Source organism: Lissotriton vulgaris, chromosome 7, assembly GCF_964263255.1.
Source record: "Lissotriton vulgaris chromosome 7, aLisVul1.2, whole genome shotgun sequence".
Taxonomy (NCBI): domain Eukaryota; kingdom Metazoa; phylum Chordata; class Amphibia; order Caudata; family Salamandridae; genus Lissotriton; species Lissotriton vulgaris.
In genome coordinates this window covers 1,563,442,958-1,563,731,315 of record NC_141695.1, presented here as the reverse complement: position 1 = coordinate 1,563,731,315, position 288,358 = coordinate 1,563,442,958, and the positions used below count along the sequence as shown (strand labels likewise).

At 45.9% G+C, this 288,358-nt stretch overlaps 1 protein-coding gene across 1 annotated transcript; it reads right to left on the bottom strand.

The window, feature by feature from the left end:
* Positions 1-117,024: 117,024 nt before the first annotated feature.
* DPM1 (dolichyl-phosphate mannosyltransferase subunit 1, catalytic) lies at positions 117,025-252,192 on the bottom strand. Its single transcript, XM_086932457.1, has 9 exons — positions 251,865-252,192; positions 190,293-190,392; positions 184,841-184,874; positions 164,985-165,061; positions 164,878-164,903; positions 163,993-164,088; positions 153,510-153,578; positions 118,520-118,634; positions 117,025-117,446 (listed from the first exon to the last, which is right to left on the bottom strand). The coding sequence occupies exons 1-9, from the start codon at positions 251,990-251,992 to the stop codon at positions 117,342-117,344; spliced, it is 750 nt and encodes a 249-aa protein (XP_086788583.1). The 5' UTR covers positions 251,993-252,192; the 3' UTR covers positions 117,025-117,341.
* Between the last annotated feature and the right edge of the window lie 36,166 nt (positions 252,193-288,358).

Sequence of the window (288,358 nt, the reverse complement as noted above, 5' to 3'; positions counted from 1 at the left end):
AGAGACTGACGCCCCATCCCTGGCGGGGGAAAAAATCCCCACCTTACTCTTCGCTGACGACACCTTATTAATCTCCAAATCCCCAGTGGGTCTGCAAAAACTCTTGAACCGGTTTAGCTCCTTTTGTACCATCCGAGGCTTAACCATCAATACCTCGAAAACCAAACTGATGGCACTCTCCCCCTCTAAAAGATTTAAAAATAATTTCCTGCTCAACGGTGTTCCTCTGGAGTTGGTCGATTCATTTGACTATCTCGGTGTCCGGATAAATAGTCGAATGACTTGGAAGGACCACTTGGCCAAAATGTTACTCAGCCACCAAAGGGTATCCGGGGTGACTTTGAGGGAGCTCCGTGAGTCAAGTAGCAAACCTGTCTCCCCGGCCATGGCGATCTATGAGGGTCAGATCCTTCCGGCGGCACTATATGGCTCCGAACTCTGGGGGTTCGAAAATGTTTCAGAACTATCGACAGCGGAAAACAATTTTCTTAGGAAGGTGGTGGCTCTTCCTGCTTCCACCCCACTGATCCCCCTGAGACTAGATCTGGGCAGAAGAGCACTAAAGGACTTGGTAAGGCTACGCCCGTTGCTCTTCTGGACTCGCTTAAGAAGAACTGAGGAGCTTGTAAAATATGCTGATGGGTTGGACGATCTTCTTCAACTGGACACGGGTAAAAAAATAGGATGGCTGAATAAATTGAGAGACCAGGTTCTTAACTTGGGGCTAAGGGATGCTTGGGAGTCACAATCGCCGCCACCCAAGGAAGTGATTAAAAAGCTATACTGGGACTGGGTGCAGAGTAATGCACTGAGGGTTACGGATGGGGGCCAACTCACGGACCAATTTTTGTTATTTAAATGTGTGAGAAAATTGGAACCCTTCCTTGACCTGATAACCAAACCTCTTGATCGAGCGCTATATCTAAAACTGCGATATGGGACGCTTCCGTTGCATGACTTCATGGCAAGGTGGTCGAACTCTGGTGCCCCCCTGCGCTCATGCCCTGGCTGTGTAGCACCAAAGGAGTCTGTGGCCCATCTATTTTTTGCCTGCCCAGCTTATAAAGGGGCGCGGAAATTTTGGCTGAAACCTGTTTGCAGGGAATTGGGGTTGAGGTGCCATACCCAGGCACTACGTGTACTTTCTACGGACTCTTCATCTTCCATCATGATATGCGGGGTGGCAAAATTCCTGGGCAGTGCGTGGATGACGCGCTCCCGTTGACTGAAATTGCATTCGGGGGGACCTACGGTCTGATGCTGTAGCTGCTGGTAGCAAATCAGTGACTGTGGTGTACCTCTTTTCTTTTATTCGCATTTTTTATAATTTTAACCGGAGAATTGGAAATGTATATTGTATATGCATTCTTTTATGGTAATCAATTTGCCGAATAAAGATATATTAAAGTTAAAGTTAAAGATTTGTTAATGTGGTGGTGCCTGGTATATAATGTAAGTGTGAATGTGATGTATGATATGGTGTGAGGATAGTGCTGTAAATTGTAGAGGGTTATGCTATGCAAAGGTGGCAGAATAGGTGGTTGTTTACATGATAAATGTGTAGTGGGTTTAGGGGGAGATGTGAGTCATAGGCATGTGTCGTCGTAGTTTAGGCTTGTGATGTGGGTGTTATGTTAGTGTATTGTGTAGGTATTTGTGTAGCATATGGATGTGACTAGTGGTCTTGGTAGTGGAGAAGAGGATGAAATGTTGGTTGGGGCAAAAGGCAGATGGTACGATGTGGCAGTGACCATAAATTATTGTGGGGTGTGTGAGAAGTTGGCCCGATATGCAACGTTCGCTATTCTAGCGACCGCTATGTATCGTTCCAACGACCCTTATGGTGTTTGGTTGTAAGTCAACCTATAGACCAGCTATCCTAGTAGCGTGGATACGAGCAGTCTAAGGCTAAAGACTCGAGAGGGCGTGTTAAGCCAGCTGTTTACCACACATGTACCCCTTGAACACCCAGTGAAAGGACACCACACAAGTGTTATGAAAATAAACAGTATATTTATCAAGAATCACAACAGCCCTGTACTCTTTATGAGGACAGGGTACTAAGCACAAACCAAATCTCTTTAGCAAATACTTCAAGTGCACAATTAGGAACAAGTGTCCGAGGACACGGAAAGATTAAGGTCTCGGGCGGACCCGATAAGGCAAGTCGGAAGCGAGGGACTCGGGACCCTAGAGTAAGGAGGCTATGCAGGCACCGAAATGCCGAGTTACCTAGCCACGAGGGCTGCGGCTGCACAAGTCTTACAGGCGTCGGGGTCTTCGCTGACGAGCCAGGAGCCGGAAGAAAAGGAGTTGCTGGCCGGCGACCAGTGCTGAATAGTTCGTAGAGATCCAAGCCTGGATCGGAGATTGAAGAAACCTGAAAGCAGAGGGGACCAAGTTCGTACTACTAGCCAGTAGTCAGAGGGTACCAGGAAGGCACCGGTTGGCCGTCACCTCGACCAGGTGAGTGGGCGACGCTAGGCTCGGCAGTCTCACGGACCAGGAGGCGTTATCGGCGACCACGGTGGAGGTGCGAGCTGTCCCACGAAGGATGATGCTGTCGGCGTCGCTGGGCCCAGGATGGGGCAACAAGCCTTGGCAGTTCTCAGGGCCACGTGGTGGGCCTAAGAGGGCGTCTTGAGTGGACCAGGAGGGTCCGGGGTGCTTCTCGCAAAGATGGAAGCAAGGGCCAGTCTGGAGCAACCAGACCAGCAGTACTGATTCTCGGATGTCGTCACAGAAGGACACAAGCCAGCGGCTAGTGACCAGACAACGTGCTGAGCAGCGAGCAGAAGGGCCCCACGCAGATCGTGGAGATGCTGGGAGACTGCACTTCGGTGCTGGAGCGGCTCAGGGTCGGGGCTTCTCGGACCCCAGAGCACTCACCAGAGAGTTACCTCGATGGTCGTGCTGGTTTTTAAGAGCGTGCAGGTTCTGATGATGGCCGGTCCCTCGAGGTCTCGTCGCACCCACGGATCACAGCTGAGCTGATGATGCGGGTAGAGGTCAGAGGTGCCAGGGAAGCCGGTTCTCGTCGAGCTGGGCCGTCGGATTCCTTGAGGAAGGACTTACAGCAAACCGCAGAGTTCTTAGTTGGTGCCCGCTGATGCGGGGTGACTACTCCTTAGTCACAAGGGAGAAATCTTGAGAAGAGTCTTGAATGTCCTTTCGTAGAAAGTAGTTCTTGAATCAAAGATGATCTAATTTGGAAGGGTCCCCGCTCCGGTCTTTATTCTAAAGAAAGGGGTGGGTACATGACTAGGTCCTGCCCTAAGGGTGGGACCAGGAAGGGGGCAGTTACACCCCTCTCCCCTGCCGGACTTTCCCCAGGCCAGGGCTGTCGCCCCTGGAACTGGTTCTAACCGGCAGATGCGTAGTGAGCACCGGGGTGCCACTCCGCAGTCACCTTCACGCAAAAGCCCTACCTACCCAGAATACACAAACCCTGTCTGGGACGGTGCGAACACCGCCCTCGACAGGAAACCCTTTGTCCAAGCGCTCCTCGCTGGAAGGACTCCCAGCAGCAGGAGGTCAGACTCGTGTCTGTGGTGGCAGCATCCATTTTGTGGAGCTGAGGCTTCAGTTAGCTTTAACCGGGGTTCACGGTTACGTACATGTCGTGTCCCTCTAGAAGGGTGGGATGCTAACCTCATCGCCAGAATTGGTGAGAGGGCAGCACCCCGATTCGTATGACACCTTACTCGACATGCCTTGATAACGCGGCACCGGAGTTACCGATATGGTACGCGTTATCATGGAACAGCTATTGGGTCTTGATTCCGCAAGCTGCAACCGGGCTCGGCTCGGGCCTGAACCTAGCTCACACGAGCCCACGCACTCTGCCTTCAGGATTGTTAAGGCCTGCCATAGGAGTGACTGATAGGAACTCGGGTGTCCATTGTATGGTTAGATATAGAGCTACTATACCTAAAGCGAAGGGTGGTTACACGTCTTCGCCCCAGCTGTCGTGCAGCTAGTTGTGTCAAATTTAGGAGGCCAGCCAGGGGTGGCATAATATATGCTGCAGCCCCTGGCGGCCCTGGGTACACCTATGCCCTGAGTTACAGGGTCTGATAAGGTGGCCCAGTACCAATTGGAAATGTACCTAGGGTACATGGAATCCATTTTAAAGAGAGAGCAGTAGGCCTGGGGTCCTGATTGGCAGGGTCCCAGGTCGACTATGTCCAAAACCAGCTAAAACACAGGGCAAAAAGTTGGGGGCAACCATAGTCAGGAGGTACCTTCCTACACAACCCCCCCCCCCAAACGAAAGGAGATAAGGCTATCCTTGTCCAGGTAAGCCTCTATTACCTAAGTGGCCATATAAGGAAGGACCAGCTCTGGCTTGGTTTCCCCCTGTGTCATGGTCCACTAGGTAACCCCTCACCCTAAGGGTATCTGAGAGTCTCCACCATAGGGAATCTCTGTCTCTGGTGTGTCTTGGGAAAGAAGAAGGCTGATGCTGGGATGGAGTACTGAAGTGAGGCTCCTCTACCTTTGGGCTCAACTTCCTCCAATCACCATCCATCATGTGTGCCTTTCTTTCTTTAGCTGAGATGCACTGAGCTCTCAGGGTCAGCCTCTGGCTACCTAAAGCTGGAGGCTGAGTCCCTCTGTTTGGCTTACTGGAGGAACAGGTCAGGTCTGGGGTTTTTAGGCCCCATGTTTGGCTGTGCCCAACAGTGTCCAGCTGTGGGAGGTCCCTAACTACTTTTAAGGGGGATCCCTCAGGAGTCTGTTCTATTCTCACTTGGCTAGGTTTACCAGCTTCAGTGATCCTAATCGGCTGATTAAGGGGTTCTTTTGGACAGGGGGCCCTTTGGGGTCCACCACTGGCCTCCCTGACCTCTTCAGCCCTGGGCTGACTGAGGCAGGGTAGAGAGGTGCAGGTTACCTGCTCCAGACTGGGTCCCACCTGGGAAGGGTCCACTGCCATCAGGGGTTCTGCCAGGCTAGGCCTGACTACCTCTGGGGCAGTTCCTTCAACAGGGGTAGAGTCAGTTCCCTGAGGAGGCTGGCTCTCACCTAGTGTCTGGGAGGGGGAAGACTCTTCTTCCTCCTCACTGCTCTCTGTTTGAGTGGAGTGATCCATTGTTTCAGGCTTCACAACCTCACTATCTGTTTGAGTAGAGGCTGAGACCATTTCAACCATGCCAACCTTTTCAGGAGGGCACTCAGTCTGTGTTTGGGCTGTGACTGTCACAGCCCTCCTATCCTGTTCTGGAAAGTCTGTCTGAGCCTGGGCAGTGGCTACCACTGCCCTTCCAACCTTTTCAGGGAGGAATGGTGCTTGGACTGGGGCTGTAGCTATTACTGCCCCACTAACCTGTCTGGATAGGCCTATCATTCTGGAGTGAGTTTCTTGCTCCTCCTCAGCCCATGCTGAGAGTTCCAGGTCATTCCCCAGTAAGCAATCTACAGGTAGGGTGTCTGTCACTGCCACTCTCATGGGCCCTGTGACATTACCCCAGCTGAGCTTGACTACTGCCATGGGATGCCTTCTCTTCACTCCATGAATGTCTGTCACCTGATAAGTAAAACCAGGGGTCAGTTGAGCAGAGGGGACCAGATGGTCACTCACCATGGTGAGGCTGGCCCCTGTGTCTCTGAATGCCTCAACTTTCTGACCATTCACTAAAACTTCTTGTCTATACTTTCCCAAAATGTGGGGTCCAGTAGTGAAGTTGGCAAACCCCATGCCAGTCTCACAGACAAGAGTGTGGTCAGGGAACCTGGCTAGGCCATAGTCCTCCTGATTGCCCAAAGTAATGCCCACCACATTCTTGGGGGCACTCCCACCACCTGGGGGATTACCACTAGTGGTAACAGGAGGTCTGGGAGTGTTACTTGGGGGTATGTTTTCCTTATTGCTATTTTTAGGGCACTTGGCATCACTTTTGTAATGGCCCACCTGTTTACAGGTATGGCAATAAGGTTTCTTCTGTTCTGAAGGAGTGTTCTGGGACCCACCACCCTTGTTGGAGTTTTGGGGCCCTTGGGAAGTCTTCTCTGTGGATTTATCCCCACCCTTCTCTTGAGGCTTGGTTGATTCCTTTTTCTGGTCACCACCCTGGTTTTTAGGCCTAACCCTGGTTCTGACCCATTTGTCTGCCCTCTTACCCAATTCCTGTGGAGAGGTCAGATCAGAGTCTACCAGGTGTTGATGTAATAGCTGGTTCTGACAATTATTTAAGATTTGCTCCCTCATAATTAGATTATACAATCCTTTAAAATCAGTAACCTTACTACCCAGTAGCCAGCCTTCAAAAGCCTTAGTGGCACAATCAACAAAGTCAGTCCAATCTTGAGACTGAGTTTTCGGGGTATCCCTGAACAGCACCCTGTACTGCTCAGTGGTTAGGCCAAACCCGTCAACCAGTGTATTCTTCAAGATTTGGTAATTGTTAGCATCCTCCAACCTTGTGGTGAGGAGCTTGTCTCTTCCTTTACCCTCAAAGGAGAGCCACAAGATAGCTGCCCACTGACTCTGGGGAACACCTTGCACAGTGCAGGCCCTCTCCAAAGCAGTAATCCATTTGTGGATGTCGTCCCCTTGTTTAAAGGGGGGCACTATCTTACCAAGGTGTTTCGTATCAAAACTCCTTTCCCTATTGCTAGGTACATTGCTGCCACCAGTGGGGACTGCCCCACTTAACTGTTGCTCTCTAGCAAAGGCAAGCCTTTCTTTGGCCAGGGCAAGTTCTTCCCTTTCAATCCTCAGATTAGCTGCCCTTTCCTTAGCTTCGTACACTCTCCTCTGAGGGGACGTCATCCCTCTTCGAGAAGAGTTGTGAGAGCCATTGGTTCGAAGGGATCCGCCAGAGTCTCTTGACAGAGATCGGGCTCGTCCATTCCCAATGTTAAGCTGACCTGATAGTGGCCCCAGGGGTCCCCCAGTACCGCTATCATGTGTGCTTAAGTTGGACCTGCTTAGTCTGACGACTTCTACCTGTCCCTTATCTGCCTCATCCCCAGAGAGATCCTCATCCTCATCCTCCTCCACATCCTCGTTCTCAGTTGCGAGGTGAATGAGGTCAGGATCGTCTCGGGTTCCCTCGAGGGGAGGCATGTCTCCTTCTGGATTAGAAGAGCTACGAAGTTTCTCAGCTCTCCTGGCATCATAAGTCTCCAAGAGACCAATCAGAAAGGACGTTGTGGGGTTAGACCCCTGCTGAATCTTCCTGGAGTGACACAGTCGTCTTAACTCCTTGAAGCTCAGCACAGTATATCCTGAAGGGATGACCTGTGGAGGGTCAACTGACACAAGGGGAGACCCAGAGTTTCCTCCTTTGTCCGACATACTGGTTCTAGTGTGGTGTAAGTGATGCACCTACCTACACTACGTGTTTACCTACTGTACCCTTGCTAAGAGTTGTAGCCAAGGTGTGCTAAGCCTTGAGGAGCTACAACAGCTGGTTCAGTAGAACTCAGAGTATTCTAAGCTTTTAGTTATATGTACTAACAGTACTTTGTGCGATCTTTCAACAAGATATTCTTAGGATACGTGTGGTAAAACAACAGCAAGCTCAAATCCCACCCGCTGCTCACCAATGTGAGAAGTTGGCCCGATATGCAACGTTCGCTATTCTAGCGACCGCTATGTATCGTTCCAACGACCCTTATGGTGTTTGGTTGTAAGTCAACCTATAGACCAGCTATCCTAGTAGCGTGGATACGAGCAGTCTAAGGCTAAAGACTCGAGAGGGCGTGTTAAGCCAGCTGTTTACCACACATGTACCCCTTGAACACCCAGTGAAAGGACACCACACAAGTGTTATGAAAATAAACAGTATATTTATTATGAATCACAACAGCCCTGTACTCTTTATGAGGACAGGGTACTAAGCACAAACCAAATCTCTTTAGCAAATACTTCAAGTGCACAATTAGGAACAAGTGTCCGAGGACACGGAAAGATTAAGGTCTCGGGCGGACCCGATAAGGCAAGTCGGAAGCGAGGGACTCGGGACCCTAGAGTAAGGAGGCTATGCAGGCACCGAAATGCCGAGTTACCTAGCCACGAGGGCTGCGGCTGCACAAGTCTTACAGGCGTCGGGGTCTTCGCTGACGAGCCAGGAGCCGGAAGAAAAGGAGTTGCTGGCCGGCGACCAGTGCTGAATAGTTCGTAGAGATCCAAGCCTGGATCGGAGATTGAAGAAACCTGAAAGCAGAGGGGACCAAGTTCGTACTACTAGCCAGTAGTCAGAGGGTACCAGGAAGGCACCGGTTGGCCGTCACCTCGACCAGGTGAGTGGGCGACGCTAGGCTCGGCAGTCTCACGGACCAGGAGGCGTTATCGGCGACCACGGTGGAGGTGCGAGCTGTCCCACGAAGGATGATGCTGTCGGCGTCGCTGGGCCCAGGATGGGGCAACAAGCCTTGGCAGTTCTCAGGGCCACGTGGTGGGCCTAAGAGGGCGTCTTGAGTGGACCAGGAGGGTCTGGGGTGCTTCTCGCAAAGATGGAAGCAAGGGCCAGTCTGGAGCAACCAGACCAGCAGTACTGATTCTCGGATGTCGTCACAGAAGGACACAAGCCAGCGGCTAGTGACCAGACAACGTGCTGAGCAGCGAGCAGAAGGGCCCCACGCAGATCGTGGAGATGCTGGGAGACTGCACTTCGGTGCTGGAGCGGCTCAGGGTCGGGGCTTCTCGGACCCCAGAGCACTCACCAGAGAGTTACCTCGATGGTCGTGCTGGTTTTTAAGAGCGTGCAGGTTCTGATGATGGCCGGTCCCTCGAGGTCTCGTCGCACCCACGGATCACAGCTGAGCTGATGATGCGGGTAGAGGTCAGAGGTGCCAGGGAAGCCGGTTCTCGTCGAGCTGGGCCGTCGGATTCCTTGAGGAAGGACTTACAGCAAACCGCAGAGTTCTTAGTTGGTGCCCGCTGATGCGGGGTGACTACTCCTTAGTCACAAGGGAGAAATCTTGAGAAGAGTCTTGAATGTCCTTTCGTAGAAAGTAGTTCTTGAATCAAAGATGATCTAATTTGGAAGGGTCCCCGCTCCGGTCTTTATTCTAAAGAAAGGGGTGGGTACATGACTAGGTCCTGCCCTAAGGGTGGGACCAGGAAGGGGGCAGTTACACCCCTCTCCCCTGCCGGACTTTCCCCAGGCCAGGGCTGTCGCCCCTGGAACTGGTTCTAACCGGCAGATGCGTAGTGAGCACCGGGGTGCCACTCCGCAGTCACCTTCACGCAAAAGCCCTACCTACCCAGAATACACAAACCCTGTCTGGGACGGTGCGAACACCGCCCTCGACAGGAAACCCTTTGTCCAAGCGCTCCTCGCTGGAAGGACTCCCAGCAGCAGGAGGTCAGACTCGTGTCTGTGGTGGCAGCATCCATTTTGTGGAGCTGAGGCTTCAGTTAGCTTTAACCGGGGTTCACGGTTACGTACATGTCGTGTCCCTCTAGAAGGGTGGGATGCTAACCTCATCGCCAGAATTGGTGAGAGGGCAGCACCCCGATTCGTATGACACCTTACTCGACATGCCTTGATAACGCGGCACCGGAGTTACCGATATGGTACGCGTTATCATGGAACAGCTATTGGGTCTTGATTCCGCAAGCTGCAACCGGGCTCGGCTCGGGCCTGAACCTAGCTCACACGAGCCCACGCACTCTGCCTTCAGGATTGTTAAGGCCTGCCATAGGAGTGACTGATAGGAACTCGGGTGTCCATTGTATGGTTAGATATAGAGCTACTATACCTAAAGCGAAGGGTGGTTACACGTCTTCGCCCCAGCTGTCGTGCAGCTAGTTGTGTCAAATTTAGGAGGCCAGCCAGGGGTGGCATAATACATGCTGCAGCCCCTGGCGGCCCTGGGTACACCTATGCCCTGAGTTACAGGGTCTGATAAGGTGGCCCAGTACCAATTGGAAATGTACCTAGGGTACATGGAATCCATTTTAAAGAGAGAGCAGTAGGCCTGGGGTCCTGATTGGCAGGGTCCCAGGTCGACTATGTCCAAAACCAGCTAAAACACAGGGCAAAAAGTTGGGGGCAACCATAGTCAGGAGGTACCTTCCTACAGGGTGCACGTGGTGTTAACGATAGTAGGTGGTGGTGTGGGTCAGAGAGTGAAAGTGTGTAGGTAGTGATTTAAGAGATGTAACTTATATGCACACATTGATGATTCAATTTCCTCCATGTTGAACTGCATTTTTAAAACACACACAACTCCATTTTGTGTTGCCATGCTCTCGGCAACCTGGTGAAGAACTGCTTTCCACATCCCCGTTGAAACTTGCACAACCCTCCTTGCTCCTTGTGGTCGAGCTGAGTCCGAGAAGCTGCCTGTGTGCCTGAACCCCCCCCAGTTGTGTCAAAGACTAAGCTACATCCTGTCTACCGTTGATAACTCAGCCTGTCACAACTCCTGTGCCCTGTGAACACGCCATCTGGTCAAGGAAGCACTAGGCTGTGCCCCGTGACCACACCATCCGATCAAGGACACACAAAACTGCACCCTGTGACCACACCATTGAGCAAGGGAGCACGAGGCTGTGGGCATTGCACAATAAGAGACAGATGTCCCCTGGCCAGGATTGCACCACAAGACTGACGAAGAACTTGTCAAATGAGGAACTAAGCAAAATGTGGAACTGTGTTTTGTGTAAATGGGCGTGGCTAGCGCTATAAGTATGTGTGTGCTTGTGGATTGAAGCAGCAGTCTCCGTAGAGTTGTCTTTGTACCATTCTGGGACCTCTGTCCTTAGCTCAAGCTAAAAAATAACTTACTTTCCTCCACGGCTGGTTGTCCTGGTCTTTTAGGAAATGTATGACTTGAACAAGGAGAACCCGTAGATTTTAAGATGGGCCCTGCACCACTGGCTTTGACTCTCCTAGTGGGGGAAAGGTCTCCAAAAAGCCGGTTCTACAATTTGGCGCCCAACGTGGGGCGTCTTCGGTGGTCGTCATCGAGCCTGGTGGTCGTGAGGGGTCCGTGATCGAACTCTAAGGGAGGCGCGCCAATACATCGACTAAAAAGATTTGTCTTTGTGGGCCCGAGGTCTCTGATCGCGTGGTTCATCCTTCCAGTGGGCTACCCGACTGCGACCCCGACTGACGCCCCAGTTCTGGTTCCTAATCTTTGGAGATCGAGACCTTTGTGACAGTCGCTGTGTGAAGGAAGATTAAACGGTCAGGTAAGAGTGGGAGTCGCCCACTTCTTTGGTGAATTGTATTTTGGTTTTGGTATTTGATTCAACTTTTGCAAAAGCCGAAGCCAAGGGGTAAGTGCAGTTGTATACTGTAAATTTAAAATTTTGCCCTTTGTTGTTTGGAACCAGGATACACATCTAGAGATGCCTGGATTTAGTAAATTCTGGAAATGGTGTTGTTGTTATTGTACGCAGGACTCCGCATTAGAAGAATCTTGTCCGATTCCTCCTTTGGGGACCCCTAATCATGAAGTCTATGCTAAACATGGTGTTGGCCCGATTATGTTTTCTTCACTTTGGCACAGGTATACGAAAGGTAGTGCTGAATTACAATGGCCAATGTACGGTAGTTTTGAACCTTCTGTATTAGATAATTTAGAGGAAAAGTTTTTCAAAGAAAAGCAAGGCCTGCGATGTTTGATTCCTTTCGGGTTTGGCGCAAGGAGTCCAAGGAGTCCAAACAGAAAAAAATCAAACTCAAAAAGAACGAAGCTAAAGTAATACATATGAGTGTGATTCAGAAAGTCATGATAATCATAGAATAGAAGAGGGTATAGTAATACATGATAGATTAAATAGAATGCAGATAGATGGATGTTATGTTACAAAGAAGGTCCCCGAAAAGGCCCGGGACAAGGAGGATGACCCTCTCTTGTCCTCCATGTTGAATACCCCTCCATCCTATACTCCCGCCATGTATCCGACCCTTAATCCCGCCCAATTGACCCCCGCTACCGCTCCAGTTGCTGCCCCTGCCCATGACCTGGTTTGTCCAATTCCTCAGCCACTTGTTCACAACACCCTGACTGTTCAGGCCACTGTACCAATGCAAGTCCATCCTTCTTTTCCTCTTCTTGCACCTTCCACTGGTTCCGCACCTGCCCAACCTAATATGCCTTCGACTCCCGTTGCAACCAACCCATTTCTTGTTGACAGTCATCCAACACCTTACCCCCCGTGCAGAACTATTAGCGAATGCATGGTCAGTGGTCCGTGATTATATCCCTTATGCAACTCCGCATAGACCTCCCACTCCAAGACGACGCACCTTGTGCAGACTGATCGGTAGTACACAGGAACAACTCGCTATGAGTCAACAAGCTCGTGTGTGGATGGAAAATAACACTATGTACACCGCTCAGGATATATGGATGACAATGGATCAGTGGACACGCATTCAACAGATTGACATTTTATGTGAAATGTGTGACATACTGATCCAAATATGGGAGGATTTTGTAGAATCGGGTCCACCCCGAGGTCTGTCTGACCTTCGCCATAAGGTTGAAAAAGGGGACATTCAGGGCCCAAAACTATTATGTGATCTAATCACGTTAGTAACCTATAGAGACTCCTTATCTGGTGTTACGTTAAATAAGGGTTTTCCAATGAGGGAGGTACAGCCTGTTTGGAGAGACCGCGTTGCTGGCGCAGATGGCAACCCTGAAATACCGGCAGGTTTTAGGCAGATGTGGGTCCATGTCCCTTGGAAAAGGTCTGACGTCCTCCAACTTAAAAACCAATTGCCTGACCCACGTAAAAATCCAGCAGGTTATTATAAGGAATTGACTCAGACACTCCAATCTTGTGAATTGACTTTAGCAGATATAGACATGTTAATGGGACAAGTAGTGCCAACTGAAGTATGGTCCAAAATACACCATAATGATCAGAAAGAATTTGGCCATACATGGAAGGAATTTGAGGAAGCTGGCAGAGCTCAAACTGGTGGTGAGAAACCCGATCCCATGATCTTAGCCCTTCCGGCCCAGATACTAACTGCCATGAAAAAGACGTTGACACCTCACCATATCAATTGGGACAGATTAGCTGCTTGCAAACAGAAGAAAGATAAAAGTGTCTCTGACTTTTTCACGAAATTCGAAAGCACATTCACTGACTATATTGGACAGGACATGACCTTAGAAGGGGGACAGCGACTGTTTGTGGATAAATTTGTATCCAATCTGTTAACAGAGCTTGGAACTAAACTAAAAATGTCAGAAAGCGCATGGCCCATCTCCACCCCATCTGGTATTTTGACAATGACCCAGTACTATGAGAATAGGGAGAATGAAGAGCGAGATAGAACGGATAAAAAGACTAAAGACTTAAAAACAAAGGTGTTACTCCAACAAGCATACCCGACCCAGACGCAAAATAGAGGTGAACCTAAGTTTCAACGAATAGCTCAGAGACCTGCCCCGTGACTCCTCGCCCACCGCTGGTACCCAACCAGTGCGGGTATTGTCACCAGGAGGGTCATTGGCACGACGAGTGTCCATTGTTGGCCCAGAACAACTCTGCCCCCACTGACCGCTTCACAGGTCAATGTAACCAGAGAGGGCGAGGCGGACCTAAAACACAGTTACAGGACAGGCACCCCCTTATGCTAGAGAATATATTTGACACCGCTAATTATGTGGACCGTAAATATTTTACTGAGGATTATGATCCTGAAGAAGGGACGGGGTTCATGTCCCACTAGGATTGCCAAGGACAAGAGAAGGGACCCGTGCCTATTCCTGTTGACCAAAAGGGACCGCATGTTCATGTTACAACACTGGGATCCACGGAAAAATTCTTGGTCGACACTGGTGCAACAAAAGTTCTATTGCTAGGTCCAAAGTCCCTGGGGCTCCTTGTCTGGCGTGAACAACATTTCTGTAGGGTTTTCTGGCACCCCAGTATTTAGCCCCATTTAGCAATCACTGGAACTAACGATAGGACCCTACACAATTGATTCCCCTTTGGTTTTGACTTCCACATGTGGCGAAAATGTGTTGGGTTTAGATCTATTGAAAAGATTACATGCAACAATATACTGTTCTCCTGATGGGGTTTACATCACCATGGGTCCCCCTACCACACACCCAGTATATTTGGCCTCCCCAGATCCCATTCCCCAGGAACGTCAGACTGTCCCTCCTGCTATTTGGGCCCAAGGTGATACTGATGTTGGCCTTTTGTCCATACCCCCTTTCTCTGTTACCCTGAAGGAAAATGCTCGCCCTCCCCGACTTCCCCAATACAAAATACCCAAAGAAGGGGAAAGGGCATTACTCCATATCATTTCTGAACTTGTTGACAAGGGTGTGGTTAAAGAGACAAGAGGAAACGTGTGCAATAGCCCAATTTTGCCTGCCCCAAAACGCACCGATCCTTCTAAGCCCCCTGTTTACCGTTTTGTCATTGATTTACGCGAGATAAACAAAATAGTAGTACCCCAGTTTCCTGTGGTCCCAGATATCACCACCCTACTTAGTATGGTTCCCCCAACTGCATGTTTTTTCTCTGTCATTGACTTAAAGAATGCCTTCTTTAGTATACCCGTTGATGAAGAGAGTAGGGATCTTTTTGGATTCTCATTGGCAGGACGGAGTTTCTGGTTCTCCAGAGCTCCACAAGGATATGCAGAGAGCCCCTCAATTTACAGTCAGGCCCTCAAGGGCCAACTTGTTTCCCTGACCCTACCCCAAGGTACCGCAATACTCCAGTACGTTGATGATTTGCTTATAGCGGCAGATATCGAGGCGTTATGTAAAGAGGCTACAATGAAATTGCTCCTGCATCTGGCACAGTTCAATCACAAAGTTTCCCTCTCAATACTCCAGTATTGTTGACATGAGGTGACCTACTTAGGTCATCTCCTGTCGAAGGAGGGACGCCGCCTCACCCCTGAACGAATACAAACAATAAGTAAGATGCCCCCACCAAAAACGCAGAAAGAGCTAAATGCCTTTATTGGCATCACCTCCTACTGCCGCCAGTGGATACCCAATTTTTCTTTACTCATTAAACCTTTATTGAGCCTCCCACTTAAAGATGTTCCCCATCCACTCCCTTAAACAAATGAGTGCCAGCATGCATTTGAAGAACTGAAAACAGCCTTGTGTTCGGCCCCGGTGCTAGACACCCCTAATTATCAGAAACCCTTCACCTTTTTGTACACGAGCATAATGGTTGCGCATTGTCAGTGCTAACACAGTGTTTTGGTGACAGACAACGTCCCTGTGCATATTTTTCTGCAGTTCTAGATCCCGTAGCCCGTGCACTACCTAGTTGCTTGAAAGCAGCAGCTGCAGCTGCCACATCCATTTGCCAATCTGCTGGCCTTGTCCTTGACACTGCACTTACAGTTATGGTTCCTCACGCAGTTGACACTTTATTAAATAGGACAAAAACCCAACACCTTACTGGTGCACGTTTGTCCGGATATGAATTGACTCTCTTAGCCAGTCATATCACCATCCGCCGCTGCACTGCGCTCAATCCAGTCACATTGCTACCCTTTTTTAATGATGACACTAGGTCTGATCCACATGATTGTGTCCTCCGGACGGAGGAAGAAACTAAAGGCCGTGTGGATTTGACTGACACACCCCTAACTGACCCTTATGGTACCCTGTACGTGGATGGTTCTTGCAACTGCTGCCTACACCATCACCACGTTACAGACAGTAGTAGAGAGTGAGAGAATACCTTACAAATCAGCCCAGGCTGCTGAGTAAGTGGCCGTAATCAGAGCTTGTGAACTAAGTACAGGGATGGCCGTGAACATCTACACTCACAGCCAGTACGCCTTTGGCGTGGCCCATAATTTTGGGCGACTATGGGCTGAGAGGGGATACTTTACTTCTCACGGCACTAAGATACAGCATGGTCATCTGGACAGGCTGTTAGAAGCATTGACTCTTCCTTCAAAAATGGCTGTGATCAAATGTAGCGCCCACAAGAAATTAACTGATGACACAGGAAGGCGTAATACATTTGCTGACCAGATTGCAAAGGCAACAGCTAAAGATGTCTCTGCCCGTATGTATGTAGCTGGCCCCTCAAAGTGGGTACCAGAGATTGGGATGCACGAGGATACTATTGAGAATGTGAAGGAAATAAAGGCAGAAGCAACTAGAGAGGAAAAGGCTCTCTGGGAAGAGCAAACAGGCCTATTGAATGAGAATGGCTGTTGGACGGATCTGTCTGAACAACAGTGATGGTTTTTATCCGATGCCTATGTTATTCCGGTGGTCACTATGGCTCATGGCCCAGCTCACATTAGTGCAAAAGGCATTTGCAAATTGCTAGCTCCGGTATGGCAAAACAAACACATCCCAAAATATGCTGAGAGGTTATTCAGGCATTGCATGATTTGTTTGATGCATAACCCCGGAAAAGGCACACCGACACCTGCTGGGAATGTTGCACCCCCATCTTACCCCTTCGAAGTGCTCCAAATAGATTACACACAGATGGAAAGATGCAATAATCCCCGATGTGTCCTGGTAGTTGTGTGTGCCTTTAGTAAGTGGATCGAAGCCTACCCCCTTAAGGACAACACTGCTATAAGCACTGCCAAATATTGTTAAAGGAATCTTTTCCCAGGTTTGGGATGCCCAGAATTAATTGGAGTGACAACGGAAGCCACTTTACAGGAGAAATAAGGAAGAAAGTGTGTATAGGGATGGGGATCAGACAGAAATTCCATGCTGCCAATCACCCCCAGTCAACAGGTTTGGTTAAGCGCCACAATGGAACACTGAAATAAAAAATGGCAAAGATCCAGCCCGACACAGGACTGTCTTGGCCGGACGCGCTGCCCCTTGCCCTCCTATCAACTAGAGCCACGGCACATTCCCGTACCGGACTGTGTCCGTACAAAATAGTTTTTGGTCTGCCGGCAAATATTTGGGGAGTACCCCGCCCCAAGAAGTACTCTGATATTGAATACCCGTTGTTGATTGATTATTTGCATGAATTGTCCACTAACTTACGTCTGATTCATCGTCAGGTACAAGATATCATGCCACTCAAACCCGAGGGCCCTGGTCACACCATTCAGCCCGGGGACTGGGTTTGCATTCGAAACTTCCAGAGAACAAAGAACTTGGAGCCGAGGTGGAAGCTGCCCAAGCAAGTGTTGCTGGAGACCAGATCTGCAGTGAAGGTGGCAGGAAGAAAAAACTGGGTCCACGGAGTGCATTGCAAAAAGGTGCCGCTACCACTACCATACGACTGGTGGGTCAAGGAAGGCCTGGGAGATGACGACTGCGAAAAGGTCCCGCGCTTTGTACCCTTCAGTGACGCCAACATTGCCTAGGCTTCATCTGAACGAGAGGACGACGACATCCTGCAATCTGCGGTTCCTCCGCATCTGAGGTTGCGGGACACTCAACAGCCAGAGCCTTTGTTTTTGGACCAAACAACACCCAGGTCCACCCGGTACAACCTCCGACCCAGAAAAAAGGACTGTAGAGACAAAGGTCTCTGCCCTCTGCTTGACAAGGTCCCACAAACCGCTGCAGGGCTGTGATACACCGGCGCATTTTTATTTTTTCTCTTTTGACCGGAGCCGGTACAGTGGACCAGAACGTGCCAATACGCAATCACTGACCGGTGAAGCAACCACCAATCACAGGCAGCAACTAGGGAAGACCAAGTGAAGCAGGCGATGAACAAAATGAAGACTGAAAGTTTGAAAAAGAAAGAAATAAAGAAAGTAGAGTACATGAAAAGAATACGTGGCTGGTACTCGATCTGTCTAATCATACTAATGACTATCTCACTGGGACTGGCCTGCCTCGGATGGGTAATACAAGCTGCCCTTGCAGAACCTGAGCCTCCTGCCTCTACAGAATCGCCTCATCAGCATGTGCCATTACCCACCCATGATAAAAACAGAAGGACAGGTTTCTTTAACAACACTTTCATTCAAATGTTACACCAGCACCAGCTTGTGGTGAACACAACAAACTGTTGGGTATGTGGGTTGCTTCCCCATACTGCAAGCACTGGGATGTCCCGGATTCCTGCTCCCTTTTCTCGAGCTGGCTCGGCCTACGGCTGGTACACTGTGTTCTTTGATGCATTCTATTCAGGTGACACATCCACACGATCCCTGGGGAAGATCAGTAGCAGACAAGCCTTCCGCCACATCATGGCTGCGGAGTGTGCAAGCATGGATAAAGATTCAGCAGAAAAGAACGAATATGAGAATAATCATGGGTCCTTCTATCCATCGAACTTTTACAATGATGGGGGAAAGAAAAGACTGCCACCTATCAGAGATCTCCCTGTCTACCCACATCCCGGAAAGTACTGCATGTAGAGCAGTGGAACAGTTTGGGTGGGAGAAAGTGACTGTGCCTACACACTGAATACGTACTTGTGTGGGAACAAGGCCTACACCTGGCTGCCCAAGTTCTGGGCAGGCACCTGCTACATTGCTTGGTTGCTCCCCCCCCCACACAGCCGATGCAAAACACCACATCCAGAAGAGAGGTGTGGTTGATACTAAAGACACTACTGGCCAAGAATTTGGTGACTTTGCCAAAGGGTTCCTCCCCTTTTGGAGCCCTATGGTCAATAATTGCAATCTCCGACATTTCACCAGGGTGGTAGAGGCCACCATCAATGCAACTGCTGGTGCTCTTAGTAACATCACGGCTGAACTTCAAGCAGACCGTCTCATGACTTTGCACAACAGAATGGCACTTGACATAGTGCTGGCGGATCGTGGAGGGGTCTGCACATTGATCAAAACAAGTTGTTGCATCTACATCCCCGATAATGCACCAGCAGTCTATCAAGCAATCCAGAAGCTCCACAAGATTGCTTCCGATATCCATCAGAATGAGGGTTCATGGTCCCTGACAGGCTGGTTTTGGAGCATGGTATCTCAGTGGGGATGGAAGATAATGATTTTCATTGCAATCCTTGCTGCCGCATTGTTCTCTTGCTGCCTCTGTGTTAAATGCATGCCCGCGTTATGTGGGCTCTGTGCCGCCTCTTTGGCACCCAAACAAGTGAATCCACGCCATCACAATGCCATGATGATGATCGAGAAGGAGGTCCAGGAAATTATGAACATTGACCTGGATGACGACTGATTGTTTCCTCTGCATGGCAAAAGGAGGGTCTGTTGAACTGCATTTTTAAAACACACACGACTCCATTTTGTGTTGCCATGCTCTCGGTAACCTGGTGAAGAACTGCTTTCCACGTCCCCGTTGAAACTTGCACAACCCTCCTTGCTCCTTGTGATCGAGCCGTTTCCGAGAAGCTGCCTGTGTGCCTCAACCTCCCCAGTTATGTCAAAAATTTAGCTACATCCTGTCTACCGTTGGTAACTCAGCCTATCACAACTCCTGTGCCCTGTGACCACACCATCTGGTCAAGAAAGCACAAGGCTGTGCCCCGTGACCCACCATCCGATCAAGGAAGCACAAGGCTGCACCCTGTGACCACACCATTGAGCAAGGGAGCACGAGGCTGTGGACATTGCGCAATAAGAGACAGATGTCCCCTGGCCACGATTGCACCACCACAAGACTGACGAAGAACTTGTCAAATGAGGAACTAAGCAAAATGTGGAACTGTGTTTTGTGTAAATGGGCGTGGCTAGAGCTATAAGTATGTGTGTGCTGCGGATTGAAGCAGCAGTCTCCGTAGAATTGTCTTTGTACCATTCTGGGTTCTCTGTCCTTAGCTCGAGCTAATAAATAACTTACTTCCCTCCACGGCAGGTTGTCCTGGTCTCTTTGGTAATGTATGACACAAAATAACTTGAGTATTTCTTTTAAAAAGCACTTACTTCTTTGGAAAATAGCTGTTAGAAGCAGCGGAGCCAGCGCTGACGCAGCACGCTAATTGCCAAACAGTCCTTGGCGCCATCTCGCCACGAGCAGAGGCCACGCCCCTTTATAGGCCACGCCCTCACGGTCCTCAAACATCGGAACAGTATAAATCATGTGCATCTTCCGGTCGCGCAGCGGGCAAGCGCAGCGGGCGCGACGTTTGCGGGCCGATGGCGCGCCTAAGGCAAGCCCAACTGCGCCCGTCCGCGACCGACCGGGGCCAGGGGCCACCCCGCCTGCTCAGCCATCATGCCAGACCATTACCTACCACTCGCAGTTCCTTCGCCAACTAAACCAGACCGTTGGGTCACCCTGTCTACACACATGGGACCCCTCTACCCAACATTCCGCTTGTAATCAGTGCGGTTTTCACTTCTCTCATGGTGTAAAGAAATCCACATCATTCTCTATGCTGTTGCTTAACTGCCGTTCGCTTCCCAAACACTCCACGGAAATCTCTCTATTGCTGGAGGAGATAAGCCCAGACGTCTTTTTCGCCACAGAGACATGGTTACAGGAACACTCTGAACCTGACCTGGTACAAGCACTTCCACCTGGCTATCAAATACTCCGCCTTGACCGCAAAAAAGGCATTGGTGGTGGTCTAGCAGTAATCTACAAATCAGATTACGCTGTTCACCAGTACTCCCGTAAATTTCCCAGACTGTAAATGTCTTCCTTTCTTTATAAAATTCAGCGCCACACATACCTTTTCGAGTATGCTTATATACCGTCCGCCAGGACCACAAAGGCAGTTTCTTTCAGACCTTGCCTCAATAGCGGCAAGTCTCGCAGTCAGCGCTGCCAATTTCACAATCCTGGGTGACCTTAACATCCACCTGGATGACCCAAATGACTCTATAGCCAGAGAACTATCCTCAAGCTTAAGCGCCCTCGAATTGCACCAACGTGTCACTGGGCCCACCCACTTAAAAGGACATCTCTTAGACCCCGTCTTCAGTAACTGCAAAAACCTTCACATTGGAAATCCTTCTCCCCTTCCCTGGTCTGGCCACTTCCTTATCCCGCTCACCTGGACCCTGCCCCTTCACCCCTCCAAACCCCCGATGACTCAACGATCACGCAATTGGTCTAAACTCCATCTATCTGAGTGGGAGGATCTCCTACAAGGTACCAAACCCACTAACACATCTATCCCCACTCAAGATAATGATAACTATAACATGTGGATCACCAGCTCCCTAGATACAGTATTACCACTAAAAAACTTCCATCCCAAGCGGGGCAATCCTACAGCCCCGTGGTACACGAATGAACTACGAGAGGCCAAATGTGTCTGTAAACGACTGTAAATGTATAGGCATTTATATAGCGCACTACTTACCCGGAGGGTCCCAAGGCGCTTCGACCGCTGCGAAACCCTTCCTGGCTTCCCTGAGAGATGGTCCCTTAATGGGTATCTCCAGGGTGAGACCAGGCATCCCCGGCGGTCTGGTGGGGCCGTTAGTGAAGATGAGGCAAGCTAATGCCCAGAGTTGCCGAGTGTGATCACTGATCAGAGTGGGCACCGAGGCGAGAGAATTATCGAGTCCGCTGACCCTGGTCCAGAAACCTGCCGCGCCGGGATTCGAACCCTGGTCCCGGGCCGTCCTCTGCTCTCGGGTCTGCCGCCTCTAACCAGTGAGCCACACTACTTCACACGACTGGAGAGGAAATGGCGCCTCAGCTACCTCCCATCAGATAAATCGAGCTATAGAACAGCAATTAAAAACTACAAGCGGACATTCATCTAGCTCAGGCTAAATATTTCGAACACAAGATTGAGAACGCAGCGTCCAAACCTAAGGAGATCTATCGAATAGCCAAATCCCTTCTGCAACTTCCGGAGGCCTCAAAGCATCATAACAATACTCAGACCCATTGTGAGGAAATAGCTGAGTTTTTTTTTTACCAGAAGATAGAAACCATCAACTCTTCTTTCCCCCACCCTGTCACTTTGCCCACAGATTCTGTCAATACAGGCTGCACGACAGTTCCTCCTTACGTTCTCAATAGCTTTCCTCCATTAGAACTTACTAAACTGGAAAAACTCATGGGACAGGTTAAATCTGGATCACCTACCGACCCATCTCCTCCCAGTACTCTCATCCAGATCACCCATCAGATCTCGCCCACTATCCTAGACCTGCTCAACTCCTCACTCCATACTGGTATTGTTCCTCCTCTATGGAAAAGAGCAATGGTCAAAGCTCTATTAAAAAAACCCAGTCTCGACCAATCTAACCCCGCCAACTATCGACCCATCTCCCTCCTGCCATGGCTCAGTAAACTTCTCGAGAAGCATGTAAACTCCGTTCTCACTGCCTTCCTGGAAGTCAATAACATACTAGATCTCTCCCAGACCGGCTTCAGGCCCCGTCACGGAACGGAGACTGCATTGATTGCAGTGACGGAGGAGGCAAGAAGGATCTTGGACGATGGCGGGTCCACGGCCATCGTCCTACTCGACCTAAGTGCCGCCTTCGACACTGTCAATCATAATATCCTACTCCATCATCTTGACAAAATTGGAATGTCAGGCACTGCACTCAGTTGGATGAGATCTTTTCTGACAGACAGATCCTTCCAGGTTTTTGAGAAGGATTTCACCTCTGCCAGTAGACCCCTCAATTGTGGAGTGCCTCAGGGTTCCTCCCTGAGCCCTACCCTTTTTAATGTCTACCTACGCCCCCTAGCTGATGTCGTCCGCCCATTTGGTGTGAAGATCGTCACTTATGCGGACGACACGCAGCTAGTGGTAGCACTGGACCCCCCCCCGAACTCTCATCACAGTTTACACAAATTCCTGGAAGCAGTTGCTGCCTGGATGTCCGGCTCTTGTCTTAAACTTAACGGGGACAAAACAGAGATAATGCTCCTTGGAAATAACATCGCGAAATCCATTGACCCTATCTGGCCCCTCTGTTTAGGGAGTCCCCCGCAACCCAAGGAGCAAATCAAGAGCCTAGGCATCTGGCTTGACCACACTCTCTCCTTCAACCATCAAACCACCAAGCTCGCTGCCACCTGTTTCGGGCTGATGAGATTACTTCGTAAAATCCTCCCTCTCCTCCCATTCCATTCGAGACGAATTATGGTTCAAGGATTGATCCTCTCTCGCCTCGACTGTGGAAACGCCCTAAATCTTGGGGCACCACAATACACACTCAACAAACTCCAGGTTATTCAAAACGGTGCGGCAAGAAATCTCCTGGATATTCCTCGCCGAACCTCAGTAAGAGCCAGACTGAGAGATCTTCACTGGCTCCCGGTGAGATCCAGAATCGAATTTAAGAGCATGTGCATCGCACATCGCGCTTACTGGGGAACAGGCCCCTCCATCAATTCCCCCCTTGTGAAAGCCTACCAGCCCCCTCGTTCCCTCAGATCCGCGACCTCCCACCTCGCCTCAGTACCACGCATCAGGAAGGCCAGATGTGGAGGCCGCTCGCTCTCTTACAACCTAGCCAGGATTTGGAACTCCCTCCCCCTCCATATCCGATCAGAACCCAACCTTTTCACCTTCCGGAAAATTCTTAAAACCTGGCTATTCAGCATAACTTCGGTTTAAATCTTCATTCAGCTTCACTTATTCCAGCCTCTCCGGCTCAGCTCAATCTCTTTACAGCGCTGGGACGCCCCTGGGTAGCCAACACGCTTTACAAATCCTCATTCCATTCCATTCCATTCCTATGACTTGAACAAGGAGAACCCGTAGATTTTAAGGTGTGCCCTGCACCACTGGCTTTGACTCACCTAGTGGGGGAGAGGTCTCCAAAAAGCCCGTTCTACACTCCTTCATTTGTGGGAAGAGCTAATGGCCCACCTATTCAAACAGCTTGCACAGTATAGGCTCCAAGTTACAGGAGCCCCTCTTTAAAGTGACTCTCCACCCTACCTCACAGATTGCTTGTCCACCAACATCCCACCAGATTTTAACTACCTGGTTATCTGTCCCATCCCAAAAAACCCTGTCCTGTACCTACCACCCATCCATCCCCTTTCTCCTTGCATGACTACCTCCACCATAATCTATACCCTTTTCCTTTGTGCCCACCTACAGCCAAAAGGCAGCCCTTGCCTTGTCAACACCTCGCCATTCTCCTAGTGCAATTTCTCCCACTCTCTAGTCCCTCGTCCCACTTTAGTTCTTTCACTGTCCTATCTCTTTACCGAATTACCCCCTTCCCCTGTCCTAGGTTTGTGTGAAGGATTATAGTGTGTAGCTCCTGCTGGCACTTTGTATCCTCATGCTGGTACTCTGGCTCGAGGATGTCTCGCTCTCTACATATGTGTTCTTTTGAAAGGGATTCCACGATCAGGCGCTGCACGGTGCATTCCAGGATTCGGACAACGTTAATTAGTTGTCGGAGGTCCTGGAGTGCGGCGGGAGCATCTGGTCATGGGTGCTGTATTTACAGGAATAAACTTCATCATATTTACTTATAAAAGCCTCCAGTCTTTTATACAACAATTGGCAATGAGCAGGCGAACCTACGCGCTCAGCACCCACCAGCCAAACCTTTTTCTTCTTGGCATTTCCTTGTTCAGCCTCGCTCCTCCATGCCACCTCTCCAAGCGGAAGACTACAGGCGGTTACTATCGAAAGACCACAGGCGGTTCCAATCGGAAGACCACAGGCGGTTCCTATTTTCTCCTCCACGTATCTATGAACAGAATTTCACAGAAGCTACGGAAATTGCTAGATTACATCATGCTCTTCGGCATTGGTCTCCTATCACCTAGCAACGGGAGCTAAACACCAATGTGCATAGACGTCTTGGCTTGTATATACATGGCCGCCTTTGAGAAATATTCCATCTATTCTCCAGAACACAACCCATTCCTTGAGAATCTCACCCTATGGCGTTGTTACATTGACGATATCCTGATTTTTTGGAAAGGAGACCGGACCAGTTGCAATGCCTTCTGTACATGGATCAACCATCAGGACCCATTCCTGAAATTCACAGGGACCATCGCTGAAGATTCAATACCTTTCCTGGACCTCACAATCATACTGGGCCCAACAGGAATCTCCACTACCCTCTACAAAAAAGAGACTGACAGAAACAGCCTCCTGCTCTACAACAGCCATCACACCAGGGCACTGAGGGATAACCTACCGTTTGGCCAATTTCTCAGGCTCCGCAGGAATTGTACCACGACCACTGACTACCAACGGGAGGCGAACATCTTGCAACAAAAACTCCAGGAGAGAGGTTATCCGACAAGGTTATTGAAACGATCGGCGAAGAGAGCACTCAACAACAACAGAGAATCTCTCCTTGAAACCCACACAAAGGAGAAAGAGGATATCATTACCTGCGTAACATCCTACACAAAAAATTCCTCTTTCATCTAAAAAACAGTGAATACTCACTGGGGTATTCTGAATTCGGTGAATTTGGACATCCCCCGCCCTCGTTTCGCCTTCAGAAGAACCACTAATCTGAAGGACCAATTGGTCCATACCCGTCCTAGGAAGACGAGCACCCGCCCACAGAACACACTCTGGGATCTGCCCCCAGTCGTGGGACATTATTGATGTGGCAATTGTGTTGTCTGTCCTCAAACTACACAAACAAAATCAGTCCAACCCTCAGACACCTTCACATGGCACCTGAACAGACACACGAACTGTAACAGCAGCAAGTGCATCTATATGCTGACCTGCCCCTGTGGTTTGAAGTACATTGGAATGACAACACGCACAGTCAAGGTACGCATTATGGAACACAACAGCAATATCCGCTGCACCAAGATCCATACCCGGCTATATGAACATTGCAAGCAACAAGGTCACGCTGCTGAGGACATGCAGTGGGTTGTCTTGGAATGGCATCCCTCATCAAACCAACAGGCCCTATATAGAATTGAACAGAGATGGGTACATCGTTTACATTTAGACACTGAGGGACTAAATGATTCCGTCCCCTGGAATATGCTAACTAAATAAACTCAAGCTAGAATGACATATCTCCCTGTTTCAATGTCGACCATTCCCATATGTAGTGCACCCATATGGCATGATCTTTACACACTGAAAGCGCATACCGACTTGATTACACCCAAGATGTAATGACACACCTTGATATGCTGCCCTGTTTTGGGTTCCTACATTGCAGCTTTGATGCATAGAGAAATGAGCTTGCCACTCAGCATAACAACTGCCAACACTTTTTGGTCCTTACGTGTATTTTGTCCCACGATTCCTCCAATATAGTATTGTGGCTATACACCGAGATACGCTGCCCTACCTTGAATTCCTGCATTGCAGCTATGATGCACCTAGAGATGAACGTGCCACTTATCATAAATGACTCCCCACACCTCGGGTCCCGACATAATTTTGTCCCCTGCAGCTCCTCCTCCCGTTTGACCATAACGATCAATATGATCGATCTTGCCATTGTCATGGATTAAATTTCAAACTACCACGCTACCTTTTCCATTCCTAAACGCTCGTCATGAGGGACAGAAAACTACAAATACAGGCACTCTATCGGGTTCCTTATCCCACACCAAGATGGCGCGCTAGTCTGACGCGCCGACGCTTACACGTCACCACCAGGCCCTGCTTGGCCGTGTTGCCAAGCAACCAACATCGGTACACGCCACCTAATTACGGACTGATCTTAAAGATCAATATGACCGATCCTGCCATTATTATGGATCAGAAAGACTTCAGATCCAGAGAACCTGGCTAACTTCTGGAACATGACACCTTAAGGTCTGTTTCAGAAACAGGGAAAGAAAACTTTTTCTTTATAGTCCCCTCACTCACCGGAGTTTCCTCACGGTGACATGCTTCATCATTGGGGCTTCTCAACCCAGCTGCGGGTTGAGGCGTGCTGCGCCTATCGCGATTGCGAAGGAGCACTGTTATCTGAAGACTATGTGTCGTGTAGTGTGAGAGAAAGGGGAAAATGAAGTGGAGTGAAAGAATTAAAAATATCCTGCTAGTGGGCTAAACTAACTTTATTCTGGCCCCTAGTGGATATATTAAAAATGGGGTGGTTTACTGGAAAAACTGGCTCTATTATGGAACTCAGTGTCTAGTAAGCGTGTCAACTAGTTTCGAGCTGTACCCCACAGCTCTTCTTCAGGACTACTACAGGGTCCAGCCCTGTGAGTGGCACTCCAAACAAAAACAAAAAGTGAAAGGTATGCCTATATTAATATTAGAATATACATACTCTTATCTTTGCAATTCTTTGGTAAATCTGTGGAAAAAAATACTTCCAATGTTAATGGTACAATATCCATTTATCCAATGATGTTATCATATTAAGAATAGCATTTTTCATTAAATTAGTGTCTCAATAAACTGCTTTGTGATAGTGTATGTACACCTTCACCCATTCCACACACATTTTTCAAAACCAAGTGGTCCCCATATCTGAAGGAGCACCCTACGTGCATTATCTGTGGCTAAGTTTTAAAATAACCAACACACTTTGTGGCATGGTCTGTGGGTCCAACACATAACAAAACGGACAAAACAAAACATATAGAGGAAGAATTCATACTTTTTACAGGGTTGCACTGAACCTCATGGTCAATCGCGGGAAGAACATATATCCCCGTAATCACCTAGTAGTAGAGTAATCAGAAGCTGTTATAGGTTCCAAAATGTATCAATGATAAAGACACACGCGCTTCGAAAAACGCGTTGTGAAAGTCACTTTTCTATTCAAAGTGCTAGGGTAGATCTTACTTGTTACGAGGTATTATCTCGGCGATAAACCTACTCGGCTCCCCTTCGAGGTCGGCGGTCGCTTTCTCACGCTGGGAGAAGTGAGTATTATACTTCCCCGGTGTTCGTCTTGCTTCCGGGTTTGAAGCTAGACCGCGTGTATAGTTCGAAGAAGGCCACTCGCATTGGGAACAGACGGCGGCCATCTTTGAATTATCGGGCTGAACATCCGATCGTGTTAGTTATTAGGAGATTAATCTCATTACACATAGGGGTTGTGAAACTGATTTATATACATAGGTAAACTTCCTGAGATTATGACATAATTTAGGTGGCAAAGCCAGGTATTATCATAATTGCTCGTCCAGGTCACCATTAATTGAAGTAAGAGCATCACTAACCATAGTGTATTAAACGGATGTATGTGTAGTAATGCTAGACTTATTGTTCTTTTTTATGCAGTAAGACCTACTCATTACTAGGAGTGAGGTAAAGTTAGTTTTTAGGGGTTTTATGTTGATTACTCAACAGTTTGATACTGTGCTACCAGATTCTTTTAAAAAAACATAGGGGGTTCAGAGATCAGATTAATACTGTGCTACCAGATTCTTTTAAGAACATAGGGGGTTCAGAGATCAGGTTGAAAAAGATCTAAAAGAGACCCATCCCAACATATTACTATTTGCAAAGGGGTTAATCAATGTAAATGAAAGAAACTTACGGATTAATCGGAAGCTCTTTGTTGTTAACACATGTAGGTATTGATCTCTCTTCCATGGGTATTTTACAGGATGGGTACTTCTCATAGTATTTAAGTTTTTTACCCTTATCGTGCCAGTAGGCCCCATGGGATGTTATCATTTAGGCCTTGGGTGTCTGTTTTCAGCTTGTACACCCAGCGTTGTTCTTTATTTAGGAGGCGCTGTTCCAAATTGTCCTGTCCGTACAGTCTTTCAAGAATTACCCATGTCATATCGTTGGGCGTATGGTTACATTCAATGAAGTGGGATATCATTTTTGTTGTAATTCTCTTCCGTCTAATATTACTTCTGTGCTCGACTATCCTAGTGCTTGCCTTTCTTGTTGTCATTCCTATGTAGTGCAGTTGGCAATTGCAGGTTATCATATATACTACTCCAGAAGTATTACAGTCGGTGAAGTCCTTCAGTTCCCAAGTCATATTGTTATTGAATGTTACTTTTTTTGTGGCTTTTGTCAAATGACAGACGCTACAGTCGCCACAAGGGTAATGTCCTGTAGGTACTGTGCTGATAGTTCTTTGTTTGGGGTTTTTGTTTTCTTCTTGTGGACGGGTGTGGACTAGATGGTCTTTCAGATTTTTACTTCTTTTATGGCTGAACATTGGTTTTGGTATGTCCAGACTCCCACAGTTCAGAGTGCGCCAGTGTTTTCTGACAATATTTGTTACCATGTTAGAGGCAATGTTGTAAGTAGTAATACAGATGGGTCTCTTTTCACAGTTCTCTTTGGCGATCTTTGGCTCCAATAGTGCTTCCCTATTGTTATTAGCAGCTCGTTTTTTTGCTTTTTTCACCAAGTGTGCTGGGTAATGTCTATCCAGTAATTTTTTCGTCAGATCACTCGCTTGTTGGTTAAAATCCTCTTTGGAGCTACAATTTCGTCTCAGTCTCAAAAACTGGCCAAAGGGTAAATTCTCTTTTAAATGTCTCGGATGAAAACTATCGAACACTAACAGGCAATTTCTTGCAGTTGGTTTAAAGTGCGTCGTAGTGCTCAGAGACAGACCATTGACCGTGATGTTTAAATCCAGAAACACTAATTCTGACCTACTCATGGTGTGAGTGAATTTGAGAAAAGGGTCTTGTTGATTTAGCCAAACTAAGAATTCTTGTGCCTCTATCTCCGTACCTTCCCAAATGAGAAGGACATCATCAATATACCTTTTCCAAAGGCTCACATGATGTTTGTGAGGGTTTGAGGCATGGAGAATTTTCCATTTTTCCAAGTGGTGGACGTATAACCCGGCTACGCTCGGCGCGAAGGTACTTCCCATGCTCGTGCCATGGGACTGTCGGAATAGGGTGTCTTCGAAACGGAAAAAGTTTTCCGTTAAAGCCAGGCGGCAACATTCCAAAACGACATGGCGTGGTGTCTGATACTCCCAGTCTGCTTCGAATAAGACATCTTCTAGTATCTGTAAGGTGTCGACATGGGGTAAGCTAGTATAAAGACTTTCCACGTCTAAACCAATCAGGATATTCTTTGTCGGGTCAAATGGTAAGTCTCTCAAAACTGTAAGGACCGATTTTGTGTCCTGTAGATAGGTCTCAGTGGCTTGAATCAGTGGTCTTAGGAAAGCATCGGCATACTTGGATAGGGGTTCTAATATTGATCCTATGCCCGATACTATTGGTCTGCCAGGAGGATGTGTTATGGATTTATGGATTTTTGGAGTCGTGTAAAAGTAAGGGGTTATTGAGTTTTTGGTTTCCAAGAAATCCGCTTCTTTTTTCGTTAGCCAGTTATTGGCGGTAGCTTCTTCAGTTAGATAGGCAATCTCTCTTCTGAGACGATTAGTAGGGTCTTCTGTAATCTTTACATAGTTCCTTTGGTCCGCTAGTAGGTCAAGACAGACTTGCCGATAGGTGGATGTGTTCTGCAGCACTATCGCTCCGCCCTTATCAGCAGGCTTTATTGTAATTTCCTTTTGGGATGACAGTTTCTTCAGAGCTTCGTGTTCTACTTTGCTCAAGTTATGGAAAACTTTAATGGTTTTGGGATCAATTTCTGAAATTTCCTTCATCACAGCCTTTTCGAATGTTAAGACCTCCACTGGGAGGTTGGCACTTGGAGGAGTAAACGTCGATTTTTTGTGAAGACCAGAATCAGTGCTGGGAAGGTTGGTTGAGGGTTTATTGTCAAAGAAAACTTGTAGTTTGATCTTTCTTATGAATTCATTCATCTCTTGGGCTAAGAGGAACTTGTCCATAGTGGGGGTAGGGACAAAACCTAGCCCTTTCTCCAAAACCTTTTTTTCAGTATCTGTAATTTCGATATCTGACAGATTAACTACTAAGCTGGTGGTTTGCTCGTCGTCGGTTGATCTACCGGTCCCATGCTCCTGGTGTGGCTTCTGGATGTTTCTATTGGTTGGGCCCATTGGACCTGTTGGGTTCTTCTTGTCTTTCCTCTTTGTTGGCCCCTGCCTCTCGATAAAAAAGGCTGCTGTTGTTGTTGGTCTTGTCTTTGTGAATTTCCCCAAAAATTCTGAGCTTGATGAGGATATTGAGGTGGGAAATTTGGTGGTCCATAGAAGAATTGGTGAGGTGGTGGTGGGCCATAAGGAGGCGGGCCAAAATACCCTTGCCAATTTGGGTTGTATCCGCCTCTGTTTCTAAAATATCCTCCTCTTGGGCGTCTAGTTTTGTTGCGTCCATAATTCTCACTATTGTTGGAATTGTCTGATCCTGTATCAGAATTGTCTGAATCCGTGTTGTATCCTGGGTTTCTATTGGGAGGGATGTAGTATTGCCGTGGAGGGCGAACCTGGTTGATCTCTCCCTCTACCTCCCCCTGTTTAGTATTTCATTATTATGGATCATACATCAAATTACCACGCTACTTTCTCCCTTCCTTAAAAGCCCGATATGAGGGATATGGCTAAAATTACTGTTAGCCTACAGGTATTCTGACCCCACTTCAAGATGGTGCGTGAATCTGATGCCATGACGCACACACGTCATTACCAAGCACCAGGCCTTCGGATCTGCTTGGCTGTGTTGCCAAGCAATCAAAAGCGGTACACGCCCCCTAATTACAGCCTTGAGGACGGCCATTTAACGGCGCCTGACACCACACAACACCGCCAGCTGTTCTACGTGCCGAGCCACGTCGGTGTGTGGGATTAGGTGTAGAGAGGTAAGGTCCTCGCGCTACAAAGGTAAGGGGGTTCGATGTGATGGGCACTAATCCCTGACACTATTCGGGCACAATGGACCTTCGAACGAGGCCCTCTGGATCTTGTTTACCCGCCACCCAGGGGCTCTAGGGAACTGCCCTCACCCGGGTTGGTGGCGTGGGTGTGTGACTCATGGCGCCCTCGGGTCCCCGACCGCTGCGGTGACTATTCTCGAGGGCTACCTCCTTTTATCAGCCCTGTACCTCCTACTCCGAGACATAGGGGGTACTTCCCACACAAGGTGAACCAATGCTCACGCATGAGAGTGCGCTGTGGTGGTTGTGGTGGCCCGATTGATATCCACTGGGTCTCCGCTCCGGCTGCAACTTGACCTGAGTGGTATGTTTTCACTGGTGCCGACGGGTGGTGGGTGAGATCACAGTAGGATTGTTGGTCATGTCCGCCCGCAGCACTGAATTGTTTGCCCTTGAGGAGATGCAAACGCTCTCCTCAAAATCACTTTCCCTCCAACTCTCCTCCTCCCTAAAAAACCCCCCCTCCCTTACTTATCTTTTACAGATACTTACCTTACAGCGCAGGTCCCACGAGAACAGTCTGTGGGGACCGGCACCAGATACTGAGGGTAAGTCCGCCAATGATAAGTACTTTTGTTTTCCTTCCCCCTAACCATTTCTTAGAGCTCATATGGCGCCACATTCCTCACAGTACCAACCAATATAATCTGACATATGTATGAGTCATGATATATTTGTTGGAAACCCAATACGGCCAAATCTAGCCATTTTTTTAATCTTTCATAGATGTTAAGTATTCTTTCTTCTCTCTCCATCTAGTTGTTAAATCACATATCCCGGGTGGGCGTTAATCAGCGCTCCACACTAGGGGTCTAGGGTCTTTATACTTATATACAACATTGACTTTTCGATATGGATAAGTCTGCGGAGAACATTCATTATTTTATCTTTCTCCCTTTAGGGTGGATTCCTACGCAGGAACTCCTCCTGCTCCGGTCTTCGACCCCCCATGTTGTATATTCCACACTCCCCAGCCCACATTGGGCTCACTACAAGTTTATGAGCACAACCTAGGTCCTGAAGAATTGCCGATAGGGCATGAAACATGTTGACCTGATCATAGGCGAGGGTTGAACGGGACCAATCCCCATAGCTTTTTTGAGTCCCGGTACCCCTCCCTTCACCTATTTTAACAAGGTAGTTAGCTACAAGAATAAATTTAATCGGAGTAGACTATACTGACCTTTTTTAACACACATCCCCTCACGCTCACTACTTCACCACTTGGGCCCCTCACACGCATCGATCAACGGCCAGGAACAAAAGAACTCCACAAAAGTGTAGCACTACGTGCTACCCGTCAGGCATTGCAGCGCCGGCCTGACGCTGGAGCAGGAAGCCGATGATGAAACGAGACAACTACCTGGCAAAATGACAACAGCCGTTAAGCTAGCAAGTTGTGTGAGGCATCCCTAGTTCCGATAAGGGATACCTTTCCCTGACCCTTGTATATACCTTTATTTAGAGAGAGTAAGAGAGACCACTCCATCATATTAGCACTACCCCCTGGGGAACTTTGTGCATCTTTTGGTTATACATAGACGTCCTTCGACACATCTTCCTAATGGCGCAAGGTCTTCACGCAAGCGTTATCACATAGGTGGCCATCATGGCTTTCTCCGGTTGCTTAGTAACACATCACCGAAATCATCTTTGCTTCTCAACGCTGCACAAGACACATTCTGCTCAGGTCATAGGTAGGATCAAGCCTGCACGCTATTGCGGTGACAGGCACACCTTCTTCGCTATAATTTTAAAACTTGCAGTACTTGTAGGATAATTTAGCCTGCACGATTTAACGGTGACAGGCACACCTTTTGGCTTCATTTTAAACTTATTCTACCTTCTGAGCCTCATTATTTGGTAATAGGCTCCCCCTTTTTAACTATTTCATGCGGGATTTAAACTTGGCCTGTCCTGTGAAAATCACTGACATTTTCATTTACTGATTATTATCATGTTGTTTATATATATATTTTTTTCTTTTCATGTTAACTATATGAAATCTTTTATTTTAACAACATCTTTATTACAGCGATTCTCGATTCTTCATAGTTTCTTAGCTCATATGGGTCCAGATGTAGGTAAATTCTGTTTTCCGACTCTTAAATACCGACTCAGTATTTCCGATTCGGAAAACGGGATGTAGAAAAAAATCGGAAAAATTACCGATTCGGTAACACTCGGAATATGTAATCGGTATTTACTGAATCAGTATTTTCCGAATCGGTAAATACCGAATCGGTAAATACCCATTCATTCCTATGGTCTTCCTGGCCCATGAGAATGAATGGGATTTACCGATTCGGTATTTACCGATTCGGAAAATACCGATTCGGTAAATACCGAATCGGTAATTATAAAAATAACCCATATGAGCTTGTGAACCAATCAGGAACACCCACCACACCCCACAACAAAGCTACAGAGGAACCAACCAATCAGATGCAACCACCCCTCCCCAGTACCTGGGAGTGGCCACACCCATGCAGGTGCAGAGCAACTAAACTGTTTGGAGAGCAGAAGGAAATACAGAGGATCAGGCTTCCCTGAGCATACCTGAGTAGCAGAATGGAGACCCAGGATGGCCAGAAGGATGCAGCTGAGTGCAGGAGGAAAATCAAATTCATCCCAGCAGAACTGCAGGTGCTGGTTGAGGAGGTGGTTAAACACCACACCCAAATTTTTGGAAAACAGTCACTGCATGTTGCAGAGTCTGTGAAACGTACCACCTGGCTTGACATCCAGTCCAAGGTCAATGCCATTGGGTCATCCACAGGGACATAGATAACCTCAAAAAAAGATGGTACGATCTGCGGAACATCACAAAGAAAAAACTTGCAGCACAGAGAAAAAAAGCTCGAGCCACAGGTGGAGGGAAAAACAGAACACCAAGACTGACAGACCTTGAGGAGCTGGTTGAATCTACCCTGGAGTCTGAAAGTTTCCATGAGATTGGGGACGCTGACAGCTCTGCCAGAGCTGCAAGGAAACAAGGTAAGATGTATGGATATGAATCCCCGCCCATTTCCCTGTCCCCCTTCCCCACTGTATGTGTCTGCATCACACTCCAGAACAGGTTTTACTTATGTCCAGCAATGCATCATGGGAGATGTAGTCATAGGTACATACATCAATGCAGTCACCATAGAATTCAGCAAGGCATGCCACACACTACTTCCAGAAGCTGATGAAGACTAGGCAATTGTGTGATAGGAATTTAATTTAATTATGACACACAGGTGAACTACACCACTGACCCAATGTCCATATCTGTCCACAGGAGAGTCATCGGGCAGTACAGCACAGGAGAGGGAGGAGAGGGCACCGACAACTGAGAGGAGGGAGAAGACAAAAGAAAGAGCAGGTCATAGCGCTGTTCAGCAAGACAAAACCACAGCGCAGGCAGCCACTAAACCTGAGCGACCCACCATACCACAGCCTCAGTCACCTCTGTTGTTTGGGACACAAGAGTCGGAACCAGCAGCACTTTCCCCCAAACCAACATCACAGTTATCTGTGCAAGGAAGGGCAAGGAGGCTTGATGTGCCCCCTCTCAGGATTCTGGAAACGTCAGTTGAGGAAGATGAAGAGGGTGTCATGCCAAGTAATCCACCTGTGTCTGACAACGCTGGGCAGCAGACTACTTCAGGAGCTGTGCGGGCCAGTGTCCGAGGCCGAAGGGCACGGGAGAGAGGCGAAGGCCAGGATGGTGTGGGGGTCCTCTGCGGTCTTGAGGCCACCATGGTAAAAGTCCAGCGCCTGCAGGCAAAGGCAATTTTAGCAGTTCACAGGCAGGTTCGCAGTATAAATTGCAAGATGTCAAACACAGACCAAGGTATTGGCAACATGACAGAGAGCATGCAGTCCATGGAAAAGGGGATGACGGACATGACCCAGTGCATGAGTGCTCTCTGCGGAAAATTAGATAGAGACCACTCAGAGAGGCGCAGGTATCATCAGTATATGCAGCAACGGACAAAAGCAATGAACCGCTTTGCTACGGCAACCTCCCTGCTGTGCCGGCGTTCTGTCGCCATGCAGGATGCAATTGTGCACTGTTGCATGGATTTGTCAAGGGGGATGGGGAGAGTCACCTCTGCCATGGAGCTGATGCTCACACAACAGGCAGCCAATGCTGGAGACACAGGTGTTGGGGAAACAGAAGACTCCACCAGCAGGAGTGGCTCTAGCACTCCTGTCCCTGAAATGCGTAGGAGCAGCAGGCGCCAATCTGCTGACCCAGGCACCACCGAAAGCGTTGAGACCCAGCCTGGTGCATCCCGCACTGTAGTGCGTGGACGCAAACATTGAAAATGCCCTCAACCCACAGGACAGGTCACGGTGAGGTTAACTGTGACCACCCAGTCATAATAATAGACATTGTAGTACCATGGTGTGGTATTATTTAAATGCCATAGTGACAATTAAACTACGTACTTCAAATACTAAGCCTGTCTGTGACTCCTTACTTACTTAAAAATATCTGCGTATGATCTTTGCCCGTCTCAGTCTCCCATCTGTTGCTGGTGCTGCTCCTGTTGCATAGGGCTCTGCCTGTCCTGTGTCATCATCAATGTCCTCATGATGTGTGATCTCCACCTCTGTGCCTTCCTTGGTGGCAAGATTGTGCAACATGGCACAGGTCGCTATCATTTTGCAGCATCGGATTGGAGTATACTGGCGTGCACCTCCGCTCTTGTGCAGGCAGCGGAACCTGCTCTTGAGTAGTCCAAATGTGCGTTCAACAACGTTGCGAGTCGATCTGTGAGCCACATTGTAATGCCTCTCACTCCTGGTAGATGGATTGAGGTAGGGGGTGAGCACAAAGGACCACAGGGCATATGCGCTATCGCCTAGGTGGAAAAGAGAGTGCCATTAGTTACATACTCATGATACATTCATCTGCTATGACTATCAGGGTGTGTCACAGTCATTTACCTAGCAGGTATCCGTTCCCAAACTCTCCAGCAACAAGGCGTGTGTAAATCCCACTGTTCTGGAATATGTACGAGTCGTGGGTACTCCCAGGGTATTTAGCCACAATGTCTGTAATGATGTCACCTGCACATTGATGGAGTGCTTTGACTTCCGGTTCCTGTATATGTGTTCTGTGGCTGCAGGTGGGCAGAGTGGGATGTGAGTGCCATCTATGCAGCCTATCACGTGAGGGAAGTGTGCCAGTTGATAGAAATCTGTTTTGGTCTTCGCAATTTCCGCAGGTGTGTCAGGGAACCGAATATAATGAGGCATACTCTGCATCATGGCCTCAAGGAACTTCCTGAAGAAACGGGACAGGCAGCTCTGGGACACACCACCTACTGCAGCAATCACACTCTGGTAACTACCAGAGGCAAGCAGGTGTAGGCTACACAGCACCTGCACATGGGGTGGGATGGCGTGCGTCCGTGGTGTTGGGTGCTCCAGGAGTGGGTGCAGGTCCCTGATCAGGTTCAAGATGGTGTCGGGGTGTAGCCTGTACCTTTGCGGTATCTCTGGCTCAGTCAGTTGGAAGAGTGTTATCCTCTGCCTGTACACTTGATCCTCCCTTCTCCATTCCCTCTCTCCTGCTGCCTGTAGCCGCCTTGCTATGACGTAGAATGCCGCCATTCTGGTTACACTGTTGCATTTTGGGACCTTATTTTATAGCCAGCTCCTGGTTACCACCTGCTTTCAATCCATGGTAAATACCGACTCTTAAATACCGAATTTCATGAAATTCAGTATTTTTTTGGTTTCCGGCATCTCCATAGACATTTTTTACCATTTCTCATTTACCGATTCAGTAAATAAGAATTCGGTAACTAAGGATTCTGTAAATTCCGATTCGGAAAAATACAGACTCATATTTTCCGAATCGGTAGATTTTTGACTCCTCCATCTTATTTTCAACATACTGGTCGGTAACGGCCGAAATGACCGAATTTCGTCCGTTACCGACCAGTATTAGGCTACCTACATCTGGCCTTTAATCCTTATTTATGGCTACTGCTCAACAATTTGCGCAACCTCCTCCCTTCTTACAATAACCTGGCAAACCCAGTATTCCATGGCGTCAATGGGTAAAAGCTTTCGAGAACCATATCATTGCCATTGCCATTGCCATTGATGCTGTCAAGTTTTCCCCGGAACGTAAAGTGGCAATCTTGTACGGATGTTTTGGTCTTGCTGTGCAACGTCTTCGAGAATTTACCTACATTTCCTACACCTAGTGGAGAAGCAGGTGATGCTGAACATTGGCATTCTTACAAGGAAGCATTATCTCGCCTAGCAAGACATTATGACGAAGCGAGCATTCAACGCATTCTGGATGGTTTTGCTGATTTCTGTAAATGGAGGGGCTTGGAGATCAATCTAACTAAGACCAAATTTATGATCTTCAATCCCCCCAAAACCACCTGTTCAAATCCATCCTTAGATGGCCCACACTTGGAGAGAGTGAGGACCTTTGAGTATCTGGGCATTACACTAACAGAACATCTTGAGTGGGATACCCAACTGGCCAAGGCAAGCCTGAAGTTAACACAGACAGCGGAAGGGAGTTTGAAAATGCATAGAACTGTCACATTCAAACCAGCTGCCCCTAGTTATTCAAATATACAAAGCTCAGGCCAGGGTGGCTACCCTTTATGGGGCTGAATTGTGGGGACACTGCAGGCCCTCTAACCTCATGAAAATAGAACACAATTTCATGAGACAACTAGTGGCCCTTCCTTGTAGTATCTCCCTATCCCCCTCCGTTTGGATTTGGACTACCCATCGATGAGGAGATCGCCCTAAGGCCTATTACATTCTAGCTTAGGCTTTGGGCACCACCAGAGCTGGCTTGCTACATAGCCGAACTTAGAGAGGTCCTGCATTGTTTAACTAACAAGAAAATCTTGTGGCTCAACCACATAAGGGACTTGAGTAATAAGATAGCCAGGGGAAGAGTCAGCACAAGGGACACCAAGCTGTACCTCATGGTAAAATACCATATGCGACTCTGGTTCCCCTGTTGAAGTGCTCACTTTGCGCAAAACAGCATGGGAATTTCCCATTACTCAAACACTAAATCCCGCACAAATTGTGTGAAGCTCATTTCTTAATAATTTTTCTTCGTATGTTTTGTTTGTATATACGTTTTTTGTCCTGACGAAAGCTCCATAGACCCGACCGGGCCAAGTGAGCTGAAACATGTCGACACGTCTCTCAAGAGATATGGTAGTCCAGTAACTTGACCACCTACATATCGCAATTCCTTTTTAACCATAGTGCCTAAACTATCCAGAATAAATAACTTTTTTTGATTAGACACTATTTTTAGTCTATTCCTTCACATATATTCTTTTGATCTCTGGACACTTCTACTTGTACCAGAGGTAGCCTCAGGTGAGGCAGGCACCCAGCACGTCAATCGATCACCCGATGAATACGCCATGACTCCTGATGGGGCGGAGAAAAGATACACCGCAAACGACAATACCAGGATGTCTATGAGGGTTTTCGAATACAAACCAATGGTTTTGTAAAAACAAGTGTCCATTCTATTTTTGATTATTAATAAGATAGGAAGGCAGGACCTTTGGAAAACACCTGAACTATTGTGACAACTAATAGCTAGGGTAGACCTTGTGCAGCTCTATAGGCACCATCATTTGACAATCCTCCAAGAAAGGTGCATCGGTGGCCGGGTGACACTAGAGTTTCTACAAATAAAGGCCAAATATAGAAAAGAAGAGTTTTTGGATGTGATCCATCCTCCCCTGGCTAGGAAACTCTATGTCCAATTTAGATTGGGGACACTTCCACTTATGACGTTCACTAGGGACAAAGAGAAGAAAGAAGAATTTCCGGCATGCAAATATAAGGCAGAGTCTGTAATTCACGTGTTTTTTCATCTGTCCTGCATATTCTGTACCTCGCAAACGATGAGTAGCCCCAATATGCAGAAACCTAGGGTTCAGGCACTGTCTTCAGGCCAATAGGATATTAAAATACGATACACATCCCCCCATTGTTTTTGCTGTTTTTGCGCTTCCTGAACGGTATGTGGCATAAGCGCAGGGGCTTTCTGAAGTGACTGTGAGGATAACTATAATTGTGCCCTTTTTCTAACAAATCTTTGGAAGCTTATACAATGAGGACATTTTCTCCATCCATGAATTCTTTTTAATTAATAATTTTAAATGAATTGTTCACTTGCATTTTACCCGATTTTAAGATAATGGCTAGCCAATATTTTTATACTGGAACAAATGTAGAAATATGATTGTATTGTCTGTCGTTAACTAATTTTTATTCTTTCTTTTGTGGTTTTATGATTGTAATAATGTACTTGTATGGCCCTAGTGGCCGAAATAAAGTTATTAACTGAACTGTTATGTACTGTAAGGTGCATGCAGTGATGTTGTAAAGAATGGTGATGAAAGAATTGGATTGCTGCATGAGGTGGTGTAAAAAGGGGTGAAGGAGGTTAGTATTTCTAGAAGATGTAGGCAATGCAGCAGTATGGTATAAATGTATGCAGTGCCAGAGGTAGTGTGGGTCTGGTGGAAGTGTATGTGCAGGAGTAGGGTATAGGTGTATGGTGGTGGTGTAGCTGTCACTGGCAGTATCGATGTGCAGTGTAGCGTGTCAATGTATAATCTATGGGTACCTTCCTTTGAGGACCTCATAAGGAGTTGACAGTCAGAGAAATTCTTGGGCACCTCAGTATACTTCATCGAGGTAGACATCACAAAAGGATGTGTAATGATGAGTAATCATCTGCTATCACTCCACATCTGTGTATAAATTCAATTGGAGGGGGGTGTGCGTGTGGAGTAGTTCTCAGCTACCTCTGTATGAGAAAAACATTGTGGATAATTATAAGCTATCCCTGTATGCCTTAGCTGGGTGTGTGTTAGGAGTAATTCTCAGCTACCTTTGCATAGGTCTATACATCTCATTTGGGTAGACCACACACCTGCCCTTGATTCAAAGGCAACACTACGCAGGACGAAGGGCTGATCAAGGTATGTATGTGAAAATGTGTAGCAGCTCTGCAGTCCAATCCACCTTTCTGTGCACTGGGTCATATTCAAGCTACATCATGTTCATCTCAGTATCAAAAGAACACCGATGTGGCTCGCACAGACTCTCGATTATTGACGTTTACAAAACAAGTCCAATGTGCACCTTCTAAACTTGAATGAAAACGTTGGTAATTGATCTTTAAGAGAAGGCCATAGCATTGCATGGCCACCCCCCTGACAGCAGCGTGCTGAACAATGCAAGTAAAAGGCTTTGGTGGAGCAGTCAGTGTCCTGTTTGACATGCGTTGTAGAAAGCACCATTCAATATGAAGGGTCAAACAGGGCTGTGCTTGGCACCAATGCCTGCTCCTACTTCGACTGGGAAAACAAGCGGATAGTGAGGAGGAGAAAGGAAAAAGAGGCTGGGGAAGCAATGACACGGACACGAGCAAAGTGCTGCCCTTAGCTTCTGCTGCCACAGTGAACACAAATAAGTTAAGGAACGGTAGGGGACAAATAAACACTCTGAGTGAATGTAGATGGTGCAGGATTGTGGTGTAGGTGTCAGTGTAGGACGTAGAGAGTTGTGTAGGGTGGTGAAAGATACTGGTGGGATAGGTAGTTTAAGTTTTGGTGTGAGCTGCAGTTGCTGGTTAAGAGCTGTGGTGCAGGGTGAATGTGACTGTACAGTCGGTGGTATTAGCTTGGGTGGAATATTCAAAGTTCAGGTGTGTGCTTGCTGTGCAGGGGGTAGATGTACTGTAGGCGCAAGTGGGCCTGTGGTGTAGGAAATGATGAGGGCAGGGTGTCAGTGGTACTTTAAAATGTACATGGTAGAGTGGGCTGTTGTACAAAAATACACACATTTACCAATATATTCTGCCACTTGATCACAGGCAAATAAATCACCTATAAAAACCGAATAAATTCAGTATATGTTATGTATTTAACCCCAATATTGTCTACACTTATACTGTATGTCAAAATATTGTTTTGGGATATAATCAGACTATAAAAGTATAGACAACATAATGGTGCTATATGCAGCTGGACTCAATTTATTATTAAACATCTTGCACTGACCCAACCCCTGAATGTAGCCTTAGCCCTGAACATAACCCTGAGCTCTTGCTAAATATGTTGTGGGGTTATTTTACCCAAGATATATATTTTTTATCGATATTAATAACCCAAATATTTTGATGGTACATCCTGTGGACATGGCCTGGGTATTGTAGTAAATGTTGGTTTAGGGTGTGGATGTATGTATCGTGTAAGGCTTAGGAGGAGTGTTGTGTGCTACTGAAGCTATACATATGATGAATGTGCTTGTGCAGACTAAGTGGATCAGGCATATAGGCGCATGTAGGATATTGGCAGTAAATGGTGTTGAAGGTGGTGCACTGTGTAAGTGGTAGTGTGGTATTCAAGTTATCAATCAATCAGGGTTTTGTAGAGCGCACTACTCACCTGTGAGGGTCTCAGGACGCTGAGGGGTGAAGGGAGTGAGCTGCTCTATTGGGGCCATTCGAAAGAGCCAGGTCTTGCGGTTCTTTCTGAATTGGTGCAATGCCGGGCTTCGTCGGAGGTGAAAGGGGAGGTCTTTCCAGGTCTAGGCTGCATAGAAGGAGAAGGATCTTCCACGAGCTCTGGTCATGTAGAAACGATGACTAGGGTGAGGTCAGCTGAGCAGAGGTTTCTCTTCGGAACGTGGAAGGAGATTCAGTCGTTGAGGTATTGAGGTCCGGTGCTGTGGAGGGCTTTGTAGGGGTGTGTGTGAGCAACTTGAAGGTTCTTGTTCTTTCGACATGGATCCAGTGGAGGTCGTGGAGGTGTTGGGTGATGTGGTCATGTCATGCAATGTTGAGGATAAGTCTGGCTGTGGCATTCTGGAGTTTGCGGAGAGGGGCAAAAACTGGGCATTTGTCACTCAGCCAGAAATCTCCTTGCCTCCTTCCTTGCAGATAGAACGCAAGCGGTCACCCTTGGACCTTTTCGATCTGCCCAACTCTTGCTGCCATGCGGTGTCCCCCAAGGCTCATCCCTTAGTCCGACACTATTCAATATCTACGTGTCGGACCTTGCCAATGTCATCAGGGCTTATGGGATGAGCCTAACATCGTACGCGGATGACACGCAGTTGGTGTTGGCTATCAAGGGTGATGGAGGAGAAGTAGCGCAAAACTTTAAAAACGGTCTGCTCGCAATCGGAGAATGGATGGCAATTAACTGCCTCAAACTTAATTCGGAGAAGACCGAGGTAGTTATTTTTGGTCCGCTTCTTCCAGCATGGTCTTCCTACTGGTGGCCAGCTGCCTTTGGTTCCCCTCCCACCCCCACATCAAAAGTCAGGAACTTAGGCGTCATTTTCGATGATGGACTCAGTTTCATGGACCACGCAAACAAAGTGGCTTCAACGGCACACTTTAGATTGAAAATGATCAGAAAGATTCGACCCTTTCTTCCGGAGACCTTAATCAAAACCTTGGTGAGTTCCTTAGTTCTAACAGCGTTGAATTATTGTAACGGTCTTTTCCTCAACGCTCAGGTTAGGGTCAAAAACAAATTACAATCAATTCAAAATGCGGCGGCACGTCTGCTCTCAGGAACTTCAAAGTTTGAATCCATATCAGCAATAATCAGGCAGTATCATTGGCTTACAATCGAAAATAGAATTAAGTTCAAGTCTTTGTGTATAGTTTACAAGGCTTTAAACAATCAAGGACCACATTCGCTTAAAAACCAACTGAAACTTTATGTACCTTCAAGGCAGCTCCGCTCTTCCTCTTTGCACCACCTAGTTATCCCACGATCAAAGAAAGTTTCCTGGGGTGACCGTCGCTTCACAGTGGCTGCCCCCAAACTTTGGAACACCCTCCCGCACAACATCAGGACGAGCTCGTCCCTTTATCAATTCCGGAAACTCTTAAAAACATGGTTATTCAACCAATGAGCCTCATGCAACGAGTGTGGACTGGTGGAATTTACTAGCGCCAAGACGCCCAAGGGTATTCGCTGCGCTCTATAAATCTCAACAAATAAATAAATTAGGGTATTCCTGGGGTGGTGTTGCCAAACACACATAGGACCAATCAGTCCATGACTTCCTGAACCACAAGCGGATCTAGGCAGGGAGGGGCTTCCAGCACTTTTCTGGTTGGCTGCCTAGTAGCTCATCGAACAGTCTTAAAATGCAGACCAATTCTGATTGGTGAAAATGCCAAACCACATAGCTGGAGCAGTCTGCATCTTCCAGGGCTCTTTTGCAGTGCATAGAGCGAAAGGCAGTTCAACAGATGCGCTTTTTTTCCAAACTGGATTTTTATTTTAACCATCCTTGAGGCTGTGTGTGGGTAGGAGGGAGGTGTGAGTGGTAATCTGGCCCCCAAGTGGATTCTACAATATCACCAATTAGTTTGATATTTTTTCCCATATCTAGTGGTGGTGAAGTGATTGTGCCGATGATATAGGATGGTGGATTGTGGGTGGTGAGTGGTGTGGCAGTCAGTAGCGATGAAAAGTTTAATTGGTGAATATGGTTGTACGTGATGGTATAGATTGTAGGTCGTAGTTTATAATGTATGCTTTGGTGTAAAGAGTAGTAGTATAAACTATACCAGTTTAGGGGGCTGGATGTAGGTGGTGCGGTTGCGGTATAAATTGTAGGTGATTATATGGAGTGATAAAGTAGGAAGCAATAGGTTGTGTACGCGGTGCTGTGGTTGAACATTGGCGTGAGCACGGAAAAGGTGGCATGTGTTTAAGTGGCACTGTAGGTCATGTGGATAACATAGGTGGAATGGGTTGGTGCAAAATATTTAGAGCTGGCTGTGTGCACAATGGTGGAAAATATTGCTAGTTGTATGTGAAGCCGAGTGTAACCTGTTGGATGTAGGTGGTGTGGATTTAGGGTGGTGGAACTGCACATGTAGAGATTGGATGGCGATGTAGTATGCAGAAGGAAGTATAGGGTGTTTAGTGCAAGCATAGGTAAGTAGTTTACATGGTTTAAGCGGTAATGCACAATGTATTTCTATGGCAATGGTGTTTTAGGATACAGCTGGCAGTATGCATTCTGGTGCATTTAAAGGTAAGAAGTTATGAGCATCTAAGTACTGTTTGGGGTAGAAAGCTAAAGAGCAAGTCGTAATAAAGGGTGCAACTAACAGTGTGTATTTTTAATATGCAAGAAGTGTGACACTGTAGCAATGTTGCTTTGCTTCTAAATGGCTGCTGAGGCTTCCGTGTGTGGACAGCAAGGAGTGTGGGTGGAGGGAATGCATGTGTGATCTTTTGAGTGTTGTAGGTGATGTCCGATGTGTGCTCCAGCAGTGCTGCACCCAACTTGCTGTTAAGCTAGACATGTATGCGTTAGAGGATAGTGTATTCGAGTGGCATAGGGTGAACACATAGTGTAAATACCAAGAAAGATCTCCCCACAGCCATGTCTGAAACTGAATGGGTTCTCTGAGTGGTGGATTTAGCACTGATGACTGGGTGGCTGAAATGATGGAGGACAGCACCCACTTATAAAAAGCTCAATGAAAGGTGAGGTGGTTGTGGAACTGCCACAAGCAAGAGGGCAAGCCACTACAGCACTAGTACTATCTATTTTGGACTCAAAACAGGCTGAACCTAGGCACAACTAAATATTACCATATATGATTCAATTAGTTGAGTTCAAAGTTGCAAGTCTCCTTCCGCATATCTACCCATGGAACCATTCTTGTTTAAGTGTGAGAAAAAGCAGTATTTTAGTGGCTTTAGATTTGGGCCATACCTGCAAAGTATGGATTGAGCTGGTCTGTATCCAAGGAGATTCTGACTTGAGGAGCAGCTCCCTGCCCGCTGCCCACTAGCCTGTGCTTAAGGTTACATTAACCTTATATAACTTCTTACTGGTTGTGGCACCTGTGCTCTGATTGGTTCCTAGGGCTAGGGTTTCTATTGGCCTTAGGGCTACGGTTCTGATTGGCAGATAGATCTGGTGCTCTGATTGGTCCTTAGGGCTAGGATTTCTATTGGGCTTCGTGTTAGATATCTGATTGGCTGATAGAACTGAGATTCTGATTGGTTCCTAGGGCTAGTGTTTCTATTGGACTTAAGGTTAGGGTTTAGGTTTTGATGGTAGTTCGGGCTGGGGCTGTGATTAGTTGAAAGAGCCAGGTTTCCCCTTGGTTCTAGGGCTTCGTTTCTGATTGACTAGGATTAGGTTACCCATTGGCCAAAGGTCACTTGAGCAAGGGCTATTTAATCATAGGGCTCAGGGCGACAAACCCAGGCGTCGAGGCTAACGGCGGAAAGGACAGGGACAGTTGGCTGCTTGGGCCTAGGTGGGCCTAGGTCCGGAAATGCTGCCCTTTTTACTATTCACCAGCAACCACCTCAAGCAATCCACAAACACAGTAACACTCTCTAATAAACGCACACTACTCACTTACCACAAACAAACCCTATCCACATTCCAATGTCTCAACAACCACTACATTCATTCATTGATAACTTTATTTTGGTCAGATGACCGTAAAAGTGCACATAAAATACATCAGCACGAACAATAAAACAATAAATAGTCATAAAATGTTAAAAGAGAATTACACTACAAGTTATCAGGATAGGAGAAATAAAAGCAATAAGTACAACAATTAGGTTAGAAAGGTTTGCCTCCTACGCCACATACTGAATAAATAACGAGAAACCGCAAACACAATGGGAGGATGGGTATCATATGTCATTATTCTGCAGGCCTGTGTAAAATGCAAGAATCCCAAATTCTTACAAATAGGAATCAGCCAACATTTTCTAATTGCAGAATAGGCAGGGCAGAAAAACAGTACATGACTTACATTCTCATTTTTATAACTACATGCAGGGCAAACTTCGTTATTAGGTTTTAGCCATTTAGATGTAAAAGACCTAATAGGTAGAGTGCCATGCCTTAGCTGGAGATATAGCTTTCGAGCAAGTGGGGGTTCAATTAAATCCAAGAATTCCTCAGTTTTGGATTCTGATTTAACTAGGAGGAACTCAGATGTCAACCTACCCAATGTTGCAGAGCTCGATAGCGTTTGAACGTTCTGCATACGTATATGAGAAAGGAGTTCATTCTTTGATATCCCTAGGCAATAAGTCTCAGGGGTTTCCCACAGTTCCAAAAGACTTAACCGGGTACTAACAGCACGAATGTGCTGAAGCCAAGGGATCTTTTTGTATATAAGAAGAGACCAAATTTCAGAAAATTCCGCCCTGTCAGCGGCCAGTTCGGGGACTGACCACAGCCTCTTCCAGTACATAATTGGTCTTGTACTTATGATTTCCTCTATTGGGACCATGCCAAGATCAAGTCTAAGAGGGATCAAAGGCGTACTAGGCGGTAACCCAACTAGGTTTCTCACAAAAGACTGCTTTACCTTTTTAAGGTTCATTATCTGCTTGTGCCCCCAAAGTTCAGCCCCGTAAACTGCTGCCGTTCTAGCCTGGCGACAATATATCTCCAGAGCTGGGGACACCGGCCTAAAAGTTGACTCCCTAAAAAATGTGCTTATACCCCCTGCAAGCTGAGATAACTTAAATGTGGACTTAGCAATCTGCGTGTTCCAGTCAAAATTCTCAGTCAGAGTAACATCCAGATAGACAAATGTTTTAACCCTTTCAAGGGGGGTACCATGTAAAACCGGGTTTGGGCGTACCCACTTAGGGGGGTTAAAAATCATAAACTTTGTTTTTCCCAGATTGATTTCTAATCCCCGAAGCTTGCAAAACTCCACGAATCCATCAAGTGTTTTTTGAATGCCTGATGATGTTCTAGACAACAACAGAGTGTTGTCTGCGAACATCAGAGCGGGCACTCTACCCGTAGCCAATTTAGGGGCATCATTGTTTCCCACACGATTCAAATGTTCCACAAGGCCGTTAATATAGAGGCTGAATAGTGTGGGTGCCAACACGCACCCTTGGCGAACTCCTTTTTGGACAGGGAATTGATCTGTGAGTTCGCTATGCCTACCACACCTGACCTGGGCAAAGTTGTTTACGTGGAGCCTAGATAGAACGACTAATAAATATGGCGGGAGTCCCAGGTCTGCTAGCACCTTCCACAATTTCTCACGCGGAACCAGATCAAATGCCGCCCGCAGGTCCACAAACACAAGGTAGAGGCTGCCACGTTCTACCTTTGCTGTTTTCCAATACAGGACCTGCAGGCGAAATATCTGATCAAAGGGCGATGTGCCGGACCTAAAGCCTGCCTGGAGTATAGACAAGATCCCATTCTCATCGATCCACCCGAGAGTCCTGTCAAGGATAACCCTCCCCATCAGCTTTTGTGATTTATCAATTAAGCTGATGGGTCTATAATTGGAGGGGGTTAGTGGGCAGCCCTTTTTTAAAATAGGGACAATTTCTGCTCCTAGCCAAGTAGGGGGCAGGTTGTCTCCCTGCAAAATGCCATTAAATAGAACAACCAAGTAGGGGGCCCAGATTTTAGGTTGTGCCTTAAACAAATCCCCCGGCAATTTATACAATCCTGGAGCCTTGTTAGGGAGCAATATACCTATAGCTGTCTCAACCTCAATCTAGGTGAAGGGTTCAACTGGGGCGAGGCGTCGAGGCTAACTGCGGAAAGGACAGAGGCAGTTAGCTGTTTGGGCCTGGGTGGGCCTAGGTCCGGAAATGCTGACCTTTTTACTATTCACCAGCAACCACCTCAAGCAATCCACAAACACAGTAACACTCTCTAATAAACGCACACTACTCACTTACCACAAACAAACCCTATCCACATTCCAATGTCTCAACAACCACTACAAAACCACACAAACTACAACTATACACCCTTTCACCCCATCTACCACACAAAGGCACCTTAACTCAGACAAAACTCCACTCTGTCCTACACCACTAACAAATCCACACATCACCAATACAACAAAAAGCCACATTATACATAACTTTAATCCATCCAGACAAACACTCCCCATTCATACAAAACACCAGCTCTACCCTCTACTTGGTCCTAACAGACCACTTTCTGGCATCACCAAAGCTATACTCCGTCTTCTGTCATATCATCCATCAACACCCTCCTCCTCCTCTTTTAAAAAAAACAGCACAACCAAACAATCCTTACATTCCAACCCACCACACATATTACCTCTTCCACCTATCAAATCTACCACAAACACTCACAACTCCTGTCCATCCCCTCTCACCTACCACATACACACTTTTGTAAAACACATCACCACCCCCTTTACCATTTAACTTCCACTCACCAACAGTACATTACATACATATCCTTCTCAGAAAAACAATACATCAATATGCCCTCTCACTACTGCCAAGACTGGAAGGAGCTGATGGGGCATAGGAGACAAAGGCTTACCCAGGGGCAGCAACCGTATCTACCTCGGATCAGACAATCCTACCTCAGATCAAACCAAGTATCCCAACAAAACTACCTTAAGACTTTGCCCCATAACACAATAGAACTTTCTCACCCGCAAGACGCTGAAGGGAGAACAGACACAAGGACATGCAGTATGCCACACAACGGGGAAAGCGAGAGACTACATTCTGCGTAGCCTTTGCAGTTATTTGCAGTTATTGATGGAGTCACTTTTTTTGACTGTTTTGTTTGTTTACTACGTCTTGTCTGTCTTGTCTGTCTCACTTACCTACTCTGACACTTTCCACTGTCTTCACCCCTATCTGCACCCTTCTTGCTAAATACCTGCATACAAGTAGAAACACGGGAAAATGGTTTGGTGAGAGGCATAACGGAGCCAACAGGAGGAAGCCTAGGAAGGGGGGGCACCAATTACACAGAAAGCACTAGCAAGACAAAGGGGTACCAACACACACCCCACAGGGAAGAGAGGAAGGAACCGCAACGAACACCCACTTGAAATGCTGGCACAAAATAACATGACCTCTTTGTTAGCAAGTCTGAAGATAGTCTCCCTCAATGTGAAAGGCCTCAACCACCCTGTCAAGAGGAAAAAATTCTAGATTACCAAGCAAAGTCCCAAGGGGACATCATATTGCTACAAGAAACCAAGCTCTCCCTTGAGGACGCAGCGCACATTAGAGCGAGATGGATAGGACAGGTAGCCGGCTCACCGGCAACTGGGAAGAAGTGTGGAGTGATCACGCTGATAAATAAGAACTCGAAGATAACCATAGAGACCAACAACACGATTAAGCAGGGAGGCTACTAATAACACAACTGAAAAGGGGAGACGAAACCTTCCAGGTAGTGAACATATATGTCACAAACACAGATGATACTGCATACTGGGAGAGAGTCTCGAGGAGACTGGAAGCAATTCCCCAAAGCGACATGACGGTGATGGCAGGTGACTTTAATTTAGCACTAGAGTACACACTGGACAGACAATCGCAGGCCCACTCACTCCCACCAAGCTCACACAACATTCTAAAGAACATATGTAAAAGATTCAACCTCAAAGACCCATGGCGATTACAACATCCTGACACCAGAGATTATACCTATTACTCCAACCCGCACAACTCCTACAGTAGAATAGATTACATTTTAATCTCAGGCACGCACCCCCACTTAATAGAACACTCGGAAATAGCGGCTAGAACACTCTCCGACCACTCATGCATCAGCTTACAGTTGTCCGGGCGCCATAACGAGGACCTCCCATGCATGTGGAGGTTTAACAATGAAGTCCTGGCAGATCAGGAAGACAAAAACAAGATAGAGGAAGCCATTAAAGACTACGTTAGACATAACGACACACAAGGCACGGACTCCAAGACCCTGTGGGACGCACTTAAAGCAACAGTCAGAGGAACATTAATAGAAATGAAGGCCAAACTGAACAAAAAAACTAAGCTCCACCTAGACCAACTAGAAAAAGACATGAAAAGTCTAGAGGCAAGCCACATCAAATACACAAGGAACTCTAGCGCCCTAAAAGAGCTTACAAAAAAAATACGAATACAATAAAATCTTGAGCGAAAGGGCAGGACTGTGGATCAACAAATATAAAGAAATTAACCTTTGTGAGGCCAACAAGGCAGGGAAGATCTTAGCGTCTTACCTGAAACACAAACAAAGATAACACACCATCTCATCAATCACCGACTCGCATAACAACACTCACACAGGACACAAGGATATCCTACGTACATTCAGTGAGTTCTATCAAGAACTCTACAAAAGGAAAGGGACGAAATACTAGACCAAGACGCTTGCACCGGATACCTGGACTGACTAACCCTCCCAAAGATAACAAATGAGGAAGCAAAGACACTGGGACAGGAAATAAGCTCTGCGGAAAATGAGATGCGATTAAGTCTCTCAAAGACAATAAGGCACCGGGACCAGACGGGGACACAGCCACCTTCTTTAAAACTTTCTGTGCACATCTACTCCCAGCTATGAAAAAAGTTTTCAAACACTACGAGAGGGTGGGGGCGGTGTCACAATCCATGACGGAGGCAAACATAATAGTATCCCTAAAGAAGGCAAGGACACACAACTGCCCCAAAACTTCAGGCCCATCTCACTAATCAATATAGACTGCAAAATCTAAGCCAAAATCCTAGCCTCAAGGCTTAACATGGTACTGCCACAACTGATAAGCAACTCACAGGTAGTATTCCTAAGGACACGCATGTCACATGATAACACCAGACTCCTGTGCCACGTCCGTGAATGGGCCACCAAGACTGACAAACCAGCAGTGACTATCACATTAGACGCTGAGAAAGCGTTTGACAGAGTATCCTGGTACTTCCTAGAACAGTGCATGCGGGCGTACAACCTGGGAGATTTGTATAAGTATTGGCACTGTACGAAAACCAGAGCGCAAATAGTAATCAACGGGGCAGTCTCAGAGCAATTCACCCTACATCGAGGGACAAGACAGGGCAGTCCCTTGGAACCCCTGATCATGGATATCGGAGCCAATAAAGAAATTATGGGATCACCATCAACGAGCCACAGTCAAACTTGCCTCTTATGCGGACGACATTCTCATAGTCACAGAGAGCCCCAACTCCTCCATCAAGGCCCTCATGGAAACCATTGGTAAGTACTCAACCCACTCCAGCTACAAACTAAACAGGGATAAGTCGGAATGCATGCCACTTAACAGCCACACCACTAGAGAGGTACTGTGAAATTCAGGCCTAGCCTGGCAATCCGGATTCATCAAATACCTAGGGATACAATTCGGCAAAGACCTCAAAAGCACACTCTACCAAAAGGAGAAACTAATGCTAGAAAAGACATAAACGCTCCTGGAGACCTGGTCGCCCAAATTTATAACATGGTGGGGGAGGATAGAGACAATTAAGATGATGATCACCCCAATGGTCAACTACCTGTCGGGAATGCTCCCACTTACATTCACAGACGAGTTCCACCGAAAAATGAACAAGATGATAAACAAATTCCTATGGCGGGACAAAAAACCGAGGATAAGCCTGAAAAAATTAAGATTAGATAAGAAACTGGGAGGACTAAATGTGGCAGATTTCAGAACATTCCAGACTGCCTTTTTAGCGAAACAGGGAGCCTACTGGGTCCTGCCTAGCCAGGGCTATTCCCCCGTCTGGCTTACTATCCAGAAAGCCATACTAAACAATCTTGAACCAATTACCCTCCTCACTGTCAACAAGCAGACACAAAATGCTAACCCTATATTTAAAAACACAGGAAACGCCCTGCTCAAGATAGACCAAAAAGTGGAGCACAGCGCTAAAAATTCAAATTGGGAATCACTGTGGGCAAACTCAAAGATAAAATATAAGGGGAAACCTCTAGCCATAGACACATGGAAAAGACTCGGGATCTCCTACCCAGCTTAGCTGGAAGAAGGGGAATGCCGCTACATTTTCAACATGCAAAAAAAATTACATAATCTACCAGATATAGAACTTTACAACTTCCTTAAAATCAGAACAGCCCTGTCCAAATCAAAACTCACAAAAGACAAACCCTCAATCATCCAATACATGGAGAATCTGAACAAAGTAGGCCACCAGGTATCTCACCTCTACAAACTACTATGACCCAGCTCCACCAAGCTTAACGATAAAACAACCTCATACTGGGAGACACAACTGGGTACCACACTTAACGAGAAAGAACTCCACACCATCTAGGCATCCCCCGTGAAAAACATTATCTCCCCAGTGTTAGCTCAAACAAAATTCTGGCTTCTTCACAAGATTTACTGGTCCCCGGCTCGTCTGGCGACCCTGGGTCTGAGCTTAAATAACCGCTTCTGGAATTGCGACATTGAACAGGGGCACCTGGCACACCTTATCTACCGCTGCACAAAGGTTAAAAAATGTTGGGACAGAATATTCACCTTCATAAACAAAACGTTAGGATGCACACTAAAAGAAGAGTTTGCTACACTAACCACCGCATTCATAACATCAGAGGTAGACTCACAACAAGACAGAGACCTTCTAGATCTCCTGCTAATATCAGCAGTCAAAATAGTACTCACCAAATGGAAAGAAACTTCCAAGGCCACCTTCAATGGGTGGCTCAACTGGGTGACGTACCTGAGAGGAGCTGACAACACGGCTTTACGAAACACGCCATGGAGACAACCCAACAGGGGCATGTGGGTGTTCTTGGACAAGCTCCTAGACCCATACGAACTGCCTTGAACAGTGCTAACTAAAAGCATATAACGGGCTCAAAACCACACCCCTCACTAGATCAGGACACCACCGAAGGTTTAGTAATCTTCTGTTATGCCCCCCCTCTTTTCTCTCCATCTTAACTTCCTTCTCTCTACCTCCTTTTCATACCCCCGCTCTTTTTGTTTTCTTTTTCTCCTCTCTGAGACAGATGAATAGGGGGGCAGTCAAGCATATATTTTGTGTAATCTGTAATACCAGTAACTCCGCCAGTCTGGCCGCTACCCCTAGCACAAAGCGCTGACGATTATATGTTATACGTTATATGTTGTAAGAAGTAAAACAGGGACAGACAAGCATTCTGTTTGTGTAAACTGTACTACCAGTTACTCAGCCAGTCTGGCTGCTACCCCTGTATTGACAAAGCGCTCACGCTTATATGTTATATGTTGTAAGAAGTAAACCAATAAAAATATTAAATAATAAATAAATAAACATAGGACATACACCCAATCCTAACTACACAAATAATACACATCCTAAACCATCTTTTTCTCCAAAATGCTCCCTCTTCACCAACACCTAACACAAATACACCAAAACAACAATTCTCATGAAACCGCCTCTCATCCACTGCACAATTTAGAGCCTTAAAACATGACCACATGCTGCACCACCACCCCTAACCCATACAATTTCCTCCCTACACAAACGCAAATAACCTGCCACTCTTCACAACTTTGCATCTCCATGTCTATTACACAACAAGGCTACACTACAAAAACAACTCTCTCTCTCAACGACAATCTAAACCACCTACACATGCAGATCCATCAAAATTCCTTCTAAGCCTGCTGGATGAAGAATCTGATGTAGAAAAATAACACTGATCCAATTCTCATACAGCTAATACCAGCCCGAAAGACACACCTGCTACATGTAAAAAAACGAAATACTGCTCACTGTTCTACAAAAAAAGTCACACCACCACTAAAACACAATCTCTAAACTGATTACTAACAATGCTTGATCACTCTCTTAAAACAAGCACCACATCTACAACCTACTCACTGACACAGCCTGACGTACTCTTCATAACTGAATCATGGTTGGTAGATGACATGTCCCCAGTATTGAATGAAGCCATTCCTCCACGCGATCAAACATTCACAGAAAATCATATAGGCAAAAGAGAAGTTGGACTAGCTGTTATGTTCAAGCAAACAATAAATCTCACCAAAACTGACAACGTTTCCAATCAAGGTTGTGAGGCCCTCATCACTAGAAGTAACCCTAAGCCAAAGCCAAATTCCACCTGTGACTTCCTGTGACGTCCTTCTCCTTTACAGACCACCACATAGCAATACATAGCAATACAACATCCCCAGACACATTTCTAGACACAGTTTCAAGCATATAACGGGCTCAAAACCACACCCTTCACTAGATCAGGACACCACCGAGGGTTTAGTAATCTTCTGTTATGCCCCCCCCTCTTTTCTCTCCATCTTAACTTCCTTCTCTCTACCCCCTTTCATACCCCCTCTCTTTTTTAGGTCTCGCCTGCCGATGCGCTTGCGCATTCGAGCTGGCGAGAGATTAAGGGGCTTATCCAGACTTTAACCAGACTGGCGATTTGATGCAGTGCATGTGCGCTTTTAGCTCAATGCGCAAGCGCAATGAGTTAAAATGCGCGTGCACAGCATCAAATCGTCAGCTTGGTGCTGCCAGCAGCTCTTCCCGCTCCGCCCCCTGCTGCATCAAAGGCTTTGCGCTCTGCCTCAGCCCAGCCATTCTTCTCCCCTAATTGCCCCCTGCTGCATCAAAGGCTTTTTTTCACGGCCGGCCGGCCGTGCTTTCAGTTTCACGGCCGCCAGGCCGTGTCTCCTTTTTTTTTTTTTTTAACTAGCAGTGGCTATTGACACATAGGAATTTGTTTTCTTGTTTCCAGATTGACATTGTTTGCTAGTTTTGGTATCGTGCTCAGACTAGCACTTTTCAGTGTTTGTTCTACTCTTTTGTGGTGTCCTCTATATTCACACTTTTGCACTCTAGTGTTATATTCCTATTTGCGGTTTCCTAATTTAGACCCATGTTTCAGTACTCTTTGTCACACGTGCAAACTTCAGCGTTACTCTTGGAGTTGTTTTCGATATCCGCATTGCTGATGTTACTCGCGAGGCTGTCTGCAATGTCTACCCTTGATAGGAATCTGGTGACCTCACCATACTGATGCCTGACCTACATGTATGATTCACAGGTTGCTTGCATGTGTCATGTTCAGGTATGTTCTATTAGTAGCTATCCTTTCTGTGAAATGCATGTTCTAATTTCCATGCCGTTTGCACACCGCGGAGATGACATCTAAGGTTGAGGACTTTTTCGGCAACAGCAAAAAGTTTGTCTCGCCTATTTTTAACTACCTCAATATTAAAATCCAATTAAATCTGTTACTTGAAAGATAGATTTATGAGCGCCGTTCCTTGCCAATTTCCATGAGGCTCAGTGACGGAGGCAGCCTCCTGCAGACAGTCAGCTGCGTCAGCCACTGCTTGAACAGTTGGGAGGCGACAAGCTTGTATTTCTTTAGTTTGCCTTTTAATGGTCGGGGAGGTGAATTGCTACTGTTAATGTACTAAAGGTACTTGTAGAATGTGCATAGCTTTCGCCACAAGCAGTAGTAGCGTAGCCATGGGGTAGTAGGGTGCCATGGGTCCCAGCTTAAGTAATGAAAATGCCCCTACCTGTTAATTCGGTAGAAAACACAGCATTAATCAGTGTTCAATGCTCCCTCAGGGCCCCGGGCATTGCACCGGCTGCTTCACAGGCAGTATCCCCCTGGCCACAGGGCGCACCATTGAATATCTGGGTGTGAGAGAACTTTTTCTATACAATACCGTTTTGGCCAGATCATTATTTGAAATCCTGATACGTATTGTGTTGCTTTGTTTGTTACTCTCCGCCTTCAAATGTGCACTGAGGTGTTCTTCGTTTTGGTGTAGCGGCCGTTGTTGTGTTGAAGGTCCTTTTGTTGATATACATCACTCCCTGAAAATCGGCATTAGTGAATGTAAAATGCGGCATCCTTTGCAGGGAGCAAGCGACAAGACACTTGAGCTGAATATTCTGCGCGGTAATACACCCATATTTTTTTGCATTAAAAATAGAAATCATACTTTGCAGGTGAAAGCCTTCCTCGCGGCTCGTGCATTATTGAAGCCCGAGATAATGTTATGTTATAAATCTCTGGCGGTGGTTTTCAAAGGATTGACAAGTCTGTGTGAGGTATGAACCTCTGCGTGCAGACTAGACCGGGTTTAGGGGGTTGATTTCTGCGACGTTGCCTACTAAACAAGAGCTTTCGTGGACGCCCTCTGAGAGGTCTCTTTTGTGCTTTGGCAAATACAAGCGTTTCTTTTCTTTTTGGAAGAGTGGCCTTCTTAAAACATTATAGTCCCAATGTTCAGTGTGAAACACCATGTTAATGTAGATGGTTCGAGGCAAACACCAAAGAAAAAAGGACATCTTAACTCCAGTCCTCTGTTTGACAGAGGGGCATTTACATATTGTTGGAAGTGTTGCTTCCTTAAAGTGGAGTGTTGCGTCTGTGATTTTTTTTATTATGCATCAAGCTCCTAAACCAAACGTGCCTTCCTGGTATTTCATGGTGGTGGAGTCGATAACATGGTTCTCACTCTCTCCTCCTCTATCCCTCTCCCTGCTCTCTTCTCTCTCTGCCTCTCTCACTCCAATCCCTCTCCTCTCCCTCCTTCCCTCTCGTCCTCCCTCTCTCTCCCTCCCCTCACTCTCTCACTCTCCCTCTCTCCGTCTACCTCTCTCCTTTTCCCTCACTTCCCTCTCCCTCTCTATCTCCCCTCTCCCCCTCTCTCTCCTCTCTCCCTCTCTTTACCTTACCCCTGCTCTCCTTTTTCCCCCTCTCCCCATCTCCCCCTCTGCCTGCTCTCCTCTCTCTCTCTCTCTATCCCTCCCCTCTCTCTCCCCTCCGCCCTTCGCTCTCGTCCTCCCCCTCTCTTCTCCCCCTCCCTCTCTCCCTCTACCCTCTCTCCCTTTCCTTCTCTTCCCTCTCCTCTCTCCCTGTCTCTCTCTCCTATCTCCCCCTCTCTCTCTCCTCTCTCCCCCTCTCTCTCCTCTCTCCCTCTCTCTCTCCTCTCTCCCTCTCTTTACCCTCTCCCTCTCCCTGCTCTCCTTTTTCTCCGTCTCCCCATCTCCCACTCAGCACCACCACAGCATCACTCAGCAACACCACAGCATCACTCAGCACCACCACACCATCACTCAGCACCACCACAGCACCACAGCATCACTCAGCACCACCACAGCATCACTCAGCACCACCACAGCACCATCACAGCACCACTCAGCACCACCACAGCACCACTCAGCACCACCACAGCACCACTCAGCACCACCACAGCACCACTCAGCGCCACCACAGAACCACCACAGTACAACCACAGCACCACTCTGCACCACCACAGCACCACTCTGCACCACCACAGCACCACTCAGCACCACCACAGCATCACTCAGCAACACCACAGCATCACTCAGCACTGCCCCAGCATCACTCAGCACCACCACAGCACCACTCAGCACCACCACATTATCACTTAGCACCACCACATTATCACTCAGCTCCACCCCAGCATCACTCAGTGCCACCCCAGCATCACTCAGCACCACCACAGCATCACTCAGCGCAACCACAGCATCACTCAGCGCAACCACAGCATCACTCAGCGCAACCACAGCATCACTCAGCGTAAAAACAGCATCACTCAGCGCAACTACAGCATCACTCAGCGCAACCACAGCATCACTCAGCACCACCACAGCATCACTGGTTAATATGTTCTTTCAATGTTTTCAAGCTGTTTTCAAGCTTTCAAGCTTGATTACAAATGACAAAAAGATGTTAATATTTCACTTCTGTTCTTGGATTTTCGTCACAATAAAAAACACTGAACATAATCTTCCAAAACTCACTCCAGTTTTCCATCAAATTCTTGCAGAGCCGGTGCTTCACAAATTTCCTTCTTCAGTTGCTTGAAGCTCTCTTCACATGCACTGGTCCACTCATATTTGCTCTTGTTTTTTAGAAGTGTCCTGATGTTGTACGTTTTTTTTGAGAAGTCTTTTACAAATTTAGAGTAATACTCCACCAATCCTAAGAATGCCCTTAGTTCATCTTTGTTGGTGGGTACTGGTGCTTCTTTAATTGATCTGATAAGTTCTTTCTTTGGCCTTATTCCATCTCTAGAGATTTCGGGCCAGATGTAGGTAGCCCTTTACCGATCGGAATCGGCCGAAAATACCGATTTTCGGCCGTTTCCGATCGGTAAAGGGCTATTGAGATGTAGGGGCACATTTTCGGTAATTTTACCGAATCGGTATCATTACCGAATCGGTAAATTTACCGATTCAGTAATATGTACCGAATCGGTAAAATAATTACCGATTCGGTAATATTTACCGATTCGGTAAAATTACCGAAAATGCAATGTAGGTAGGCAATGTACCTCCTGCACATGGCTTACAGAATCGGTATTTTACCATGGAAAACAAATCCATGGTAAAATACCGATTCCGGTGTGCATGCACATGTGTGCATGCACACCTATGCCATGTGACAGGCAGACCTGCCCTTAGGGCAGGTATGCCTGCCACATGGCACCCACGCCTGTTTAGGGGGTGCCAGGGGGTGTCAAAGTGACACCCCCTGCACCCTTGTGAAATTCGGTATTTACCGATTCGGTAAATACCGAATCGGTAAAGCCTATTGATTCCTATGGGCTTTGAAGCCCATAGGAATTAATAGGCTTTACCGATTCGGTATTTACCGAATCGGTAAATACCGAATTTTACCGATTCGGTAAAAGGGAACATCTGGATTCCCTACATACCAACCCCTCACATTTACCGAATCTTAATTACCGAATCGGTAAAATTCGGTAATTTTCGGTAATTAAGATTCGGTAAATGTTACTTACCTACATCTGGCCCTTCATGTCCAAGATAGTTGACTCGATCTTTACTGAATTTGCATTTCTTGAATTCAGCTGTTAATCCATATTTCTCCAATTTCTTCAGTACTTGTATCAATCTGCGGTCATGTTCACTTTCATCTTTACCCATGAACAGAATGTCATCTTGAAAGATGAGTATTTTTTCCACACCCTTAAAGATTTCTTGCATTAGCCTTTGGAACAACGCAGCAGTAGACGCTATCCCAAAAGGTACCCTCTTGAACCTGAAACACCCAAATGGTGAGATGAAAGTGGTGAGGTGTTTGCTATCGGGGTGTAATGGTACCTGGTGGTATGCCGCCGCCAGGTCAATAGTAGAGAATAATTTCATGCCTTTTGTGAGGGACAGCATTTATCCAATTCTTGGTAGAGGGTATTGGTCGATGAGAATATTTTTATTGAGGTCCCTCAGGTCCATACATAATCTCAATTTTCCGTTGGATTTTCTTGCGACCACCAAGGGCGCAACCCACTCTGCTGATTCTGTGGGCTCTATGATGTCTGCATCCAGTAGCTTATCAATTTCTTTTCTGACTTCTTCTCTCAGTGTTAAAGGTACATGCCTTACTTTATGTACACATGGGTTAGCGTTGTCCTTTAACTTGATTTTGTGTTGGAAACCCTTCAATTTCCCTATTTTTCCATTGAACACTTTAGGAAACCTTTCCACAAGTTTCTCTCTCATTGCCGTGTCCAATTGCATGACTAACACTGGTTCTGCTCTGTTAGGGTTGAGAGAAATGCCTATTTTCCCCTAATCCCTCCACCCTAAAATAAAGGGTCCTGTCACAGCCACATACAGTTTGCTGTCCATGGTCCTTTCTTTGAACACAAAATTTAACTTTCTATAACTCACTAGTTCTATAGGATGGTTAGTGAACGTTTTCAACTTTATGTCAGGTTTTTCCATTTGGTTTCCTAGAACTTCTTGAAATTTGTTTTGCCACACCTCTTTGTTTACAATTGTACACAGAGCCCCAGAATCTGCTATAATCTCTACCTCTACTCCACCAATTGCCATTTTGCACTTAGGTTTTTTTTTTATAATGTTATCCTCATCTTCATTTTCCTCAGTTACATCCGTGATATTAAGTACACATAGGTTGTACTCCGAGTCTTCAGAAGACTCACTTGCATCTTCACTTTCTTCCTCCTGAACATACTTGACTCTTGTTCTCTCTTTTCTTGTGCATGCTTTTTGGAAATGTCCAATGAGACCACACTTCCCACATTTGTTATTTTTCACTGGACAATTCCAATCGTTTGCGAGGTGTTTATTGCTAACGCAACGGTAGCATCTCAATTCTTCATATTTTTTCCCATAGCTGCTTTGTTTTGGTTTCTCTTTCCTTTGGTTTCTGTAATCCATTTTCTTTTTCCTTGTTCCAATTACCTTCACTACCACTGTGGAAATATCCTCTTTGCCTTTGTTTTCATTAATTACTTCCTTAGCGCATCTTCCAGTCAATTCAGCTTTCTTTACTATCTCAATAACTTGTTGTAGTGGTTTCTCTACCTTGGCCCATAGCGTATCTTGTATGTTTGGAGTAGCTGCGCACATGACTATTTGATCCCTTATTAAGTCATCATGCATGTTCTCAAATTTACAAGTCAACGCTAATTTTTTTAATGCAGCCACATAGTTGTCAACACTTTTATCTTTCCCTTGTTTCCTTCAGTATAACTTATACCTGTGAACTGCCACACATATTACTGGTTTGTAGTAACTATCTAAATTTTCAAGGGCCTCTTCATACACATTCCTGTCACCTCAACCGCGTGCTTTCTTATTAATATTTTTGTAAACGCCCAAACCCCCTGCGCCTAAACAATGTAAGAGTATTTTTTTCTTTTCTTCTGGTGTCATGGGTTCATATTCTTTCTCGAATGTAGAAATGTAATTGCAAAAGTACTCTTTCCATGTTTCCCATTTCACTGGAGGTTTACCTGTTCCTTTTAAAAATGGTTCTGGTGGTTGCAGATTGTAGTTGCTGCTGTTTGCCATGTTTATTTTATCTTATACACTAGTTCAAAGTCTGTTTTTTTTTCCAGTACTGTTGTCCTGCTTGTAAATTCCACCAGGGGGTACTTTTCTTATTCACTTTTATTTTCCCTATTACTCGCTTTAAAATCGAATCTCCTTGCTGTTCCACTCGATTTTATTGGTGCGCGAAATTCTCATGTGAAGTTGCAACTACGGCATTCACTCGTAAGATGGCGCCCACTACGTCATAGACGTCGCTCTCCCTTTCGTGCCACAGCGCTGAGGCAAGTTCTACGCTCCTCGTGCGCCGCCGGAGCCAACGCAGCAGTATCCTTCTTCACAGTTCTAAATCTGCTGCTTCCCAAGTAAGCTAATTAATCCTCATTAACTTTTCATCAGAAGTGTTACACTGTGAAAGTCCTCACTCTGTCGTGTTCTAATCTAGGACCCCGATCAATATTGTGACCTTATGCCCCTATACGGCTATCATCCATTCATACCCCTATAATGGCAGAAACTCGCCTCTGCAGCTCATTACAGTACATGACACAGCAGAAGCCACTATCTTAGATTCCTAGATTACACTCCGAGTTCTTCAACAAGATAAAACCCCAGCAACCTGGGAAAGCCCCGCTTGCTATGTTTTGATTAGTAATAGAACTCTAATGAGCACTGCAAGAACGATCACTACCTAGTGACATCTTTATTGACGTCTTATGTCCAAAAACTTACGTCAAACAAGGCACCTTTCAGGTATAAATATTACCAACGTTGCCTTAAGCAACAGCGATGGTGTGGTGAATACAGGAGCCGAACAGCTGTCCCTTGCAGAGCCCAGCAGATGCAAGCAGCCCACGGACGCTGCTCCTCCTCCTCCTTGACGCGCTGAGAGAGACGCTGTCTTTTCTCCTGCCGAGAAAATCCAGCTCCGGCGTTTCCAGCCTACTCTTGCGAGTGACTGGGATATTGAGTCCTGGAAGGAGATACAAGATCTTCAACATTCTATTCCAGAGGTATGGTGTTGACTAAACCCTTAGAGAGAATTCTTGAAGCAAATCCTTGGCAAAACCAACTTAACTTAAACTGCTACTTACTCCCTCCCAAGTATTAGGCTTAGGTCAGGTACACTGGGGTAGGCGTATTTAGAAGCACCAGTTGAGTACGTTAGCTAAATGTATATATGAATGTATATATTTTATTCATTTTAACCATTGTATGGCTAAGAAACCATATCAATGCTTTTACAGTATTATTTCGCAATCCTCCTTTTACTGTACGCACTTTTTATGATAACAAGTCTTGCAATTGTGGCAATTCATTTCTCTTGCATGAGAAGAAAGACTGTTCAATAAATAATACCTTTTATTGAAAACGCCCGTCTCTCTATTCTCTGCATCTTGGTGAAAGTAATCTGCACAACTGACTGAGTAAAATAACTGTCTATTGTTTCACACGACTCTAGAGATTGACTCTTATTCTAAGGAGCAAAGTTGTCATGTTTATGCGGTTGTTGGAAAACTGAATCCCTTCTTGTCTGTGCCAGGGAATCTGATCACTTCCTATTCAGTCAAGAGAGTTTCCAGTGACCTCTGAGCTAGTTGGTACAAACCCAATTAAGTTTAGCATAGTCAGTAGAGACCTGGAAGACCGCACTTCTACGTCTACACTGCTGTTTATGTTATTCCAATGCGCAGGGCCTATTGGGAAAATAGGAACTACACTACGTGGCGCCCAATGTTTGGTAAGGCGATAAAACTAACGCAAGACGTTAGAGTAACTCAGTCGTGCTTTTTCACACAGACCCTTTCTACCGTAAATACTCCAATAGACGTCTGGAGTGGGTGAAAGGTTAAAATCCGCCCAAACTTAGTAGGAAGAGATTCCTATGTAGAGCTCTGGTTTATTCAACGTTGAAGGATACAGTGTTCCAAAATATTGTGCACCTAATCTTTGTTTCCTTGACGAGTTTTATCGCCTACTTGTTCAGCGAGCTGAACAAGTAGCATTTAAGATGGCGCTAGAAAATACCGATCGCGAATTCCCCACACTTATAGTGTGCGATTCATATTATTGCGTACAATCTTATAATGAATACTTGCAGAATTGGGTGGAAAATGGTTTCAAAGATGCAAAAGGTAGCACAATTAAGCATAAAATGCTTTGGGAACAAGTAGTTCTTTTACAGAAGGAACTACAAAAGACTCACGTGATACACACTCTGAGTCATCAACGTGATGGCGTTCACGTTGCAGGGAATTCATTGGCTGATGAAGCCGCGAAGGCAGCTGTGCAAACGGCTTCCGTAGCTGCGATTACTCGGTCACAAACAAAAATAGACAGCGACATTCTACAAGCTGTCAGTGCGTCAGTAAAAGATGATAAAAAACACTCCCAAAAGGCTTTCCAGAAAAGTACTTATATTTAACAGATATAAAGAATGTTCCTTTTGCTCGAATCCCTGGAGTGGGGGATAGAGTAATTCCAAACATGGAACACAGGTTAGGACTAATTAAAGCGGCACACGAAGGACTTGCTTCTGCACACGCTGGCGTTTCCGCAACAATATCACTATTAAAATAGAGATATTGGTGGCCTCGCATGAGAATCCAAACTAAGAAGTATGTATTAGAATGCGAAATATGCCAAAGAATGAAATTATCAACAGTAAAACGACCAGCGCAGACACCCCTTCTCATCTCAGATAAACCATTAGCATGTGTTTACCTGGACCACTGTGGTCCCCTACAAAGGGACGGCAACTATAAATATATCATGGTCGCAGTGGATTCCTGTACGAGATTCAAATGGATGTGGCCCTAGCGCTCGGCTGACGCCAAAACGGTTATAAAAGATCTGCGAGTCTTTATCGGCACATACGCAATTGCCATGTTCCATTCTGACCAGGGTCCTGCTTTCAGCTCTCGAGCTTATAAGGAGGTCATGACCAGTATGAGTGTTGGGTTGCGATACTCTTGTCCATCACACCCTGAGGGGAACAGTGTAGTGGAAAGAAAAAACCGAGACATAAAGCAATCTATAACAGCGAAGGTATTAGGTTTGGGTGATGGGTGGGTCAAACATTTAATAAGTGTCCAACTTAGTCTAAACAATTTGCCAAGAAATTCTCTAAAAGGTTTCAGCCCGTACGAACTATTGTTCGGAACTAGAATGCATGTTCATGACCTCGATAGTCAGGCATCAGTGGTAAAAGATAAGAATAAAGACTTTGACATCAAAGATCGTTTGGCTGTTTTACAGGACTTGAATGAAACAAGAAAATCCTTAAGCAACATAAAGTTAAAGCAACAGCCAACTACCACTAAAGAGGCACCACCAGCCCCAGCAAGACCTGTCTGGATTCCAAAGATTGGGGATCTAGTCAGAGAAAAAATAGCGGTGAAGAAGGAATTTGGGCCTTCTTACAGAAAAGCAGTACCTGTCTTGGCAATCAACGGAACAAGATCAGTAGTACTACCGCCCCTTGCTGGTAAAAAGGAGAACAGAGTTGTATCAATCGACCTGGTAAAACCACAAGCATGTGGCCTATAATCAACAGTAGGCCCAGTGGACTCCCGAGAAACAACAGAATACCCAAATTTGCAACAATCCAAGAGGTTCAAACTGAAAGACTAATCACATTTGATAAACCTGCAGTGCACTGAGAGGGACTATGCAATAATGCAATGGAACTCGTGCCTCTTGAAACACAGATTGAAACAGTTCGTCATGAAACACCAGTCTACAATGATGTGGCATCAGAATGTGCTACTGAAAGACAAATTGTGAAAACAATTCCAACAATTGACAGAACTGCCTCTGGCTACTTCATCAATTTCGATACCTTTTCTGAAGATCAAAACGACCCTGAAGTGATGCCAGAAACAAAGACTTTTAAAGAAAAAGCAACAGAACTCTTTCATCAAATCAAAGAAGTATATCTTGATGCACCATTGATTGAGCATTGGATTATCTCAGGGGTACTTATACTCCTACTATGCCTAATTTTAGTTTTAATTTTAGGAATGTTTATAACAGTTCAATGGACACAGCAAGTCAGAACATCAACTTAGTCCTGAAACCACACAGATCATCCCACGTAAAGAAAAAAGAACTATCAACAGTAAATGTCACAGCCATTCCAATACCCGGCGGGGTAGTATGGGACAAAACTGACTATGAAGTATATGGCCCGGTCGAAATCTTGAAATATCCTCACCAGTTCAAGGTTTCCTTAAGTGACTTTGTAAAACCTAGTACATTTTCTGATGATTGGGATTTTGAAAGTATTAATAATATAATGTCTGATTTAGTGTTGTCAGCAAGATTTACAGAACGTGATTATTTACAAGGTTCATCTAATTATGAACAGATGTACTGCTTCTCACATTACGGAGACCATTACTTACATAAATCTGCACAACCTAGAAAAGTTTTTAAATATAAACAATGGGAACATTGTGCTACTCCACCTAAAAGTAGTTCTAAAACATTCTATGAGAAATTCCAGTACTTCTCAGGGTTTAACACAAGTGATGCAGAAACGTTTTATTATAAACTGTTGGATAAAACAGGGACGAAAACCATGTTGACAAATACTAAATTGATATATTCAGAAGCATTTTAAGAAAAAATGATGACATTTGGTTTTGATTTTTGGAGAAATAACATTGAAACAAAAACCATCTGGGGTACAAAAGATTGGCAGGTACAAGGCCTAGAAGCATTATTTCGAGCCTGCATGATCCCAGAGCAAATAATGTTCTTAAATGACACAATTCACCAAACAACTTGTCTTGGCCTAGCTACGATTAAAGAACTTAACAAACCGTCTATTCCAAAGCCAATACCTGATAATGCAACCACAGATATTGAAATAGATGTATCTAAAATTTTACATCTAAACAGAACACATACTGATTGGCAAAAGTGGTTAATCTGGCCTACTGACACGAATAACTGTCAAGATAGATTCCTGAACAAAACACAGGGGTTAAAAATGACCCGACCAGACCCTAGATACTCCCAGAGACAACATTAAGGGATAGTAACAACATACAGTGTAGGGAAAATGTGCCTCGAATGGCTAGAAACATCCACACTGGCAGAAATTAAGCAACACTTATCTTTACTTAAAGATGGTGCTGATTTGCGCGATTTCATTCTGGGACCACGCAAACAGCGTCAAAAACGTTTCATAGCGACCAGTATATATGCGGCTCACAACGAGGCTTGGAAAGTAACACAAATTGAAACAGCTGAAAAAATACGAGAAATTGATCGTATTAATTTGGAAAAATCACTTTCTGTTGTGGACAATGGGTTAATGATTCTGTCCTCCAGAATATATTCACTGGACAGTATTGTATCATCTGCCATCGATATAATAGATAAAAACTTGCTAATGTTACAGCATGGCCAGTCACAATTGCGTTCTATTGTACAGTTAGGCTGGACGCTGCAAAATCTTCGTTCAGGCTATCTGCCTTGGCGTTTAATCAACACGTCATTGTTTTCCATCTTTAACCTTACTGATAAACAAATCAGCTTGGCACAGAAAGGAGCAGACTATACAATCCTGAGCATCGAAAAACTTGAGAGATTACCCTTGACAATGTCAGAAAGTCCTGTCATTGAATGGATAATACACGGGATTATCACAATTCCGATAACAACTTTCCGATTTAGAAATTGCCTTGAATATATACCGGCTGGCCAGTATGAACGTTTGGGTAAAGGGTACATTAAGTCAGCATGGAAATTACCATATACACACACATGCTACAGTGACAGCAACAAAAATGTATTTCTTAGTGGTTAAAACTGCAAACATTCACTAAGCGGTATACTTTTGTGCCAGGGTATTAATTTACACGGGGCCTGTGAAGGAACTTCAAACAACCTTTCATGCCACCAACATGTCACACCAAGGCAGATAGAGCCTTTCTTTAAGCAGCTCTCTAATGGGAGTTACATTCTAATAACGGATCACAGCTGTTGTGGCCTTTTGCCAGGGAAAGCATATTTCGTACACGTAACTTCCATGGTCACTTGCTGTATGCAAGCATTGTTTCCAAACAGCCCTGGAGACTCCGAGACTCCCATATGGCCTTGTTTGAATGTCTCTTCTATACGAATTGATACTTTAAGCAGAATGAAGTCTGTGCTTTTGCAGACAACAGCGCCCATCACGTCATCAAAAGAGACGTATGATCTCCAAGTTGCAAGGACGGCTTCGGAGATACATGACCTTTTATCAACAAATTGCCCCGTGCGTTTCACAGAAATGCTTAGCCAAATTCTAAACATGTCAGATGCCGTAGGTATCTCAGGCGTATTTAAGCAATTCTGGGAATCATTCCCAATTTTGTCCATTCAGTCTTTGGCGGCATACCCCTGATTTTGGGACTTGTAGCAGGCATTTTATTTTTGACCCTCCTGCTCCGATATGGCAAGCCAAGACACAGACATGACTCCGGCAGGAATGGAAGAAACAATCCTAGCAGTACGCTACCGGGACCGAATAACTAGAGTCCTTGGATTGGCCAGGCTGAGAGATCTAAACATGACCTGGTTTCTTTCATTCAGACCTAAATGGCAGACCTGCATCTTACCTGTGCTTCGATGTATGCTATGCGGAGATGAATGCGTGTTGGACACCTGTCTTGCACTTCCATCAGCAGTACCAATGGATATCAATACTTTGCTAAGTCCTGTAACGGCTCACGCATTGTGTTGTCCCCAGCGGCTACCAATCCTGATGACGGCATTCGTTGAGACTCCTGTGCTACGACTAGATGGTGACAGTGGAGCGAAAAATAAAAGCGACATCACCCAGGTACGACCTTCGTTGAGCATTGCTGAACCAGACAGCGATGATAGCAATCATTCTCACACCTGCCAAGTTACAGCATTATCGAACTTGGTCGAACTGTCACCTGATTTTGTAGACCAATTCTTTGAGAGCCTGTCTGATACGATGTTCTCCCCTGAACAGAAACAATAATTTTTTAAAAGCATTCCGACACACAGCGTTCCCATGAACTCTGAATTCGGCCTTCAGTTTTGATCAACAAAAACGACTGAAAAGCGTTGGAACTCTATTCCCCCGTTCACCAAGAATTTTTTTTTTTTAATTGAACCTTTTTCAAAAATATTTACCTTTTTTCTGGCACGAAAACCTTTGCTTAAAGTAGAACTATTCATAAAGAACAGAACTTCTATTTTTAGTAAATCTAGAGACAAAATAACTTTACCTCAGCCTCTAGCACATTTTACAGCAATGCATTTATATGTGATGAAATTATCTCGCCCTTCTTTTCTTTATAAAGAGATATTTCATGTGTAATTTTTTCGCAAAATCGTTCAACTGATTACATATGCTATAATTTTTGAATAATTTCTATGCTTAAAGGCGTACAGTACCTATATTTTCATATATTTCAAATACGCCATTTCAAATGCAAATATGTATTTTGGGGTGGGTAATGTTACACATGCATCTTATTGCTTTAGTTTTTAGTAATTTGATGGACATAAATTCGTGGAGTGGGTGTGGTGTTCTAATCTAGGACCCCGATCAATATTGTGACCTTATGCCCCTATACGGCTATAATCCATTCATACCCCTATAACAGCATAAACGATCAGAGCCATATTTCAGCCATATTTCAGAAACTCGCCTCTGCAGCTCATTACAGTACATGACACAGCAGAAGCCACTATCTTAGATTCCTAGATTACACTCCGAGTTCTTCAACAAGATATAACCCCAGCAACCTGGGAAAGCCTCGCTTGCTATGTTTTGATTAGTAATAGAACTCTAATGAGCACTGCAAGAACGATTACTTCCTAGTGACATCTTTATTGACGTCTTATGTCCAAAAACTTCGTCAAACAAGGCACCTTTCAACAGCGATGGTGTGGTGAATACAGGAGCCGAACAGCTGTCCCTTGCAGAGCCCAGCAGATGCAAGCAGCCCACGGATGCTGCCCTCCTCCTCCTTGACGCGCTGAGAGAGACGCTGTCTTTTCTCCTGCCGAGAAAATCCAGCTCCGGCGTTTCCAGCCTACTCTTGCTAGTGACTGGGATATCGAGTTCTGGAAGGAGATACAAGACCTTCAACATTCTATTCCAGAGGTATGGTGTTGACTAAACCCTTAGAGAGAATTCTTGAAGCAAATCCTTGGCAAAACCAACTTAACTTAAACTGCTACTTACTCCCTCCCAAGTATTAGGCTTAGGTCAGGTACACTGGGGTAGGCGTATTTAGAAGCACCAGTTGAGTATGTTAGCTAAATGTATATATGAATGTATATATTTTATTTATTTTAACCATTGTATGGCTAAGAAACCATATCAATGCTTTTACAGTATAATTTCGCAATCCTCCTTTTACTGTACGCACTTTTTATGATAGCAAGTCTTGCAATTGTGGCAATTCATTTCTCTTGCATGAGAAGAAAGACTGTTCAATAAATAATACCTTTTATTGAAAACGCCCGTCTCTCTATTCTCTGCATCTTGGTGAAAGTAATCTGCACAACTGACTGAGTAAAATAACTGTCTATTGTTTCACACGACTCTAGAGATTGACTCTTATTCTAAGGAGCAAAGTTGTCATGTTTATGCGGTTGTTGGAAAACTGAATCCCTTCTTGTCTGTGCCAGGGAAGCTGATCACTTCCTATTCAGTCAAGAAAGTTTCCAGTGACCTCTGAGCTAGTTGGTACAAACCCAATTAAGTTTAGCATAGTCAGTAGAGACCTGGAAGACCGCACTTCTACGTCTACACTGCTGTTTATGTTATTCCAATGCACAGGGCCTATTGGGAAAATAGGAACTACACTGCAACTTGCTGATTCTGATTCACTTTTGTATGACGTAGTTAAGCCTTCCGTGTTAAGGTGAGTCTCACACTTCTTGCATTCTGCCAGTTTACACAGCCGTGGGGTATCGCTGCTCTAAATGCGCATCATAGGTATTTTAAACAGCCAAATTGTCACATGCTGCTCAGATTATTCAGAGTTTTCCTACTCGTACATGTATTTATCTTCCTCCGAAACTTTAATAGCTTTTCACATCCGTTCATGCATCAACGCTGAGGAGAATTACGCATTACATGCACAGTTCCAAAATCTGCACAGCCATAAGGAAACGCTGCTTTAAATACGTGTCAATATCACCTCATAATCTCGCCGATACTTTTACACAGCTCAATTATTTTTAGCTGCTCAGATTCTTTACTGTTTTCTGCTTCACGTTATAATTTATATTAATATTCCTGACTGCTTCCTCATATTTTCCGCTTGCTGTTAAAGTATGAATTATTACACTTTACTCCTTTTTATTTCTTTGCACCTTCTTTACCGGAGTATCTTCATGTGGGTTCGTGGTGTGAAGTCTTGGTCCTCGTCGCCAAATTGTTAAGTATGAACTCCCAGAGACATGTTGAGGAGTTGAAGTAATTTATTCCTCAAGACAACACACCGCAGCATGCGTGAGCGCCGCATCCAGGCACTCACTCAGTCAAAACTAACGTCAGCTGTTAACATTCCAGCTGACTTAACCAATTACATGCTGGGGACAGCTCGCACATAGAGATAGTGGAAATAGAAAAAAGAATACAGACACAACACAATCGCGATTGAAAATCAATGAAACTGAATTTTTTCTATCTCTATTGTAATTTTTTTGCACAGTCACACCACTACAAACCAATTCTTCTATGTCCGTCACCTATAAATGGTTGCTGTGACAACCAACCTGTAAAGCTTGTCATTTACTCGTATATATATTGAAGAATCGTGAGTTACCTGATGTAGTGAGCAAGGCGGTACGGCGCCGAAAAGCATCCAGGTATATTGGAATAAAGAAATCTTTCTTTGGTAAAATTCTCCCATGGAGTCAGTGTCTTCTTTATTGAAGTTTGGACTGGTACAATATATATCTATATTTATAGATCTATATAGATATTACCTATTGGCAGTCACCAGTAGGTAGTTATAGTTAGAATCTAGTTTCCGTAGGAAAAGCATTTTATGATTTGCTAATAACTTTGGCATTGTTTGACGAATCTTCCTGAAATTCTCACCCAAAAAAGTCTATCCAGGTCAGCTCCTAGACTGAACGTTTGGGGGTGATTCGTCAAGCGGGGACTGAGAAAAAAGGGGGTCCCAAAACTCGTTTTCTCAATGTTAATTTCCATAGGACATTTTGCCCCTAGCTACAGCTCGAACTGCTGAACGGAATTACCCCAATTTCGGCAGAAAGGTAGTGTTTGGGTAAGAAAGCGACCTTATTAAAAATGTTATAAATCCATTTAGTAGTTGCTGAGAAATTAGAAACATAATAGTTTTGATATCTGGGCGGAGCCTAAGATTGCGTGCGTGAGCTTCACAGTGATTGGCTGCTAGCACTCCAAACCAGGAAGGGTTGGCAGTCATCTTGTGGCTCGGTAGAAGCGAATCACCCGAAAACAAAGAAACAAAGGTATAAAACAAGGTAAGGGGGCAGGGTAGAAACACCCTGACCCCCTAGGCCTGCTCAGGGGGTCTTAGAAAGACCCCCAGGGCCCAATAAATCATTACTTAAAAAAAAAAAAACGGCAAAAATTTGCGCTGGGGTCGCATCTTCTCGCGTTTTATTTTAATGAGGCCCTTGGGTGGGCTATGTTCCGGGGCTATTTCTTAAAAAATAATAGCAGAGGTTCGCAGGGGCTCGCACAGCCCCGGGACTTCACTTATGTTGGGAGGGGGGTTGTGCGGCCCCCCTCCTGGAGTGTTCTATGTGTTTGTAACTTTGGCGTTGTTTGACGAATCTTTATGAAACTATCCAAAAAGTTTCTCTTTTTTGGATTAGCTCCTTTATTGAACGTTTGGGGTGAATGGTGTAGGAGGGGCTGAGGAAAAAAAGAGGGTCATAAAACGTGTTTTCTCTATGGAATTTCCATACGAAATTTTACAGAAGACTATAGGTGAAACTGCTGAACAGAATTACGCCAAATTTGGCAGGGAGAAAGATGATGGTTTAGAAAGCAAACTTTTCTTTAAATGGTGTAAATCCGTTCAGTTGTTTTTGAGAAATATTAAATTCTACAGATATCGATATTTGAGATATACAGGCATGTGATTGGCTGAGGGGTTACAAGCACCAGTTTGCAGCTTATTGACTGTGAATGGTTGAAACCAGGAAGTGTTGGCAGCCATTTTGGGATTTACTCCGTCAGCTCGCATCTCTCCGCGTAGAAGCCATTGGGTCCACAGTTTTACCTGCGCGAGGCAACACTGTGTGAGATATGCCTTTCACGCTGCCTCTCCTCATATCACCAGGTCACAGGTATGCCTTTAGAAGCCCGACCGTCGGCTCGGAGCTCTGTGAGTCAGTCTGTTGGTACGACTCCCTGCACTACCCAAATACCACTGCACTGTTGTAAACTCAAAATCTACCCCCAGCACGACCCCCTACCCAAACACCACTGCACTACCCTAAACCCTAAAATAGTACCTCCAGCACAACCCCCTACATTACCCAAACACCACTGTACTACCCTAAAGTATAAAACAGTAGCAGTCCGTTGGCTTGCAGCTGTGCTTCTGCGAGCCGTCGTGTCCCTAGCTGTACATGTGCGATTCAGTCCGTTAGGTGATAGGTGTATCTGTGCTAGCAGAGCCGTTGGCCCGCTGCTGTCCCTTTGCAAGTTAGACCTGAGCTCTCCCTCTGTGAGCTAGCACGCTGGTGTGCATTTGCGAGCCAACGGCAAGTAGCTCACACTGTGCGAGCCGAGCTGATAGCCCGTAGCTCTCCCTGTGCGAGCTGAGCTCACGGGCCAGAGGTGTCCCTCTGCAACGCTGTTCGACGGCCTGCAGCTGTCACTCTGCAAACCGATATTAGGAATATAAGGCGGCTCTAAGAAAGCCCTTGTTAGTTGGAGCTACATATAAGTGCGGATGCACAGCTTCAGGTTATTCAGAAAAACTCGACTTCCCTGATCTGTGAAATGTACTCACTTCTGTAGATGTCAGTCATATCAAAACTTATGTTGTTGTGGATCGACCCCATTCTATGGTCTCTGAGGTATGCAGATACAGCTTTGTTGACATTCTTCCTAGATTTTTCAATCTGAGGACAAAATTCATTTGACCCTTTCCACTTCTGTCTTTGGCATATATAGGAATATACAAAGACAGTTTGAGGCAAAAGCAACATAAATTGTTGAAAGGTGTCCTTCATTAGCATTTTAACACCTACCCCAGTCAATGTGCCTAGGTCGTTTCCAACACAGTGTACAATCATGAGGTCAGGGTGTTGGAGATGCAAACAGGTTTTAACCAAAGGCAACAATTGGTTCCACTTCAATCCTCTCTGTCCAAACCATTTAATGTCTACATTCTGTAAACCTAGGTCTAAGTCAATACATCTCTGTTCTGCATACCTCTTGCACCAGAAAACATAGCTATGTCCTATAATCCACACTAGCATTTTGAAGGTATGGCTGGGAGGAATGGATAGAAGTCTGTAGCTCATGCAGTCCGTTCATAGAATAAGAGATATGTTTAAAGATGGGGAACTACTTTTTTTGCCATACAAAATGATAACTGATTGGGAGAAGAAAAGCATTGTTTTTTAAAAGTAGGGTGCACATTCGTTTTGTGGAAAAGCATCTTTGTGATTAGTTAAGAAAAAGCAGTTTAAACGTGGAGTACATATAATAGGATAAAATGTGGTCAACTCAACCACACCTGCTACTTGCATTTGGAAGGCACTGTTCGAACTTAAAACAATCGTGAACTTTTAACCTGCACGTGCCGTTAAATGTTCGAGAAAATGTTGCAAAAAATATCGTTAGGTTTAAAAAAATTGATGAACTTTTACCCTGCACCTGTTGTAGAATGTTCTAGAAAGTGTGTTGATACAATACGTTGCACTTCTGACTTGTATGTGTCCTTGAATATTAAAGAAAACTTTATATGGAAAATTAAAAGAAAAACAATAGAGAGAAGTTTTGAAACCTAAAAGAATCAAGGAACTATTCTAATTTGTTCTTTACATGTATTTATGCGTGGAGCAACACAATTACAGACATACCAGCACCAGGAAGAGGAACAAGGAGGGAGTGGGGGAAGATGGGCACAATGGCACACAGGCTCAAGTACAGCACAATTATAGACAAACCATGGCCAAAATGAAACACCCCAACAAGGAGCACAAGTCACAATCCGCCAACATCACACCACTGAACAAGCATAGAAGTGTAAACCACACTGCCTGAAAGGGAGATGGGTGAACAAAACCTCACATGAAGGGACATCTCACACACAATGCAGCACACACACACATAGGAAGCAGAGTACACCAACATCCAACAGAATGTTGTCCAAACACAAACATTTGCACAATCGAACACAGGACACAAATACTCGCAAGATAGCTCAGACAAAGAACCTTTCATCCCTACAGTAACTTCTCTAGCTGCATTTATACAGGATGTGTACAAAGGCTGGTCGTGGGTGTTGTGGGATGTCTGCGACCCTTATCATCATGGATGAGATGCCCAGCATGTGGCACATGGGCAGGTTCACTGTGTGTTAGGTTGGCAAACAGCTGCTTCTCCCTCCCACGAGCCACCACATTTTTGTGTGGTGCGCAGTTGTATCCTGTGCACTCCTACGGCACACCATTGTAATGCCTATTTGTTCACGCATGTCCTGCGGCATTCCAACCCCACCGTGGCACTGCCGTTTGGAGGTGTGCATGCCACTTTACATCGACTGCTGCGGCACTTGTGGCAGCCACAGCAGAACACAGAGACACACTTACCGCACTTTCTGCACACGGACATGTCCGAGACACCCCGTTCCCCTTGCCAGACAGGCACACCCGTGTGCTGACCTGTGTACGCCGGACTAGGACACGCCACTTGTGCATGCCGGAGGATGCGTGCGTAGCTACATGTCCAGGCTCACTGCCAACACTGAGGGGACATGGTAACGTCTACTGAAGAACAGCACACTATGATGTTGCAGGGCCCATGACCATCGTGCTAACAGAATGACCACGCAGACACACTTGCATAGATGCAGGTTTGGGGGACGTTGGTAGTCCTGGGGTTGTTGTGATAAGTGTTGTGGCCCTCATGGGTATCTTTGTATCATGCTCATTGACTCTATTGCACCTGTGGGTGTTCCGGTATGGCTCTCGGCTGTGTTCGCTTTCATTTTGGAGGTAGTCGTCCTGCTTAACACCAGCAGAAAGCAGGTGTAAAATCCCTTATGCTAACCCAGCTTATCGCCAGAATTAGTTTTGCTTTGCAGTTTTTGCCTTTTGTTGAGAAAGTTGAGATGTGGTTTTTTTTTTCGTGTACAGAAAGATAAACAAACTGGGCAGTGTATCCCTTCAAGATCCAGCACCTGAGTCACTATTTCTAATCAATATAACTACAATGAGATTTCTTCATTGATTTTGTGTGCACTGTAAATGCACCCACTACCACAGTACAATTCAATACATGATTTTAGTTTTTAGAATAAATCATAAAGGTGCACCTCGTGTCTTTTTGCACAGGAACGCCTACTCTGCATCTCGTTATCAGCACTTTAATGCAACTAAAGTTGAGATAAATCTAACACATTATTCAGAAGCTGGTGTAAACTGCAGACATCGCCAGTATTCCCGCGATAACTGCCCCAAAATTTAACACCATGGTGGACACCACAAAATAACAGTAATAAGAACGAGAAAGAGTCACACAGCACTTAAGTAACAACCAAAAACGTTATTGAATTTTTTCTTTTTTTTTTTATTCAAACTTTATTTTTCTGTAAACTTATATATTAAGGATAAACTAAATTTAACAAACTGAACACAAAACAACAAGGCGGAAGACTCCTGTCGGGAGCATGAATGTCGACGACACATCCTGGAAAATAAAGTACAATATAAGGACGTTTGTAATGCGCATATCAAAGGAGTGACACACAGAGAAAGGGAGAAGGAAATAAAAAGCCAGAGAGAAAAAAAGAGGAAATGAAAGAAAGGGAGTGAAAAAGGGAGAGCGAGTGAGAGATAGAAGGAAAGGAAGGAAGAGAGAGAGTGAAGAGAGGGAAATGAGAGAGAGAGAGAGAGAGAGAGAGAGAGAGAGAGAGAGAGATAGAGAGAGATAGAGAGAGAGAGACACTGTCGTCCCTGCACATCCATGACCAAATAATTACCTGCTGCCACTGGAGTGTCTACCAGTGGCAACTCCACATGCCCGTCAAAGCTCCGCGGCCCGGCAGATCCCACAGATGTTGCAGAGTCCTGAATGGCGGAGACCACATGATCTTCTCCGGGGCCCGATCTCACACATGTCGCTGAGTCCTGTGTCATCAATGGCGGAGACTACATCAGCTTTATGATTCAGACCATTGGAGCGTCCGCCATCCAGTCAGCATCGGCAATAAAGGATGTGATGTTGATTCATTATATTTACGTGGTCACATGGCCTGTGATACATGTGCCCGATGGGCGTGGTGTGTGCAAACCTGCCCTCAGGGAGTGGCCGTGAGATGTTGACAACTAGACCACTGACCTACACACCAACAGCGAGTATGCCTGCAACAGGTAGCTATGTGGGGGCAATGTCAGAACGTAATCGGAGTGGCGTGGCATATGACGGAACAAGGCAGTGATAGCCACGGCTCGTAGTACTGCATTTGTGAGTCGAGTGGACAGGCAGCAGTTGTCAGTCTGCGAGCCAGGGTGAGAACTGTTTATAAGTCACACTTCATAGGCATTGAAAAGCCATTTTGTGATTCAGTCCGTCAGCTGGCATCTGTCCAAGGCATTTCTGAAAACATACCAGAGTTCTTTCTGTGAGAGATTCCCCTTTCACGCTGCGTCTCCCCACATCGGCAGGTAAAGCACCCTCTTCCCACATTACCAACATATCCCCTACAACCTTTTTGGGCCCGGAAGTGTCCCTGTGCGGTTGGACAAACAAGTGTCTTAGTCATGTATAGATTTACATATAAATATTTTATTCAAAGAAAACAACAACAAATAAAACTGAAGGGAGTCTGGTGCTGTGGTAGCTGCCATAGACTTGAGGTCACTGCCATTCAAGACTCAGGACACACTTACACATGTGGGATCGGCTTGTGTTGTACAGGTTTAGTGGCATCATGTGTCGCCGGTTTTGCTTAAGGAAATATGCCTCACTGATCGAAGGGAGTCTGGTGCTGTGGTCGGTGCCACGGACTCGGGGTCACTGCCATTCAGGACTCAGGACACAGTTACACATGTGGGATTGGCTTGTGTTGTACAGGGTTAGTGGCATCACGTGTCGATGGTCTTGCATATGGAAATATGCCTCACTGATCAAAGGGAGTCTGGTGCTGTGGTCGCTGCCACGGACTTGGGGTCATTGCCATTTAGGACTCAGGACAGATTTCCACATGTGGTATCGGCTAGTGTTGAACAGGGTTAGTGGCAGCATGTGTCAAAAATTCGAATTGCGAACTCTGCTGCCCGCAGTGTAGACTTGTATTGTGTTTGTTTGCACTTGAAGATGAATTTGGCGATTGTACTAAAGCTATAACTGATATAAAAAAAGTTCTTGAAGCAAAGATACTAAATGGATATTATATAGGTTTTAGGCCTGTGATAGTTAATTGCCTACTGGACTCTGTAATTAAAGAATCAAAACTTAATTTTAATTGTGAGCCCTGATGACCTCAGAGTAGGCCAGAGGTAGCGGTTAGCTAGGGCCCATAGCCATGTGGCGTTGAGGTGCACAGTTAGTGGCACCAGAAGCATTGAGACTGTATGAGCCTGTGATGATGCTTGGTGCGGACGGGGCGCACTGGAGCAATGTCTCTTGCCTACTGGACTGCGTCATTTGCAATCAGGAGTCTATCTGAATTGTGAGCCCTGCTGACCACAGTGTAGGCCAGAGGTAGCGGTGAACAAGGGCATTGAAAGAATCTTGAGAGCAGTCACAATCTCCAAGTAATTCCATTTCAGTGTGCCAAGGTTTGAAGAGTTGCAGAAGAGGTAAATAGAAAAACTCTCTTTTATCTGGAGTATTGCAACTTAGTTTCCTGCGATTAATCAGATTTCCTTTGGCATGCTTTACCAAACATCCTTCAGATCCAATTACAGCATATTTTCCTTCATTTATATTTTCCGTCAACATTTTTTTAAAAGTATAATGTTACAGTATTTCATATAGACATATGTTTTCCAAGCATGGACTTCTATTTTGATAGTACGTATCCAACATATTTGTTTTCAGAATATCTGTACTTTCCGGTTCATTCAGTGCCAAGTATTCAATTTCTTGTACAGATTTCAAAACTCAATTTCGAGCTGCAGGAAGACCAAGACTTATCCAGAGGATCCCTCTTGACTTTGTATATAAACTTGCAGATGTCTATCGTCGCAAACATTCGTAGAATCTAATTTCTCAATGTGAAAGCATCTTTAAGCTGAATCTGTACAATTTTTTGCTAAGTGTCTTGTCCTGTGAATTTCTTTTCCACATTTCTTTCAATTCTGTCTTCTCAGACTTGGTAATATATGGCGTGACATAGCGAGAAACAGCAGTTGAGTTATGTGCAACATATTGTATATCCTTATTTGCATTCCACATCTTGTAAATCACTGCATTGTGAATGTATTTCAGTTGTTCTGTTCTTTTTATATTATATTCATTTTTAGGTGATTTTCGAGTGATAGTATGCCTCACTGCTGATCTAAAATGGTTCAGTCTTCCTTGCGATGACTTATGGTGCACGAAGTTAGTAGTACCTTTGGCGCTCAGTGTGCACGTTCCCTGCGATGATGCATGGTTCAGGGGGGCTGCAGTCAGACCAATATCTTTTGTCTATTGTATTCTGCCTGGCTTCTGTTGAACAGGATTAGTGGTACTACGTGTTGCGGCTTGTGTTGAACAGAGTTAGTGTCAGCACGTGTTGCGCCTTGTGTTGTACAGGGTTAGTGGCATCATGTGTTGCTGGTGTTGCATATGGAAATATGCCTCACTGATCGAAGGGAGTCTGGTGCTGTGGTCGCTGCCACAGACTTGGGGTCACTGCCATTCAGGACTCCGGATACAGTTGCACGTGTGGGATCTACTGTGCCAATGATGCGTCGTCTGGGAAGGCCGTACTGGTAACAATGTCTGTTGCCTGCTGGACTGCGTCATCTGCAATCGCGACTCGATCTGAATTGTGAGTCCTACTCACCGCATTGGAGGCAGGAGGCAGCAGTGAGAAGGGCCCACAGGCAGGTGGCGTTGACTTGACCAATGTCTGTTGCTTACTGGATTGCGTCATTTGCAATTGCGACTCGATCTGTATTGTGAGCCCTACTCACCGCAGTGTAGGCTGGAGTCAGCGGTCAGGAGGAGCACACAGGCACGTCGTGTTGACTTGAGTAATGTTCGTTGCCTACTGGACTGCGTCATCTTGAATCGCGACTCGATCTGAATTGTGAGCCCTACTCACCGCAGTGTAGGCCTGAGGCAGCGGTGAGGAAGGGCACACAGCCATGTGGCATTGAGTGAAGCAATGTTTGTTGCCTACTGGACTGCGTCATCTGCAATCACGACTAGGCATGAGCGGAAAATCCGTTCCGCTCGCGGATTTTCGGTAAATTCGCGATCCGCGAACTCCCGCAAATTTACTGAAAATCCGCGAGATCCGCGAGCGACGGATTTCGGGGGCAAAAGTTCAACTGTTGAACTTTTAACTATTTTAGGATGGCGCCGGCAAGCTGCCAGCGCCATCCTAAAATAGTTACTAAGTTAGCTTCAACAGGAAGCACTAATAGATAAAATAAAGCAGGTGCTCGAGCACATGCTGTATTTTATCTATTAGTGCTTCCTGATGAAGCTTATTTAGTAACTATTTTAGGATGATGTGTGTTTTCTTTGTCGAGGCTGGGTAGGTGTGGGTTCTCCCCATATCTATCGTCGAAAATTAGCTATGATGCTTGATGGAGGCCTTTGCATAATTGACTTTCACTAGCTCAATCCCTGTGCAGTTCCTGTGACCACGAGCTTCTCTGATCTGTGCCTGTCCTTTTATACACACAAGAGGCATGTGAACTCGCATATAAGCCCGTCCGTTTGGCCCCTCCCCACACACTAGTGGTGTGTGCACCGTCTTCGCGCCCTTTACCCACTTGATGGACAGCTCACTCGAGGGACCCCGGCGCTCTTTGGTGTCATGGCAAAGTTAATCAGCCCCCCAAAAATGTGTGTTTTGTCGAGGCTGGGTAGGTGTGCGCTCTCCCCATATCTATCCTCGAAAATTAGCTATGATGCTTGAAGGAGGCCTTTGCATAATTGACTTCCACGAGCTCCATCCCTGTGCAGTTCCTGTGACCACGAGCTTTTCTGATCCGTGCCTGTCCTTTTATACACACAAGGGGCATGTGAATTCGCATATAAGCCCAGTCCGTTTGGCCCCTCCCCACACACTAGTGGTGTGTGCACCGTCTTCGCGCCCTTTACCCACTTGATGGACAGCTCACTCGAGGGACCCCGGCGCTCTTTGGTGTGATGGCAAAGTTAATCAGCTCCCCCAAAAATGTGTGTTTTGTCGAGGCTGGGTAGGTGTGCGCTCTCCCCATATCTATCGTCGAAAATTAGCTATGATGCTTGATGGAGGCCTTTGCATAATTGACTTCCACGAGCTCCATCCCTGTGCAGTTCCTGTGACCACGAGCTTTTCTGATCCGTGCCTGTCCTTTAATACACACAAGAGGCATGTGAACCCGCATATAAGCCCCGTCCGTTTGGCCCCTCCCCACACACTAGTGGTGTGTGCACCGTCTTTGCGCCCTTTACCCACTTGATGGACAGCTCACTCGAGGGACCCCGGCGCTCTTTGGTGTGATGGCAAAGTTAATCAGCCCCCCAAAAATGTGTGTTTTGTCGAGGCTGGGTAGGTGTGCGCTCTCCCCATATCTATCCTCGAAAATTAGCTATGATGCTTGATGGAGGCCTTTGCATAATTGACTTCCACAAGCTCCATCCCTGTGCAGTTCCTGTGACCACGAGCTTTTCTGATCCGTGCCTGTCCTTTTATACACACAGGAGGCATGTGAACTTGCATATAAGCCCCGTCCGTTTGGCCCCTCCCCACACACTAGTGGTGTGTGCACCGTCTTCGCGCCCTTTACCCACTTGATGGACAGCTCTCTCGAGGGACCCCGGCGCTCTTTGGTGTGATGGCAAAGTTAATCAGCCCCCCCAAAAATGTGTGTTTTGTCGAGGCTGGGTAGGTGTGCGCTCTCCCCATATCTATCGTCGAAAATTAGCTATGACGCTTGATGGAGGCCTTTGCATAACTGACTTCCACGAGCTCCATCCCTGTGCAGTTCCTGTGACCACGAACTTTTCTGATCCGTGCCTGTCCTTTTATACACACAAGAGGCATGTGAACCTGCATATAAGCCCCGTCCGTTTGGCCCCTCCCCACACACTAGTGGGTGTTGTGTCCTTCTTGGGTGTCGAAAAAAACCTATAGGTTAAACCATGGGTACTCACAAACTTTCTCTCGGGGGCCAAGTTTACAGTGTGGTTTGTGTCCGAGGGCCACACCAGTGGGGGTGGGGGCGGGGCTAGAGCAACAAAAAAAACTGTGACCATGAGGTTGAACACAGGTCCCTGCAGCAGACGCCTTCGTCCACTGAGCCACCAGACCCGGCATACACACATCTCTATCTTTCTTTCTCTCTCTCTCTCTTTCTCCCCTTCTCTGTCTCCCTCCCTCCACACCGCTCTCTCTCTCTCTCTTCCTCTGTCTCCCTCCCTCTATCTCTCTGTCTCCCTTCCTCTATCCCTCTCTCTCCCATTCTCTATGTCTCACTCACTCTGACTGTCTCACTCCCTCTCTCTCCCTCACTCTGACTGTCTCACTCCCTCTCTCTGTCTCCCTCTCTCTCCTTCCCTCTTCCTCTCTCCCCCCTCTCTCTCCCTCACTCTGACTGTCTCACTCACTCTGTGTCTCCCTCTCTCTCCTTCCCTCTCTCCTTCCTTCTCCCTCCCTCTCCCTCTCCCCCTCTCCCTCTCCTTCCCTCCCTTCCTTCCCTCACCCTCCCTCTCCTTCTCTCTCTCCTCCCCTCTCCCTCACTCCCTTTCCCTCACTCCTCCTCTCTCTCCCCCACTCCCCGTCCGTCTCCCTCCCTCCCTCACCCTCCCTGACCCTCCCTCACCCTCACTCCCCTTCCCCTGCCCCCCTTCCCCCTCTCCCTCCCTCACTCCCCTTCCCTCTCTCCCTCCCTCACTCCCCTTCCCTCTCTCCCCTCCCGCATGTGAACTCGCATATAAGCCCCGTCCGTTTGGCCCCTCCCCACACACTAGTGGTGTGTGCACCGTCTTCGCACCCTTTACCCACTTGATGGACAGCTCACTCGAGGGACCCCGGCGCTCTTTGGTGTCATGGCAAAGTTAATCAGCCCCCCAAAAATGTGTGTTTTGTCGAGGCTGGGTGGGTGTGCGCTCTCCCCATATCTATCCTCGAAAATTAGCTATGATGCTTGAAGGAGGCCTTTGCATAATTGACTTCCACGAGCTCCATCCCTGTGCAGTTCCTGTGACCACGAGCTTTTCTGATCCGTGCCTGTCCTTTAATACACACAAGAGGCATGTGAACCCGCATATAAGCCCCGTCCGTTTGGCCCCTCCCCACACACTAGTGGTGTGTGCACCGTCTTTGCGCCCTTTACCCACTTGATGGACAGCTCACTCGAGGGACCCCGGCGCTCTTTGGTGTGATGGCAAAGTTAATCAGCCCCCCAAAAATGTGTGTTTTGTCGAGGCTGGGTAGGTGTGCGCTCTCCCCATATCTATCCTCGAAAATTAGCTATGATGCTTGATGGAGGCCTTTGCATAATTGACTTCCACAAGCTCCATCCCTGTGCAGTTCCTGTGACCACGAGCTTTTCTGATCCGTGCCTGTCCTTTTATACACACAAGAGGCATGTGAACTTGCATATAAGCCCCGTCCGTTTGGCCCCTCCCCACACACTAGTGGTGTGTGCACCGTCTTCGCGCCCTTTACCCACTTGATGGACAGCTCTCTCGAGGGACCCCGGCGCTCTTTGGTGTGATGGCAAAGTTAATCAGCCCCCCCAAAAATGTGTGTTTTGTCGAGGCTGGGTAGGTGTGCGCTCTCCCCATATCTATCGTCGAAAATTAGCTATGACGCTTGATGGAGGCCTTTGCATAACTGACTTCCACGAGCTCCATCCCTGTGCAGTTCCTGTGACCACGAACTTTTCTGATCCGTGCCTGTCCTTTTATACACACAAGAGGCATGTGAACCTGCATATAAGCCCCGTCCGTTTGGCCCCTCCCCACACACTAGTGGTGTGTGCACCGTCTTCGCGCCCTTTACCCACTTGATGGACAGCTTACTCGAGGGACCCCAGCGCTCTTTGGTGTGATGGCAAAGTTAATCAGCCCCCCCAAAAATGTGCGTTTTGTCGAGGCTGGGTAGGTGTGCGCTCTCCCCATATCTATCCTCGAAAATTAGCTATGATGCTTGATGGAGGCCTTTGCATAATTGACTTCCACGAGCTCCATCCCTGTGCAGTTCCTGTGACCATGAGCTTTTCTGATCCGTGCCTGTCCTTTTATACACACAAGAGGCATGTGAACCCGCATATAAGCCCCATCCGTTTGGCCCCTCCCCACACACTAGTGGTGTGTGCACCGTGTTTGCGCCCTTTACCCACTTGATGGACAGCTCACTTGAGGGACCCCGGCGCTCTTTGGTGTGATGGCAAAGTTAATCAGCCCCCCAAAAATGTGTGTTTTGTCGAGGCTGGGTAGGTGTGCGCTCTCCCCATATCTATCCTCGAAAATTAGCTACGATGCTTGATGGAGGCCTTTGCATAATTGACTTCCACGACCTCCATCCCTGTGCAGTTCCTGTGACCACGAGCTTTTCTGATCCGTGCCTGTCCTTTTATACACACAAGAGGCATGTGAACTTGCATATAAGCCCCGTCCGTTTGGCCCCTCCCCACACACTAGTGGTGTGTGCACCGTCTTCGCGCCCTTTACCCACTTGATGGGACAGCTCACTCGAGGGACCCCGGCGCTCTTTGGTGTGATGGTAAAGTTAATCAGCCCCCCCAAAAATGTGTGTTTTGTCGAGGCTGGGTAGGTGTGCGCTCTCCCCATATCTATCGTCGAAAATTAGCTATGATGCTTGCTGGAGGCCTTTGCATAACTGACTTCCACGAGCTCCATCCCTGTGCAGTTCCTGTGACCACGGCTTTTCTGATCCGTGCCTGTCCTTTTATACACACAAGAGGCATGTGAACCCGCATATAAGCCCCGTCCGTTTGGCCCCTCCCCACACACTAGTGGTGTGTGCACCGTCTTCGCGCCCTTTACCCACTTGATGGACAGCTCACTCGAGGGACCCCGGCGCTCTTTGGTGTGATGGCAAAGTTAATCCGCCCCCCCCAAAAATGTGTGTTTTGTCGAGGCTGGGTAGGTGTGCGCTCTCCCCATATCTATCCTCGAAAATTAGCTATGATGCTTGATGGAGGCCTTTGTATAATTGACTTCCACGAGCTCCATCCCTGTGCAGTTCCTGTGGCCACGAGCTTTTCTGATCCGTGCCTGTCCTTTTATACACACAAGAGGCATGTGAACTCGCATATAAGCCCCGTCCGTTTGGCCCCTCCCCACACACTAGTGGTGTGTGCACCGTCTTCGCGCCCTTTACCCACTTGGACAGCTCACTCGAGGGACCCCGGCGCTCTTTGGTGTGATGGCAAAGTTAATCAGCCCCCCCAAAAATGTGTGTTTTGTCGAGGCTGGGTAGGTGTGCGCTCTCCCCATATCTATTGTCGAAAATTAGCTATGATGCTTGATGGAGGCCTTTGCATAATTGACTTCCACGAGCTCCATCCCTGTGCAGTTCCTGTGACCACGAGCTTCTCTGATCCTTGCCTGTCCTTTTATACACACAAGAGGCATGTGAAACTCGCATATAAGCCCCGTCCGTTTGGCCCCTCCCCACACACTAGTGGTGTGCACCGTTTCCCCGCCCGGCCATTCCCCACACAATCCGTAAAATCCGCGAATACGCAAATTCGCGGATTTTGCGGATCGCGAATTCGCAAATTTGCAAAATTTGCGAATTGCGAATTCGCAAAATTCGCCCATGCCTAATCACGACTCGATCTGAATTGTGAGCCTTGCTGTCCTCAGTGTATATATCGAAGGCATTAGTTTGTACAGACATAAGTCAGCGGAGCTGTGCCGCTGCGGGCCTGTGTGATGGACGCCAGCGATCAGCTGAGGAGGCTGGCGGTCACAACAGCGGCCTCGTGGCAAGGTGAGGGGCGCTGCCCTGGCAGACGCTTTGGCTTTCCCACAAGTGAACCACGCTCAGAGATCTGGCCTATTTATTCACACTCCTACGCTGAAGTGGCGTACGTCGGACCAGCCCACTCCGGTTACGCTTATGCTTATAGGGGGGGAACGACAAAGCTGCATGGCTGAGATATTCCCTAATGTTTGACGTAACATGGTTGGGTCCACTGTCCACAACACTATAAGCACCAGTAGTATTTGTGCACGTGTTGTGCATAAAGAGATGTGTCAAACACATCAACGCTACACTTTGCATTGTGTGCAATGTTATTCATGGGTGAATTGTTTCGTTCACATATAGTTTGTTCACACCTGTCCCAATATTCAGCTATTGTGTGGCTGAGGGGTCATGTTTTCGGAAAGTTTGCTGTCTTGTTCTGCGCTGCCTTGGTGGTAAAGGGAGGGGGGGGGGGGGAGTCCTGAGGGTTGTGGCAGTGGGTGTTGTGTCCTTCTTGGGTGTCGAAAAAAACCTATAGGTTAAACCATGGGTACTCACAAACTTTCTCTCGGGGGCCAAGTTTACAGTTTGGTTTGTGTCCGAGGGCCACACCAGTGGGGGTGGGGGCGGGGCTAGAGCAACAAAAAAAACTGTGACCATGAGGTTGAACACAGGTCCCTGCAGCAGACGCCTTCGTCCACTGAGCCACCAGACCCGGCATACACACATCTCTATCTTTCTTTCTCTCTCTCTCTCTCTCTCTTTCTCCCCTTCTCTGTCTCCCTCCCTCCACACCGCTCTCTCTCTCTCTCTTCCTCTGTCTCCCTCCCTCTATCTCTCGGTCTCCCTCCCTCTATCCCTCTCTCTCCCATTCTCTATGTCTCACTCACTCTGACTGTCTCACTCCCTCTCTCCCTCACTCTGACTGTCTCACTCCCTCTCTCTGTCTCCCTCTCTCTCCTTCCCTCTCCCTCTCTCCCCCCTCTCTCTCCCTCACTCTGACTGTCTCACTCACTCTGTGTCTCCCTCTCTCTCCTTCCCTCTCTCCTTCCTTCTCCCTCCCTCTCTCCCCCTCTCCCTCTCCCTCTCCTTCCCTCCCTCTCCTTCCCTCACCCTCCCTCTCCTTCTCTCTCTCCTCCCCTCTCCCTCACTCCCTTTCCCTCACTCCTCCTCCCTCTCCCCCACTCCCCGTCCGTCTCCCTCCCTCCCTCACCCTCCCTGACCCTCCCTCACTCCCCTTCCCTCTCTCCCTCCCTCACTCCCCTTCCCTCTCTCCCCTTCCCTCCCTTTCTCCCCTTCCCTCTCTCTCACTCCCCTTCCCTTACTCCCTCCCTCACTCCCCTTCCCTCACCCTCACTCCTCTTCCCCTGCTCCCCCTTCCCTGTCCCTCACTCCCTTTCCCTCTCCCTCACTCCTCGTCCCTCTCCCCCACTCCCCGTCTCTGTCCCTCACTCACCCTCCCTCCCCTTACCCCGCTCCCCCTTCCACCTCCCTCACTCCCCTTCCCTCTCTCCCTCCCTCACTTCCCTTCCCTTTCTCCCTCACTCCCCTTCCTTCCCTCACTCCCTCCCCTTCCCTCACTCCCTCCCTCCCTCCCTCCCCTCACTCCCCTTCCATCACTCCCTCCCTCACTACCCTTTCATCACTCCCCCCTCCCCTCACTCCCCCTCCCCTTTCCTCACTTACTCCCTCACTTACGCCTCCCTCCCTCACTCACCTCCCCTCACTCCCTCACTTCCGCCTCCCTCACTCCCCCCACACTCCCCTTTCCTCACGCCCTCCCTTACTCCCCTCACTCCCTCACTTCTGCCAACCTCCCTCAGTCCCCTTCCCTCAGTCCCCTTCCCTCACTTCTGCTTCCCTACCCCTCACCTCCCTCCCTCTGTCGCCCTCCTCCCTCTGTCTGTCTCCCTTGCTCGGTCTCCCTCCCTCCCTCCCTTTCCCTCCCTCTTCCTCTGTCTCCCTCCGTTTCCCTCCCACCCTCTCCCTTTGTCTCCCTCCCTTTCCCTCCCTCCCTCCCTCCCTCCCTCTCCCTCTGTCTCCCTCCCTTTCCCTCCCCCCCTCTCCCTCCCTCTGTCACCCTCTGTCATCTCACCCTGTGTGTCAGCCCGGGCGGAAGCAGCTTCCCAGGCACACACAGCCGCACCCGAGCACTTCACTTCACCATTTACATGTTAATGGGGCTTTGTTGTATTTCACCCCCTGCAGCTCTGCTCTGCCTATCACTGGAATGAATCACCCGGCCCCCACCTAGCAGCAGAGTCTCATGCGACCACTAGGTTGGAATCTTACTTGAGTGGGCAACAAAAGAAAGTAACGGAATGCGGCCTCAATAATTCCCGGTGACTCGGATTAATTCACCGATCACGTTTTGATTTTCTGTTCGAGTATGAATGAGGCAGTCAAGCCAACATGAGTCAAATTTTAGGTGCGGTCCGACAAATCCGTCAGTGGCCCCGCCCCTATCATTGTGCAATGAGATAGTGGCAGCACTCAGACCAATCCCTGTGTGGTCTAACACCAGCTAAAGTCCTCCGCAGTTAAATGCACATTTCCGACTGTGCTTCAGTGACGGCAAATAGAAACTGTCTTCAGCATGGAAAGTGTCTCATTTCTGCATGGGCACACACAGCTCCCTTGAATGAAGCTAGTCTGAGAGGCGAGCACAGCGAGGTCAAACGTGCTTGGTTGAAATTAACCAGAGTCGCGCTCCGGGTGCAGACACTCTTTAAAAATGTGTTTCTAAAACACGGTTACGATGTCTGCAAGGTCCGCGGGACCGCCAGGGAAGGCTTGCCGGGCCGTACTATGAGTACCCATGGGTTATTTTTTTTTTTTTAAATATTTTTATAGAAAAAGTTTTTCACATGCAACACAGCACAGTAAATCATAACAATAAATAACACCAAAAAGAATCATAAACCAAAAATATAGTTGCTTATGGGCAGATCTTCTACACAAAATAAAAATAAGGTCAGATCACAAGCTATATATTATTGCATATATTCAGCCCTCCGACATACCCTCCTTCCATCTCTGGATTGGTTCCCAGATTTTCTTTCTGAGCACCCTCGCCCTCCTGCCCTTCCTAGCGTAAATGCCCTTTTCTAAATTATAGACAGGCAGAAGGCTTGCAAGCCATTGTTCCATTGCAGGTGGTGTTTTATCCAGCCAGGCCCTGGCTATAGAAAGTCTCAAAACTGCCATGGCCACAAATAGAAACTCCCCATGGGTACCATCCAAACCTACGCTAACCCCAAGTAGTATCAAGGGTGGGATGAGAGTGGTATTGATCCCTAACGTAAGGTCAAGGTAAAGTTCAATATCTCCAATAAGTGTAAACAGTTGAGGAAAGGTGGTAAATATGTGAATTATGTCTGCCTCTGGTACATTGCAGCATGAACAAGTGGTCCCTGAGGTACCTCCCCACTGAGCTATTCCGGCCAGGGTGAAGTAGAGAGAATATAATGTCTTGTAGTGCTGGGCCTGTAATGAGGTTGAGCATAGTGCCGACCGACCTAAGTTTAAAGAATCTTGAAAGCAACCTATCTCAATACCCAGTTTGCCAGCCCATTTGGTTCCATACTTCTCCAGGTCATCTGATTTGGCTGCTGCAAGAACTGCATAGAAACTGCGGATTGTGCAATCCCCGCCCCTTTCTATACTATCCAAAATACCATTGTTGTCAAACTCTGCAGCCCCTCCATATTTGTTGCCCAAGAAGCTCCGAACCTGTAAGTATTTGAAGAAGCTCTTCCTGTCAATGGGAAATTGAGTCTCTAGATCCGTGAACTGCAGAACCCCACCTGGCCCCAGCAGATCCCCTATCTTCACAATCCCTTTTCCTGCTCAATCTGCCATAACCGAATCCGAGAAGATCGTTGCTGGTAGGGACCTATTTTTAAACAAACGAGTATACCTGTTGAACCTCCCCAACCCAAATTTATTCAGAAAAGCAGCCTAAATTTTATCTTCTTCCGGGAGGGTCGGGCTGGACTATGCTTAAGGTATTCCTGTATATCTGCATCCCCACCGCCAGCTTCCTGCCCATAAAGATCTGTGTAAAATTGCCTGAACATTTCCCTTACGCCATCTCGCTCGGATACTATATTGCCTTGGCTATCTAGAATCTCCTTAATTTCTCCTGCTGATTACTTCTGTCTGGTGCGGATTGCTAAAATGTGTCCAAGCCTCTCGCTCAGCTCATAAGATCTTTCCTTCTTGGCGAAGTAGTTATCTGCAGTTTTACTAGCGATGCCCTCTACTGCTGATCATTTTAAGTTGTTGTTGTTCCAAAGGCATGTTCCACTGAATTAACAAATTCAATTGCTCCTCTGCCTTAGCTAGCTTTTTAACTATTTCCTCAACTCTTACACTCTCACACTTCTGTTTGTATATCGTATAGCTCAACGTCTCCCCTCGGGCTCCTGCCTTGAATGCATCCCATACTATGCCTGGAGATGCGCTCCCTCTATTAATCTCCCAAAATCCCCTTATCCAGTTGTTCATGTAGTTAATATATCCGTTGTCCTTAAGTAAAGCTCTCTCGAATGTCCAGGTGTTTTCCCTACTGCCTACCCTATTTAATTTAATAGTTATAATCAGTGGATTACGATCCAATACTATTCAGGGGTATTTCTCTATTTGGGATCTGCTCAATAAGAAGTTGGAGATCTGAAAATAATCCAATCTAACCAGGATTTTATGAGGTGCTGAAAAAAATGTACTGCCATCCTTTTGAGGATGCAGTCTTGCCCAGAGATCTGATAATGAGTTATGATGCGCCATAGCAGCTATTGCTCGGTATGTTTTTTTCTTTCGGCAAATATATCCCCGCCCTGCTTGTATATCAGAACCTGAGGGTCCATTAACGTTGAAATTCCCACAGCATATAATAGGTTCAGGACAGCAGGCTAATGCCGTATCTAAAAATTCGAAAATGTCAGGGTCGTCTTCAGTGGAACCATATACTGAAACCAGTGCGAACTTCTCTCCCCTGCACTCTATTTTCACCATGACCCATCTACCCCATTGGTCCTCTTTCTTTTTAGTTACCGAAATATCCCTCCCTTTGCCTAATATAGCCACACCTCTGGTCTTGGACCCTTGCTTTGAATGGGCTAACAATGAGAACCCTAGCTGCTCCAACAGGAATCACTTTCCCCCCTCTATGTGAGTTTCCTGCAGGCAAACTAAATCCCGCCGCATTGTTTTAAGAAGTGCAGCTACCCGCATCCTTTTATAAACATCATTCAACCCACAGACGTTAATTGAGGCAATTCGGCAAGCCATTAAAATACATAAAAGATTTGTTTTACCTTAACTACCAATTTTTTAGTTGAACCAAAAACCAATGTGCTGTGCTGTATGTGTTGTATGTGCCAGCCCTTCCCCTCCCCCCCAAACCCCCCCCAGCAACCTATCCCATTCCTCCCCCCACCCCCCATACAGGCAAATAGGTCAAACATGACCTATATGTGTCCACTTGGAATGTAGCTGTTGCAACCTCTTCCCTCTCCCATAGTCAAACCAAAGTTATACATACCCTTAGCCCATGAACTCCTAGCCCCAACGACTTATATGGCTTACAAGCTTGCCAGCTGCTTGCGCCTATGAGCCTCTAAGCCCCTTTTTACTGTACCTTAGCCACATTATCGCCCCCACCCCCTTATGACCACGTAGTTCCTCCATGTACTCCTTTGCTTTTATTTCAGAAAAGAACATTTTAACCTGCCCTCTAGTAACCACTTTCAATTTAGCGGGGTAGAGCAGATATGCCTCTGAGCCCAAAGCCTGGATAGGGGCTATTAGCTGTCTCAGCCTCCACCTTCATTCTACAGTGACGTGAGAGAAGTCTGGCCTGGCGAAAAAAGTGATGTTGTTAACTGAACGCTTAGCCTCAGGTTTAGCTTTATCTAGAATTTCCTGTCGCAATAAATAGTTGCCCACGTAAACCAAAATTGCTCTGGGTCTATCATCCTGCCTTGCGTCCTGCCCTTTCCTATTTACAAAAGGAAACCGATGCGCCCTTTGTATCTCGCTCTCCCACTGCCAAGAAGATGACTCAGGAAAAGCATCCTTCAGTAAGTTTACAACAAACAGTCTCGCGTCCTGCCCTTCAAGCCCCTCCGCCACACCTAGCAATCTTATGTTGTTCCTTCGCTGCCGATTTTCATAGTCCTCAAGTTTCCACTGTATATCTTCAGCCATCTTCTGCTGTTCCTGTTTAAAAGTTTGTAGGCTACTAAAGTCGTCTTCCAGCTTCCCTGTCCTTTCTTCAACTTGCGTTACTCTCTCCTCTACCTCCTCATATAGTTTATTCATTTTCCTTAATGAATTCTGGATTTTCTTTGTCCCTTGTCTGGCCCTGCGGCTCTCCAACCTTGCTTCAGTTTGCATTTGTTTCAAGGTGGTAAAGAGTAAGTTTAATGAGGCAGGCTGGGGAGGAGTTTGGGGGTGAAGAGAAGGGTGATCCCCTGTTTGCATTTGTGGGCTATCGTGGTCCTGATACACCAAAGATGTAGCTGAGTAGTCCCAAGTTAATTTCGTAGTAGGATCTGTAGGGCTTCCAGAGGGGTTCGCTTTCCTTCTAGATCTGCGCTTTTTTTGTGTGGTTTTCTGGGGGATAGAGCTGCTGCCAGTGTCGGTATCACCTTCTGTGCTAGTCCCACTATTTATTATTTATTTATTCCATTTGTATGGCGCAGCAGCTACCCTGAGGGTTTCCCGGCGCCTTGGATCATAACTGTTCCATAGGGTCATAGGTTCAGGTGTCATTCTTGGTTAAAAAGCCATGCTTTAACTCCTTTCCTAAATTTCATGTAGTTCATTTCCAGGCGAAGAGTGAGCGGGATTGAGTTCCATAATACTGGTGCCATATATCCGAAGGAGCGTCCTCCTAATCTTGCCCGCCTGAATCTAGGGACCTCAAATCTCTCCTGATGGACAGACCGGAGGTTCCGGGTCGGTATGTACTTATGGACCAGTTTACACAGATAAGTTGGTACTTCTCCTGTGTTTATTCTATACATGAAGCATAGCGCTTTAAATTTTACTCTGTTGCCTATCTTGAGCCAATGTAGTTTTCGTAGATGTTCCGATACATGTGCTCGCCTAGGTAGATGGAGAAGTATCCTTGCTGCCGCATTTTTTACGACCTGAAGTCGACGTGTAATTTCCTTGTTGGCCCCTAGGAACAAGATGTTCCCGTAGTCCAGCCTTGACCCAATCAATGCTTGCACTACAGTTCTCTGTGCCCCTTCCGGGAGTTGCCACAAAATTTTCCTCAACCATTTAAGAATGGCAAAGCAAACTGATGCCGTTTTCGGGACCTGGGTACGCATTGTCAGTTTGTCATCTGTTATTACTCCTAAATTACGAGCTGACGCAACGGCTTTCGGGAGAGGCCCCATTTCCGCCGGCCAATGCGCTGGACCCCACAGATCTTTCTGGTTGCCGAATAAGAGTAATTCGGTTTTGTCTCCATTTAGTTTTAATTTCTTGGAGTGCATCCATTGCGCCATGCTCTGACTAGACAAAAGTTATTCGGAGTCCTCGTTTACGGAATAAAATGTATCGCCTTCAGGTGAGCCAGCACCAGCTCTCCCCTGAGCCCCCTCATAATAGTATTACTTAAAGTTAAAGTTCGAGTTATTCTGAAGTGCGAGCACTGGATCGCTAGCCCAGGTGCTCACTGCTCTGAGTGCCTCAGACGGGTTCCCTCCCAACGCTCGCTCCCCTGACTCACCATCTCCGTTGTACACAGTCATAGGGGTGGAATGCCCTTCGGCCAGCGCTGTTTGGCTAGACCTGCTCCCCCTGGAACTGTCTGCCGTAACATCTCCAACATCCAGTGCTTGTCTCCTGACCTCGCTCCCAGGCGGCTCACGGGGCGCGTTCGCTTGCTCCCGTTCCATCAGCTCCTGCCGCTGCTTAGCAAACAACGCTTCTGCGTCCACGAGGACGCCGTTGAGTATGGCGCTGCTGTCAGGCTCATATCTATCCCTGCAGGCGTCTACAATCTCCGAGGATTCCGAAGGCTCTGAGGATTTTGCTGCGAAGGCTTCGGCTAAGGTAGGCTGGCGAATCTGATTATCTTTGGGTTTGACCTTTCCTCCGTGCGCTTTCTGTGCTGGGACATCTGGGGTGTGCCCAAAGGCGGAAGCGGGGGCAGAGGCAGGGGCCTCGATGTTCTTTCCGTTCTGCTCTCCGCCCTTCTAAAACTGGTTTCTTCTGGCTGCGCTGGTGCTGGTGTTAGCGGCTCGCTGCCCGGCGCCGGAGATTAAAGCCGCCTTATTTTCATCTTTCCCTTTTGGTGCCAAATCCTTCTGCTCCTTAGCCTCTTTAGCCAGTTTAGCAGATCTTAATGACATGCTGAGCGGCCCCTTGAGCATCAGCGCCACAAGACTTGTCACACCAGTTTCTGCTCGTACGAGTAAAAAGTTCAGGAAGCTCCTCGCTGCAAGTAAAGACCGGTGCTTTCCTGGGTCAATGCTTGTACGTGTTCTTCTATTGATGAGGGCATATATCATCTCTGTGCAAAAAAGCCGCCCGGGCTTCACTTCATGTGAGAGGGAGGAGGAATGAGATGCAACTGGTCGCTACAGACTGTCCGCGGCCATCTTGCCCCTCATCCTGAAGCCTTTCCCGAGTACCCGTGGGTTAAATGAAGATTATAATTAGAAGTTAGCATTAAAAAAAACATTGAAATTCACTGTAAAAACATAGGTTTCAGGCACGCTATAGATAGAAATTAGCATTTAAAAAACCTTTGAAATTCACGGAAAAAAACATAGGTTTCAGGCACATTATAGTTAGAAATTAGCATTTAAAAAACCTTAGAAATTCACTGAAAAAACCATAGGTTTGAGGCATGTTATAGGTAGAAATTAGCATTTAAAAAAACCTTAGAAATTCACTGAATAAATCATAGGTTTCAGACATGTTATAGTTAGTTGGACATTTTACTGGCACAAAACCATAGAAATTCCCGTTATAGTTAGTTCAGCTAACTATAACTCACGCCCCCGCAATGCACTGCTGATGACGTCACATATTACATCATTCATGACATGGTCAGTGACATCACTGATGACATCATCCACGTCAAAATATGATGCACCTCCTCACAGTCTAATATAATCTTTGATACATCCACTGTAAAATACAGACTACCATTTTCGAAACCATCGACACACCAATACCAGTTACTACATACACACGCACTGATTCCTAGGTCTACACACACACACATTTGCCCATTCACCCATACAAGCACACATACATGTAGTCACTCATCAATACAACACTATCATAAGCACTCAAACACCTATACAGACACTCACACACTGCCACTCATCCATGGAGTTACTCATACCTAGTCATGCAAAGAATCAAATACACTTCCATTTTCTTACCTATACAGTTATACACACACCACCCCACTTATTCAAACATATACTAACACATACTTACTCTCTTATACAATCACTGGTACAAGTACACACTCATCCATACAGCCACTCTCACAATCACTGACTCTCACGCATAGTCATTTATATACTCCAACTCTTACATACACTGCTTTTTACATATGTAGTTACTTGGACATGTACCACTGAGACATCCATTCACTCACCAACACACCCATACACACACTCACCAACCCATACAGCTGTTTCCACATGCACTCTTGAACTCATACACCCGGTGAATCAACCACTAAGACATCTATGCACAGTCACATACCTCCCACCCATCCCCACACACACTCAGTCTACCATACAAATACTCAAGCAACCAAACAATAACCCATAAAGACACTCATGTAGCTACTGACCAACCCATGCAGCAGATTACACAACAACAGACAGACTGATACAGAAATTCACAGTTTTGTCACTAACCCATGCATTAACTAAGATACATTTAATCACTCACTTATACAGTCAGTCACGCACCTACTAAATCCTTCATCCAGACACTTGTACACCCACTCATTCTTCAATACACCTTGGACTATATATAAAACATATTTAATCTTTACAGAAACACACAGTCACTGGATGAGGTCATCAGTGATGTCATTTGAGATGGCATCAGTGAGGTCACTAACCATGTCATGAATGATGTAATATGTGATGTCATCAGCAGTGCATTGCGGGGGCGTGAGTTATAGTTAGCTGAACTAACTTTAACAGGGGAATTTATATGGTTTTGTACGAGTAAAAAGTCCAAATCAAAGAGATGAAATCCTTCAATCCTGTGCAATCCTACTCATTTATAGTTTTTTCACGCTTCGGGAACCAACTCAGACATTTTTAGGTTCCTCCCACTTATGCTCCTGTATTAGGTAACCACAGTATACATTTCAGCCTTTTAAAAATGTTGTGTGAGCATGAAGGCCCCCAATTTGGCATCCATCTACTCCTAGGTCATCTCTTACAGAAACTACACTCTACCATCATCCATCAAACAGTCTCTGAGGAGACAGCCTCATACCTATCCTCAACACCGCAAGTGCCTTCCTCAGGAAAGAATGTTCCCTTGACTCAGACAGCCTTACAACAACTGCATCATCACTCTACTGTCATTGAAAGAATCAAGAAAGCAGTCACCCCCCAACTGTGGGCTAGACCAAGATGCAGCATTAACCACTTTTCAAGTAAAAACAACTCTGGTGTGCCCCCTCTTCAAGCTTTAAAAGTTTGGCATTGAAACACTGATCCACACCCTACATATAACATCCCTCGAGGCAGAGGTCGGAGTGAGCGAAGACGTCATGGATAGGGCTAGGTCCGCAACCGCCTGTTAATTACTTTTTCTACAGAATCAGAATATAGTTTTCAAATTCATCTAATCAGTGGACCATTTTCTAGGAGTGTTTGGTAATTGAAAAAAGCAGAGGTATTTACTAAAGCTTAAATGCCAGAAATTATTCTGCCTGCAAACAAATTATTTAGGGTCTATAAAGTTCTTAACATACCGTTTGCTATTTTTACTTACATTCCTATAGTGGCTTTTCTATTATAAATATAAAAATGCACCATAAATTGAACTGAATCGGAAATGCAACCATAAGCTTTACTGCTTGCAGAGAACCCTACCCATATGAACAGTTCGCATTTCAATATTCCTTTAGCCAGAAAACTACAATTGTGCGTTACACTGGTCACCATAAACAAGTTGTATAAAGGAGACAACAGAAATATAAACTTTGCAAAATTTCTTGCAAAAAATAAAACAACCAATTTTGCCAAACGCCTGCAAGTCGTGAGGGAGGAGCATTAAAATCTGGGACAAAGTTAGGGATTTTTCAATATCAAAATTGTATTAACAGTTGCTACAAATGACAATGGTTGTGGAATTCTATTCCTTCAACAACTGAGAGTATGCACCACATCAGTTATTCTGAAAAAGCACTGTACTGACACTATGTAGGCGTTTGGTGTTAGTAGCATAAGGTGATTGACAGGAATCATTTCTGTTTCATTGAGGAGTTAAAATTGAAACACTGCACCTGCAACATACAGTGCCAACAAAAATTAAATCATACTTCAGAGAACTTTCTTGCCATTTAATCAGTGAAGAGGAAGAAACTCAAAGTAGATAACATTTGGTAAGCTGAAAAATACAATACATGTATTGGTAAAATTCTAGGAGTTATAGGCCAGGGAATGAGAGACCAAAATCCTTTTGAAATGTCCCAAAAGCACGCATTGCTACTGCAAAAGCTCAATTTACTCACAATTTATCAAGTCATAAAACCTTTATTCAGTGTCTCTCCATACCACCATCAATCATGTTTACTGATAATTGTGTTCCAAGGTAATTTAATCAAGTCACACAATGTCTCAATCTGGACCACAAAACTCTGTTAAACTATGCCAATTAAAAGCTGTCAATTTCACTTGAGAATGTGCAAATCCAGGCAAAAACAAATGGTAGTTTGCTTCAAAAACACATCAGATCGTATCACACGAGCGCTCTAAATCCAAATACCACATTTCTGTAACTCCGACCAGATTACTTTCTTAGCACCTCTTCCGGAGTCACCTATCACTGTTTTAATTTATAGCCTAGACTAACTCTTTCTCAGTCTTCTATAATATCTTTGCTTTTGTGTCTCTCGTGATATTAGCCACTCTTCTAGTACGGAAACACACAGCATTGATTTTTAATCTTCTCCTCTGCAGTCAAGACTCATGACCAATATATTAGCGTGTCTGTTACTTTCCTACACTAAACAGTGCAGTAGCCTTTGCTGCAGTTAGGTCTATTAGTGATTGACCTTGTGGAGCAGTCAATGAGCAAACATAAAAGAGGGTTCCCCTTTACTCATGTGAATGTAGTTGAATTCTGAGATCTCAGAGCACCTACCAGCCATTTTACAGTCTGTACACAATATAGATTTTATGGCCGGGATGGCTGTCACCCCCTCCCAACACAATCCCCAAGGATGGGAAGACGGACGCAGTTCTGAACTTTTGGAAGGTGGGAGGGAGTCACCCTCCCGGCCGTATTTATTAAAATATGAAACAAAATTAAAACATTAAAATAACAGTTTCATATCATGTACAATTTTCAGTTATTAAATTTCGATGAAGACATGTTCTTTGGCTAACCTTAACAAATCTCTAGTACAAAGGTTTCCTAGCCGAGTCTAACATCCTGCAAATGCATACTTTCGAAATTAAAATTGTACATCCTAGCATTACGGGCCAACGGCAAGGTCGCAACCGGTGTCAGATCCCTACTACCAGAACTCTCCCCCTCACGATGTGAGGGCGGGCGCGCAGAGGACTGTACCTCTGTGCCAACTCCAATTTCCCTTGTCTTGCGGGGGCCCCCTATTTTAACTCGACGCCATCTTAAGGGTCGTCCGAGGACTCGTGTGAGGTGTCTGTAGAAGGTAGCGTGGACCCCCCCTCCCACCCCACACTGTCTATCACATCCGCCGTCGCGGATATCCGAGCCCCGGGAAATTCGTAGGAGGGGCATCTTAGCCGCCTCCTCCCCTGGAAGGGGCCTATGGCCGTCTTCCCTTAGGCGACCCATACTTAGTGGGTGCCGCCTCCCCGTGTGAGGGGCCAATGGCCGCCTCCCCCCGGGCGCTCCCATCCATAGTGGGTGGCGCCCCCCCTCTAGGGACCTTGAAATTACTGCTCACCGATCATGACCTTACCGCCACAGGCCGGATAGTTGACCGGCTATCCGGCCCCCCCACAAACTCCTACTAAAGGTCATGCTTTTACAAACCCCTTAACCATGCTATGAAGTCTCCTATGAGTAAAACATTCCCCTCCCGGGATAAATGGACCCCATCATCGAGATACATGCGATCCCCCCCGAATACATCCATGCGGAATACAGTGCAACTGCGCCGAGCGAAACAACCTACCAAGTTTGTTATTAACCTTTTTCACTGAATGGTTCAGAGCTGACACAGAGAGGCCACACCTTCCTGGGAATCATGTGGGACCATGCTATCGTGCACCCCGGGATCCTTCTCGCCAGCCAGCTAACAGTAGATAAAACTCGCTCGAGTAGTACTCGCCGACCGAGTGTCACCAAGTCATTGCCCCCCAGATGTACTATGATTACAGATGGCGGTGACCTCTGCCGCCCTAACAGTTCCTCAATAAAACATTGAAACTGGTCAATACAGAGCCCGCCCCTTCCGTGGAAGGTCACCCTGTACCCGTATTCCCCAGCTGCGTGAGTCACGTCACCTGCTTTGAATACGTCCCCGGCCCGCCTCACGTATGAGTAGCCCACGACCCACACCACTCTCTCCTCAGCCGGTGATCTCTGACCGCTGGTCCCCAGGTGCCGGGTCGACTGCACAGTCCGCCCCGCATAGTATGCTCGCGAAACTGCAAACCAAACAGAAGACAAGAAGCGTGAGTGCATGACATTGACTTCACAACATGTGCAACCGCACATACCTTTTATAACAGTTCGAGGACCATCGTCCCAGTTGTTTCACCTTCTCAACACTCTGACCCCTGGCTGTAGCCTCTGTAGCAGCCCCTATCCTAAAGGAATGGGTCCCGAAATCGTCCGGGTCCAAGCCCGCCGCTGTGATTGCCATTGTTAACACCCTCTGAAACTGAAACCTCGTCAGTGGGGTGGCGTCGACGTGTCTCAGCAGGCTTCCCCCCATGTATCGGCCCTTCGCGCCAAATATTCCTCAACGCACTTCACCGGGCACATGGGGGACCCTTGCATGCGCTGGACAATGACACTGTTTCCCATAGCACTCTGGTCGGTCTTGGACCTGGTTATTGTGACCACCATTGAATCACCCTTAATCAGAATGTGATCCCGACACAGACCTCCCTCGACATCTTTCTTATTTTTTGCAACCAGCTCGCTCACCCGCATAGCCCCATGGAATGCTAATGCGAAAGCGGCCCGGAACAGCACTGCCTCGAACTGGGAGGAACATGTCGTGGGGAGTATCGACATTAGCAGGGACAACCTTTCTAACCCAATCGGGCGCCTCTCGTCCACTCTACGACCCTCGAGGCGTTGCCAACCACGAAGGGCTTTCTTTACCAAAAAGGACGATGTCGGGTCCTTGATGCCATGCGCCTGCGCCATGAATGAAATGGCGGCCCGGTGCCTATTGGCCGTTGCCGTTGACCGGCCTTCACTGTGCAGTGCTACTAGAAACTTCAGGACATAATCCTCCTGACCCCAATTGTCCCCCCCTGCCGGACCCAAAAATGCACAATAGGAACGAAACGCTCCTTCGTATGCTTTCCTTGTCCTAGGGGCTAAGCTTGCTGCCACGAGGTCTTGTAATCCGGGGCACCGAGTAGCCAGAGTGCTTCGGGGAATGGTGCCGCCGCTAGGTCCGCGGAAGGTAGATAACCCCTGAAAGCCTGCATGTGTGAACGAGAGAGTGCATCAGCCGCCTGGTTCAGTACACCTGGCACATGCTTCGCCCTGAATTGTACGTTGAGTCTCATGCAAAGTAGTACAATTTCCTTCAGTAATCTCAATATCCACTTGCAGCGTGCTGCCTGATTATTTATACATTCAACTACAGTCATATTATCGGACCAAAACACCACAGAGCGATCTCTGAACTCATCCGGCCATGCCTTCAGAGCCACCAAAATGGGGAACAATTCGAGAAACCCAATGTTACCTGTGAGACCGCTGGTGTGCCACCACGTCGGCCATGTCTGCGCCGACCATCGATTACCAAAGATGGCGCCAAATCCCACGCTCCCCGCCGAGTCGGTCCACAAACCCAGCTCGTCCGAAGACGCTGGCGGCTTGTTCCACACCACTCGACCGTTGAAGTCCGCCAGGAACGCCAACCAGATGCGCATATCCTGGCGAACCTCTGCCGACAGTCTCGTGCGGTGGTGCCCTTCCTTGAGACCAACCATGGCCTGTGCAATAGAGCGGGAAAAGGGGCGGGCCATTGGTATCACTCTTAGAGCAAAGTTAAGCTGGCCCACTGCTTGTTGTAACTGATGAAGAGTAACTTTCTCTTTGCTAATGCATAATTCCAGGGAAGCCCTGAATTTCGCTACTTTCCCTACTGGCAAACGGAAACATCCCTCCACAGAATCGAGCTCAATTCCAAGAAACTCGAGTGAAGTAGATGGCCCAATCGTCTTACCTGGTGCCAATGGCACCCCAAACCTCTTCATGAGAGTGCAAAATTCATGTAAGGCCTGTGCACATTTAGTGTCGCTGACTGCCCCCAAGAACAAAAAATCATCCAGGTAATGCATAACATGGCTATGGCCAGTGGCTTTGGTAAATGCCCATTCCAGAAAACAGCAGAATTTTTCAAAATAAGCACAAGAGATGGAGCAACCCATTGGCATACATCTATCCATGTAGTAATGGCCCTGGAACACAAAACCTAACAGATGCTGATCCCGTGGGTGTACCGGGAGCAACCGGAACGCTGACTCTATATCTGACTTCGCCATCAGCGCTCCGGGCCCCAGGCGATTCAACATGGCGACGGCATCATCGAAGGATGCGTACCGCACCGAACAAACTCCTGGGTCAATCGCATCGTTCACCGAAAGACCCCTTGGAGCTGACAAGTTATGGATCAGCCTAAATTCCCCCGGGTCCTTCTTAGGGACTACTCCCAACGGGGAACAGATGAAATCAGATACTGGCGGGTGCCCATATGGGCCAGCAACCCGGCCAAGGGCAACCTCCTTTGCTATCTTCCTCTCAACCACCGCTGGATTATGCTGAGCCGACAGCTGGTTTCTACAAAGTGGTTCCCCACGAAAATCACCCGCCGGGATGTGGAAACCATATAAGAAGCCGTTCCTCAACACCCCAGCGGAGACATGATCAGGGTATTCGTTTAGCCAGGGGATCATTGCCATGATATCAACGGGGGTAGGTAGCGGTACACAATGGTCCCCCTCAGACCTGTTTGGCCCCTCCTCTACCCCCCGTATCGCCATTCTTGGCTCTGCACGAACTCTCGGGGTGTGAAGAATTTCCGCAACCTGCACACACATGTCTGAACTTACATGTCCCCTGTGGCCTTGTGCAACTGCCCCTGTTAAAATTCCAACAGACCCCTTTCTTACCCCCATTCCCACCATTCCTTGGTTGGTGGTCGCCAGCGGGGCCCGCTCGAAAGGGCGCCGTAGGCTGATGGCGGGAAGGCCCCGACCCATTTCCGCCAAGCGAGGACGACTTCGTCGCGCCCGGCAGGAGCTGCTTCTGTCAAGAGATCGAGTCGAGACAATCCCACGTCAGAGATGAATCGTACTCCTTGGCCTTACGAAACTTCATATCGTAACCCATCCACTCATTGCCCTCATACGTTTCATAAAAATCCATTATACGTGCCTGATAGCAGGACAATTCGGGCAAAACCTCGGGCTTACGTTCCCCAATAATTGCAGAAAACATCGCAAAGGCCTTGGCCCAATTTGAGATTGTCTCATCAACCCTGAATCCCGCCATTTTTGCTCGCCATACACTCGGGTGCCACAAATCCTTCTGTGTCTTAACATACTCCATCTTGCGATGGTCAGTCAGCAGAGAAAACATATTCACATACTTATCAGCCCATATCAATTCTTTCGTGGCCAACGGTATATGTTGGACCACCTTCTCCCGTCTTGAGGGCAAAGACCCCTCCCTTGCCATTGACAATGCCTGCTTACCCGGCTCCATTGCTGTTCCCGCTGTTTTTTCGACACCAGCTGCTGGTCCTTCCGAGGTCACCTGTGGGGGGACAAGAGGGAGATTCGCCTTTGCGGCATCTCGCGACTGCCGCAACTGCTGGATTAGTAACTCGGCCTCTTTGGCCGTATCTCCCGGTGCCGTAGCACCCCCTTTTCTGCCAAGCCATGCGGCCAACTGGGCGGCTAATTCTGGAGGCATGTCCTCCTCGCTGGCGGGCGTAACAGCAACCAGAATCGGTTGACCCGCGTCTGGGATCGGTACCGGGGCCTCGACTGGAATGACCGGGCTTGCCGGGGGTAACTCGGGAACCGGGACCTCCCCCCCTGCCGTCCTATTCCTGGCTCTTTTACCCCTCCCCGCGGGGACAACTCCCGGCAATGCCGGACCTATAACCTTTTTCGGTTTACCCGTATTGTTCATCGCTGCCATCTGCTTTTTCATACTCGCCATATCTTTTATCAGCATGCGAAGCATCTGATCAGTCCCGGACTTCTTTCCTGCCTTCTTGCCAGGCATTGTTAACGGATATTCGATCCCCGTTGCTCAACACGGTCCTGGACCTTTAGGCTCGAAGTCGCTGAAAGAAAAACACACAAAATTACAAGTTCTCAAAATTGCTCCTTGTTCCGTCGAGGGCTCACGTGCAACGAGTGGGTGCAGCTTCCAAGCACAGGAACAAGAGGACGCTTCTTCGGATTCCTGCTCTCTTTATTCCTCTTCAGGAGGGCGTGTACCCTCCTCCGGTACGCCTACTGGGCGTGGCCAACGGTGTAGGTGTCTAGGACAACCCCTCCTGGGCGGGAGAAGGCGCGCCCCGGCTACGCCACTTCGGGCATACCAGCCGTGACACGCCCCCCCGCCCAAAATGGTTTTCCCGGGGGGATCCGGGCCCCCTACCATACGTTCGGGGGGACCGAGTGGTCGCCCCTTTCCAAAAGCAAGTGATTCAAAATGTAGATGAAGACTGTCAATTTCTAATCAGTGTTCACTGCTACTGCAAAGCTGGTTTAGGTGGGGTTTCCATCAAAATCTGCTCAAAGAAAATAAAACACTTTCCATGGGTACCTCCAATGTACAATATACTCATACGACTTACACAGTTAAGACTGAACGGGTCTAAAGCAGAATATTACATGGCACCTTCAATCATCTTTAAAACATTTTACTCTTCTTTGCTTTTGTTTTAACAAGAATCTTCTGTATCCCTCAGTTGGCAGATAAAGCACTCAGGATTATCTATTGTACACAGTTCAATTATACATCTTGGATGGTTCTGGCTTATTTCGCATAGTTTTTAAAATGGATGTTTCGATCTGTCCTAGGGTTTTCCAAATTCACAGTCCTTAGAGACCTTTCACTCGCTGCTGAACCATACATTCTATGTCGTCTAGGTCTGCATACGTGCCTTCATCGTTGAGATCCTAGCTCACAGAAGCAGGTTATACATCTTTCAAACTTAAAATGTTTGGAAAACTGTAGTTGGTCAACAGTCCCTCTAGAAATCCGTCAGTTTATCAGGACCTTTATCTTTAGTATCGGGTTTCAAGAGGATCCATATTGGCATACTCAGGGTCACCTCCTTAGTATTAGTTTCTGCTAAATGCATTTTTACATATGTTTGGTCACTGCCATCTCCCAGTCTGTAATAGGAGAGACAAAATAGAGGAAACTGTTTTACCCATGATATTATTACGGAGCCGAATTGTAAATATCATATATGCTTTGATGCTAATACCCATAAGACTTAAGGGACCACAACAAAGGGTAGTAACGTTTCCCATGGGCTGGTGGACACTCTGCCTATTCAACTATGTAGGGCATCTCTGCTTTCAGGGCACTTGGCACAATTTTTCTGCAGGATATTTTAGAGGTACTTAATGCAGCGTATTACTTTCTAACTTTGTCTTGCCGATCGTCAAGGTTTTTAATTGGTGTATCACTGCAAGTGAGGTGGGCTAGCTTACAATCTGACATGAGTATATAAAGCTAGCGGTCGTACCCACCAGTGGAATACACATTTGGGCAGGTTACAGGCACACCATTTTTTATTGAAAAAATACTATCATTCACAATTTAAACATTTTCAGCTAAATGCCACTTTTGAGCCTCGAAACATTTCAATTTAAACAATGCAGACTCAGACTAATAAAATGAACTCTTTAGTGGACCCATGGTAACATAAAGCCTCAGAGTTGGAAACTTTAACATGGAGTCTGACGGGATATTACCAATACATTTACTGCTTTTGTCCTTTCAGACCCAATGAAGAATTTAGACAAGTGAATGTGGATTATCTGGAAATTACCATTATTTATTTTGATTAAAAATCCATAAAATGTAATTTCAGAGATAAGACTTGGGTACTAAAAGCATTAGAGAGGAATGTACACCCATATTGGAACTGAAGTTAAATCATTACCATCATAAATTAAGGTACATTGTCAACATGGGTTCTCTATATGGATTGATCTGTACTAATTATCTACTCAACAACTGAAGAATAGAAATGACTTACTAAATCTTACAAATTTAATTTGCTTTTGTTTATAGACATCAAAAAATGCATGTTGGAAGACTCCATATATATCTTAAATATGGTAAATTGTGGCATGGGGCATTTTGTGCACATAATATTGGTGCATACTAGTGCCGGAGATATTCTATTAAGCATTTCTAAGCTCCATACTTTGCATGTATATTGTATTGCTTCTAGTGGTAGGGCACAGTCTATTTATGAAAATAACACAAGGTGACATTCTCTATACATGTGCACGCTTGTTTTGAGGGATTTCCTCACTATACGATATGAGTTAATGAGAGGATATGACATTTTTAAGTTATTGTTGGATTAATTTATCTGTATATATGTTTGCTCAATTTGCACATGTTTGTTCAAAGGTGCAATTCTTAAATTGAACAAATTCTTGTGTATGGTCCTGAGGAGGCCCAAAATAAGAGGGGCAGGATGTGTAGACTATTTAGAAATATAAGGAGTCGTCCAACATGCAAATTTTCCATGACTGTGGGCAATGATTGAACATCTAAAGGAAACATAGAAGTTCAGGGAACAATGATAGGGGCTGTCCCTGGATGGCTTGGGAGACACCCACATTAAATGAACACACAAGGAATGTTTGATATCCATGTAACTTGACAAGGACTTTAGTATTTTCTTTTAGGTTTTGTTAGCTTTGATTTACACTCTTGACGAATGTCTGATGTATATACTATGTAACAATTCAACCATGCAGAAAAGCAAATTAAATGTGTAAGATTTAGTAAATCATTTGTATTCTTCGACAGTGAAATAATCTCTATTGTTATGTTGATAATTAGAACAGATCAGTCCCTATAGAGAACCCATGTTGACAATATGAGTGAGATGCCCAGATTAATTTAGGGTTGTACAGGCTCCCCCCCTTTATTTCTGCATACATCATGGTCACTTATCTTCTGCAGAGACGCACAGAAGTTATATCATGGGAGTAAACCTATCTCAGTACTATGCACGTCAGCAGTCTGTACACAAATATTGACCACCAGAAAGGCCTAACATTACTTCAATAATTCCTATAGAAATTCTGGCGTATGAGATCAACAACCCATGTGTCACACTCTAACACAGAACTCGTTTTATGGATTTTTAATACCTTCTGATATTGAATGAAAAGATGCATTTTCATATGAGGTACATCAGTAGGTTCCAGGTTTGGTCGTTCATACACCAACTCATATATGGGCTCTATGAGAAGATAGATGCTTGGAATGATTCTAAAACGGTGAAGATTTTATTTGAATTAACATTTTATCCTTCTACCATTAGGAAGTGTCATAAAAGGTGTGAGTTATATAAAACTGTGGCATAGCCAATATGATGGCCTCTACTCCTGGGTTGGACCACAAACGCTGCAGTTTCAGCAGAGAAAAAGCAAAATCACATGATCAAGTATAAAAGATGTTTCAGAATGGCACTGACATTTGCTACAATGGTGACCTAACAAGGAGCTTGTGACCCTTTTCTAGGGTGAGAATGTGACTTTTTAGATCTTATACTGGCTAGTAAGAAAGTAGAGCAGCTGTAGATATGCGTAGTACTTTTTCCTTGAACTTTGCAAATGCCTTATGAAGGGCGTTTCACTATTAACATTACTTTGAAAGTAAAGAGACAAACAATTTGAGCTTGCAAACGTTCATGCTGTTTAGAATGTATAGAGTCAAATAATCAATAAATTAATGTGATAATATGAGTAAATACAACATACATGATTATATTAGAATTTTAATTTATTTATAATAGAAAAGGATCGAAAGTTAGAGTTAACACACATCAAGAGATGAGTGAACAATACTTAGTCATAATCTGAAACAAATTTAACACTATAGAACCCAACTATGATCTTTTTACTGGATATTTTGAAACTTTATCACCACAATTAATATATGTCTGCAATAGTTTACACACTGCTATCTGCCAGGTACTGTGCATTTATACAACATTTTGAGACCCTTAGGAGATCAGGTCAAGCTAGATATCACCGATTTACCAACAGAATACAATGGCTTTGAGGTAATTCTGAATATAGCTGGTTCCTAAATACAATGTATATAAGAACGCAGAAGGAAATGAGAATTTTTAGAAAAATAAGTGGTGCAATGCATATTATATAAACAATTAAAGATTAAATATGATTTGCGGTATGATATGAGAGATGCACGCTAAGTTATCAGATAATTATATCTTAAAAATGATGTTGAATAATATGCATGTTTTTCACCATCATAATAGAAATTATGCATTGAAAAAGTGGAACCCTACCCCACTGCAAAAACAAGTGTCAGCTGAGTGTTGGATTTGATCAATATAGCTTAACTGACGTCAAGATGAACTTTGATAAATACAATTGGCACAGTAAATGTAACCCATATTGGAACAATACAGTAATTCAAAAGGACTGTTTATTTTGATGCTTAGTATCTCTTTGAAGAAACTTTCACACATCTATTTACATCACTTAAGCCAAAACATGTATTAATAGAAGTTTGACTAGCACTGGGCAACTGCTGATAACTACACCCTCAGCATGTTTTGTAGTACATTTCCTACAGTGGTTACTTGCACTTTAAAGGTTGGTACTTTGAAACACTGAAAAAAATATTTTAGTCAAACAATACATGTTCATGTTTGGACTACACCTACACAGAAAGGGGACAGTGTTTAACATTAGCTACATTATTTCATCACCCAAAATGTTTGCTTTTATTTAGCTAGGTGAGAAAAATAAGACATATTTGAGGACTTAAGTCCATTTATGCAGAAGATAAACTATATCAAAAAGCCATCTGTAACGTTACACATGAGTGTTGTGGGAGGACATAATATGTACTTGTAGGTAAAATCCAAAAAAACTTCAATGTACAGTGATAACAAAACACTTTGTAGTGGAGCATTCGCATAAACTCCCCAATGTTGCGCAAAATAAAAACGTTATCAAATTACTTCACGTACAATCTTTGAATGCCAGCACTTGCCTCCTATTTTTGTGACAATCTTGAAGTATAAGCTTTTAAACAACAAACTTCCTACTAATGTGTTGCCCTTCATGAAATCCTGTACAAATGGATGAAGCCTTTGAAAGCTAGTTGTCAAGGACCTGGCTCTCACCTCTTTGATGGTATGTATTTTTTTCACATGCTGACCATCTGAAATGCAAAGTTTAAGTTGTCACTTGTGTATACCTTAAGCTATCTGTGCATTTTCAAAAGCAATGCTAGTGTCACTTGTGATGCAGTTAACAGAATTTGTATTTCACTGCAATAATTACTGGGTCGCACGATTCTGTGGCTGAATGATTCATGGGGCTGATGAGGAAACAGTCACATTTCTGCACAGAGGGCCCATGTCAAATGTGATACCAGCAGCCAGTCCTGGTTTATTAGCAAATAGCACATCAGATGCAGAGAGTTTGGAGCACATACATATACTGGGAAAAAGCAAAATTATAAGCCAGAAGGCACGGGGCTTCTGGCTAAAAACAGACTGAAGTTGTCACACATGACAAAGATCAACTTGGCAGCACGGTACTCACCGATCAAGATCCTGTGTGAAAGACAGGTAAATTTGGAGGAGAGCCTTTCATGCCAACATCACTGCTGGAAGACTGGCAGGCGTGAGCAATAGTCATTTACATGCCAGGATCAGCTGTACAAGGTAGGATTTACAATAAAGCGGATGGTTACTCTGTCACAAATGTGAAGGATATTTTGTCTGCCTGATTACAGGTGCCACAGGATATCAGCACTTGTAATAAGGTGGTTGATCTATCACTCAAGTTTGTTAAGGAGTAACCTGTCCATTAAACTCTAAATCAGCCCTGTCTTGAAAAGGGTCAGTCCCATGACAGATTAACAGCCTCCAATAGTTGATAGGGCTGATTCAGATTAATGTTAGGCAGTGACACTCTGGTCGAGAATGCATGTTGGGACTATGCGTCAGTCGGTTGGCGGAGACAATGTCAATAATATTTTTAAAATGCCGCTTGTGTTAATGGAAGCTTGAGGGAAGGGTAAGTTAGAGAGGGAGGGGTTTTTATATGCTATATTTGTTGTTAAATTTATTTTGGTGCTGTGTGGACTTTTGATTGCCATGCCCAAATATTTTTTCGTTGGAATGCTACTGGGCTGGAGAGCGCTATCACTAGGACAGCTATGGATGACCGCAATACCTTATGTATTTGTAATAACAGTTTCTATCGCCCACTGTATAACAGTCTATTTTCTCAATTTTTGCAGTTTCACTGAGTGGGAAAATGAGACCGCCATCTGTTTGGCGATGTTCAACTATGGTACTGTAAGTTATATTGAACTGTCATTTGAAATGTCAAGAAAGAAGTATTTTTTTAAAATGGGACGCATTGACTGTACCATCAGTTTTTGTCACAGTCAGTCACATGGGAGGATCACATCTCAAATGTCAACAGAATCTTAAATCTGTCCATGTGTAATTTGAAATGGTGACAGCTTTGGGACTGAGTCAGTCCTCTCTAAAGCAACCTCATACATCTGAATTACTCTGTCCCAAGACTACTGCATCACATGATGGAATAAAGGAAACATAAGCAAACAGAGCATGATTATTTGTAGAGCACACATTGAACCTGCAGGGGACTCGCTATGCTGTTTACAAATGTCAGCTATTGCTTAACAAAATGGTCATCCTATTATATATGTGAGAAGTATGAAAGGTGAAAGATTGCAGGGATATGTAACCATGTGGTCAAATGGTGATGCCTGAAGCAGGTGAATAAATTCAGTGAGCTACCAGCACTGGCTTAATGCAATAATTTTGTCAAATAATTAACACTTTGCATAAAATATATATTTTACTCCGACTTTAAGAAAATAAGGTGGAGCAGACATCTTGCATGCCTAGAAACTGTTTTAATTGCTTGATCTAGATGTCCATTAGCAATTTCTCGATTATTCAAGTTCTGCAATAATTGTAGGCGAGGTGATATCAAACATATGGCAAAATCACTTCAAAAATCATGCTTCCTCAACTTTTGATATTTCATACATTCAATCTGCTATGAATATTTCTATATCCATTTAGTGATGTTTACTGCATATTCAAACTACGAAAGGTACGAAGTACAGAGAACATAGTTTCCGTTCACCAGCCTGAGATCTTTCACTTTTTTGGTAAGTTGCAACCTTTTTCAAAGCTGAATATGAAAGTATATGGCATAATCAATATATCTACAATCACAAAGAAGGGGCGAGGGTTAAAGACAATTTATACTCTGCCACCCCGAACCCCCCCGAGAGAACACTAGTGTACACACAAAAGGGGTGGGAAGAGTAAATAATAATACCATATGTACTAATGTGGTAAAAGATAGAGCCAGCCCCAATAGGGCAAATCACTATTTGGAAAAACTGCCCTCACTCACATACCGAGGTATGTGACATGCTTCATCATTGGGCCTGCTTACAATACGCCCTGGTGTACCCCACACAGGACGGAGCATAAGGGAGGGGGAAAAATAATAAATTCCACTTAACACAACATATAGTCAAACAAACTAAACAGACACAACACTTAACACATCCACTGTGGTGAAAATAGTGCATACACCATGTGTTTCCAAACCGAAAAGTACGACAAAGAAATTGTGCAGTATGAGGAGTGATTTAAGACTGATTAAAGGTGTCAACTAGAAAACCAACTTTATTAAACGTTACTTGGCACCTCTACCAGGATTAAAAAGATGAAAGAACAGAGGATGGGAAAATGCCTTCAGGAGATAATTAGGAACCTCAAGGCTTCCCTCCTACCACTGCCAGAGTCAACATGTTTCGACTGCTCTTGATGCGCCTGTATGGTCACTCCGGTCTTCGTCAGGACCGTCGCATTCGGTTTCTCTCGGGGTCCCCCCGTGATCTGGGGGAAAGTTATTACCCCTACAGGGAGGTAGGTCCAAGAAATCCTTACCAATCCTGTGTAATCTTTGGAGAGTGTCCCCTTAAGTGCGGGAAAACAATCACGAGTTTATGTATTACAAACACTCGCACTGGTGTCCGGTGTACAGGACGCCAGAGAACACAATCGTTCTGAAGGCTTGTCCTCCGCAAGTCTGGTACAACCTGTGGCACCGCGTAGATGAAATTACAAATTTCGTGTCAGCAAGGACCCCCATTGCGGACCTGCTCTCTACATTGCCAGAACTCTAAACGAGGGCATCTTCCCTGTCGATTTCATTGAGTCAATCCCTGGATGTTCTCTTTGAATACTGTTGTATATCGATTCTTGGGCTGACTTCCTTTCAGCCTCACCCCACCGGGGGACAACTGTGAATGTTAATTCTTTAGGCAATTATTCTTTGTCCTGAGGATGAACCTAAATTGTTTGTGGTTCGAAACGTCGTCGACCTAAATGCACTAAATGCATAGTTGATACATACTTTTCATGCATATGTGTATGTTTTGGATTGTCTGTTCTATGATTTACAATAATCAGATGACCTGTTATTGCCTACTACTTCCCCTCTGTTTGTGCTCTCTTAGTGTGTTAGTCGGACATCGGCTGGTGTCCTACTTCCATCACGCTCAGTGGCTTATTGTTCTGTGACTATTTTTTTATCAAGGTAATAAATTGTCCGGCTGGACATTTCCTCAAAAATATAGTTCCATCGGGTCTATATTCATTTTCCTTAAATCTTCCTTTGTGTAAGGACCTCTGTCTTTGAAAAAAAGTACCTACCCATGGTCCTTGTCATATTGCGCCTTGGGTTCCCTTGTCTTGTTTAAATAATAATGACCCTAAATCCAGTCACTTTGTTGCCATTGCCTTCTGAACAGCCTAGTGACATACACAATTGTATTTTCACCACTGAAGAACAAACTAAGGGTCGAGTGGACCTTACTGATACTCCTCTGTCTGATGCTCAGGTCGGATTGAATGTAGATGGGTCTTGTTTTAAATTACCTGATGGCACCACCACTGCAGCTTATGCTATCACTACGCTGCACACAATTGTGGGGATGGCTCGAATCCCCTAAAAGTCTGCATAAGTTGCCAAACTTTTTGCAGTCCTGAGAGCTTGTGAGCTTAGTCAAGGACTGTCTGTAAATATCTATACAGACAGTCAGTATGCTTTTGGAGTTGCACATAACTTCAGACGCTTGTGGCAGGTAAGGGGGTTTCTGACATCACACGGAGCATGGATCCAACATGGAGAATTAATTCAGAATGTATTGACTGCATTAACGTTACCAAAGCAGGTGACTATCATTAAGTGTAGTGCACACCAGAAAGTAGTGGATGATGCGGGAAGAGGCAATGCTTTTGCAGATAGTACGGCAAAAGAAACAGCACATAGCCAACAAGGGAAAATGTATGTAATGTAATCCTCTGCAGAAAAAAATTGTAATGTAAATGAAGAGATTAGAGAGATTCAACTGATGGCAACAAAGAAGGAAACAGAACAATGGGAAAAGACAGGAATATTGGACAGTGAAAATTGTTGGAGAAAATGGCTGGATGGGCACAGGTGGAAATTACCCAGTTCTTATGTATTACCGTTTGTCACTATGGCACAAGCGTAGCACATGTTAGTGCAAAAAGTATAATCACACTACTAGAGCAAGTATGGGAGCATCCAGAAATAAGAAAAACAGCTGAACATCATGTCAAATATTGCATGGTTTGTTTGCAACACAATCCAGGGAAGGGAGTGGCTACCCCAAAAGGAGGGTTCTCTCCGCTTAGTGCACCATTCGAAGTCCTGCAGATTTATTTCATTGAACTGGAAAGGTGCCATAACCTTAGGTATGCCTTGGTTATAGTATGTACCTTTAGTAAGTGGGGGAGGCATATCCTACGAAAGATAATACTGCACTCACCACAGCTAAGATTTTTTTGAAAGAATATTCCCATAGATTTGGGATTTGTAGAATTTTATGGAGTGATAATGGACCTCATTTTATTGCACGTTATTAAATTGATTACTGAAAGTTTGGGCATACGCCAGAAATGTCATGCTGATAATCATCAACAATCTGCCGGTTTGGTGGAACGCTATAATGAGATTTTGAAACTTGAATTAGCTAAGGTGCAGGCCTCGACACACTTAAATGGCCTGATGCTTTGCCATTAGCCCTCATGTCCACACGAGCAGTGGCACATAGCAAGTCCGGCCTTACACCCTACGAGGTGGTATTTGGGAGACCCATGAATGTATGGGGTCTCCCACATCCTAAGAAAATGAGAGAACTTGTGTATCCTATTTTGTTAGATTACATGAAGGAACTTACAGACTCTTTGATTCGCCGACAGGTGCGAGACTCACTTCCTGACAATTCTGAAGGTCCTGGGCACTCGTTAGAACCAGTTGATTGGATTGTAACAAAGAATTTTCAGCGTTCCAAGAAGCCCGGAAACTCGCTGGAAGGGGCTGGAACAGGTTCTCTTGGCAACACGAACAGCAGTCAGAGTTACGAACAGAAGGAATTGGATCCATGGCTCGCACTGCAAAAAAGTGCCAGCCGATCTGATTCAGATTCTGGAAACTGAGAACGCAGGAATTGCACACAATATTCTCAGCAATGAAGAAAAAACGGACCACTATTTTGCCACACCTGAAAAATTGCTTTTTACTGATTCAACAATAGCTGGAAGAGAGAGGTACAATCTGAGACCTCATGTTACCCACTAAACAAAGACTTTGAGCAGAGGGTGCGGCGAGTCTGGTCCGGTAAGGGGGCCTACTTTGCAGGAGACTGTGCTGCAGAAGCGACCAACCTAGATTTGGTGCCGTTTGTGGCGTGGATATCTTGAATCCATGGAAGAACACAATCTTCTGAACTACGAATTGATTTGTGGCAAAATCATCCATCCCACAATATTTGAATGGAGAGAATTCGAGGGTTTTTGGTGCAGAAAACCCCTGACACTATTGGAGTGTTCATCAATCTACTTTTCCCAGGACTGGAAGTAGAGTTAGAACTTTCCACTTCTTGGCCAAGGAATCCGGTATAAGTAAGATAGCTGGTGTTTGCCTTGGCCCAGAGCTTCAGTTCCCGGACTTTTCCCCGACAGGATTTTATAGGGGATCCGAATTGCATCCTTTGAAAGATGCAGTATATCTAACGATCCTTGAGGCTATAGGGGATGAACTTGTGTACGAGTTTTCTTAAGTACTTGTTATATTGATTTTCTTTTTCATTGCTATCATTGAACTGCAAGCCTTCAACGATTTTTGTTTCTTCTTTATTTTTTACTTTGGACTTTGTTGAGGTGAACAAGTGTTGTTTGATTCAAATATTGCTTTTTCTCTGAAATTCCCCATTGACTGACACATGAATTGGATATAAACTATAGACATTTTTTAAAAAGATCATTTTTGTGCAGCGTTTTTAAGAGAAAATCCAGTTAAAGACATAGTTGATTTTTGGATGCCAAACATGGAGGAAGAACGCCAGGATATTCAACACCTCAAGTCGAGAGAGAAAAAACGAAAACAGATGTCCATTTGTTTAGCAGCAAGTTTAGTCACTGTTATAGGAATTTGTGTGATAGCTTGGTTTTACATGTAAAATTTCCTGTGCGTATGCTTGTAGTTCCAACACCCACACCGTCCGAACATTACCAATTTATGCTGTCACCATTAGATTACAGGCATAGACTCTCCTACAAGAATATTAACATTATACACATAGCATTACTAATGTTTCTAATTGTTGAGTTTGCAGATTGTTACCTGCACACCAGGGTGCAGGGGGAACGCCTCTCATCCCGCTCCCATTCTCTTCTTCTTGGCATGCACTTTTGTGGGCTGCAGAAATTAGAGGGGTTTCTAAAGCTGATGTAGGGGGTCTTAAAAAGAAATTGAATACAGTATGTTACCCAGATGATTATGGTAATCCGCAAGCAAAGGGATCAGAATGGGAAACTGCAGAATATGCTAGAGGTACCTCTGCCACGAGATATGTCTTTGCAAGGACACAGACTAAACTAGAGAAAGGATTCTCTATTATAACAGTAACAGACACACAAGCCCCACTATGTGTAAAACGTTTTGGTTCCATCTTTGTAGGTAATAGTGATTGTAACACTATATTGACTATACCAGGTCCGACTTTTAGTAGTTTTCTAGCATCCCATAATACATATTTTATTTGTGGGAATAAGGGTTATTTTCATCTACCTCCAGGATGGTCGGAGATATGTTCCATATCTTTCCTCCGTTTAATTAGCTCCAGCTTCTTATCATAAGACTGGATTATCGCCTCACAATCCTTTAATAGCTCGGACCAAGAGAATGATAGATATTAAGGCAGTGGATCAGACCGACACCTCATTGCAAGAACATGTTGACGTGAACTTGGGTATGTTTTTTTTGTTGGCCCACCTCTTAATAGTAGGAACATACGAAGACTCACTAGAGTAGTTGAGGCAGTAGTTAATCAGACTACGGCAGCTCTAGGTAACATCACTGAGGAACTTCAGGCGGCAAGGCTTGTAGGTTTGAAGAACCGTACGGTTCTAGATGTTATTCTTGCAGATCGTGGAGGTGCATGCCGAATTATCGGTGCCGGTTGCTATGTTTATTTACCAGACAATGCACCTTCCGTTCAGGTCATTTCCAGATAGCGGCCGAGAAACACCAAGACACTGGAACATGGACCTGATCTAGTTGGTTTTGGGGCATTGTTATGTCATGGGGATGGAAATTACTTGTCATAGCAGCCTGTATAGTAGGCGCTGTTCTAGGTTGTTGCCTTTGTATTCAATGTATGCCAATTATATGCCCCATCTGTTCTTCTTTATGCATGTCCTCTGTCCATAAGAAAGTGGATATTTGTGATGTTAATAAGCAGCTCATGCTTCCGCATAAATTAATTTATGAAAATAGATACAGAAAGCTTGAGCGATGCAGATAGAGCACCTTGAACTGTTACAGTATAACGTTAATTTGTTTTTTTACTCTTCATGTATTCTGTATCCGGAAAGTTTTTCTTTTATACATATGTTTGAAATGTATTCTCAATTATACAAAATGTATTTAGCAGAGGCTAAAAGGAGGGACTGTTAAACGGTAAAAATTATATTCTGTTAACTTAGCCTCCGCTCTCAGCCATTTTGTCTATCAGCCCCATTTTGTGTTTCGCGGGGACTCTGGTAAAGTTAGAAGTTGCGTGTTCACTGAAAGCTGGACATACTGATAATGCTTGCGTGCCAGAGTAAGCAGCCCTGCCCTGCCGAAGGGCCTACGTGCGCAGATGTCTAATCTGTTTGCCCACCAACGCCTGTAACCTCCCTCGCCTATCTACAAAGATGACATGGGTAGGGCTTTATCATGATTCCACAGTTCAGCATGTAAGCGGTGTGTAAGAGGTTGTGTGAGCGTTATGTAAAAATGCCATAAGAGGATTATGTAAAGTGTAATGTAACCATGACAAAGGAGTTTTTGGTGAATACCTATGGTACCCAAAATGTATAAAAGGCAGGTTTGAAACTGTTCTAGTTCATTCCCTCTCAGGCACTTGTAGTGTCTGTATGATGGAGCCATCTCATGAGATATAATAAACGTGTGTTGTTCCACTACGGTGTCGATCTTCATTCATGAACCCGTAGACAGGGGTGGCCCTGCAGTGAGACAGATACAATATCTCACTTCTTCAATCGTGAATTGTTGTACAGGGCGAATACAACTTTTCAGTAGTATTGCCACTTTAAATATTTTAAATATTTACAATGGGCATCTGGAAAGTTCAGAAATGTTGAATATAACAATTTGAGTTTTTGCAATGAAACAAAAAAAGGTCATTAATGAGCAAGAAGAGACATCTTATATGGATATTAATAAGAAACCCAAACAAGATTTGTATTTTGCCTTTATATCAAAACCCACTACATGATCAATAAACATATGAAAGAATTTCATGCCATGGCACAGAACACATACAATGGAAGTCAGTTTATAGCATTCACCTTCATTAACCGAAAGAACACATATTTCACCAAATTTAAACGTGACTATTCTCTCATAACTGAGGTACAGAGGCTGGAAAAATATTTAACACAGTTACTAACCTTCTTGCCCACCTCCCCTGTGACCCCAAAAACAATGGAAATGTTGCTTCAAAATTCAAAGGTAAACAACGTCCTTTTAAGTCCACAGAGGTCAACATGGATCATGTGGTGGCAAACAAGGTCAACAATCCTTTCAGGAATGAAACTATTTCATTGCCTCCTAGCTTTGACTCGCCATAGACTCGATCCACAAAAGATATAGGAACCTGGAAAAATATAAAATAAATTACAGTTAACAACACCTATTAATTTCGATGAAATGTGTATCACTGAGGTAAAAAAGTCATTGTTCCACTGAAGACATTTAAAAGTTAACTAAGCAACAAAATGTGCTATCCTCCCAAAATACTCTACTGCAAGCACCTAGGCATACTGTATGTTCCTGGGTGCAAATTAGAATGAAGAAATTTATTTCAACTATCAGGGAAATATTCCTTGTAGAAGTTGTTATTTTCTTCTCTTCCTCAAGCTGTGCTCCTCATATCTACATAGAAGTCCTTACCAAAGCCTGTTAGAATGCTTCAAATGTTTGGATTTGGTTGACGAAGCCAGGGATACCATATGAATGCTAGTCTAATGTGTGTTGGGCAGGGGAATGATGTGGGTGGTGGATGGAGAAGTTCAATGAAGTATATCACGAGACATTCCGGAATTGCGTAGGACATTCAGTGATCAGTAAAGTGCAAGCTGGACATTGCTTTAGGAGGAGAGATTACAGGAAACTACAAAAAAAAGTGGCATTTAGAGATGATTAATTAGTTAGCACTATCAGTCAAAGCAGCAACAGTGAGCTAGAGATGAAATACTCTCTAATCATGTGTAAAATTAATGCTCCACTCCTTTCCATTTTGCTTACGCACTTTGGCCCCAGTTAATTTATTTGTAAGATTATGTAGAATTTTTTGAAAATTATGTGTATGATCTCGATCTTATACTATGGCATGAATAAGTAGGAGAATGAAATGTGGGGATTTGGTTTGGGGATTTGGTATCGGAAAGTGTTAAGTTCTTTAAAGCAATCTAAAGAAAAATAACTTGATTTTAACTTCTGAGTTTATGAGCTTCCATCTTCAATACTCATGAACCAATTTAAATGCATTCTTAACATTGCTGTTCCTTTCCCCATTAAACAATGTTAAAAAAGAAGCAAAAATAAGTACTTCCTTCAGAAGACAACGTGAACTTTGTGGTATCTTGTACATAGGTGGGGCTGTCAAATGTTGCAATGCTGATAATACATTAGACCTGAGCATTCCAAAACCATAGGATTTTTATATACCTCTCCAATACTGTAATCCAACTGTCTAGCTCTTATTATCATTTCCATTTGAAAGACGTATCCTTTAGAAACACATTTTTCCACGAGTTTCTGTAAAATCTCTTTTCTGTACAACCTGAAACACAAGATCAATTAAATTAGGCTTGAATAAATGAGGTAATTTAACACATTTACTACTCAGTAGACACCAATTAGCATCAATCTCTCTAGAAGAGGAAAAACATAGTTTATTACTTTTGTGTTAAAAAATACTAGTTACTCAGCGAACAGTTCTGGTACTCATGTTTCTACAGTGGCCTTCCTATAGACTGAATAGAGTTCTTCCACGGTAATAGTGGACACCAGACCACTCTAGCCCCACTGATGCTACTTTCCCTGACCCAGCTACTCTGCCTTACACCTTCTCATCTTCACTTAGGTCTTTCCTTTTCTTTCAATCTATTCTTAATTCATATTCCATATACATACAGCAGTGATGGCCAGTACACCATCCAGAAGGAGGTCTTTATGGCTACACGTATAAGAGTTACCAGGGTCATCCAGTGGTGATGAAAATCACTTGACCTTTCATCCCAGACACATGGTTCTAGACTGTAAGATTACAAAGTCTAGAAGAACACACAGGGGGCTGCTATGAGACAAACATTTAAACGGTTTAAATAAATGTATTTCTCACCATACCCTAAACGGCTCCTAAATGTTTTTTCATTTTAGAGCAAGTAGCCAATGTTTAGCAGAAGCACAGAGCAAGAGGCATACTCCGGGAGCTTTGTTTACCATTAAGCAAATTTGATATGAAAGAATATCATCTGGTCCGGGTGTATAGGAGCCAAAGCAGACAGTGCAGCATAAAATAGGAATTGATAATGGTTTCCGGCCACCCTCTATACTACTAGGCCCCCGACTGACACATCGTCATAAAACTTGCCATGAAGAACCCAAAGTGGATGTACTTTTTTGAGAAAAGTTTTGTGCAGATATGGTTGAATAAAATACAGTGGTATAAAAGTCACATTTCACAGGGAAACATGAACCATGGAAAGGATTTCATGGTTCCCTCTAAATGATAGATTTCACCTTTATAGTGATGACCCCAAAACAACCTGCAGATCTTTACCATTGTTACTAGGATTATTCAGCACGGATGGACGAATTATGGATGTTCCAGGACTACCTCCAAAAATATCCAAGGAGGAAAAATCCTAGGAATTCACAAGGATGCCAAACTGTCAATGAATCCACAAGTGGACTAGATAGCCAAATCAAGCTTACTTGCATTAAAAACACTGCAACATCTTCCTGCACCTAGAACTCGCACATAAAGTGCAAGCTACCACCTCTCTTTTCCTATCAAAACTGGACTACGCTATTGGTTTGTATCATGGCTCAACATTGTCTACTATGAGAAGATTACAAAAAATTCAGAACACTGCCGATAGACTCCTCCTACATGTAACGCCACAAGCACATATCTCCCTTGCTTTGAGGGCGTTACACTGGTTACCAGTTGGAAGAAGATCCTCCTTCAAGCTACTTTGTATCACACACAAAACAATACATAACAAAGGTCAATTCTTTATCAAGAATAAAATCAACAAATACATACAACAAAGGAATCTTCACTCAAGAATGGCTTCTCGTCTCATAGTTCATACATGCAAGAAGCCAAACTATGGAGTTCTCTACCCTCAAACAAAAGATACACAAACAACCATCTTCACTTCAGAAGATTAGTCTAGAGCAGGGTCTTCCACACATGACGACTATACTCACAACTCAAGAATTTATCACAACAGTATACTCAGAAATCACAAACTAAACTTCTCACAGCAAAGGAAAGAGATGTTGTTTTACAAGTTCACATCATGGTACTTTGAACTATGCCTCTAGTCATAAGTAGATACAACCAGGGGCACAAGTCCCCGATTTTATATGCACTGGTGGCGGAACCGCTGGCCAGTGCAATACGGGAGTATCATAGCAGCAGAGGTATACACTTTCTGGGATATGAGCTAATTATCTCTACATATGCGGATGATACGCTGCCATATGTTAGAGATCCCAACCTTAACCTCTCACCAATACTACGTGACTAAATCAATCACATTTACCTTCATGCCAGCTACCACCTGCTTTACTCCTGATTATCCACTCAGATGGACGACGGAGCCAGAATGATATTTGGGTATAATGATCCATACCCACTCAGACATAGTGATGAAGGAAAACTTTGGAGTTGCAGTTCTGGAAGAGGATGTAGCTAGATGGTTATGGCTACCATTGTTGCTAGCAGTAAGGGTCTCAATCATGAAAATGGTGATATTGCCACGGTTTCTGTTTCTATTTGCCAACATACCTATGGTCTTGCCCAACTATTTCTTCCGATTGTTGCGCACATTACTAATTAAGCTAGCCTGGGCTGAGAAGCTCGCGTGGGTGAAATGGGACATCCTCGCGCTCCCATACCACTTGGGAGGCTTAGGAGCTCCAGACCTGGATCTATATTATAGGGCGGCGCAAAGCGTGCAGGCTCACTATTGGTTGCAAGGCCTCCCTGGTACTCCGCATGTCCAGATTGAGAAGGCTGAAGCTGCACCTACCCCACTGCCGGCTCTATTATTCAACCTACCTGATCGGAGGGCAGGTATACTGGATTCTATTAATACAACAGTCCACGCCTGGCTGCACCTTCTGAAATCACAAGCAGGGGCCATTCTGTATTCTCTGTTGACCCTACTAGACTGGTGTAACTGGTTCCCGCCATGCAAGGACAGGGGGTGACTAGTGCATTAAGCTCACAAAATATTTGCACAATAGGAGACATGTTCTCAGAAGGCATAGTGAAAAAGTGGGATGAGGTAGAGACAACGGAGCACAATGCCATGCTGCTCACCAGACTTCAGTTCCACAGAACACGACAGGTGCTGTTGGAGATTCTAAGCAGCGACCTGGAGGAGCCACTGGAAGTGGTCGCATTAAAACACATGATTAAAACTAACTCTCCAAGCAAGATAGTATCTAACATTTACAAACAGGTTGCGTGGTATGGGGCAAATTATTACACTTAGGCCAAGCTGGCTTGGCAGGTTGACCTGGGAACAGACCTAGATGACACTACGTGGAGATACTGCTGCGAAAGCACGAAACGGATTTCACTGAGCGGTAGACACAGACTGATCCATTTCCAATTTTTAAATAGAGTCTATTACACACCAGAGAGGCTGCATAGGTATGGATTAAGAGACTCCGCAGAATGCGATCACTGCGGCACACAGGAGGCAGACTTTTTCCACCTAGCTTGGTTATGCCTGGGATTGCAGACTTCTGGGTTCTGATTTTTTAAATTAGGGAGATATTATCGATATGGCACGGACACCTGACCCTAAGCTGGCCTTATTGGGATATTCCAAACAAGTACCAAAAGCAGTCAGATGAGTAGCGATTTGCTGGTCCCGAGGCCCGACACCCACGGTCGCGAGCTGGACGAAAGACATGGTATATTGCAGTACACAAACGGAAAATTTAAGCAAAATCCTTCCCCCGCGAAGTCGGCCCAAAAACTTTTGGGGGCTCTAAAAGACATACCTACTCACTAAAGTTATTGAGGAGAAAGGTATGGATGCCCCTGCACACACATAAGAGGGGAAAAATGCGAAACACTGCCGAGGTGAAGTGCAAATAATGTCACAATATCAGAAAATTATTGACTGTAATGTGGAAAGGGATGCAAGACTCCGAACTGTTATCACATTGGAGAGAGTTGTTATCACATTGGAGAGAGAGAGCTGAAATCCGCATTAACTTTGAAAAGTGTCTACTGCTACTAGTTTACATGCCAGATATAGGTGAATGATAAAATGCAAATTATGTATATGATGATTGTATGGATACAGAATGACTGTGTTCTTTTGTCACACACACAAAATGTTAATAAAGTTATTTAAAAACGTTATAAGTAGATACATTTATTCAAGAAGAAAACTATATGACACAAGATACATGTGTATATCAGACCATGTCAAAATTGCCGCTTCTGTCTACATAGAGGTGCATTTTTAGAAGGATATGCCTGCTACTTATAATTACAGTAAGTGGCATGTGTATATTTACGTATCTAACTTAATTACAGTTATTTGAAACCATAAAAAATGTACCACAAGCTAAATGTGGACAGCAAAACCATGTAAATATTGCTGCTTCATGGTATATATGGATATTTATAAAGGAGTTTAATTAAGCAAACATAACTTTACCAATCATCCTGTGTGTGTGTGTACATATATATCACTGAAAAAAACATAGATTTCAGGGAGACAGAGGTGCAGAAATATGCTACTTTAACTAGTAGTCGCGTTTGCAGAGTGGTGGAGAAAGGGTGCTGGGCGTCCGACCAATGCTCAGGAATTCCACTGCGTCAGACTTACAGGAGGTACCAGCAGGGATTCTTGGCCCCCAAACTCCCTCATGACTAAATTGAACTATATCCCCATCCCGCATTCTGCCACGAGGCAAGCTTGCAGAGTGGTAGAAAAAAGGGGCCATGGGCTCCGAAGACGTCTTAGCAATCCCACTCTGTGGGGCTTACTGGAGGTAACAAGAGGGGTAGTTGGCCCCCAAGGACATCCTTGGCGGCCAACTTCCCAAACTATTACCTCCAGTCAGTCCCACACAGCAGCATTGGTAAGTACTCGTACCAGGCCACACCCACTTTGCTCACCACTCTACAAACGCGCTCCCTGACACGCTCTTGGATGGGGAATGAAGTCCCCTTCACTGCTGAGGGTCCTTTAGGGGCCAACTAACCTACCTTTTACCTCCAGTAATTGGGATTGGGGAGAGGTAGACAAAGGCCATGCCCCCTTTCTTCACCACTCTGCAAACACGCCCCCTGGCACATTGTACGTTGGGGGATTTAGCCCCCTTGAATCCTGAGGGTCCCTGGGGTTCAACTAGCTCACTAGGTACCTCCAGTAAGCGCCACAGAGCTGCGTTGCAGGGAGGTATAAAAAGGGGCGTGGCCTGGATCACCGCTCTGCAACGTAGCCCTGTGGTGCTTACTGGAGGTACCTGGAGGGCTAGTAGGCCCCCAGGGGCCCTCAGGATTGAAGGGGAATTAATTCCCTAACTTAAAATGCGCCACAGGGTGTGTTTGCACGTATGTCACCTCAGGTCTCGCCCCCTCCCTTCACCACTGTGCAAACGTGCCCCGTGGGGCGTTTTAAGTTTTGGGATTAAGTCCCCTTGAATCCTGAGGGTCCCTGGAGTCCAACTAGCCCACCAGGTACCACCACTAAGCGCCACAGAGCAACGTAGCCCTGTGGTGCTTACTGGAGGTACCTGGTGGGCTAGTTGGCCCACCAGTTACAGGGAGGGGGCGAGGCCTCCTGCACGATCGCGGTCAATTTTTTTTTTTTTTTTAGAAGGGAGGCAGTGTGGCCCCCTTTCTTTTCCCTTTTTTTGGGCCCTGGGGACCCCATCCCTCAGGGCCTGACCACTTTAAAAAAAACAAATTAAAAAAAAACATAGCCCCCTCCCGTGGCCAATTCCGGCACCGGGGACCCCATCCCCCGGGGCATTGCCACATATTTTTTTCTTTTTTTGAATGGAGGGGGGCTGTGTGGCCCCCTTCCTGAGGCCTCTATTGGCCCCGGGGACCCCATCCCCCGGGGCCGGCCTTTATTTTTTAATGTATTTTTTTAATTTGGGGGGGGGGGGGGGTGGCCAAATTCTAGGATTTCAAGAGCCAGATCGCAAGGTTGAGCTGAGCTGGGTCCGGGTGTCTGATCTCTCCACGGTTCTGTGTTAAGAGGTGTGGAGACAGGTGTAATTTTTGGTGCGGTACTACCGGCAGTTGTAGCAGTGTGGTGTACCACGGCTGTCTGGCCCACTTTGGAGCAACTAGGATGAGGGTCAGAGAATGCCACTGTAGTTTGCGTACTACTAGTGGCATGAGTGGTAGAGGTGGAAAAGCGTACGCAAATCTATTTGACCAGTTCATCCATATCGCATTGCCTTTGGACAGTGGGTGTGGATATCTGGCGGCGAAGCTTGGGCATTTGGCTTTTTCGTGGGTGGCAAATAGGTCTATCTGAGGTTGTCCCCACATCTGAAAGAATGGCTGAAGAACTTGCATATGTAGTTCCCACTCGTGGGTCTGTTGTGTTTGTCGACTTAACAGATCCGCTATGGTATTTTGTACTCCTGGAACATGCTGTGCTAGAAGGAATATGTTTTGAGGTATAGCCCGCCGCCATATGTCCTGTGCTAGTTGAGATAGCTGCAAGGAGTGTGTGCCTCCCTGCTTCTGTATGTAATTCATGGCTGTCATGTTGTCTGTGCGGACTCACACAGCTTTGTTTGATACCTGCTTTTAGTGCTAGGAATATTGCTAGTAACTCCAGATGATTGATGTGGAGTAACTTTTGTTGTGGTGTCCACCTGCCTTGCATGGTGTGTTGCAGTAGGTGGGCTCCCCAGCCGGAGAGCGATGCGTCCGCAGTTAAGATTATCTGAGGAACTGGCTCTGGGAACGGTCGTCCCTTGGAAAGGTTTTTGGTGTTCCACCACTGCAGAGAGCGATGAGTCCGACCGTCTACCAACACTAGGTCTATCAACTGACCTTGAGCCTGGTTCCACTGACGTGATAAGCATTCTTGTAGCGGACGCATTTGAAGTCTTGCATGGGGCACTATGAAAATGCAAGAAGCCATCATCCCTATGAGTTGCATGAACACTCTTGCTGGAAGGGAGTGTTGTAGCTGAAACCTTGTTAGAAGAGTTTGTATGCCTGCTATCCTTGCTGGAGTGGGATAGGCAAGCGCTTTTGAGGTGTTTATTGTGGCACCAAGGTACTGTTGTACTTTGGATGGTTGTAGATGGGATTTGGCGTGGTTTATTGTGAACGCCAAGTCGTGAAGCAGTTGTATTGTGCCATGACTGTGTTCCACGCATTGGTTGTATGAGCTGGCTTTTATGAGCCAGTCGTCTAGGTACGGGAAGACATGGATGTGTTGTCTTCATAAATGCGCTGCCACCACTGCTAAGCAATTGGTGAATACTCTTGGTGCTGTTGACTCCGAATGGGAGTACTTTGAATTGATAGTGCTGTCCGTATATTACAAATCTGAGCTACTTCCTGTGAGCCTTGTGAATGGGAATGTGGAAGTATGCGTCCTTGAGATCTCAAGTAGCAAGGAAGTTTTTTTGCGACAGAAGCGGAAGGACTTGTTGCAGTGTGACCATGTGAAAATGGTCTTACTGAATGTATATGTTTAGCGGTCTGAGGTCTAGAATAGGCCTTAGAGAGCCGTCCTTTTTTGAAATCAGAAAATATAGAGAGTAAACCCCTTGGTTTTGTTGGTGCAGAGGAACTAGTTCTATTGCACTTTTTTGTATAAGGGATTCTACTTCTTGCTTGAACAGTGCTAGATGTTCTTGTAAAATTGGACGCTGTTTGGGTGTTATGTTTGGGGGGGTAGATGTTAGTTCTAGACAGTAACCTAGTTGAATAATTTGTCGCACCCACCTGTCTGATGTGATGTTGGTCCAGGCAGGAAGGAATTGTTGCAGTCTTACCCCCACAGGAGTGGAATGTTGGGGGCGAAGGGGAGGAAAGTCATTGGGTAGGGGTAGAGGCAGAGCGGGAGTTGTTGGTTTTGCCTCTGCCTTGGTTGTTGTTACCTCTGTAACCCCCTCTTTGGTAGCCCTTAGTGAATGTGGATTGGCTAGGGGTTTTGTAAGAGGTGGAGGGACTTTCGGTGGAGTAGCCTCAAGTGTTGCTCTTCATGATGAGTGAAGAAAAGAACGCCTGGGAGCTTGCTGTTGCAAGGCTCCCATGGATTTTGCTGTATCAGTGTCTTTTTTCATCTTTTCTAAAGACACGTCAACATTTGGGACAAATAAATGGGTCTCATCAAATGGCCGATTAAGGATGGAGTTTTGTACCTCAGGTTTAAAACCTGATATACGTAGCCAAGCATGTCTACGTAGGAGGGTGCTGGTATTAATTGCTCTTGATGCGGTATCTGCCGCATCTAGGGCACAGTGAATGGAAGTGTTGGTAATATTTTTACCTTCCTGTATAAGTTCATTGGCCCTATTTTTGTATTTGTCAGGTAGATGCTGCATTATGGACTCTAGTTCATCATAATGAGCTCTGTCATATTTGGCCAGCAACGATTGGGTGTTGGCGATGCGCCAGATATTAGCTGCTTGAGATGCTGTTCTTTTGCCTGAGGCGTCAAGTAGCTTGGATTCCTTGTCTGATGGTGAGACCTCACCGGATGTATGAGAATTAGCACATTTACGTGCATTAGACACTACTAAAGAGTCTAATGGTGCTGGACCTTTAATATAGACTGGATCTGTAGGGGCGGCTTTATATTTTTTCAGAATTCGAGGATTGATGACCCTAGCCCTGACAGGTCTTTAAAAACCTCTGTTGCATGTAGGATTACACCCTTAAGCATTGATAAAATGGCAGTAGACCTTTGTGTGTTATCAAAAGTGTCTAGTAGGAAATTTTCCTCCACCGCATCTGTGTGTAAGTCCACCCCATGATATTGGGCAGCTCTTTGGACTAGTAGGTTAAAACCTATAGTATCCTCTGGTGGGAATGGTCTAGAAGGGTATATGTCGTCTTGTGGGACATAAGGCACATCAGGGGTGTTGTAATCATCCCACAGATTAGGTGACTGAGGGGGAGTATTGGTCCCTGCTGGGTCATGCGCACCTCCATCTGTGTCATCAGAGTCTGTGTCTACATCATCTTGTGGATTAGGGGATGGTGTAGGTGAATGGTGAGGTGGAGTAGGTGTAGGAGGGGAAACAACATTCGGAGGTGGAGGAGAAGGCACCCTTAATGGAGAGGTTGCAATGTCTCTTCTTTGGAGGAGGAGGAGGTGCTGGCGCATCAAGTGGTCTCTTTTTGGAACGGAGAGTCAATTGACCAGTCTTAGGATCCTTGACAAGAGTTTTTTGGTTAGGATCAGGTGTGGAAAGTTCCTCTGAACAGGGCAGATCCTTCGAGTCGAGGTTTTCGTCTTCGTAGGTTTTTTTGGCACAGAGTCGGTAGTTGATTTCAGTTTAGTGTGCCCTTTTGAAGTGTCCTTTACCGGAACCTGTTTCTTCGGTTCCGGGTGCTTTTTCGGTTCCGAAGCGTGTGAATCTGGAGCTTTAGGGTTTTTTTTAGTTGGCTCCGAATGCGGTTTCGGCATCGATGAGCCGCTGCCTGTCTTCGGTGCCGTGTGCTTCGATGTTGGAGCAACGGTCGACGTGGTTGACGAAGATGGCTTATTCTTCAGTGTCGGTGTAGGATCGGCACTGTGGATAGGCTGGCTCGAGCCAGATTTGCTCGAAGGCTTAATGGGCTTCATTGCCAGACCCGAAGGCGGGCGTGGGAAGCAGTCTCTCGGAGTGCACCCGGGCCCGAAGGTGAGGGTGTGCCCAAAGCCTTTTTAGAGGGGGTCGAGGAAGGGTTGGGGTCGACGATCTTACTTACGACCCAGTGAGCTGGAGTGACTTCCTCGACGTCGGCGTCTGAGGAGCGGGTACTCTCTTCGGCGTGCTAGTGTTCTGGCACATCGACGCACTCTTCGAAGATGTCGTTGGGGATGGAAGCGGATGAGCGGGCCATTGTTCCCCAAGCTCCTCAGTCCCAGATCGTCTTCTTGGAGCGGAAGGAGGCACAAGCGGAACAGTCTTTAGCCTCGTGCTCTGGTGAGAGGCAAAGGTTTCACACCTCATGTAGGTCGGTGTGGGGAAACTTCGACCCACATCGAGGACACTTCTTGAATGGCATCCTTACCGTGAGCCAGAAGTAAGGCCTAGGTAGGCCCGAAGGCCATCGTCGATGACCGGAATGGAAGACTTCGAAGGTGAAGAATCGCGTTGATGTGGAGCACGATCGAAACAATACCGTCGAACTGGGTGAGGATTTCGCGCCAAAAGAAATTCGGTTCCACACCGGAGCGCAGGAAACACATCTGAGTCCGATGGCGGAAAAAAATATTCTGGGGATGGAGCCGATGCCCATGCCCAATGTGGTCCAAAGGAGGAGTCACCTATCTCGTGACTTCCAAAGAGCTTTTCAGGACAACAACAAACTGCGAACTTCCGGGCCCAACACTAGGTGGCGATCTATGCACAGTGTGCAATCTGCAGCTCATATGCCTCAAACAAAACGCTTTTCCTATGGAAACTAGGTCCTAACTATAACTATCTACTGGCGACCGACAGTAGAATATATATATTATATATATATATATATATATATATATATATATATATATATATATATATATATCACGTTCAGTAAAGCTCCTGCTGCAACCCCTCGCCTTTGTGGGTGTGGCTCGTGCCGGCGGAGCAGCCGGTTCAATATCCAAAGTTTAACGGCGTTCCTAGCGAGCACTCGGAAAAGGAACACTCAGCACACCACAGGATTACCAAGCCATAAGATTTATTCCATCATAAATCTCTTTCGTGACGCGTTTCGCACTCCACGGAGTGCTTGATCACGCGGCTCAGTTTTATGTTGTATTCACACTCATTTAGATTTTTGCCTTTTCTTAATGTGTTTTTTTTTGGTGTTTTCTTATCTAAGGACATTTCAACCCTGTGAGGTTGGGATAGCCAGATTATATTTTAACACAAATTCTTTGCAAATAATGATTTCTGTAAATCGGATTATGACATTTGTAGCTACTGTACCCAGCAGGCCTGCTAGGCAAACTGAGATTTTGGTGGAGGAATGTAGGCTCGTCCGTTTCCACCATTAATAATTATTGGTGTAGACAACCTGCGTTTTGTAGTTAGATACTCTTTTTATCACTTTTTAAAAACAAAATATCACCATTTGCACATATTTAAACAAATATTGACTTATTTACATATGAATTTATTGGATCATGCACTTTAAAAAAGAACCAGAAAGAAAGAGAAAAATATATATATATGTAAATTTAGACACAGTTTAATTAATAAAACATATAATTATACATAAATGTTGTATACTATGGCACTATGCACTTTACCTCCTGATAGCAAATAAAAACTCTATTTTGAGATATTATAATCATATTGTTATAGGTTTACCTAGCATTTATGCGGGAAGATGACAATCGCAGTATTTGCACATTGTTATATTTATTATTGTGTGATAATGTGTATATTTTAGATTATTTATACATATTTATTGTTATTTTAAATATTGAATATATTTATTTCAAATCGCACAATATTGAGAAATGCGAGCATTTCATGTTTTTTGCACGATATATAAATACACGAGTGATAACGTCGCATTACAACAAGGTGTTTTATAAATGCATAACAATGTTGAATAAGAGTGTTTTTGCATGGTGATAACATCTCATTGTCCATATCAAAGTGTTTCTTCACTGTCCATAGATCACGTGGTGTTACTTTTATTAAATAGAAAAAATATGTATGTATTAAATAACATGGCGTTCTGCTTACTCTTTATGTGATATGGGGCACTGCCATTTGACGGTCTTGGTGGTCCGTTTTTCTTGAGTTCGCCGTTGAGGGAGTGCGTGTACACACGTACACACACACACAGGTACACACACACACGTACACACACACGTACACCCACACGTACACACACACACACACACACTATTGAAAAAACCTTCTTTAAATTCCTCCGAAGCAAAGAACTATCGGTCAATATCGTGCTTACAGCTGGCTGCAAAAATGAATCAATCAGCAGCTAACCACCTACCTTGAATCCAACAATTTTCTTGACTCTGCCCAGCATGGGTTTAGATCATGTCACTCCACTGAGTTAGCCCTGGCCTTGGCCATTGAGGAGATCCGTAAACAAGTTAATATGGGGGGGGGGGGGGAGTTGGGAAGAGCCATCCTCATCATACTGGATCTCTCTGCAGCATTTGATACTGTCAACCTTCAGGTATTAATACATAGGCTGGAGAGTCTAGGAGTGGGGGGATGGTCCTGGCCCTACTCACCTCATTTCTCTCTGGCAGGGAACAAAGGTTGTGTTGGGGTAACCTGACTTCTGAGGCCTTCTTCCTTCCATGCAGTGTCTCACAGGGGTCGGCCCTATCACTGACCCTGTTTAACATTTACATGTCTCCTCTGGCTAGATTGATCAAAACGCATGGCTTCGCTCTGATCTCGTACGCCAATGACACACAGACAGTGATATCTATATCCAAAAAGGTGGAAACAGTGGCGAATAGGTTCCATAATTGTATAAAACGCATCATTGAATGGATGCATTCCAACTCCCTTAAATTGAACACCCTAAAAACGGAGGCAGTGGAATTTGGAAAAAGCCCATCCATTTGGAATCCCTTATGGTGGCCAGCGAATGCCGAGCGTTGCCCTGTAGCCACCAGGAAGAAACCTAGGTATTCTGTTCGATGATCAACAAAATGTTGCTGGTCAATTTAAATCCCTGACCTCCTCATGCTTTTTCCTCAAAGATTTTGCATAAGGTCTTACCTCAAAACGGTGGTAGCAGCACTGATCCTTTCCAGAATCAATTATTGCAATGTGCTATTTCTTGGCATTGCCAAAGGTCAAATACTGAAACTTCAAGCCTTGCAAAATGCTGCAGCTCAGCTGCTTCTGGATATTCCTAAATACCACCCAATTTCCAACAGTCTTAGGGAGCTCCATTGACTCCCGGTCCAGTGGTGCATCGAATTCAAAGCTCTTCGCTTTGTGCACAAGGCACTGTATGGAGGAGGGTCTCTGAGCCTTCAGCAACTTTTACGCTGGCATATCCCGCCACGTGAACTCAGGTTGGCCAATAACGGACTAGTCCAGGTCCCTAAAATCTGTAGAGCCAGATGAGGGGGGAAGAACCCTCTCTTACCAGGCAGCCAAACTCTGGAACACAATGCATATCTCAATCAGGCTACAACCTAACAGAGCTCTGTTTAGGAAGATGGTCAAAACCTGGCTGTTTCCAACTATATCTGCCTAATCTCTGCCTACCACATACCAGTCACCACTCACATTGCAGCTCAGCGCAAAGACGCCTCAGCAATAGTTGCGCTTTATAAATGCTTCCATTCATTCATTCATATAGTATAGTGCATACATATAAATTATTTATATTTTCTATTACAAAAAAAATCCCTTCCGTCCTTCCCATGACTCCTACTAGTGTCTGATCCCAAACCTTTCTGACTACGATGAACTCCCAAAAGTCCCTCTCAAACTTCCACCCCTCCTTTTTAGCAAGGTCACACAACAGTCACACACGACCACTACTTACAAAAGACTTAGTACTTCTCCATTTCAGTTCCATTCCTTTCATTCTATCCCTACTCCAAACTCTACTAAACATGCATGAAATCAAGAGCACACACTTAACAAAACTAGTGCATTACGATAAAAAAATAAAATATTTTTACTAACCTTCTAACTACTGATCTTGGGTTCCAGAGCAGCATGCTACTCGCGGAAAAAACGCTTCAATGCCTTGTATGGGGTTTTAAGTGCAATATAAATACATTTACAATACAATACAATTCAAACACCAACCTTTTGTAGCTAGGGAGTGTAAGTCTACTAGCACATCTTTTCACATATTCAACCTACACCTCTGTAAAATAATCCTATAGTTATGAATTGTTGCCTGAGTCGGTAGAAGGACTTCAATACCCTTTCGGACCAACTGGAAAACACAGCAAAACGTTCAGTATAAAGTACACAAAAGTTGATTAATAGTGCTCAAAGATCAATTAATGAAACCAGAGCCATTAGATTCTTTCTTATCACGTGAGGGATGCTATTTGAAGCTAAGAAGTGTCAAGAAACAAAGCTGTATGTACTTAAACAAGTTTCTCTGGAACCAATTACCAAACTCAGGGAACCAAGAAAGTTGAGTAACAATACCTCACAGACACAGAAGATCCTTCCTTCCTTAATGGTAGAAAGAAGCTAGTCACATCACAAACTTTATGAGGTAGGGAAAGCAAAATCAGGTTGGCCACCTAGCTGTTATTCAAATTATTCACCCTTCTAGAGCAGTAGCAAAAACATAAGGATTTCCTCTTGTAGTTGATAACGGAGAAGACACAAGAAGGAATGTACTTGCCCACCCTAGAGGCATAAATTATAATTTATTATTTTCCCTGCTGGTGAATATATCCACCTTATACTGTCCATAATGTCAAAAGATCAATGCCACTACTTTATGATTCAGTGTCTACTAGTAATTATAGTAGTCAAGTATCCTGGGTGTTCAAGACTTCAACTAGCACGGTGACGCAAAAACAAATACTTTTCTTTCTATGGTACACTGGCCAGATGGTTAGCGACTACCCAAATCCCTTGCTGGTGTGCCGACTCCCAAGATCTCAGCGCTTCCCAACAGAGAAGTTTGGACCTTACTCCATGCTTATTGACATACTACCTCACTGTAGTATTGTCTGTGAAGATCTGGATGTCCTGACCATGCAGGGAAGGGTGGAAGGCCTTGAGTGCTAAAATGATCACCCTCAATTTGAGCAGTTTTAAGTGAACCTGCTCCTTAGGATACCAGAGACCTCTAATTCCTTCAGATGAGCACCCAACCTGAGGGAGGATGCATACATCAGTACTACGACCATGGCTGTTGGAGGGTAGGACATCTTCTCTACCGACAACCAAGTCAAAGCCTCTGCAGCATCCTGGGAGATCACTATGGTGTCTCCCAGATTTCACCCGGAACATCAGAATCATATCTTGAATGTCTCAGATACTCTGGGGAAGAGAAAACGCTCAAAGAGATGGTGTGTACAGTACTTCCCCTATGCACAGGAGGAGATGTGAGTGTTCTAGCAGAGACTCTGGCACATTAATAGAAAAGTAAAAGGTAAACAGCAGAGATGCTGGTGTTGCAGGTGGTGTGACGTTATCTGCAACAGACCAGTTTTCATTAGCCAATCATCCAGGTACAGGTATACAGCAATCTCTGACCCGTAAGATGGACCGCAACCACCGCCATCATCTTTTTGAAGATGCAAGGTTCCAATGTTAGCCCAAATGAGAGGTCCACAAACTATTAGTGAATGGGCCCCACCAAGAAGTACAGGTTCCTCTTGTACAAAAACAGGATCTGTATGTGACTATGTGTCCTGCTAGTCAAGGAAAATAATCTTCCAGCACCATAAGATGCGTTCATTTAATCCGCAATCAATGTCTACTGTCCCAATAGAGAACTCCGCTCCTCTGCCAAATTCTTTCTTTCTGTACCCCGATTTAAAAAAACCAGATCAGGTGGTTTGAAATTTGCTGTTCTAGCCCCTACCTTTTGGAATTCTCTTCCCCTGCATATCAGATCTGTTCCCTCCTACCTCGAATTCAGCAGGGCTCTTAAGACTTACCTTTTTTCACATGCCTTCCCACACCAGTAATTTCTCTTTTCCTAGCCTATGGGTTAAGCATCCTCTAGCGCCATGAAACCGCTGGGTATACGTGCGCTATATAAATTCCTGTAAATTCAAAATTCAAATAAGATATGGAGTCAGGGACAGAGTTTTTAACTTTTCCTTCGACTACGGCAATGTGCTCTATCTGGGAGCTGATAAAGCTACAATGAATGTTCTCCAAGTTGTGCAGAACTCAGCTGCCCGCCTTCTGTGCAATGTTCCTCGCAGAATGTCTGCAACACAAGCCCTATGTGACCTTCATTGGTTAAAAATTGCTGACCGTGTAGCTTTTAAAACTTTGTGCCTTATGTTTAAGATCCATCAGGGTTCTGCTCCTGCATATTTGCACAATCTTGTCCGACCATATCAGCCAAATCGTTCCCTTAGGTCATCAAATCAAGAAAATTTTGTAATTCCTAGAATTCGCTTGACAAAAATGGGAGGTCGCTCTTTTGCCCATTTGGGGCCGAAGATGTGGAATGCTCTTCCATTGACGCTCAAAACGGAGACTAATCTTTTGGCTTTTCGCAAAAAGCTAAAAACCTTTCTGTTTTAGGTGATCAAATGTTTTCTGCTTTCCCTGCTTCACCAAATACCTATCCCTCTTCTTTAGGCTGTCCCTGGCGCCGGGAAACCCTTTATGGGTAGCTGAGCGCAATATAAATTCAATAAAATAAAAAATCAAATAAATAAATAAATTCCGGCAGTGAACATTTAAGTGTATGAGGTCCGGAATAGGATGAAAAGGGGAATCATTCTTTGGAACAAGAAAGTCCAGACAGTAGTAACTCAGCTCAATTTACTGCTCTGGCACTTCGCCAATGTCCATTTCTGCAGGAGGACTGCCATGTCCTACTGCAGCATTTGCAGTTGCTTTTACGTCTGAAGGGAATGTTGAGTTGCGATACAGGGAGGAGCTTGTTGGAAGGGTAGGAAATACCTCCTTTCTATAAGCCAAGGGACCCATTGTTTTAATGTGACACCTTTCAAAGTTTGCAGAAAGAGGAAAAATAGTCTTCCAACAGCAAGCACATGCTCTTTCAGGGATAAGTTAAAGGGGCTTTGCAGGTGGTGCGGAAATCCACGAAGAGGAGAGCTGTTGACACTGTTTGCCTCCTCCTTTGGCCCTGCCTCTATACTGCCTGCAAAGGCTTCTGTCGTTGCTTCAGAAGCAACTATGCGGTTCAACGCTGGAGAAGCACCAAAACTTTCAGAACTACTGGTAAGCCTTCCTAGTGACAGGAGGCTAAGAGAATCAGCTGTGACTCATCCTGCTTTAAAATGCTCCCCTAAGAGATGCATCCTTTCAAATAGCATATCCATCTTAGTGGCTTGTATGGCCCCTGAAAAGTCTGTCAATCTCACTCAGCCAGGTACACCTACAATAGCATAGAGATGAGCCATGGCCCTGGTCACCAAATCAGCTGTATTTAATCCTACTTCTATGACGTGTCTATATGCATCTTGACCATCATGGACCACTGCGTTTAAGTGCTCTCTGAGATGTTTAAGCACGTTGGGTACAACAATCATTGCCATATTCCATAAACCATGTGAATATCATTCCACAAGGCATTCAGCATTTAAGGAAGGAAGGGTCAAGCTTCCTGCTGAAAAGCTATTTCATAATTGCTCCTAGTTTCTTGAACTCTGTCAGGTGAGTCATTGGAAAGGACCCTGTCATTTGTTAAACATCCAAGGATGCCTGAAACAAACGGCTATCTGGTGATAGGTTGACTAGAGGAATAACAGTATTGATGTGCAACAGATCTGCTCACTGCAGGAGTGGATTTTGGTTTGTCCCACGCATCACCGATATGCTCCATCACAGTCATTGATGGCAAAGTGGTTCTGTAGATGAAGAAACAGACTGCAGATCGTACATCAAAATACTGGATTTTATTTCCACAAACTGCAAGTCTTCTACTCGGACTGGAATTATGCCATCTCTGTGGGGAGTGAGCCTGGTGGTGGGTCGATGACAATATTTCGGGAAGTGTCTAGACGGCTGGCATTCTGCAGTGGCAGATAGACAGTGGTCTTCGAACAATGAGGTGGTAGAAACTGGTCACAGTCATGTGGGTTTTGAGCTTGCCCCTCCAGCATCAGTAGAGGATCAAGACTGAAACCAAAAACGTTTGTGCATCCTCTGGTAGAGATGGCTTGTATCAAGTCTATTGGCAGCCATGTATTCCTCCTATTCTATTATTCTCTGAGCATCTGTTCTTGGCCAGTGAGCCTTAACTAGGCCCAACAGCACCTCCTGCAGAGCAAGAAGAGGGGATTTTGGCGGCAGTGGAGGTGGCACTGGGAGTGGCACAGGTATGGTGCCTGGAGAACTGGCGAAGGGCATTGTCTGTATGACTCCGACTAGTATCAGCCCAGTTTCTAATGGAACAACAGAAACATTTGGCATAGGTGAGAACCGAGCAGATGGAACCCAAACATGGCCCTATAAGGCCAACATGATTGGCTTCGAGTGAGGGGAAAAAAACTCTCGGAAAACTAGAGGACAGCTCCGGATCGGTTTTAAAGTGTCTGGGAAAAAAATAACATATGTTGGTGTATGCACTGAATGGCTCCAGTGATGTCACCATAACCACACTTCCACTTTCCTAGGGCAGCTGGTGCCCCTACCAGCACAGGAGAGGTACATAAGACGTTTTCAGATCTATCCTATTACCAAGGAAAGTCAACAGGGGACGAATCTGCAGGTAGAAGTGTCCTTCAGAAATAATGGTATAGATTCAGCAGCTTTTTTTTTAATTCCTAGTGCCATTCGGAATACCAAAATGACGCCTCTGTTCATTGTTCGCCTCCGAAGCGTTGGTGAAGGAGTAACTCTCTTGATATCATGGCAATCATAGTATTACCAAAGAGGATTTAAAAAAAGAACAGGGCCACTACTCAAGGGACTGGAGCAGAAAATCAGTGTTTAAGATTCAAATCTGAATAGAAGAGGGGGGCAATTAGTACAAACAATCCAGTCCACTAAATAATTGCAGACATATTCAAAAGCAAATCCCACAGATGCAGCAAAAACCAAATAGAGCCACTAAGCCTTTCAGTAGCATGTAGGTAATAGCTCAGCAGAACTTTTCTTGCTCTTCATGGTATTAGGTGTATATTTAGACGCATCCCAACACCTCAACACCAGAGTTTCAAACATAGGTCCTGTTTCATAAGTCTTAATCTGGTCTGAGATTGGGTGTTAAAAGATAAGTTCACACAATCTCAGCTTTCTGGATCGCTTATGTAGTGGAGTCTCAGTTCACACTTGGTACAGAGAAACTCAAGTCAAGAATTGAGTTAAGCCACTCCAGCACTTTGGGGCTTTGTAGACATGTTGGACAACTGCCCAGCCTTGGACAGAACTAGCACCTCTTTAATTACACTGGTGCAACAATCATAAGAATTCTAATTTGTATGCATTTGCTCCTTCGTTGAGTAATACACCATTAGGCCTGTGAAAGAAGGTACATATGTTTCTTTTCCGTACATACGTTTCTTTTCCTCTCATGCAACTATTTCCCACAACATTTGGCAGAGACAGACCTGCAAAGATGCATAAGCACCTGCATAAATCATTTTAAGGAGCTGCATATTAAAGTACCAGACACTTCAAGAACAAGTGAGGATGATCCTCCACAAATTCCTAACAGGACTGCTATTATTTGATTTTGAAACTTTGTGTTACGGGACCGTAGAAGTAAACATACATAAAGAACAAAATGAATGACCAAAAACTAAGGAAGCAGTACATTTAAGCAGCAGCAGTCAAGTAGCACTTTGGAAGATCATTTGTTGCGTCAAGAACATGACTGGGGAGAATCTACCTAGACAAAAGGGTATGGGCAGCATATGCACACATGGTTTGCAAAGGCTACTTTTAATGGTTTTACAAAGATACACTGTTGCCCTCGGTAGCAGGCGAAGGCGATCGAAATAGTGAGGATGATAGATGTTAGGACCTAGGAGGCATTATACTTTTTGTAATTAAAACGTCTGTGTTGTGCACTGGAGCAATAAACTAATTTTGAGACATCAAGTCTAGAAATACATGGCGGGCCCGTTTGTTATCTATGTTTAATTTAGAAATGGCTATATGTAGGACTAAAGGTTGGAAAAAAGGGCCTTGGGAATGAAGATTTGGGCACCGGTTAAGGATTGGACTCAAAGGGAAATTGTCTGATTACTCATTTTTTTCTGCTTTGTTTTTTTTTCATATATGTATGTTCATGATTTGGTATATTACTATGTTAATAGAACATTTGTTGATTTATCCTCTGCCCTACTTGCATAAAATGGGATAAAATGTAATAAAAAAATATATATAAAAAAAGTCTAGAAATACCAGCAGAGAGTACACTCTTGAAATGATCTACTCTTAGTATATGGTGTTATATTCTTTACTCATTAGTAAAGCGAATTCTGCTTTGGTTACTAAACAACACGTTTGTCAAAAGAGATCTTCAATTCCTTGGTTATTTAGAGAATATGTAATCTACAGAAGTAGCATTCTTCAGGACTACAGACATGTAACCTAATGGACTGTCTGACTGGAAATTCTCCTATAAAACATCATAGTGCCCTGTGCACAGATTGGAGCTTTTATAGTGCAGCACATGCACTGGGGATTCTCAAAAACCTTGACCAAGCAGAGGTCCCTTCCGCTTTTGAAAGGGGCCATCAGTATAGTATAAAGAGATCAAGGATATACCAGTACATTAATGATATTAAACAGGGATGATAATCCCATGGCCACTGAAGAGGTGATGATTGAGCTGTTATTTCACTGCTCTATTATTGATGAGGGACTGTTTTTAAGCTCTTCTTGACTATTCTCGAGATACTAGTTTCATGGACTTACTTTTATTTCCACGTTGTACTTTTTATGGTGGGAGGGAGTGTCTGAGATTACACTGTGGGATAAGAATAATTGGCCGACCCGGTTTGCAGTGGTTATTTTGAGAGGTGCTGCACAGTCTCGTTGGATAAAGCAAGTGAAGGGTGGGGTGAAATACACACCCTTCACTTGCTTTCAGAGACATTTAGCTGTTTTGTACAGTGATCCTGTATTTTGATGAGGGACTGCTGTTACAAACGTTTTAACCTCCTCTTGACTATTTATGTTTTAGTATTTTAATTGCCTTGCTTTTTGTGCACTTTCTAGGGTGGGAGGGAGTGTCCGAGATTGCACAGTGGGATAACAACAGTTAGCCAACTCTGGTTGCGGCCTGTGTTTTGGGAGGTGCTGCTCTCTCTAGTTGTTGGATGGAGCATGTGCTGGGCAAGACACTATAATAAGTGTCTGCTTGAGCCATTGTCAAGCCACATAGTCATGCTGCTTTGTCACCCAGAGCTTCACACCGCATTATTAAATGTGTACTCTTTTGCAAAACATTTTGAAGTCATGCTGTTAATTGATGGCCATACACTTTACCTAGGTTTTATGTTGCCTTACCTCCTTATAGGATTCTGCCAGCCAACTAAGAGGAAAATATGGGTGGTGATCTGGCCAGTATTTTCAGGGATCAACTGAATGCAAGACTGATCATGCTGAATACGTTTTCGCAGGTTGAGACCCTGGCTTTCTCTTTTCCTCCACATCTTCTCTTTATTTCCTGGGGATGTACATGTACCTTTCACCTCTCTATGAACGAGATTTTGACACTGTCTTTGCTAATCAGATTTTACCTCTAATTAAGGCATCATCTAGGTTTGTTGCCTTAAGCAATTTTAATATTGTTATTGATGCACCTTCACAAGTTTCCCTTAACATGGTCACTTCAAACACAACAAATGGCTTGAGGCAGCTGCTTTCAAATCCTACATACTCTGCAGGACATATCTTAGATTTAAATGCATTTTTTAATTTTTTATTGATTTTGTACCTCTGTCCTCTCAACTTCCAGTTAATTGGTCTGACCACAAAGTACTTATTTTTCTATGTTTTTGCATGATGAGAGGCAAGGGTGCGGAACAAGCACCCTCCGATCCCAAATGTATTCATGAACCGTAACGGAAATTCTCTAGTGTAAATGCAATTAGTTTAAGTGCTATCTTTGGTAGGGCAAACATAACTTTCTAAGGTAAGGCCCAAGATATAAATTCAAACTTTAATGAATGGTTTACAGTTTTCTTTGATGAAATCACCATGCTTACAAACTCTGTATCCAACCGAAAAGGGCCTAAGGCACCTGGGTACAACATGGAGTCAAGAGAGGCCTAAAGAGCCTACAGCTCCTTCAAAGACCCTGGTGGAGAAATTCTCGTGTTGAAGACAAAATGAAATACAAGGAACCTCTCAAGAATTTCAAGATACAAGTTAAGCAAGTTTGTACAGATTAACGGAGCTGGACTTGATTTGTATGCCTAGAATCAGTAGAGCCCGTTGGGGCGGAAAGTCCTTCTCCTACCAGGCAGCAAAGTTATGGAACACCATGCCGCTTGCACTACGATCTGATACAAATCGAACCAGCTTTAGGAAAGTGTTAAAAACCTGGCTTTTCCCAATGGTCTAACAGGCAGTTCCATTCATCCTCCTTCTATAGCGCCAAGACGCCTCGGCATAAATGCACTTAATAAATAATTCAGTCAGTCAGTCAGTCAGGGTTCCAGTATTTAAATGGATTCAATCACTCCTAACTGGGCACTGTCAGTCGGTTTTTATGGCTTCTTATCATTCCTCATCTATTGCAAGGTCATATTCTACAGGGATTTTTCTCAGCCCATTGCCATTAGGTTTGTATGTTACAAACATAGCCGCATTGATCAGAAATTGTCAGTTGTCTTGTTTGTGACATACAGAGGATACCCAGATCATCCTTAGATTTGATGTTCCGGGTCTGTGTCTGCCACTGAATTCTACATAGGACTAAAAGCAATCGAAAAGTGAATACCTGGCAACTGCCTAAGGCTGACTTAGGATAACAACAATGTTTTGATCCCAGGTGGCTTTAACGTCCCTCATTCCTCGTGGTAGTGCCTTGACTCTCTTGACCAAACTCCAGTACCTGTTAGGTCAGCGAAGAATACATGGGTGAGGTTTGAATCTTTTCTTTCTTTTCAGTATCAGACTGATAAAATCCCATAGTCCCTGATTCGGTCAACTGAAAATTTTGAGAAAGATACTCTCTCCCTTTTCTTACTCTTTCTTTGAAATGTACCATCAACGCAACTATAGTTGGAGCCTGGTTGGACTACTGTAATGCCCTTTATCTTGACCTTCAAGTGTACACAGTCCAGTGCCTCCTCATTATTCAAAGTAGGGCCAGAGATCAACTTTTAAATTGTTCCTCGATAAATCTGAGCTATACATCATCTAAAGAGCCTACAATGGCTACTCATGAGGAAAGAGATTGTATTGAAGAGCACGTTTTTTTGTTTTAAGGTGTAAAACAAACGTTGGGTGCTCCATTATATGCTAGGAATTTCAGTGATGCTATTCTCCTAGTTTGCTGTGCTCCGCTCCTGTTCACCATCTTAAATTTCCTACAATATCGAAGTTGTGGCATGGTGGTTCACCCAAAACCATTCTGTATAGATTTATGAAAACACTAATTGTAGTAAAGCGGCACTAAACTAAAAAAGGTCACAACCTAGTTTACAAAACTCACAGTATCAAAGACTAACGGAAACCACTGCAGATTGAATAGCTGAAGTACAAACTGAAGGTCTAAGAGAACCTAACATGTGTCCCTGCCGATATTGCAAATGGTTGCAAATATTTTGTTATTTCAAATATGCATGGTTTCATGAAATCTTGGGATTATTAACAGTCGGCAAATATCACATCATAAATGGCAAAGGACATCTCAATAGTTGTATTTGGCACGTTACCTTTGATGTGTTCAGTTAGTAGAAAAAAGAAGGAATAAGAATCCGATGTATCGACTAGTGTAGTAATTGCAGAATATCCTTAATAAGTGAAATTAATCTCTTACACCAAGTTGCCCAAAAACAGTACTGAATATGTGGCAATAACTGTTCACCTCTAATTAATGGCCATCTTAAAAAGAGCACTGCCGGCATGCTTTATTGTGGCCGCAGTTATAGGAAGAAAGAACTACATTCAATCTAGTGAAAAAACTACTAACTAACTGTAGGTGGTTCCTTCCCTTTAAGTGACCAATACATTCTCGCTATTAAGATTTTTAATCTTGAGCACTAATGCTAGAATATTCACTAGTCAGGACAACACCTGATTTATTTATTTATTTTATTTATTTTGAAAGTTTTATATAGCGCGGACAAGATCCTTGCGGATATCAGAGCGCTTTACATGGGAGTACATGAAGGATCATAGTTCAGAGATAACATCGTCAAACAAATAAATCAAAAGAAGCAATCAGTACAATCAGATAGGTCATGCATAGGGTGCAATATGATCTAATGATCTGTGCATTAAAAACAAATAGAGGTATAATACTGCAATAGAAGGCATACATTCACTAGTTGATAATAATCTAACATAGGCCAATTATGGTGCTATATGCGCTGACGATCGGTGCATTATAAACAAATAGAAGTATAGTACTGCAAAAAAAAGGCATTCACACGCTAATTAATAGTAGTCTTACTAATTAATAGTAGTATTTCTTAGGATGCTATATGGGCTAACTATCGGTGCATTAAGAGTGATTGGAGGTATGTTACTGCAAAGTGGCAAACATTCGCCAGTTAAAATTAGCCTAATGAGTGTTTCCCAAGGGTGAGTTCAAGTGGTGAAAAAGACTAGTCCAGAATGGCCGACAGAGGTAGAGAGAGAGGGAGAGACCAGTCTAAGATGGCAGCCAAAATGCAAGGATTCCAGAGTTTGGTTTCTCTTTCTACTCTGGGGATGTCGAATTAGCCCATCTTCCATGTTGATTGAGGGGGGGAGCAGAGTTCAGCTTCTATGCTGCTAGATGGTGGCTTATCTCTGTGTTGCTGCTCCCTGACCGCGTTGGTATGTAGCTTCATGGTGGGCAGGGGGGCGATTTATGGTTCCAGCTTTATGGCCCCAGCCAGGTTAGCAATGAAGAGTGAAAAGCCCGCGCAAATACCAGTCACATAGAAGTCCGGGCAAAGCGCAAAACAAAGCCTGCATGAATGTTTGACATGAAGTGAACACAGGTAGTTGCCCTTCGCGTTGCCCCAAAGGCTGTCTAAATAGTCCTGTGCGCTGCACTCCAGGCAGGGAGCGGAAAGACCTGCAATGGAACCTTGGTGGACAGCTCAGCGTACAGCCGCCTCAGAAATCACCATTGACGCTGCTGCTCCCATCAGGCTTCTCCCAAGTTGCGCAGAGGGTGCCCCCAGCACATCGGTAAACAGAGCATACCGGCCGTGTGAGGGGGGGGGGGAAGCCTCCCGCCCAAAACGCCGCCACAAACATCCAAACCCTGTCGCACCAGAGCCGCTCCAGATGCCCCCATACGGTACTCACCGATCCACTGGACGGCGGGGGAGGGGGGGGGGGGGGTCTTCCGTCGAATCCTTGCTAAAAACACACCAAGGGGCACCCCGGAGCCGCTCCAGACATCGACCGCTCCGTCTTGAAGCCTTCCTTAGAGGGGGGGGCGCTTGTTCACGCCGACCCCCTTCCTCAGCGTCACCGATCCTGTGCTGCCGAGGGTGCTCACCAAATCAACCGTGAGTGCCTTTGAGCTTCTAGGGATGGGTCAGCAACCGAACTCAGTGCCCTCCTCCGCCTTGTAGCGGGGGACCACGTCCAACTCTCCGACGTCGTCAAGCTGTCGGGACTAGGCTCCTGAAGCTTCAGCCGAGCTCCAGTGCCCTCCTCCGCCTTGTAGCGGGGGACCACTTCCAACTCAGCGAAGTCATTAAGCTGTCTGGACTAGGCTCCCGTAGTTTCAGCCGCCCCTATTGATGCTCATCTCTTATGCCGCCTTGCGTTGAGGGTGTCAGAATCGACGGTCCGCTCGGGGCATTTCCGGGGTCATTAATCCAATCCAGTTACTTGATCCAGTTACTCTTACGTTCCGTTCTTCTTTCTCCTTCCATTCCGTCGTGTTGGTGAGTGCTGACAGGGAATAATGCCCGAATGGGATTCCCAGCACCGGGAGCTCCTCACAGGAGCTCCCTACCCGGCGGCCATCTTGCTTCAGAAGTCTTTTTCTACCTTGTGTTCATGAATTATCATGCTTGAGAACTATAATATGGGTGTTTTCCCATTGGTTTCTAGAAGCCCTAAATTTGGGAGGAAAGGGAAATTATGGCTGGTGCAGCAGTCAAAGGATCGGGAGCACGGATTAACATAGTCAGCAAATGCCATACCTTTTGACTTGATTTTAAGCAAGACCAACATTGATAAGTATGCCGTTGGTAACATCATTGATAGAAATGCCTTGATGTGTTACAGAGGCAATGAGGTCAACATTGTCGAGTGTCGTGTGATTGAAAATGGTGCTAACAAATACTGATTGATAAATGGGATTGGAGATCAAACTAGGGCCTGGATCTAACTGATATATTTTGCCATGATACCAAATGATGCTATTGCTAATCCCAAGAAGCACTGGCAAACCCAATTGGTTCTGCTTTGCCAATGCTTTTGAATGCAGCTAGTGGCTTTGCCAATGCTTGTAGTATTACAGAGCCAGCACTGGCAAAGACAATAGTGTCGGACTGCCATTTCTGATTATTTTGCATATTTTCAAGAAGGCTGTCACATTACGCAACAGTCATCTTGAATGCTATAACAAACAATATACAAAATAAATCTGTTATACTGCTGAAAGATAGCTGTCACTGTGTGCCTAGAAGCAGCCATAAAATGGCATTATTTTACACCTCAGTAATTCTGCCAGGGGATTCTATTTTAAATTGGCAATAAAATGAGAGAAAAACTTATTTACATTATTTTAGTTTGTAAAGTGTATCCTTTTACTTAATAATGCAATGGCAAGACACTTTTGTTGGAATAGTATAACAATTTTATTTTATATACTTATTGTTATTGTTCCAAGATGGCTCCCATGCTCGCCAAGGCACAATATAGCACCCATTTTGGAAACCTACAAAATAATAGTATAATAGCAAGATCCAAAACAACCGCTCGCTACTACGGACTTTGTCTGCTTTGTCAGTTGCCTGTAGAATTACATCAAATCGATTAGCAGAGGGATGCGATGAGCACAGATCCCTAGAGTCCACATAGGAGTTGGAGGGAGAAGGATGGGGATGAGGGGAGAGGTGAGAAGAGAAGAGGTTGGGTGTGGGTTGAGAGCACACAAAATGATCTGTGCATGTGCTCAGTACTGGTAGGAAAATGGAGAAAGAGAGATACAAACTTAGTGTGTGTATGTGGTGTAGAGAAATACTGAGGATGACTGGTGAGGTGGGGGTGGCGAGAGAGAAGGGGAGCGGAAGAAAAGGAATAGGGAGCGGGAAAGGGAAGGAATCGAGAAAGGGGCGGAGACGGAAGGAACAAGACATGAACTCTCATCAAAGCTAAAGGTGGAAGGTCAGAGACACAAGCACAAAAAAAGTTCTGATGTCAGTAATGAAAGGATAAACTCAACTAATCGTCAAGAAGGGTGAAATGTAAATGCTCCAGGGGTGTGCAAACACTAGAATAAGTAGGCAATCTATTGTATGAGAAGCAGGGATTTTAAATAGACAAAATAATCATCCACTTATGAGCACGGGTCAAATCCAAAGGCCACTAATTATAAGTTAAAGTATTGGTTGCAATGATGTCTGGTGTAATAGCAGTCTTTAGCAACACCAACAATCCCCATTCTTACTTGTAAAATTCCTTCTTAGCATGCAGCGCAATTAACAGCAGCAGTGGGTGAGTTCTTTTTATTGAGTCAATCAAAGCTGGAAAAATATCATGACCTCTAGTGTCCGTTCCTAGATCAAATCCAAGTTGCCATTGAGAGACCAATTATGCAATAACTCTGGATAGCCTGTTAGCTAAAATACAGGCATGGACCTCATTTAAGCAGGGAAGCGGAATAGACCGATATGATTCTGAAATAAGGGTAGACTCATCTTTCTTCTAGAGCACAATAATTCTTGCCATTTCAGAAGTTGAGGCTTTAGCAACCCATCGTCTTATTCTCTCTATGACGTGGAACGATGATGCCAAAATATTTTTCTTCAAAATATTAAATATTTCAACAAGGAGTGCATCGATGCCTGAGAATTTAGCTTTAGGGACAAAGTCCTCTAAATTCTTTGAAGGTCCCCATGGCTGGCAGATCTTTCATTGGCGAGCTGCAATAGGGTGCAGAGATATTGATCTTAAAATGATAACTATTTCCAACCTGAAGCTGGTTAGGCACGGTTCTGCTGTATATAATGGTATATAATACTGAATGAATATTGCCAGGCCTGGTGACATTCTGATCAAATATAACATTCTGAGCCATCACATCAAAGTGCCGTTCACTAGCCTCTTTAGGTTTAACTGCCACCACCGACCTCATCGTGTCCCTGAACTAAAAAAACGTTATACCTAGATGTCTGAACCCTGTGCCAAGTAGGCCAGGAATAAAACTGATAACTCTCAGAACAAACTATAGAGGCCATTCCTACATAGAACGTCTCCTGGGCCAGCCGTTACTAGGCACGTTTTTCTTTAGTGCTTGTCTTTATAAAGCTGAGGCTCATCCAGGATTGCAGCTTTCATCTGAGCTGATCATCGAATGAGGAATAAGAGCGGATCCCAATTATATCCAGGACTTTTACTCATCCTCCCAACTACATAGCAACACAAAGGAGGAAAAGTAAGGGCCTAATTTATGTATTGGTGGCCGGGGTTAACTCTGTTAGGACAACGGAGTACATTACTCCTGTGCCCTAATGTAGCGCTCGCCCGCCAAATTTAGAAATGGCAGACAAGCCGGGGGTCCAGCTGATCTTGTCAATGCTTTTTTGTATTTTTTTAAGTTTGCCAAATGTCTTTGTCAATATGATGGAGCCATGTGTCAAACGTATTTTTTGTTGTTGTTATTTTCCCCAAAAAAATCCAGAAGAGGGATTTCTTTATTGTAAATAAAATAAAACATGCCCCATTCACCGTGGGAGCAATCTCCCATGGTGAGAGGGTGTTTTTAGTTTTTTACTGTCCTTACCACCAGGGTTTGCCGGATAGTGATGGACAGTTAAAACGGCTATATATCTGCCCGTCTAAATTAGGTGGGCAGGCATACAGCCAATTCTCAGACCGCTCTTACTCCATCGGGCTGTCAGATAAATTAAGCCATGGAGGAGACAGAATTGTCTCTGTCCTGGCCAAACTATGGACTGTCCGCATCTAAATTTAACAGCTGGATCATTATATTGGTGGGAAGCATAATTATACTTGAATAGTCCTAACAAAAGTCTCCATACTTTTAAAGAGGTCAAGTAAAAGGGAGACATCAATAAATGTTAGACTATTCTCATTCATTTTAAATCTAAGGCATTGAAGAGAAGGATCCATTATAGTACACATCAAGTAGATCTAACTATTGGGCTTGATAGACTAGTTGGTCACCTATCTTTATTTGTTGGTTGACGTGCACTGGACATGTTCTACATATTAATGTTTGGGCTGGTGTCCAGTGTTAGATGTAGAACTCTATGGTGAAGCATGCCACTCTATGTGGGTCAGGGCTTTAAGCATCAATGAGTAGGTCCCACCTGAGCAATCTTAACATCTCTTATTGACAAGCCATGTACTGTATCTTTTGGACTTCAGGCATGATTTATATTTGACCAATTGCTTGACTTTGTGCCCGCTGGCTAGTTCATACGTAATTGTACATAGTCTGGCGGTCAAAACAAATCTAAATCACCTACCCATAATTTTCATAGACATAAGTCACAAAAAAAACAAAGGGAGTAACTGAAAAGCAATATAACAGTGGGGTTATAATACTTAAATACTTAAGATGTAGGTGGAACCACACCCCGCTGTTTAATCAATAAAAGAGATCAAACCCATAAAAAATAATAATGTCAATCGACAACAGGTGAGGCACCATGCCCGAGAACGAGACATTTTTTACTACAATCATTCTACATTACAGAAGCCTCCCCTGCCACTGTTAGACTTGGATACCTTTTGTAAATCGAGAAACAGAACTTTGAACTGAGTCATTGTTGAGAAAGAAATCTGTAAGACCCTCATAGATAATCTTAAAGGGTACTGCACAATTTTTCAGTGGATCAACAAGCTATAGTTGTTGTCCAATTGACTCGATTGTGTGCAGGCAAAATCTGATGGGAAAAAAGTGTGCATTTTTTTACCACACTTCTTGGTCAAGCAAACCTTTCACAAACTCAGAAATATTCAAAATTGCAAGTAGTGTTGCCATAAAGAGATTGACTTTAATGGAAGACACTGTGCCTTCTGTACTCTTTATTCAAGTCTAGGCCAATGTTACTGGAGGAAGATTATTGCAGTGCATCTGTCCAGCATAGGTGTTAAGTTCTTGAATCACAGACGTAACCCGACATAGAAAAGCAGCATTCTGCAAAGAAACATTATCCTTCTGGTCTGTTCTGCGGTTCCTCCATCTACTCATTGATGGTTATCAAATTATAATATTGGTGAGTGTCTGTGCTTTGTTTTCGGCTTTTTAGCAGAAAAGTGCTCTAGGGTCCGCATGGTGGTTAACCAGTACGCTAAAGATTGCTTTCAAGGTGAATGGCTCATTTGTGTCATACCTAAATATATTACCAAGACCATTATTTCTGCATCGTTGTCCCATGTTGGTTGGTTATCTACTTCAAGAACAGGTCTGAAGACATGGCAGCTCTCTCAGCAGCCTTTGATCAAAGTCCACAGATTCACTTTCCTTGATATTGTATGTCTGTAGCACTAGCCATAGGGTTGGCGTCAATGCTTTGTTAAGTTTCAAACATAGGTGACATTGTATAGAACTGGTCTTGTGAATGCAGGTTCTTACTGTGTCCGTTGGCATGAGAGAGAACTCTACCTATGTCGGTTTTTTATTTTGTAGGAGTTCAGAATGCTTTTTTCTCAGTGACATCTGACCCACTAGGATCAAATGGGGAAGTTTTGAGAGATGTCCTGCTATTGCTAGCACTGCAGTACACTATAGCTTTAGAGATAAACAGAACTTTAAAGAATTTGACCTCAAGCTTCTGTTCCGGGATATTTAATACTCTTATGACAGAGTCCGGTAACCTCTTTTGTAAGTTGTTTTTCTGTAGGAGCGCAGTAACGCGCCGGATGTTCAAGGCCTTTGGTGGTAGTCCTATTCCTTTCAGCTATAATGGAGTTGTAGACATAGATATTGCAACACTGGATGTAGTTAGGATTATCTGATGTGTTAAAGGCAGCTAGGTGACTTTGAGGATAGTGCCCTTCGTGCTATCTGGGTAAAAGTTGGTATCCTCAGATTGATTAATGGGAGCAGAGCAAGTGCATCAAACAGAATACAGTGTGAGAGATAGGCAGGTTTCATTTAATTTAGAAATGCTCCAACCATCCTATTAAAATCTAGATTAAAAAAAAAAATTGTGAATTAAATAAAACATTTCAGATTTTGTGTTTGATGAGTGCTTGTGTATTGTTCAGAGGTTCAAATCATTCAGATTGTTTAGGCCGGAGTTCCCCGGCTTCCAGTAATGACTCAGTGGGTGTCCAGATTCCAAAAATGATTCAGGGGTGGTCCCCGAATTCCTGTAACATTTAAATGGGGGTCCACAGAAAAAAAAGGTTAAAAACAACTCCTCTAGAGCACTGTACTGTTAGTTGTTTACTGTATTGTACTGTGTTGATTCTGAGATGAAAGATAAGAGAGGGCTTAATGTCTTCGGGTCAGAAACGGAATCATACCTTGTAGGAGTAGCACAGCCAGGGAAGATATTGCCACTTGTTCTAGTGTCTGCTGCGGGGCCAACTGGAAAGTCAGTACTAGAGCACTGTAGGCACAAGGAAAGAAGGCACTCTGCTCCAAATAGTGTGACATTAGTTAAACATTTATGGTTCAAATCGTCAAGCCTTCACTGTACAGAGACAGGATCAGGCCAATCCACTACTTTTACTACTTTTTTTGATTGTTGCTGTAGGCCGTGGTATGCTTTTTCCAACCTCTACATGGAACCTGGGCTTCTCTTGTGAACAGTCCTTGGTGGCGCCTTTCTAACACTAAGTACAAAACCAAGCTAGGACCTATATTGCCCCCTTTGTGATTTCCCCTAACCAACAGCTGTTTTTCAACAGCTAGGCCACAGCACCACAATGGCTCAGTTTCGTACGTTTAGCTATTGCTGCTGAATTCACAGTCAAACTGGTCACCTATACACAAGTAAATCTGAAACAACAGTTTGATCTGCAAGTCGTTACTTCGTTAGTTGCTAAAGAAAGCCTCCCCAACAACGAAGTTGTATGATGGGTCACTCTAGGTTCATGCAGCAGTGAGTTTCTATGAAGCCGCTTTCTCCAGAGTTCAGCTGCTGATCACTTCTCTCCTGGCTTTACCTCCACAACACACAGAGCATAATAGTCCACTCCAGTGCCTCGCACTGGTTTGTAAATCTGTGCTGTCACTATAGAAAATTCTTGCTTTCACCACCTCCCACCTTCGCTGTGCTTATTTTAAGCTCAATTTTTATTGATGAATGAGAACCAAGGATTTTAATGAAGCACTTGAGCAAGCAAATGTTTATTTGATACAGGTTTCGACGGCATGGATTAAATATGTTATATATTTTAAAATATTACAAGAAAAGTAGTCATGATTTAGGAAAGGAGAAAAGTAAGAGCTTAAATGTTGACCACTTTACCTACTCTACTTAATGCATCATGATCATTCGAAGGGTGCTGTAACAGGAAAGGTATTGATAGTTTGCAATGCACAGTTCAGTACATTTGTTGGTTCTTCAATTTTTTTTTTTTAAAGAGTTCACAGTGAAATAAATATGTTCACAGCTTCGCTTTTAGTGAATGATACATGAAAGCAAAACTTCGCTTTTAGAGGCTGATGCATGGAAAAACATCACTGAAAGCAAGTGTAGTTTGCTAACTTGTACGTGCAATTGTTAAGAATGTAGTTGACAGTTTTAAGTGGCAAAAGAAGGCCACAATTTAAACACTTTAGAAAGTTAGAGCCGTCATTTAAATTATTGATAAACTATGGAGTTCTAAAGTAAGTACCTTAGTACAGCTATGGGCATGGAGCATTAGTGAACACCAGTGTTGGTAGCAAAGCATCATCTAATCTACTCTTTCCTTAGGGGAAAGGACTGGTGACATATTAATTCACTACTTTTGATGCTCTGTCATAGCTGTATCTTTGCTATCTGCTCTGTGTGGTCTTAGTGATTTAAGGCTTGCTTTCTTCGACAAAAGACATGCCATACACAAATAACCAACAGAAAGTATTAAGCAGAGTGCCTAAAATACACAAAAACACAAGAAAACCGAGCAGGCTGAACAGATCACACCAGCACATTTCCTAGATCACTGTGATATGATTTTTATATGGCTAAAGATAAGAAAGTAACATTTGATGTGTAGGAAGAATTCACGAATTACAAGAGAAGTGTAATAGTAGTGATATTCGGGAGGATGATACTTTCCCAAAAGTGGTAAAAAACTTGCAATTAAAAATAATAAAATGGAAAGTTTGGGAGTTGGTTGAGAATTGTTACCTTGATTAAAACACAACAAGCAGCAACAAAGAGATACAAGGAATGTGAGCAACAGATATTCAATGGCTCCAATACGCCTTAGAGTGATAGCACAAGTCATGGGACACGGATTTCAACACATTATGATTTATGATCATATGGCTTCAGAGGCCTGTAAGTGCTCTAAAAACCAGCTGTAGACATTGTGGTTTAGGAAGAAAAACAATATTATATGATTATAGATTGATCTTAAAAGCCTTGAATGTTAGCTAACTGAATTAGGTTGATAGCTTATCTACATTTTACATCACGCAGGAATCTCATAAAATGTATTGCAGTACTGTATTATTTTAGGAAATTCGCAGAAAAAAATAGAAAAGCATACTTTAGAGTAATTACTCAAATCCAGGTTATAAGAGTTGAAAGAATAACAGTAAAAACGAGCTCCTGTGAGTTAAAAAAATTATTATTGCTGACATTTATATTGGAAGCACAGCTTGGGGTGACAAATGTCCTTGATTTCCGTGGTATGGGCATGCCATCTGTTAATTGGTAATTTACCAATAGTGCATTTCACTATACCAATAATATCTATTTTGACGTACATGGAGTGCGATGCAACTCTTTTAAAAAATTTGCAGGTAGGAGCCTGCCACGTTTATAACTATTTTGATATTTCTCTGGCAATGGTTAGCGAATTAGCCTAGATGAATGCATAATAAATGCATGTTTCCTTATAAATGGGTATGTATTTTAAAGACAGACTTGGAAAATTAAAAATTCATCAATGACTACATAAACTGCTTGAATTTATACAAAAAAATTAAAAAAATTGCTATAGGTTTTGACCTGTATAAAGCAATAAAGTTGAACTCTGACCAAACCTCCCATACACAATTCACAAATGTGTAGAAAATAGTACAAACACCACATACAAATTTGATATAGCTCAGATTTACATTTACCCAGCACCAACAATCTTAAATTATTTCCATCCATCGGACACAGGGTAGGTCTTCTGCTTTATAACCAGTGTGAGCACAGTGTAATACCTTAAGCCCTCACATATGCAACATCATTTCATTCACCCACAGCTCAATAAATAAAACATTGCTGTCACACCGAAAAAGAGACAAGAAAAAAAACATTATCATAAATGAATCAGACTGATCTGCCATGGAAATCTTGGTATCATTTGGAAAGTCACCCCCGCATATGAAAGCACTACATGTTCACACCACATGCAGACATGGGGGCACAGATGCAAGCACTAACAAGCAAAGGACGAAAAACATTAAAAGACAAAGTAATAGGAGGACATGAGAAGAAAAAGGGTGTGTTTGAGTGTATATAAAATAATTTGATGCACATTTCAGTCCAGCATTGGAATAAGATTTATTAAATGTTTTACATTGTGCATAAGTGTCCAACTGCTTCACAAAAACCACAGTGAACACCAGTAGCTCTTACCATGTTTTATAGAATAGAACCACGACTGAATGACCTCACTTTTCTTTTTACTTTAATCATGAAAACCACCTCATAATTTATGAGCTGCAAGAGCAACAACACTAATCTCTGACGAAACTAAGTAAAGGAAAGTTCTTTGCAACCGTAAGGTCTATGAGCCAGTTTAGGCTCCTTCAATTTAACCCTTTTTGTGTCAGGCTGCTAACCAAGTCTTGTCTCTTCCACCATTATACGCCATTTCCTTTTTAAGCTAATAAGATCCTAATAGTTTGATTTAGGACTAAATAAAAACTGAGAAAAAGACTCAATTACTTTATTGTCACAGTGGACACATTATATAAACAGGACATTCAAAATAAAATGTAGAACTAGAGAAAAACACGTCACATTTTGATGGTGGATATTGATAACTGCAGCACAAGTGGCAAGACTTCAATATTTACAAAGATCAAATGGAACAATGGTAACAACACAGCAATCTAATTTGAGAGTTGTGCATATCATACCTGAAACTGCCTGTTAAGTCAGATGCTCCAGGCCTCAATAAGACTTGAGTTATATAGTTGGCTACCCGGCTGCAGGAACAAAACAAAAAAAAAACAATGAGAAAAGCAGATTAAAATGTACAGATTCCTGTAATAACTTGGCAAAAATAATATATAGGACTGCTGAGGTACTTTATTGTCCTCTTTTCAGCAAGTTATCCAACCCTCCCACTATGCAGACTAACTTCACCACAAGTTCCGCCATGTAGCATGTAAGTTCCTCCTTGTTTTCAAGTACCATCATAGAAGTCGCTTCCAGATGCTACAGGGCAATGAGAAAAGACTATGCCATTTTTTGTTAACACCACCCATTCTCCCCGCTAGTACCTATGGAGGGGCCTTCACAGCAGAGACATTGAATGAAATAGCATTGATCTTCTGTCAAAGAGCACTAAGGTGGTTACTGGCTGTGTAGAATTGTATTAGCTCAGTCTTTGTATGCCACCTCCCTATCGCCCACTCCAGGGTCCTCAATCACAAATTCCTTACGCCCGTTGCGGGACAGCCCACTGTGCAGCTTACAAACTGCTTTAGAGGGCCTCCATCGTGTCATACCCATTTTTGATGAGTGTAAAGGACGTTACTGGAAAGGGGCGACCGCTCGGTCCCCCCGAACGTATGGTGGAGTACCCCGATCCCCCCGGGAAGCCATTTTGGGCGGGAGGCGAGTCTCGGCTGGTATGCCCGAAGCGGCGTAGCCGGGGCGCGCCTTTTCCCGCCCAAGAGGGGTTGTCCTAGACACCTACACCGTTGGCCACGCCCTGTAGGCGGATTGGAGGAGGGTCCACGCCCGCCCGAAGGAGGATAAGAGGAGCGACGATCCAAGGAAGCATCCTCTTGTTCCTGTGCTCGGAAGCTGCACCTCCCCGTTGCACGTGAGCTCGAGACAGAACAAGGAGCCAATTTTGAGAATTTGTAATTCTTGTGTTTTCTCATCTAGCGCTTCGAACCTTGGTTCCAGGATCTTTCGGTCGACTATCGTAAGAAAATGCCGGGCAAAAGGGTCGGAAAGAAGGTTAGCACCGACCAAATGCTTCGTATGCTGGTGAAGGACATGGCGAATATGAAGAAGCAGATGGCGGCCATGAACGGTACGGGCCGGCCTAAGAAAGTCATCGGACCAGCATTGCCGGGGAAAGTCCCGGCCGGGAGAGGTAAAAGGGCCAGGAACAGGGCGGCAGGGGGTGAGGCTCCGGTTCCCGAGTCACCTCCGGCGAGCCCGGTCAGGCCAGTAGAGGCCCCAGTTCCGATTCCGGATGCAGGACAGCCGATCCCTGTCGTAGTTACACCTGTGAACGAGGGGGATATGCCACCCGAGTTGGCCGCCCAGTTGGCGGCGTGGTTGGGCAAGAATAATGAGGGTGCTATAGCTCCAGGGGATACGCCCGAAGAGGCCAAATTAATAATGAAGCAGTTGCGGCAGTCGCGAGATGCTGCGAAGGCACCTTGTCCTTTTGTTCCCCCTCAGGTTCCCGCGGAACAACCGTCTTCAGGCGTTGGAACAGCGGCAGCAGCGAGTTCAGCTACTGATTCGGGTAAGAAGCCGTTGCCAATGGCTGGGGAGGGGTCGGTACCCTCGAGAAGGGAAAAGGTGGTACAACATATACCGTTGGCCACAAAGGAAATGATATGGGCGGATAAATACGTGAACATATTTTCGCTGTTGACTGATCATTATGAAATAGAACACTTTAAAAATCAGAAGGAATTGTTGCATCCAAGTGTATGGCGAGCAAAAATGGCGGGTTTCAGAGTTGATGAGACAATCGCTAATTGGGCCAGGGTTTTTGGGATGTTTACTGCAATCATGGGGGGACGTAGGCCTGAGGTATTGACTGAGTTGGCTTGTTACCAGACACGAATAATGGAGTTTTATGAATCGTACGATGGTGATCAATGGTTGGGTTATGATAACAAATTTCGTAAGGCCAAGGAGCACGACTCATCCCTGACGTGGGATTGTTTCGACTATATTTCCTGGCAGAAACAGGTCAGGTCGAACTCGACAAAGCCGTCTTCGTTTGGCGGGAATGGGACAGAGCCTTCCCGCCATTCCCTGGCGGTGCCCTTTCGAGCGGGCGCCGGTAGTGACCAGCACGCAAGGAGTAATGGGAACTCTGGCAAGAAAGGGGTCTGTTGGAGCTTCAACAGGGGCAAGTGCACTAGACCGCAGGGGACGTGCAAGTTCAGGCATGAGTGTGCAGGGTGCGGACAGTCTTCACACCCCGAGAGTTCATGCAGAGCTAAGAATGGCAATACAGGGGGCAGAGGCGGCGCCAAACAGGTCTAATGACGGCCGAGGGGCGCTGCTACCTACTCCCATCGACATCATGGCAATGATCCCCTGGCTGAACGAATACCCTGATCATGTCTCCGCTGGGGTGTTGAGGGACGGTTTCTCATGTGGTTTCCGCATCCCGGCGGGGGATTTTCCGGGGGAAGCACTGTGTGAAAACCAACTGTCGGTTCGGCAGAATGCGGTGGTAGTACAGGCAAAGATTGCAAAGGAGGTGGCCCGAGGTCGGGTTGCGGGTCCATATGCGAACCCGCCTGTTCATAATTTTGTTTGTTCACCGTTGGGAGTAGTCCCTAAGAAGGACCCAGGTGAGTTTCGGTTAATACATAATTTTTCCGCTCCTAAGGGTCTTTCCGTGAATGATGCGATTGACCCGGGAGTTTGTTCGGTGCGGTACGCTTCCTTTGATGAGGCTGTCGCCATGTTGAATCACCTGGGGCCCGGAGCGCTGATGGCAAAATCGGATATCGAGTCAGCGTTCCGGTTGCTCCCGGTGCACCCACAGGATCAGCGTCTGTTAGGTTTTGTGTTCCAGGGACGCTATTACATGGATAAATGTATGCCAATGGGTTGCTCCATCTCTTGTGCGTATTTTGAAAAATTCAGTAGTTTTTTACAATGGCCGTTCACCAGAGCCACAGGCTTTACGCTGGTTATGCATTACCTTGATGATTTTCTGTTTCTGGGGGCAGCTGGGGACACGGAATGTGCGCAGGCTTTGAGTAAATTTTGTGATCTCATGGGAATATTTGGCGTGCCACTGGCACCGGGCAAAACAGTGGGGCCGTCTACTTCACTCGAGTTTCTAGGTATTGAGCTCGATTCTGAAGAGGGGTGCTTCCGTTTGCCTAAAGAGAAGGTATGGAAATTTAAGGCCTCACTCGAGGCATGTATTGACGAGACGAAAGTAACATTGCATCAGTTGCAGCAGGCTGTGGGTCAGCTTAATTTTGCCCTTAGAGTGATGCCAATGGCTCGCCCCTTTTCACGCTCTATTGCTCAAGCCATGGTTGGCCTGAAGGAAGGGCATCACCGCACAAGACTCTCGGCAGAGGTTCGCCAGGACATGCGCATATGGTTGGCATTCCTGGCGGATTTTAACGGTCGTGTCCTGTGGAACAAACCAGCGGTTTCCTCCGAGGAGCTGGGTTTGTGGACCGACTCGGCAGGGAGTGTGGGTTTTGGCACCATCTTTGGTAATCATTGGTCGGCACAGACATGGCCGGCATGGTGGCACGAGAGTGGGCTCACAGGTAACATTGAGTTTCTTGAACTGTTCCCTATTCTAGTGGCCTTGAAGACATGGCCGGAGGGATTTCGTGATCGCACTGTGGTGTTCTGGTCGGATAATATGACCGTGGTAGAATGTATCAATAATCAGGCAGCACGCTGCAAATTGATCTTGAGATTGATGAAAGAAATTGTCCTGCTATGTATGAAATTAAACGTCCACTTTAGAGCAAAACATGTGCCTGGGGTACTGAACCAGGCGGCTGATGCACTCTCTTGTTCCCACATGCAGGCCTTCCGGGGCCATCTGCCCTCTGCGGACTTGGTGGCGGCACCATTTCCCGAAGTTCTCTGGTCTCTCGGTGCCCCGGATTACAAAACCTCGTGGGAGAGAGTCTAGCCCCCAGGACAAGGAAGGCATATGAAGGGGCGTTCCGTTCCTATTGGGCATTTTTGGGTCCAGCTAGGGGGGAGCATTGGGGGCAGGAAGAGTATGTCCTGAAATTTCTTGTATCATTGCATCAGGCAGGCCGATCAGTGGCAACAGCCAATAGACACCGAGCCGCCATTGCGTCCATGGCGCAGGCTCATGGCATTCAGGACCCCACAGCGTCCTTCCTAGTAAAGAAGGCGCTGCGCGGGTGGCAACGCCTTGAGGGTCGTAGAGAGGACGAGAGGCGCCCGATAGGGCTAGCAAGGTTGTCCCAGTTAATGTCCGTACTCCCTGCGACTTGTTCATCTCAGTCAGAGACAGTGCTATTCCGGGCCGCCTTTGCATTAGCGTTCCATGGGGCTATGCGGCTAAGCGAACTGGTAGCAAAGAACAAGCAGGATACGGGGGGGGGGGGGGTCTGTGTCGAGAACACATCCAGATTAAAGGTGACACGATGGTAGTCATTATAGCCAAGTCCAAAACCGATCAGGGAGCGATCGGAGACAGTGTGGTTGTTCAGCGCATGCTAGGGTCCCACATGTGCCCAGTGAAATGCGTAGAGGAGTACTTAGCGCAAAGGGCGGCATCATGGGGGGGAGCTTGCTGAGACATACCGACGCCACCCCACTGACCAGGTTTCAGTTCCAGCGGGTGTTAACAATGGCAATCGCGGCAGCGGGCTTGAACCCGGGCGATTTTGGGACCCACTCATTCCGGATAGGTGCTGCTACAGAGGCTACACGATACAGAAAAGGGGGTGGTGATGAACAGAGTGTCTGAATTAAGCAGACCACTCTTACCCAGTCCAAAGATCAGGGCTTGATCCATCACCGTTATTTATCTCACTGCCCCATCCCAGCTCAGAACCTGGCTATATGCAAATTAGTCTGTCCCTGGCCCAGTGCATCATGGGAACAGGGCAGACCAAACTACCAAGCCAATTCTTCACCAGAAAGGAGACAAGCTACCGGGGACCGGTTTCTGGCATTTCAGCCTCTTCGGCCCGGCTTGCTTGAATCCTGATGGAGCAGTGAGAAAGGGACTCATGTCTGAGTATACCCTGCCACACCTATAGTGGCCAAAAACGATACAGAAAAGGGGGTGGTGATGAACAGAGTGTCTGAATTAAGCAGACCACTCTTACCCAGTCCAAAGATCAGGGCTTGATCCATCACCGTTATTTATCTCACTGCCCCATCCCAGCTCAGAACCTGGCTATATGCAAATTAGTCTGTCCCTGGCCCAGTGCATCATGGGAACAGGGCAGACCAAACTACCAAGCCAATTCTTCACCAGAAAGGAGACAAGCTACCGGGGACCGGTTTCTGGCATTTCAGCCTCTTCGGCCCGGCTTGCTTGAATCCTGATGGAGCAGTGAGAAAGGGACTCATGTCTGAGTATACCCTGCCACACCTATAGTGGCCAAAAACGATACAGAAAAGGGGGTGGTGATGAACAGAGTGTCTGAATTAAGCAGACCACTCTTACCCAGTCCAAAGATCAGGGCTTGATCCATCACCGTTATTTATCTCACTGCCCCATCCCAGCTCAGAACCTGGCTATATGCAAATTAGTCTGTCCCTGGCCCAGTGCATCATGGGAACAGGGCAGACCAAACTACCAAGCCAATTCTTCACCAGAAAGGAGACAAGCTACCGGGGACCGGTTTCTGGCATTTCAGCCTCTTCGGCCCGGCTTGCTTGAATCCTGATGGAGCAGTGAGAAAGGGACTCATGTCTGAGTATACCCTGCCACACCTATAGTGGCCAAAAACGATACAGAAAAGGGGGTGGTGATGAACAGAGTGTCTGAATTAAGCAGACCACTCTTACCCAGTCCAAAGATCAGGGCTTGATCCATCACCGTTATTTATCTCACTGCCCCATCCCAGCTCAGAACCTGGCTATATGCAAATTAGTCTGTCCCTGGCCCAGTGCATCATGGGAACAGGGCAGACCAAACTACCAAGCCAATTCTTCACCAGAAAGGAGACAAGCTACCGGGGACCGGTTTCTGGCATTTCAGCCTCTTCGGCCCGGCTTGCTTGAATCCTGATGGAGCAGTGAGAAAGGGACTCATGTCTGAGTATACCCTGCCACACCTATAGTGGCCAAAAACGATACAGAAAAGGGGGTGGTGATGAACAGAGTGTCTGAATTAAGCAGACCACTCTTACCCAGTCCAAAGATCAGGGCTTGATCCATCACCGTTATTTATCTCACTGCCCCATCCCAGCTCAGAACCTGGCTATATGCAAATTAGTCTGTCCCTGGCCCAGTGCATCATGGGAACAGGGCAGACCAAACTACCAAGCCAATTCTTCACCAGAAAGGAGACAAGCTACCGGGGACCGGTTTCTGGCATTTCAGCCTCTTCGGCCCGGCTTGCTTGAATCCTGATGGAGCAGTGAGAAAGGGACTCATGTCTGAGTATACCCTGCCACACCTATAGTGGCCAAAAACGATACAGAAAAGGGGGTGGTGATGAACAGAGTGTCTGAATTAAGCAGACCACTCTTACCCAGTCCAAAGATCAGGGCTTGATCCATCACCGTTATTTATCTCACTGCCCCATCCCAGCTCAGAACCTGGCTATATGCAAATTAGTCTGTCCCTGGCCCAGTGCATCATGGGAACAGGGCAGACCAAACTACCAAGCCAATTCTTCACCAGAAAGGAGACAAGCTACCGGGGACCGGTTTCTGGCATTTCAGCCTCTTCGGCCCGGCTTGCTTGAATCCTGATGGAGCAGTGAGAAAGGGACTCATGTCTGAGTATACCCTGCCACACCTATAGTGGCCAAAAACGATACAGAAAAGGGGGTGGTGATGAACAGAGTGTCTGAATTAAGCAGACCACTCTTACCCAGTTCAAAGATCAGGGCTTGATCCATCCAGGTTCTGAAACTGGGATGGTGCAGTGAGCTAAAAAACGGTGTTGGATCTAGCCCTGATCTCTTGACTGGGTGAGAGCTTTCTGCTTAATTCAGAGACTCTGTCCCTCACCACCCCTTGATGTAAATAGCTACAGAGGCTACAGCCAGGGGGTTGAGTGTGGATAAAGTGAAACAGTTGGGGCGTTGGTCCTCGAATTGTTATAAGAGGTATGTGCGGTTGCACATGTTGTGAAGCTAATGTCATGCACTCACGCTTCTTGTTTTCTGTTTGGTTTTCAGTTTCGCAAGCAGGCTTTGCGGGGCGGACTGTGCAGCTGACCCGACACCTGGGGACCAGCGGTCAAAGATCACCGGCTGAGGGAAGAGTGGTGTGGGTCGTCGGCCACTCATACGTGAGGCGTGCCGCAGACGTATTCAAAGCAGGTGACATGATTCACATGGCTGGGGAATACGGGTACAGGGTGACCTTCTACGGAAGGGGCGGGCTCTGTATTGACCAGTTTCAAAATTTTATGGAGGGTTTGTTAGGGCGGACAAGGTCACCGCCATCTGTAATCATAGTGCATCTTGGGGGCAATGATTTGGTGACCACTGGTCGGTGAGTACTTCTCGAATTAATCTTATCCACAGTAAGTTGGTTGGCGAGAAGCGTTCCGGGGTGCACAATTGCATGGTCACACATGATTCCGCGGAAGGTGTGGCGGGGGGCTATTTCTGTGCCAGCTTTAAATCAGTCGGTGAAGAAAGTAAATAACAAACTTGGTAGGTTGTTTCGTACAGGTACATTGCATTGTATTCCTCATGGGTGTATCCGGGGGGACCATATGTATCTGGAGGATGGGGTCCATTTGTCCCGGGAGGGGAATGCTTTACTCATAGGAGACTTTGTAGCTTGGTTAAAGAGTGTGCAGCCATGACCTTTAAGTAGGAGTTTTGTGGGGGAGTCCGGATAGCCGGTCAACTATCCGGCCTGTGGCGGTAAGGTCATGATCGGTGAGCAGTAATTGGAAGATCCCTAGAGGTGGGGGCGTCACCCATTATGGATGGGAGCGCCCGGGGGGGAGGCGGCCATTGGCCCCTCAAACGGGGAGGCGGTCCCCTCTAAGGATGGGGCCGCCGAAAGGGAAGGCGGTCATAGGCCCCTCCCTGGGGAGGAGGGGCTACGGGCCCCTCCTGGGAATTTCCCGGGGCCAGGACATCTGCGACGGCAGATGTGGTAAGCAGTGTGGGGTGGGAGGGGGGTCTACGCTACCTTCTAGACACCTCACACGAGTCCTCGGACGACCACTAAAGATGGCGTCGAGTAAATATGGGGCCCCCGTTAAGACAAGGGAAATTGGAAGTTGGCACAGAGGGACAGTCCTCTGTGCGCCCGCCCCTCACAAGTGAGGGGGGAGTTCTGGTTTAGGGATCTGACACCGGTTACGACCTTGCCGTTGGCCCGTAATGTTAGGATGTACAATTTGAATTTTAAGAAATGCATTTACAGGATGTTTTAGAATCGGCTAGGAGAACCTTTGTATTAGAGATGTGTTAAGGTTAGCCAAGAAACATCGTAATGTGTAAATGAAATTGTACATGATATGAAACTGTTATTTTAATGTTTTAATTTTGTTTCATATTTTAATAAATACGGCCGGGAAGGTAACTCCCTCCCGCCTTCCAAAAGTTCAAGAACCGTTCCGTCTTCCAATTCTTGGGGAGTGTGTTGGGAGGGGGTGACGGGTATCCCAACCATTACTCACCGCCCTTCCTTTGACCCCACTCACCGGAGTTAAACTTCATGTCATGGCTGCCCCCTGCTAAAGTATCCTATTGTACTGTAGCATTCATACAACACATATATAGCATCATATCCCTTTAAAAGTAGATGGTGCTAAAAATATAAAAGAAGGACTGCATTTTACATTACTGCTAATAGCGCTCCATGAAGTTTATAACTCCACAGTCATGACTGAAATACAATATTTCTATCATGCTGATAGGTTTTAGATGCTTTAGGCTATCTTTTCAAATGCCAAATTGTCCTATTGTGTTTAGCATCATGGACAATATTTAGCTCTGCGAGGGTCTCCCCCCAGGTACATTTATTTAAAAATATATTTCTATGGATTTATGGTTGATTGAAGTACTCTTGACTATTCACCTGATTTGGGGGGCAAAAATGGACCTGTGAAAATGTGTGGCTCCTCTCAAATTTTAAAAAGGTCACACAAAAATAAGTGGCAGCGACTACTCTAAACTCCTGTGGTATTCGAGGATATAACGTCTCTAGCATGGGTTCGGATACAGTTAAGTAGTAGTACACTACTAGATTCTTTTGGAAGTTTGAGGAAAACACTTTGTTAGTAAAAAGTAATTCTCCTTCATAGGGGAGAAGCTATTCTTAAGTGGCTAAAAATGTATTTGCTATGTTTTATCATTAGAATTTAGCTGTTGTAGCAAATTACATATTTAAAGCTCTACATTAACTTTAAGGTAAAGATGATTTTAACCTTAAAACCATACATAAACAAGTATTGACAAAGCCAATGGGTTAAGGTATGCACACTGAGGCACTTCACACACGGACACATATGGACACAGACCATGTGCAGATTGACACATATTAGCACTTAGTCTAACAGGCATACATGCATATTTGCACACCAACAATCCAAACACAATGCACACAGATAAATAGTAATACTTTACCTTGTGCAGGAAGAGGCTAAGGCAAATATGCATCAGGGGTGCACAAATAAATGTGTGGGAAAGCATTTCTGATTGACTTTGCATGAGTAGGAGGTGGAGCAATGGGTGAGGCGCTGCAATGGAGGGGGGAGCAATGGGCAATGCTCCTTCAGGTAGAACCGCCGAGTAATGAGCCACAGAGAGAGCACAGAGTAATGCTCCTCTGAAGCAGTAGGTGATGTACTTCGAATGGGGGTGAGTGGAGGGAAGTACTCCTGGGTGATACTCAAGGTAGGGGGTGGGTTGCAGATGGAGCAGTGTGGATGGAAGACCACTGGAAGATGCACTACATAGGGAAAGCTCTTAGGGTTGACCCTTTGTACGCAAGGGGGGTGGCACTGGGTGATGCACTGCAGGATAGCGGGAGGAGGGAAGCACTAGCTGATGTGCAGGTCTAGGGCACATGGTAGTGTGTGTGGGTCCAAGGCACAGAGTAGTAGTACTGTGTAGGAGTGGACTTTGGGTGGTGCAAAATGGGACTCCCATGATGATATACAGGAGAGGGAAACACATTGATCTGTATGTGTGTGTTGTTTACATAATATTTTGCAGTTTACCAAAGTGGGCCTAACACAGTGTTGTTATGGGTTTGGTTCAAAAGAGGAGAACAGAAGTGAAGAAATTTTCTTGTTTTACGGATTAAGGATTAATATTTATGTACCACAATGCTTAAAAGACGTAGCAAATAAATTCTACGTGCAAAGAAATGTTTATGTAAGCAAAAGGTAATACATGTTTTTGCAAAATTCATCTGTAATGGGAATGTCTTTGGTCAGAACCCAAGCTTAGTCCAGAAGTATAAAAATGGAAAGGTTTCCTCTTCTTCAAAGGAGAGCTGTGGGTGAAAAATGACCAACCTTATAAGTTTTCTTTTCAAGTCCCAGCCATAGACACCGCCATTCCCTTTGTAACGAGTCCCAGATACAATGTCGAGGCTACCTTCTTTTTGTTTCCTAAAATGAAGATAACATTCAAGTAATCATTGTGTAACTCCATCACTACAGCAAAAGTTAGAGAGGAAGGTTTTGATAAGTAAGGAAAAATACATTACAAGGAAATACAGCTTCAGTAGATGGGAGGCACATATGAGAAGCATACAACTGTAATTATGTCTTTCTGATACAAATATGAAGTTTCCCTAATTGTGCAACACCTCAGTGGTCTGCTGTCTATTTAAGCAGTGGTTGCCTTTTAGGTGCTTTTTTCTTCTTCTTTTTTAACCGACATTTCTGATTTTTACCCAGGACCTATTACATTATTTAACAGAGAAGGAAAAGTACAGCATTACAAAGGAGAAGTAGAGTCTTGGGTGAGGAGGAGGAGGTAGTGTGATGACCTAGAATGACTACTGATAAGATAGCTTTGTGAATTAAGGTACATACACTAAGAGTTTTATCATTCAGAAATAGCAATACACATTATTTGCAGCAGTTATAGGCTAAATTGTGTAAACAGAACATTCATACAATGTTTTAAACAACAGTTTTAAAAGGAGACATTATTCAGACAAAGGAAAAAGCTCATCTCTCACTCTCGATTTAGTTCTCAGAGATTTTCCTGTTCATTACATTTTTGATTGCTTGGTTTACACTGCAAAGAATTTGATTACAGTAGAAACTGGGTGCATTTTTAGGATGAAAATTCTCCCTAGCGTAAATTAAAAAAGGCCAATACTTCCTTTTTATTTGGAAATAGCTGCTTAATGTCAAATTCCGGGATAAACTATTTAGAAATCTACATACCTGATGAATTCTGGAATAAATTTTGGCTGAAATGGAAAGAAAGAAATATTAAGCAGTTTAAATTAATTTAAATCATAAGCATCAAAGTCAAATGAAACTTAGCTTACATGATGGGACAGGTCAGCATCCATAATAATAATGAAGTTCCCCGTCGCGTGCTGCATTCCATGGACGTAAGCCGTGCCTAAGGTGAAGAAACAAAGAGTCTCTGAACAGGAAATTCCCCAAAGAGGAAGACCTTTGAAACCTAGAGAACACACACATGCTCTGGTTCCGGGGTCCCAAGAGTGTTAGGAATTATCAAGAAGCGCTGCTTTCCTTTTGCTATAGAGAAAACAAAAAAATCAAGTTATTTATAATATTTTTGCTATAGCCTCAAAATGCAAATCTGTCAACTTGAATCAGGACAACAGACCAACATTTTGTGAAAGGAATCAATGGCTCTGAAGGCAAAAAATGTGGGAGCTAATCCAAACACAAATGCACACGAAAAAACAAAATCAAAATTACAAAACTATCAAAGGTAGCCTGAAAATATTGCTTTATTTTGACGAATTTCAAAGACAAGTGCCCTCACTCCTCATCCTAAGAACTTCCTCTCACCTCACTTACCTCCTCAATCAAAATCAGGTGTAGGAGTTTGAAATATAAGGGACTAGTGATAACAAAAGCAGCAAAAACACTGGTCCACCACTGAACCAATTGTGTTTTCCAGCTGATGAATTGACAACTATGAATACACTTTTCAACAGCATCTTCAAATGCAGCATTTTCAGAGCCACGTAATGAAAATCTTTGTATGGTGATTTTCATTATCGAGGATGTTTATTGTCCCTCAGGAGACGAAATCTGTCTACACCCAGAGGAAATTGTCCTGGTCCCGCACATAATTGCTGATTTACCTAAGAACGAACAGTAACTACAGTTTGACTTTTCAAAGCCCCATGGGTGACTCTCCTTATGACTGTCAATATGTACCACATTTAAGAAAGCAACACAATAGTCTGACTAAAAAAGTAAAAAAATGCATTTAAAAAAACAGAATTTGACAAGACAATGGAGACCCTGATAAAGTCCAAAAGTAATAGCAAAAGGTTATAAAAAAAAGTATTGCACTAGGTGAAGCACATAGGCCCATGAAATATATACTAGAGATTTCATGACATAACATGGTTTGTCCAGTTGGTTAAAGAGATCTTGCTAGTGGTCCCTCAGTTACATCTAGAAAAGTCAGCAAAAGAATATTCCCACCTTAAACCCTACTTGTAGAACTTAATTCTAAAGACATACAAGGTAGGATAAGAATCCCAGCTCTGACAGGCTGTCACCTGATTTTTATGAAGTACATACAATATTACTGGGTCATATATGATCAAGATGTGGAATTACCTAGGGTAGAAAAAGTTAGGGGTTCTTGGAAGTGGGCACAATTGCTACGTTATACAAAAAGGGTGACGGAGATTTTCACAGAAAATAACCATCAGATCTCTGGGTTGGCAAAATACTACTTGGATAGCTAGTTAAATGGTTTAATGGGTAGACCATTTGGTCCCTTTGCAAGCATGTTTTAATAAGAGATTAGCATGGTAGAGAAGAGATATCTGCTGTTCAGTTACACAGTCAGCTTACAGGAGATAGATTATTTATTTAGATGAAAACTGTTTGGACACATTTGGTAGACGGAGGCCATCGCAAACACTGAATATTTTGGTCCTTTAGCATAATTTACTTAAAACTCTGTTATTCTCAGTATATCAAATTTCACTTCTGTTTGCTTTTGCCAAGAAGATGAAGTTAATCAAGTTACCAAGAAGTTACAACAATTATGTGTACTGACCCCTCCCTTTTATAGTTTAGTCATTAGAGCTGGGGTAAACCTTCCAATTCATGCAAAAACATGTTGTACATAACGAATGGAACGTGCTTTCTCATAATTTAGTTTACCATTACTGTACTATTCATCAAGACCCTTTCAGGACTTAAAACTCTTATTATACAAGTTACTGCTGTGGGGGTAACCCCATGTCATTAACTCAAAGAGAGGTACTGTTCACATTTGTTTTAATGATAGGCATGGATGGGAAAAGCATGGAGATGAGGACCTCCAAATCCTGCTACAATGGTCAGACCCTCATAAGAGTTTCATCAACCAATTTGGCAACAAAGCCATTAGCTCTTTCTGACAAGACTGTAGAACACATGTGGTAAGTGATGGTCTGTGGGGTGTCAAACTAAGAGCTCTCTAAAAACGATCTTTCTTTGTATGCCACAGAAAATAAGTTCTTGAATCAGTTCATGCTCTTCACAATTGTCAAGGACAGGTATTAACATTCTAAGTTGCGTTATTGAAATAAGTGAATGGAACCGAGACCAGTTGGATTTTCGCTCTGGTGGCACTCCTGATCTACAATAAATCTACATGGAAATCCAACTGGTCTCGGTTCCTTTCACTTATTACATTTGGCTATGATCCGGAAAGAACCTGCCTTGCCATCTGATGGTGTACAGAAATTTTGAAAAGCAGGAAGCAACTCCAAGTTATGAGTTTCCTACAACTACACATTTAAAAAGGCATACTGGCACTCGGTGAGCCCCAACAGTGACCTTCCATCGGTCTCCCTAAACCTTAGGGTGCCAGTTCCTGCCTGCACACAACTGAAGGGTGCCAGTTCCTGCCTGCACACAATGGAAGCGTGCCAGTTCCTGCCTGCACACAACTGAAGTGAGCCAGTCCCTGTCTGCACACAACTGAAGTGTGCCAATTCCTGCCTGCACACAACTGAAGTGTGCCAATTCCAGCCTGCACACAACTGAAGTGTGCCAGTTCCTGCCTGCACACAACTGAAGTGTGCCAGTTCCTTCCTGCACACAACTGAAGTGTACCAGTCCCTTCCTGTACACAACTAATGTGTGCCAGTTCCTCCCACCTTCCACTTTAAACTACCCGTTTGCCTACTTGCCCTGCTGCTTGTACATCATGCTTCTTCTTGCCTGCCTCTACTTGCCATGGAAGGCACTACCTGCTTCCATGTGGAAGAGCGTCAAGAGCTACTACTATTTAATGTCCTGCAAACATCAGGAAGACCTCTCAGAGCTTCGCTCTGGTGGCACTGAGTCTTTCACTGCTGTCTTCCTGCCTACGGATGGTCTCTACACTTTGTGTAACCAGTGCTTCAGATTCATGCTACCTACTGCCCCAGCGTCTTCTTTTCCCTGCTCCCGTCTTCATGGAGAGGACTCCTACATTTGTGTACGCTTTGGGAGAATCCCTGCTGTGAACTGCCTTTCCATAATTACTTTGCGTGATCAGGAGCGTCAGTTAAAAGTCTTGCTCTTAATCTTCGACCACTTTTCCCTGCGTGGTTCGAGACTTGGGCGGTGAGTTGATAATTTTTTCCCCCCTAATATTGCTCCGTTCAATGTCTTCATGCACATTTTCTTCCCACCTGTTTTCACCTAGACTTGCAGCAGTACATAGTAATGTGGGGATGACATCAGACATTTTAACTTGTTGCAGCTTTCAGTTGTAATTTCGGGGGCAAAAACCAACACTCCACAACTCACCCGGGCCCCACAGACACCGCTGCTCTTCCCCGCTGCCGCTCTGGTCATCGCGGTCGCCGAGCGGGGAGAGCTAGACTTCAACATCCAGCAGCCCTTGCTGGACCGGGACGCCGCCCATCAGCTGCTTTCGCGCCCGGAGGCGCACAAGAGGACGCTGCTCCTTCGGTGGAGCGAGAGCTCCTTGTAATCTCGGGGGCAAAAACCAACACTCCACAACAACTCACCCGGGCCCCACAGACACCGTTGCTCTCCCTCGCTGCCGCTCTGGTCATCGCGGTCGCCGAGCGGGGAGAGTTAGACTTCAACATCCAGCAGCCCTTGCTGGACCGGGGCGCCGCCCATCAGCTGCTTTCACTCCCGGAGGCGCACAAGAGGACGCTGCTCCTCCCGCGACGCTGGACCGCGCGCGGGCGGTGCCGGGAGAAGCCTGGGACAAGGGCGGGACAGTCTGTGACAGTCCGGGGCAGGACGTGGCTGGGCTGGGCCCTCCCCTTTAAAATGGTAGGTGAACTCACTGCTTGTTATTGCTCATCCAACTCCTGGGTTTTCATTTTTACAATCATGGGGAAAAGGAAAGCCACCGAGGATGCCAATGAGTCTGTAGGTCTGGTGTCGAAGGGAGGAAAGAAAGCCAAAAGAACTAAGGATAAGTCCACCAGAAAGCGTCTGCTACATCCAGGTGGAAACTGTTATGGACCGAATTGATGAACTGGTGCAAGACTGTGAAGCCTTATTGACTGGTGCCCCTAACTCTGAGGAGAAGCCAATTGAGGGTGGTAGTACCACATGCCCAAACGAAGGGAGGGGGCTAAAGAAGGGGGCTGCGGTTATTCCGGACATGTTTTTGACTCAGTCCAATGCTACAAAACCTGTGAACCCAGATGGGGGGGAAGCTAATTTAAGAACATAGCCACCCTGACATTGTCTCTACTTACGCTACCGCTGATTCTACTGCCTTGCCCTGCAGCAACAGGTTCTCTGTCTGAGCCCAAATAGAACACTGTGAATCAGAGAGCAGTCCCCCTAATACTTCGGCGCCAGTCCCTCTTCGAGGGGAAGGCACCCCATTTGTGCTTAGAGTTCTTGAGGCTCTGAAGCTGGCAGGGACAAATGATAACCCTCTGGTGGTGGCCATTAAGCACCTGTGTGACCTGGTAGAGGGCATGCAAACAAAAATAGATCTCCTAACCGCCTCAGCCAATAATTCGAGGGTGGATTTAGCTAATTGTTCAACTGGCCCGGTAGCTTCAAAACCCCCAAACCGAAATAATGTAAGAGCGGGGGGTAGCACCACTCACTTGAACAATTCTTCGCCCACGCTAGGTGTCCCACCATCTATAAAATCCATGTCTAGCGAGTTGGGTAGGGTGGGGTCCCATGCCCGGTATTTCTCTCAAGATAGGGCAGGGATTACTACATCCTCAGGTAAAACTTCAGGGAGTACGGGGGAAAGCCTCCTGGCGGGGTAAGACCGCCTGCTCAGAGGGGAATAGGTAATGGGGGGGGCGGAAAATCCTGACCCTCATAGTAAGCCTGTTGTACACCCCAAACCCAACCACCCCAAACTTCCATTAGTGTATATGGTTAACGCCCCGAAGTTGAGCCGTGATCGGGACTATGAATCAGCAGAATCCCTAATTAACAAATCGATCCATTGGATCAGGTACGTCAGGGGGTGTAGGTCGGTCATCAGGGAGGATATCCTCCGTGCTGAGAGGCTCACCCATCAGGGAGACTCATTTGATTGTATTGAACTCCTTTTTAAAAACCCAAAGATAGCAGGAGATTTAGTCAACCTTGAATGCAGAACATGCTCTGCAGATCACTCAAGAATTCAAATGAGATCATCCCCCCCAGAACTGGCTGTCGAAACAAGGGAACCCAGTCGAGGGTACTCGCCTGGCAAGCTCTGGTCTAGACAGCAATGACTGACTACTGGTGAAAGTCCTAAGAGTAGAAGGTTGTGGAGAAGGCCTACCCCAGGGCAACTCTGGCCTCGTGTGTGACACTCCACTAGTGCCCCCCCTGACGTCTCCTATGTTGTCTTTAAACTCTGTGTTAGCCCATGTTACAGACCCAGCCCAAAGTGTCTATTCTGCCCCCACTCCGGGCAAACTTGGATCAATTCTCTCCTGGAATATTCCGTGATTGAAATCAAAGACAGATTCTCCAGCGTGGGTGACATTCATTAGCCAGTATGAAATATGTTTGTTTCAGGAAACCTGGCTACTGGAAGCACTCCACCTTCCTGGTTATCTAAATTACAGCATTCCTGCTGAAAAGGGCGAGAGAGGTCGTCCATCTGGTGGCTTGACAATATGGATTAGGCAGGATCTCAACGGGGTAATAAAGCTTTTATTTTCTAACCATAGAGACCTGCAGGCCCTACGGCTAGAATTTGCCCATCAAGAGCCTGTTTATGTTTACAATGTCTATGACCGTAGTACAGGGGGAAAGAGATCTGAAGTACTTGCACTTCTAGAAGAATTGATAGAAATTCACCCTCACTATGCTAACATAATTATAGGGGGAGATTTCAACGTAACCTTTGAACCTCTTGTGGGTGTTAATTGGAATATTACGGACGAGGAAGACAGGGAGTGGGGTATACCCAAACTTCATCTAGATCCTATTAAAAGATGGACAGATTCTGTAATCCAACTTAATTCATTCTGTCTCAATAAAGGTCTAAGATCTACTAATGGTAGGACGGCTGGTGACAAGTCTGGTGCTAAGGTCAGCAAAAAGGGGGGTTGCTGGACTGTTCCTTAAATTGGAAAGTGTGTGTCACTGGCGGGGCCAAGGGTGAAGATATAACACCTTTGGGTATCCATTATGTTGGAAATATTTGCCTCACACACCCATATGGGTGTCATGCTTCATCATCGGTGTTGCTCCTCGTCGGGGAGGCGGTGCAATCCCCGACGGGCTCACCTCAGAGAGGGGCTCTTTGGCGGAGATCTTTTAAATCCAACTGCCTTATGGTGAAGTGCGGGTGTGTGGGTAGTTAGGAATGTAGCCTAGGTGGTGATTAAAATGGAGTAGAGGGTACCGAAGACTATTTTATTCAGGGGGTCCCCTACTGCAATTAAAAACGTGAATCTAATGGTCTAGGTGCCAACAAGTTAGGTGTAATGGCCCTAGGTTAGATTTGCAACGGACTGGTCAACATGTTTCTCACATGGGAGTAGTACCCGCGATTCATCAGGACCTCAAGTGGATGAAAGTATGGTCTACAAACTATAAACAGCATGCAATATGTCATGCGCCTAATGCCGCAATTGTGCAATGCTAAAAGTTACCTCTGTAGTTTTTTGTCCTAAACCTGGATGGGAAAAAATATATACAAATACATAGTTAGTAGCATGGATTATCGACAGAAGAAGTATATGGTGATAGCCAATGTAACACACAGTGTCATGCTAGTGGAAGTGTACTAGCGTAAATTCGGCGTGCCTGTATTGTGACTAAGTGGGATAATACTGTCACACCAAATTTATAAAAGTGAAAGGTTTAAAAACTTTAAAAAACAGCAGCAGTCTATCAGGAGCAACATCCTCCTAATTGGTCGGTCATTCAGTTCGCAGTGAAGTTGTGTGCACTTATTGTGCTTAGTGTAAGGCTTGTCACGTAGTGGGCAACCCACTCACCTAGTAATCAGGGACTAGAGGCCACCTCAATGCTCAGCGGGTCAGTACTGCAGGAGGGCCCTTAAGGTTTGACTAGGGGTATAGAAGGATACGTATACATGGTCAGTACATGTCTGAGAGAAAGATAATGACAACAGAAACAGCAAGTCAGCCATGTAGGGAGTCCAGAATAATAGCCCCTCGAGTTGGTTAAGTTAGCAAAGTTCCAACCCGCGGGTCCAGACAGCAACGGGAATAAGTCCTCCTTACCTCACAATCACTGCGTACCGGTCTCATCACCTACCCATCGCCGCCGAGCTCGGATAGATACCAGAGCTCGGCGGCGGTCGCCATTCAATGCCGGGTAGCGTCAATGATTGATACGTGGCTCCGCCCCCACGTACGCTCGCCCGCCTCCCTAAGGGATGTCACGTGATGTGGGTGTTAAGTATGGCGGCCATTATTGAGTGGAGGTGAGAGTCAGGAAAAGGCTCATCAGTGCGGTTAAAGGCTAGGTTTACACTCTGCAAATGTAACCACATTATCGTAAACATATGCGGGCTCCCTTAAATAAGAGCAGATGGAACGGTTGTGCCTAGTGTTGGTAGGGGCGTGACCAAATCAACGAGTTACACTAAAGTGTGCGCACTGGCTATGGGACTAGAATGGTATCCAGGGTAATGGATGGAATCCAGTATGCTAACGTGCTAACTGCAGTTGCCAAGCCCTGTGTTAAATGTGTAGCTCAGCCTCCCCTCCCACATAATCGAGCACCAGCCACCGTTAAATGTGTGAGCGTGGCGGCCATTGCTGAGTGGAGGTGGGAGTCGAAGGAAATTAATCAGTATGGATGGAGGCTCATATTAGAAGGTGAAGGCTAACACCTGTCCCGCATTAAGTAGGAGGAAAAATGTGTACAGATTCATCTACATTGTCAGTCCCTTATAGAAACCCAATTTTCGGCATATGTATAATGGTTGTGGCTGTAAATTGAGAAAGGGACACAGACTGGTCAGAAAGCTGTAAATGCATGAGTGTGCCGGTTGTAAGGCTAAATTAGTTGCTAGGGTGCCAAGTACACCGCAAATTGAGAAGGTATTATCTGCAGTAGTCAGGGTCAAAATCAGGTATATTTCGAAGGGCACAATTAAATGCTCAAAGCGTGATGTAATTGGGTGAACTGGAAGGGTTTCTACATCCCCTATACACGTGGCTAAGTCAAGATATTGACAGCAAGGTATCATTATAATGCATGCCACGGGATGTCCTCATTCAAACTCCGCCTATCCGTTGATAGGCGATGGATCCATCTTTGTTCCTTGCGAAACAGGGCGTGTTTAGGGCAATTCGGGTTAGATTCGAGTACAAGCCATTTAAGGGAGTCAGGAGTGTGATTTGCCTCCACAAAATCTTTGCACATCCTCGTGTTAGTTTTTTTACAGCGAAAATTGCTGCGGTGTTCTGTGATACGAGTTTTGATAGGACGTGTCGTCATTCCTATGTATTGTAGCTCGCATGGGCATGTCAGCATGTAAATGCAATGTGAAGTATTGCAATTGGTGTGGCCCCTTAATTCCCACGTGAAGGTGTCAGTCAATTGTATTGTTTTGTGTATAGCTGTGAAGGCACAGGCTGTGCAGGAACCACACGGATAGTGCCCTTTCACTGGGGGCAATTGCCATAATGTTTGTTGTGACTCCTTCTTTTTGACTTTAGGTCTTGTACTGATCAAAATGTCTTTAATATTCTGCGATCGTTTGAACGCGAATCTTGGTTGCTCGAAAGTGAGGTCACCTGTGTTCAATATGGCCCAGTGTCGTTTGATGAGGCTCTTGACTTTAGTAGACGCGGGGGTAAATGTGGTGACACAAGTAATGGGTTGGTTTTCTACAGGTGCCTGCTCCCGTGGTTCAAGGAGGGCCTCACGATGGTTATTTCTAGCTCGTTTTTGCGCTACAGAGACATCTCTGGTCGGGTATCCTCTATCAAGCAGATTCCTCGAAAGGATTGCTGATTCTTTTTTGTACTCAGATGAGTCACTACAGTTACGCCTGATTCGCAAAAATTGCCCAAAGGGAAGGTTAGTACGTAATGCTTTGGGGTGGTGGCTAGTGTAATGAAGCAGGCTATTTCGGTCGGTGGGTTTCCTATACATTGTGGTACTGAGGGTCCCATCTTTAAGCTTTATTGTTAGATCAAGAAAGGCAATCTCGGTAGGTGACACAGACATCGTGAACCTTAGATAAGGGTTGAGAGTGTTCACCCATTCAAAAAAGGCCTCATGTGAGGTCGGGGGTCCTGTCCACAAGATCAAGATGTCGTCAATAAATCGTTTCCACAACAAGATGTTATTGAGGAAAGGGTTCGCCTATTGTTGTATGTGTCTGTCTTCAAAGTCAGCCATATAGAGGCATGCCACCGATGGGGCGAAGGTACTACCCATCGAGGTCCCTTGTGTTTGATGATAGTAGTTACCCTTGAATTAAAAAAAAAATTTGGTCAGTGCTAAGGTCGCACACTCCATGATGAATGAAGGTGGTGTGGACGAGTTCCAAATTTCCAACTCAAGCCTCTCCTCGATTACCCCTAGTGTGGCCCTCTGTGGAATATTTGTGTAGAGGGCCTCCACATCTAGAGTAATCAGGAGATTGATTTGGCTGTTGTTTTGGACTGTGTCCAACATACGCAAGACATCAGAAGTGTCTTGGATGAACGAGGGAATGCGTCTCACTAAGGGTTGTAGAAAATGATCACAAAATTGTGAAAGTGGTTCAAGGACGGAATCAATCCCAGAGACTATCGGTCGTCCAGGGGCCGGTCTCGTGTCTTTGTGGATTTTAGGCAGAATGTAAAAATAGGGAACCCTGGGATCTTTTTTCATCAGGAAGTCCGCCTCTTTCTTACTGATCCACTGTTCACATTCTGCACTTTCGACCAAGCCTGTTATTGTTGTTTGTAGGCGTGGTGTCGGATCACATGGAATAGGAGTGTAGTAGCGTGTGTCGCTCAATTGTCTAGTACATTCCAGTTCATAGTCCACAGTGTTCATGAGGACTGTAGCCCCACCCTTATCCGCCTGTTTGATAGTGATTTGGGGGTTTTCAGCAAGTGACTTAAGTATATCCATCTCTTTTCTCGAGATGTTGTGGTAAGAACTCTGTTGGTCTATGGCCTTGATGTCTTTAAGCACAGCCTGCTCGAAGGTTAGGACTTCATTCGGAATCAGTCCATTGTGGGGAGTGAAGGTGGAGGGGTTGTGGAGACCAGAGTCCGTTGTGGGTTCACTGGGTCTCCCCTCAAAGAAGGCTTTAAGTCTGATTTTCCGGAAAAAAGAATGTATCTCCCGGGTTTGTTGAAAGAGGTCAGTTCTTGGGGTGGGTACAAAGCCCAAACCCTTCTGTAGGACTTTCTCCTCACTCTCTGTCACGAGTAGATCTGATAAATTAACAACAAGACTCATTTTGGTCCTGATCTGTTCGTGTTCCTCGTGTCCATCCCTTGAGGGCGTGTGTCCTCCCACTGTACTCTTTTCTCTGGAGCGTTGCCTCGCTTTCGCCCTCACCCTCTGCCCAAGCCTCTGTCTAAAAAAGGAGGTCGCATAGGGCCCTGTGGGGCATAGTAGGGTGGAAATTGGGGGGCATAAGGTGGTTGGAATTGGGGAAATTGTGGATAGGGCCATGGAGAGGGTCCTTGAGGCGGCCCATGAGGTGTGAAGTTTTGGTCAATTTGTTGGCCTCGTCCTCTTTCCCTTCTACCTCTTTGTGGTATGTACGGGAATCCGTCACCCCCCCTACTGTCGGACCCACTGTTGGATCCCCTTCTAGAGGAAGTAGCACTTGAATCTGAGTTGTAGTTTGTTCCAGGGGGGACATAATCTTCCTTAAGGTAGGGATATACCTTTTCCTTGGAAAACCTTTTAATATCTTTCTGTAATTTGGCCACTTTCTGATTCATAAAATAATCCTTATGTTCTGAGATTTCCTTATTGAGTTCCGCCAGTTTGGTGTTGAAACCTGGATTTGGAACGGCTGTCTTAAGTGCACTTTCAGCTGCTTGGATGCGGACCAGTAATTCATCTGCAAGGCGTTTGGCAGTATTAACGATCAAAATGAGTAGATCGTGGGTGCACTTCCATGAGATCTGGGACCATTCTACCTTGAACTGTCCATCCTCCCCAAAAATTCTCGGGAAGTTCTTTATAATCAAGCCATTGGGTGCAATTTTGGTATCCTCTATCAAGCAGATTCCTCGAAAGGATTGCTGATTCTTTTTTGTACTCAGATGAGTCACTCCATTTTAATCACCACCTAGGCTACATGCCTAACTACCCACACACCCGCACTTCACCATAAGACAGTTGGATTTAAAAGATCTCCGCCAAAGAGCCCCTCTCTGAGGTGAGCCCGTCGGGGATTGCACCGCCTCCCCGACGAGGAGCAACGCCCATGATGAAGCATGACACCCACATGGGTGTGTGAGGCAAATATTTCCAACATAATGGATGCCCAAAGGTGTTATATCTTCACCCTTGGCGCCGCCAGTGACAAACACTTTCCAATTTAAGGAACAGTCCAGCAACCCCTCTTTTTGCTGACCCATGCTTGCGGGCACAAGCTGTGACTGGACCTTCCACTTCTCTTAGTGGTAATTAGTGCCCTCTTGATCGACTGATCACTCTCCCTAGTTTTGATAAACCAAGTCTGGTGCTAACACATTTAAGAGTGGAAACAGGGAGAGTAGAATAGACTACATTATGATCAATCTGGGTCTATGGAGGCACCTTGTGGACATGACAATCATCAATAGGGTATAGAGTGACCGCAACCCTTTATCTATGCTACTTACCTACTGGAACTCAGTAGATGCCTCTGGAGGGGAGATGGGGGTTAGTCAATCGATTGACGCGGTCATTACAAACGACATGCAACATGTTAGATGGTCCAACATCTCAAATAGCCAAGTAAAAATTGATTTGATAACTAGCAAGCTATCGCAAGCAACGAGGGAACTGAGTCAAATATTTAATGAAGAATCATTGATCACAACATTGGCAAATAGTACAATGATCCACAAGACCTTCTTTGGAGAACTAAAGAACATATTTGTTAGGCCTGGTAAGCAAAATGGATCACGAGCACCTCAGTCCCCCCGCTGGTACACAGTGGAATGTAGGAAGGCCCGTCTGGATCTGGGCACTGCAGTAAAAAGTGGCGTAACCCAGAATATTCGTTTGGCCAGGGCTGCTTACAAAAGTATCATCTCCAAATCCAAACGGGCTTGAGATGAACAGAGGTGGTTAGATTTAAAAGAGGAAGGATCCCAGAACGATTCAAGAAAATTTTGGAATGTGTATAAATGGGGCACTGAAGGTAACCCGGATAAATTGCAGAATTGGGTCCCACGAGAAAAGTGGGTTGAGTATTTTGCACCACAGTATGCCAAGGGCGAGACCTCAAATCAAATATCGGAGGTACCCTTTGAACCATTTATGGAAGACCCATTTTCTCTTAGAGATGTGCAACAGGCCCTAGTTCTGGTGGTCCCTGGTAGGGCGCCAGGGATTGACGGTATTCCTGCGGATTTATTTCTGCAGGACAAAGATTCCTGGGGCAGCTACATATTTCTTCTGGCAAACATGGTTGCAAGGGGAGCCCCCATCCCACATTCTTGGAACGGGGCCGAAATTATACCCGTTTGCAAGAAAGGTGACAAATCTTTACCCGGGAACTACAGGCCAATCAGCCTGATTGATACTACTCAAAAAATTCTAGGTAGGCTGATTCTTAAAGCATTGATGTGGGAGCGAGAAGGGAATATTTTATCCCATCTGCAGGCTGGCTTCAGAACGTCAATTAGCACGGTCAACCAGGTTTTGCATTTTGCTATGCTGTACTGGAAGACGGTGGTAATCGGACGTGGCAGCCTATATGCTGCATTCATTGACCTTAGAGCGCCATTCGACCTGGTTCCCCGCTCAACCCTGTGGAATGTTCTTCATGGTATGCGCATGCCTGGGCCTCTCCTTTCTCTGATTAAAAAACTTCATGAGCACAATTTTGCTCAGATTAGGTGGGGAAGCCCTGGTAATGTTACAACTCAATTTCCTGTGGAAACCGGAGTACGCCAAGGCTGCGTCTTGGCGCCCACTCTGTTTTCAATGTATATTAATGATGTGGCTATGGTGCTAATAGATTCAAGTGTTGATGCCCCTTCCCTTGCTGGGGCGAAAGTCCCAATCTTAATGTTTGCTGACGATTGTCTCTTAGTAGCAAAAACCCCGAGTGGGCTCCAGAAGGCCTTGATGATTTTCGAAAACTTCTGTACCACCCGAGGATTGGAAGGGAATGTGCTTAAATCTAAATTTATGTCTTTTAATGCTCCAAAAACCTTTAAGGGTACTGTCTGTATGAAAAATCTACCTCTCGAGAAGGTTCAGGCCTTAAATTACCTGGGGGTTTGCATTCAGCATGATCTTTCTTGGAATCAGCAGATTGAACTGGCTACCTTAAAACATCTCTAATAAAAGAGAGAGGGACCCCAGAACCAAAGGGATAGGGTTCCACAAATGACGCAAGTCAAAAAGTAATTCCCTTTGGGCGAATTAACCTAATACATAAGTAATTACACATATAAAATGAACTGACCAATACCAAACATATAACAGGAAGCAATGAAAATAAGCGAAAAAAATCAGTACATGTGAAAACACTATGGTGAAAATAAAGTATAAAACAATTTATTAGCATACATTACATTTATTAAAAGTTGGGAAACACATAAAAGACGGAACAATACTTAATAAAATCAACATTCCATTAAAAAAGGAGCTACAGGGAGACAGGACTAAACTCAAACAAAACAATGATTTTGAATTTTCCTTAATATGTAATCCCAGATTTACTCCAAAATTTTGAATTTTCCTTAATATGTAATCCCAGATTTACTCCAAAGGAGTAAATCTGGGATTACATATTAAGGAAAATTCAAAATCATTGTTTTGTTTGAGTTTAGTCCTGTCTCCCTGTAGCTCCTTTTTTAATGGAATGTTGATTTTATTAAGTATTGTTCCGTCTTGTATGTGTTTCCCAACTTTTAATAAATGTAATGTATGCTAATAAATTGTTTTATACTTTATTTTCACCATAGTGTTTTCACATGTACTGATTTTTTTCGCTTATTTTCATTGCTTCCTGTTATATGTTTGGTATTGGTCAGTTCATTTTATATGTGTAAGTACTTATGTATTAGGTTAATTCGCCCAAAGGGAATTACTTTTTGACTTACCTTAAAACATCGCCAGCTCACAGGTGCCCTGAATCTAGAGCACGCAAGGTCCCTTACCAAACCAATTTCCCCTGTAATATTAGTATGGAGTGGAAATTTGGGGGTTCGAGAACTTACGGGGGATGACAGCCTCAGAAAATCATTTTCTTAGGAATATAGCAAAATTACCACAGAGCACCCCCTTAAGCCCCCTATTCCTAGATTTGGGGTTGTCTCCCATAGCCCTAATTGCATCTTTACGGCCAATCTTATATTGGAGGCGGATTTGGACCACTCCTGAATTGGAAACATATACTGGGGAGTTGTTAGATGTGATAAGAAGCGACTCTTCCCAAAAAATCAAGTGGCTAGCCAACATTCGAAGAGTGTTAAGAGAACTTGGTCTTGGGGATCTGTGGGATGATCCGACAAAAGCTAGGTTTCCCCCAAAGAAGGTACTTAAAGATTTATACTGGAAGTCTGTGGCCTCTAAATCTTTTAGGAACACTGCTCCCCTTTCCCTGTCTGGCATGTTCTTAAACTTTAAAGATAGCCCAAGTCTCGAACCCTACTGGGACGCCATCACAAAACCCTTAGACCGAAAGCTCTTTTTTCAAATGAGAGTAAGGAGCTTGCCGATCCGAGCATTTACCAATAGGTGAAGCACCAGTTGAGTACTTTTAACCTTTGTTATTTACTTATGTATTTATCTCTGGTCTAGGAACCATACAATGCTTTTACAGTATTATTTTATAATACTTTTCTTACTGTACGCATTATACTTTGCAATCAGTATTACGATTGTAGCAGTGTATTTCTTTTGCATGAGAAAGAAGACTGTTCAATAAATCCTTTTATTGAAAACGCCTGTCTCTCCATTTCTCTGCACCTCTGATGAAACGAAGCATGCACGAATGACTGAGTAAAATATCTATCTGTTGTTTCAACAACTCTGAAGATTAGTTTTATTCTTGGGGAAACAAAGTTGGCATGTTTATGCGGTTGTCAGAAACTAATCCCTTCTTGTGTATTTGAGAAAGATTCTAGTGACCTCTGAGCTTGCTGGAACTCACAATTAAGTCTAATATATTCGATAGAGACCTAGTCGACCTAAGTCCTACATCAAATCTATAGGATATATTATTCCAATGCGCAGAGCCTATTGGGAATATAGGAGCTACACTACACCAGTTAAGAATGTGAAATATGTAAACGTTTCGGCAAAGTGGTTTCTCACTCATTTGAAAGTGAGTATTTTCAATATTGCTTGTCAATTATTTTTTACTGTGTTTAGAGCACCATCTACTGGGCATGTTATTTGATAACAAAGTTATGTATTACTAACATGCATTTATTCTCATAAGGAAAGAATGTGTTTACAAGTTTGCCTTTGGAATATGTTTCATGTAATCCACATCGTCAAGCAGTTTCTTACTTTCTTCTTGATGATCCACATCTTGTTTATATTCATGTCTATTTCAAAATTTAACAGTTGGCATATGCACTTTCACACAAATATTTGTAGGTGGAATTTATCACTGTTTATTTCAAGAGTTACTGGAGCAAGATTCTCTTTATTGATTCCACCTGTGCATTTTTACTTACTGTTCATGGATTAGTTAAAGGTTTATGTTGTAATAGCCTACTGGCTATGTGAATTTCCACTGCTACGTGGATTTGTAACCTATGTTGTTCTACAAGGTTTATGTGGTAATAGCCTACCGGCTATGTGACCTCCACTTATGCGTGGATACGTCACCTTATTTAAGTTATGCACTGTAATAGCCTACTGGCTATGTGACATTCATTTGGGTGGATATGTCACCTTATTTAAGTTACGCATTGTAATAGCCTCCTGATTGTGTGACATTCATTTGCGTGGATATGTCACCTTATTTAAGTTATGCATTGTAATAGCTTCCTGGCTGTGTGACATTCATTTGTGTGGATACGCCACCTACATTTTTTAACCCCCCGTTCTCGGGATCTATTGTTTTGACAGAGTGCGTTTTCACTTATCACATGGTACCTGTGCGGGATTTCTCACATACTTACTGTCATGTTGAATTTATTTTGAAATTCAACAGTGGGGAATTTTCATCCCTCTTTTTCTCCTCTCTCGGTTTTTTCTTCATTCAAGAATTGTATGTTGGAGCGTACCCAACCTTTTTCTTGCGTGTGTGTGACAGAGTCTTGCGTTAGGACTCTTGGAGAGTAGTTTTTTTCTTGTCTTTGTCTTGCGTTTATTTTCATCGGTTGATGTTCTCGGTTTATCACTTCCATACTAGTCTGGCCAACTGGTGTGTCCTGCTGGTGACTTAGATGTCAAGTTCCTGCTTTCTTCTGTTGTTTGTTTTAGTTTTCCTGAGCATACAGTGGAAGATCTTTTTTTCTCACATTCTCTTCTTTGTGTATTCCTTGCTCTATTTCGTTTCTTTCAATTTATTATTTCAAGATTTATTGGTTTACCTTTTGCTTTTCTTACCTCCATTATTCTTTTGCTTGTAAAGAGGAAAGAGGTGTGATGTGTCGTTAATTAATATAATACATTCCTTTTTGGATTGATTGCATATTTTAGTTTTTGCTATTACTATGCTTGCTTTTGTTTTATCCTTTTTGCTGTTCATTAAAGGGGGGAAGGTGTGTAGTATACTGATCTTTAATGTAATACACCTTTCATGCCTTTCTGCCTGCCTGCTCAGCCAGTGTGGATGTACTGTGGAATGTTGCTATATGTGGTGAGGTAATAGAATACTGGTATGACGGAGTGTGGTGTGTCAGTTGAGAGGATGAGCTAAGCAGCAAGGAAGCTGCTTCTGGTGGGGCTCTGTAGAGAAGACCTACTCTACATGTAATTCTGTACTACTCCATGTTGTGATTCCTTATCTACAATAACTGCTCAAAGTCCTGTGCTGATTTGTTTTTCTGTTGTACTGATCGAGATATATATTCCATCCCACATGAAACCTTGGATGTCGACCTCCGTCATTTTTAATATGAACAGTGGTTAATACATTTGGTTTGACTGTTAACCCTTATTACACTATATACGTGTGCACTTTGAGCAGTATTTGTTGTGTGGGGCTTGACCCACGCATTTGCAGGTGTTGTTTTCTCCTCTGGGTTTGTTTCCCCTGACCTGCCTGCACCGTGGATTTACTAGCTGTGATCTTTATCTAATGAACGTACACGCCAGAGCGCCAATTCTTCCCATACCTAATCCAAACCCATTACAGTGACTCATCAAAATCTACAATAAATCTACATGGAAATCCAACTGGTCTCGGTTCCATTCACTTATCACAGTTATGGGGTTCCTCTCTCTGCAGGTTTATTGTGATGTCACATTTGATGTACATGGGTATGCGGAAGCTCTAATCTCCCATGGTTCATTACACAAAGACAAAAATTCAGTAAAGTAGACATGGCCCAATTCTGGTTGAATGCTGAGAACATCGCCAAAACCTGCATACACTGTGGACAAAAGTAGACTTTTGGGACTGGACAAAGCAACAAAGACAACAGGAATTTCAAGGAGCCCAACGATTAAAGTAACCAACAATTTTTGATGACTAGCAAGTTGTAAACCATAGCTAGAGCTCGCTGAAATGTTGTCATTTAAGATTTTGTTTGCGAAACCTATTTTTATTAATTGTTGCTCAACGCTTTGTAGACCAGAATGGATTGCTGGGTAACACCTGCCTTTCACCGCTCTTATGGGGTAAAAACTTTGAGATGAGAAAGCCACTCAATGAGACTGCACCGACTCTACCTCATTGTTAATAACTTTGCAATTAGGGACTTAATGCAGTGTTATTATACAAGATCTTCCATTTCTATGCTTGTGATGAAGGAATAGTCTGCTTCCTAAACCTAAATGCTTTAACTAAGCTGTTTTGAAAGCAATGGTTTAATCTGCATTATAGTCTAATTTTTTATAGATTTTAAGGTTAATCTTTAGTTTTCATGAAACAGTTATCACAGTGCATAAAACTGGTTTACAGAGAAAACTTAAAACAGTGCTGCTTAGAGTGGAATAATTGGCTGAGAAAGAGAGCAGACTGTAAAATAGCAGCACCCCAAATTTCACCAGCCAATTTTAAACGTTTGTATTAACTTTTATTACTCTATTCCTTTAATAGAATGACATTCTTTATTTAACTATGTGTCTAGTAGTTAAATTATGGCTACACTATTCGCCTTTAAAACTTTAAAAAAAATAGGTATAAAGGTAATTACCCCAACAAATTGTCTAATAGTTCTTTATAGCCATGTAAACCGAAACAGTATCTAAGAGCTGGAGTATCACCACTGACACCTCAACAAATACCCAGTTTTGTAAGTTCCTTTTAAAAGATTTTATATTCTCAATTTACTGAAGGTCTTGGACAGCTCTGTCAATAGCTTGCCAAAAACTACTATAAGCCTACTACAAATTGTGCTTTAATTTATTTGTGGGACTTTGCTCACTTGATCTCAGAGTTCTGCTTAGGCCAATTTTACAATTCTGACTTTCCAATGGACAGGAACCTCCCTCCACGGGATTTAAACATTGTAATAAGTGCCCTAAATTTAATTTTCTTCGATATGAAGTCAGTGTAATCTCTGGATAATATGGAATAGTTGAAGTTTAAATCCTATATTAAATATTACCCTGCTTCATGGATTTTGTATGTGATGTGGCCTTTTTATAATTTTTTATGCTTCCAACTACACAGTACTACAATAATTAATATGTGACACAATAATTGCCTGCACTGTGGTAGCTCTGTCATTTCCCTCTAAAATAAAAAAGCAGTAATTTGGCCAAAGTGTAGATAAGAAAACCACAAAAAGCAGTTAAATGATTTGCATTCTCTAAACTCACAGATGCTTATCCATAGCTTTCATCGACTTAATGACTTCCACCATATGGGTCCGTAGTCTTATATCTTTATAATATTCTCCAAGTTTAGAGATAACTTCCCTTGCTGCAAGCAACATTATTGCTGTCTTCTTGGTAGTGAGAGCTAGCCAGCTTTATTACATACTGATGGACTTCCTTTGTGATCTTGTTTAAAGGGTGATATGTTCAACAATGTTCTCAGTCAGAGGAAGTATCAGTTGGGTGTCATCTGAACACATGCAATATCCCACACCCTATGATAGTACAAGGTCATACAAAGGGTTCACATATATGTTAAAAAACACTGGAGACAAGGGACAGACCTGAAGAACTCCGCACAACAGTCTAACTGGCGATGCTCTGATCTGGTTATTAATTACCTGACTGTGATTCTGGTTTAAGTAACCATACAAATAAGCACTGGATACCCCGGTAACACTTTCTAGTCACGTATAGTGATGTAAGTTATCAAAGGCAGCAAACAGGTACCACAGTGAGTAACATAGAAGCATGATCTTGATCTACCTCTATGAGCAACATTTCCTTTATGTCCAAAATGGCTAAAAATATTATTGTTCTTTCTATTTGCGGTGAATTTGTTACGATACAAGACTGCACTTACCCAAACCAAGCTTTTTAGCCCTCGGTCTTAAAACCTGAAAAACATAAAACATAAGTACCATACTTAATCTTTTTCCACAGATAACATAGCACTGCTCTCTACAGTCCCATTTGTCATAATAGAATTGACATATGGCATACTATGTAAAAAGTCAGTAAAAAAGCCAAACTGTATCTAGAGAGACCTAGTTAAAAAAAAAAGTGAGGCAAATAAATCGGACTTATATTTTGTAGAATACTATGTACTTTCATTGCAAACATTCACACTAAATATGTCAATTGTAAATTAACCTTACAAGTCCATTAGCAAGGATTTGGTTAAGAGACAAAGTTGCAGAAACAGAGAGCATTCTCCCAGTAGAGACTGCAGCAATGAAGGTGTGAGTGGTTATCACGGCTTGATAATAGCCTAAGAAGCAGCTTGGCTTCTACAATTTACACTAACCTTTAGGTGCCACAGCACCATGTTGCCGGGCTTGCTTCCATATTGTGAAAGACTGCTTGCTCTCGAGGGCTCTCTAAACTCACAGTATTTACGAAGCGGCTCCAACAAGCTGAGGCGGGGTCTGGTGATGGGCACCAGATTAGCATTGGCTTCATACATACATTTAAGTATGAGACGGCAAGAGGAACACTTCATCAAGAAAGTGATAAACAGTTCTTCCCAAAGAGCTACCATCTTCCTTATTTCTGATGGAGTTATATATCAAATCTGTGGTCCCCTTTTCCCTGGGCTATTTAGAATTTGGCAAAAAAAAAGTCTGTAATGACCTTCATATGTAAGGTAGACCATTTGCTACTGCAACATAATCACCCTTGTGACGGATGAGCCACCAGCTGAGGGTTTCACATGGCAAACCAAGCTGATGCTTTCCATTCAGCAACTTGATGGAATTCCCACCTCGGAGTCTGGAGTGGGAGCTGAGATATAGCAGAGTGGGACACCGACTAGTTTATTCCACAGGGTAGCAATACTGACCTCTTAACCTGTCAACAGGACAAGCCTGAATAAACAATAGGACAGGTTTCTTATTAACCACAACTTCCAGACTCTGAACAAGGAGACAACAAACAAAACTGAACTTCCAACCCCTTACTGAAGTTAAGCTGTCACTAAAGAAACTGTTGAGCATGGGAGACATGGGCTCAGCAATACAATTCACTGGAAGAAGTAAAACGTCAATCGGGCATGGGCTGATAGTGGATTTTATGCTTTATGTGAAGCAGCTCCAGTTTGCAAACTGTTATGGCATGCAGCATTCTACAATAAAACATATAAAGTGGTGTCCTTCAATGGGGCAGTTTCATTTGAATTACTGAGGTTGGATAATGTCCCACAGTTCTACCTGTGATACAGGCCACTATCGATAATTAATGTGAATTTAGAATCATTAGGCAAGGGGATTTTATGTAGAATCCAGGCGGCACTTACAAAATAGAGAAGTATCAACTAGACTAAGTGAACTAGATTGATTATATCTTACAGAAACATCATGTTGAAGCATTATTTTAACTACCTAATGAATAGTGAGGAATAAGTGCCTGCCACAGTAGATGCCGAAAAGGCATTGATTCTATGAGTGGGAACACATGCTCAGGGGTCATGGGACTAGATTGTAGAACCGAGCTGTTAAGTAAACTGGGTTTAAAACTCGGTCAGATTGCACCCTCAAGCATAATCTATAGGCCACACCTCCTCCAAAGTACAAGCTTGTGGGGCTAGATTCCTCCCCTAACTCTTGCATTGCAATCACCTCAGCGACCTTGCTCTACATTCTATTACTGCCACACCTTGGACGATCCGGATGCAATCCACCCGCAACCTCCAGGCATCCCACCCTGGGATTTCTCGTTCTTGTAAAATGTATATACCTGTTTTTTTTTATACCGAATGTTCCCAGCCCCCACCTAAGCCTTTTATCTACAACTCGTTAATCCTGTAAAGCGCTCTGATACCCTAACGGGCCAAGTTCATGCTCTATAAAACAAACAATTAAGTAAAATAAATAGATGGAATACTGGAGATTTCTCAAGCGAAACACCTGGGTTTTTAAGAATTGTACTTGGGTTATATACATTTATATTGTGCCAGTGAAAATGTAAGTGGTCCAGTAGAACAAGTGTACTAATAAACACGGATTCACTAACTTAATTACTACAGTACAAAGGTGTTATAACCACAGAAGAGCATAATTGACTTGAGGAAAGATTGGTTAATGTCCCAGAGATTTCAATTCAGAAATACTTTACAGAAAACAACTCACAAAGCCTAGTTGTTGTGATTTTACCTCACTCTACAGATTTGACCTCTTCTGTACTTGGGTACTACACAGGAAACCATTATGAAAAACAAACATGCAGATCTGTTTAATATTTATTAGCACTGTTTAAGAAGAGGAACATCATGGCTAATTTTTGGCTTCCACTCTCATGATTCATTGTCCCTCCTCACATTCAGCAATGGTAATATAAAGCATATTACGTGATGCACATATCAATATATATTATACATTCATAGACACATACATCTATTCACAAACAAATGAGTGTTTGGAAGTAGCATCAGGCGCTTTCTTATGAATAGATCATGAGGAGCTGGGGTATGCGACGGTATAGTTCAGTAGAGTTGAATATATGCCGTTGATATCCATGCAAAATACATGCATTATCGGCAGGATATGTGTCTGAATTACAGCAATTCAGCTTTTCCTCTTTCAAAGTGGAAAAAGGAGTACAGCTGGATTGGTTAATACAAATTCTGTTATTTGCAGACCTGCATGTGCGACATGGTGTGGTTGTATGAACTCCCTGTGTAATGCATCGCAAACGTGTCTTGGGTCCAGGCAAGCTTGTTTGCAAAACTTGGTAGCTGTGGCTTCAAGCAATCTGGCTTTGTGAAAGGAACAAGTGCAAAGCACCTACAACCGTTGGATAGGAAAGAAATGCGACACAAAGGAATTTCAACTCCAATATATTAACATAGCTCATTGTATACAATGGAGACACCAAAATGAACGATATCCACTGGAGGGTTTCAGAGAGATAAATTATCAAGCAAATAAATCACAGTTTTTCATTAAAATTGTAAACAAGCACTGGCAACTCCTGTTGTTACTTGCAAAACTTTTGTAAAGTTGAGCATGTCTACTTCAGTCCGATCTGGGCGACCAACCCCAGCAGGGAGCGAGTCATCGGCACTAATGAGGCTTGGTAGGACAGTTACCTCGCAGCCAAAAGCAGTCTCCAGTCTAGTTTTAAGTTCTATTGCCGAAAAGCCAGAGACATCAATTAAGTGGTCCTGATGCATAGGATACAAGATGCTCATCCAGTGAAAATGATCTTCCTGGGGCCACCCATCGGCCCATGAACATGGTGGAGCAACTTTGGCCACAGAGGTTGATGCCCCTCGAAGATCGGTTGAAGTCCAGCCATAAGACTGTTTCCACTGGTCTACTGGTCTCTGGTTATAGCAAAACCAGCGGTTCCCCTTAACTCAGGCTCGTGTCCATCTTGGACGACGAAACTACACTCCAATTTGTCTACTGGGTCCAGCAGGCTCAGGTGATACTTTTGAGAGTTGAGACTGGAAAGCCAAGGCTGCACTTCGGTGGTCAGGCAAACTCGGCTACCAACTCGCCAAGGCAGCTTCTTTAACTTGTGTGGTGCTGTAGCTGTAACAGGAAGTCAGACAACTGACTTTGGAGTCACTCCATCTGTCTGTGTCTCGGGGATGACTCTTCATCAAGCAGGGCACCACAGGTAAGGTAGTCTCTTTGCCAGCTCAAGGATCAGCGATGCAGTCCAGGTTTTGATTCAGCCCCTCTCTGCCGGGTCCAGAAAATATCAGGGCAGTCCTCCCCAGTTCTCTGTCCAATGTAGGCGAGATCTGAATGCAAGGGGTGCCACTTCTATGCCCAGAAAATGACCTTGGGGGATGCAGCAACTACTAGTCAATAGGTTACCAGGTCTCCTCCCGCCTAATGAAGACTTCCTGCAAAGTGTGGCATCTAGTACTCCCAAGATGGCTGAAACCCTCTCTCAGTGTGTGGATCATGGAAGCCCATCCCAGAGGTGTGACTACCTTAGGGCTACACGTCTGGGAAAACTGGTTTGGCAACTATAATCGATTTTTAAAGGATAAAAAGGGAAAGGGAAAAACAAGCTTATATGGTATGCATACATCAAGGCAAGCACAAGTATACATCAAGGCAAGCACAACCTGACTGACTGAATGACAATGGGAATGATTGCATGTATAACAGCAGAGTTGATATTTTAGGACCTTCCCCTGGAACCTAGTGTAAGAAAGGTAGAGGAAAGTGAGGGAGGGGGTAGATGGGGGGAGGGGGCACAGGCACAGTACAAGAAGAAATCAGTTCCAGTGTCTCGGGTCTATTTTGAGTTGCCACAGGCTAAGTCAATGGCGCAGGTGAAACTAATTTGCCCATGAGGACTGTAGGGATCAGCTGGAGGCCTGATTGCAGTCTGGAGAGCTCAGAGGAGCCCAGAAGTACTTAGGTCCAGATCAATTTGGCATTAGTTCCCAATATGTCCCCAGCTGCTCCTGACAATATACTGCATTTTACAGCCAGCTCTTGAATTGAGGGACTGGGTGTCTCCCCCAGAGGATGGCTAGCCTGAGCTTAGCCAGAAGGAGAAGCACAGCTGTTAGTCGTTGGCACTACGGCTAACTGTACTTTACATATTACAGTGGTGCCACTAGGCGGAGTGGGGGTGGGGGGATATTGCAGATGGGGGCAAAGTAGTGCAGGCCCCTTGCGTCACCCGACAGACCATTTCTATATAATTGGGCAGGGGTTCAATACGTCCTTTGGTATAAGATAAGACCACTGGATTGAGTACAACAGTAGCACCACAGTTCCTCAGTTAGAGTTATATCTGCCTCCCAGATGGATTGGGCTTCCAGGTTATATATAGGGGATTCCTCCTGCATTATAGGGTAGAGGCGAATAATAAGCTTACGGAGGGATGGGTTTATAATCAGCGCCTCTACTGTATGGAGTGTGGGAGGAGCTGTTGGGAAGGTGTTTCATAGGGGTGTGGAAAACAGCACAGAGTTGGTGATACAAGAGGAAATTAGGAGAGTACATTAAAAGCATCTATGCTTGTAAACTCTGCAACGTGATCAATCTGAAAACTATTTTAATTGTCTGCTTTTACGTTATTCATGACAAAAAAGGAAATATACATTGAGTTAAACATACTGTCAACTTCTATAAATAATCATAAACATTTATTTAACATTCTTTTCATTAAATGAAATTCAACTCTCGCCTCTGGAGGACTATATAGTCCTCACTCTGGCAGGACTGAATTGTAGCAATATCATCCAAAACATGTGTTTGATATTTAAACAAACGATAATCTGTCAACTGTGTACATATTTCTGAAGCACACCCTCTAGTACATTCACATAGTAAACTGGAACTCACAATTTTATCAGAGCCATATATCTTTTCCAATTGTTGTGCAACTTCTAGTGTACCATCTGGGCTTCCGTCATCTATGATAATGATCTCGTAGTCATGTCCACTAAAAAACAAAATTAAAAAAACATAAGAATGTAGCCTCAAAATCCAGAGTGAGCAATGCTTTTAATATTTGGGAGCAAGAGAAGAACTTTACACCTCCTGCCTCCTCCCTAATAAGTAATCGACATACTTTTCTCCATCATAAAAGCATGAACTGTGCAGCACTATAGACAAATACGGTCTTCCTACCTTCCCATGGATTGATAGTGCTAACTTGCTCTTTGATTCCATGGAAACTGACTGCTACAACTTTATCAAATATTTTAATTTCAAATGTCAGTATGGATATCAGCCTATATGAGTTCCTCTTAGTCAAAGGTTTCCCATCTTTATTTATTAACACTAATGTCAACAGTCTCAAATCATATGGGAATCAGGCTCCCTTCTAGCCACTTCAAACTTTCAACATGAGATGGTCTACCATTTTGCTGGATAACCATTTAAAGAAAAAACAAACTGACCGTTTTCAGTTATGTGCCACACTTCATTCCGTGCTTTCCGTAGTTTACAATGGAATTAAATATTGGTGGTCAGTCTCTTTCTTAGTGCTCCTAAATTTAACAGAAATGGGGCAGCAGCTTTTAAGATGGAAAGGGAGAAAGAACGGATGGCGTTGGCCCATATAATCTTCCCTCCCTTTCTCCCATTTTTCTTCAACTCAATATTACCTTACTGACAATATTTCCTCACCTCTTTCGAACCTCCTGTCGTCCTTTCCTTTACCTTTAGAGTCTCTGTGGGCCATTTTAGCTGTGATCCTTCCAAGGTTGATAAACCACCCTTAATTGACTTGGCTTAATGCTCGCACCACCAGATTGCAGCCCTTCAAATTCCTGGTATGCAACATGCAAACATCTGCTTTCTGCTAAATGTACTGTATACCAGCTATGCAGTAATTTGCTAGAGCGGCATTTTCAAGTTAAACAGTAGCTCATTGACATCTGTGCTTATGAGTAGATGGTCAGAGTTTCCTGAATAAGGTCTGGTGCATCCATCCTGAACCTGCAGAGTTGGCGAAGGATCAGTGCTAATGGAACTATAGAGTGGAGTCAAACGGGTTGGAAGCCCATCCACCAGAGGTTGAGTGACTGCTCCATCAAGCTGCAAGATACTCTCAATGTTTTTTTTAACCTGGGTTTTAAGTTCCTCTTAAACCTTGAAAGATGCAATGTTCAGTTGTGTTGTGTGTCACCAATGTGTGTAAAATTCGTGGTATATAAAGAGACATACACAGCATGGTCAGGAAGGAGCACTGCCAACAAGCTGAAATGTGGATTGATGCTGTCTGCGGCGGGAACTACACACCTGTTACTACTTACCTAATTTTCTGCATCCCATTAAACTGTGGAGGTTCTCTATCTTAGTACAGAGGTCTTGAAATGTTTTAATCTGAGCCCCCCTATCCAAAATATTTTGAAATCGGACCCACCTCCAAAACGTTATGAAAATAATTTCAGGGCTGAGTGCAGTAAGTGGGGCATATGAAATCATATGAGATCATTTCACGGATACTTTTTTAGAATCACATAAGCCACACTAAAATGTGAGACTTATAAATAAAACACATTATGAACCTGAAATAGACAAAAACACTGCTCCCATTTTTAGGGGTCTTGTTAATCCCATCACACTCCTGGCACCAATGCAATTGCACCTTCTACACTAATGATAGCAGCAGCCAGGGCGGAGCCAGCCGCCATACCGTGAGCAGCTTTGAGCCACAGCTCCTCCATGACCCACACGACCCCAATCCCTTCCAGGCCACCACACCCAGAACCGACCAGCGTCCTGGGTGCCCCAAGCCAATAGAGTTGTTGCGAGAACAGAGGGACCAGAAAAGAGCTGCGCAGTATCCGATAGCCCTGGTGGCCCACTTCCGACGCGTTCCCAAGATGGCGGCTCTGTAGTCTAGTGAAGATTGCAAAGCGGTGTCCGAAGACAAGCATGTGGTGGGTGGTGAGCTCTATTGCGACACAGTTTGTGTGGAGGACAGGAGCGTGGCGACCCTCTCCCCCCATTTATAATTTTCTCAGACCCGGTGGGGGCCCGAACTGATCTTGGCAGACCCTCCCCACTGGCCATAGCCAGCGGCGAACCTCTGCATGGGGTATATACCAGGGTGAGGCAGTGGTGTGGAAGCCTCCTCCAGTGAAAGCAGCATAACTAGGAGCCTCGGCTTGGTACTGGCAGATTTCCCTCCTATAGCTGTATAAAGGGCAACTCGGCCATGGGCACTGCCGGCCCACCTGCCACCACTTTGGGGCCAGACCTGGTAATCTTCTGGCCGTAGCAACGTCTGACCTGCCCAGAGATAACCAGCCTCTGGATTGCGTTGTGGGGGGCTGTCCCTGGTACTGCCTGACGAGGAGCGCAGCAGCAGACTTCGGTGACTGTCCGTGACAGGCAGGTCCTCTGGATACAGTTGTTCCACAAGGAAGACTTCCACCTTTGTTTATACCTTCTGACGCTATGGATTTTTGGGGAGCAGGGAAGTTTGCAGAACTGTAACTGCTGGTGACACTGGTTTTGGCTGCGAGTACTGATGTGTGTGGTGGGGGGGAGCCTAGCTCTGCTTTCCCTGCAAAAGACATGGGTTGTACACAGAGGACCAGAGATGATTCCCCACCGAGTGCCACACAATGAGAGGGGATCAAGCTGGGGGTCAAGGTGGGGCCATCTCTAACATGAGCACCTAGAGGGTAAGATTGACTCTATTGCTGTTGAGCTTGGCCTTATTCGTGAGGACTCTAAGAAGGTGGCTGGGAGGATGACGGCCTTAGAAGTGTCAGTTCAGGCTCTGGTCCCTAAGGTTCAGATCGCAGAGTGCCTTCTCATGGAACTGGTGGCACATACAAGGTGCCTAGACGCCCGGCTTGACTATCGGGAAGGGTGGGCCCCCTGCAACAATATCAGGGCCTATGTACTGCCGGAGGTTGTGGAGGGTAACATGTCAAGTCAAGTCAGTATATTTATATAGCGCGCTACATACCCAGAGGGTCTCAAGGCGCTTGAAGAAGGGTGGGGAATTACTTGTCAAATATCCACGTTTTAAGTTGCTTTCTGAATGCTAGGTGGTTCTGAGTAAGGCGAAGGTGAGTGGGAAGTGAGTTCCAGGTTTTAGCTGCCAGGTTGCTCGACCTTCTGACGCTATGGATTTTTGGGGAGCAGGGAAGTTTGCAGAACTGTAACTGCTGGTGACACTGGTTTTGGCTGCGAGTACTGATGTGTGTGGTGGGGGGGAGCCTAGCTCTCCTTTCCCTGCAAAAGACATGGGTTGTACACATAGGACCAGAGATGATTCTATGTCAGGACCGGAGGCTTCAGATTATGCTATATCTTCCTTCGCTTTATTAACATAAAGACTCCACAGCAGCTTAGGAAAAGGGCACATATATGATAGTAACAAAAAATGCTTTAAGGCCTAAAGCATTTGACGGAACGTTCAACAGATCAAAACAACAACTCCCAAGAGTCTCTTTGTATAATGACAGTCCATAGTCCTTCCACTCTGTCCATCACCGCTATAAAACCGGCCTTCTCTTCCTCTTCCTCCTCTTTCTTCGCTGCTCCCGCAGCCAGATAAGTGCTTTTCATGTTTCTGTTATGTGTTTACTGATTGTATTATATGTACGATCGTTGGGGGACTCACTCCGTGGTTTATTTTCCATTGCAGAGTCCCCAGTCGCGGGAACGTTCCATCGTTCCTACGCGATCTTTCTTTCCCATTTGTGTGCGGTGAGTGAGTAAGCCGCCAGGGGGCGCCCTAACGTCTCGCCGACTCTTCGGCGCGCCTCCGCAGTTACAGGAGCCGCGCCGTGGAGTCTGCTTGCGCAGGAGCCAACCCTCGCGTACCCCTCTGACACCTGGTGCTCCGGGTCTGTACCTCCCTGTTCTGACGCCCCGTTGGGGTCTGTATTGCGGCGCTGACCGCGTAAAACACCTTCGGGTGAACTTTGTGCACCACTTTTGATCGTGTGTGGCTTGGCGCGCTTGAGGGGTGCGGAGACTCGGTCCCGGCGAGGAGAGTCTGCGCGCTGGGGGGTTGGTGCTGCCCCACCTGCCACGTCAGTTGGCCCACAAAGTGATCGCAGCCAGTTGGCCTGCCCATATCCGAGACTTATCTCGACTGCCGCCCTCCAGGGTGTCCCGGAATTTCCCCTGTGCTTCAGCATGGAAGGGGAGTACGAGGAAGACCCTTACTCCTACCTGCAGGACGATGAATTTTACCAGGCGGTGGATAATTTGATTTATCGCTGCGTGACGGAGGTGGTAGGGCCTATGGAGGACCGCCTCTCCGCCCGCATTGTGGAAGAATGCGCGAAGCTGGCGTCAGCGCATGTGCCTCCGACCCCCGAACTCCCGGGGACATCTGGCGGGTTGCCGCCCGCACCGAACAGGCCCTGTAGGGAAGGCCCGTCCTCGGAGGCCCAAGGGGTGGACAGGGGCGCGTTTGAGCGTCTACGGGACGCCTTCCTGGCGAAGGCGACGGCGGTGCCCTCTGCTCCCTTGGCGGATCCAGGGGCTTCAGGGGACGTGTCGACGGCCCCCGCTTCTCCTGTGTACGACTCTCCAGACACCGATGACGACAGAGAGTCGACCCGATCTTGGCTTCCGGCGTCCTCTGCCAAGGAGATGCCACGAGATGAGTCGGGCATGCTGGACCCGGACGAGATCGTCCACCCTCGCTCCGCGGCTTGGACACCGGGGGAGACGGTGGCGAAGTTTGTAGCGGGCAGGCTACGCAAACCGCTGGAGAAGGAGGCAAGGGGTTGCCTGCGTGGGGAATGCCCTAGACCGACCTTGGAGGGTAAGGTGGCCATGACCCCGGAGTTGGATGCCAAGATGGCCACCTTCTTGGCTAAATTTATGAAGGATCCCAGGAAGGGCATCGATCGGTCCTGGCGGGCCTGCCAGGATAAGCTGTTGGATGCGGTAGGGCCTGCCACGAAGATCCTCGATATGGCGGAGGAGGCGAAGGCAAATGGCACCGTCATTTCTCCGGAGGTGCTTTCTAATTGGGCCCAGAGGGTGATCGTGTTCTTGGGCAACGCCAACTGTGCACTGTCTACTGAGCGGCGGCGTTCGCTCTTGATTAAATTGGATCCGAAGTTGGGGGACCTGGCCTCGTCTGAGGCGGGTGCTGTTGCCCAGGGTGGCCTCTTTGGCGAGCCCTTTATCAGAGAGCTGGGCAAATTCGTGAACACGTTCACATCGCTGGACAAGGCTCAATCCGGCATTAAATGGGTGTTTCACCAACGTTTCTCCGGAGGGGCCGGTCGCGGTAGGGGCCGCGCGACCGGCCGTGGCCAGCAAGCCAACAATAAAGGACAAGGCTCCGGCAGAGGCCAATACCAGACCTCAGCAAACTTTAACAACTTCTACCCCACCAGAGGGCAGCGCTTCGGCGGCAGAGGGTTCAGGAAGAACTCTGGACAAGGAAATGCCTCCGGTAAGTGTACTCTGTTTGGATCAAGTTCCGATTGGGGGGAGGTTGGCAACCTTTTACGAGGAGTGGGAGTTGCTCACTGCCGACGCTTGGGTCTTGCAAACTGTACGTGGGTTCCACATAGAGTTCTACGACCGGCCCACGCAAGCGGTGCCCCCACGTCCAATGGTGTTTTCAGAGTCCGGCGCGCGGTTGATAGACGGAGAGGTCTCGGAACTGCTCCGCAAAGGGGCCATCCGCCTATCAACCCGCCATCCAAACGGTTTCCTCAGCAACGTCTTCATGGTGGACAAGACAGATGGGGGCAAAAGACCTGTGATCAATCTCAAAGAATTCAACGGGTGGTTGGTCTATCGACATTTCAAGATGGAGGGTATCCACCTCCTTCGAGACGTACTCCTCCCTCGGGATTGGATGGTGAGACTGGATCTCAAGGATGCCTATTTGGTCGCCCCATCCACCCCCCGCATCGTCGTTTCCTTCAGTTTATATGGAACGACAGGGTGTTCGAGTTCGCCGCGCTACCGTTCGGTCTGTCGTCGGCCCCCTGGTGCTTCACGAAAGTGCTCCACCCGGTAGTGGAGTTTCTCAGGAGTCAGGGGGTCCGAATGTTGGTGTACTTAGACGACATCCTCCTCATGGGGCAGTGCCCGGAGGCGTTGGCGGGCCAGCTTCGGCAGGCCGTGCACCTTCTTCAGAGACTGGGGTTCGTTATCAACGGCTCCAAGTCGGTTTTGGTTCCCACTCAGAGGATTATCTTCCTGGGTTTCGTAGTGGACTCGGTGCAGGCTGTCTTGAGCCTGCCGGGTCGGAAAGTCGCGAAAATACGACACCTGCTCCGGCAGACGATCGCCAAAGATCGCACTTCTTTGCGCCATATCGCCAAGGTGGTAGGACTTCTGTCGTCCTCCATCCAAGCGATTTTCCCAGGCCCCCTGCATTACAGGGCGCTCCAACGCCTGAAGGCGCAACACCTACGTCGTGGAATGAGCTACGATCAGTGGGTTCCCCTCACGGAAGAAGTGAAGGAGGAAACGTCTTGGTGGCTGTCTCACATGGAGGCATGGAATGGTCGGGCGATCTTCGGATCGGCCCCGGACCTAGTCATAGAGTCCGATGCCAGCAGGTCGGGCTGGGGCGCCCGGTGCGGGGATTTTTCCACCGGCGGCGCCTGGTCTTCAGAAGAACAACGATTGCATATCAACTGTTTGGAGCTCCTGGCGGGCTCCTTCGCAGTCCGTTGTTGGACCAAGGATTCGGTCAAGGCCTGTGTCCTTTTACGGATGGACAATGTTTCGGCGGTTCGTTATGTGAACCATCTAGGAGGCCCTCGTTCCCGCGCTTTGGCGGATCTGGCGAAGGACTTCTGGGACTACTGCCTGTCGCGTCACATTGCGGTGACGGCAGAATATCTACCGGGTCAGGCCAACCAGGTAGCGGATTGGCACTCCAGACACCTCAGGGACGCCAGTCAGTGGAAACTGGATCCGGAGGTCTTCTGGTGGTTACAGACTCTCTGGGGTCCGTTTTCAGTGGACCTGTTTGCATCCCGTCTCGACCACCAGCTGCCGCGTTTTTTCAGCTGGAGGCCGGACCCTCTGGCGGAGGCCACGGACGCCTTTCTACAGGATTGGAGTCGGGAACAGCCGTTTGCGTTTCCCCCGTTCTCCATGATAATGCGAGCGGCGGCCCTAATACGCCGCCAAGGAGCGGAGTTGGTGTTGGTTACACCGCTCTGGAGGTCTCAAGTGTGGTTTCCGGTTCTTCTGGAACTTTCTTGGGATTTTCCAATCCTACTCCCCCTGTTTCCTCTGCTCCTGACAAATCCGGATCGGGAACCGCATCCTCTCATCGCGCAGAGCTCTCTCCGCCTCGTGGCATGGAGGCTCTCGGGAGACGCTGGTCGCTCCCAGGCCTTTCGGGGTCTGCTGAACACTTGCTCTCCAAAGCATGGGCCGATAGTACGACGAAGCGCTACAGATCCGCTTGGCTTAAGTGGATGCGTTGGTGTCTACGAAGGGATTTGGATCCCTTGGTCGCAGGCCTCGTTCCCGTGCTGAATTTCCTGGCTCACCTAGCCGACAAGGGCTTGGCTTATAGAACGATCAATGCTATTCGATCGGCGATTTCGGCGGGCCATGACAACATCGATGGCCACCCAGTTGGGGAGCATCCTTTTGTTTGCCGGCTTCTGCGGGCTATTCGTCTCGCGTTGCCTCCTGAACCCAGGTACTCCGTCCTTTGGGACGTCAATTTGGTTCTGAACTTGTTCTTGTCCTGGCCAGCCAATTCCTATCTGTCTCTTAAGGAACTGTCGGCAAAGTTAGCCATGTTGCTATGTTTGATTTCTTGTAGACGCGTCTCTGACGTGCGCGCGCTGGATATATCTGCACGCATTTTTTCCCCGGATGGGGTAACTTTTACCGTGGGCCGACGCACCAAAACGTCGTCGCGATCCATTTCCTATCCAGCTTTTCTTGACACTCCTAAGTTGTGTGTTGTGCAATGCCTCAAAGCATATGAGGATCTGACCTTGGATTTGCGCCCCCCGGGCGAACGTCATTGTTGATTGCTCTGCGGAAGCCACACAAAGCTGTCTCCTCCCCCACTATTGCTCGGTGGGTGCGGTGGGTCATGCAAGAAGCAGGCATCAATACTACTCTCTTTGGAGCACATTCTGCCAGAGGGGCCATGGCCTCTAAGGCGTTCTCGGTGGGTGCTCGCTTGGAGGACCTAATGCGAGCGGCGGATTGGTCCTCGGATTCCACCTTTAAGAGGTTTTATTTTAAGCCGGTGGTGGATTTGGCCCAGTTGGTGGTAAGTAAGCTTTAAACTAGCATAATCTGAAGCCTCCGGTCCTGACATAGAATCGAAATTTGCCTAGCTTACGTAACGGTAAGTTTCAATTCTATTAAGGACACGGAGGCGAGGATTATCCCACCCAGGCTACACAGTGGTGTCTCTACCCACCCGTATGGCAGTAAGTAAAGCGTTTTCCTTTACATTGTCTGTGCTGTATTAGTCACTGAATGCTCCTCGCCTTATTGTTGCATTCCTGGGCCACCTCGCTTACGCTGTTTCTTTTTCGACAGGCAACGAGGGTGCTAAGCAGGATCCATGAGGTTCAGGCGTGATCTGCGCGAAGAAAGAGGAGGAAGAGGAAGAGAAGGCCGGTTTTATAGCGGTGATGGACAGAGTGGAAGGACTATGGACTGTCATTATACAAAGAGACTCTTGGGAGTTGTTGTTTTGATCTGTTGAACGTTCCGTCAAATGCTTTAGGCCTTAAAGCATTTTTTGTTACTATCATATATCTTTTCCTAAGCTGCTGTGGAGTCTTTATGTTAATAAAGCGAAGGAAGATATAGCATAATCCTCGCCTCCGTGTCCTTAATAGAATTGAAACTTACCGTTACGTAAGCTAGGCAAATTTTGATTCCCCACCGAGTGCCACACAATGAGAGGGGATCAAGCTGGGGGGCAAGGTGGGGCCATCTCTAACATGAGCACCTAGAGGGTAAGATTGACTCTATTGCTGTTGAGCTTGGCCTTATTCGTGAGGACTCTAAGAAGGTGGCTGGGAGGATGACGGCCTTAGAAGTGTCAGTTCAGGCTCTGGTCCCTAAGGTTCAGATCGCAGAGTGCCTTCTCATGGAACTGGTGGCACATACAAGGTGCCTAGACGCCCGGCTTGACTATCGGGAAGGGTGGGCCCCCTGCAACAATATCAGGGCCTATGTACTGCCGGAGGTTGTGGAGGGTAACATGTCAAGTCAAGTCAGTATATTTATATAGCGCGCTACATACCCAGAGGGTCTCAAGGCGCTTGAAGAAGGGTGGGGAATTACTTGTCAAATATCCACGTTTTAAGTTGCTTTCTGAATGCTAGGTGGTTCTGAGTAAGGTGAGTGGGAAGTGAGTTCCAAGTTTTAGCTGCTCGATTTCCAGGAGGACTGGCTCCAGGTGGTTGTGGCCCCGGAAGGATTTTCTAGATTCTATGCTTTGGACCGGGCGCACAGGGTCCCCGTCTCTCCTGCAAAACCCAGGGCCCCAACCCGTTTGGTGGTGGCCCATCTCCATAATTTTCAGTACAGGAATTTCCTTCTGTAGAAGGCCCGCCCCATGGCCCCTATGCGGTGAAAAATGCCATGATTTCAGTATATCCGGATGTAATCCTCCAGGTGCAAACACAGCACACCTCGTTCCTCCCCATTAAGAGACGGCTCTTTGAACTGGGGATACCTTATTCTTTGCTCTTTCCCCAGCCCACTTGAGAATGCAAGCAGACGACAAGACTCATTTCTTCCTGGATCCTGCCTTGCTCGAAAGCTATAATAAGGAGACATGCACCCACAGTCAGCGATCCTCCGCTGATCAGCATGTCAGAGATGTGGAGGATCTCGATGCTGGGGTGCACACCGACCGACCAAGCAGCAAGAGGCTGAGGAACAAACGAGGACGTTGGAGATGTCAGCCTCCCTGCGCTCTGGCAGGAGCTCCCCCACTCCCCGACACACGTTTGTGCACGGGGGGGGGGGACAGTCTGCCTCGAGCCTGGTGAGCTCCACGTTGCCTAGATTAGAGTGCACTCTCCAGGGGGTTACCGTGGGTATGGGGAACCACATCATTTGATCTCCTATACGGGGCTGAGCGGCATCTTCTACTACTGTGCTGTGGAGACTGCATTGTATTTGTCCTTTTTGAGTTTTCCAACATGGACTTGGTTGGCCCTTGCTGCTCTGTTTCTAGGCCATTACTTTGTTTGGCCAGGATGTACACATGTCTCAGTCTGGGGTTGGTGGGGGCTGTGGGCGTTTATTTTGTGGTTGTTTTTCATGTTGGAACTGTGTGTGGTTTGTTCTTGGCAGGTGTGCATATAATATATGGCTGACGGTTGGGGCTCTGATGGGGGTGCCCGGTGGAGTGCCCCTAACCCTCACAAGGTTGTCGGAATGGCTGATCTACTCCATTTGATAACCTGGAATGTACGGGAACTGTCCACATTATCCAACTGCTATCATGTGCTAGCTTACTTAAAACAGAGGGCGGCGCAGGTTTCATTCCTACAGGAGACTCACTTGTCAGATGCAGATGTCAAAGTATTTCACAACAGACAGCGGGCAATTATATTGCACAGCTTACTTCGTGTTTGGGATGGGGGCCTTCATGTGGATCAGATTGGGGGTGCCTTTCCAGTTGCACAAGGTAGTTATTGGCTCAGAGGGTAGATATGTTTCTGTGTTGGGATGACTGGATGGTAGGGACACTGCACTACTCTATGTATACACTCCTAACACTGACCAACCTTCATTTCTGAATGGTCTGATGCTCCTTTTACCTTTCATGTGATCGTATGAGTGAATAGTGGAGGGAGACTAATAGTGTCACAGATGTCAATTTGGACAGATCCCACACCTCGTTGCACTTGGCGCTGGCGGCTAAACTGGCAAATGCCTACTGCACTTGGTTGCAGCAATGGGGCTGGTTGAGGAACCCTGGGCGGGTGTGTATTGGTTTCACTCTGGTCTGCATGACCAGGAGGTGCCGTTGGAAAAGGTACTTGGGTGTGCTGGTAGCATGTGAGAGAGTGATAGACACGGAGCATCGAGTATGGATATATTCTGACCCTTACCCTCTGTTATGCTTCTTACAGGTGGTCTCCGTGTAGATACTGCACACCCACACATTGCGGTTGGACCCACCACTGGTGGAGGACCAGGAATTCGCTTGCATTGTAGTGACCGATCACTGATCTTTGGCTCGATAATGAAGGCACAGCATAGTCAGTGGGGGTTGAATGAGAGGCCTTTGAAGTGGTTGTGCACGGTTACTGCATCTCTAACAAGGTGGGGGTGCGTGCCCAATTGTACTTAGATATTTCCCTGCAAGAGTTGGTCCTCATTGGCTTCCCGTTGGAATTAAGTGAGAGGCCAGCTGGCTGAGAATGAATGCTCGCTGAAAGAGAGAAGATGTTCACGCTGGTGCATCAATAGGACTGTAGGGCATACACAGCAAGACCTCATGCGGAAAGAGACAAATCGGGGAGCATAATAGTTTGGTTCCTCCGGGAAGAGACTGGGGGACACACTATCCTCCCAGTTAAAGACTCTGCAGACCAACTTCTGTTTATGCATGTGTGTTCCTGCACTGCTACTGCATGCTGAATGCGGCGGGAGTGGCAGTTAATAAGTCAGACATTCAGCGTTATGTTGCAGACACTTCCCGACTGGCTCTGGACCCGCGCATAGCTGAATGGCTAGTAGCCAAGACGCTGTGCAGGGAGGGCTGAATCAGACATGGTTTTAATGTTGAATCCTGGATGGAGCAAGATGGCAGAGCGAAGCTTGCGGCATAAGGACACCGACCCCTTCTGAGCAGCCTCTAGGACTAAAATCAACGACGGCTTGCTGGAGGTTACTGCTACTTACCTCCTTTGATCTTGTCCATGACTGATGGAACCTCAGCATGGTGGGAGCTGCTGACTTGCTTTGGGTTGGCTGGACGGTGCAAGCGACAGAACTGTGGTCGCTGACTGCAGCTGCTGGTCGGAGCAGGACGGTGGGGGGGGGCTCATCTCCTGCCCTCTGCTCCTGGGGGACGTTATGGATGATCATGAGGCAGCTCTCTCAGCTGCAGGAGGCAGTGGTCTATGGCTCAGCAGGACAAGGAGGTTGACATCTGGCCCAACAGGAACCAGTGACTGATAACCACTACCTGGCAGTAACAGAAGGCTTGATGGTCTCTGCAGCATGGAGCAGCAGGAGTACTGACAACACTCAGAAACTCATATCCTCAGCTCATGCCCCACTCTTACCTGCTGAGGCTTCAATTACAATTATCTGACTCTAGGAATCTGTCTGACGCAGATAGAGAGACTTGTGCGACTGGGAATACAGGTGCTGTGGAGTGCCCTAAAAATCAACGTCTTCCAGAGCCAGAAGTAAACAATTGGTATCAAGTATCAGTGGATCAGTTGCTACGAATGGCTTTACCAGAACTTCCTTTATGGCAGAGCTTGTGACGATTCCTTCTTCAAAGGGGTTTGCGATCCTACAACATCGGCCTCCGCATCGGATGAAGAGATCCTGTTCGACCCCCAACGGTACTGAGCTTACCCCCAAAATATCACTCTCTGAGTCTCAGAGATGGTCACCTCTTCAACCGCTCTCTCAGCTGTCACTACCACTTGGGATGCTCCAGCCGGGAGCCAGTATCCAATGAGTGCAGATTCCAATCGGCTGGATCTCCAACATTAGCTGTGATTTTTTATTTTTTACAGCAGCACCGGGAGGAGTACCGAAGGGATTCTCTGTCGCTTAAAGAAGCACATCCAAAGACACAGGCAAGGTAGATACTGTGGCCCCCACATTACAACAGATCTGGAATATGTCCATCGGTTCTGGGGTATTCCCGACCATTTGGAAACATGCAACCCTCCTCCCGCTAAAAAAAAACCAAATGGGGATCCTAAAGACCTCAGCAATCTACGCCTGATCTCCCAGCTAGCAGCACCGGGAAAAATGTTCGAGAAAATAATACAGCGCCAGCTGAGTAAATTCATTGAAGACAACAAGATACTACACGAGACGTAATCAGGCTTTCGACCTGGCTTCAGCACAGAGACAGCATTAATTGAGGTGGCAGAGTCAATAAGGTGGTCGATGGATTCAGGAAGCTCAGCGATGCTGGTACTCCTGGATCTGTCGGCCGCCTTCGACACGGTTGATCATGCTAGACTCTTGATGCGACTGGCTGAGATAGGCATCCGTGACCAGGCACTGGAATGGATACATTCGTATCTGTCCCAGAGAACACAGAAGGTGGCGCTGGGATCTGTATCTTCAACACCCAAAGTCCTCAGTTGTGGCGTCCCTCAAGGGTCGGCACTCAGCCCCCTCTTGTTCGACATCTACCTCGCCCCACTCTTTACGTTGATTGCCAATTGGGGTGTTAAGGCGATTTCATACGCCGACGACACCCAATTGGTATTTCCGTATTCAGAGGTGTCGGAGGAGTCCTTCTCGAGTTTCAAGGGCTGTCTCCAAGATGTGGCCTGTTGGATGAATACGAATAAATTAAAGCTCAACGCCAATAAAACGGAAGTGATCTTTTTTGGGAAAGGCCTCCATCCGCCCCCAGAGCTATCGTGGCCAGCGGAAATGGGACAAGCCCCCTCGCCCAGCCTGACGGCAAAAAATCTGGGTGTGCGGTGGGATGACAGTCTGTCTTTTACCACGCACATCCAACAAGTAGTCGGCTGCTGCTTGAGCAAACTAAGGAATCTTCGCAAGATCCTGAGACTGCTACCAGAGAGCTGTCGTAAAACAGTAATCCATGCCACAGTGACATCTAGGCTGGACTACGCCAATGGACTCTAGCTGGGCTTACCAAAATACTTAATTCAAAAACTTCAGTTGGTCCAAAATGCGGCTGCGAGACTGTTAATGAGGATTCCTTTTAAGCACTCAGTCTCTCCGCATCTTCGATCACTTCATTGGCTACCAGTTGCCAGCAGAATCAAATTCAAGGCACTTACGTTGGCCTTCAGATCTCTGTTTGGCACCTGCCCAAAATACCTGAAAGCTCGGCTACCGAGATACTTCCAGGCCCGTGTGTTACGTTCCAACTGCCGCGTTCAGCTTGCTGCCCCTCGAGTGAAATGGGCGCGACTGGGGGGGGTCGAACTTTTTCGGCAAATGTTGCGACACTGTGGAACACATTGCCCCCAGCAATTCAGCAAGCCCCCCTCTGAAATCTGCTTCAAGCGGCTACTAAAAACCTGGCTCTTTACACCCAACCGCACTAGGCATCTTCACTTCAGTCCTCTTGGTTAACTGTGTTCTTTCAGCGCCGAGACACCTCCTCGTGAGGTAGCTGTTCGCGCTATATAAAATGCTGTGTTATTATTATTATTACCCAGGAGGTTCTGCAAGCTGCGGTTAGGGAAGTCAATTCATCCTCTCTGCAACATGAGTCTCAGTTGATGACTCTTGCATCCAGGTTGGAGGATCTGGAGAACAGATCTTGTCAGAACAATCTTAGAGTCTTAGGCATCCCTGAAGGAGCAGAAGGGGATGACCTGTGAGGATATATTGTTTGCCTGTTTAGGGAGAATTTCCGGGCCCTGTGCGACTGGGATATGGACAGCATGAGTCAACGAGCTCATCGGTTGCCCTTTCTCCCGCCTAAGGTGGGCGGAGCTGCTCGCTACCCAAAATCCTGATGTACGCAGGTGACTGTATTTTCCAGTAGGAGATCTTCCATGTGGCTCAACCTACGTCTCCAATAAAAGCCAGTGGGGTGGAGTTTTTTGACCGCTCAGATTTCTGCCACTAGACTGTGTTTCAGCAGTTCCACCTCCGTGAGCAGATCCCTGCTCTTCTAAAACTAGGAGCTATAGTCTCGTTAATGGAGCCTGCTACGCTACGAATTAAGCATGAGGGTCAAAATATTATTGTTTTGACTCTGTAAAGGTTGCAGAGTTGCTGCGAAAATGGGAATCTTCAAAACTCACCAGCAATTAGATGCAATACATTACATGTTTTTCTGAAAGCTGTTTTTCTTCTTCTGCTCTCTTTTTTTGTTTATCTACTGTGGAGCAGATATAGCAGCTTATAAGGATGTCTCTAAATACATACACATTCTATTAGATTAAGTAGGTTACGGTGCCTCTCTCTGTTCTCTCTGCCTCAGTCCTCTTTGCTAATATAGGGCTTTTCTGGCCCTAGGCTGAACTGACTCTACCTCCTCTAGCTTTGTCTAGAACCGAAGGGTCCTTTCTTCTCTTAGACAGCACTCTGGAGTGATCCTGGGGTGCTTTGAGGAGGGTTCTGCTCCTCGTGGCTCCTTGCTAGTCAGATGCCTCTTGCACTTTGAGGAAGGGGTATGACCCTAGGTTGGGCCCACTTGTTAGAGTGGTTTCAGGAGGGCTAGGCAGTTTTGGGAGGGTCTGGCATGGGGAGAGGGAATTAGGTTACATCTGTATAAGGGGGTGCATTAGAAAGGAGCAAATGATTACATAGGGCTTTGGGTAAACATACAAATCTGGAGGAAAGCACTTGCATTGTGGCCACACAGGGAGGTCATAGTGGGAAGCTGGGGTGATTTTCATGTTTCTCGGAGTCTGCGATTGGTCTAGGACAGGTTTTAACAATGGCTAGTAATTTTGATAGTCATGACTAGCGCCTACATATTTTGTTGTGAAATGGAAATGGCAGCAAAGCACCCCACAAACATAAATTATGTTTTTGTTTGTACGTTAAAGCAAAAATTACTACGGATACTTTTCAATTTTGTAAAGATTTTAATTAATCATATACAAATAAATATTTTACTTACTTACTTACTTACATAAATTAATTAGGAAAGAGCTGCTCTATTTACACATGCATAATGTTTGATTTTAGAATACACATCCATCCAGGATGGAAATTTCACTACTGGATGATTTAGGGTACTGAGTGCACTTCACAGCTAGCTTCTCTTCTGCCACAAGAGTAGGGTTTCTGCTGGCCCCAGATAAGAGCTGAGTCATGGGTTTGTCAGGATTCGGACCAGATAGGCCACAGGCTTATTACGACCATTATCTGGGGGAAACTAAGATTTACAGTATGCATGGTATATGGCCCTAATGAGGATGGTCCTATGGTCTTCAATCGACTGCTGGAGGAATTGTATTATTGGCCTGACCAAATGATACTTTGTGGTTATTTTAATGCAACTCTTCATCCTGGTTTTGACTCTATGCATCTTGGCGGGCTAAGTTGACCCCTTAAAGCGAAACAAAATCTCAGAGAGAATCTGAGACAGTTCATGGCGCCTTATGCACTTCTGGATGCATGGCGGTGTTCTTGATCTAAAGTACCTTGCTATATCTTTTTTTCTGCCCCTAATAAATCGCTCTCACAAATTGATATGTTTCTGGTCAGCCATTCATTACTATCCTCTCTTAGTGTTCAGCTGAATCCAAGGGCAATCTGATCAAAAAATGTTATTGTTAATTCTTTCAGTGGTACAATTCCTTCAGTATGGTAGGTTTTGTACGTAGTGCTTTGATAGGCGGCTGCTATTCGAAGAGGGGTATATCAAGTGCTTGGATAAAAAACTGAGGGAATGTGTGCAGCTTAATATTGGCTCTGCTTCCCCTCCAGTGCTATGGGACGTTCCTAAGGCCTGTTGTAGAGAAGATATACGCTAAAATATTCAGAATATCAAAGAAAGGAGCTGCTTAAGGAAGAGGTCTGTATAAGGTCTTCTTTTAGCGCTATTGAAGGTCATGTAGCACATAGTGCACTAAATCAGAATCTGGGAACCTTAATGTCTGTTTTGGATCAATTTACAACTGCTGAGGCCACACACATTAGAAAAATATTTTAAAATTTGCCGAATTTTGTGAATTGTGTTTTCCTACTTCTTAAACTCTGTTTTTAAAATCATCCTAACGCCCACATACTTGCACCTCAAATTGTGCCTTCACCGCTTGTAGAGCGGACTACTCCGGTATTTTAGTTGTTACTCGAGACGCCGGCCGCCATCTTGGGGCAGTCTCACTATTCGATTGTGCCACTTCTCTGAGCGCTCTAGTGCTCAGCTTTGGACACCAGGTGAGCCTGTATTTAAGGCGAGCACCTGGAGTAGTTTCGACCTTAGGAAAGGTGTGCCTCATTCTAAACGCGCATTTCGAACTAGCGTGTGTGTAGACGCGCAGTGCAAGAAAAATATTTTAAAATTTGCCGAATTTTGTGAATTGTGTTTTCCTACTTCTTAAACTCTGTTTTTTAAAATCATCCTAACGCCCACATACTTGCACCTCAAATTGTGCCTTCACCGCTTGTAGAGCGGACTACTCCGGTATTTTAGTTGTTACTCGAGACGCCGGCCGCCATCTTGGGGCAGTCTCACTATTCGATTGTGCCACTTCTCTGAGCGCTCTAGTGCTCAGCTTTGGACACCAGGTGAGCCTGTATTTAAGGCGAGCACCTGGAGTAGTTTCGACCTTAGGAAAGGTGTGCCTCATTCTAAACGCGCATTTCGAACTAGCGTGTGTGTAGACGCGCAGTGCAAGAAAAATATTTTAAAATTTGCCGAATTTTGTGAATTGTGTTTTCCTACTTCTTAAACTCTGTTTTTTAAAATCATCCTAACGCCCACATACTTGCACCTCAAATTGTGCCTTCACCGCTTGTAGAGCGGACTACTCCGGTATTTTAGTTGTTACTCGAGACGCCGGCCGCCATCTTGGGGCAGTCTCACTATTCGATTGTGCCACTTCTCTGAGCGCTCTAGTGCTCAGCTTTGGACACCAGGTGAGCCTGTATTTAAGGCGAGCACCTGGAGTAGTTTCGACCTTAGGAAAGGTGTGCCTCATTCTAAACGCGCATTTCGAACTAGCGTGTGTGTAGACGCGCAGTGCAAGAAAAATATTTTAAAATTTGCCGAATTTTGTGAATTGTGTTTTCCTACTTCTTAAACTCTGTTTTTTAAAATCATCCTAACGCCCACATACTTGCACCTCAAATTGTGCCTTCATCGCTTGTAGAGCGGACTACTCCGGTATTTTAGTTGTTACTCGAGACGCCGGCCGCCATCTTGGGGCAGTCTCACTATTCGATTGTGCCACTTCTCTGAGCGCTCTAGTGCTCAGCTTTGGACACCAGGTGAGCCTGTATTTAATGCTCACACCCCCCCGCGCAGCGGAGACGCGCAGCGGAAGCGTCTGACTCTCGCCTGACCCTCGCCTGAGTCAAGCCAGAGTCTGCCCGTCTGCGCCCGTCAGCGCTAAGGAGGCGCGAGAGGTGGGAGATTCAGTTCACGTCCCTGGCCGTCCCCCAAAACCCCTTGTTCAGGTATGTCACGTGAGTTCTTATTATCATTTCGCGGTCCCCAAGCCCCCTGTCATCACTCCTTGGCCCCACACACCTGGCATGGTCCGTTGCGCTGTGCCCACTGTCATCAGACCCTAATTCACGACTTACCCACTGTGACACCCACAAACTCCATTCTACTTCGAGGCGGGCTAATTAATGCACGCTCCTTAGTAAAAAACGCCCAGAACGTTTATGATCTAATTACTGAATCTCAAATGGACTGTCTTTTCATTACAGAAACTTGGTTGAAGCCGTGGTGCAACCCCTCCTTAGCTATAGCACTACCAACTGACTTCCACATCCAACGTCTGGACAGACGTGATCAACGAGGAGGGGGACTTGCAATCATTTATCGAAATACTTTTAAATGCTCTATAGAAGAATTGACTGAAATAAAAGATTCAGAAGCACTGGCTTTCTCTTTTGCAATCCATGATTCCCTTGTATTCTCTGGAGCCCTTATCTATCGTCCTCCCGGCCCTTCTTCTAAATTTCTGGACTCTGTCGGTGACGTGCTCAGTGATCTAGCTCTCAGGTCCTCTAACTTTACGGTGTTAGGTGATCTTAACCTGCACCTCGAAACCCTAAATGACCCTGGAGTTAGTTGCTTCTTGGATACACTTGAAGTGCTGGGCCTTACGCTCGTGAATTGTGAACCCACTCACCAGGCAGGACATCTACTGGACTGTATCTGTTCTAATCTCCCCACGTTGACAACTAAATCCCCTTGTCCTCAGGTTTGGACAGATCACTTTTTTATTCCCTTTTCTATAGCTGGGACCCGGAAACCCACAATAAACTCCTCAAATTGTAAGGATAAATCCCACACGAAATCCACCCCGGACTGGAAATCGCTAGCCACGAGAGCTGATATTGCCGAAAAACTTAAAGATAGGCTACCAGTCCCTGCTGACTGCACCTCTTCAGACTATCAGATCTTTTGTGATTGGATTGCTGGCGTGGGCATGTTGCTTAAACCATCTAATAAGGAGAACTCTAAACCTAGAAATAAGAAAAATAAGAAAAATGCCCCCTGGTTCTCACCAGCTCTTAAGTCTGAACTAGGTGAAGTAAAGACACTAGAACGAAGGTGGCGTCGTAACTACGACACCGCTGCTCGTCACGTCTATATTGCAGCAAGACGGAAGTATCACGCAGAAATAAAACTAGCAAAAAAATCTCACTATCTACAAGCCATTTCCTTAGCAGGTCAAAAACAAAAAGCAATCTTTGGGATTGTTAAGAATGTTATGAATCCTTCAGCTCTATCGCAAGAGATCCCTCCATCCCAAGAACTCTGTAATGCGATATCTGATTACTTCGACATTAAAATCCTGACTATTACCAAGACTTTTCCTTTGGAAAACACTACGATAATGGATGATCAAGAGATAGTGAAGACAACTTCCCCCTTCTGTCTTGATGAGTTTACCCCAGTGTCTCTAGAAGAAACTGCCAAAGCTACTTTAGCCAGCAAATCGGGTTCCCCCTTCGACCCCTGTCCCCCTCCGGTGTTGCACTACTTAATAGAGATGGTCAATCCTATCATTAACAAAATCATCAATTCCTCTCTAGCAACAGCAAATATCCCCAATGACTGGAAATTGGCAGCTGTTAAGCCACTCCAAAAAAAGGCCCTTGCCGACCCCACCACCCTTTCTAACCTACGCCCTATTTCCTTGTTGCCCTTCTTATCTAAGCTGACTGAAAAGTTTGTCAATAGTCAACTGACTAACTTTCTGGAGAAGAATAACGTTCTCCATCCCAATCAGTCAGGATTTCGGTCAGAACACTCTACCGAATCAGCTCTATTATACACTGCTGAAACTTTAAGAGCAGCAATTGACCAAGGAAAACAGGCTGTCCTGATCCTACTTGACCTGTCGGCAGCCTTTGATACCGTGTCCCACAACATCTTATTGGACCGGTTGGCTGCCGCAGGGGTAGGAGGACAGGTGTTGGCCTGGTGTAGGAATTTCCTCACTGACAGACGCCAAATAACAGTGCTAGGCCCATATCAATCTGAGGCTAAAAACGTCAGCTCAGGGGTGCCACAGGGCTCCAGTTTGAGCCCTGCCCTTTTTAATCTATATATGACACCCCTGATGAACCTGATCGAGTCATTTAGGATCAGTTCTATTTCATACGCTGACGACACCCAACTGATTTTGGTGCTGGACAGAGAACGGCCAGGTGCCGAGGAAGATCTTAGGGACTGTCTTGCAGCAACATTTAAATGGATGAACAACAACCATTTAAAGTGCAACGCCGGTAAAACGGAAATTCTACCTGTAGGGACAAACAACCCTTTTTCCCCTATAGCATGCTGGCCATTAGATGCTGAAGTGCCACCTAATACAATTGTATCCGCCCGGAACCTGGGTATAAAATTTGATAACAAATTATCCTTTAAACCCCAGGCCATAGCAGTAGCAGGCATGTGCTTCCAAATCATTAAAGCACTCAGGAAGTTCTTTGACCTTCTGCCTCTCTCGGCCAGGAAAACAGTTGCAGTGGCCTTAATTAACTCTAGGCTGGACTATTGCAATGGACTCTATGCTGGAGCAAATAAGATCGTTCTCCACAAATTGCAGATGGTCCAAAATGCGGCAGCCCGCCTTGTATTGCGTCTGCCCCGTAGATCGTCAGCCTCAACAGCCCTGAATATTTTGCATTGGCTGCCAATTGGGAAGAGAATTTTATTCAAACTTCTCCTAATCACTTTCAGGGCTTTCCACCAACGTGGACCAACCTACCTACAAAAGGGGTTCAAAAGATACCACCCAGCGCGTTGCTTGAGATCCACAAACCAGAACCTACTCTCTACACCCCATTTCAAACTGACCACTAAAGGTGGCAAATCCATCTTCGTTCTGGGAACTAAGGCCTGGAATAAACTTCCCCTTTCCCTGCGGTCTTTCTCTCAAGAAGCCCCCTTCAGGAAGGCATTGAAAACCTGGATCTTCTCTCTGCCTGATGCCGTGTGCCGGACCCTGGTGTAATATGTGTGAAGAGATTAGGACATCTTTTTCCTTTCCAACTCTCCATCTGAGTTGTGTAAGCGCCAAGATACTCCTTGGAGTGGAAGTAGCGCGGTAGAAATGTCCATTACATTACATTACATTACTCAGGGAGAGGCTCTGGGATAGACGGATTAGGAAGATCCGTGCAAAATAAATATATTTTGTAGAAAATAATTAATAATGGGGCATATACCCGCATTTCGGGTTAAGGGTAGAACAAGTAAGAATAGCATCCAGGCAGTCATTAATGAAAGGGGTGAGCGAGTCAATGACCAAACACTTATTCGTGAAGAATTCTCTAAGTAATATCAAAACCTCTATCAGGAGTATGAGGCTTCTTCGACAGATTTCAACTAATTTATTCACAAGCACTACCATTGATCATTGACCGAGCCACAGCGGTCTAACCTGGTGTTCCCAATTACTCTGTTGGAAGTAGAGAATGCAGTAAAACAGTTAGCTTGAGGTAAAGCATACGTTCCACACCAGATCCCTCTTGAAATTTGTGTGACCTTTTTAGACTCCCTTGAGCCTCTCCTCCTTTGAGCTCTCAGGGCAGGTCCACATAAACTAGTCAAAGACTAAAACTGTTACCTTCCCCAAGAAGTGGAAGGACCCCAGGCTGTGTGGATCATATCGGTAGATCTTGTTGCTCATTGTGGATTCTAAAATAAGCACTTGGATCCTTGCCAACAGACTATCTTTCGTGATTGTACAGCTGGTTGAGGAGAATCAACATGGGTTTATACCAGGAAGAGACACCACAGCCCATGTGAATATGGCCATCTATACTATAGACGTTTGGTCACCCAATGGGAACCCGGATGGAATTATATTGCTCGATGCTGAAAAAGAATTTGACCCAGTTTCCTGGTCGTTATTGTGGACAATGATGGATGCCGCTGGCTTTGGTCCACGGTTTACCAACCGGATCCAACAATTACATAAAGGTTTAACAGCTAGGGTTTTGTGTTCAGGTATTTTGTCAGATCCTAGAAGTATTACCAGGGGCTCTAGACAGGGGTATCCTCTCTTTTCCCCCAGCTATTCGCGATATATATATCGAGCCTTACGGTAAAGCTTTGAGAACGGTCAAGGAAAGCTTTCTATTCCAGTCCCGGTGCACAAGGCAAACAATCTTGTTTTTATCTTTGACGATAAACTGACCTTTACAAACCAGATTAGTTCCATCAAGTCAGCCATCTTCTTTATCATGAATATTATCAGGAAAGTTCGCCCCTTCATCCCACCGGACACCTTAATAATCCTGGTGACAAGATTGGCCTTGTCCAGATTGACTACGGTAATGCATTGTATGTTGGTATCCAAACGCAGCTCCTTCAAAAGCTGCAGCATCTTCAAAATGCTGCAGCCAGACTGCTGCTGGATATCCCGAAATTTCAGCCAGTCTCACACAAGTTGAAAATCAGGCTCCCAGTGGACAAAAGGATCAAATTCAGTCCTCACTTCCTGAAGAACTGACTGAATTGGTACATTCTGCCCAGAAACGTAAGATCTGCCCGTTGCAAACTTCTACAAACACCCAGATTTAAGAAAGCTTGTTTGCGTGGAAGAAGTTTTCTGGTAGGGACTGTTAAAACCTGGAACATGCTCCCAAGCCGGCATAAAGAACAGCCCAACACTTCTAGCCTTTAGGAAAGCACTAAAAACCTGGCTCTTCATCCATTAACTTTTCTTACTCAGTCCCATCGGCAACCTTGCCTTACTTCCTGGTATCAGTGCCTAGACACCCTTGGGCAGGTATGCGCTTTATAAATGATCAAATCAAATCAAACGAGGAAAGAGGAGACTCTCAATAAGTCGAATAGACTCCGTTGGGGAGAATTGGGAGATGTAACCTCAATAAAATGATAATTATGTCTCGATATCTTTATCTGAATACCTCTCTATCTCTCTAAAATCTGTTTTTCAAGGATTGAGGCATCTTGGAAGAAATGTATCTGGAGTTATCAGAGACCTGGATCTAATATACAGTTACTTCAATTACCACACGAGAAAGGGGAGGAGGGTCTGTTCTTACTAGGTCTGTAGGTATATTTTGCTGGATTCATGTCCCAATTAATGAAGGTACTCAGTAGGGGGCTGTGGCTGCAGGGACATATGTTTCCAGAGTATCTACCCTGGGGTCAGGTCGTTGTGCCCCACAGTGGCATTATTGACACCATGAACTTTAAAAGGACTCTGTTTAAGACCCTATGGGTCTAATTCTCTTTTTGGTTTTATCTTAAAACAATACTGCAGGATATCACCCTTTACAATACATATACATACTTGGGCTATAATCACAACTGGCCTTGTCAAGTGTATGAGAGCTTTTGACATTTTGGGAAGTCGGTCAACTCCTTACATTAGGGAAGTTATTTGAGGGAATTATTTTTCTCTCTTATGAGACTTTGCAACAAAGGTTCCTCGTGGCAGGTTTTTTCGGTATTTACAGCAACAACATTTTTTGGGTACTGTGAAGTCAGAAAGCTTATGCTGTACACAGTACATTTTTGACTATCTGGTGATGATGATCTCTTGAGGTATATATTAGTCTGGCTAATAGGATGATCTCCTTAGTGAGGCCGAGGCTGAAGGTAGGTTGGACCCGTTTCAATCTGGAGCGAATAAATGGAACTGGCATCAGAGATTGCTGTAGGAGATCTCAAATATATTAATCTGCTCGCACAGAGTGTCTTAAATGTTTCAAGCGTCAAAGTTCATCATTTTAAGTTTATTAATGACTTATCTTACACCCTATCATCTTCATAGGGTGCAAAATGCTTTCGCTGTGTGGCTGAGCAAGCAGAAGCGGTACACATCTTCGCTTCCTACCCGTTAATTGACCCTTTCTGGGAGTGTCGCGAGAAAACTGAACTGGACTTTTCAGACCAATGTCTTCTGGGGCTCCAAGTTAATATTAATAGGACTCTCCTCTGGTATTCCATCACATTTAGCAGGGATATATATTTTTGCAATAACTCCAACAAGATAAGTGGCGTAAGAACCTCCTAATTTTATCCTCTGGTACAACAAATTTATAAATACTGGCTTTCTGGAAATGTCTTAAGTTCATAATGATGAGGGTAGGAACAGGCTAAGGAGAATTTGGGAATAATGAGGGTTATGTTGAGCCGTTTTCAGACGGACCAGGGTTGGTCAGGACCATTTACTATTGTCAATCAAATCAAATATCTTCTTTTTCTCATTGGACTATGTTGTAAGTGTTAAGATCAGTTGCACCTTGCATCGTACATATTACTTAGTGATTTTAGTGCATCCCTTAGCTCTGATATTTCTCCCTGCTCTTCGAAACTGTGATGAAATATTTATATCCTCTATGCACTTATAATATACTCCACATAAAAAAAAATACAAAAAAATTCAAAAACAAAAACCACAGTGCAGGAGGTTTGGGGAGCTATCAAGGAGATGGCAAGGGACAAGGTCCCTGGGTCAGATGAGTTGGCCACAAAATTTTACTCTACTTACTCTGCGGTTGATGCCCCTCGGTTGCTGGACGTTTTCAGTTGAGCATGGCAACAGGGCTTGCTCTCGCCTACCTTACACCTACCTAACGCGGGCCTCAGTAGTATCTCTTCAGAAAGGTAAGGGCACACTGCTAGCGGATCCCTTCCGGCCCATGTCCATGCTCAATGCAAAATAGAAAATCCTGAGTAAGATATTGGGAAACATGATCTTACCACATATAGGCAAATTGATACATCTGGAGCTGACAGGTTTTATTCCTACCCGTAGCATGCTGCCTAATATTCGCCAGTTGATGCTCATCCTTGACAAACAGGGAGATGCTTCTGCCGGACACCCTAGCCTTGTCCGTCGATATACAGAAAGCATTTGACTCCCTGCGATGGGAGTTTTTCTATGCTACCCTACTGTTTTTTAAAATTGTTTTTTTAGTCAAATAAAGTGTATACATCATTTGACTGGACAGAGCAATACCACATTTATTCATTTCCAGAGTCGTTCATCACATCATGATTCAGCATATTGATAGTGAAGATGTGCAACCATCCCATTTATCTCACAAGCATCTAACACAAAGCCCTCAGTCGTGGTTTCATGTAACATGGGTATTATTCACACACCTTCATTTCACATCTACATGGTCCAATTCTCATAGCAGCAGTTTTAACTGTCCCACAGACCTCTAACATCTATTCCAACTCAACATGCAATAGGTCTCTCACAGTGACCCTATTTCCTCTCCCTCAGGTTCCCCTGTTCCCTTACCCACTAAGTAGGTTTGGTATGGTCTCGAAAAGTCCTTGGGGCGGCTTTGAGGTGGTGAGGGTGGAGGGGGGGTGGAGTAATTAGTTGAGTACATCTGACTGGGTGCTGCAATATACAGTATTGGTATGCCAGTCCGCCAGGGTGTGGACTGGACCTCTGGCCCACCTCAATCGCCACCCAGCGTTTGGCCAGCAGAAGACCTATAGCTACTAATCGCCTAAACTCTTTATCTGTTCCTTTGTTATAGCCTAGCAGTGTCAGTAACTGGTCCATGTCCAAGGAAGAGCCTATAATAGAGTCTGGCTCCCGAAATATTGCCCTCCAGAACTCACAAATATTCGGGCAATACCACGCAACACGTAAAACCCCAGCCTCCCACTCCTGCCATCATTTGCATTGCGCAGTGTCTCGTAACCCATATTTGAATAGCCTCTCTGTTGTGTAGTATACTCAGTCTGTGTCGCCCATTCAATTATACATTTTTGGTCACAGAGCAACAGTGCCTCCAACAATCATCATCAATGGCTCCGCCTATATCTCTTTGCCATTCCAATTGCACTTTTCTCTTGACCGGTCTGCGTGTTTCCTGAGCAAAGGCGTAAAGTTTCATTACTCACTTAGTGGGGGCGTCTGATTGTATCAGGGAGGAAAGTGCTGGCATGGCCGGAGGCTCCTGCATGTCCTCACCTAGAAGGTCTTGTATTGTATGTCGGACTCTGAAACACTCAAAGCAAATTAGAGCTATCAGCGGCTATGCCCTGTCTTGAAATGCCTCCCAGCCTTTCACTACCCCTTCCTGAAGTAAATTTCCCATTTTGATAATCCCTAATTTTCGTAATGCCATTGCCACACTCTTTTCGAGCCCTATATGGAACTAGGTACACCGCTCCACTATATGTGGGTAGTATAGGAGGAAGCTAGCTTGTCTTTCCAGTAGGTTCCACCAGATAGATATTGTAGTGTTGAAAGAATCAAATACACCATAACGCCTATGTGGGGCGCCAAATAATGTCTAGGGAGCGTATAATGTATATATATTTGTGGGTGATGTAGCCAATAGTACGTACAGGTACTCTGTGCTGCTTTATAATAGTGCTTTAGGTCCGGTGCATCGAAGCCTCTCATATCATACGGCATGGTGAGGATCTTCCAATTTACCATCGGCTGTTTCCCAGGCAAGGCCAGTTTGATCATCAGGGATTAAAGAATGACAAATACACAGCGCAATAGTAGTATTGGAATGTTTTGAAACAAGAATCTGGGAGGACCACCGCCTTCATGATAGCAACTCGTCCCATTACCGACAGTGGCAGTTTGATACCTTGTCCAATGCAGTGGGAATTCTAAGGCGACCGGTATCCTGTCAGGGTCAGTGGGTTAATTATAGTTTTGTCCCAATTGATGTTAAAACCAGAGGGACCTCCGAAGCGCATAACCTCTCTGAGGATAGGAAAGAGGTTCCTCTCCAGGTTCCGGACATAAATCAAGGTGTTCTCCGCATATGCCAAGATTATAGGAAAGTAACCTGGGAAGCGCAGCCCTCTATGCCCGTGGTATTAGCGTAGAGCATAAACCAGCGGCTCGCCACTACTGCATACAACAAAGGCAATAATGGGCACCACTGTCTGGGACCTCTGGAGACATTGAATACTGATGTCACTGTGTTGCACACTCGGACTCGAGCCACCAGTGTTGTGTACAGAATCTCGATCAGGCACAGAACATCTCACCGACTCCTATTCTGTGGAGGACAGCTCGCATGAATATCCATTTGACAGAGTCAACCGCTTTTTCAGCGTCTAAGAAAATGGCAGCTCCCCTCATCTCTGGGTCTATTTCTTGTATGGCTTCAAAGAGTGTCCGGAGATTATGGATAAGCATCCCTGTTTTCAGTTTTTATGGATTTTTACAGATAAATACAGACAGAAAACAATGTGTTTTCTATCTGCATTTATTTTTAAAAGTGGATAAATACAGAAAATTGTGCTTCTTTTAATTGACTCTCCGTGCTGTTTCATGAAATATAGGCCAGAAGATGAGCCGATGAACAGCATAGGAAATTAAAAAACAGGATGAAATTTCTTTAAATAACGGCATATGTTAACATACATTTAAGGTATAATGCTAGTATTTACCAGTGGATGTATTGTTATGTAATATTTGGCAGCTTAAATAGTTAAAACACAACAGACATCAAAGTATGAGTGTGCGTCTATCAGTTAAAAAAAAAATGGGGGGGCGTGGCCAAGATAGCGGGCTGAGAGGACGCACTTGCTGTGAGCTCCCGAGCCCCTGGAAACCCTGCACCGCTCACCGCCGCTGATCTCCCCCAGATCGGGCGGCTACCGCACCCGCTGATCCCCGTGGTGGTGCAGAACAGTCGGTGAACCCCAGCTGTCCCGCCACGGCGGCGGTTCTGCTCGAAACCCGGCCGAAGCGGTGACCGCCGAGAGACCTGCGGGAGGCCCGAGAGCCGCAAGACTTCAAGGCTTGGTGTTCTGGCGTGGTGATCCTGCGTCTGCGGGCGGGCTGCCGGCTTGCCCGCGAACCGGCGCCTAGGTGGGTGCCGAAACAGCTTTCGACGGCGGAGCAGAGCTGAGTAGACGGTGGCCGCGGAGACGTAGCCGACCTGCGGCAACTACGCAAGTCCGGGGATCGAGAAGGCCTGCGCCACGTGGCCGCTCCGGTCCCCTCCTGGCCGCAACGGAGTGAGGCCGTGCTTCCAGCGTAATTGCACATCTTGGCGGCCTGGCCCCGGTTGCCTCGCGTTCCGCGAGCCTACCCCTTGACTGTACGCCCTGCATTTGGACCCGCGAAGGGGGTCGGCCCCGATTCCCGGGCGTTGACTCCATAGCCTGCTGCGGGCGGCCATTTTGAGGAGTGCGAGGCGGCCGCCCGGCCTCGAGCGGGGCCTCTAGCCTGCAGTGCTCCCCTTCCAGTGACTGTGGGGCCGGCCAGCTTCTGCTGCTCAGCTGCCCAGGCCTGTGACGCCTACTCGCCGAAGCTGTGGACATCGGCGATTCCCACCTCTCCGAGATGTCGAATGCCAGGGGGCAGAGGAGAGGCGATCGGACTTTGCCGGACATGTTGGGCCGCGGCGCCCCGAGACAGGATAGGACCCAGCCCGCCCGAGCCCCTCGGCCAGCTCAAGAGGCGCCGACGGCGGAGAGCCCCCAGTGACCTGATCGTTCCTGGAGTCCCTGTTTAGCTCCTTGAGGGAGGATTTTCAGACTTTGAAGCAGGAGGTGGCCGGAGAGGTTCGGGAAGTCCGAAGGGAAGTGGACTCCCTGGGGGAACGGGTTAACACTGTGGAGGCGGCTGGTCACTCCAGGGACGAGGAGATCACCCACTTGCAACAGGAGGTCCTGCGGCTGCGGGAACAACAGATCGAGTTACAGGCCCATGCCGAGGACCTTGAAAACCGGTCCAGGCGGAACAACATCAGGGTCCGAGGTGTTCCGTCCAACGAAGAGGGTGAAGACGTGGCCGCCTACTTAGGAACTCTGTCCCGCGAAATCCTGGGAGAGTCCGAGGACTTCCAAATACGAATCGACAGGGCGCACAGGGTTGGCCGGCCTCGCAGGGCCTCAGCGCCCCCCCCCCGGACATATTGGCCTTCTTGCCGGACTTCCCCTTGAAGGAGCGGATTCTCCGCGAGGCGCGGCGGCGGCAGCCTTACCGCTTCAGAGATCACCCGGTGGGTCTTTATCAGGACTTATCCGCGATCACGTTACAGAAGAGGAAGACCTTCAAGATTGCCACGGACTTCCTAAGGGAGCACGAGACGCAGTACTCATGGGAGCACCCCTTCCGTTTGATTTTCCGATGGAATGGAACATTGCATCAGCTTCGGTCCCTCCAGGATGTCTGCGGAGTATTGGGGATCACAGCCTCGGACACGGACACCTCGGCGCCTCGCCGCAGGCGAAGCACTCGAGGCGGCTGGCAACAGGTCGGGGAGAGGCGATCCCCGCCGCCTGCGAGGCCTGACTCGCCCACGATCCAAGCGGACATGTTGAGCGCCATCCAGGAGGCCTCCAGGGCAACGACGAACAGCGATGTGGCCTTGACGGCCTGAACTTACTCCGGGGGGAGTCTACATTAGCCCTTCATCATTGCAGGTGCGGGGGTTCTGGGGGTAGGGGGAGGGGGGAGTGCTGGTGGTGGTGGCTGGACGTCCACTTGATCGACTTTCCACGGCCTTGTCCGCTAAGGACCGGACTGGGACAATGACACTTTTTGAATGGTTCGGGACGCGGGGGGTGGGAAGGGGAGTTGGCAGGGGAAGTTCGGGATTTGGGGGTTTGCTGGAGGGGGGGAGGGTTGGGGGGTGTGTGGAGCTGGGAGTGCGGGGTCTTGGGGGGGGGGGGGGGAGTTCATGCGGTTGGGGAGTTTTGGGGTTTGGGGACTGTACTGTGCCGTTGGGGGGTTTGCTTTCTCTGTGCGATGGTGCCACTTGCTGTGGCCTTTGAGTGTTACCCGGTGGGCCTCGCCCGCCTTCATGTGCGTTTCTGGTGTTCCCCTCCATGATGGCCCTTAAAGTTGTTACTCTGAATGTGAAGGGGCTGAATAACCCGGTCAAACGGCGAGCTGTCCTGTCCCTGTTAGAGAACTCCCAGGCCGACATCTGCCTATTGCAGGAGACCCACCTGCTTGCCAAGGATTGTCCCAGGATGCGCACCCCTAAGTTCCCCACGCAACTCTTCTCTTCCAGTGCCTCTAAAACAGCAGGTGTGGCGCTTCTGTTATCAAGTAGGTTCAGGGGGGAGGTTTTGCAGAAAGTAGCGGAGCAGAAGGGGAGACTCCTGGCATATAGGATCAAGGTGGGGGGACTGGTGTTTACTGTAGGCTCCATATACAGCCCCAATGACCATCAGGACCAGTTTCTACACAGGGCACTGGAAGATGTGGCATCCACTCCTGACAGGCACATTGTACTTGGGGGGGACTTGAATGTGGTCTTTGATGCATCTCTGGACAGGTCTGTGCAGCGGCGCCTCCAGTCGGGGGAGCTTTCGGGCTCGGTTCGTACCCGGCTGGAGGAGCTTGACATGCACAACATGTGGCGCCGCCTCCACCCCGCGACTCGCGCATACTCCTATTTCTCCCACGCCCACAAGTCCTACGCGCGGCTGGATCATCTGCTAGTGATGGGCCCGATGTTCGAGCTGGCCTCGAGCGCCGACATGGGGGTCCTCTCTCTCTCCGACCATGCTCCGGTGGAGGGCACCTTCCGTCTTCCTCCAGTGGCTCGTTCGAGGGGGGTCTGGCGTCTTAGGGACACGTTACTACACAGGCAATCGACGGTGAAACAGATTCGTGCGTCCATAACGGACTTTCAGCGCGACAACAACGACACCACTCGCGCGACGCAATGGGCTGCCCTGAAAGCTGTGCTCCGTGGCGAATTTATCGCTATCTCCTCGGCGGAGAACAAAGATCGCCAGCTCCAAAGGGACGAGCTTACCCGACAGGTGCGGGAGCTGGAACAGGTGCATCACAGGACAGGTGCCCCCCGGGTCTGGAGACAATTGAAGGCCGCCAGGAAACTCCTGTCCGCTCTGGACATGGACAGAGCGGAGTACGCAGTGCTTCGCCTGAAGCACAAGTATTACACCGGCGGGGACAGGTGCGGCCGGCTCCTGGCGCACAAGCTTAGGGTGCAGCATCAACAACACCGGGTGAAGGAGCTAGTTACCCCCACTGGGGGGTCGGTCACGGAGGACGGGCAGATCGCGGAAGTCTTCCGCAACTACTACGCCGACCTCTACGCTGGCGAGGCCCCCTCCGCGCGAACCGAAACAGATTATTTAGACTCGGTGTCGCTCCCGTCGCTGACGCCGGATCAGGCCCAATATCTGGAGCGGGAGATCCGGATTGAGGAGGTGGTTATGGCGATCTCCCGGCTTAAGAACGGTAAGGCCCCGGGACCCAATGGTTTTATCCCTCTCTTCTACAAGACCTTCTGCCAGGAACTCGCGCCTCTTTTGACGCGTCTTTTTAATTCGTTCTCGGAGCCGGGTGCTATCCCCCCGAATTCCTTCAGGCTACGGTCTCTGTGATCCCGAAACCGGGCAAGGCCCGGACTGCTTGCGGGTCCTACCGCCCAATCTCACTTTTAAACACCGACCTGAAGATTTTTACTAGTATTCTGGCGGCACGTCTGGCGCTCCATCTCCCGGGCATGGTCGACTCAGATCAGGCCGGATTTGTGCCAGGCAGGCAGACTGTAGACAACACAAAGAGGGTGACCCATATCCTGGAGAAGGCCTCGAGGATTCCCGGGGAACGCATGCTCCTCGCCATTGACGCGGAAAAGGCGTTTGACAGGGTGCATTGGCCTTATCTGGAGAAGGTCCTAGGCAAGTTTGGGGTCGGCGAGAAGTTCAGGCACCTGGTTTTCAATTGCTACCATTTTCCATCTGCGGTGGTCCGGGTGAACGGGTGCAGCTCTCGGCACTTCCCAATAGAGCGTGGTACCAGGCAAGGGTGCCCACTGTCCCCTTTGCTTTTCGCTCTTTATATGGAGCCGTTCGCGCAAAGGGTTCGCCAGAATCCCGACATCATAGGAGTTCGGATGGGAGAGTTCCATCATGCCCTCAGTCTCTATCCAGACGATGTAATCCTGACACTCGACGACCCGCGGAGGTCCCTGCCTGCATGTATCGCAGAACTGGACCTCTTTGCGACGGTGGCGGGCTTCAGGGTTAACTTTGGAAAGTCTGCGGCCCTTGACATCTCGCTGACTAGCGCCACCAGAGCTGACCTGCAGAGGCTATTCCCCTTGAGCTGGTCTGGGGACCGGATTCCGTACTTGGGGATTCTTTTGGCACCCTCTCTCCCCGCGATGGTCACAGCCAACTAGACAGCTTTAAGTGCAAAGATCAAGGAGGAGTTGACCCGCTGGGATAGGGGCACGTTGTCGCTGTTGGGCAGGGTGGCCGCGGTGAAGATGACCCTCCTTCCACAGGTCTTGTACCTGTTCAGGGCGCTCCCACTACAGCCCCCCAAAGGATGGCTTGCGGAGACTCAGTCGGCCATCACACGTTTTGTGTGGCAGGGCCGTAGACCTAGGGTCAAACGAACCATTGCTACACTGGCGCCGGAGTCTGGTGGGCTTGGGATACCGGACCTGCAGAAGTACTTTCAGGCCGCTCAATTGCGTTACTTGGTGGAGTGGAGCCGGTGGGAATCGGACAAACACTGGCTGTTTCAGGATCAGGCGGTAGCGGGCAGAACGTTACAAGAGGTGCCTTTCCTGAAAAGGGCCCACCGGCCCCCTAACCTTTATGCCTCCTTCGTGACGCGGGTCCCGCTTCGGGTGTGGGACTCTGTGGCCACCAAACACGACCTCACTACTTTTCCCTCTCCCTTCACGCCACTAATTGGTAACCCGGACTTCGGCCCGGGTATGGAGCCTGGAGCCTATGACCACTGGCGAGCGGCCCGATGCTTCGCCCGGAGGGTGTCGTTCCCTTCCAGGACTTGCGTCGGGATTATGGCCTCCCCGAAACAGAACGCATGCGGTATAAGCAGGCACGTCACTGGGCGCTACAGCCTCAGGTGCGCGCGACGGCGGACCGGACGATCACGGCGTATGAGCGCTGGCTTGTGACCCGTTCGTCGGACGCCAAGCTCATCTCGGACTTGTATAGGATGTTGCAACCCCTCACCTCTCACATCTACAACCCGGGTAGGGAGCGGTGGGAACGGGAGCTTGGTCGAGTGCTGAGCCATACTGAATGGGACCACATCTCCTACCGAGCGCGTCACTCCGCCTATCACACCGGACTCACAGAGACTTTCACCAAAATCACAACTTATTGGTATCGCACTCCTGAGAAATTACATGACATGGACCGCTCGATACCTGGGACATGCTGGCGCAACTGCGGTCAGACTGGCACACTCACTCATATATTGTGGGACTGTCCCCTTCTGGCTCCTTACTGGGAAGAGGTCCTTAATGAGATTGACAAGTGCTTTGGGATAGAACTACCCCGCCTCCCTGCCTATATCCTACTGGTCTTGCCGAATGGATTAATGTACCCTCTGAGGTCTAAGAGGGGTAGACAGACAGCGATAGCTTTGGGGTCAGCAGTACAGAACATACTCCTACACTGGCGCACTACCACGCTTCCCACGGTTGTCGGCTGGCTACATAGATTGTGCCATGTCCTGGGCATGGAGAAGCTGTCCCTGGTGGTGGCGGGGGACGTGGACACTTTTGAGGAGCTGTGGGCACCCTTCCATAATTTGTTGAGTTCAGAATTCAGGGCAATCACCTGCCCTAGATATCTTAGACTGTTGCGGCTGACACCGCCGCCAGATCCGCCTGATTAATCGGCTCAAGCCGGCGACTGGTGGTGGGGGGAGACAATAGGTTGCCACAGGGAAAGAGCGAGTGGTTGACGGCACAGTACAGGGGGTGGGGGGGGGGGGGGGGGTTGGGGGTTGGGGTGGCAGTTGGTTGGGAGGGGAAGGGTCGTTCCCCCCTTTTTCCTTTTTCCCCTTTTTGTTTTCACCCACAGGTGCGCTGGCTGTGAGATCCTGGCACGACAGTGCCCGCCGCACTGCAAGGACTGCCTTTATGCATTTATTGTACCATACGCATTGACTCTGGGGGCACGTGTGGTTATATGTTTGTTATGTTGTTTCCTTCCTTACCCTGCTTCAATAAAATACTTTAAACATAAAAAGATATGGGAATGTACAGTTTTAAAACTTCATTTATATACGCAAAACACAAAATAAATACAGATAAATACAGATAAAATGGCCAAAAGATGAATATGGATAAATACAGATGGAAATGGCCAAAAAATAAATACCATAAAACCGGGAGCCCTAATTATAGGTAATGCTGTGACCGGGAACAAATGCAGCTTGTTCTGGACGCATAACTCCCTACATCAAGGGTGCCAATCTCTTTGCTAATACGTTGGCGTACAGTTTGGTGTCAACATTTAAGAGAGAAAGGGGCGTAACAAAGAGCACTTATTGGATTGTTTGCACGTCTTTAGAAGAGCAACAATCAGGGCCTCTCACATCGAGGGGGGAATCATGCCAGTTTGTACTACTTCTTCATACAATGTGACCATGAGTGGTATAAGTAAGTCCTGATAAGCTTTGTAAACAAGCATCTGCAATGCAATAGGTCTCACATTAGTAAAGTTTGAGCTATTGGTATTGCAAATGACAATTTTTTTATGTGTTGGTTTTGAAAATAGTGAAATTAATAGCTTTGGCATTTACAATGCCAATAGTTTTAACTTTCGCAAATGTGACAGCTATAGCATTTGTAATGCTGCAATATGTGTTGTATGTACGTGACTTACATGTATATTACAAATAACAATGGCTTTTATTTTTTTTAAAATACTTAATACTTAAATAAATGAAATATTAACATCTTTTTGTGACATTTGTAATAAAGCTTGAAACATTGAGGGAAAATATTTGAACCAGTTGTTTTTGAATGGTTGCACAGATTGATTTTGTGGTGGTGACGAGTGATGCTGTGGTGGCGACAAGTGATGCTGTGGTGGTAGCGCATAGTGATGTTGTGGTGCTCCTGAGTGATGCTATAGTAGCGCATAGTAATGTTGTGGTGCCCCCGAGTGATGTTGTGGTGCCCCCGAGTGATGCTGTGCCCCTGAGTGTCAATCAGTCAGTGTCAGTCAGTAGTGTCAGTCAGTCAGTCAGTGTCAATCAGTAGTGTCAGTCAGTGTCGGTGTCAGTCAGTGTCAGTCAATGTCAGTCAGTCAGTCAGTGTCATAGCCAATAGGTCTCGCTTTTGGGACCTTAGAAGTGTTTAGCCATGCAACGGTTGATGTTGTTGCACCAAGGATATTATGCTGCATAACTAAATACTTATAGGGTCCAAAAGCGAGACCTATTGGCTATGCCAATGCTTGTTGTGTTTGGCAACCAGTTTGAGACTGGTTACCTTTTCACAAAGATTCATATATCTGGCCCCTAGTCTCTAAAAGCTCCCTAACACCGAGAGGCGGTGCTATACCAAGGTCATTGTACACAGCTGCTTCACAGTGCCACGGCATTTGGGCACAAGGAAGGCCCTGATTACAACTAAAGGTTTAAAAATTGCCTTGCTCCTAAGCGAAAGGGAGTGTCAAAATAGCAAAATACAATTTAGCTGAGTTTCTGAAAACACTTCTACAAGATGTATAAACACCATGGGGCTTATTTACAAGCCCCTTGCGCTACTTCTGCGTCACTTTTAACGTGGGAAAAGTGATGGAAAAGTGGCGCAAGGGGCTTGTAAATCTGCCCCCATGTTGTTCCGTTTAGCGCACCTTAGATTTGTGATGTTTATGCAGTAAGATTATTCTCCGACAGCCTCTCTGCTGCCTCTTGAGGCAGGTGTGTACTAATTCAAATACCTAAAAGTAAAATGAATTAAATGACCTTATATGCAGGAGTGAGCCCAGAAGTTGCATGTGTCTAACAGATTGCCTAACTTATGCCTGAGATACCGATAGGGGAAGTTTGACTGACTGATTATTTGTTTTTTTTCTAATAGAATGTATGATGCGTTGTCCTCAAAAAGGGTTCCACAGTTACCCTTCCAAACGCAGTAGCAGGTCGGAGAGTCATTTTTTAAAGAACATGAGCAAAGCGTAGCCCACAAGCAGGGATCCCCGAAACTGGCTACCAAGCATGTAGTGCGTGTAAACTCTGTTTTTAGTGGGTAGGGAGAACTGAAAGTGCAGCTTTCTATTGCCTACGGATCCATGACAGAAAATACAAGCCAGGATGCCGTTCACTAGTGGAGCGTGTTCTTCTGATAGTGGTGTCAGAAAAACCACTAAAGGGCTTATGTGCCTGGATCCGAGGAAATGTAGTTTAAAATAGTGCAGAAAGCTATTTCTGTGCCCGAGGACTCCTGCCGATAATGCTCCATCACCAGCAGGGGGTGCGGTTTCACCCGCAGTTACGTGCCTTAAATTTGGTTTGAATGGTTCTATATGTTTGCTCTTTCAAGTGCTTGCTTGCAAGGCTAACGCCCTTTTAAATACCCACGCAAACCGTATTAATCGCTGGCTGATGCAAAGATCAGCAGACAGTCTGAAGGAAGAAAACAGGTTCCGATTGCGGCAGGGCCTACTTGGGATTTCATCATTCTAAAACAGATGAAATCTGGAGCAGTCTTTTTCTACACTAGACGTTCTTACAGCTTTTGAAAAGTAGGTGACACTGGCTGACCTTAGGGTTTCCATGTTCAGCAGGCTGACTGCTCAAGCGAACTTGAGAGGGCGCATTCATTATTGGGAGGATGCTCATGCGGCAGAGAGTGCACAGTCGGTGTGAGGAGGGTGCAAACTCTTCCTGAAGAGTGTACTCACTCTGGGACGATGCACGCGCTCTGTGGAGACGGCGCATACATACATTTGCTAGAGCAAGCCAGTTGTCTCGGAAGGTTGGCAGTGCGTGCAGTCTGGGCCGAGGGCACATGGTTGGTGCCGGTTGGTTATGGGCTGTGGTGAAGATGAATGGATGTTGAAATACTGAACGTCCCTCCCCCGGTCTCTGGACCCAATAAAACTCCTCTGCTTGGACCACAGAGCACGCAAGTTCTGATTAGTGCTGCTTCTGTTATGTGGCTACATGAAATCGGGAGCAGTCGGACCCCGCTGAAAAAGTATAGGTGGTGAGAACCGTACTAGGGGATGGCGAATACGTTTGCGCCCTCTTTAAGCATCATGTGCAACGTGCTGCGATGGCCACGCATTTTGTCATTAATTGTAATATTCATAGAAACAATAACAAAAAAACAAATCAAATATAATGATATTATTAATAACCGCAGCGAAAATAAGTAAGTGTGTTGAAAGAAAATATAGTAGTCCAATGGCATGGCAACACTAACATCAAATCGCTAGATAAATACAGACGGTGACATCTTAACCTTGAGGACACTGATTTAAGGCAATGTATTCTTTTTTTGTTAACTCTTTGTTGGCATCAGATTTCAACCAATAATTATCGTCCAACCCTGATACAATTCACCTTACACCATGTGGCAATTTATATCGAAATGAAATGAAATGAAAAGGGGATTTGTAAAGCGCGGCTGCTGCCCGAGGGCGTCCAAACCCTGAAATAAAAGGCGTAGTACTCTGAGGGAAGAGGGTAGTTAGTTTCTGAGGAGGAAGGTTTTTAGCTCTTTGCGGAAGGACGAGAGGATTCGGTTGGCTCTGAGTGAGGGGGGGGGGGGGTGTTCCAGAGTTTGGCGGCATTGAGCGTGAAGGAGCTGCCTCCTGCCCTGGACCTTTTGATTCGGGGGACAGCGGCAAGGCATGCATTCGTTGATCGAAGCTGTTTGCCGGGGCAGTAGGGGGTAAGAAGAGAGTGGTTGATCTCGGGGCCGGCTCTGTGGAAGGCTTGATGGGAGATACAGAGGGCCTTAAATTTTATTCTTTCCTTAACAGGGAGCCAGTGGAGTGATCGAATCCCTGCTTTGGCCGATTCTCTGCGAGGAATTTGGAGTAGGGTACGAGCTGCGCAGTTCTGGATCCGCTGAAGCTTTTGTAATACGTATTCTGGGACTCCTAGGTAGAGGGCGTTGTTAAAGTCAATCCGGGACTGAATGAGGCCCTGAATGACAACTTGTTTGGCTTCAAGGGGCAGGAACAGTAAGATTTTTCTTAGCATCCGAATAATCCCGAAGCAGATTGCTGATGTTTTAGTTGCCTGGGTATTGAGGGTAAGAGATTTATCAAGCCATACTCCTAGGCTTTTGATGTCTTCCTTCGGAGATGGAGGTGGACCTAAGCTGGAGGGCCATAGCTGATGGATGGTGGTAGGAGAGGGAGGACCGAGAAGCATGATCTCGGTTTTTTCACCATTCAGTTTTAAAGAGGATACCGTCATCCATCTTTTTACCTCTTCCATACAGGCAGCCAGGTTGTCCGCATATGAGATGATCTTGATGCCATATTTACGGACGACCTCAACCAGCGGTCTCATGTACATATTGAACAGCGTGGGGCTTAAGGAAGAGCCCTGTGGTACCCCACAACTCAGAGGTCTACTGGTGGAACAGGAGTCACCGTCGAAGACCTGGAAGGTCCTTCCGCTCAAAAAAGATCCTAGCCAGGCAAGAGCATCTCCGGAGACTCCCAGGTCGGACAGTCATTGTAACAAAGTTATGTGGCACACCGTGTCAAATGCGGCACTGAGATCGAGGGGGATCAGTGGCAGTGGTCTTCCTCGATCTAAGATCCTCCTAGATTCTTCAATTACGGCTAGAAGAGCCGTTTCTGTGCCATGTTGTGGGCGGAATCCTGTTTGGGTGGCGTCCATTAGATGGTTTTCTTCGAGGAATTTTGTGAGGTGGAGATTGACATGTTTCTCCAGAATCTTGCTTGTCCAGGGTAACAGGGAGATGGGATGGTAGTTGTTAGGGTCGTTTGGGTTGAGGTTGGGCTTTTTCAATAGTGCTTTCACCATCGCCTGTTTCCAAATGGGAGGTACAACTCCCTTTTGCATGGAGCTATTCAATAGCTCCATGAGAGTAGGGAGAATAACTTGACTAGCCATGGTCATCGTACGGGGGGGTGCTGGGTCGGAGGGGGAACCTGATTTTATCTGTTGCGCGAGGGATTGAAGTGATTCTAGGTCTAATGGTGGAAGGTTGCTCAAAGTTACTCGACTGGGAAGTTCTGTAGGTGTAGAAGGCTGGGGCTCACTGATGCTGGGAGGTCATGAAGGATGAGTATATTTTGTTGATTTTCTGAAAGAAAAAAATTGGCTAGGTCGTTGCAGCGAGCCGTGGGGTTATCGGCTGGGACTGCAGGAGGGGAGATTTTTGAGAGGCTTTTGACAATTTGATAAATTTCTCTAGGCTTGGATCTAGCAGACATAATTTTCTCTTTATAGTAAGTGGATTGGGTTATAGTAATTCCAAGTTTATATGCCCTTATGGCTTCCCTATATCTGATTTTATCAGTGGTGGTATATTCCAGGGGCCATTTCCTTTCAAACCTTCTGCACTGACGTTTTGTTCCCTAAGCTCTTCCGAGTACCATGGGGCGGTCTCTCGTGATCTTTTTAACACGGTTTTCCTGCTGGGGAGAGTAGAGTCGAGAATCCGCAACGTATATTTAACTTGTTCAGAAAGCGAAAACATAATGATAGTAATGTTATTATAAAGCGCTTTGCCAGAGGGGTTCAAAGCGCTGTACATGGCAATGGGGGTAGAGTGAGCTCCAACTTCAAATGAAAATCCGCGTGCGCCTTTCTTACCGATTAGAAGCATTTCGGGAGCCCGATTAGTGGGTGAAATCCATTCTCCCCCCTCACTCGGCAGAGTAAGGAGAAACTCTCAGATCCAATTAATGAAAAGGAGCATGCAGCAAGTTCCTCTTTTCATAATAGCGCAGAGAAGCACTGTCAGCGCTTAGAGGCAGACGAGGCGCTACTCTACCCAGAGCACGCTCAGCCTTCTCATAGCTGCAGCTTATTTACATACGATTATTGTCAGTGCTGTTAAAGGCAGGTCATCTACTGGAAATACCACTGGGAGAAAGATAATAACGTGCTGCACTGAGCCCAATGAGAAGGCAAACAATGTCACGGAAATAGAGCGACAGACGTGATGTAGGCAGAGTCCAGGCAGGCCCTACCACAGATCACTGGCACTTTATAGCTGATTAAGCAACATGTATATCGGTCTCCCCTAAGCCACCGCAAGAAAGTGCTGTTTGACGGGACCACCGTAAAGCCTGACAGGCCAGTTAAAAGTACCAAATGTGGCCAGGGTAAAACCACAGCCTGGGATTTAAATGGCTGAGCTAGGTTGTGAGCAATTAGACGAAAAGGGAGATTGGAGAAAGAAAATAAAGCGGGCACATTCTGGAGGTATAGAGAGTGGAGAAACAGAGGTGTAGGTAAAAGAGCGTGATAGAGAAAAAAAGAAATAGCAGAGAGGTGCTTAAAATAAAGAGACATGGCCTGGCGGCCGTGAATAATTAGGGGGGGGAGGAGAAATTTGAGACACGGCCTGGCGCCTGTGAAAGTGAAAGTACGGGGGAAGCTTCAGAAGCCTGCGGGAGGGAGGATGATTGCTTTGATGTGGACGCGAGGAGGAGAAATGCCTGAGGCCGAGCAAGCGCATGCTGGGGGAAGCAACAGATGGCTGGCTTTGATGTGGTGATGCAAGGCAGGCAGGCGGATAGAAGCTCGTGCACGGGACACATGCACTTCTGGAAATCCTCATTTTTTAGAGCCTAGTTTAGCTCTTAGTTTAGCCCCAATAGGTTTCGAGTTATAAATAACTCTATCTAAAAAGGCTGCTGTGAGCCTTTCCCGCCTGGCGCCTTCCCAGTTTGCATATTTGCAAGTGCAGTAGGTATATCAGCAAGGGGCAACAGTGCCATCAAATGTTTTCTATGTTCCATAGTTAGCCATGTCATAGCTATGTGCTCCAGACAGTCAGCTGTAGCCCCTTCATCTGCATAACATGTGTGTGATATAGCTCAACACAGTATCTGTGGAATCTAGCCACTACGTGGTATGTCTCATATATTGGTTGCCCTTCCTCATCTCGCAGAGTTACGATCCCCCCAGTCTCTTGTCTAGGGTGCATCAGGGCTGATAAAGTGGCCCCCGGGTTTTCCGGCCTCTCCATATAGCTTACCTGTTACATATTTGCCCATGTGTACCACTTCACTATTGGCTGTTTTTATGGTGTTCCCATATTTTAGTTTTAATCTCTCCTAGTATATTGTTATCACCTAAGCTTTGGTGTCTCGACTCCAGTTCGGCTATTTCCCTCTACAGGAGCGACAATCTGTCCCTCAGGGATTTTAACTCTCCTGCATGCTTTGAGACCAACACATCTATATAAACTTTAAATGTCTCCCACACTGTGGTAAAGCGGTCTAAAGATCCCACATTGATCTTAAAGACCAGCAGTGAGTAAGGATGGGGAACCCGTCAAGTAAACGCAGTGGCCCTCTTGCCACGGAGCTTCAACTCCAGAGCCACCGGTGAATGATCAGAGTAAGTATGCGGAAGAGGTTCGCAATGCAGGACTCGAGGCACCAGGCTCTTGGACACCACCCAGAAGTCTATGTGAGTGCGAGTGTCGTGCATGGCGGAGTAGTGCGTGAACCCATATGCTACCCTACTTGTGATGGGATTTGCAGTCTCCTTTGTTAAATGGACAGACAGGTTCAGTTATTTCAGAGGAGTGTGCTGTGGAGCGAGGTACTCAGCAGGACTGCCCCATATCACCCGTTTGCACTAGTGCTAGAGCGATTTGCATTGACAATATGGCAGTGTGGGCATTAACATGGTCTACTACTGTTGGGAAGGAATGTGTATATCTCTCTATATGCAGACAAGATGCTTCTTAATATGCGTGGGGGACCTTCACACTTGGAGGGTGCAATGTTAGCCGCAACAAGTTTTGTGTGACTATCCGGACTGAAGTTAACTGTCACAAATCATGTGCCTTCCCCGGTGACCCAACTCAGAGGACGACGACTAATCCGCCACAATACCAGCACTTTGATGGGAGCATGCCTCTATGTGGTATTAAGGAATGGATGTGTATAGAACACCAGATTTAACTTTGCCTGAGCTGTGTTTGCTGTGCGGCTGTCCGTTTCCTTTTGGAGTTCCCTGCCGATATCAGTCAGTGGACAAATAGCAATCTCCAAGACGGTCCTGTTACTGCGTCTCCTTTACCTTTTTGCAGCACTAATGGTTGAGCTACCTGGGGTGTATTTCCAGGGATTGAATAGTATACTTCTTACATTATACTGGGGGAGTGATCCTTCAGAATTTACGGTTAACAGTGAATGAGGGAGGAATGGCCGCCTCGGATTTCCCAGTTGCAGTGGGCTGTCCGGTGGCGGTCAGTGATTTGGGAGGAAGTGAGCACCCGAAAAAGTGGGACTTCTTCCAAGACTCTTCTCAATTGAATACCGTTACGCCCCAATATACCTTCGAGGGTTCAGGGCGAGGCTCTATTGGTTCACAATGCACATTACGTGTGGGCACAGCACTGCAAATAACTCATACCAGAGCCCCTTACACTTGCAAGCTTCCTTTGTTGATGTTTCACTACTGGCACCATCCAGGAGGTTGGTCTGGACTGAAAACCGGGATGGCACTCACCAATATGCATGACCTGTATACAGGAGCGAGCTTAACTCTTTCCTGGCTTTGAAGGAGACTTACAATGTCTGTATTGTGTCTTTACAGGCAGGATCCATGCCTGGTGGTCTTCAGGCTTCTCTAAGCCCCCATAAAACAAATGCCTTCGATACCTGTTCTTTATTAAGGGGACAACAAGTTTGATCACTTTGTTGTATTGTGCCCTGTTAAAGGGGACCCAATGGACATATCACAGCTGCGGCTCTGCTGGGACTTAGGCTTGGGACCCCTACTTACCGATTGTGCCTGCAAGAAGATCCTGGTGTCTACCCCTAGGGTGTGCAGAAACGCTAGATTTAAATGTATTCAGTTGTATATCTTGCCCGATCCTGACTCCGTATTGGGCCACCGTACTAAAAGTTGTGTGCAGGGCTACATATAAAAAATGTGATTGCTCCCCACTGCTGTGCTTGTTGGGCTTACAAGTGTGTAGTGCAGTCCGAAAGGCAACGGACAGGTTCAAGGACTTGGGAATAATCCTTAAAAGGCAGTACCTGATGATGAGCTGGAAGAATTCTGTAGATTCTTGAGTGTCCTTGAGATTGAACAACAGCTGCATGTCACGCGTGTACTTGTATGTTTTTACTTTTTGCCTTTGAAAAGAATGTATTAACTGGCGGATATAAAGAATGACTAAGGGGGGGATAAAGAAGAGCCCTGAGGTACTCCATCAATCAAATTGACCTTGGAGAAGCAAAAGGGGGAGAGGCGAGCCAATTGGGATCAATCCAAGAGGAAAGACTTTATCAAATCCCCTTTTGTACCGCTTTTGGCCGCCATAAGTGTGGCAGGGTATGCTCAGACGTGAGTCCCTTGCTCACTTTGCCACTGGATTCAAGCAAGCCGGGCTGAAGCCGGCAGGAATGCCAGAAACCGGTCCTCGGAAGCTTGTTTCCGGTCCAGGGAAGACATGGCTTGGCAGTTAGGGCTGGACTGTTCCCATGAGGCACAGGGTCAAACTGATTTCCACATAGCCATGTCTGAACTGGGGTGGCAGAGTGGGCTAAAGAACGGTGATGGTTTAAACCCAGATCTTTTGACTGGGTGTGAGGGTTTGATTGATTCAGATGCTCCGTCCATCACCACCCCCTTTTGTACCGCTTTTGGCCGCCATAAGTGTGGCAGGGTATGCTCAGACGTGAGTCCATTGCTCACTTTGCCACTGGATTCAAGCAGCCGGGCTGAAGACGGCTGGAATGCCAGAAACCGGTCCTCGGAAGCTTGTTTCCGGTCCAGGGAAGACATGGCTTGGGAGTTTGGGCTGGACTGTTCCCATGAGGCACAGGGTCAGACTGATTTGCATATAGCCATGTCTGAACTGGGGTGGCAGAGTGGGCTAAAGAACGGTGATGGATTAAACCAAGATCTTTTGACTGGGTGTGAGTGTTTGATTGATTCAGATGCTCCGTCCATCACCACCCCCTTTTGTACCACTTTTGGCCGCCATAAGTGTGGCAGGGTATGCTCAGACGTGAGTCCCTTGCTCACTTTGCCACTAGATTCAAGCAAGCCGGGCTGAAGTCGGCTGGAATGCCAGAAACTGGGCCTCGGAAGCTTGTTTCCGGTCCAGGGAAGACATGGCTTGGCAGTTCGGGCTGGACTGTTCCCATGAGGCACAGGGTCAGACTGATTTGCATATAGCCATGTCTGAACTGGGGTGGCAGAGTGGGCTAAAGAACGGTGATGGATTAAACCCAGATCTTCTGACTGGGTGTGAGTGTTTGATTGATTCAGATGCTCCGTCCATCACCACCCCCTTTTGTACAGCTTTTTATCCAATCTAAAGCACAATCCTGCAGGCCAGCGACGTCAATACAGTCGAGAAGGATGTCATGATCCACTGTGTCGAAGGCCGCTGAGTAATTCAGAAGGACCATGGCCTGGGCCTGACCTTTATCTGCTTCCTCTCTCATGTCAACTACAGAGAGTTGAAAAGATTCCGTAGACTGGGTGCGACAAAAGCCTGTTTGATGGGGGTACCAAGATTTTGGGCAAAATGGGCCTCTAACATTTTCGATGGGTTAGGGAGAAGCAAGATTGGGCGATAGTTCTTTAAGAATCGTCGCTAGCTTTTTTTTCTAAGGAAGTGGAAGAACGGCTTCTTCAAAATTAAGGGGGACCTTGCCCTGGCTCAAAGATAAGTTACGCTTGGCAGTCTATAAATCTGGAAATTCTGAGAAGATGATTTTTTTAAACGCAGGAGGACAAATTTTCTTAGGGGAGCCAGATTTGACCTTAGCCAACAACTTCAAAAGAGCGCCTTTAGAGATTGATGGAAACTAATTAAGATGAGATGGGTTCCTGCCTTCCAAGGGAGAAAGGCTGAAGGAGGAGCTAGAGGAGGTACAGTCTTTGATTAACCAAAGCTTCTAGATGAAAAAAGAGTTTAATTAATTGCACAATATTTGAGTGGGGACCACCGGTGCCTGTAAGCGATCCAGATGGGATAATTCAGAGACTGTCTCAAATATTCCTCTTTGAGGAAGTGGGTGAGCTGTGTCTGTCCATTTGCAAATGAAAAGATTAGACCACCCACATTGCGTTCTATTCTCTAGCCCATCTCTTTGATGCGGTCACGGATTTTGCCATGACCGGGTCATTACTCTGAGGCCCCATATGTCAGCGCAATCAGAGCTCTGAATGTGGCCCTTTCAGCCTCCTCCCTGTTACCAGCTAGACTCACCTGAAAGGACAGCTGCATTTAGACAGAGGTTGAAAGGTGGCCAGGTGCTTTTAATTTTACAAATACAGTTCCCATACATTTTGCTAAAAATATCCATCCCTGAATTGTTAATGGGAACCTAGAGTACTTGAAGGCTGCTGATAGGGAGGGGTCTCCGGGGTACTTTAATTCAAGGAATCGTGTGAAGTATCATGATGACAAACATTTAATATTCTTGAGAGATAATATAAGGATGCTGAGTTTTGGAAAGTGTCATTTTAATGGACTAATACAAATGCTTTACAGTCTTGTCAGCTATTACTAATATTAATTCTTGAAAGTGCTTGTTTTGTCATATAGACTAAATAATTGTGTGGTAGCCTATCTTATACTGTGTGTAGTACAATTGTGAAATAATGTCAGGTTTGTGCAATGATTTATTATACTTGCTGGGATCTAGCACTATAAATACACAAGTCATTATTCTTCACTGAGCAAAGCAGGATTCACTTCTATAACTCTCTGGGCTCACAAACAGAAATATGTAGCGATCATGTTAACCAATTAATGTTACATAATGTAAAAGAGTGCAATTCCCATCAAATCGTTTAATTTATATTTATTTTTCATTCAAGGACTGTGCATTATTTTATATGCAGTTGCCATGAAGGTGAAAAAAAAATACTTATAGAATATTTTGTTGTTTAAGTAGTGTCTTTGACCCTGCCAGCACGGGGCTCATGATCACACTCGCTGGCATGACTGGAGTTTTAGCGTCTGGTACAAAAATCACCAAAAGTCAGTATTTTTTCCCCAGTTATCAATACATACTTTAAAGAGAAAATGATAGAACAAAACACTTTAAAATGTATTCTATTGGTGCCCTAAAAACCTCTGATTGATAATTAAAGAAAACGAAAGACAGAAAAGCCATCTTACGAATGAACACAGACTAGTACGTAGAAAGTTCCAATTAACCATGTCAGGGCATTTGCAGATTGTTAAAATGCGAACAGATGGCCGGCATTATTTTCTGTAAAATATGACAAACCTGTTGTGTCCTGTAGTGGGGAAATGACCGCCCTGGGGGTATCAATCTGGGACCTACACTCTGGGGCATCTAATCCTAACTAGGCCTAACACGTGGCCATAGAACAAACTCAGTCGGACAATGGGAATAACTTTGTTGCTCGGTCTGCGCGCCTCCGAATGCCTGCGTGCGTGCGAGACCTCTTTTTATTATAGGGAGTCACATGACTAGCGCGCCCCACGCCCGGGGCGTCAGGGGCGGGCCTCCGGGAACATAACATTCCTCCTGGTTTTTCCTTATTTTAGAACACACCAAAACCAAACTCAAACATTTTCAACCAGTCTCAGTGAACATTAGGACCAACACTTTCAGCGTCCTTTAATTGCAGCACCACCTTATTTGCTGGTCTACTCGGCTATATGCATATTCAAATGGGAACAGTCTTACGTGAAGTAGTCTCGTAACCAGCCGGAGGGGGTGGGATTGTTTCTTAATCGACGCTGCGACCCCCTGTGACTCAGCATTTCCGCTCCAGCCTCTGACTCGAGACTTGGCGCCTCTCTGTCGGCCCCCTCCGGATCTGGGGCCTCCTCGAGGGCCTCCGCGTCACCTCCCACTTCTTCACTTGCTGCTTTCAGATCGTCACTTTGGCTGACCTCGTGACTGGGTGTTGATTCAACATTTGGTGTGTTAGTTGCAGTTTCAGTTTGTTCAACACCCTGCCGATGCTCTGACTCTGTGGCTGCAGAGTGAAACAATTTGAAGTGAGACACATTGCGAGTCACCATCTCTCGTCCTCGGATCACTGTGAGACGGGTGCCTTTCACCCCAATCACTCGCCACGGCCTTTTCTCATAATTGAGTCTGAACTTGCCACTAGTTATGCGATTGCGAAGAAGCACCACATCTCCTCGTCTGAATTGGGGTGGAACCGCCCGTCGTTTTTGGCTGATTTTGGCAAACGTGGTTTTTCTTTTCCTCGCGACCGCCTCTTCATTTACCACCTCAGGTGACCACTGTGGATGATGAGGAATGGAGTCCTTCACCACTCGCCCTAGGAGAAGATGTGCCAGGGCAACCCCCGTTGTGGAGTGTGGGGTCTGGCGATAGCTTCGAAGAAAAGTGAAAATTGCCATTTCCACGGACTGTCCCTTATCGTGAGCAATGCGGATAACTTTGTTCAGTGTCCTCATAAACCTCTCGGCTTCCCCATTGGCTTGAGGCCACCGAGGTGTTATGCGCCTGTGGCGTGTCCCAAGAGATGACAGATAGGTAGCCAAATCCTGCCCTTGGAATGGTGGTCCATTGTCCGTTCGAAGTTCCTTCATGGCACCATGAGTGGCAACAATCTTTTCCATTTTGGGGATCACACAGTCCGCACTGGTACTTGTCACGATTTCCACTTCGGGGTACTTTGAATGGTCATCTATCATTACCAGCATGTGTCTTCCGTCCGGGAGACTGCCAAAGTCCATACTGACCCGCTCCCAGGGTCCTTGTGGTCGAGGCTCTACAATGATGGGGGCTTCCCGGGAGGCTTCTCCCGTGACTTGGCAGGCAGTGCACGACCTCACCACGCTCTCCACCATGTCGTCCATGAGGGGGAACCATACTTTGGTTCGGAGCCGGGCCTTGGTCTTGACCATCCCCTGGTGACCTACATGGGCTAGTTGTATTACTTGTCCCGTGAGAGCCGTGGGTATTACTAGACGATGCCCTCGCAGCAAGCATCCCGCCGTGTCTTCATTGAGTTCAGCCCTGACATGGTACAAACTCTCCATAATTTTCTGAGCCTCCGGGGTGAGCGCTTTCCAGCTCTCCTTGGCTTTATGCCAGTTGGCAGTCCGAAGGAGGTCCTTGATCCGCTGTATGCAGGCGTCTTGGGCCGTGGCGCTCACAACGTCTTCCAGGGATATGGGGCGCGGGCATGACCTGGCCACCACCCACTTCACATACGCTTCTGTTTCTTCCGCCTCATCCATCTCCTCCGGAGTTGCGGGCCTGGGATGGCGCGATAAATAGTCTGCCGGATTCTTCGCTCCCGGTTGATACTCGATGTTGCAGTTGTATTCCTGCAGTTGCAATAGCCATTTCTCTATTCTTGGGGGTGGTTTCGATGAAGTCCCTGAGAACAGAGCCACCAGCGGCTTGTGGTCGGTCACCACCGTGAATGGCTTCCCATAGACATACAGGTGGAAGTGTCGACATCCCCAATGAATCGCAATTGCTTCTTTTTCAATCTGTGAGTATCTCTGTTCAGTGTCCGTGAGGGACCTACTGGCGAAGGCAACTGGAGTCCAGTCTATTTCATCTCTTGGCCTTTGCATCAGTACGGCCCCCAACCCCGCCGGTCCGGCATCCACCGCGATTAGTGTGGTATTTCGCGGGTCAAAGAAGGCCAGCGTGGTGTTACTGGAGAGGGAGCTCTTGATGTCTTGGAACGCCTTCTACTGCTCCGGTCCCCAGCTCCACAGAGTGGAGTCCTTAGTAAGCTCACGCAGCAGGAGAGTTAGGTTGGCTAGGTCCTTGATGAAACGACCACAGTAGTTTACCATGCCAAGAAAACTCCTGACTTCAGTGACCGTCGTGGGTGGTGGCGCATCCTTGATGTCTTTGACTTTGTCAGGATCGGGGTTGACGCCTTCAGCTGAGAAAACATATCCAAAAAACCCTATCTTGGTCCGCAAGAATTCACACTTGTCTCGGTGTAGCGTGAGCCCCGCACTGCGGAGCCTGCGGAATACCTGCGCCAACCGGTGATTGTGTTCTGGAATTGTTCGGGCATGCACCATGATGTCATCGCTGACATTTATCACTCCAGGTATGCCGGCAATCAGCTCCTGAATGACATTTTGGAAGACTTCAGCCGCACTGGATATCCCAAAACTAAGTCTTGTGTATCTGCGGAGTCCAATATGGGTGGAGAAGGTTGTGATATTTCTTGACTCTTTATCTAGCACCAGCTGATGGTACCCCGCACGGAGGTCAAGTTTGGAAAACCAGCAGGCTCCAGCCATTTCCCCGATTAAATCGTCTATTGTGGGGGTGATATGGCGCTCCCGTTTGATGGCAGCATTTGGGAGGCGCATATCTACGCAGATCCGGACTGCTCCCGGCTGTTTTGGTTTCCGCGTGACCACAATGGGCGAAACCCAGGGGGTGGGGCCTGATACCTTCTCGATTATTCCGGCTGCTTCCAGCTTGTGGAGTTCTTCTTCCACTAGTGGCCGAAGGTGGAATGCAATGCGACGGTGTCGCAGGGCCACAGGTTGCACTGTGGGGTCCACGTGCAGATGTATTTCACGACCTTTGAGACACCCAATTCCCTCAAATAGATCTGGAAAGTCCATGATCAGTTGTTGCACCGACTCTTCATGTACTCCAATGGCAAATGTGACCACCCCCAGGTCCTCGGCTGTTCTGCAGCTCAGGAGCATGCCTTGGCCCTCTTCCGACACGAAGATGTTGGCTCTTGTGACTTTGTCCCCATGGCGGACTGCCGCCCTGAACTTCCCACGGATCCGGAGCGGGATGTCTTGACCATAGGCAAACACAGTGATGGGGGTGGGGCTGAGGCTCGGAGGTGTAGGCATGGTTCTGTAGAGAGACGCACTCATAAGGTTTATAGATGCGCCTGTGTCCACTACCGCCATGATCTCCTGATCCGCCACCTGGATGGAGCATTGGGGCAGTGTCCTGGTGCGTCTGGTGGCGGTGCCGATCGTGTGCACCTTGTGTACGGACCGCTCCTCTTCAGCATCGTCATCTAGGTCGCTGTTGCTGGGCTCACCTTCCACGACCGTCTGCACCGTCTGGCGTGGCTTGCGGAACCTCTTGGACCGGCACACTTTTTCGAAGTGGTTCATCTTGCCACATCCTGAGCATCTCTTGCCCCGTGCTGGACATTCTGGTGCCGGGTGTCTCGGGCCTCCACAGTAACCGCATGACTGTCCTGATGCCCCGCCTTGGGTGGGTGTCGTTCTTTTGGGCCATTTGGACGGTGTTTGGACCTGTATCTTATTGATCGGTTCCACCTTCACGTTGGCTTGTAGCGCAGCCTCCATGTGTGCCGCCCTGGCCTTGGACAGCTCCTTCGTGCGGCCAAGGGTGAGGATGTCGGGCAGAGGCTTCCTCGATTCCTCCAGGATTCTCTCTCGCAACTTTGCAGAAGCGCACCCCTGTATTATCTGTCCCCTGATCTCCTCCGTCACATCCTGGAACCCACAGGTTAGTGCTAACAGCAGAGTACAAAGTTCCCCAGGGGGCGTTAAACCGTGTGGAGCAAGGAGTTGGTATTATGAATACCGTGGCTGCGAAGAAAGGGTTCCCTAGTCGGAACTTAGAGAGCCTCACACACCCAAAGTAATAAGCGTGAAACACACCCTTACTAGAGGGTGTCCGCTGTCATCATCGGCTCACTGCCCCTCGTCAGACCGGCGCTGCAATATCTGACGGAGTCCCCAAAGGTACTCTTTTGACGGGGTTCTTTTAGTTCCTTGCCGATGGTGGATGTGGGTGAGGATGAAAAGAAGGTGTAGTCAGTGCAGTGGTGAGTGAAGGCGATAAAAAAGGTAATCAGTCCACTTGCAACTTTAATAACGTGGCTGATTCCTTAGTTAAAAGGGGTGGGAGGGGAGTTTAGAGACCGTAAAGGTGTACAGAACAATAACTCTACCCCCTAGTGTGGTCAACATGTTTCTCGCCGAAAGCCAACCTTTTCCGATGACCGCCCACACCTATTACTAGGCTATCCTTTGCTCTAACCGTTTACAATCCATTTTTCCCCCCTTAGTAATTTCCTGGACTTAATTACTCAGCCGGTCCTGATTCAGTCAACCGCTTGCGCGCTCTTATATGAGTCTGCGTACCGTTGGCCTGGTGAGCAACCCCCCATTCGTCCTCATGCCCGCTAATTACATCACTGTACCGTTTTTTTCACCTGATTATTTTTCCCAATTTTCATTGACTGCGGATCACATCACTGCGCCGATTTCTCACGCCGTTTTTAACTCCTTTGCTGATCCCTCAGAATCCAATCCACTGCGCCGCTTCCTCACTTGTTAATTCGCAATTGAATGTACCTCAGCACCAACCACCACTGTCTCATCTGGAAGTCTCAAGTATCACTGCTAATCCCCCAGAATCCAATCCACTGCACTTGTTCATTTGCGATTGAATGTACCTCAGCACCAACCACCACTGTGATATCCTTCTCATCTGGAATTTCCAAGTATCACTGCGTCGCCTCTTAATTGACCGTGATGTCACTCACAACCTAGTCACCGACAGCATGTGCGACCGCACTCAGTCACATGCTTGTTAAACTATATTAAGTCACTCGCTGGTTTCACCAGATCTATCACCACGGCACAATGTCACCCTCATTATGCGTGTGAGTAAACTTATTGTACCTTCTGTCCTCCTTTTCTCCCCTTAGGCTAAAGAGGCTAATAACCAAAAAGGCAACCATTGCTTTGTCCTGATGATGGACCCCATTATTTAGCAAGGGGGTCCGAAACGTCGTCGACCCACTGTGTACCATATACCTGTGGAACTCTGAATAGAAAATTGTGTAATGGTACCCATAAGTAATTCTCTGTCCAAAAATTGGAACTTTACAGAGACTGTTGATTCTTGCCTTGTAAGCCTTTTTGTGTATGTTTTTGTCTGTATGTGGTCGTGGTTGGGTACAGGCTTGTGCCCCACGCATGTGATTTGCTGAAGGTGTTATTTTGTCTTGTATGTTTTGATTGAAATATATACTTTGAAGACCCCTGCCCGGCTGGGCATGTCTTCATTAATATAGAACTGAGTCTATATTTATTTCCATTCATTCATCTCCCTGCCAGGGACCATTGTTGTGTTTATATGATTAAGCTCCCCGAGGTCCCTCGCTGATACCAATTGGGGTCCCCTTGTTGTTCAAAATAGATACCGAGCTCGGTGCGGCACCGGATGGGGAGATCCTGCGGGAGAAAGGCCGCACACGACCAGTCGTGCCTCGATGCGCAGCAGGGTAGCGTTGGGCAGCGCCGCTCACCTCCAAAGTGCCAGGGGTGGAAGTCGTCGTCTCTCCAGGCGCGCTGTGCGGGGGCGTGTGGGACAGCAAGGCACGAGCACCACGAGCGATTGGCAACGCTCGCAGCCGCCTCACCCGAAAGTGGGCACACACACACCCCAAGCGAGGGGTCGGCAACCACCCTCGTCGCCAATTGTTGTGTCCTGTAGTGGGGAAATGACCGCCCTGGGGGTATCAATCTGGGACCTACACTCCGGGGCATCTAATCCTAACTAGGCCTAACACGTGGCCCTAGAACAAACTCAGTCGGACACTGGGAATAACTTTGTTGCTCGGTCTGCGCGCCTCCGAATGCCTGCGTGCGTGCGAGACCTCTTTTTATTATAGGGAGTCACATGACTAGCGCGCCCCACGCCCGGGGCGTCAGGGGCGGGCCTCCGGGAACATAACAAAACCCAACTTCAATCGCTTCATGTAAATGAAGACCGCCTGGAAATGCAAAAAATAAACAGAGTTGCGTTTCCTGGCAATCTTAATTTACTATTGCATTTGCGTCCCCCTAGGAATGCCGCCACGGACCCCCAGGACGGTATGGCACACAGTTAGAAGACCTCTGCCTTACACCTCCCTTTCCTGGACTCCTGGGTCAGAACACCCAGTAAGTTACATTTGCTACCTGTTGGTTGCAGGTTAGCATTTCACGAATAGCCAAGATTGCCTTCTGCTACTTGAAAAGACTGCTCTACCCTGCACAAATTCCGTAATTTACACAGACTTTGAGCATGAGTCCATTGCCCGTTATTGTCGTAATAATATACAGCATTTGTCTGTAACTTGTTGCAGTTTTAACTTGCTTCAGAACAGATATCAGAACTGGTTTCCAGTGCAGTGTAAAAGGTTGACCACTGAAGGGAATCGAAAACTTTGATGGACATTTGAAGAGCTCTAACTTGTTTCCTGTACTACTTTTGTCAGCGTTTAATAATAAGGGTGTCCTATTCATTTTCTTTCTTTGCTATTTTCCTCTCACATATGTGTGGCAGTAAGATGCATAGATGAACAGAGGTACCAAAACCAGTAGCTTTTCCGCAGAAACCTTCAGCTGTTGATGCAAGACGGTGTCAATCACATCCTTGATCTGACAACAGTGGTATTTTAGTCTCACCACATTTTATTGGCTGTATCTCTCTGCTTCCTTTGGAATGAATGAGGGACTATTATACATCTCAAAAGTATACACTATAATCACAATTTTAAATTTTCTCACTCATGCAATGTAAATACAAAGTAGTCCTTTATTTGTTTTGCAGTGTAGCAGTACTTTATTTTGCTTTTGTTAGCACTCAAATGTGAACGTCAAACGGTTTACGTTTCCAGAGCTTGTACAAGACCATGGAGCTATCATCCGAGATTGAATCTAGGCTGATGATTGCAGAGGTCGAGTAAATAACATAGAGAAGTCGTTGGCTAAATATCTACACTACTTGTATCAGAAACAATCACAGTTAAATATACACACACATACACTTAACTTGATCTAATCACTTACACAACATTTCACTCGCTCCCTACCTCTTGTAGCATTAGTACTACAACCAACAAGCTAGAATCCCATGTGCATCAACAGAACACTGCTTCAGATGCTATCTTTAGTGGTAAGGGGGCAGAACCATGTGACAATTGTTTCTATGCTGGCTGTCAAATTTTGCTCAGTGTGCACGTTTGCTAGTATTACTATCTTTAAATAAGAAAAAAGAACAATTGATGGACAGAATGCAGAACAATGTCATACATTCACCCCAGTACAGAGATCGGTGCCCAAATCCATACATTTTTTGCTCACAGTGCCATTCCAGTTTGGACCCAGCCATGTGCAAATCAGTCTTGACCCTGCACCCAATGGAAATAGTCCGGCCCGAACTGCCAGGCTAAGTCCTCCCTGGACTGGAAACAATCATCCTAGGACCGCTTTCGGGGTTTCACCCTTTATCAGCCAGGATAGCTTGACACCAGTGGCATGGAGAGCACAGGACCCACGTTTAGGCATACCCGTCCAACTCGGGTGACAAATACAAAAAGAACAATTGATGGACAGAATGCAGAACAATGTCATACACCCACCCCAGTACAGAGAGCTAGGCCTAAATCCATCGTGTTTTTGCATATGGCTGGGTCCAAACTGGGGTGGTGTGGTGAGCAAAAGAATGATGGATTAAACCTAGATCCTTGTGACTGAGGGTGAATGTTTGCATTGTCCAGCATAACCTCCATCAATTGTTTCTTTTGCATCTGTTGTCCTAAGTGGAAAGATTATGCCCAGACGTTGCTCCCGTGCTCACTATACCACTGGATTCAAGCTAGCCTGGCTGATGAACGGTGATGCCCTGAAACCGGTCTCAGTATGCTTGTTTCCGGTTCAGGGACGACCTGGCTTGGCAGTTCGGGCTGGACTGTCCCCACGAGGTACAGGGTAAAGACTGATTTGCATATGGCTGGGTCCAAACTGGGGTGGTGTGGTGAGCAAATGAAGGATAGATTAAACCCAGAACCTTGTGAATCAATTGTTTCTTTGCATATATCTTTAAGTAAGACCAGTATCATGTGAATGTTTGTTCAGAACGGCAATGTAAAATACAAACCAAAGAACATAAATTCATTTGTGATACTGTGAACTGCAGTCTAGTGTTTGAGGGGTGGAGTCAGGGGTGTAACAGGAAGAGGAGGAGGGAGAACGGGAAAAGGCAGATAGAGTAGGGACGTGATAGGAGATAGCAGCATGTAATAAAGCTCCTTAGATATATAGACTGTGTCCTAGTCTTATTTACCAGTGGGACACGACAACTGGCGACGAGGGTGGGATGGTCACATTATGCCATCCACGTGAATCTCAGGAGCGGAGAAATCCGTCCCACGTAGCACGGACTGAAAGTCGCTGCTGCAACGAATTTGCCCGAGAGAAGACCGCCGAAAGGTCAATGCAGACGACCCAGTGATTCGGCCCGTAGCTCTGGAGCTAAAAAAAACAGAGGGAGTGCCTGCCTGAGAGAGCTGGTAAGCACGAGATCAAATGCGCTGTTGAGCGCTAAACCGCAAGTGCTCACCCCCCGATGCGTGAGGTTGCGCAGGGCCGCACGTAGTGAACGCCGAGAAAAGACAAGGACGTCAAGAGCCCACCCCGGTCCTACCTACTCCGTGAAACTGTTTGAGGCGGAGTGGCCTGACGAGGAAGCCCCGGAAAACCCGCACGCAAGCCGGGTGAGTGCTCAATTGAGAGCAAAAACTGCAGGAAAGCAAACCTCGTGAGACACGAGAGTTCCACTTTGGCAACCATCTTGGGGTCAGGCGAACCCCTCCATTCCCCTGTCCGGGACATAGAGCGGCCATATTAAGGTCAGGTGACCAGTTTCCTACCAACAAGCATTGGCACACACAAGAGGATTCACACAACAAGCATGAGCAAAGACAAGAGACAGACACAAGCACAACCAGCAGTAACAAACACAACAGGAAATTTTGCAACAAACACAAGCAAAGACAACAGTGAACAGAGGCCGACAGACAAGCAACAGGCCAAACACGCCCAGAAGAGAACAAAATGGCGACGTCACCGCCCAGGCAAGCAGCAGACCCAGCTGTGCAAAATCATACTGGGACAACTGGCGTCTCATACTTGCGCGCCCCAGAGCCACTGACACTCACATCAGGAGGACGAATGGGCCTCAGATGGCAGGAATGGCTCGAGGATTTCGAGGATTTCATGCAGGGATCTAATGTCACTGAGGATAAACAAAAACTAATTGCTTTGCGAAACCTAGTTGGGAAAGAAATCAGCAAAATAATCAAAGAACTACCCACATATGATACCGGCTCTTTTGTCAAAGTACGAGACGCTCTAAACAAGAAGTTCTTACATAAGAAAAATGTGGACTATGAAAGATACACGTTCAACTTGGCCTGTCAGGAAAAAGAAGAATCAATGAGTGTGTTCATAACGAAACTTCGACGGCTCTCCCGATACTGTGACTTTGACAACTTCTCAACAGAAGATGCAATCAGACTGCGCATCATTGAAGGTTGCCTGTCAGAGACCCTCAGAAGACGTCTGTTGAGGAAGAGTCATACTCTAGATGAGATCGAAGAAATGACTAGAGTCCATGATCAGGGGGAAGAGCACGCGAAAAAAATGGAAGCGGGTCGCACTGACAAGTGGGAGCAAGCTTACCGTCTACAAACCAGTACCACTCGCAGACGCTCTCAAGACAGACGGAGGACCACAAGACACAACTCCAGTCAGAAATATACAGGACATTAGCGTCATGAGTCCAGCCGAGGAAACAAGAGACGGGAACGTCCACTCAGGTGCTATTGGTGCAGGTATGACTTCCCACATACGGATGCCTGCCCAGCACTTGGACAGCAGTGTAGAAAATGAGGACGAGACAACCACTTCGAGAAGGTCTGTAGTGACTATCGTAAAGACAGATCGAAGGAAAAGTCAAGATCCTCTCGTCCCACTACAAAAAGACATTATGCCAAAGCTGTTCAAGATCGTCAAGGATCCTCCTCTGGATCCTCCAAGTCGAGTAGGGAATCTCGGAAATCACAATGGATAAGAAGATCACTGTCCCGAGAATCAAGGTCGGCGTCTCCGGAGGTGGAATACAGTGACGAATATATCAGCATGGTAGCTGATCCAGACCAACTAAAGAAATATCCCAGGTTGGACATCCGCATAGGAAAACACGCAACTAAGTTCGTACTGGACAGTGGTGCATCACTAAATTACATCCCAATGACCGAATATAAGAAAATGGTACTGCCACCCACCCTGAGCCCAGCATACGTCAGAGTGTACACTTGGATGTCAAAACAACCTCTTCCATGTTTGGGAAAATTCGCAACTACTCTTACACACAAAGACACATCTGTGCCGGCACATATCCACGTCATCGAAGGACCAGAAGCCGATTGCCTCCTGAGTCTGCCCACAGCTGATCGTTTCCTCTTGGTTGAAATCTTGTACAGAGTAAGCGACGACCCAGACATCATCCACAAATTCCCTAAACGGTTTACCGGACTCGGGAAGATGGCGAAACGTCAGATTCGCTTACACATTAATGAACAAGTACAACCTATTGCGCAACATCATAGGCGAGTCCCGTTCCACTTCCAGCAGGCCGTAGAAGATGAAATTCAAGAACTGCTGCGAACAGACATCATCGAGCGGACTGAAGGCCCAACCCTGTGGGTTTCACCCGTGGTGATTGCGCCAAAAAGGGGAACACCGGGAAAGGTGCGTCTATGCGTAGACATGAGGGTCCCAAACACCGCGATCGAGCGGAAGCGTCATCCAGGACCCCATCTAAGTGACATGATTTCAGCCCTCAACGGTGCGCGAGTCTTCTCCAAACTGGATTTAAACAAAGGATACAATCAGCTGGAACTGCATGAGAAGTCGCGGTATATAACCACGTTATAGGCAGGTGGGAATGATGGTTTCTTCTAGCTTCTTTCAACTCAGGAAGATTGGAAAAATTGCCCACCTTCTAACTCACCCTGCACTCATTCAAGTAGTGATTGCCCTTGTCCTCTCCCGGCTGGATTTTTCTAACAGTCTCTACTTGGGTCTTCCGACTGGCCTATTAAAACAACTCCAGATGGTTAAAAACCAGGCGGCAAGGCTCATCTGGAAGCAACCAAAGTGGCAATCAATCAGAGCTGGGTTGGAAAAACTCCACTGGTTGCCAGTGGCCCAGCGAATTGCTTTCAAGGCAGGGTGCATTACTTTCAGGGCGCTCCATGATAATGGCCCTATATTCATTAGGAAGTCCATTACTAACTATACACCTCAGCGCAACGTACGCTCTACGCATCTAAGCCTTGCAAATGTCTCTTTATTTAAGAAGAAACGCCAGGGTGGCAGCTGTTTTCACCACCTGGCTGCCTCTCTTTGGAATGCTCTTCAACTTTCTATAAGACAGAGCAATGATTTACTGGCATTTTGAAAGTCTTTAAAAACGTGGCTCTTCCAACAGGCTTATGCTTAGAATTGTGTCTAGTGTCTTGAACCAATAGCGCCAAGAAACCCAAGGGTGTACGTGAGCTTAAGAAATTGTTATTAACATAACATATAACGTTTGCCACACATCTCTGACTTTTCAGATATAAGCGACTCAGTTTTGGAGTCTCGTCTGCTGCGGAAATTTTCCAAGAAGCCATACACCAGACCATACACCACATACCGAATGCACTGAATTACAGTGACGACATACTAATATACGGCGTAAATACCCACGAGCATGACAAGGCTTTAGATAGGGTGTGCCATGCCCTCCTGGAAGCTAATCTAACACTCAACAGAGAAAAATGTGAATTCCACAAGTCCACATTAAAGTTCTTCGGACACATATTCTTCGGAGAAGGAATGAAGCCTGATCCTGACAAGGTAATAGCTCTCAAGGACACGAAAAGCCCACAAGACGTGAGTGACATCAGATCTTTTCCAGGAATGGCAAATTACTGTGCCAGATATATTAAGGACTATGCCACCATCAGCCACCCGCTGCGGAATCTAACCAAGCAAGGGCAGCCGTTCACCTGGACCTCGCACTGCAAGCATGCATTCCAGGAAATCAAAAGAGCTGTGGAGTCCGGCGATAACCTAGCCTATTTCAACCCAAAAAGGAAAACAGAGATCACGATTGACGCCAGCCCGGTCGGGTTGGGTGCAATCCTCGCACAGTTTGACCATGAGTCAGATCAGAGAGATATTGTGGCATACACCTGCAGAAGCTTAACAGACACTGAGAAGGCCTACTCTCAACCAGAGAAGGAGAGTCTTGCCGTTGTGTGGGCCTGTGAACACTTTCACATCTTTGTATATGGAAAAAATGTTACACTAGTGACTGATCATCAAGCTCTAGTTACCATATTCGGAAATCCCAGGGCCAAAATGCCACCTCGAATAGAACGCTGGGGTTTAAGATTGCAGGAGTACACCTATACCATCGTGCACAAACCCGGGAAATCAGCTAATCCTGCCGACTACATGTTGAGGCACCCTCGGGTGTCGTCTGTGCCAATGTCGACCCTAGCAGAGGAATATATTCACTTTGTTGTGGATCAAGCCAGACCACCAGCGGTTCCCTTGGAAGCCATATGCGAAGCCACAGCCCAAGATGCCATCCTGCAACAAGTGAAGCGACGACTGCTGACGAACCGGTGGCGCCAGTCCAGTGAAGATGAAAGCGAGGATCCCAATATCCGACAAGAGATACAAGCATTTAGGCACGTAAGTGATGAACTATCGGCCACAGAAGAAGGGCTCCTATTGAGAGATCAACGGATAGTCATCCCCATGCAACTCCGCCAGGGCGTCATTAATCTTGCACATGAGGGCCACCGTGGGGTGGTAGCTACCAAACGAGCGCTTCGAGAAAGGGTATGGTTTCCTCTACTAGACCAGATGGTCGAACTCACTCTAAAAGACTGTCCCCAGTGTCAGATGGTGAATCAAAGAGATCCTCCTGCTCCTCTGCAAATGTCAAGACTCCCGAGTGGTGCATGGCAAGAACTGGCTCTAGACTTTTATGGACCTCTTCAATCTGGAAAATATGTGTTAGTTCTAGTGGACGAATACTCCAGATTTCCCATCGCACAGTTTGTGCCGTCCACCAATGCCACCAGCACCATTGCAGTCCTGGACGAAGTCTTCGCTGCGTGGGGCATTCCGAAGGAAGTAAAGACAGACAATGGGCTGCCATTCAACGGTCATGAGTTGGGGGAGTTTGAGGAACATCACAACTTTCGACATCGCAAAATCACCCCGTTATGGCCCTAAGCCAACGGAATGGCAGAGAGGTTCATGGCCACTTTAAAAAAGACATTCCAACAGGCCACACTTGACAAGAAAGATCTGCAAGTGGCTCTAAATGAAGTCCTGCGAGCTTATCGCACGATCCTCATGCTACAACAGGGAAATGTCCCGCCACCCTCATGCTGGGACGACCGATTCGGACACGGATACCCATGTGGGAGGACGTGCTGCGCCCAGCGTCCGTGCATGATGTGCATGATGAACTAACGGCCACCGATCGCAAGAACATGGACAAGATGAAGGCCTACGCTGATGCTCGGCGAAGAGCCAGATCCCCCTCTATCCGAGAAGGGGATTGGGTGTTGTTCAAGCAGGAGCATCACAAGAAAACAGACAGTAAATTGCGAGCGGAACCGCTGGTGGTGACACAGCAAAAGGGAACCATGGCAACGGCAGAGTCGGAAAACAAGAGAATCACACGAAATGTCTACATTTTCAGCGATGCAATCCGGCGGTCAAAGACGCCCTCACCAAAGCGGTAGAAGGGCCAAGGCAAGAGACTACTGAAACGGACTCTGTAACGCTGATGCCGGAAGACCAGCCCGGAGCAGAATCCGGGAATGAGGAGGCATCTCTGCGACCAAAACGGACCATCCGCAGACCAGTCCGACTATTTGAAGAACGCTGATCAAGTTAGACGTTTATCTTCAATTGTTAAGAAAGGGGGAAATGTGATACTGTGAACTGCAGTCTAGTGTTTGAGGGGTGGAGTCAGGGGTGTAACAGGAAGAGGAGGAGGGAGAACGGGAAAAGGCAGATAGAGTAGGGACGTGATAGGAGATAGCAGCATGTAATAAAGCTCCTTAAATATATAGACTGTGTCCTAGTCTTATTTACCAGTTGGACACAACACCATTTTGACTTGTTCTTCTCCCAGCTGTGTTATTTAATTTTATATTATCACTTACTTTAATATTACTGCTTGACCGACTCTGATCTGTCCGCAAAATTGACCTTTTTTGCAGTCACTTCACTACCCTGAATTTGCCTCCTTTCCAGGTGGTCAACCTACTGTAGAAAGATGGCCTGGCTCAATAAAATGCGTGATATTGGACAGAGAAGTCCAGGTAATTAACCAATAAAATCACACCCTCCCGTGCTACGTACCTCTCACTGAAGCTCTGCACCAGCAGCCAGATGATGAGCGGCAAATTCTCCCTCTCGTTATAGGTGGGCAAGAGCACCGAGTACTTATCTCGCCGTAAACTTACAGGTTCCCTGCTGTCACCTGCCATGGCAGCTACAATCACAGTGTTTTCTGCGCTGACCACAGTGTCAGCGACACAAAACTTAAACCGTAAGCAAAGAAAGGCAAGACGAACATATGGTAAGTTTTAAAAACAAAAGAAGGACGATCGTCCAGAAAGACTCTTCCTGTATTAGCGTCAAAATCGGCTGCCGGGCAGCACATGCTCTCATTGGCCCACATTATGTCTTCTTCCATTGGCTGACTTCAGTCAGACTTCCGTTTGAGAGATAGGCTCTCATTGGCTGAAATTGTGACCGTTCTAATACCTAAACTCAGGGTTCGAGTTTCGTACCCGGCCGTCAGTGAAATTAGGCATACAAAAGAGCTGTGTACGGAGCACTAAATGCCCCGAGGTATATTCAATCGGCGGTCTCCTCATTAGAGAACGTGGGTACCTGGGCTCCCATAGCCAAGTGGAGACAAGGGGGTGAGAAGTGGATTGCTGTGCAGGAAAAGTGAAACCCGAGTAAATAAGATTGTTAAGGGCAACTAAGGGAGGACATAGGGCGAAAGCGGAGCAGTCGAGGTCAGATTACGAAGAGAACAAGCTTTGGCATATTTATATATTTAATGCGATTTTATATAGCACGAACTTTATCCGAAGGTGACAGAGCGTTTTACAAAAAGACCGGTTACATTACATAAGGACTACAGAGTACATGAGTTACATAAAAGATACCAACAGAAAAACTCTAAATTCACATAAGAATGGCAGTAAGTACAAAAGTCTACTACAGATACTAGTGGTTAAAGTTACATATATACAAGTTGCAAATTAACTCAAGGCAAACAGATAAACTCTAATATCACATAAGAACAGTAGTAAGTACTTAGGACTGTGTAGTGATGGCTTATTCCTTTATGGAATAGGGTGTAGGAACTTTGTACATGTAATTGTAGAATGCTTACTGTAGAATCTTGTATATGTAAATACTGTGCCTGTTGCCTTATGGAATGTTATTATTCAAATGCTTATTCAGCCAGCTCTTCTTGAGCTGCTTGCTTCCTTCGTTCCTGCCTCTTCCTTTTAATTAAATTGGAATTACAATTCAGCACGTCTACTTTCATCTCTGCATGTTACTACAGACTACTACAGATCCTAGTGGTTAGAGTGGCATATATACAAGTTGCAAATTAACTCATGGAAAAGATGCAAACAGATAAACTCTAAATTCACATAAGAATGGTAGTAAGTACATAAGTCTACTACAGATACTAGTGGTAAGAGTTACATATATACAAGCTGCAAATTAACTGAAGATTACATTTTAATGAAAGTTCAAGCAATTAGGGTCGGAAAAACATATAATGGCATGTTTACAGAGCATGATCTTCTCGCCATTGCGGGGTTCTTGCGGTGCTTGTTCAGTCCGACCTTCAGGGTGTTGTTACACTCACGAGTGAAGCTCTTTTACCTGGAGGGATCCCTGCGCTGGTGATGTCCAGAGCGCTCCACATGCAGCAGGCGAGGTCCATAGCAGGGCTCCTTTTTACCATGTTGTATACAGGGACAGGCAGTCCCCCCACCAGCAGCAAGCATGGCTCCCCCACACTGCGGGGCACCAAGTGCACCCATAAAGCACCTACCAGCAGCAGGTGAAGTCTGCAGCAGGGCTCCTACCCACCTCAGCATCCACCGTACCTGCAGTCCCTGGCCACAGGAAATCGCAGGGCATCTTCCAGAAGCCCCAGGTATGAAATGGAGGCTGGCCTCTCCTCAAGCAGGAAGTATGTGTCTTGACCCTAGGCAGATATTCCGCGCAACGAGAAGGGAAAGATCCAACAGGTGGTGCAACCAGCGTGGTCCCCCTGTGACTTACTTGATGACCGGCGGGCAGCTCCCGATCCTCCAGGCTACCGCCGTACTTGACGCCTCAAGTGCGGCATAGGATAGGTAGGTAAGAGCACCCTCGATGTCCGGCGGGTACCTCCAGAGGAGTGTAGCGAGGGGCCCCAGTTCACTCCTTAGAAAGGTCTGTCCCCGCCGTTGATGTACAGAACCAATGTGCATAACCAAATGGTCTTGCCTTTGGGACCTTATAAGTGTTTAGCCAGAGCTATAGGATTTGCCAATGTCTTTAAACTATGTTGTAGAGCATTGTGGCTGCAGTGCAGCATGTTGTAAAGTTATAATAAAAAAGTGTTATAAGCATTTTTGTTACCTTATATTTAACCAAGAAGACATTATGTACAACTGAACGACCCTATTAAAAAAATAATTATCATTCAAAACTGTCTACTATTTTCTTTGTCCTTGCAATGCTGGCAATTTCCTGTCTGTTTTAATGCTTGTTTGTTGTAGTTTTTTTTTATTTATGGGGGAGGGCATAAACAATGGGAGGGTGGAGGTTAGAAAATAGTACCTGAATTACAACACGAGCAGCGGAAGGAAACTAGGGGAGAATCAACAGATGCCAGATTGAGAGGGCACAGTGAGGTGGTGCTTCATGATGCTGAGGAAGTGGTGTGCTGTACAGACGTGATGATCAGGTGATGCTAAATGATATTCAGGTGGTGCTGATTGATGCTGAGGTGGTGGTGTCCTGGTGCAGAGATACTCAGTTGATGCTGAGGTATTGCTGAATGATGCTGAGGTGGTGGTGCTGCGGTAGTGCTCAGATGGTGCCGTGCTAATGCTGGGATGGTGATGTGCTGATGCTGAGGTGGGGCTGTGCTGGTGGTGGTGATGCACTGATGTGGAGGCGGTGCTGTGCTGATGCCAAGATGGTGCTGTGCTGATGTTGAGGTGGTGCTGCACTGGTGCTGAGTTGGTGCTCTACTGGTGCTGAGGTGGGGCTGTGTTGGTGGTGGTGCACTGATGTGAAGGCAGTGCTGTGCTGATGCCAAGATGGTGCTGTGCTGATGTTGAGGAGGTGCTGCACTGGTGCTAAAGTGGTGCTGCGCTGGTACGGAGGTGTTGCTGCACTGGTGGCGGTGCACTGATGAGGAGGTGGTACTGAGCTGATGCTGATATGGTGCTGTGCTGATGCTGAGGTGGTGCTGTGGTGGAGCTTAGGTGATGTTTAATGATACTGAGGTGGTGCTGAGTCATGCTGAAGAGGTACCGAGTCATGCTGAGGTAGTGGTGCTGTGCTGGTGCTGAGCTAGTGCTCAGGTAGGGCTGAGTGATGTTGAGTTGGTGCTGTGCTGAGGCGATGCTGTGCTGATGCTGAGGTGGTGCTGTGCTGATGTTGAAGTGGTGCTGTGCTGGTTCTGCACTGGTGCTGAGGTGTGCTCTGCAGAGGTGGCACTGCACTGCTGGTGCCACCTCATGCAGAGGTGGTGCTGATGCTGACATATTTCTGTGCTGATGTTTAGGTGATGCTGTGCTGGCACAGAGGTGGTGCTGCGCTGGCACTGAGGTGGTGCTGCACTGGTGGTGGTGCACTAATGAGGAGGTATTGTGCTGATGCTGAGATGATGCTGAGTGATGATGAGGTGGTGCTGAGTCATGCTATGCTGGTGCAGAGTGATGCTGTGCTGGTGCTGAGTCATGCTGTGCTGGAGCTGAGTGATGGTGTGGTGGTGCTGATTGATGGCATGGTGGTGGTGCTTAGGTGGAGCTGAGCTGGCGCTCAGGTGGTGCTGAGTGATGCTGAGTTGGTGCTCTGCTGAGGTGAAGCTGCACTGAAGCTGAGTTAGTGCTGCGGTGTTGGTGGTGCACTGATGAGGAGGTGGTGCTGTGCTGATGCTATGATGGTACTGCGCTGATGCTGAGGTGGTCTTTGCTGTGCTGATGCCGAGGTTGTGTATTTATCACAAATTTAGAGGGAAGAGCGATTTACCTTTACCTTTGCTACAGCTTTACACTTGTCACCACTACCTCTGAAATGGGGATAAAAGCATGCGCAGAAAATGTAATAATGTATACAGAAACAATATTTGCAGGCATTAATCACCACTTCTTGCACAGGGATGTCATTTGGGTGCAGATCGTAATTACTAATTTAGGTAAATAGCTGTATGCTCACATAAACATTTAGGATAAAGCTTAAAATTAAAAAGGTGAACAAAACATTTAGTCAGTTGAGTGTACTCATTCTATAGGACAGCTGAGTTCCTTCATCCAATCAGAAAAGGCCTTTGCCCTGTATTTGCATGCCACAACTTGAATGCCCGTACATCTGAGAATTCCATTCTACATTATGTACATTTTTGTATTGTTTAAATCAGTGCCTGAATTGGAAATTTAGAAGTGCACAGAAGTAAGTGTATGTACTCTTCCAATGAAAGCACTGAACCTCTGCTGAGAAGTGCTAACCATGAAACATACGCCCCAATGTTGAAGTATGATCGCCTGATCTTGTGATACTAGGTTCAAACGTTTGTGGGCAAGCTATTTCCGGTGTTGGTACTTCATTTATGTCGACGCCTTTCTTGTGCTCTGCCCTCTGGTACACACATTACAGTAAGCTAGGTCCCCACAACAAATGGTCATGTGTTGTCTAGAGCCGCCCTGTGCCCTTCAACTACCTGCTTTAAAATTGGAATCTTTCCTCCCTGGAGAGTCAAGTAGTGCCCATGTCAAGGAGCTGGGGAAGTAAGAAGCACAATTGTGTTTACATCCAGCCTCATTCAGTGACTGAGCGATAGACAGAGGCCCGCCCAGAGATGGGAGATAGCAGCAGCAGTGATTAGGGAAAACGTAATGTTGATTAAAGCTTGTTTAGTTGAGGTTAATACCGAAAACAAAGTTACTGGTGCTTTTATTTAGCTTTGTTGTAATATAAGGGAGATATTATTGTGCCCTCTGCGCTCAACCAATAATAAGCCCAGGTGCTTTGATAGAGTATGTTCTAAGGTTAACCAACAGTTACGAAGGGCCCTTATGGCAAAACCCAGGGACCCACAGGAAGTTACATCTCTACATACGGAATATACAAAGAACAGCACACTTTTTTGGTCTGCTGTAGCTGATACGAGACATATGAGCCAGGCACTGACCCCGATTGCTTGTCACATTAAAGATGAATCATTCCGCGATTCCAGAGGAGTCTGGAACTCATACAGTTCCAAACTGTACAGGAGTCTGTTTTTTGAGCGAAGTAGAGGTCGCAATAAAACAGAGTATGAAATGAAAGGAATTTGTACTTGTAAAGCGCACTGCTGCCCCAGCAAAGGGGCGTCCTGGCGCTGCACTCATACTGCTGTGGAACCCTTCCTGGCTTTTCCCTGTGAAATGTCCACTCCTGGGCACCCCCAAGGTGAAGCGAGGCATCCCAGCGCTGTTGGGGCCGTTGTGGAGATTAAGCAAGCTATTGCCCAGAGTTGCAGAGTGGCACCCATGATTAGAATAGGCACCGAGGAGAGAATTATCAGGTCCGAGGAAATTGAGCCAAAGACCCGCCGAGGCGGGAATGGAACACTGCTCCCAGGCCAGATCTCTGCATCAGGGTCTGCCGCTCTAACCATTGAGCCAATTTCTCCAGTATGGGTGGCAAAGCCCCTGGCCCAGATGGGGTTCCAGTGAACCTTGTTCAGCTAGCTACCACCTGACATGTTTCTGGATCCCTGGGTGGAAAGCCCCAGCTCTCTGGGTCCAAAAACAATGCACATCCTGGGCAGAGGTGTCATGCCTTCTCCCCCAGGATGGGCCAGTGCTCCAAGAGGGAAGCTTCAAAGGCCTGCAGCCTTTTTAATGCGACCTTCAGCCTCTGCTGCTAGCAGAAGATGGCAGCCCCTGGTTTACACCCCCACTTTGGACAGGAAAACCGGGATAGATAGGAAGTGTGCCCACCTCTGCCAACCCCACCCCTAAGGTGGGGGGACGTGAGGCGAAGCACACTTTTCAGTCCCGCCATATTTTTTTTCTTAACACTTTTTATTAAATTTTGCCAATACACAGTCAATTCAAACAGTAAAGATAGTCCCACAGGATAGCATTCAATTTACAATATAACAGCAGGCCTTATATTTACAAGTAATTGTCATGGATTTATCCCACTTATTACGCGTCTTCCCCCCTTCTGATCTGTCTCCTACGGAGTGAACTGTTTTCTGATATTGTCGGGTTGCACATTTGCCCCCTATGTGTGTTAAATCTATTCTAGATTTGATCCAATTTTGGGGGGCAACCTCTGTTCTCGTGAATGTTTTTTTCTGCACGCTTCAACCAATCCATGTCTTTTTCCCATTTTGACACTATGGGAGGGTTGATTGCACCCGATTTCCGAGCTATATTTTGTTTGGCAATTACAAAGCCTAATGTTACCCATATTTTTTTCTTTCCTTGTTAGGTCTGTTTGACCCCATATATATAGGAGGCATAATTGGGGTGTGTGCGGAAAGTTTTTCACTGTGACTATTTGTGTTTGCGTTATTACCTCCCCCCAGTATTTTTGAATGGTCGGACATTCCCAAATTATATGAACAAAGGTTCCCTGTTCTATGTAATGTCTATGACACATGGAGTCTTCTTTCCTTTTCATTTTTTCTAACGTGGTACAGGAGAGGTATGCTCTGTGAAGGACATTGAGTTGGACTAATCTTAGTCTGGAAGATATAGTCATTCCTTATGGGATGCTAATGCTTCTTGCCAGTTTTCTTCTTCTAGCTCTCCTATATTGTTCTGCCATTTCTCTCGTAGTTTCTGTAAGGGGTCAGGTGTATTGTTAGGTAATTTCTTGTATGTCAAGGAGATCACTTTACTGTCTATACGTTCATTTAGTAGTCTATCCTCCAGGGGTGTTGATTGTGGAGGGTCTGTCCCCTGGGGGATGATCGCTCTGAGGGCATTCCTAATTTGTAGGTATCTGCATTTTTCGTGATATATCATTTTGTATTCTTGTTTAGGGAGGTAAACAGAAGCACATTGCCCTTTGATCAAAGGTCCCCAACCCTCGAGATGCCGATTGTGTCCCTGTGTATTTGATCAGGGTGCCTAGTTGTTCAGTGTCCTGTAATGGCGTGGCCTGGGTTATTTTGTTCCGCCATCCTAGCCTTTTTATCACTGTGTGCCATAGTTTGATAGTTTGTTGTGTCGGGCCTGTTAGCGATTGCTTGCTTGGATTGGAGTATAGTGCCTGCCTATAGCCTCTCGGGCCCATGAGCATATTATCCATCTGAATGGCCGGATCAGTTTGTGTGCCATATACCCATTTGTTGATAATTGCAAGTTGGCCGGCCCAGTAGTCCATCTGGATATTTGGGAGGGCAATCCCTCCGCCATACCACCCCTTTTCCAGTTTATATGTGGTACTGGCGGTGGTTTCCCTCCCCCACACTAGTAGTCATATCTTGTTGTTGATGTCTGCGAAGTAAGTGTCACTGATGGGGGAGGGTGTATTTTGTAGGATGTATAACAGTCCTGCAATCTTGAGGATGGTGGGACCCCTGCAATCAGGGCTTGGTGTATACCCCCACCCACAGGAGGGGGCATAATAGGGGGTGTAGTCACCCTGGGTGGGGCGCCCATTGGCCCTACCTTCTATTCCTCTAAATATAGTATTTAGGCGGCTCCCCCAGACCTGGATGACCTAAGAAGAAAGAAGACACCCTGCGGCAGAAGCCATAAGATGACAACTGCCTTGGCTCCAGGCCTACCAACCTGTCTCCTGCTCTGAAGAATCCTGCAACCTCTCTTGCAAAAACAACCCTCAAAACCCCAAGACTCCAATCTCCAGAGGACAGCGGACCTGTCCAGAAGAAAACAACACTAAAGACTCTGGATCCAGGCGGATCCACGTCCCCTGTCCACTCTGCACCCAACGCCCATGGCCCGAGTCTGAGTGGTTCATCTGTGCAGAGAAGTCGCCCGGGTAATCCTGACCTCGTGTCCAGCATTGGCTGACCTCTCTTGGCTTCCACGACAGCACCCGCAGTGTGAATCCAGAGGGTCCTCACTACTGGCTCCGGTAAGAAGATTCTGACATCCAAAGTTACCCCTGCACCTGAAGCCCCTGGGTATAGGATAGCTGAAACAACAGTACCCCTACAACCCCCTACATCCCAAGTTACCTCTGCTGTCATTGGCCTTCCTCCTGTACTTGTGCTAATCCCAAAACCTGGCCCTTGCAACCGATTTATCTACCTGCAAGCGGTGTGGCTCCAGGCACGCCATCGCCATTGGAAAGCATTGGGTTGAACTCTGATTTTGACCTCTGCACTCAGCCGCCCCTGTGCCGTTAGTGGTGCAGTTCTGGTACCTACCTGACACCTGGCGCTTGCTGACATTTGGCTCTGAAGAATGAAACTGTAAAGTTCGATACTCACCTGTTTAACCGCGATATTGTTTTCCCCATAGGATAACATTGAACAGTGTGAAAAAGTTTCTAAGTATCGATTTTTGAAAAAGAAAAGTATTTTTAATGAAAAACGTACTTACCTTATTACGAAGACCTGGGTCTTAAAATAAAGAACAAACAAAGTATAATTTTACAAAATTGGTATGGATCTCCTTCTCGAACCATGTGTCAATTGCTGATCATATGTGTGTAATATATGTCTTACACTCCTCTCAGTTAGGCCTAAGGCTGCTTGCCCACACTACCACTAATAGAGCACTTTGGGTTTTGCATTGAGCCCTGTACACTTTTGGGGAACCCCTGGACTCTGTGCACAGTACACCACCCAGCTTCCTACATTGGTGGTGCAGATGTGGGGTAGAAGACGTTGACATTTGTTGTACCACTTGATTAATAATTGATTTCATGGAGGAAATACCAAAATTGCCTGTAGAATAGATTTATTTCCAATTATCGATTTTTTCCCCAAATTGTTTGAAAATAGTGTTAAGACCTTGGTTAAGTCCCCCATTGTTTTAAAAACTTAAAAAGACTTTAACGTAGTTAGGCTTTCGAAGTACTTGGAGTTTCTTTATATTCTACAATAAGACCCCACTTATTTTAAACACAATGACTGATACTGCAGGGACCAGCCAGGAGCTCAGCCAGGGTCCCTATGCACATCTTAAAGTTTCCCAACTTAAAGATTTGTGCAAAGCATAGAAACTTGCCATGGGCCCTAAACCTAATAAAGCCCATCTCCAGCAGTTGCTGGTAGAGAATGACAAGGCCCTGGCAAACAAAACTCCCCCCACTGGCGAAGAAGAAAACAAAGATGGAGAAGAAGATGGGGAGGATGTTGACTCTGTCACTACCCCCTCATATAGCAACACTTCTGGTAGTAGTGACCCCAGTAGTGCCCCACATGAGGCATGGACTGAAGATGCAGATCTTCAGAAGCTAGCAAGGAGAATAACTCTAGAAGCTAAACCCCTTGCCATAGAAAAAGAAGGAGTTGAGATGAGATTAGGACCCATCTCTGGTGGCAGCAAAAAAATAAATAGGGAGGCAGATTCTGCAGACTCTAAAATCCCCAAAGGGATTTTCCTAAATATTTTGATGGTGATGATATCACTAAGTAGTTAATTGATTTTGAGAGAGCCTGTCTTAGCAGACCGGTCCACAGGAAGCTGTAGAGTTCTATCCTGTGGGAAATGTTCTCAGGAAAGTGCAGGGTCAGACCCCTGGCCTACAATGAAAAATATCATACATCAAGTTCAGGGAGGCCAAGAAAATCCAATGCCATTCCTGGGTGGATTTTGTAGATTACTCAGTGAAAACACTGGGAGATTGTTTGAGTGGTAACAATGTACATAATTATGAAAGGCTGTATAATGTGGTTATGAAGGAGCACCTTTTAAGCAATTGTCACCAAGAGAAACCAAGAGAAACATAATCAATTCCTGGTACACCCAGATCCACTTTATTGTCAAGAATTGGGGAAGAAGGCAGACCATGGGGTCAAAACAAGGGTCACCAAAATGAACATGGGTGGGGAAGACCAAACGTAAGAGGCCAAAAAAGCCCCCCCCTCCCCAAGTGAAAGGAAGGAACTCTAAAAATAATCAAGAGTCTTCTACCGGCCCCCAAAAATATGCTCAGGAGGGTGTGCCCAGAGTCTCTAAACAGTCTAAGGGTGGGTACCAGAGCAAGTACTGGGATCCCAACAAGGCTTGGTGTCATGACTGTAAAGCACTAGGACGCCAAACTGGAGACCTTAGCTGTAAAAATAAGAAAAATGCCTCTAGTCCACCTGCAGTACCTGCAGTTGCTAATATACAGATGGGATCCCAGGTGTGGCCTGATCATGTCAGTAACCCCACTTAGGCAATATAAGTCTTTGAGGGCGAGATACACCTAGTATGTGCTGCCTGGCCAGCTAACATAAAAAATACAGGCAGTTTCCCAAGATTCATGGGTCCAGGAAAGAGGCCTTGATGGATACTGGGGCTAGTTTCACAATGGTGATCCAGCAGCTAGTTCGTTCACTAAGATCAGTATCTGATTGGAAGGTCCTATCCAGTAACCAATGCTAACAATGCCACCACAGTCCATCCCATTGTGCCAAGGCAGGGAAAATATATTGTAAATAAAGACCTTAGGCAGCCTACTATTTAACTGTGGAATTTAGTACTATAGGGAGAACCAAGTAGGACAAATGACATTCACCATTACTTTTTATTGTCAAAAATATACATTTTTAAATCTAAACAGATTACTGATGACTCCATGACCCAAAAATGCTATGGGGAAAGATAAACATCCAAAAGATGGGTCAAACCCATTGTGAGGTATTATTCCCAGTCATAGCATAATTTGGTTACACCGTGGTGTTTCTAATGAAGGTGCTTTTGGTCGCTGAAACGCACGTTGACTCAAACCTACCAAGAATTAGCCTTGTTTTAAGCCAAAATACTGTTTTGTAATTTGTTGTTTGATATTTTCAAAATATAATTTCTGTGACCTGTTGATACATATCCCTATATCCTATCATGATACGATGAGTTTACTTTGTTTATTCATAAAATAGGACGTATTCAATAGTCATCAGTAATCTGTTTTGATTTTGAAATTGATATTTTTTACAATAAAAAGAAATGGTGAATTTCATTTGTCTTGCTTTGCTTGTTGGACATTTGGATTAATTTCTATAACTGCTGCTATTGACTTAAATTGCATCTGCATACTGCCAGATGGGAATTGGCAATTGTATGTACTACTTTGTTCCATTTGTTGCACAGATATGTAAATCTTCTAAATTATTTTTTGCACAGTTGCACTTTGTGTATAATTTATAGTTGTAGCTGGTTGGCTCCCTATGCTGAAAATTTAATGCCGTTTCATATTTTGCAAAGTAGCACAAAAATAATTATCCTATCCAACTTTAATTCAAATACCTTTTGTGGCTATTGCCCACCTAAACTTTCTGAAGAGGCCTCAAAGAGTCCTCTTCTTTTAACTTTTAATCAGTCTGTTATATAGCCCCTACATGTATTCAAGTAATTCTTAAGGAAGTACTTCTTAGCAGCATTTTAGTTAATATTGGCAGCTGCACATAGCACTTTATATTGTCTGTTACATGGCCCCAAAAGATTCTTGTAAATAACTTTGTCTTTGCCTAGTTGCACCGAGTGGGTGCTGTATGTTCTATCCTGTTAGGCTTATAGCCTCTAGTTGTCCTTTGGCAATTGTATCCAGCAGCCTACTTTGAAAATTGTATGATCTGCTGTGCCTTTTCGAACAGTTTGTTTTTGCATGGTTGTTTTTGATTGGGTTCTGTGCACTTAGATTCTAATGACAGCCCCCTCAGTTTTTATGTCTAACCTGATGTAGGTATAATGATTTTTATTTGATTTTTAGATTTTACATTATGTATGCGGCCTACAGAAGCATATGATAGCTTTGATTGCCTCATTGGTTAAGATTTTTAATGTTCACATCGCCTTGTGCGAGATTTGCATCCCTGTTTTTAAATATTTATGTTCTGCGCCCGGGTGCGTTCTTCATGCAAAGTCTTTTGCACTCTTAACGAAATGAACTATAGCGATTCAACACATTTGTTTTTTTACCTGTATTCAGTATTGTATATTTTACTATTGTATGTTTTTTTTGTAAAGCTGAACCAAGAAAATGTCATTGATTGATTGACAACAGATACCGAATTACAAGATATCTTTTTGGACAAACTGGTCGCTGGGGGTGCAGTTTATTGTTTTGAATTATGACCAGAATAAATATAAACCTTCTGTGATTCTGTTAGACCTGGCACCATTGGCGTGGGTCTCCCTTTTATTTTTCACTGTTGCCTCCTGTGTTTTTGCTATGTTTTGCTGGCCTAGATGCTTTGGGCACTTTGCCACTGCTATTCAGTGGCAACGTGCAAGTGCTCCCTATTGTAAATTATTGTAATGGATTAGTAACTCCATGATTGGATTATTTGATTTACTTGTCAGACCCTAGTACAGCGCACCATGTGTGCCCATGGCCTGTAAATCAAATGCTGCTGGAGGGCTTACAGCACTAGTTGTGCCACCAACAGAAGCAGCTTGTAAAATGTGGCTCAGGTCTGCCATTGCAGAGTCTGTGTGCAGTCTGGGACTGCCACGTCGACTGGGCAAGTGCACACACTTGCCAGTCCCTAAGCCTTCCATTTTCTTCATGTTAGTCACCCCTAAGGTAGGCCAAGGTACACCTGTGGGCAGGGTGCATTGTATGTGAAAGATAGGACATGCCCTGATGTGTGTGGCATGTCCTGATAGTGAATAACAGCTAAAAGATTTCTTCACTATTTCAAGGCTACCTGTTCCCATCGGCCAGAATGGGCAGTTTAATTATAACATCTTATAATCCTAACTGACCCAGGGAACAAGGTAGAAAAATGAGTTTAGTATGCCTGAACTCAGAATGTTAAAATACATCTTTTAGTGTGGGTGATTTTTACATTCTGTGTTTGAAAATACCACTTTTTGAAAGTAGGTATTTTCTTGCCTAACCATCCAGTGTGCATCTGCTAGGTGTGTGTATTACATGTCTGGTTTGTGAGTGACAGGGGGCTGGAGAGGGCTTTGGCTCCAACAAACTTATAAGTCAGGGCTGGGCTGAATAGGACCTGTCTTGAATAGAGAGTAGGAGATTTCCTTTCACTTGCCTGAGCCTACATTGAATAGAGAGTAGGGGGAGGAGATTTCTTTTCAGCTACCTGGGCCAGGCCTGCTTTAAACAATGCTGTCTCCACCTCCTGCCAGGAAGCTGCACCAGGGAGGACAGAACTGGTTTTACTAGGTAGAGACACTCTCTGCCTTCAGAGAACAAATGATTTAGTAGTATAAATATTAGGGCCTAGACCCCAGAACTTCAAATCACTTTTGGGAATCAAGACAAACCTTTGCCAAGGAGAGAAACCAGGAAAGCTGAAGAAGGAGATTGCCGCTGTGCTGTTTGCTGTTTGGGGTTGGCCTGCAGGGGTTACCTATTGCCAAGGAAAGGAGAAAAGGAACTTTGTGTGTACTTTATCATCTTGAGGAAGATATCCAAGGGCTTGAACCTGAGCTTGCCTCCTGTTCTGAAGTCTCAGGGACACAAGACTTCACCACCAGCTCCTCTGAATTTCCTTGCTGGGAATTCTACCTGCAGAGAGGGGCCTGCTGCTGGTTTTAGGACCTCTAGAGACTGCATGTCGCTGGCAGCTGGAAGCGCAACGCAACGGGGAAGAAGCGTGTCGCCGGCGCAACTGTTGCAGCCGCATCACCGAAGAAGTGTGCCGCCACCGCAGCTGTTTGCTGTCGCATTGCCGAGGAAGCATGTGGCAATGCCGGAGAAGCGTGTCGCCGCCGCAGAGGTTGCCGTGGCATCAATGCCGGAGAAGCGCGTCGCAGGGCCGGTTGCGGCTCAAGAAACTACTGATTTTGCTGCACGACCGTCGGACGTGCACGCATCGTATCCAGGTTGTTGCATCAAATCAAAGACACCATCTTGTCGCATCTTACCGGATCGTCGCATCGCATCGAGGCGCCATCTTGTTGCATCGTAACTAGAACGCAGTAAGAAACAGTTGCACCTCCTCTCCGGTAAGGAACAGATGCATCACCTCTGCTGCAGTAAGGAACCAACGCATCACCTTCCCCGAAGCAAGGAACTGATTCATCACCTTCCCTGCAAACCTTTTGTTTGTTTTGCGTAACGCATCCAAGTACTTTGAGAGTTAAGTGTCGCATTTACCCTCTACATTGAACTAAGCTATTTCTACCATTTGAAAGTCATATTTTTTAACACTGTGTTGTGGATTTTTTTTTTGGGCTTGTGTTAAATCTAGATAAAGATTAATTATTTTTCTAAACTGGTGTGGTGTCCATTTGTAGTGTTTTCACTGTGCTACTGTATGTGTTCACAAATGCTTTACACACTCCCTCTGAGATAAGTCTGTCTGCTCGTGCCATGCTACCAAGGGAGTAAGCAGGGGTTATTTTAGGAGTGTATCCCCCTTTCCCTGACTAGATGCAAGGGTCCCCATTTGGACAAAGGTGCAAACCATTGTCAACTAGAGACCCCTATTTCTAACAGCTTCCCTCTGGGTCTGCACAGAAATCTTGATCTAGCACCTTGTCTCTGTGATGGGCGATCTGGGAAAACCAGACTGCACATCCTATGTTTTTGTGGCTTTTATTCAATGTACACTAAGCAGGTCCTACATCCCTTTATAAAGAGACTTAGGGCCTCATTACGATGTCAGTCGGAAAGGCTCCGAACGGCAGTCAGATTTTCCTAATCAGAGTCGGAAGCCATTTTTCTGACAGACTCGGAAACACATCCAACCGACTGATTATGGTGGTAGATAACCGTTCGGTCTGTCCGACTCTGCTCCGATCGGCATTCAGAGACTCCGAGTCGGTCGGGCCGAATCGTACAGGTCTACGGACGGCGTTGCCAACAAACCGATTATGATGGCAAATTCCGACAGCCGTTCCGAATCAGTCTGTCCGATATGAAACGGCTGTCAGAAACTGACTTTGGGGGCCCGTAGCAGGTCCCCTTTCACACGGAGGCCTCCGGGTGTAGCCCGTGGGGGTACCGATAACATAACATAACATAACATAACATAACATAACATAACATAACATAACATAACATAACATAAAATGTGTATTTGTAAAGTGCACGTTCACCCCTACAGGTATTTTGGCGCTGAACAGATGGTTGTTTGTTTGTTTTCCACATGGGACCCCTCGTTATGACCATGCACAGTTTGGCAGGCAACATGAGGTGCATGCCACAGGATGCTAGGTTTTACGCAGCCACCCCTTTTTTCAACGGGAGTCTGTGCTGTCAGTCGCAACACATGCTCCCATTGAAGTTAATGGGAACCTGATTGAACGGTGTTCGAAAACATCGTAATCGGTCGGTCGGACTCCCCAAACCCAAGTCATTCAGATACGATTCCGACAAGGATTCGGTCGGAATGCTTTCCGACCGACATCGTAATGAGGCTCTTAATATTAATGATTTCAAGGCAGCTTTTAATACGTGATATCAACTGTCTGATGAATAGGTAACTGTTCATGTAGGCACTTTTTTCAGAATGGCAGTGCAAGCCCTTATCTCTATGAGCACAGATTAATAGGGATTAATTGATTATGCTGCTAATAGTTGTAATTGTATTGAAGCCAAATATCTATTTTAAAAGATTGGTTTTATACATTGCATATCACTATGTAGTTGGTGTAATTAACACTGCGGGCCCCATTAGGATGGCGGGTGGTTTTGTCCGCCCGCCATCCCGATGTAAATCGGGACCGCCCGCCATAAGGGCGGTATCCTGCATTTTTAACATTGGGGCGAGCGGTGCTGAAAGCACTGCCCGCCGCAATGCTAAAAATGCACATTGCGCACTTCAATTCACAACGTGACAGGCACTGTGCGGTGCCTGCCATGTTGTACAGTGAAGTGCAGGGGCGTACCATAGTGCACCTCCCACCCCCCGGATTCCCTGGGGGCCCACAATGGGCCCCCACAAGACATTCTTGCATGCCTTTCCATGGAGGCATGTTCCCGCCCACATCCTAATATGGATGGCGGTGTATAACAGACACCGCCACCATATGAAACCCTTTTCCGCCCGGTCAACTCGTTGACCGGGCTGAAATGCAGAGGACGGTCTTTCCGTCCGCCGCGGTCCCCCCGCCATAGTAATATGGTGGGGAGAAATGGGTGGCAGGCGGGGAAGGATGTTGGGCGATCCGCCCGACATCCTAATGGGGCCCAATGTTTGTATTAAAGCAACAAAACACGTTGAACTCTGAGAGCAAAGTGGGCAAAAGAAATAGGAGTGAGTGATGCTAAAAAAGGCGGGGGTCTTAACTTGTTTTTGGTTTATAAATCAGGATGTTGTAATAAAAACTCTGATCCTCAGCAGTGGTTAAGGGTGAGTTTTTTTAGTACGTGTCAGAAGAAGAACAACGCTACCTCTGCCTCCGCTCACATCCACCAACTGTGGTTCCCCATAGCTACGAAGGTTTTAGATTGCTTATGTGTGACATTTTCATAGTTTCAGTGTAATTATGAGTGACATTCACCGATTATAAGTTACTCTTTCTCATGAGATAAATCAAGCAATGAAGACGAGGCAACATATTTAAATATCAAAATAACACCCATTTGAGTGACTAGAAACTCTAAGACGATCTTAAAACTGCTGCGAAGCACCAGAAATGGAAAGGCACAAATGTAGGAATGCTGCCTGGAGGATGTGTGTTGCTGCAGCCAGGCCTGAGGTTCAGAGGTTTTGAGGGAAGGGAGAGGTGTGAGTAGGCTACATACATCCGGGTGCTGCCTGGAGGCTGTGTGTCATTACAGCCAGGCCCCAGGCTCAGGTGTTTTGAGGGAAGACGAGGGGTGTGAGGAAACTTCATGATCATCCCTTTCCTCGTCCCCTTACTCACTTTAGGACTTTCTTCATCTGAGCACCCTCTAAGTCACCACCTCCCCTCCTCAAGATCTTTCTTTTATGATGATGAAAGAAACCCTTATCCCTACACACAGTCACACTTCTCAAAGGAACTTCCTATTTTCCTTTTGCCCTAACTATGTTGCTAACTTCCTTTTAGCAGGAGAGTTGCTCGGGCACTTTCCCATTCAGGAGAGGGCAGGTGCCTTTCTGTTTTTGTTTTCCTTGAAAACCACTGTTGTGACTGGAGGTTGTGTAAAAGCAGGATGCTTTCAAGAAAAATGCTGGAAAGGGCACATTGCCTCGAGGATTGACTAGTACGAGTCGTAACTTGCGACTAGTCGCATTACCGAATTCTGCACTTGTGTAAGGGTAGGGGAGGAAGCAACGGTGAAAAGAAAGGAGCAAACAAAATGTGCCAACATATAAAGGAGAGGTTAAGGTGATTAACTCATGGAAATTACCTCAGTGGCAAATGAACATGAATAGAGTAGTAGACAGGGGAGAGGCCTCAGTAAAAAGAGGAAGGGAATGGAATGGGATGGAGGGGATGCAACCTGGTAACATTCCTGCAAAGGATGTGGATAATCTGTGGTTACATTTCGAACCTGTCGAAATAGATAAAGGGAGAAAAAAAGACAGGAAGGTCATACCCTTAAATCGTTCCCAACTCGTATATTCCTTCTCTAAATGCCCAAGTTTGAGGGAGTTGGGATCAAAGGACTTAAAAAAGTAGGTTTTAGTAATGATAACGATGAGAAAGAACTTACTAGGGTACTACTGTACTCAAGCCTGGTAAAAACAGCAATTGCGAGGGCGGAAAATGAGATAGCAAAGGAAGGGATAAGGTTGGTATCAGCCAGAGAAATAGAGAAGAGGAACCAGCAGGACAGAGCCTTTTTAGCTTGTCACTCAGGCTTGGGAAGAAGACAGATAAGTCTGATCTTAGGCAAGGGAAGGGCAGGAGAAAACATGAGAATAGTAGTTGAGAACCATGAGACAGGTAACCCTTGGGGTGATTGGTCCTTTAATGATAGCTGGTCAGGCGCCCAATATGGGCACAACTCCGTAGATGACCATCTCAGCGATGTCGATTAGGGAGGAGGGGTGTCGCATAGCATGAACCTGGTATCTTGGAATGTAAATGGGCTAGGAGGGGAGATAAAAGTAGAAAGTATAAAAACCCTAGCCCGAGGTGCCGAAATAGTAGGGTTGCAGGAAACATGGCTATGCGACAATACCCCGTCTTTGAAGGTTTTGTGCAACTACATAAGCCAGCAAGAAGGAATAGATTTGGTCGCCCGGCTGGGGGCATTATGACTCTTGTCTCGACTAAGATAGCAAAAAGGGTCATGATGGTAAATACGACTTTTAAATGGTTACTGATCAGTGATGTATCCCTGCTGGGCTCGAAAGGGCTGTGTGATCATATGATAATTGTAAAAGTGTATATTCAATGGGGATCAAATGAAGATTATGAGATTGAAATGAGACATTTTGAAAATGACCTAGATACATTGTGTGAAAATTTTGGAAATTATACAACAATTGTAATGGGTGATTTTAATCATAAATTGAACCCCTTGAGATATGATCAATGGTTTAAAGACTTCTTGAGGTCAAATAATATACCCCCAGCGATGTTTCCAAATTGTATTATCTCTAAACAAGACGTAAAGTTGGGCAAATTTTTGGGGCAAAAAGGATTGTTTTGCTTAAACGCCAGATGGGAAACAGACTGCCCTGCAAAGCAGACCTTCAAGATAGGTTCCCAACTCTGCCCGATTGATTATGTTTTCATTCATACGTGAAATTTTGACCTTGTCCAGGGGTTTCAGATAACTCCATGCGAAGGTAGTGACCACAATATTCTGCAATTTGCATTATCAAGGGGACCAATAAGCTCTAGAGAATTGGTGCTCCCTCAACAAGTAGAGTACCCTAAACGGTTGACAACAAGACTAACCGAGCAAAATATTGAAAAGCTAGCAGGATTTCAACATAAAGTAGGCTTGGAAGATGCTAGGACTAAGAAAGTGCCTTGGTTCTAGAAAAAGATACAAGAAATGGCGCAGTGCCTTAAAGTAGATCTAAAAATCAAGAACCCATGCACTACTACGAAACAATCAAGACAAGGCAAACAGCCGAGTTGGTTTAACGGGGAGTGTTTAAATAACAAAAAAGAGTAATAGGAAGAGAAGAAAGAAGCCTGAGGAAAAAACATGATCCAATAAGGCATAAAAATCTAAGTGATATGAGGAAGGAGTATAAAACGTTAGTTAGAAACCTGAAGAGGGCATTCAAAGAGAAATGCTGGGTTAACTTGCTGGAAATTATTTAATCTAAAAACTTGCATAAGTTTTGGAATTTGATAAAGAAAGCATCAGGACAGGCTAACAGGGCTATGCCCTGTGTAGTAGAGGAAAATGCTTGGGAAGAATATCTAGGTGAGTTATACAGAACATATGATGAAGAAGCAGGTGGGGATATTTGTCCCTGGATGGAGGCAGTGGTAGATCTAAAACCTTTATTTACAACAGAAAAGGTAAATACAATCATAAGAAACTTAAACCTAACCCGTGCTGCAGGTCCTGATAATCTGCCAGCAATTATTATAAAGAACCAGCAAGATTGTTGGGCGGAATTCTTCTCCTGTATGTTTTTAGCAATATTGGAGTCAGGCAAGATCCCCGAAAAGTGGAGGGGAGCAGTAATTAGACCCATCCACAAGAAGGGTGACAGGAAAGCAGCAAAAAACTAGAGACTTATTAACTTGCTGGATAGTGGGGAAAAGGTATATTCCAAAATGATTTTGGGCAGTTTGAATGACTGGGTGGAACAGTGGTCGATCGTGCCAGTGGAGCAAGGAGGTTTTAAGAAGGGGCACTCCACGATCGATCACAAGAAAATTTAATATCCCCGAGGGGCTGTTGAAAATTATCCAGGAGCTACACAAACAAAACTGGGCACAAGTCATTTAAGATGCAGACGGAGCCTTGGCACCTAAAATACTGATTAAGAATGGTCTAAGGCAGGGATGTGTATTAGCCCCCTTACTGTTTGCAATATATCTGGCTCATCTCCCAGCCATTTTAGAAGTGAGTAGAAGTGCCAGCCGCAAAATGCATGGGAAACATTTGTCCTGTCTGCTGTACACCGACGATTTGGTAATCTTTGCCCAAACGGAAATTGGATTGCAAAGGAAGTTATATGCCTTCAATGAATACTGCTTGGCTAAACGCCTGATTGTAAATATGGATAAAACTAAAATCCTATGTTTTGGGAACAAAATTCAGAATTTTAATTGGTACCTGGGATCTACCAAATTAGAAATCGTGAATGAATACAGATACCTCGGTATTTGGTTAAAAAAGTCTTTAAAATGGGATATCCATCTGGTAGCCCAGACTGCCAAAGCCCATACATCAGGATGTGGGCTAAGGAAATTTAGCAAAATCTATGGGGATATGTCACATAGACCATTATTGAAAGCCTATAAGGCAATGATACCCCCACAAGTGCAGTACGGGGCCGAAGCCTTGGATTTCAGTGGGAAGAATAATTGGGACATTGAGGAGGGGAAATGTGTAAAACCGTTGATGTCACTGCCTGGCTCCTCTATGATTCAGGCAATCCGATTGGAGCTAGGCGTGACTTCATGGAACATACAGGTACAAGTGGCCCTTTTAAGATTTTAGAAAAGATTGGGGTCGGAGGAAGTTACAAAAGTGTCACAATGGTGTAAAGAGGAGATTTTGCACAGCGACTTAAATTGGGCCAAGGTGATTAGAATGAAACTGTGCGCATTGTGTAAAAGCCTAAATGTAAAATTTGACCAGGCGACACTGTCGGTTGAAGCTTCACATGTGGAGCTTAGAACAGCAGGAAGAGAAATATCCAGCCAAAATGATATGATATACCTGAGAAAGAAAGTGTCAGCCCATTACATGATGAATAGCTGGGAGAATGATATGTGGTACCCATATTTGGATATACTACCTAATGCTGGATTAAGAGCTGAAGTGCTCTGATGGAGAATAGGGGTTAACCGTTGGGTATCTCATGGAAATAGAAAAGCGGAATTGGTACAACCGGATGGTAAATGCCGCTGTGGATTAGGTACCAAGTGCGACAATTTACATATTTTATTAGACTGTCAAAAATTTGTGTCACAGCGGAAACTGTTTTTACGACCTTTGTTTTTAAAATATGGCATAACTGAGCGCCTGCTAGCAATGAATCTATTTACTGACATGGCAAATCTTGATATAGAAATCGCCATGGCAAAATATGTGAAGGCGGTAAAAAGGAATCTGTTGGAACCAAATATGATTAGATAGAAATTGGCATGGAGTTATAGTGGGACATGCTCTAAGAAAATTGTGTTTAGGTTGGAATACTATCCTTACAATATAGCTTGACTGTGTTGCTGACTGCAATTTTAGGAGTATTGCTGTATGAAATTTTTAAGATGCGGGAGGGAGGCAGGAACTGCCCCTTGAAGGCATTGTCCTTTTTAAAGTATCCATGAAATTGTTTTGTATATGTTTTAAACTATTTATTGTAATATGCATTATGGTGTTTGGAGACCAATGGTCTAAGAAACGTTCTTTTACTGACTTGTCTCACTCGCAGCAAAGAAGTTAATACCTGGCGAGTGTCGATGTTTATTTATTTACTCTTAGGTGCTGCTTATTATGCTATTAATGAATTTGCTTCTGAGTCTCTTCAGTTAGCCCACCTAGCTATGTGACAGACTGCTGGCTGCGGCATGCGGCTGGTGTGATCTGGTGCCACTGAGACAGGCTGGATGCACCCATCGCCATGCTGTGAGCCAAATACAGTGAGAGACATCCAAACAAATGCTGCTTAAATGTTCTGTTATTGCTTGTCTCCCACATAGTAAAGTGTGAGTCCCTGGCACTGCTAAACCAGATGCAGCATGTCTTTTCCAGTACGTATCTCACCATTTAGACGGCCATGTGACCAGACATCGCTACTCCTGATGTGCACCATTCGCTGCATGGTCTCTAATTCAGCTTGAGCATGGGCACCACCACTCTTGATGAGTGCTTGTCCAAGCGGGTCTTGCAGCTCTGTTGAGCACATGCTCAGACATCGCCACTCTTGAATTGCAGCATGTCTTGCATTGTTGCTGAATATGGGCCTAGGCACCGCCGTCCTTGAGGCAACGTGCCCTTCCCAGCATGTTTCCGCAACCAGCACTACTCCAGCTCTAGAGAGCGCCTGAAGACTCTCTCCCACCACCTGACTTCACCAGCTGGTTGGCCAGACTTGACCAGACCACAATTCCCAGCAGCCCTGGAGGTGGGGCCAGCTATTAGTTCACTTTTTCATGTCTTCCGGGGCAGAATATAGATCACTGGACGCATGCAGGTGGAGACCAGGCAAAGCTTGGGCCAAGGACGGACCCATTCATGCCCGTCTGAGCACAGATGAGACTGGACTGGGCCACCCCTCTTTCACCTGCTCTCCTGGCTTAAGGTACTGTAGGCCCTGCCCGTGTCCTGTCATGCCTGCAGTCCCTATGCTGCCTGCTGTCACTGCACTGCCTGCTGTCTTTGCGCTGCCTGCTACCCCTGTGCTACCTTCTGCCCCAGTGCTGCCTTCTGCCCCTGTGTGGCCTTCTGTCCATGCGTTGCCTTCTACCCCTGCACTGCCCCTGTCCTGCCTGCTGTCCCTGCGATTCCCCGTCGTCCTCCTGCTTGCTGTCCCTACACTGCCTGCTGTCCCTTAGCAGCCTGCTGTCCTTGTCCCTGCACTTCCTTCTGTCACTGTGCTGCCTGTTACCCCTGCGCTGCCTGCTGTCCCAGTCAGTGCAATGCCTGCTGCCCCTGCACTGCCTGTTGTTCCTGTCCCTGTGCTGCCTGCTGTCCCTGGGCTGTCTGCTGCCCCTGCACTGCCTGCTGCCGCTCCTCAGACTGCTGTCCCTCCGCTGCTTGCTGCCCCTGTGCTGCCTGCTATACCTGCGCTGCCTGCTGTCTCTGTGCTGCCTTCTGCCCTAGCGCAGCCTGAACTTGGACCACTCACCAGGACCACTAATGGAGGCCGCCGCACGATCACGCAGCGTCAATGTGCAATGAGCGCTTCTCCAACGCACCACCAGCTGGACAATGGGCAGCATCAGGACACCTGGCCCCCCACTACCCGACGGTACACCACCAACGAACTCCTTGACGTGGATCCTGGATGCCAAATCAGCTGCTTCTTCTCCTCCCCACAATCCACCAAAGGCCTGCTGACACTGCCACTTCTCTACGGATGTTGCCTTCATCACTAAAATGTGGCTCAACACATCCTCAAACCCCAACATCACCACCTCCACTCCCAAAGGCTACAAGCTGATATTCCAAGACCGCACCACCAAACAATGCGGAGGAATCACCATCATCTTCAAGGAAACCATCAGATGCACTATCACCAAAAACGACCCCCACCTCTCATGGAACATCTCAACTTCCTACTACAAACCGATGCGAAGGCCTCGATAAGGGGCACCCTCACATTCAGAGCCCCAGGACCCCGAACAACATTCTGCGATACCATGCCCAACCTCAATGCCCCCCTAGCAATTGACTTTTATCACTACGTCCTACTCGGCGACCTCAACTTCCACGTCGATGACCCCAGCGATGCCAACTCCATCACCCTCGTGGAGAACCTCAGCAACGTCGGTCTCACCCAGCTGGTAACAGAACCCACGCAGAAAGCCAGACACACACTCAACCCCATTTTCACCTCAAATGGCAGAATCAAATTTAGCCATACCAAAGAACTCACCTGGACCACTGTATACTTCACCATCAATGATGCCCAGCAACCAGCTTTTAAATTTGCCTACCTGCACTGCTCTTTTAGCGCTCTGGACCTAGCGCTCTGATCCTCCCTGGCTGCCCCCTCTCCTGCACGCGACCCAGACCGCCTCCGCTGGTCGCCCCCTCCTTGCCTGACTCTCGGAGTGGGACGGGCGGCTCCACCGTCTTGGGCGGGTCTGGGCTCTGTGCTGCAGTTCTTTGGCCCCTCCCCCCCTGGCAAAGTACTTTAGGCGGTCGGCTGATCGGGCGCCTATCCAGCATCCACCTCCAGACCTCCCGAGGCGTCTCCGGGAGCAACGTTCATTTTAGTGACTTTCTTGTTTGGAAACTTTTATATTTGCCTACCTGCACTGCTCTTTTAGCGCTCTGGACCTAGCGCTCTGATCCTCCCTGGCTGCCCCCTCTCCTGCACGCGAATCAGACCGCCTCCGCTGATCGCCCCCTCTTTGCCTGACTCTCGGAGTGGGACGGGCGGCTCCACCATCTTGGGCGGGTCTGGGCTCTGCGCTGCAGTTCTTTGGCCCCTCCCCCCCTGGCAAAGTACTTTAGGCGGTCGGCTGATTGCGCGCCTATCCTGCATCCACCTCCAGACCTCCCGAGGCGTCTCCGGGAGCAACGTTCATTTTAGTGACTTTCTTGTTTGGAAACTTTTAAATTTGCCTACCTGCGCTGCTCTTTTGGCGCTCTGGACCTGGCGCTCTGATCCTCCCTGGCTGCCCCCTCTCCTGCACGCGACCCAGGCCGCCTCCGCTGATCGCCCCCTCCTTGCCTGACTCTCGGAGTGGGACGGGCGGCTCCACCATCTTGGGCAGGTCTGGGCTCTGCGCTGCAGTTCTTTGGCCCCTCCCCCCCAGGCAAAGTACTTTAGGCGGTCGGCTGATCGCGCGCCTATCCTGCATCCACCTCCAGACCTCCCGAGGCGTCTCCGGGAGCAACGTTCATTTTAGTGACTTTCTTGTTTGGAAACTTTTAAATTTGCCTACCTGCACTGCTCTTTTAGCGCTCTGGACCTAGCGCTCTGATCCTCCCTGGCTGCCCCCTCTCCTGCACGCGACCCAGATCGCCTCCGCTGATCGCCCCCTCCTTGCCTGACTCTCGGAGTGGGATGGGCGGCTCCACCATCTTGGGCGGGTCTGGGCTCTGCGCTGCAGTTCTTTGGCCCCTCTCACCTGCCACGCCCCCCTGATCCTCCTCCCCATGTGTCCCTACATTATGGTTACTCATTCCCGGCCGCGCAGCGGGCGCGACGAAGGCGCGCCGAAGTTGCGCCTAAGTTAAGCCCGTCTGCACCCGTCCGCGACGGGCCGGGACCAGGGGCCACACACTCTGCTCCTTTTTTGGTTTATACTTCAGCTCAACTCATAGCTCTCTCTGCTATCTCCTCACCTTCCCCCTCACTACTGCGTCATCTTGATACATTCGGCATTCTCGCCTCTTCCCCTTCTCACCTGATCCCGGTCTCTCACAGCCCTACCCTTCCCTCTGTTGACCCCCCTCCTGTCCCCCGTCCCTCCCCTGTTCCTACTGTAGCCTCCGCTTACCTGCTCAACACCCGCTCTGCAGTCAAACACCAGACGGCACTTTTCAACCTTTTGACCACCGATTCCCCAGACTTCCTTTTCCTGACTGAAACTTGGTTCACCGCCGATTCCCTCCCCGATCTTCTAGCCATTCTCCCCGATACCCATTACGCCCTCCGAGCTGACCGTCCGGACGGTAAGGTTGGGGGAGGTGTGGCGATGATCATCCGGTCGACCCTCAAATTTCAACTTCTTATTCACCCCCCCATACCCAACGTGGACTACTTGGTGGCCCGCTCCCTTAACCTTTCTGCCCCCTCACTGTTGTCCTCGTGTACCGTCCCCCTCAATCTATGCCTTCCTTTGTAGCCTCCCTTCAGGACCTTTTGGCCACTTTGGTGGTCAACAACTCCTCCGTCCTTCTGCTCGGGCGATCCTAGGGAAGATCTTCCCTCTAAAGACTTTTCTGCCACCCTCCAGTGCTTAAACCTCACATCTCATGTCACAGTCCCTACCCACGCCCAGGGTCACATCCTGGATCAAATCTGGTCCTCACGTCCTGTCGTCTCACCTCCCTCTATATCCCCTTGTATCTGGTCGGATCACTTTATTATTTCCTTCTCCATTCACTTGGGTGCGGTCGACAAGCCCCCTCTTCCGAAAAACATTCTAGCCCGTAATTGGAATCAGACCGACCTTGATTCCCTCTCGCTTACCTTGGCTTCCTTTGCCCCAGACCTCACTGATCTTCCTCTCGAATCCCAGGTCAACGCCATTGGCACATGGCTATCTTCCTCGTGTGATCTTGTTGCCCCGCTTAGAAAGATCAAGGCGGTCCACCCCTACGACGCGCACAAATGGTTTTCTCCAGAGCTTAAAACGCTTAAACTCGACCTTAGGCGGTCGGAACGCCACTGGAGACGGAATTACTGTCCCTCTTTGCGTGCCAAATATAAACTACTTCTCATCGAATATAAAAAAGCGATCCTAGTGGCTAAAACCGCATATTTCACTGAGAGAGTAGCTCTCTCTGCTAACAAATCTCATGAAATCTTCTCCCTGGTTCACAATCTTGCCACCTCTGATCACTCCACCCCTAGTCTGGTCCCCTCACAGTCCCTCTGTTCCTCACTTAATGATTTCTTCATTGACAAGATTGTGAAGATTAAAGCCAACATCCCCACTGTGCCTCAACCCCGTCTCACTTGTCTACTTCCTCCTCCCCCTTCCTCCTTCGCTCTCTTCCCCCCTATTTCCCCTGATTTTTTTCTAAAACTTCTGGTCAAAGTCAAGTCTAGCTCTCCCGCGGACTGCGCGTCGGCACGCATTCTTAAAACTCTCTTCACCTACTGTCCTGCCCCCCCTCTTGCTCTTCTTAATTCCTCTCTGGCTCTTGGTTCCGTCCCCTCTTCTTTTAAATCCGCTATAGTCCTCCCTATCCTAAAAAAAACCAGTCTGGATCCCTCTCTCCCTTCTAATTTTCGACCCATTTCCCTTCTTCCCTATCTTGGCAAGATCCTCGAAGCCCATGTTACCTCCTGCCTCTCCACTTACATCGAGGAGAACGGCCTCTTGGCATCCCATCAGGCGGGCTTCAGCCCGGGCCACTCCACGGAGGCGGTGGTCCTTGCAGTCTTGGACGAACTCAAGGGGAAGGCCGACTCTAACCTCCCCCAAGCCCTGGTCCTTCTCGATCTGTCCGCTGCATTTGACACGGTTGACCACTCCATCCTTCTCGACCGTGTCAGCGCAGCGGGCATTCGGGGCGCGGCCTTTTCTTGGCTCGCGTCCTTCCTTCGGGACAGGTCCCAGGCGGTTCACCTCTCCGGCTTTTCTGCCCCTCCCCGCCCGGTTACTTGTGGCGTTCCCCAAGGTTCCTCTCTTTCCCCCCTTCTTTTCAATCTTTATATCCATCCCCTCATCACCTCCCTTCTTGAGCTGGGGGTCTCTGTGTACAATCACGCAGATGACCTCCAGCTCATTTTTGACCTTTCTTCTACCCCTGATTCTCTCCCTAAGTTTTGTTCCACCTTAGTTTTTATTTCTGAGTGGATGAGCGCTAACCACTTGAAGCTCAATCCAGACAAGACGGAACTTGTCCTCACTGGTGGTCCCTCAAACCCTTGGTCTCCTGCACACTGGCCCCTTTCTTTTGGTCCCCCCCCTTTGCCCGCTTCCTCTGTTCGTACCCTTGGTATCAAAGTCAGCCATGACTTATCCATGCATAGTCAGATCAGTTCCGTCGTGTCTTCCTGTTTTTTGTCCCTCCGTCTTATCCGGAAAATCTCGCGTTTTTTTTCCACCAACGCACTTAAAACCATAGTCATGGCCCTTGTCACCTCCCGCCTCGACTATGGGAATGGCCTGTACGTGGGCATACCCGCCTACGAAACCCGCCGACTCCAGGCCATTCAAAACCAAGCTGCCCGCCTCATCCTCTCCCTCCCTAAATCCTCTCATATCACCCCTGCTCTCAAGTCCCTTCATTGGCTTCCTGTTCGTCTCAGATCTTTCTTTAAACTGGCCTGTCTAGCCTTTCGGGCTCATTCCCGCTCTGCTCCCCTGTTCATCACTTCTCTCATCTCCTCTCATGTCCCCAGCCGCACTCTTCGTTCCTCTTCCCTCTCTCTTCTGCATATCCCCCGCTTCCGTAAATCCAGAACGGGGGGTACCCGGTTTTCAGTCCTGGCCCTCCAGTTCTGCAACAGTCTTCCACTCTCCATTCGTTCCATCCCCATTTACACTCACTTCCGCAAAGCCCTCAAAACCTTCCTTTTCTCTCAGGCATTCCCCTCCTAGTCTCCCTGGGTTCCCTCTGCGAGCTCTGATCAGGTCCCCAGCGCCGGGAAGCCGCTTGGCCGCAGTGCGCTTTATCAAATATTTTTTTCATTCATTCATTCAACCATAACCAGGCATCAGATATCCTCCCACCACAGCTGGAGCAAGGTCACCAAAACTCAGTGGTCACAGGCCCTCACCACCTCGCAACCTGAGGCCTCAACACACCTCAACCAGGCAGTCCAGAACTCTGCTGCCTGGATGATCAACAGCACTGACAGAGTCACCCCACTGAAACCTACACATTCCAACAAGATTCCCAGTTATGCCAGATGGTACACCCCAGAACTCAGAAACAACAAACACAGCTGCCAGCTACTCTAAAAACAATGGTGTGCCACCAAGAACCTCGCCGACAAGAGCAGCTCACAAAACAACCCTAAGCAACTATCACAAGTACATCAAAGAAGGCAAGAAAGCAACCATCACCACTTTATCGACTCCACAGCCAACCACACCAACAAACTCTCCAAAACAGCCAAATAATTATCCAACCCAAAAGCCACACAGAACACCATCCACGCCACCCAAGAAGTCTGCAAAACCCTCTCAGACTCCTTCCACAGCAAGATCACCAACATGTACAATTTCAACCTCCAACCCACCACCCTCAACCCCAACGACCTCAACCAACCAGCGAACACCAGCTAAACCATCATCCCTAGGTAACTGTTCACAGCCTTGACCACATCAACCATCATGTCTTCCATCCACCCTGGGACCCCCAACAACTCTGCCCCCACCACCTCTACAACCTCGCAATGAACCCAATCAGCCCGCAATTCACCAGCATCCTCAATACCCTCATCTCCACAGCAACCTTCCCGGACAGATGGAAACACGCAGACATCAGACCCCTTCTAAAGAAACCCCGCTGATCCTAATGGTCTCAAAAATTATCGTCCGATCTCCCTTCTCCTCTGACTGGCCAAATGTCTCGAGAAAACCATCAACCAGCAGCACAACATGTTTGTGGAACAAAACCACCTCCTGGACGTCTCTCAATCAGTATTCAGTGCCAACCACAGCACTGAGACCACGTTGATTGCAGCCACAGATGATATCAGAACACTCAACTGTGGAGAAAGCGTGGTCCTGCTCCTCCTCTACCTCTCTGCGGCATTCGACTCAGTTGATGGAACAAGGATTCGTATAAAAGAGACTTGCTTGGACGCAATCCTCTCATATCAACCCGTAACGGAGTATTAACAATGTATTTTGATACTAATATAAACATCATGTCATATATTTCTAGATAGAGGAAGCTTGCCTATGTGTTTTTCTGACAAGTAACCCTAGTGTGATTAAAAATGGCTGCTAACGCGGTAAACTGTATTGCGCATACGTCAACTGCATCTACGCAGAATGACGTCTTTACTATTGGAGGGAAATTTCTGCTTCTGAGCAACAACATCTAAAATGGCCGCTTGGAAACTCAGGTGCTAAGCATCTGCTTTGCTGAAACTAAAATAAATGATATACTAAATGCTAATGCATGAAGAGTCTTTATAAGTAAATGGGACTAGAGTAGAAATAAGTGGTATACAGTGAAATCATTTTATTTTGAAATTAATACTATTTCTTTTGACCTCTCTATTAGTTTGTATTTGGGCCTCTGAGCGATGCTAACGTCTAACACGCACGTGGTTCCTCAAGCATGCGCAAAGATGACAACTCAGAAACAGTGAGGTCAATTCTTGAAACTCGTCCAAGGACGTTCTCCGTACATGTCCTGGGAACCAGCTGAACATCCTGAAGATTCAATAGACAACTGTAAAATGCATACATTGTTGTTGATAAAATGTGCAAATATGGGTGGGAAAAAAAGCTTGAGATAACAAATGAATGGATAGGAACTTAAAACATTAAACTAAAGAAAATTATTAAAACTTAGCATGCTGTGATGATCATCCCCTCAGCTCGTCCAATCAGAAATAGGAGTTTCATAAAGTTGAAACATTTAGGGGTGGTTCATGCCATTAAGAAAGTACAATTGGGGTAATTAGTTAGATTAGTTACGGCTGTCACAGCCAGAACACTGGGAGACCGAGATGCTGGCCGAATGCATATCAAATACTTGAAGAAGCAGACTTAGAATTTCAAAGCAAAAATTAGAATTAGAAGAAGAGCGCGGACGAATCGAGGAGGTAATAGAATTAGAAGAAGATCGTCGAAGAATCAAGGAGGAAGTTAGTATCAGAGAGGGGTGAGACGCAGGCATCGAATCCAGAAGAGGTTATCTATCCTATCCTGAAGTCCTTGTCACCTGAAACTTTTAAGGGGCCCATCACCCTTGGTCAGAGGGGTTTGGTTTTCACACCATCCTGGGTAAATATATCTCTGTGTATTGTGTCAATGTACTTTTCTCTATCTATCCTCTCTTTTCCTGAGGTACTTGTTATTGTGAAATCTTATTTAAATTAGGTAAATCGATCTTACTTCCTCAGAAAGATGGAGTTACCACTGTAATTTGTTTTGCTCATATGATTAATTAGATAAACATTTTAAAACGTTCCCGAGTCTTTTATTATTTAATAAATAATAGGGTAAATGAACTTAGGTTATATCATCAATCACTAGTCAACTAAAATAGATCCATTTAGTAAAGGAGAGGGCTTTGGGTTAGTGATAGATTAGAGATATGATAAGGACACAATCTGTTTAAAGCCTCTGTTTAAAGCTGTTTAAAGATGTTTGCAGGTTGGTAACCCTCTGGATCAGTTTGCTGGTAGCAGAGTTATGGTTTTTATTGATTAGTTTGGTGATTATTGTTTATCGATTTATATTTTAACGAACCCGTTTGTATATTGTTTCATGTTGTCTGGAAATTCCCGCAAAGTGTATAGTGGGTGGTGAATGGAAGCCATACTGCAGTGAGGATACTCGTCTGGTTGTAATAGTAATTAAGTCTTGTGAATAAGGGTCAGCGATTGTTAGCAGAGTTCACTGGTAAAACCTTGGAGTTATATCACCTAGAAAGGGTAACACTAAAGGATTAGAAGGTTCTTTTGAGCTTGGGTGAAGAGTAAGCGGAAGGTTTTACTCCCAGTGTGTGAAGAGTAAGTGGAAGGTTTTACTCATAGTGCATGAAGAGTAAGCAGAAGGTTTTACTCGTAGTAAAAGAAATTAACCATTCTTTAGTTTAATATAACAGACAGAGTAGCGAATGTTTTATGTTGTTATTCATGGAAATTTTGTTGAAAAGTTAAAAGAAAATATGTTTTTATATTACCTTGAGAAGGGAGGGTCAGCTGCCGGAGTCGCACTGACGTCACAGAGTACCGCACTGAGATTGGTTGAGACAGCAGGTGTGTGACAAGACAAGAAATTGTAAAGGAGGGGTCAGTTTTCGCACTGACATCACAGAGTGCTGCGCTGGGATCGGCCGAAACAGAAGGTGTGTGATTTTTAGAGGATTTGTAAAGGAGGGGTCAGTAGAGAGGAGTGATACTAATGTAACAATAGAGCAGTGCTAGTATTGGCTAAGCAAATTTTGTGAAATTGAGCTTGATTGGATAAAAGAATAAAAGCCACAACAGGATTGGAGAAAACAAAAGGACTAATTGGTTCGAAAAATAGAAGCGGTAATAATACCAGACAGTGGAGGTTGTATGCGGAAATACGATCCGACATTAATAGGGAATTGCCCAGATAGAAGATATTTAAGTTTTGCAAGAGAAAAATATATAAAAGGACCTTCTCCTAAGATGTACAGAGAGAAAAGAAAAATGTCACTTATGAAGAGAATTACAAATTATTTCAAGAAAGATAAACCCATTAAGACTAGAGAGGGAATTCTTATCCCACCACTTAAAATTCCTGCCTCATTTATGATGATGGATAGAGGTTACCATACCTGTGTGTGGCTAGAAAATTAGATTGAGTATACAAAAAGTGAAGGAATGCTAGGTTTCCCAGAAAATGGAACGTTCAATGGGAGAATTCTTCAGAACTTAAGGACGCGGGTGAATGAATTAGAGTCAAGACCCAGACTAACGCAGTATGAAGCTTTAGAAGAATGGGAAACAGAGTCATTTGAGTGAGACAGATCTAGAAGTACTAGGAGTTATAGAGGAATTTACCCTAAATGAATGCGTGAGTCACGTAAAGATCAGATGAACCAATGGAGACAAGCAATGGTTACAGAAGGACTGTATCCCGTATTAATGTTAGAGGAAAAGTCGGGAGGAAAGTGTACAGGAAAACTAAGCATTTAACAATGACAGGTTGTGGGGAATCAGAAGATGAGTTTATGGAAGATATTCTAACAAAGAATCCTCCGCCATATCAGGAGGGACCTAGTAGAACCACTCCAAGTACCCCTACTTTAGAAACACCATTAGTTCCTCAAGTTATGCATGACTCATTAAATGGAAGGATACTCCAGGAAAAAGAAAGAGAAGCAATAAATAGAAACAGAGAAGAATTTATACAGAAAATAACCCAATTGAGTGCACACCCTGAATCTTTGACAATACCAGTGACTATAGGTCCCATTGTCCCATTGTGTGGGCATAAGGAAAGTTGTCTAAAGCCACTAGTTATGGCCACTCCTATAATAGAACCTAGAAAGGAGAACATAATAATTGAAGATCAAGCCAGTGAATGTGAATCGATAATATCAATAATGGATTTTCTGACAAGAGAACAAATAAGTGAAACTTCGAGATGGGTTGTTCCCAGCTGTTCAAAAGAAATAAGATTAGAAACATCTAAAGGAACTAAAAGTGCCACAATAGTGTCGCCAGAAGAATTAGAAAGGTTGGCACAGGGAATAGACAAACCGAATCAACAACCGAAAATTTTAGATATTTTTAAATTAAAAGTAGAATTGGATGAAATGATAGCTGGGAATGTAGGAATAGACAGGCTAAATACATACAGTGAAGAAGAATTGCTGTTCATATGCAGGAGCAGAACTAAAAACGTAAAAATATTTCATGAAAAATTGACAGAGCTTGCTTCTGAGATGGGAATTGAAATAGAGAGATCGAAGGTATTGCAGAAACCATACAGAGCAGACTTTACTGACAAAGATTTGGAAAATATGAATATATTTGGAAGAAATTTACAGATTAAGGAATTAATGACAATATTACAGAAATGGGGATATTTAGACAGGTGGAAAACAATGTGGACAATGAAAAAGGAGGAAGCAAAGGCAAATAGGACTGCATCAGAATATTTACTAAGAGAATCTAAAAAGATAGAAAGATTATGCCCAATGAGAGAGGTACCAGGAGGAGGATATGTTCATGTTCCATGAACCTGACAAGATATTTAGTCATTTACTGATGATTTCCCAAAATTTTGAGAAAAGCCAGTTGAATGGTATAGACAGGTTGAAAGGTTTGGGAAAGTTTCTAAAGTTTTGTTGAAGGATTTATATGGTATATTTGACATAGTATTGCCTGCAGATTTATGGACTGAATGTAAAATTACAGTTTATTGTACCCAAGAGATGAGAAAACAAGAGCACCCTCAGAGGAGGTAATGAAGAAATATCACCAGGTAATCACTTTCTTGAAAGGGACAATTCCTCCAAAAGAAACAGATTGGATAAAAATAGACAGAACAACGCAAGAAATAAAGAAGACTGTGCATGCTTATCATGAACACCTGCTACAGGTGTTCAAGCAGTATAGTGGATTTGAAAATATTGGAGATAAAGGTATGGGACATTTTGTGTATCGGTTTGTATCTGGATTGAGACCTGAGATTTGTCAGATGATTCAGAACCATATGTTGTGTTGGCAAGGAAAGCCAACAGATGCAAAAAGTTAGAAGAAAGGGTAATGTGGGCACAAGTAAAATTGGCAGAACAGCAAGAGCTTAAATTAAATAGTCAGAATAATGATCAAACAAGAGGACATGGACAAAATGAAAATAGTGGGGGAAAACTGAAAGGGAAAATGAGTAGAGAGGAAGCAAAGAAGAAATTTCCTTGTCAGGGGTGCAGAAAATTGGGGCACTGGAAAAACGAGTATAAAAATATTCAAAATAATAATGGCCCAAATCAAAATTTAAATCCACAGACGCAGAATGAGGGGATAATGAGTCAACTGCAACCAGTTGTAAATCAACAAAGTAAGTTACCACCTGCCCCTATGCCAACTTTTATGAACAGAACAAAGTACAGTGCGGACGCAGGATTTCCTGGAGAAAGTGGTAAGATAAATTCTGTAACTTCACAATTTCTTTTGCAGAACAGTTGTTCTTTTGAAGATAATCAATGACGGTGCCTGAGGGGGAGGAAGAGGAGTGCGTACTTGGCGCATCCTTATAGGGTGATCAATCAGGTCTATATTTTGATGGAAAGGTAGAAGGAAAAGATATAACCTTTTTGTTGGATACTGGTGAGAACAGCAGACATTCCAAACCTACCCCTCTCGGGAGAGGCCATTCAAGTAGTGGGTGTTTCAAATAGACAGATCAGAACTCCAATCACAGAACCCATGGAGGTATGCATTGGCAATTTTAATGAAATGCAACAAATTTTAGTGTGCAATTCTAGTCCTGTAAACTTGTTAGGAAGAGACTTACTGTGCAAAATGAACTGCACAATTTATTGTACACCGGATGGTGTTGCAATTCAGACCCCCGATGAAGTTGGTATTTACAAAATAATGCTAGCAAAACAAGGTACAGAAGTAGATGAGATGTATTCAATGATGACAAACGATGACTTACCTGATGAATTGAAATTAACAGTAAATCCGGAAGTGTAGAATTTCACTGGAAAAGAAGTAGGCTTAATGGCAGATGTAGATCCAGTGAAAGTGACCGCGAAGGAAGGTGCTGTTTTTTTTGTTTAATTTTGTTTATTGGGATTTTTACATTTCTTGTTACATATTAACATCTTATATCATTGGAATACATTGACACATGACTGCAGTTAGGAGCGAAATTATTGGAAGAATAGCATGCACATCATTACTGCATACCAAGCATTATAAAACTAGACAATGTGAAATGTTTCTGGGAGGGACCCCCTGCCGGTTTGTGTTCCTCTGTGGTTTTTTACTATAACATGGCTAGGCTCGCTTCCAATGAGTGTATACTGATGTATTACTCCTTTATATTCTTTCCCTGAGTTTACCTGAATGTGTTCCCGCTCGAATGTCATCAGAATCATAACACCAGATGAGGAAATACAAACTGGGAACTGGGGTGGGGTGGGGGTAAAACTAGGAGAAATGTTGGGGAGCTATCAGAATCTATATCTGAGAGATCGAATATGTGGATGGTTGTGTTACCTTTGTACGGTGCAGTGTTACGTATGTGGGGGACCCTCATGGTGGGTCAGCCTGGTGTACATGTTGAGATCACTTGACATGTCTTTGGTAGAGCACCGGTTTTAGGGGATTGGGCTCTGTCTTCGGTCATCTGCCATCGGCCCTATGGGGGATAGGGTTGGGGTCTGGGATTGGGAGTCTACCGGTACTTCCACCGGGGTTGTTTCATGCGTGAATTGATATATTAATTGTGCCCATTCTAGAGATTTGGGATGTTTACAAATTCCCTTCACTTCCTCTTCTCTCAACACCTTTTCTTCGGCCTTCCCCCATTTTTTCATGGCACCTGCCCAGGTTGCTTCTGGAGGTCCCAATGGGGCCTGCCAGTGCATGGCTTTTCCACTTTTCACTAAGAGAATAGCTAGGGATGTAAAGCGGCTCTGCACTTTTTTGGTCTCCCGCCTGTGGAAGATCCCAAGGGTGCATGCTTCCCACGTAGACATGGTCGTAATGTTGGTCATCACCCAGAGTGTCCGGTGTACGCGATCCCAACATTCTTGACTAGTGGGGTAGTCCCAGAACATGTGCTTGAAGGCGGCCTCAGGGTTTGACATCAGGGGCATGCAAAGTACGTGTCAGGATAAAAACGGGGGAGACGGTGTGGTGTTAGGTATGCTCTGTGGAGGATATTGAATTCAATGTTCCTAAAACGCGCGCTCCGGGAGACCTTTTTAGGGTATCCTAATGCTGTGTCCCATTCTCTATCATTAAACACCCACCCCATTTCAGTTTCCCATGTCTGACGTAATTAATTCAGGGTGTTGAGTATCAGTTCTCGGACGACGTTGTAGAGCCATGTGACCAGGTGTCTGTCCGCTCCCATATGCAGAATGGTGTGTATCACCGGGTGTGTCAGAGGTTCCCCCTCGTTTGGGTCCCAGTAGCAGCGGCTGCTGTCTAAGAATTGCCTGTGTAGTAAGAACTGGCAGGTTGGGAGGTTGTATTGGTCAGTCATCTGGGCATAAGTCTTGAGCTGTCCATCCTCAAACAGGGATTCTACCTCTGTGACTGTATGTTCAGTCTATATCTGGAGAGCACTGGCAGTGTAGTATTTCTCCTTTTGGGGGAATCCGACCAACGGGAGTAGGGGTGAGTATGGGGGGTCTTCCTTTGGACATGCGATGGATTCTCAGCATGCATG

Bases quoted from the DNA above. Each gene is read 5' to 3' on its own strand.
- DPM1 (XM_086932457.1), bottom strand. From the start codon at position 251,992: ATGGCAGGTGACAGCAGGGAACCTGTAAGTTTACGGCGAGATAAGTAC. The intron at 184,875-190,292 runs GTGAGTTCCAGT...TATGTTTTTCAG, and splicing joins TATATGGCTCTGATAAAATT to GTTTTAAGACCGAGGGCTAA. The intron at 164,904-164,984 runs GTAAGCTAAGTT...TTTCCATTTCAG, and splicing joins ATGCTGACCTGTCCCATCAT to CCAAAATTTATTCCAGAATT.